Here is a 249116-nt window from a genome sequence, read left to right as displayed (position 1 = left end):
CAAAAACAAACTAGCAGTCTCTAAAGTCTTTGGAACAAAAGTGTCAGGCACGCAATGGTGCACCGGACCAGGAACCTGAAGTGAGTGCAAAAGCGGGTTGAGAGATAGCACCGATGGATCGAAGCTGGGAGGAGGATTTTCAGGCAAGAATTCTCCAGGCATGCGGAGGGGCTGACCAAACACTAGCTCAGCTGGAGAAGCGCCGAGATCCTCCTTAACCGCAGAGCGCAACCCAAGCAAAACCCACGGGAGGCGGTCAACCCAATTGCCATCCTTTAAGGAGGCGTGAAAAGCAGCCTTAAGTGACCGGTGGAACCGTTCACACATCCCATTAGCTTGCGGGTTGTATGCGGTTGTGCGGTGGACTTTAGCCCCCAGTCCATCAGCCATGGCCGACCAAAGCTCGGAAATGAACTGGGGGCCTCTGTCTGACGTAATGTCCGTGGGTGGGCCGAAACGCGAGACCCAGGTTGACAAAAACGCCTTGGCCACCACTGCTGCGGTAGTGGACGCCAGGGGGACCGCCTCCGGCCACCTGGTGGTCCGGTCAACAACAGTCAAAAGGTGCATAAAACCTTGTGACTGCGGCAGAGGACCCACCAGATCGACATGCACATGATCGAAACGTTTGCCGGGTATGAAGAATGGCTCCAGGGGCGCCTTGGTGTGTTTATGAACCTTTGCACGCTGGCAGGGAATGCACGGGTAGATTTAAGCGCGTGGATGTCCGGGTCACCGCTCTGATCGGCAGCCATGGCGGAGTAGTCTATGCCGAGAAAGATGGGAGAAACCAGCGCACGGGACAAACAGTCAGCCACATGATTGGATTTACCAGCCACGTGCCGAATGTCCGTGGTAAACTCAGAAATGGCTGCCAACTGGCGCTGCTGGCGTGCACTCCATGGATCAGAAACCTTGGACATGGCAAACGTCAAGGGTTTGTGGTCCACGTATGCGATAAAGTGACGACCCTCGAGAAAAAAAACGGAAATGACGAGTCGTCAGGTGGAGTGCCAGTAGCTCCCTGTCAAAAACGCTGTAATTGCGTTCGCTGTCACGCAGCGTACGGCTGAAAAAGGCGAGCGGTTGCCAGACACCCGAGATTCGCTGTTACAGCACCGCACCCACCGCTATGTCCGACGCATCGGTGGTCAATGCAATCGGCGCTGAGGGGGATGGGTGGGCCAGAAGGGCAGCATTAGCTAACGCTGACTTAGCATCAGAAAACGCTTGGATGCTTTCCGGAAACCAGTCAACGGAGTCATTAACGTTCTTACCTTTTAACTCCCCATAAAGGGGCTTCAGCAGATGTGCCGCTCTGGGGAGAAAACGGTTGTAAAAATTCACCATCCCCAAAAATTCCTGCAGTGCCTTAACATTCGTGGGACGCGGAAATTCCGAAACAGCTCAGACTTTGACAGGCAACGGAACCGCGCCCTCGGCGGAAATACGGTGCCCAAGAAAATCGAGAACAGGCAACCCAAACTGGCATTTAGACGGATTAATAATCAGTCCATGCTCCGCCAAATGCTGAAAAACCTGATGCAGATGGAACATGTGCTGCTCCTTCGAGCTGCTGGCCACCAGTATATCATCAAGATATACAAAAACAAAGGACAGCCCGCGCAAGACCGAGTCCATCAACTGCTGGAAGGTTTGGACGGCACCTTTCAGGCCAAACGGCATGCGCAGAAACGTGAAAAACGCCGAAAGGTGTAATTACGGCGGTTTTGGGGATATCCTCCGCGCACACGGGAACCTGGTGATATCCCCGTACCAAATCGATCTTCGAAAAAACCGAGGTCCCCGCAAGATGGGCAGAAAAATCTTAGATGTGGGGAATGGGATAACGATCGTTCTCTGTGACATTATTAAGACGGCGGAAATCCCCACAAGGTCGCCACCGACCATCAGATTTAGGCACCATGTGTGAAGCCCAGGCACTATTCGAACGCTGCACGATGCCCAGACACTCCATGGTGGCAAATCCTTCCCGAGCGACAGCCAGTTTGGCAGGGTCGAGGCGGCGCGCGCGCGCGCGAACACCGGGGGCCCTACTGTAGTTATGTAATGCTCTACCCCATGCTTCATCACCGTGCTCGAGAAAGTGGGGACAGTGAGTGAGGGAAACTCAGAAAGCAAACACTTAAAAACGTCACCCGAATCTACTGAGTTAGCATGCACCACGGGCTGAGCATCCCGAGTCAAACAGGGTAATGAGGAAAATGATACAGCATCAATTAAACGTCTGTTAGCCACATCAACCAGCAGTCCGTGAGCACAAAGAAAATCAGCGCCTATTATAGGCACAGAGCTAGCAGCAACAACAAAGTTCCACTGAAAGTCACGGTCATGAAAGCAAACAGTCACCAACCTTTCACCGAAGGTTTTGATGGGAGAGCCATTAGCCGCTGTTAGCAATGGCCCGCAGCCCTCAGCTAGCCTGTCCGAGCCAACCGGGAGAAGAAGGCTCTTCTGTGAGCCGGAGTCCACCAGTGTGGAGGTATGTAACAACGACAGGAGAGGTCTCTGTGTCTCACTCCAACTTTATTAACTGACTCTCAGAACTTCACATATAGTAAGCGCCAAAATCTCCACCCCAGCACTTCCCTTCAACTTGGGTGTGAGTGGAGCCACCTGGTGGTCCGCCACAGTATAGTGTTTTATTCTTGTTTTATTGCATGCTGCATGCTTTTATTGTATTTATTGTAGACTTGTCCAGGAGAGACTCCACCCCTCCCTGATTTCTAACTTGGCACACGTGGGAGGTCACAGAGGCCCAATATAAGGAGAAGGGGAGTAGCAGAGATGGCGGAGTAGATGGTGGCAGGCAGCGGCGTCGTTGTTGGTGCATGGTGAGGACATACAACGGCCAGTACGTGGAGAGGCAGTGAGAACTGTGCTGCTCTGGAATAGCTTGCAGCCAGAGGACGCTGCGGTGACCGTCGCTGCCCCTCTCTTTACAGCACCTCGGAGCGGAGAGATTGACAGGACGGCCGAGGACGCCGCCGGGTTTTCCTTGCCCCGCTCCGATTGACTGGATTTTAATTCCGTGGCTGACACCACTGGACTTTTAGTGTGTTTATGTTTTATTGGTTTTTATTGTGTGTTCTCCCTGGCCAGGGTTGTTTTAATTGCTTTTAATCTTTTAAACGGTTTTTGTGTAATAAATTATATTTTAGTGATACAGTTTTTATACTGTTCTATTCCCTTGGCTGCTCCACTGCTCCGTCCATTTTTTGGAGGGTTTCCCTCCTTAGAATAACATCTGTTAATCCACTATTACACTTGTACAATAAAGAGAAAAATACAGACTCAAACTGGTAGAAAGTAGCAGAGCAAGGAACAGAGACTGAAGGGTCAAGAGCAGGTGGTGTCATCTGAGCCCTGGCATCATTCACCTTTTCCACAAAGAAATTTTTCCCACATGCTTCAGAGGAACGTTCCATACTGTCAGACTGAGGAACATTTAGAACAACATCAACCGTATTAAATAAAACACAAGGTTTAACAGTTTAACAAAATGATATTTAACAGATACTTTATTTTGGCATCTTTCACGGTACCCACAGTCCCCACAGTCCTCTAGCATTTGAAATGTCATATGGATGTTATATGTATATATTCAGAAAAACAGTCGCTATTCTTCCGCCTCAGCCTAAAGTCCGGGAAGAATTAAAATAAGCACAGATAGGCGGTAAGAAAAGATGCTGGACTCCCTGACATTCACCCAGGTCTCTGTTATGTAGAGGAAATAGAGGGTATTGAAGGTGAAGGTAATTGATCTTTCTGAGTTAACTTCTTCCAAACCATCCACGTGCCTTTTAGATATTCCTACATGACTGCTCAATTAAGTCCTATCATAATCATGCCAATACCACTCTGCCTCTAATCATTAGTCGTTATTAATCTCGGTTTCTCTTTTACAGCATCTCTTTGTTCTGTCTTTCTCTCCTCACCCCAAACCAGTCGCACAGATGTGCGCCCCTCCCTGAGACTGGTTCTGTAGGATGCTTATTCCTGTTATAAGGGAGTTTTTCCTTCCCACTATTGCTCAGGGGGGTGATATGACTGTTTGGGTTTTCTCTGTTTTCTTTGTATTTTTGTAGTGTCTTTACCATACAATATAAAGTGCCATGAGGCAACTGTTATTTTAATTTGGCACTATATAAAATTGAATTGAATAAACTTAAGTGTCATTACTGTTTGTTACAGAAATGTTCCAAAAGGTGACGTAATGAAACATGGATATAAGAAGTTGGATATTGTATTCATCAATGTTAGAAGCAAGTGGAAAAAGTGTTGAAATGAACAAAAAGGAATAATGTCTGGTTAATGTGGGAATTGAGATATCAACATACATCAGTCTGTTAGAAAGTGAAAAGAGCAAAGTGTCTTGAGAAGAGCATAGTATTCAGCAAACACGGCTGAGTCCTGACAGTGGAAGGAAGTGAAAGCTGAAAATTTTTAATAGGGAAACAACAGAATTCATAGTGGGAATAGGTCAGAGAAGAAAGTGGCAGAGAGAGAGAGTAAAACAGAGAAAGGAAAAGCGAGAGAGCTAGTGTGCTATGCCCGAGGACTTGAGGCTCACACACAGAGCACAGTGCTGGCAGAGAGACAGCAGCAGAGGGGAAACTATAGAGAAAAAGGGCTTCACACTCTGTGAGCAGCCACAGCTTTTCACAATGATTGCTACTGTTAACACAGGGACAGATCTGCAGTACACAGATAACAAGAGCTGAAAAGGGATTAAGAAAACTCAAACTGATCCAAGATTGAAGAACAGCGGAGTGGAGCTGGACAAACAGAAGCCCACAGAGGTGGAGGATAACATGAACTAAAGAGACAACCTGACAAAACCAAAACATTTTCAATCCCTAAAAAAAAACCAAAAAAACGGACACACAGGAAGGAGACTGTGGCAGCTTTCTTCAGTTTTTTTTTCAAACAGCATAAATGACTTTTTGAAGACAAAACTTGAAGAAGCCAAAACTCTGGAAGAAGAAAAGGACGAACCCTGGAGTATAGAACTAATATTCTGCTCAGCAGCAAAGATGCCAAAGTCCTCCACCCATCTTGGTCAACCGGGATCAGCAGGTTCTAGAAGTCCCAGCTTAAGAAAAGAACAGCAGTTCAATCGCTCGTGCATGCTGCGGATTGGAGAGAGGCTGATGAGGGCAGGCAGTGAGAGCAACCTGGTCCAGAGACCCACTCCAGTGCAAAGTCAAAACCAGACTTCCTCATCTGGATTAGGGCAAAGGTCAAATGGCAGGACACAAACTTCAGCCCATGAGGACAAGCTCAGTAAGTGTACAAGAATAACCTCCAGCAAGGGTAGGAAGTCTTCCCTCTGTTAATCTAACTGAATGCTTTAATAACAAAATGTAACAAAAGTTATTCTCCAGATATATTTCAGAAGTAGAAAACAGAAAAACAATCTTCCAGCACAGCTGCTGTCACAAAACTGGTTTTAAATTGAAAAACGCAGTGACTTTATCCATAATGTATTTTACCAACCATCTACATGTCCTCTTTCGCTACATTCATGAATCTCCTCTGAGGTCTTCCTGGCACTCTATTTTCAACATCCAATATATCAACCATCCCTCTGTTGTATGGCCAAATCATTTCAACCTTGCCTCTCTAGCTTTTCTGATTTCACTTCTAATTTTATCAACTCCGGTGACTCTCAATAAAAATCTCAACGTCGTCAACTCCACCTACACCACCACCACCTCCAGTTCAGCCTCCTGTCTTTTTGTCAGTACCACCATCTCCATACATCATAGCAGGTCTCTTTACCATCTCGTGAACCTTCCCTTTCACTCTTGCTGCTCTCCATCTGTCACAAAATCCCCGCTGACACTGGTCTATCCTGTCTGCACTCTCTTCTTCAACTCTCTTGTGCAGTATCTGTTGCTTTGGATGGCTAATCGCACGTATCTGCCTTCAATATATCTACTCCTTGCATGTTCATCTCTCCCCATGCCTCCCTCATACACATGTATTTTCGTGTTTCTAATAATTTCACTCATGTGTAAATAGCTGTAACTGAAAAAACACTTTTTTTTCCTTGACCTCTGTAAACATGCTGCAGTGTTCATTGCCTTAATTACAGGTCATACTGAATGAAAAATCAAATATATTTTGTGAAATATTTCATATCACTCCAAGCCTCTTACTACACTCTTCATTTCTTTGCACTCCTTTCTGGCAATTGCATTGTAAAATGATGATATAACTATAGTTATCTATTTACTATTAGCTCATGCCTGGAACACCTCACTCAGGAGGTGCCCAGGAGGGATCTGTCTCAGATGCCCGAACCATTTCAACTCGTTCCTTTCGTCTGGAGGAGTATTGGCTGTAGTCTGAGGGACTCCTGGATGGCTGAACTCGTCTTGTGAACAAGACCCTGATATACTTAAGCTGCTCCACGTTAGACTTTACCTCAGTGCTATTCAAAAAAAATAATCCTATTTCCTTAAATCTAAACAGTGGTTGCAATCTACCACTACACTGATTTCTCAGACTTTTTATCTGATTTAGTGCTCAGCTCAGATAAAATAATTATTGTAGGTGATTTTAACATCCATGTAAATACTAAAAAAGACAGCCTCGAAACAGATTTAATCAGTATTAGACTCAATTGGTTTCTTTCAAAATGCAAAAAGAACCAACCCACTTCAGTAACACTCTGGATCTTGTGCTGACATGTGGCATAGAAACTGAGCAGTTTTCCTGAAAACCTCTTTTGTCCGATCATTTCCTGATAACATTTACATTTACAATAATTGATTACACAGTAGTAGAGAATAGATTTCATCACAGTAGATGTCTTTCTGAAAGTGCTAAGTAAGTAAGTAAGTTTAAGGATATACATGTAATTCATCCACTGTCATCTTCTTCAATGCCGTGTGCCAGCACAGTACAGAGCAGCTACCTGAACACTACTCGCACCAAGGTTGATTATCTTGTTATCTTGTTCTTGTTGTTTTTAATTCTTGTACTTGACTCCCTAACACAACTCTCAAACACGCACCTTAAAACAGATAACTCATAAGCTGGAGAGGAAATGGTGTCTCACTAATTTAGAAGATCATCATTTAGCCTAGAAAAATACTCTATAAAGAAGCTCTACATGAAGCTAGAGAATCTTACTTTACTATCTGAGAGTGAAAAAAACAGGTTAAAAAGTAGTTCGTCCAATTTTTTACTTCTAGGCGGGACTACTATAATTCATTACTATGAATTAAGGATTAAGGATTAAGGATATTAAGGGTGTCCTAAAAACTGCCTGAAAAGCCTTCAGTTGATCCAAAATGCTGCAGCAAGAGTCCTGACAGGGACTAGAGAGAAAGATCATATTTCTCCTGTATTGGCTTCCCTTCATAGGCTCTATGTTAATTCCATCCATCCATCTTCTTCCGCTTTATCCGGGGCCGGGTTGCCAGGGCAGCAGCCTAAGTAGAGAAGCCCAGACCTCCCTCTCCCCAGCCACCTCCTCTAGCTTATCCGGGGAAACACTAAGGCGTTCCCAGGCCAGCCGACAGATATAATCTCTCCAGCGTGTCCTAGGTCTGCCCCGGGGCCTCCTCCCAGTGGAACATGCCTGGAACACCTCACCCAGGAGGCGCCCAGGATGCCACCTCAACTGGCTCCTTTCGATGTGGAGGAGCAGCGGCTCTACTCTGAGCCACATCACTGCGGCCGCAGCACCAATCCGTCTGTCGATCTCCGGCTCCCTTCTCCCATCACTCGCGAACAAGACCCCGAGATACTTGAACTCCTCCACTTGGGGCAGGAACTCATCCCCGACCTGGAGTGGGAACTCCACCCTTTTCCGGCTGAGAACCATGGCCTTGGATTTGGAGGTGCTGATCCTCATTCCCGCTGCTTCACACTCGGCTGTGAACCGTTCCAGTGCGAGCTGGACGCCATTACCCGATGAAGCCAACAGAACCACATCATCCACGACAAACAGAGATGAGATTCTGCGGCCACCGAAGTGAAAGCCCTCCGCCACTTGGCTGCACCTAGAAATCCTGTCCATAAAAATTTATGTTAATTCATAATCAAAGATAAAATCCTATTCCTCACAAAGAAAGTCTTGAATAATCAGGTTCCATCTTATTTTAATGACCTTATATTACCGTATCACCCGGATAGAGCACGTTGCTCTCAGACTGTGGGTTTGTTTGTGGTTTCTAGAGTACCAGCTTCCAGACAGACACCCTCTCTACTTTTAAGATTAGGCTTGAAACATTCCTTTTTGACAAAGCATATAGTTAAGGCAATAGGTGTAGCTCGCTGGGGGATGATGCAATGAGTGTTTCCTCTTCCTCACCCTTTTTACTCACTATGTGTTTATACATCTCTCTGCATTTAATTATTGGTTATTATTAATCTCTGGCTGTCTTCCACAGCATGTCTTTGTCCTGTCTTCTTACACTCACTCCTAACCAGTCATGACAGATGGCCACCCCTCCCTGAGCCTGGTTCTGCTGGAGGTTTCTTCCTCGTAAATGGGAGTTTCTTCCTTCCCACTGCCACCAAAGCACTTCATGTTAGGGGGTTCTTAGGGAGAAAGTCTAATGGTGTGATAGCTAAGACACTGTAATGTCCTTACCATGCAGAAGTTTGCTGGTTCTAAATTAGTGATGTATAGGGATACAAAGTAAATAAACAACTTAAGCTCAAGTGCATAGAACAGAGTAGCTAGTAGTGGATGCCCATTCATTAATATCCACTTCTGAACAGACAATTGTTTTGTCTCTTGTAAGTTCATTTGGTCTGAGACATTAAAGTTCCCAAACTAGAGAATAGTTGGGTTTAGGATACTGTCCTTGAGGATCTGTCATGGGTGGAAGAAGTCTGCAGGAAAATGCCATAATTTGTTTGTGAGAATAAAGGACCCAAGGCACAAAGCACTGATGGTACATGGAAGCTTTATTTGCAATGTTTATGTTCGCACCTGTGCAGGTGCCTTGTTCCGTGCCACACCTTTCTTGTCAGGTCCCGACATCCTACTGAAGTAGGGAGGCATGACAGGGTGATGGAAAACAGCTGTGTGGGCCAGGCTTCCCTGACACCACACCCTTGAACCCGTTGCTCCATTCTCGGGCTGCCACAAATGATTATTTTGATAGTCGACTAGTCACCGATTATTTTTGCGATTAGTCGACTAATCAGATCATCATCCATTGGACGTAAAACTACAGCTTATTGCACCAGCAGCATCTGCTCTTATATAACTATCATTAGCTTACAGCTTGAAGTGTTTAAGGTCTGTGCTAACTAACAATAAAGACAAGATGATAGTTTATTTTTATGAAATTTGCAGATTGTTTCGGTGAAGTTTAATAAACTCCTTGCTATCTAAAATATAACAGGACACCGGAGTATATTCTCGAGCATCTCACACTTCTGATAATCAGCTGTCTGCTTGACGTTTATTCAGCTGTGTAAAAACTATAACTTTAATCTCAGCCAAACCGATTTACTCAGGAACAAATAAAATACTGAAAAAAGCCAAACAATAAAATTTTTAAGTTATCTAAGTGACTCATATATCATGTTTAACCTGAGTAGCGAAAGAGGGCGGTGGGTTTGAAAACAATTTGCTGGGAGTCCGGTGTTCTCACGGCTCTAGTGAGCCTAGCCCCCGGCTCGCTATCGAGCTAGCGGGTAACAGATGTCTCCGAAAACGTCGGAGCACTTTTGAAAATTTGTGTCTTGATAAACCAAACAGATATTTGAGGTTTACACAGCTACATTCTCGCCTGAAAATATGTTAAAAGTTTATTTTGTGACCCAGAAAGAATAATAAGAGTAATATTAAAACTAACTAGCTGCCGCCATTGTTGGAAACTGAGCTGGGCCGCACGGTTCCTGAATTTGGACACAGCTACCATACCGGACACAGCTTCTTCTTCTTCGTTGTTTAACGCCAGCTGGCATCCTTGTACATGCAGTGCTGCCATCTCCTGTTTCAGTCCGTTATTACACTCTTAAATCCTGCTACTTATTCCTGCGTCTTTTGGGATCTTACAAAGCTTCAAACGATGCGTCGACTATTAAATCAGTCGTCAACGATTTTAATAGTCGACGTAATCGTGACTAGTCGACTAATCGTGGCAGCCCTACTCCACTCCTCCCCTGCAGCTGAGCTACAAACCACACCCCGCCACATAGTTATCATGTCTTTTTTGTGAGTCTTTGTGTTTGTCCCAATTCCGAGGCTGCATTTGAAGGCTGATTACATCACAGCCAGGCAGCGAAGGCTGTCCCAATTCAAATGCATCCTTCATCACCCCGGATTTCAAGGATGGGTCGGTGTATCTTTCGTGGCCCAACCTATTAAAGAATTCATAGTGCGGCCCAAGAATAACTCCAAAACATTGCTTTGGCATTGCTTGAAATAGAATCAAATGTGAAAAAAACAAAAAACAAATGAAAGCCGTTGGATAAATTTTGTTATTTATTGTATTTATGTATTTATTTTTGGCACAATAGTATAGTAACACAATAAAGATGTTCTTCTTCTGATAATGTTATCACTCTATAAATGTTATTAGAAAAACATGACACTGACACTAATAGAAAATAATTACCTAGACCAGAGACTCTGCTTTGCCAAAAGGCTAGAGGGCTTTCGCTTCATATTGTGCTACTGCTTTGAAACAGTCACTGACCCTGTCCTGGCTCATTTTTGTCTTTGCTGTAAGGGAAAATTGTGTTGGCTCAACACTATGCTACAGATGCAACCTATCAAATAAAATTGGAAAAAAAAAAAATGCACAGAAAGAAAAGATATAATCTACTTTATTATTCAGTAAGTACAAGCATTTTTTTAAAGACCCACAATTACATTGATGGGCAGCAAGGTAGCTTTGTGGTTAGCAGTGTTGCCTCATAGCAAACGTCCTGATTTCACTATGTGACCGGGGCCTTTCTGTGTGGCGTTAGCATGTTTCTCCCTATGCTTGTGTGAGTTCTCTCTAGGTACTCCGGCTTCCTCCAACAGTGCATTACCGTACTTACCACTGAAACACACTCACCCTAACCCCCTCAGGCCTATGTTAGAAGGATTTAAGGGTATCAGAACATTTCTGGCTCTGATTTCATTAGTCTTTAGTGATAGCAAAACAGAGGTCATTGTATTTGGGGCCTGGACTTGGAGCCTCTCACATCCTGTGTCAAAGCAGATGGAACAACTTTGGGGTGAAAATTGAACCAGTGCCTAAAAAGGACAAAGCAAATAAGTATGGCGAAGGGAAATATCTTTTGTTCAGCTTAGGCAGCTATCTAAAGTCAAACCTTCGATCTCTTTTCACAACAGAGAGAGATTTACATATATTTGTGATCACTCGTCTTAAATATTGTAATGCAGTTTATGTTACATTTACTGTTATGTTTCAAATGATCCAGCATGCTGCTGCTTATCTACTGGCATAAACAGTCACATGGCAGGGCACATGGGAGAGGCACAGAAATGAATTGGCAGGAATACCACAGGGGCAAAACACCTACTGGAAGAACTAGAGCTATAGAACTGTATACAATCAACAAGGCCCTGAGAACCTTCATCAGGAATTCAACGGCGATGTCACAGTCATGCCAAAACCCAGTTGTGGGACAATGGACCCATGATCGACACAGTCAGTACTGGAACTGGCAAAATTGTTTATGTATTGGGAGCAGGCGTCAGTGGAGCAGCAACAACTCAACCGCCCATCATCGCCGATGATCCCCCTAGCCCCAGAGGTCGTCTTTGAGTGCATTGGAATGGAGCTCATTGTGCCATTTCACAGGAGCGCATTTCTTTGTATTAGTTCTGGTGGAGCATGCAACACGATATCCCAAAGTAGTGTTGGTGTGCACCATTTCTGCGAAAAGTGTGGTGCTGTTTCAGGTCATCTCATCTTTCAGTAAGCATCCCGTAAGTGTTACTGATTGACCAGAGCACATTGTTCATGTCTCCCACACTTAAACTGTAGAAATTACTGGGCATTAAATATGTTTGGAAGCTGAATAAGACCATGATTCGTATGTTCATTCATGAGAATGAACGCAATAGAGATTGCTGCTTTTGTTTTCAGTGCATGAGGGCACAGCCTTCATGTCTTGCACACTAAAGGACCTGTATGAATTACTGGGCATTAAATGTCTTTGGACCAGCATCTGCCAACCTCAGACTGACAGGCTGGTGAAGTGCCACAGGCCTCCACGGGGTCTTCTCCCTTTGAGTTATTGATCAGTAGCAAGCCGCAGAGCATACTGGACATTATTAAAGAAAACTGCTTATAACGCTCAAGCCCAGGGAAAAATAAAATGTATTATGTTCTGGACCTGAGAGCAAAGCTACAGAAATTGAGAAAGTTATTATGGGAGGATTTGCTCTAGGCCCAGGAACAGCAGCAGCTCCTGTCCAAAGAAGGGGGCTAGGCTCAAGCTGTCATGTTACGGCTATGTGCAGGGATTGGACCCAAACGCAAACTCACTGACACAAGGAATAAACTCAAAAAACCACAGCTGTATTGGCGGGCAGGGGAAAAGGATACTAAACTAAACTAAACTGGGAAACTGATAGAACTAATGCACACGAGAAGACACTGGGAAACACACAGCATGAGGGACGACGCAACATGGAACTGAGGGGAACTGACATAAATACACAGAAGGTAATGAGGGAAGTGAAAGCACACAGGGAACACAGCTGAGGACAATTACAGTTGACAGGACGGGGAGGACACAAAACTGAAAACGCTGACACCAAGACGTGAACCTTAAACGTAACACAGGAAGTACAAAGAGACAGCCTGGAGAGAGAGAGGGAGAGAAGTCCAAAAACAAAACGTCCACAAAAAACAGTGCCTGCAGGGAGCAGTTCATAAATAATTCAGGGGGCCGACCTGGAGGACGGAAACACAGGAGTCCGACCGTGCGGACGGCAACAGGGGCGACAGGGCAGTTCTGGAGGCCGACCGTCCGGGAAGCAACGGCGGCAACGTGGAAACCGTTCTGGAGGCCTTCCACGATGGCCAGGGCATCCAGCCAGCGGCCTGGAAAGTGGCCAGTGATGCTGAGGAGATGACTGTGGAAAAGCCAGCCATGCTAGACGTGGACGAGGAAGTGACGTGGCAACCGCAGGACCAGACGGCAGCGTGGCAGCTGCAGATAGTGATATTGCAGGCCGGATGAATCCCTCAGACCCTCCAGCGAAGACAGGCGGCGGCTGAAGCGGCCCATCAGACCCTCCAGCAGGGTAGAAGACTAAACACAGAACAGAGGGCACAGAGAAACATGAGGGGCAAGGGATCAAAACCTAGGAACCATAGAATAAATCATAAATGAACTTTACATAATACAAAAATCACAAAGAACTGAAAACACTGGATCAGGAGACCCAGGACCCTGACACAAGCTATTTTCAGAGATAAGAAATATGCGGTTTGATGGAGGGAGGCGCAATATTTGTGGTACCACAAAGAGGTGTCACGGGGTGGAAAGGGACAAGTTATCTAAGTTTTTTTTACTGTGCATGTTTTTGTTGTGTTTTATCTTTTTAATGTTTTAATATTGTACATTGGGTTATTTTTATGAGTTTTACTGCATGTTTTAATGGTATTTATTTGGTGACTTGTCCTGGAAAGACTCCACCCCTACCTGATAATAAACTGATCACACCTGCGAGAGATCCCAGAGAGGCCAATAAGAGGGCCTGCCAGACCACAGGAAGGAGTCGACCGAGAGGCAAGAGAGGACCGAAGCATGAAGGCACCCATGAGTGTCACAGGAACCCACGAGAGCCTGGAGTGACACGGAGGCTTAAGAGATGAGGCCTGAGAGGCCTGACGTGAGGCTTCAGGGTGAAGTCACAGAGGCGTGACACATGGCGTGACACATGAGGCCTGACATGAGGTTTGAGAGCGGCACGAAAAGAGTGACACATAAGACGGTTGGAGCTTGGCGTTCCAGGAAAGGACGATACAGCACCAGCGACTAGGGACGCGGAGCGAACAGTCGGACGGCAGTAGCAACAAGAGCCCAGCCTGTGCACTGCGGGAGAGCTGGTGCTGATTTGCAGTTTTAAAGAAGCGGCGGGCGGAGTTGAGAGCTCTGCCCACCCGGGGTAAGTCTTCGACTTATCCCCTTTTTACGAATGAAAACTGCCTGAAAAGAATAGTGACTGCCGCTCCCTCCCTTTCTCCAGCGTACCGGGACGCGGAATGCGGGGAGGAAGGCGAGGACTCCGCTGGGTTTCCTTTTTACATCACTTCGCTGGATTTCTTTAGTTCTTTGTGACTTTTATACCGTGCCGGATGCCACTGGACTTTTAATGTTGTGTTTTATTGATTTGTATTGTGTTACCCCTTGGCCAGGGTTGTTTTAATTCATTTTACATTTTTTAACTATTTAAATATAATAAATTATATTTTAATTATACAGTTTTTTAATCGTGTGCTTTCCCTTGGCGGCTCCACTGCTCTGTCCGTTTGGAGGAAGGTTTCCTTCCTTTAGAAAAAACACTGTGGAAATATAAACACCTTCATTACAGAGGCAGGAAGGTGCATCCACAAATGGATAAAAAGGCAGCCATCACATCCTATGAGCCTATGAGCCAGTTACTGAAACTCCAAAAGTTGATTCTGTTCATCTGGACGTAGCGTTTTTCAAAACGTTACGATTTACTTACCTGGTTGATTGAGAATGCATCAAGTTCCTGAAACTGTTCAAACCCTTATTTTCAACCCATAAGAGAGGGAAGAGCACTTCAGATCTGGCCCCCTCCCAAACCTCCTCGTGTATGTCCAGTGGACCTCTGACATTGTCTTTTCCTGAGCTTTTTTTTACAAACTTCATCAACATTGATTTCAGGGTTTTGTTAAACCTCTCATGAAGTGCATCAGTTAGCGTATGGTAGAGACTTGTTTTGGCTCCAGTAAGTTCCCAAGATTTATAGATTTCCTTCAACAGGTTGGAAGTGAAGTTTGATCCTTGGTCTGTCGGGATTTCTTTTGGAATACCCACCCTTGTAAACATCTGTATCAGATAATTATCAATTTAGCAGGCTTTAACAGCTCTGCCTGCCCACAAGAATGACATACTAAAGGGCATTTAAATGGTCTCAGTTTAAATGGTCTAACATTGTTACTGCTAGTGATTGGAAAACTTTGCTTAGGGCCTTTAGTTCTATTTCCATTCCCACCCCCTGACTTACCCACCATCACAGAGACTGAACTGGGTTTTCCTGTCATGTACCCTTTTTTTTGGGCATCAGGCTGCAGCTGTGCACTACTTTGAACAGTTTGTTTGTGGTGCTCACGAGCATTCCAGCATCACCTGCTGCACCTCCCAACAGTGGCTGATGCTCCCAGCGTTCCGACTGGACTTCCTGCTGAAATTGACTGAACTGGTGGTGCATTTTCGGCCACTGTTTATCTGGCATTGAATGTCAGACGAACGGTGCTCTAGGCCCAGGAACATCACTGGCCTGATGCAGCATGCTACATTGTTTGTCCCAGGTGGTTGTGGTGATATACTGCAAGATGCTGTAGATGCAGCAGCAGCAACAGTTGCAGGACACACTGGCTGGCACCTTCATTAATATCACACTCAACTAGCTGTTTTATCTTCCCATTGCACTGATGGGTGGACAGTTCTCAGGTGCCTGTTTTCTTGCAGACTCTACACTCTGCCTATGTATTGTCAGTAAAATTGAAATGGTTCCAGATTTAGCTTCTTTTCTTGATGTCACTGATTTTCTTTACTATACCTTTCTAATGTGTTGTCTCTTGTTGTTGCCCCTGGCTCTCATTCTCTCTCTTACTCCTGCTCTGTTTGTGTACTACTGCAAGTGTAACTACCACCCTTCCCCCCTCTGCTCAGCACAAGCACCAAGACTCACGTGTTGTGTGAGAGAGGGGCTGAGAGAGAAAAAACACAGCCGGCTCCTGTCGTTCGCTTTTGTTCGTGACCGACACATCACTAGTTAGTATCTTCCATCCATCCATCCATCCATTCGCTTCCGCTTATCCTTTTCAGGGTCGCGGGGGGCGCTGGAGCCTATCCCAGCTGTCATAGGGCGAGAGGCGGGGTACACCCTGGACAGGTCGCCAGTCTGTCGCAGGGCCAACACACAGGGACAGACAACCATTCGTGCTCACATTCACTCCTAATGGCAATTTGGATTTTCCAATTAACCTATCCCCACAAGCTGCATGTCTTTGGACAGTGGGCAGCACGGTGGCACGGTGGTTAGCACTGTTGCTGCACAGCAAGAAGGTCCTGAGTTCAATTCCACCATCAGGCCGGGGTCTTTCTGTGTGGAGTTTGCATGTTCTCCCCGTGTTTGCGTGGGTTCACTCCGGGTACTCCGGCTTCCTCCCACCGTCCAAAGACATGCAGCTTGTGGGGATAGTTAGTATCTTGGCCAAGGATATTTGGCATGTAAACTGGAGCAGTCAGGCATCCAACCTTCTAATTAGCAAATGACCTGCTCTACCTCCTGAGCTACACCCATCCCAGTGGGATGGCTTTGTCTAAAGACAGAACAATTCAATTCAAATAAGTTTTAGTTACATAGAACCAATTCACAACAGCCTCGAGGTGCTTTATGTTGTAAGGTAAAGACTAATGAGCAAACACCTGAAGACGGTTGCTGTTAAAAACCTAAAAAGGAAAAGTTGAAATCTAAGGGTTCCAGAGATTTGGATCTGAAAAATAATTTGTTTATTTTAGTGCTGTCAATAGATTAAAAAATTGACTAATGAATCTCACAATTTTCTGTAATTAATCGCGATTAATTGCAATTACTTGATCAATAGCCTGGTTGCAATTACATTTTTCAATGTTATATTTAACCTTGTAACAGACATTTATGCAATATAATGAAATAAATGCAGAATAAACACAAAGAATGTATGCTTAAATTCAAAGAGACTTTGAATAGTTTTCAATCTTTTAGCACAGGTTCTCTCCTGTGAAATACAACTTTAAAAAAAAAAACCCTGTATACTAGAACAGTATACATACATACATTCTATACTATATAATATATATTAGTGCTGTCAAATAATTAAAATATTTAATCGGTTACAGTGGATTAATTTTGATTAATCATGATTAAATATCATTAATTTTTTATTCTATATTAATTGCATTTCATTTTGCATGACCAAACATACTTGAGAAAAAAGGGAAAATATACGCACTTAACATGTTTATTGAACATCTTGCGCGTCCATGTTAACAAAAAACTCTGGATACATTTATCCACTCTCTCTGCCACTCTTGGGGAGGCACTTTAAACGAGGAACCAAAGCTATGTAGGCGCAACGATATTAATAGGTCTGCAGTTTGTTGTAATGCACTTCTCAATTGTGTCTGTCAATATTTCCGACGTAGCCTTACTGAGTCCCAGATGCTCCGTGAGTGGTTTGTCACAAGCTGGGTGACGCATTGGCCAAAGTGCTAGCAGCATACGTCAATGTGATATTTTAAGCTGGAAGTGCTTCAGTGAAAAGAAAATTCCTTCTTGCACAATGTGCATAATACTTTATGTCGGTCAACTGTTCCATCTTGTTATTTTTTCAATACTCAAATTTCCCATCAAGGGCCAATGTGCGTTTATCATCTTCCATATTGAAATGATTGGTGCAGCTGCCCATCACTACCAGATCAATTGCCCATTTGCACATGTGCAATGGTAACTCTACTTGAACAAACTGCCCGAAATGCGTTGACAGAAAAAATTCAGGGATTTTGAGTTATTCTGCACTTCAGATGCATTAATTGCATTAAAATTTTTAATCGCATTGACTGTGATGGCAGATTCATTTGCATTAACACGGTAATTTTTACCAGTTTATTTCTGAGTTCTGATTTGTTCAATTATATTTGAAGCTCTGAATATAAGGCTTGTATACAAAATGCTTTTAATTCACTGAGAGTCAGATGGCATTGATCAAATGCAAGGAAAATCAGAGCTGGGGTGGGAATGAGGTGGGGTTTTCTACATAAAAGATCACTGCTTCCCAACAGCACAAGCTGTTTGTCCTGTATAAAGTACAACGTAAATGTCTCTTCATGCTGATGGTGTAATCTGAGTCTATGGTTCTTAAAGATCATGGGTTGTCACAGTTTTCTCCAGTCATTGAGCTAAGTAACTGCATGTCCAACCAAACACATGCACGCACTTTCCCAGTAGAGCAGCTTGTATCATAAGTTGTTATTATTGATAAGATATTATTGAATGTTGGCCTTGTTTTGAAAGGATATATAAGCCGTCATTTTAAAATCCTTCATCCTGATGGTCTAAAAGTCAGACTTGTTTGAGTAAAATTGAAAAAACTCCCTTTCCACTTCACTGTGTTTTTCTCATTGTGTTAGATGAAAGTACTCGAAGAGTGGACCAACATCAGTGTATATAACATTTTTCATTCAAACATTTAAAAAAATGCAAAACTGTCACGATTTACGGGGCAAGCCGTGTGGGATTTAAGTCCGAAACAGAAAAATTGTCCTTTTTACTCACCACAGCCAGCCGATCTGAAATCCCGGGGTCTGACTGTGGCGAGGGGCATCGACAGCGAGGGGCACTGACAGCGAGGGGCATCGACGGCGTGAGTGCCACTTCCTTTTCGAAGGCTGGACCAACGGGCCGGACAGAACATCCTCCGGCAGGCCGGGCAGCGAAGCAGTAGTGGCTGGATGAAGGTTTGGTGTGTTAAAGATGAAGTCCTGTGCGATCGGAGGAAGCAATCCCAGTAGCCATGGAAGGCTGGAAAAGAGCCGCTGTAGCCGGCTTTCAACTGCGCAGCGAAGCTCCTTCAGAGGGTGATCCAGCCACAGGTTGAGGAGAATCTCCACCGTGTAAATAATGTCATCTTGGAGCCACTCAAGTAGTTTGGGGGTCACTGCATGGTCAGTGTTCTGATTATGGGAGACCACTGTTGCCTTCATCCTCCACATCTTCTCGAGTTTCTCTTTCAGTCATTGGTATTTCTTGAGCTTCTTGTGTTCCTTCTTCCTGATGATATTCCTGTAAGCATTTCATGCATGCCCTGCCTATTAGCATCTTGCACACTCCTGTTATGTGCTGGATTGACCCAGGGTCATCTTTGCACAGCCTGCACATGGGGTCGTGCCTGGTGTGGTAGACCCTAGCTTCTATCGATCTTGGGCTTAGAGCTTCTTCTGCCATGATTAGTGCCTCTGTGCTTTCTGGCTATATTCCTGATGTACTCATGGATCTTTATCATTTCACCCTGGATTGTGGATCTGATACTTACCAGTCCTCAGCCTCCTTCTACAATTAGTGTAGAATTTCAGCGTGCTGGACTTTGTTTGAAACCCTCCCTGCATGTTAAGGAGTTTTCTGGTTTTGATCTCAGTGGCTTCTATTTCCTCCTTTATCTGATATCAGGAAGGATGTAGCATTCAGATCTTGTTCTTCCCATTCAGCTGACCCCTCAGGACTAGGACTGTCTGTAGGTAATTGGTGCAGCTTTCCTAGCGGCCTCTTCATAGCTATCCACATTGTATGCAATTGTTGCCTTCTGGTATGTAATTCCCTCTGTTCTGACTACCATCCTTCTCTTTGTTACCATCCGACTACACTTTTCCACTCTGACTGGCATTCCAAAGTCTTTGCTGTAGATCCTGGTGTGGTTCAGTGAATCGAAGTCTCGTTCCCTCCTGGCATACAGCATTCCAGATGCCTCTCATCTATCAGCAGTATACATTAACATTATTATTATGTACCCCAGAGGTTATGCCACCAAGGAATTGTTTAACTGCCTCCAGAGATTGGCCAGTCATCCCCCTTGACCCTAGACTCTGATCCCTCCTTGGAAGACATTTTGGTGGGATTAAGGACGTCCTTGTAGTATTCCTTCCACCACCTGACAATTTTCTCAGTTGAAGTCAGCGTTCCACCTGCACTATACACAGTCCTGAGTTGCCTGATGATTTGCTAGAATCTCTTCGAGGCAGTCTGAAAGTCTTTTTCCATGGCGTCTCTGAACTCCTCCCACACTCCAGTTTTTGACTCAGCATCTGCCCAAGCTGTGTTCCGCTTGTCCTGTCAATACCTATTAGCTCCCTCCAAAGTCTCACAGGCTAATCAAGCCCGATAGGATTCCTTCTTCAGCCTGGTGGCTCCCTTCACCTCTGGTGTCCACCGTTTGGTTCAGGGGTTACCACCATGACAGACACCAACCACCTTGCAGCCGCTCAGGGCAACGGAGGTGCTGAACATGGTTTGGACCAGTCCCCAGTCTCCCTCAGAATGCTGTTGTGGCCTCTGCCAGGCATTCCCAGTGCACCCTCACTATACGGTTAGGTACACCAGGTCTGTCCAGCATCCTCCCCTGCCACCTGATCCAACTCACCACCAGGTGGTGATCAGTTAACAGCTCAGTCTCTCTCTTTTCCTGAGTGACCAGAACATATGTCAGTGACCAGAACAGATCCGGGAGGCCGTTCCTCCCAATCATGCCCCTCAAGGTCTCACTGTCGTTGCCCACATGAGCACTGAAGTCTCCCAGTAGGACAACAGTGTCCCCAGGCAGAGCACCCTCAAGCACCCCACCCAGGTACTCCAAGAAGGCTGGTTCCCTGACCCGAAGGCACAGGGAATAAACGCTCTCGTCCACTATGAGAAACCCCAATGTATGTACATATTTGCATATTTTGGCATATTTTATATGTTTTGGATCATCACACTAATTTAATATTGGACAAAGACAACATTAGTTACCACAAAATGTAGTTTTTAAATGATGACTTAATTTATTATGGGATATAAGCTATCCAAACCTGCTTAACCCTGTGTGAGAAAATAAACCTAAACCTAAGACCTAGTTGTGCCACCTTTGGCAGCAAGGGTGGCAACAAACCATTTGTGATAACTGGTAAATCTTTCACATCACTGCGGAGGAATTTTTTGCCCAGTATTCATGGCTGAATTGTTTTAATTGAGCCATTTTGGTAGGGTTTCAAGCATGAATGAGCTATTTAAGGTCATGCCTGTGCATTTTTGAACCATTTAGTCTATTTGCTGGTTTTAGATCATTGTGCTGCTGAATAACCTACGCATGCTTGGGTGTCAGGACGTAATGTGCAGACATTCTTCTACAGGATCTTCTGGTAGAGAGCTGAATTCCCAGTTCTGTTATTTATGGCAATTCATTAAGGTCCTGAAGCAGCAAAACAGCATCAGACTGTCATACAACCACCACCATGTTTGATTGTTAGTATTATAACCTTTATATGAAATGCTGTGTTGTTTTACACCAGATGTAATGCAAACCTTCCAAAAGGTTGTCTCCTCGGTACACAAAATATTTTCTTGGAGATCACCAAGATGATGTTGGCAAATATAGGAAAAGCCCTTATGTTCTTTTTGGTCAGGAGTGGTTTTTTGCCTTCGTGGTTTCCCATGGATGCCATTGTTGCCCATTCTTTTTCATGCTGTTGAATCATGAACTCTGAACCTAACTGAGGCAAGTGAAACCTGCAATTCTTCTTGGTTATTGCTTCTTTGGAGATCTTCTGGATGAGACATTGGTGTTGTCTTGGAGCAATTTTGGTAGGCTGGACACTCCTAGGTTCATCACTATTTAAAATTTTCTTCTATTTGTGGGATAATGGCTGTCACTATGGTTTGCTGTAGTCCCAAAGCATTAGATTCATTAGAACATTCCAGACTTATAGATATGTCAGCGGTAGGTGCCAGGTACTTTGAGATAGCTTAATTAATGAAATAACCATTTCAATCAAATCTGCATTTTGTATTTACTCTGATTATTTTTGTCTAATAATAAAATTTGTTTGGTATACTGAAACATTCAAGCATGATAAACATGTGAAAAAACACGGAATCAGGACAGAGACGAATGCTTTTTCATAGCACTGTAGATCAATACTGCTGATTAACAGAATTTTTACTTTTGTTTAAACTGCATGTGTGAAGCTGATATACGATGTTGTGCGTGTGTTTTTATTTTGTAGTGCTATTATATTAAGAAAACTGAGCAAGGTGACAAATCCAAACTTGATCACATATGAATGTGTTAGTTTCATTTTTAGTTTTTACACAAAGAAAGTTCAGGTATCATAGTGTTTACATTTAAAGAAAATGTTTTTGTCCACTCACAATAAAAAAAACAAATCCTTCCAGCTATGTTAGAAAATGATTTTCCATCTAACCAGAAAAAATGTCCTTATTTCAGACAATGCTCCAGGACAGGTTTAAATGTCAAGAAGATGACGTAAATATACTCTGTATCTGTACACTACAAGAAATGGGTGAATTTAAAACTTATGCTCGTTAAGTACTGGTGTCCATTATTATTCAACGATTTTTGGCCATACAAGCAACAAAAAATAGAATCTTGCCCAAGGATATTTGACATGCAAACTAGAGCAGCCAGGGATCAAAGTTATTAAACAAGATATTTAGTTGTATATTTCTACATGGAAGCTATTGCAGTCCTTGAAATCCTTGAAAGGACTGCAATAACTGTGATAAACTGTGATTTTTACTATTTAACTGGAGATTTACGAGTTGGTTTACTGTGGTAACTCATGACAAGGTAAAAGACAAAATAAACATTGAAATATTTTAAACATAAGTTTCCATTTCTACCACTTCTAAAAACTTATAAAACATACTTGATGACACAATACACACACTAATACGTGTTTTAATGTAACCTACGATGTGTAGATGTGATGCGTTAATGTGCGCTGGTTAATTTGCATATTTCTCCTAATACAGGACAGACTATAGAGCTGTTTGAAATATGACAATTTCATATTTGAACTATGAAGCAGCAATGTACACTGCTCAAAAATACTAAAGGAGCACTTTGAAAACACATTTTTGGTCAGACATTCACACCAGTGGCATGCAGAAGGTCATTTTGTAGGGATCTGTCAGTGCTCATCCTGTTCCTCCTTCACAAAGGAGCCGAGACCAGTCCTGCAGATAGGTTAAGGACCTTCTATGATCCTGTCCAGCTCTTCTTGAGGAACCTCCTATCTCCTATCTCTCCTCTATGGTGTTGAGACTGTTCTGGAAGACACAGCAAACCTTCTGGCAATGGCACATGTTGATGTGCCACCTTGGAGGAGTTGGACCACTGTGCAACTTCTGGAGTGTCCAGGCCAAGCTACCAATAGTGACACTGAGCCAAATGCAAAAGTACAGTCAGAAAAGACCAGAAGGGAAAAATATCAGTGTCCTCCATATGTAAAGCCTTTCCTGTTTGGGGGAGTGGAGGGGGCTGTCTTATTTCCCCCCTCTAGTGCACCTGTTGTTAATTTCATTAACACCAAAGCAGCTGATTAGTGATTAACAATCCCCCCAGCTACTTAACTGACCACATTAACATCCCACAAGTGTAAATGACTTGATGATATACTCTAATAAAAACTGTTCCTATAATTTTTGAGGAGTGTATAAACACTCCTGAATAAACATATATCCTCATGCTAGTGCACTGAACTGTTATGGTTGTCAGCTGACATTGTTTTAACCTGCCAGTCTCCTTCTGTGCTACCTGAAAGTCTGATCAAGATTACTTACAGTTGTCATGGGATAACTGAAATCATAATGAAGAAAATTGGTAAACAGAAAACAGTTCATTTTGAAATTATATATTATATAAATTATAATTATATAATTGTAATATTTTCCATCGAAATATGAAGATAAATAGGTATACCTGTACGAAGTATTTATAAGTAACAGTGAGTACAGTCAGAATCAGAGTGTTTCTTATGTTTCACCTGTGTTGTAAATCAGCTGTGCTGTCGTTGTTGGTTTTGTTTTGTTTTACAATCCTTTACCGTGCTCCGACCCGTGGCTCCTCTCTCGTACTTCTCCCGTGAATCTGCTCTCGTGAAAGACACTCTTTGCTCCCAATTCCTGACAACAAAAACACACACACGTTGACAGATAAACAATAAGCGAGGTTCAGACATGATTAATCACAGCCGTACTGATGAGGATTAACTCAATGATCCAGCGTTAACTGGAGCCTGGCTGCACTGCTAAATAGGTTGCTCTTCTGACTCAGTCAGCACAGCTGATGAGGGGTGACGAGCGGCAGGTCCGGCTACCTCCAGCACTGGACACTTCCAGATTGAGAAGTTGCATCGGCGACCAAAACATCCAGGAGCGAGAGAAAAACAAAAACACAAGGAGACACTAACAAAAAACAGCACACACGAGCACAACGGGCAGGTCGGCCACAATGGACTACCGATCCGACACAATATGTGTGTATGTCGGAGCCTGTAGATGTGAGGAGTGGATGGAAATGCCACACATCTATACTGATGGCATCATTCTCAGCAGCTATGGGAGTAGGTTGGAGTTAGGGCTGAATCAGTGACATTTAAACTCCACTAACAATCCTTGGCCTGTGTAATGCCAAAGCTTATTAAAGTCATGCAATCAAGTTACAGTGAAGATACTGGGGGGAAGTTACATGTACAAGTAAAAGATATTGTTTCATCTCAGCAAACTGTGAAAACTACAAAGAGGAGCAGAGGAGCAGCGGTTAATAGCTGCAGGCTTTGTGAAGTCTTTAAAATATACATGGAGTATTTTTAGCATCTGTCAAAAGGCGCCTGTATGTGATGGTGGACTCAAAGGCAGAGCCCGATGCAGACACAGCAGACACACAAGCTTTATTTACAGAACGTGAATGCAAGAGTAAATTCAACAAGGGACTCGTGGCTTGGTGACTAGACATGGCAAGGGTGTAATGGTCTAATGCAGTGAACTGTGAACAGAGGACAGGTGGGTAGCGGGGAACTGTTAACTACTTATCCAGGAGTGAAGTGTGAATGGCTTAGTTTGAAGGAAGAGTCTGTGATGCTTTGGGGGGGTGGGGGGGTGACGGTCCGCGATGAGGGCTGACCTGAGTTCCAAGGGATCCTGTGAGGAGTAGTAACAAGAGGGCAGGTAGGTGCAATATTGAAACCCCATTCCGGGAGACGGCGCGTGAAGCTGGGTGGCAAATGCTGGAAGTATGATCTGATGTCTAAGCTTAACTGAGGAGTGGAGCAGTTTCATGACCAGAGAGCTGTAGCACAAAGAAAAGAAAGTAATGGGCTGAGTACTGGCATAACCTGTGATACACGGGATGAATCTTTAGAGATGTAGGGAGTTTGAGTTTGACAGCGGATGGTGAGATTTTTACGGTCGAGGCGTGGGGCAGACCGAGTGAAGTGAGTGAGTGGACCCAGGAGCAGACAGAGGCGAGGAGACTGAACTTCAGTTACAAACCAAAAACGAGCCTTTATTGTGGCTGACATGAATACTACTCAAATGGAAGCAAACATGGGTAAGAGCTAACTGAAAACCTACACTGGGAAAAACTAAGATAATTGAGCAAACACAGAAATACACATGAGGTGATCAGGAGAAGTGGCGACACATGAGGACACAGCTGACTCGAATAAAACATAATGACAACACATCGGAGAGTAACACCGGACACACTAATATGAGACACAGACCTTCAAAGTAAAACAGGAAACATGACAGGCACTGAACTAAACCTAAGAACAAACTCAGAATAACACTGAAACGTAGGACTATCATATTCAAAACAGGACAACTAAAGAATCTCAAAATAAACCATAATACAGAAAAATACCAAAATACAAGAAACTGAAAATGCTAGGTCAAAGTGACCCAGAACTGTGGCAGAGATGATGGTGTCGATATCATAGGGCCCAATGAACCATCTTGCACCATGGTTCAGTTTACGGGAGTTTGACTTGAGAGGAATAGCCATACCTTCTTTCCAGGGGTGTACTGGGGTGCTGGTGTCCAAAGCTGATCCGAGTAGTGGTGCTGGTGGTTGACAGCTTTATGCAAGGCTTCCAGAGTTCTGACCGAAACGTTGCGCCAGTCCCGGAGGTGGTGCTGGAGTGAAGGATTTGTGATGTCAGCCTCCTCCTTTGGAAGCAAGCTGAGTGACGCTTCAAATAGAGACCGGCGGATGATGAGGTGTGTGCATTGTGCGCCTACTCTACCGACGGGAGATTTGAGGTACAGGTGGACAGGTTGTGAGTGATGAAACAGTGGAGAGTGGATTCCAACTCCTGATTCAGCCGTTCTGTCTGGCTGTTGGTCTTTGGGTGGTAACTGGAGCTGAGGTTGACTTGGGCCCCTAGAACAGAAAGATTTCTAAACCTATGAGGTGAACTGGGGGCCTCTGTCCGAGGTGATCTCCGAGGTGATTCCATGAGGTTTGAAGATGTGATATACCACAAGCTTCACTGTTTCTGTGGCTGTGGGGCGTTTGTCCAGGCCAATGAAGTGTGCTGCCTTAGAGAATCTGTCAAGTACAGAAGGGATTACTGATTTTCCTGTGGAGACAGGTAAGTCAGTGACAAAAACGAGAGAAATATGGGAACAGGGGTGTGATAAACCACGGCATGTTTATGCTTTTAAGCATCTCTGTATTAACACGGTAGCTTGTTCACATGACTAGGCTGCAGCATTCCAACTGCCAGCCACACACCAACAACAACAACAACATGACAGGACCCTACACCACTCTTAAGCTGGTGAGGCATGATTGCGATGCCGCGCAGGTGCGTCCGCCTTCCCAGCCGCGGCACCACCGCCTACGTCCTGCCACAATAGCCAAGAAGGTATGGATAGAGGCTGAAGCAGGCCCAATGGCTTCTGAGTTTTGGTCTTGCTGCCAGCACAGACCAGCACTAGTCCTGCACATCCTTCTCTGTCATTCCCCACCAGAAGTGACGCTTCAGCAGAGGGATGGTCCAACCTACCTCATGATGACATGAAAACCTGTAGGCCCAGCTTAGTACCAAAGCTAATGCTTCTGAGGGGACATGTCGCCAGCCCAGGGGCCCAGTTCCTGGATCTGGCAGAGCCTGCCGAATCATTTCCTCAATCCCCCAAGAGATGAGGCCCATGCGGCAGAAGGCAGGTAGCACAGTTGACAGCTCTGAGGGATCTGCGTCAGGGGCGTACTAGTGGAACAAGGCATCTGCCTTGGTGTTCTTGGACTCTGGATGGAAGGACATAGCAAACTTGAAACAGTCAAAGAATAAGGACCACAAGGCCTGGTGGGCATCCAGGCGTTTAACTGTCTTGAGGTAAGTGAGGTTCTTATTGTCAGTGAATGGAAGTTCAGCCCGCTCTAGCAGATGATGCCACTCTTCTAAGGCCAGTTTTATAGTTAACAGTTCTGTCTCCTACATTACAATTTTGCTCCGCGGGGGAGAGACAGCATGAAAACAATGCACAGGGTTGTAGCTCGGGGTCCAGAGTGATGCAAAAGCATCGCTCCGACTCCAACATCAGACACATCAACAACAAATGATTTAGTGGTGACAGGATGAATCTGAACAGGAGCTGAGGGGAACAGATGTTTGAGCTTTTTGAAAGCTGATTCAGCTTCAGGTCTCCAGTGGAAGAGTTTTTTGGTGGAGGTGAAAGTGGTGAGTGGTGCAGCTACCTGGCTGTAGTTTCGTATGAAACAGCGATAAAAATTAGCAAAGCTGAGGAAGCGTTGAAGCTGTTTTCAGGAGGTGGGAAATGGTCATTCCTTGACCGCTTGGATCTTCTGTGGAGACACGAGAGCGTTGAGTGGACGCTGGCGCATTTTGGCTGCTGCTGCTCTCTCTCTATACTTATTGCTTAATATAGTTAGAGAAGTTTTTTTATTCTCTGAACCTATACCTGTATTTAAATTGTCTGCTAGGTAAGGCGTTTGCATTAGTCATTTACCAACCTTAAATGCCTCAGCTTCCACAGATGACTAAACCTCTTGCATTCCTCCATTCTGAAGTTATTTCTAGCGAGGTGTCTATGAACCTGCACAGCTACTATATTTTTCAAGTCGAAGAACTTCCTTTTCCCGTTCTGCCTCCTAATATTCATCTGAACTTCACCAACTCAAAGCTGTTGGCCGCCACCTGGAATGTGTCTTCAGCAAAAATGGACGTACTATTCTTAAGACTTAAGGATATCTATCTCAGTCATATACAACATTATGAAGAAGCTATTTATCATGCTAAATCATCTTACAACACTTCTATTATTAAGTGCACTGATGAAAATACTCGTACTTTGTTTTCTATATTACATAATATTGTTAAACCTCCAGATACCTTTGCCATACATACCCACTCTGCTGCAGTCTGTAACAAATTTATGGACTTTTTTAAATACCAAAATTGTTAATCTTCACAGTTGCCCTCTTCTTGTGGTCAATTGTTCTATTTGCATGTTTTCTCCTACTCAACTGTTATCTTCTCTATCCAGTTTTGAACTTCCTATAATAATTCAAATATCTTCTATTATTAGTAAGTAAAAGTTATCATAGCGTAAACTCAATCCACTGCCCATTTGAATAATTGTAGAGCAATTTTAAATTTGCCTTTCCTCAAATTTGCCAAAATTCACAAAAATATAGTAGCTGCACAGGTTCATAGACACCTCACTAGAAATAAATTGTATGAACAGTTTCTATTTGGTGATCATTCATTTCATAGTACAGAAATAGCTCTAGTAAAAACCACAAATGATTGTTTTGCTTGCAGCTGACTCTGGACTCATCACTATCCTCTTTCTCCTTGACCTTACAGCAGCTTTTGATACTGTCTGTCACTGCATCCTTCCTCATAGATTAACATCTTTTGGCATCAGTAACATACCACTCACCTGGTTAACCTCTTATCTCTCTGGTTTGCTTAACTACTTACTCACACATCACCATCTGCTCCAGTTCACCTCCATATCAATTTCAAGATCCTGCTTCTTACTTTCAAAACACTTCATAACCTTGCTCCTCCATATTTATCTGATCTTCTCCATGCGTGCTCACCCCCTCATACACGCCACTCGTTTTCAGCTTCCCTTCTGTCTGTTCCACCTGCTCGCCTGAAGTCCTCCCAGACCTCAACAGTGAGGAGGCCAAACAGAGAGAATGAGGAGGAGCTTCTTCCCTCAGGCTATTCGGTCCCTGAATCAGGTGTAGGACTGGACTCTCTCTCTCATTACTATACATCAGCAACAGTTTATTCCACCTCAAACTGTTACACTGCACACTGTTTATTTGCACACTCTCAACTTGCACACTTTTATATTTTCTTAAATTTACTTTTTTTGCACGTTCTATTTTTTTAAATATTGTTTTTTACCTTCAATTTTACTGTAATTTTTTACTGTTAATTTTGGAATTTTAAATTTGTATATTATGCAAATTTCTAGTTAGTTTAGTTTCATTTCTAGTTTCGTTTTGTTTACTTTTATGTCTATGTGTAGTTTTTTTAAGGTCAGGCTTTGCACAGCAACAAGCATTTCACTTTATATTGTATTATGTATGATTGTGTATATGACAAATAAAATTTGAACTTGAATTAAGGTCTCTGCTGAATCTACTCTAGTCTTGACCTCTTGTCATATTGGTAAACAAATTTCATAGAGGCATCATAGGTCATCAGTGAAGCTAATCACAATTTAAGACTAAAAAACCTGACTGAAGTCAACAATTTATGCGCTCATATGGCGCCTTTAGCTCCATCGTATATTAGTTCAGTGAGACTGTTTGCTTATTTCTGGAAAGATTTTGAAAGGATGGAACATAAGGAAGCAGCAGGGTATAATGGATAACTATAATTTAAATATTACATTCTATTAGGACTATTAGTTGAATGAACAAAATGTGAGAAATAATAGTGTTTCAAACATTTAAAAAATTACAAGGCGCAGCTCTGTGTTTAATTTAGGGCACTGAACCTGAAAAATGGTCCAAAATACTTCGCTTTCAGACTGGAATAGCCAGGGATTTGATTAATAGATGCCCTGTTCAACTGCCTGAGCTACAGCCATTCCCACAACAGAGATTTGAGGAAAGACATAAAAAGACCACAGAGACACCACCACGCAAGAATCTACAGAAGAGCGTTAGATTGAGAATGGTAGCGATCAACTCTGATACACTGAAAATTCAAAGTTGAGAACTGAAAAAAGTCATCCTGTCATATAAGTTTTTTTCTCCTGTAAATCTTCGTTCTCTCTGCACTTCCTTCTACCATCACTCCTTTTTCCTCTCATCCTTCCAACTTAGATCCAAGTATCTCCCCTTCGAGAGCCTCTTCTGCCTCTGCTGTGGGGGACAACAGCATAGACTGTCTGCTACAGAAGAAAGAACACACCTCCAGAAGCCTGTTGTCTAACCCTGACTTCTCCTACAGTCCATATCGATGCTCTCCCAATACCTTACCTCGAAGCTACCCCACCAATAACAGCAGCAGCAGACACAGCCAGATGGACAGCCTCATAATGCAGCACACACATGTGGAGAGGAAGAAAGAGGTCCTGGACCATGTGAGGCAAAAATATCCTCAACATAAAACCATTATCATAGGACATCAGGACTGCACAAACGAGCAGGTAAGATTTGTTCATCATTAGCAGTGTTTGAAAAATGAAATGTGGAGTGAATTTATGACTTTTTTTTATTCATTTTAAGGCCAGCAACAACCTGTTTTCATTTTAATGATCTTCTAAGCTTTATCAACATGTTTTTCACATTGTGATTTCAATGAGTTGCTGACAGACATTTATCAGTTACTGTTTTGCATTTTCTTTTCTAAAACGATGTATGTGTGTTGTTATAGTGGTAATGCTGAAGGGGCATGAGGTGTCTTGTGGCTTGTCATAAATTTCACGAGTAGTACTACTGATCTCCCAGTTAGACCGGTACAGCCAGCATTATTTGCTAAGGTGGAGTTGTGTTGAAACAGCAACGGGTGGAAAGGGGTGGAGTTTGTCAGTGCACCTGATCCAAGCAGAGAAACATGCGGCATGTAGAAACTACGACGTCTCAAAAGTCCGAGAAAAGAACCTTAAACCTGCCGTGAAACCGCAGGACTTGATTTTGACCCTTAGAGCTAAGTTACCTGGGAAGTGCTAAAACTCTAAAACCGCACTGCTGACACCAAGCATCTCCTCCAGGTAAGTTCCTCTAATTTATCTGTAAAGACCAACAGCTCCTCTGAGCCGCTCTTTTTCTACTACTTAAAAGACAACTTAGTGTAAAAGTAGCCAAAGCGATTAGCAGGATATGAACTTTACATTAGCCTTCAACTTGCGATACACAAGCTCCTGAGTGTTTGGAGCCGGCTCAACAAGCTGCTCCATCAGCGCGTCATTATGCGGGCTATTCAGCGTCTGCGCCAGATGTCTGTCACTGTTTGTTACGTCAGCATGTGACGAGAGCCAACACAAACAGAAAGGTACCATCATTTAAGGGATTCAATGGGTGGAATCCGTTCTGACCCAGCACTGCTGTTGTAGACGAAGAGTCCACCAGGTGAAAGAACTAAAAGAACTGAAGACGCTGTTTCCTAATATCTATTTTCCACACGCAGGCATTAAGAAAAATGACACATTTGCGCAGGAATGGTGAGCATTCCTCACAAGTTTGATCTGTAATGACAACAGGGATGTCTGTTTGCGCTCAGATGAGTCATAATAGCCATAACAGCCTGCTGAAGCAGTGAGCCGGGATTATGATTATTGCAGTGTGCTGTTAGCTGTATGGGGAGATTTTTATTTTCTGTTCCAGTAAGTGGGGGGCACAGGGGCAGTAAGACATTACTGTCCTCTCAACCTACTTTATTTTCAGACTTTTTGAAGCTGCGGTGTGTTTTAAATGTGTCTCTCTTCAAATTTACACCTATGGGCATTAGAGACTCTGCACAAACTAACATACCATTCACAAACAAACAATTGTGTAATTATTCGCTATCGAAATATCACACCTTTGGAATATTAACAGTCTCATAGCAATTATATCCGCCATTTTTTACTTCAAATTTTAAAACACAAAGCCACAAGCTCTTATTGGTCATATTGAATTATTATCTTTGTGTGTTTTTGTGTGATTTATGTCTTTGGCTGTGTGCCCTGCTGATGATGCAGCTGGAATGCAGGTTGTTTCCTGTAATGTCAGAGAGACAGACTGATGGTTAAACCTTCATTATGTCCTTCCTTCTAGACTACTCTTTTGTTTGCATTGAATTTTATTATAAGTTTTATTCTATTGAATTTTAATAATTATAAACACTTTTCTGTGGAAAGGTTCAGTCCCAAATTATTTAAACATGCTAAAATAGCATTAAATCACATTACAAAAGGGAATCTTGCCTTACAAGACTTTTTAATGATGTTTTATGTATTTCTTATTCTGTCTCCTCTGATGTCCTGGTGTGCTTTTCTCTCTCGTGGACCCTAAAAATTTAATCTCCTATCTTGAGCAGTCATCCGATTATTAAAATAGAATAGTCATTCATAACACAGTCATACAAAAATAACATTGCCCCCCCCCCTCATCATATTTTTAAGAGATGCATTCAGGGTTTGAGTCTGACCTGCAGCCTCTTCTCACTCTCTGAGAATTTCACGTAGATGAAAGAAGTTCGACGATTGTGGGTTAACATAAGATAACAACTGTATGCAGCCAACAATGTAGTTTTATGTGGTCTGCCTTTGTCAATTTTGATATTTTTTTCTCTTTTGTGTTATGACTTTGTTTGTGCTGCTTTGGAGGGGAACCGGGACCTGTGTCCAGGTGAAACTGAGAAGGTACCAGAGACTAGCTTCTAGGCTGTAGGGAGACTCCCAGTACCTGCAGCATGATAGTGTTGGCTTCCAATGTTTTCAACTGAAAATACATTGCATACTGCCACATAATCGCTATTGTCTCCTAAGATAAGTCAGTAGAGTAAACTATGGCTTCCCAGATTGCTTTGACACAGTGCACCAAAAACCCTGCCCAGAAACAGCTAGGGGCACACAAAGAAGAGGCATTGAGCTGACCCAGCCTCTAAACTCCCAGATTCCAATGTCATCTGGCAATTACTGGATAAACTAACACACAATCCATAGAGGCCCCCAGCTTGCAGCCCACAGGAGACAATGGTTCTGGTGCCCTGTGTGACAAAGTGGATGAGCAGTCGTAAAACTTTCAACTTGTCCCAGAAGTATTGACTTTTTGCACATTAAGCACATTATTCTCTCCATATATTTATTTACTATGATTTGCTATTGTCAGAATAACATTGCTGCACTGACTATCCCAGGTTTCTTTGTGTAAACACTATGTTGCCAGCAAAATCAAACATTCAGCAAATTAAAGCAAATATTCAGTCACATGTTACTTTATGTTTTATTATGTTGTTAATTCATTAAGTTATGAATTAACTTAATTGTGCATACATACATTGTTTCTTTGTTTTCGGTCTTCATGTAGGTCCGGTGTGGGGAAGGCCCGCCCAGACAACATCACACCATTATTGTGAATGTAGCAGCTAATGGACTGTAGCTAGATAAAAGATGAATCAGTACTGCAAGCTGAGCAGATCTCAGGTGGAATATTGAGCCATGACAGAGCAGATTACATGGAGAAATGCATGGGTTGCTGTCCATACAGAGCAACAGGGGAACCATAGCTGAACTGAGCAAAGAGTCCAGAGTGTGGAGAAGTAATCGAGTAAATTAAAAAGTGAACTCTGGAGTAGGGCTGTTCGATATAACGATATATATCGGATGACGATATAAAAACGTCTATCGTTTCATTTTACGCTGTCGTTTGTTTCGTGGTGTCGCAAAATAAACTCTTTACGGCAATATTTTTTCATGGTTTTGATGTCACTGTAGTGGCTATATTCATTTCTTAAACTTCTCTCTTTCTCTTATATTTAATATAACCACACTACGGACGGACAAGCGCCTGTTTTTATGCGTTGTGGTTCGCAACAACGACGGTAAAGAATAAAGTTACATTGAAACCAAGCACACCATTGTTTTTCTTGTGAACCAATAAGTTTGATGTGTCACATGGCCCTCTTCCTATTGAAAAAACAAAAGTTGTATCCAAGATGGCCGACTTCTAAATGGCCACCATGGTCACCACCCATCTTGAGGAGTTTGCCCCTCACATATACTAATGTGCCACAAACAGGACTTTAATATCACCAACCATTCCCATGTTGTTACGGTGTATCTATATAAAGGTCCACCCTGTAGATCGTTATATCGAACAGCCCTACAGAACATGTTTATTGAACATCTTAACATTCATGTTTACAAAAAACTTTCTGCAAACATTTATCCACATTAATGTGGCCCTGTTACTGAGACAAACTAACTTGTTTACATTGTCCGAGAGGAGAGCTGACCGCTTCTGATTTACAGTGTTGCCTGCAACTGAGAACAGTCTCTCACACAGAACAGTGGTTGCAGGAGTGGCCAGATATTTGCAAGCCAGCAGTGCCAGCTTGTCACCAGCTCCTGAATGAGCTACAGAATCAAGTGCATGATTCTGTCAGGCAGAAACTCCTCATCTGATTCATCTGTAATAGACTCATTTTCTTGGGTGGCTTATCTTCACAAGTCTGAGGTGGGGATTGATCATGCAGCAGTCTTCCAAGTGTGGGCCACACCCTCTCTCTGTCACTCTTGGGGAGGCACTTCCATCGAGCATCCAAAGCTGTGGCAATCTTGAGACAATCATTGTTGATAAAGTTTTCTTGGTGGGAGGTTAGGTGTTCTTGGAATGCTGTTTTAAACCTAGTTACATATGCAGAGTCATCATTAGAGGTTTCCATCACATGATGCAAGTGGGAGAGGGCAGGCAGTACCACTGAGCAGGAAATATAGGATTCCCCACCCAGAATCTCAGTTACATACCTGTAGTGAAAACACACAGACAGAGGAAGAGATGGAAGAAGAACAAAATGGTTATTAAAACAAGAAATGGATTTTCTTTAATCAATTAATTAAAAATTTTTTTTTATTTCTTTCTTGTGGCATCAGCATCACAAGTTTGTGGCTCTGCTGGATCAATGGCTCCTTCTGCTCCCCCAGGGTTGTTTGTCGTGTTTCCAGCTCTGGGACGTTGGTTGGAATATGTTTGAATTGACCAACAATTTTCTGAAACCTGGACAAATCCACTGTCACCAACACTCACAGTGATGCAACAAGGCATATGCTCAAATGGCAAAGGTTTAGCTGCAGTTGTTGAGTTTCGTGGACAATCAATCCCTACAGTTGTGAATTTCCCACCTGACACCTGACAGGGTGACATGTTTGGCTGCAGCTAAATTCTCTTGTTTTTTCCTTTCCAGTGTCTTAGAGCCCATTAATTTTTGACATTATTGTGCTTGTTGTTGGAGCCTTGTACAATGCATCTCGAAAGGCAACTTGCAAAACCTTTGTAAGGGCTGTGTCCTCGACGATATTAATAGTTTTGCAGTTTGGTGCAATCTACTTGCCAGTTGTGTCTGTCAATTTGTCTGAGGTAGACTTACTGAGGCCCCAATGCTCCGTGAGAGTGGTTTGCCACAAGCTGGGCGACACGTTAGCCAAAGTGCTAGCAGCATCCCCGAGTAGCATATGCTTTGTGTGATATTTTTACCCTGGAAGTGCTTCGGTAAAAAGAAAATAACTTCCTGCACAATGTGCATAGTACTTTATGTCGGTCAACTGTTCTGTCTTGTTGTTTTAATTAAAATTTTCTATCAAACGAGCCAATGTGCTGTTTATCATCTTCCATATTGAGTTGACTGGTTCTTCTGGCCGTTACTACCAGATCTGTCATGGTCCTGCGACCATGACTCAGTGACTTTATGTTTATGTACTTATTGTTATTACTTTCATTATTATTCATGGCTGTTTTGGGATGGTTTGTGTTTGGGATTTTGGACACTGGGTTCTGGGTTTGTGCTCCCTCTGTTGGTCCCTGGTGTTAGTGTTCCCCTGTCTCGTCAGGTTAATCAGGTCCAGCTGTTTCCCCCATCTGTGTGTGATTTCCCAGTGTCTCTTTGTGTATTTATAGCGTGTGATTTCCTCTGCTCCTCGTCGCGTCGTCTGTGTTCCTACCTGTGTTCATCCTCTGTGTTACCCTGCGTACTCTGCATCTACCCTGTGAAATCCTCTGCGTGCTCTCCCTGCTGTTCTCCCTTCGTGTTCAGGTTTGCCACTCCTTTGTGTAGTTTCACCCAGTTTAGTTCATCCGTAGTTCTGTTTTGCCATCTCCTGTTTATGTTTGTTATTATCAATAAATCACCCTCACACCTGAATGAGTGCTGCGCTTTGAGTCCTCCTTCCACTCTCCACACGGCCGCTGCCCCGGACCGTGACAAGATCAACTGCCCATTTGCGCATGTGCCAAGATAAAAAATGTAATCAGATTAGTCATGATGATGGATTAAGCTGCATTAACGTGTTAATTTTGACAGCCCTAATATATATGGATATATATGTCCCTTAACATGAGGCAGCACGGTGGCACGGTGGTTAGCACTGTTGCCGCACAGCAAGAAGGTCCTGAGTTCAATTCCACCATCAGGCCGGGGTCTTTCTGTGTGGAGTTTGCATGTTCTCCCCGTGTTTGCGTGGGTTCTCTCCGGGTACTCCGGCTTCCTCCCACCATCCACAGACATGCAACTTGTGGGGATAGGTTAATTGGATAATCCAAATTGCCACTAGGTGTGAATGTGCGAGTGAATGTGAGTGTGAATGGTTGTCTGTCCCTATGTGTCGCCCCAGACTGGCGACCTGTCCAGGGTGTACCCCGCCTCTCGCCCTATGACAGCTGGGATAGGCTCCAGCGCCCCCCGCGACCCTGAAAAGGATAAGCGGAAGTGAATGGATGGATGGATGTCCCTTAACATAAGATTTGATTAGTAGTGGAAGCACTTTTAATAATTTTTTTTTACCATTTTCTCCTCTCTCCCATAATCATAATCCTTTTGCTTTTTCTTTCAATCCAGGTAAGGAGTCCCTGGTTTGTTGACAGTCCCCAAGGTGCTGGTGTCCCACACTTGGTGAAAGAGCAGAACAGGCTGGTTTCAAGTAGCATGTCTGGTGGAGAGATGATACCCCTATCTGCTGCCTTTACAAGGGGCTCTAAGGCTAGAGCAAGTCTACCTGTAGGCCGCTCAAGTGGTCAGACAAGAGGTTGGCCGTTAGGTATGTAGACACATTTAAATAAATCTGTTCAATAACACTGTATGAAATAGTTTGCTTCTTAACTGATTTGGACAACACATATGAATATCCTGCAGAAGCTGTATGGAAAATATGGTCATGAAAATGCTGTCAGGATCCAATTTATGATAAAATACCATATTCCCAGATCACTTCCATCTCTCTTTAAAACATTTACTTTTAGAAGACATAATGATACAATAAACACACACACACACACACACACACACACACACACACACACACACACACACATTTAAAAAAACAGCATAGAAAATAAATGGATGGGTTTTTTGCGCTAGTAAAGTTGTGGAGTTGTATTTTGTATTTTGTCTCACATCAATTATATCATCAGTTATATCGTTATCGCATAAATATTTTTGGCCATATCGCCCTGCTCTACTGTGGAGTACCTCAGGGTTTTCTACTGGGGCCCATTCTTTTCTCTTTATATTTGCTTCCCCGTGGGGTCCATTTATAAAAAGCATAATGCCCTTTCATTGCTTTGCAGATGACCTCCAGATATACAGTTAGGACCAAATATATTTGAACAGAGACAATTTTTTTCTGATTTTATACAATACAGTACAACTTTATTTATATAGCACATTTAAAAAACCAGCGGTACACCAAAGTGCTTTACAATCGAAACAGGAAAATAAAGACATGGTTAAATAAAAGACGATTAACAAAGTACCACAAATGTCAGCAGGTTGAGTGCACTAATTATACAGGAATAAAGTTACCAAGAGCAGATATTGCTAAAAGATAAAGTACATAGATAAAAAAATTGAGCCAAATATAAAATAGGGACACCAACTAGATGGAAAAGCTAGGTTAAATAAGTGAGTTTTTAAACTGGATTTAAAAGATAAAATGGAGTCTGACGCACGGATAGCAATGGGAAGGTCGTTCCACAGGTTAGGTGCAACCAGGGCAAAAGCACGGTCTCCCCTAGATTTAAGTCTAGATCTAGGCTGAGCCAGGAGTAATTGGGCTGAAGACCTGAGGGCTCGCCCAGGGACATGTGGACTATGGAGATCGACCAGATAGCTAGGGGCTAAATTATTTATAATTTTAAAGGTGAGCAACAATATTTTAAATTCAATATGATATTTTATGGATAACCAATACAAATCAGCAAGAACAGGGGTGATAGAGGTATGCTTTCTAGTACCAGTCAGGAGGCGAGCTGCAGCATTCTGGACAAGCTGAAGTCTGTGAAGGAGAGCAGAGTGAAGACCAATGTAGAGAGAATTACAATAATCCAATCTAGATGTCACAAAAGCATGAATGAGTTTTTTAAGATCTTTATGAGGGACATAGTGCTTAGCCTTAGCAATAAGGCGCAGTTGGTAAAAGCTAGATTTGATTACTGAGGACACTTGTTTGTTAAATTTGAAAGAGCTATCCAGCAGGACACCTAGGTCACTAACCGAGTCAGAGAGAGAAGTGACAAAGGAACCAAAGGTATCAGCTAATATGTCCCATGGGGTATGGTTGCCAAACACTACAATTGCCGTTTTCTTTTCATTCAGGATAAGGGAATTGCCCAAAAGCAATTCTCTGACTTCTCTCATGCACTTGAGAAAGCAGTGCAACGATGGAGCAAATGTTATATTTTTCAAAGATTAAGTCTAGAGGGGCATGTATAATGAGAATAACATTGGGCCAAGCACAGAGCCTTGAGGAACACCACAGCATAAGGATGCAGTGGTGTGCATGGCTCTGTACATTACCACAATAAACTTTAAATGAAACAACTCAGACGGAGTTGATGTGCAGACTTTAGCTTTTATTCTGTGGGTTGAAAAAGATGTCATAAAAATGTGAGGAACTAAAGTATTTTTAACACAGTCCCTTCATTTCAAGGGCTCAAATGTAATTGGACAATTAAATAACCCAATCTGTTACATGGGTATGACAGCGCTATTGGTCCTTTAGTGTCTTACTGTCATCTGGTTGCAAGGCACCTTGGTGTGACTTTCAACAGTGCTTTAAAATTTGATAAACAGATCAGCTCAGCTGTTAAGACAAGTTTCTTTTAACTAAGGCTCCTCAGTAAGGTGAAGGCCTGCCTCGCTTTTATTACCTGTCATCTTAATTACTGTAACTCTTTATATGTTGGCTCTGATCAGTTCTTACTTCAGTGTTCAAAATGCAGATGTTTGCCTTTTGACAGGAAAGAAAAGGTGTGATCACATTACACCTATACTGGCATCCTAACACTGGCTTCAAGTCCGTTTCAGTATCCACTTTAAAATGTTATAACTTGTTTTTAAGAGTCTCAATTGTTTAGTGCCACGTCACTTAACAGAACTTTTGAAACTCTATGTAGGGTAATTTCCAATAAACAAAGTTTAAAAAAGGAGTCTTGTGTTCCTGGTTTCCAAAAGAAATGCTTCCAGTTGCATTATGATTTGAAGACTGTTTATGTATTACAAACTGAAGATGTAACAATGAACTCCTTCCTAAATAAGCATGGAAGTTCCAAAAAATAAGCAGTTATCCAGAACTACCTGTGCACACGGTCAGAAAACCGTGAGACTCCTAACCTCGCTGTCCATGCTCCGCCCCTTCCCTCTCACACAGGGTTTCATGCTGCTATTGCACTAGGGAGAAATGAATAAATCAGGAAGTGGAGAGGATTAGTAAGTGGGAAGTGAGGGCAGCTATGAAGAGGATGAAAAATGGAAAGGCAGATGTTTCAGATGATATACCTGTAGAAGTCAGGATATGTATTAATTCTTTAACCAGACTGTTTAACACAGTGTTGTAGAGTGGGGGAAAGAGTGTACTGCTTTTCAAGAACAAGTTTGATACTACAGTTCTGAACAAGGGTGAAGAACTTTACATCCGATTTTCTTCTTAACACAAATAAAGGCATTTGTGTCCCCCACTGGAATCAAACCAGCAACCTTTTGCTTGCTAATCAAGCGTGTCAAGCATTACACAGTTGGAGGCATTAGAGTTGTAGCTGCAGAAATCCCTTTAAAACAAGTTTCATTTTATCAAGTTACCAACTGAATTAACATTAATCCTGGCAGCTAATTTGACTGCTGAGGTTTCTCCTAGTAGCATTTCTGTTAGATAGACAGTGTTGCAGTGGTTAGCTCAGTCATCTCACAGCTAAAAGGCCTGTAGGTCCGTAACTAAGTATGTGTCACGGCTGGGGCAGCAGTCGTATGGTGTTACGAGAAAAGGACCCAAAATGCATGAACTGGCAGGGGTGCGAGTGAGTGTTTATTTACAGTGACGACGAAGTACAAAAAGAGGAAATAAGGAACAGGGAGCTACTAAAGCCTAGACTGGGAAAAACTAATAAACAACCCTGAAAACATAAGGACACAGGATGATACACGGAGATGACACGGAGGAAGCAGGGCAGAGAGACGCGGAGAAACACTGAATAACACAGACGAACCGACAAGGATCACAGGCAGGCACACACTGTAAAAACACACAAGGTAATTAGGGAATGACACACCAGAGGGGAACACAGCTGAACCTAATAGACACAACGAGACACAGACCTTCAAAGTAAAACAGGAAATTCACAAACTGTTCTACAACACTAACTCAGGGACACGAACAGAGCACAGGAGGGAGCACACTAAAACACTAAACACAAGAACCAAACCCTAAGAATTAATACAAAACATAAGATGATACCAAAATGAAACACAAAACGCTGGGTCATGTGGACCATGACAGTATGCATATGAGACAAATTGAGTGCATAGGATAGCTCGTGAATCACTGGGATTTAAATAATCTCTCAACATGAATCTATTCATACTTCACACTTCACCTGCAAGCTCTTGTGTTGGAGCTTGAAGGTTTAGTTTATAAGCTGTCTGCTTCATAAGCCATTGAGAAGCAAGCACCTGTACCCTATTTAATTTAAAGATTTTGTTGTGGATTAGCATTCTTATGTTGTATATGGCTAAATATATTAAAATAAACATCAAAAATATTTATTTTAGCTGCCACTCATCAGTTTGCGTATTAAGATTTGAAGATGTTTCTTTGTACGGTTCTGACACAGACTGATGGCCCCTCTTCCTGCCTGTTTGTGTTGTGTCAGGTGTGCTGTTCCTGCAGTATGGGGAGGAAACAAAGCAAGTCTGGGTGCCCACAGAAATCAGCAATCAGGATGCTCTTCGGGCTTTGTTTGTTACCGCTTTCCCTCAACAGCTCACCATGAAGATGCTGCAGTCTCCAAACATGGCCATCTACATCAAAGATACCACCCGCAATGTTTACTATGACCTGGAGGATATTAGGTGAGGGTGGTAAAGAGAATGATATACACAATTACATAGTTGTGCTCATAAGTTTACATACCCTGTCAGAATTTGTGACTTTTTTGGGCCATTTTTTTGTTTTAGAGAATATGAATGCTAATGGAAAAACTTTTTACTCGCTCGTGGTTAGGGGTTGGGTGAAACCATCTATATAAAAATTTATAATCACAACACAAACAATCAGGGGTGTTAAACTAATTTTACATCATGTACACATGCAGCCCACTTTGATCTTAAGCAGGCAGCACCAGTGACACTCCCCTTTCTGTCAGTGTAAAAAACATTACATATTTAACTGGGGGTTTTTTTATATGATAAAGTGAGAAATGTGTCTGTTAGACTCTTTGGAGTTAGGTTGTTTAAAAAACAAATCAATTCTATAGTAGATAGTGAAAAACAGAAATCTTTCCTATTTTTACAAAGTTAGAGTGGTTTTGTTAGAGACATAGGTAAGCGTTTTGCAATTTGGAATAGTTTGTGAGAGCTGAAATTTCTTTTGTACTGAATTACACGTTTTTCTCCTCTTTGCAATCTTCTCTGAAGAGTGGCAACATGGGAGCTTCAAAACAACTCTCAAATGACCTGAAAACAAAGATTGTTCAACATCATGGTTCAGGGGAAGGATACAAAAAGCTATCTCAGAGATTTCAGCTGTCAGTTTCCACTGTGAGGAACATAGTGAGGATGTTGAAGACCACAGGCACAGTTCAAGTTAAGACCCGAAGTTGCAAGTCAAGAAAAATCTTAGATAAGCAGAGGCGAGGGATGGTGAGAATGGTCATAGTCAAGCCACCAACCAGCTCCAAAGACCTACAACATCATCTTGCTGCAGATAGTGTCACTGTGCATCGTTCAACTATTCAGTGCACTTTGCACAAGGAAATGCTGTATGGGAAAGTGATGCAGAAGATCAGTGACAGAATCAAGAATTAGAAAAAGTTGCATTTCCTGCAAAAATGCAGTGTGAATGCCGTGTAGTGGAATCTGCTGAAAAAAGCTGAAGAAGCAGAATTATCTGCTGAACAGATGTGTAGAAGCTGAACTGCTTGCCGAAGATGGCTATATTTGAAAGGGTACACTGCAGAGTGTCAAGAAAGCAGTGTGCATGCAAGCAGGGAAGATGTGCGGCAACCACCACAGGTAGGATTCGAACCTTCATCACTGGGTCTCTCGGCAGCTGCTCATCCCACTGAGCCAAACCAGTTCCAGTCCCAAAACAAAGATATGATGAGAGAAAAAATGTGCACTGCGCAGAAGAAGCTGAATTGTGCTGAAAAAAGAGATGAAGAAACTGAAAATTGTGCTAAAAAGAGGCGAAGGAACTGAAAACAGCTGAAAAGGGGTGAAGAAGGTAGAATTTGTGTTGAAAAGAGTTAAAAAACTTGAACTGTTTAATGAAAAAAATGTTGCCATAAGCGGGATTCTAACCCTGGCCTCCCGCTCTGAAAACGGCTGCTTATCTCACTGAGCTAAAACATGGCTCAGCCCAGCAAGCTAAACTGGTGATCACACTGAAAATGTGGTCTCTTTCATCAAATGGGCCAAAAAGTGGCATAAAAAGCTTAATATCTCAAAAAGTAGAAAAGTTGTGAGCACCAAAGGACATAGCTGGCATTAGCAGAAATAGCAGAACAGTTTAAATATTTGAATGGTGGCAATCGGCTGAAAACTGAGGGAGTAGTTAAGCGGCAAAGAAACGGAGCAACTAGAATAAGGTAGAAGAATAAAGTTTAAAGAGAAACAGGAACACAATGCCTCACCACATTCACACAATCAGTGAAGTTGAAGTTGCGCCAGGCCCGGATTTTTCAACAAGATAATGAACCTCAACACTGCTCAAACTCTACTAAGGCATTCATGCAGAGGAACAAGTACAACATTCTGAAATGGCCATCTCAGTCCCAACACCTGAATATTATTGAAAATTTATGGTGTGACTTAAAGCGGCTGTCCATGCTTGGAAACCATCAAACCTGACTGAACTGGAGATGTTTTGTAAAGAAGAATGGTCCAAAATACCTTCAACCAGAATCCAGACTCTCATTGGAAGCCATAGGAAGCATTTAGAGGCTGTTATTTCTGTAAAAGGAGGATCTGGGTACACGGTCGGCCCCCTGATCCGACTCATCCTTGCTGCTGGTCTATGGGCCGGGACACAGATGGTCATGGCCAGTCCCCACTTACCGTCCGCAGAGGGATGGAATAGGCTAGGCCAGATGGCTCCCCGGGCTAGGTTGGGCGATGGGAGTATGTGGCGGGGTGTGGCTTGCAGGGAGGCTGAGACACACTGGAGCTCCATCAGCCAATAACGTCTCCCCTATTAAAGAATGTACTAGGACATGCGTTGTTGTTTTGTGTGTGGCTAGCAGCTGAAAAGCTGCGGCCGAGTGTTAGAGAAAAGAGCAACCAAATAATGAAGTGTCGAAACTGCAACTATGTGGTCCATCATTCATGTCACACAGTCCATTTTTCTTTAAGTGCTTCCTATTATGTATCTTGAAATCCACTTTTTTTCCCCGGAGAGTCCCGTATGTCAACTGAAGTTATTTGTGGGGGGTTTTCTTGCATCCCGAACAAGTTTTGTGGCAGTTTTGGCTGAAATGTTTGTTTCCATTACAAAAGAATTTTTCCACTTCTTTGTTTGAACACTGCTGATTGATGCTGTCAATTGCCTGGATATCATTTTTCCTGTTTCATAAAGTTCAACTATCGTCTCCCACAGATCCTTTGATCATTCTTTTGCTTTCCCTGTAGCTCAGAATCCAACATCAGTGCAGCACTGGGGGTTTGTCAGGAGCCCAGAAACTCACTGACGTTTTATACACACAAACTAATTACAAGGAAACAGATCACGGACTGGTCACCGTTATTATTAAAACTTTCATGGTATATAAACATTGATCATGGTCATTTTGGTAGTTTCTGTTGTCATTATGATTTAAAAAGGGTATGTTTGATAATAAATGGTTTCTCCCAACCACTAATCATGATTGAAATAAAAGTTTTGTATTATCAATCATATTCTCTGGAAAATGGCCCAAAAATTACAAATTCTGCCACGGTATGTAAACTTATCAGCACAACTGTTTATAAACAAATCACAATCCCCTCTGTCCTTTTTACTCATTAACAAATTCAGATTATCGGTCACTGTGTTTTGTTATATGAAAAGATTTTGGTGTCAATTGTAAATTGAGGAAACATCTTTTTCACTTTTGCCATCTTTAATTGATACATAGTTTTCCTTAATCTTGTTTTTAGCACTAAACCTTACATACTCAGTCTGGCAGCTACACTTTTTGCTTCTTGTCAAATTCAAAAGGATTAAGAACCCTGAGGTTAAAAGGCTTCATCATTCAAAAAAAGCATACACTTCATGTCGTGCTCTAAATGGTTTGTATCCTCCATCCCCTGCTGTACCTAGAGATAATGGCACTCTCAATATCATCTCCTTTCAGTTACAGAGCCTCCCACCTTCTACAAAACGACTTCTCAGCGTTTTAGGTTTAGGCAGCAAAAGGAAATCAATTTGCCTCATATATCAACAGTAACTGGATTGAAATAGACAGCAAAATGTTAACAATTGCATGCTGAACATCACAACGATAAACTAAATAAAACTGTTCTCACAAACAAAATTTAGACCACCCCTTTATTTTAAAATATACGCTGCACAGCCATGAGACCTGTTTTGACCAAACAACATGTCTGATCCATTTAATTACTACTCAGCGATTTCAGCATACCACAACTTAAGCTAAATATTTAATAATGCGTTTCACATGTGTCAAAACTGATTCAGTATACCTTTTGTAGAAGTTGTTGCACACATTGATTTGTCACATCATGCAAATCTGTTGCTTCTAGAAACATCACCCCCAACTCCTTCTTGAAGGCGTATCATAAAGACCCTGAACATGTGTTCAAACATCATGCCAAGTCTGCCACTGTAGGAGGAAAGGTGAGTCAGTCAGCTTTTTTTGTTTTGTTTGTTTTTTTCAATTTAATGCATTGTGGTTTATTTTCTCCACAGAAAATGGTACATGCAAAAAGTCGTTAATATTTACAGTATATACAAGATCTTTAATCAAAGGGATAGTTAAACACACTACAAACAACATTTTCCCATTACATTTCAGCAGTACTAGAATTTTGAGCAAAGCTATTAACATCCATCTCTTTGATTTCAGGACACAGCACTGAAAGTGAATATAAAATGCAAAAATATTAACAGTAGTTATATGAGAGCCTGGACACTGAACCAGTGTCTGGTGTGGATCAGGCCAACTAAACATAAAGATCAGAAACTTCTAGTTAGGTTGTTAATCTGTCCATCAGAATAAAGGATTAGCAAAATGTATCCAAGTACGGGGCCCATTTACAGAGCTCTAACTGTTTAAAACCTGTGAACTTTGTTACACCCCAGCCCAGGGGAAACCGGTGCACAACACAAGGAAAATAAAAAGAAAAGAGAGAATGTCCTCACACTCCTGCTCTCAAGGAAAACAAACCAAAAACTGCCACAGAGTTACATAACCAGTCAGTTTATTAAATTCCAAAAGGTAGCGGGCGTCAGGGTGAGCATGGCCAAAACAACAAACAAAACTCTCTATAAATGAAGTGAAACTGACTCACCTACACGGAGAAAACCCAAAAGAAAATGCAGGTCTCTTATCTGCCTCCCTAACCAAAAACAGGAGAAAATAGCTTCTCAGCCCTACAGCTACCGAGTAAAAATACTTACAACTATTTACAACAAAACTATTCACAACACAGCAAAAGCTTCTCATTCCAGAGAACAGAGTCTCACACACAGCCACAGCTCATTGGGAGCAGGAAGCAGCCAGGGGCAGAAGGGTCCTCATTTACAGCCGGCCTCTCCCAGTGCTCCACCAATGGTCAGCCTCCACCTGGAACTCACAAAACATCAATAACATAGAACACAAACTACGCCACCCTCTGGTGTGTGACAGACAACAACCACACAGTACAAAACATGACTCCATGACACTGACTCATAACAACTTATTTGTATTTATTTTTGCATTTATTCCAAGCTATCTCGTGGTAACTTAAACTTACAATGGCCTTTCTTACCCAGATATGAGCATATATTTCAAACAACTTACAGTGACAACTTGGTCCTACTAGAATGTGAGGAAAAAGTGATAATGAGAAAGTGATACTTGTCATTTGGTTGTTTTAACTCAACATTATTTTGGTGAAGCCTGAGGAGAAACCCAATGGGAGTTTCTTTTGCAGGTTAAATAATGATTTCCTTTGTACTTTTCTTAATGTTTGTCTTTGTAGCTGTAGATGCTGGGTTAGAAATAAACAGTAAGATTTTGCTGAGAAAGAAAAATAATGCTAGGTAGAAAACACGTGCATGTGTGAATGAGGCATGTTGAATAAAGGACTTTGAGTGCTCAACTAGAGTGGAAAATGAAACAGTACAATTCAGAATGTATTTGAAACAAACAAAACTATTTAATGTAATTTTCCAACTGATTGGATAATTGAATCTTGTACACTGATAAAACTCACAGATGAACTTGGTCATGAGTTCTGCTACTAGTGCTTTTCTACTCTTCTGGAGCACTTTATACCACATGGCTCATCACACAAGCACTTTTTCTATAAACATTTACACATGTTCATACTCCCACGGATGCATCAGTGAACAACTTGGGGTTAGTATCTTGGCCAAGGCAAGGATTGAATCCCCAAGTGGACGAGTACTCATATGATGCTTTTCTACTCTAACTGAGCATTTCCTACTACAAGCCGTATTCATCCAGGCACACACACATTCATACAAACACTTTTTTCCATTCCAAGATTTGTTTGTCTTACATTCACAAATGCTCAGGCTTGGTAACATGCCACTAACCTCCTGACTGGTAAACATCAACCTCTACCACACTGAGATGCCTGTTGACTCTGAAGGGTTCTTCTCTTTGTTTTCCTTTCCTGGGCCACTACTTTTGAGAGCTAATTTCATCATATAGTTTGAGACTGGATATTGAACCACATTTGCTTAATAGAATGGGGATTCTGCTACCCTGCCCTCTACATATATGTTACTAACCAGCTCATAATTTGAGAAAATTCAGTAACTTAACATTGATAGAAGAGAACTATTGCAACAGTATTTGTTTCTGTCTGTACTTGCATTACTCATGAGAGAGAAATGTGTTTGAGGTCCCTATGTTGTAGGGTGAGCTAACGTTAGGTTTGGGTTTGTGTTGGAGAAAGTGTAGAGGGAAATAATGGAAGTCAAGTAAGTAGTACTGGATGTCTGAATGGTGAAGTGAAAGACAGTCAGGGCAGAGTCATAGCTGGAAGAATATTTTGTTGTTGCTGGGAATTTGTGTCAACTCAGTTTGTACTCGAACAATCATCTGTTTGACAGGTTGCTCTCCTTGTGTAACTGGTCTGGACAAAAGGAAAGCAACCTGTTGGATTTTTAAACTTCTGGCAGTTCATCTCTTTCAGCATGCCAGCTCTTTGTAGGTTTACTCAGTCACATAGACTAATATGCATCTCTTATTTGCACAACAATAGGAATATTAACTGTAGTCATGCAGAGCTAAGTCAAAATATGCACACATTATTTATTGTTTCACTTGGTAGTGTGGAGAATTGAGACAATAATGGAGAATGGAGAAAACAAACCAGTCTTTACCATGAGAAGATTCATATTTGAGTATTTGTAAAGAAATTTAATATGTAGGATTAAAGAAAAATGGAGGTGGAGGAATCTGTACTCATTTGTCCCATTGCACAATTATTTGGCTTATAATTTGGTTTCAGAAATGACTTGTTCACTGACATATTCTCCATTCAGTAATTGACAATAGCAATGAAATTGACAGGATGACTAACACCATAATGTTTTTATATCTAGGAAAACCTTCATCTGATATGTAGCTGCTGGCAGAAACCAAACTTGTGACTAGAGCTTGCAGTGGAACGACATTAGTTGTAATGCTGATCATGTTGGCATTGTGACCCATGCATATTCAGCTAAATTTGCTAAAGACTTCCATGATAGACACACACAGATTCATCAGATAGGCTCATATCTGCTATGGCTTTGCAACTTGTACTTATGTTTCTGAGTGCCATTTATATTATATTTACACTTCTGACCTCTCTTGAGGACAAAGAGGCACAATTATACTTTCAACATTTTCAGTAAATGTTTGTATGTGACATTTTGGGGTGGTGGTTTGGTATTTGGTACATTTTTGTATCGTTTGTATTATTATTATTTTTAATTAGCTGAGATTACTTATTCTTTCTTATACATTATTTCTTTTTCTTAAGACCCAGAGTCAGGAATGTTTTTGTTTGTCTGAGTGAGTGATATATATTTTATGTAAGGGTGTATCCAGAATTCACAAAAACATAAAAATTCCATTTATCAAATGGAAGTACTTTTAAAATTCAGCTATACACTTCTTGGGGTTTGGTGAAATGATGAAATTTCCGCTTGATTTTCATTGGAAGGTTGACTGAGTTTCATTAATACATTACATGTGCTTTATGATCAAAGCCTGAAAGATGAAACTGACTTGTTGGGATCAGCTAAACACTTTTGAATTAAATGCATATTCAGACCTGTTAAACAACAACTGGCCAAAAAGGACTCCACAGCAGAAAAGGAAGGAATCCCCAACTCACTCAGAACGGGGCTGTTCATAAAAGGTGATTGAACAAAAACATGAAATTAAACTAAATGAGCAGAAAGAAGTATCATGTCGCAATTGTGAGGGTTACCCAGCAGTACTAGTGTGCACCAGTGTGAACAACAGTGCTTGGCATCCAGCACCTGAAACCAGTAAACTCTGCTGGGACTATGTCTCTGCCCTGAGATTGGAGAGCACTGAATGGAACATAAAGGTGCAAAAGGTCAGAGAGATATGAAGGCGCCAGACCATTTAAAGTCTTGTAGGTGAGCAACAGGATCTTAAAATCTGCTCGAACCCTACAAGGCAACTAGTGAAGAGATTTCAGTACTAGAGTAATATGTTCATATTTCCCTATTTTGGTTAAAATGCAGGCAGCCACATTTTGTACAGTCTGTAAACCTCTAAAACTTTTCTTCGTCAACCCAGAGAGGAGACCATTACAATAATCAATACGCGAAGACAAGTGAAAGTTTTGTGGTCCAATGACCATCAAAGCTGAAAATTATCAGATAACCAGCCCCTAATTGCAGATAGACAAGCTTCCAGTTTGGACAAGTCAGCACAGTTTCCAATGATTAAAGGATCATATAGTTGCAGGCATCAGCATAACAGTGAAAGGTTACATGAAAATAACATAGAAGAAGACCAAGAAGCAGCAGATAGAGAGGAAACAGTAATAGGCCAGGTACAGACCCTTGAGGGGACCCCATGCCTCACAGCACAGGTCTCAGAGAGATCATTTTTAAAACTAACATTCTGAGATTTCCCAGACAGGTAGGATCTCAGCCAGGATACATGCCGATAAAAATGCTGATAAAACGTTCAATCTTATCCAGTAAAATACAGTGATCCACAGTGTCAAACCAGCGCTTAGATCTAGCAGTAATAAAACTGAAGTGCGATCATTGTCTCATTTACCACTTTGATTAAAGCTGGTTGTGTGGAGCGGTTTGGTCTGAAAGCAGACTGAAATGGCTCAAACTGATTGTTGACAGATGGTCGGTGAGCTGCATAGAAACAACTTTTTCAAAGATCTTGGACAACAAAGATAGATGTGACATGCGTCTATAGTTTGCAACTGAGTCAACTGAGTCCAGGCTTTTTCACGATTGTACCACCACTGCTGATTTAAAACAGGCTGATGTGACTCCAGCCGTCAATGAAGTGTTATGGAAAGTGCTCTATCCCCCCGTCTGTGGTTCTAAGTTGTGGTGATGGTGCAGTTTCAGAGCACTTTTTTTCACTTTCTTCAGATCCCCAGAGAATTGTTGTATGGCAGTCACAGTCCAGTCCACACCTTGTCATCATCCAGTCGTGGCACCCTCCAAAGCCTGCAAGGTTCCATGTCTCCACCCATGGCCCGGTCTATGCCCTCCTCCCCTTCCAGGGTGGCATATGGTGGAGGGGGCAGTGGGGGAGTGCGGGACCCCAGCACTACATTAGCACAGACACTTCGCCTTTCGGGAGCAGGACGATCCAGTACCATATGCACCAGCAGTGCCATCCTGGAGAGGAGAGATGTCAAGCCTGGTGAGATTCCTCCAGCAGGAATGTGCTTTTTAGCTGATTCCTACTGAACAATGAGTCACTACTGCAAGTGTTTTTTTCCCCCTTTGCTGTGACATAAGGGAAGAAGTTATGGGCTGTGATTAGTTGTAATGATGTATGCCATCTCCCATTATCTGTGTGTATAGCAGCGGCAGACATTGACATACATACATGCCGTATGTCAATGTCTGCCGCTGCTATACACACAGATAACCAGAAACCTCGTTACTGCTGTGTAAACTAGCTTTAGTTTCACATTTAAGCAGAATGTCTGAATGTCTGGGGTTTGTGTGTGTGTGTGTGTGTGTGTGTGTGTGTGTGTGTGTGTGTGTGTGTGTGTGTGTGTGTGTGTGTGTGTGTGTGTGTGTGTGTGTGTATTTGAGCTTTTTGCATTTTTTTTGTTTTTTGTTCCACATGGCAACCCGGTGCACAATGCTGAACTGATTTTACTTGCACTACACTCTTGGAAACATAACCACTGGCTGTGTTTTTACTCTTTATGTGTGTTTGCTCCACATTCTAAAGTGACAGTGTGTTTATGTGTAAATGCATGTATGTGTCAGATGAGAACGTTGACAGCAGTAAGGTCATGGCCTTGGTGGTGCGTGGTGAAGGAGGACCACATCCAGACTCCTACTGCGCTTCTCTGCAGGATGGAATAGCTCGCCGCAGCATCTCCTCCCAGTGCAGTGCCCCTCCATCTCTCGCAACAGATGTGGTGAATGTTGGAGTCCTAGGACTCCCAGTAGGGCTGCAGCAGTACCGAGCCTCCATTAAACCCCTGATGGGCTATGGAGAGAGCCAATATAATCTAGAGGACGGGACCCATTCCCTCCACAGGTATACTTGCCTATTTACACACATATGCAATAGGAAATGTCTGAAGTTTAATGCTTCATTTCTGCACCATTTGGGTGTATGCAGCAGCCAGGAGGCAACAGTCTGTACCAGTTTAGGTACATGTGTTAGATGTAGTTCTTATAATGGGTTAAAAATGATCATTTTTAGTTGGGCAGCATCAATGACTGTAGAAAACATGGACGACGCGACAGCTCCACAAAAATGAAGCCAAAACGTCTCTATCGCCCCCTGGTGTCTGGCTGCAGTATAGGTCATAAACCTCCTCCATGTTAGCGGATGGGACTGGGGTCAGACTAAAATAAATTAATTCTCCTAGGATAAATTTTTTCCAAAGATTCTTTCTTTTGTTTTCAATAGTTCTCATCACGCTGATTGATGTCCAAGAGGTCTCCTTTCCCATAAGTTTGATTCTAATTCCTAATTCCTACCACAGTGATGTTAAATTGGGGTGAAACGTCATCATAACAGCTTTGACTGGCAGCTGCAGTCACGGAGAAACTTGCGTATCTCTGTTAGGGAATAGCAGATAGAGCGTAGGCTCTGAGAGGAGGGCCAGCGTTTACGCTACGAAAACACGACCGAGTGTTTTAACCTGACAGCCTGAGGTGTTCTTCAGTAAACTGGACTACCCGACAGTTTTCTACAGTCATTGGGCAGCATATAAAAGAAACATCTAAACACACAAAAAACAAACTTTTTTGTCAGTGTAATCTTTAGTTCGACATTTTTCGGTAATTCAAATGTAGGTAAATGAGCTGATTGTATTATAGTGATTTCTATCTAACATTCACACTCTTGATAGCTGCATGCGAAAGCAACTTGGGGTTAGTTGTCATGGTCCTGGGTCAAGCGACCCAGTGTTTGAGTTTATGTATCTTTTGTATTTATTTTGTGCCTTAGCTTAGTGCACCTAGTTAATTTCTAGATTACTGTGTAGTCCTGTTTCTTAGTTATGTCATCTCCCCTGTACTAAGTTTCCCTGGTTCATGTGTCATGTCTGTGTGGTTATGTTTGGTTCCTTGTCTAGTCTGTCATGCTTGTTAGGCCTGTTAAGTTGTGTTGTCGTGTCTAAGTCTGCATGTTTCCTGTTTTATTTTGAAAAGGGGTCTTGTGTTCTGTGCTCATGCGGTTAGTTTTACTCTTGCCTGTGCATCATTATGTTTATCCTAGTCAGCTGTTTCCTCATGTGTCTCCACTTCCCCATATCACCTCATGTGTGTATTTAAGTCCTCTGTTCTCTGAATGTCATTGTCGGGTCGTCTGTTATCCCCACCATAGTCATAGAACTTCGTAGTATTTGTTTCTTAGTGTTTTTTAGTTTGCTTAGGGTTCCTTGGTTAACCCCTGTAATCATCCAAATAAAGGATCGCTTTCTGTTTAAACTTGCAATACCTCGTCCACATCTGCTTTTGGGTCCTGTTTCAAAAAACACACCGGCGCACCCCGCCGTGACATTAGTATCTTGCAGGGATATTTGACATGTAGACTGGAGCAGCCAGGAATCAAACCACCAACCTTCCCATTAGCAGATGACCTGCACTACCACCTGAGCTACAGCCACACCGTTTCTTTGGTTAGCTAAACCAAAGAAATAGAAAAGTCACTTTGGGTATGTGGCCTGACAGTTACAGCATGTCATTTTGCAATCCAATAGTAGAACGTTTAAAGTGCCTTGAGGCAATTGTTGTGATTTGGCACAAAACTGAATTGAATTCAAGTAGGAGCTGACTGGGCAAGGTCTATGTGAGTGTGATGTTAAGTGTTGGGGAGTAACGGAATACATGTACCACCGTTACGTATGTAAAAGACAAAATATGAGTAACTGTATTCCGTTACAGTTACCATTTAAAAAGGTGGTATTCAGAATAGTTACTTTGTTGAAATAAATGGATTACACGGCGGTATTTTCCTGTTTCATAAGGCTATGCCCTCTCTATTTCTGGTAATTCCACGCTGATGGAAACCTAAACAAAACGCACATTAAGAGGCTCTAACGCGTGTGACTTAACCTCGCGGCACATGTCACCCCTTATTGTGGCCCGCATAATGACGTGAAGAAATATTTTTAAATAGTATTATTCAACAAATTATTTAATATGAAGACGATAGGCAGTGTGATAAAGGCATAGCATGTATGAAGCATGTAAATATAATAATAACCACTGCAGCCAAAAAGAGAGCCTGACGAGCCCAGCTGTAAGTAAGCTGTTAAGACTCGACTGTACACTGTGTTCGTGTTTCCTCTGAAACAATAAGTCCCGTTGGAGCAGCCTTTCAACGCCTCTCTCTGTCTCTGCTAGCAAAGTTGACCCAGACAACAAAGTAAAGCTAGTTTTCAGCTACGAGCCCGACATGAACCGGACGTATTAGCCAGAGGTCCCTTTACTACGGTTCGGAGCCGCGGACCTGTTTTATATACGCGCTGAATAGTTTCTATACAAGATCACTGCAAAAAGTGCAGCCTTACCTAATGTGCACCTACTGTTACTCATTTATATTAAGATTTAAACATCTAGTTGGTGTTGGTGTGGAGAGTAGCCTTCAGTAATAGTAATAAATCACACAGCAATAGGACATTCATGTAGTTGTAAAAAGCATGATAATGTATTAAGTAATCCAAAGTATTCAGAATATGTTACTCTTATTGAGTAATGTAACGTAACGGAATATGTTAAAAAATACATTTTGGAAAAATTAACCTACCCAACACTGGTGATGTTATATCACTCAAGATCAGACAGCCATCCTGTAAGTCTTTTATATAGCAAATATTTTAAAGTGAATGTACAGCCTGTGTGTGCTGTTGAGGGCAGGCCTGGCCAAAAATCATATAATCAACAAGTCTTGGCACAGGAAAATAAATCTCTACATGGATTGTATTAATTTAGTAATTTACTCACGTGATTATTTTTGTGCATAAAGCAGGCCGGATACAACAGTGTTTCCTACTCATAAGCTTTATTGCTCAGATATATATCTAAATCCAGAACTGAATTTAAAATCCTTCTCATTGCATACAAGGTCTTGAATAATCATGCCCCATCTTATCTTAAAGGCCGCTTAATATCTTCTCACTCCAATGTAGCTGCCATCACCAGTGTGTGAATGTGTGTGTGAATGGGTGGATGACTGGGTATGTAAAGCGCTTTGGGGTCCTTAGGGACTAGTAAAAGCGCTATATAAATACAGGCCATTTACCATTTAGAGCATTTTGCTCTCAGGCTTCTGGTTTACTTCTGGTTCTTCGGGTATTCAAAAGTAGAATGGGAGGCAGAGCCATGTGCTCCAAGTTTGGATTTGGATTTACTTTTAAGATTCATCTTAAAACTTTCCTTTTTGATAAAAAAATATAGTTAGGGCTGGATCAGGTTACTGTGAATACTCCCTTAGTTACACTGCAGTAGGCTTTCCATTATCACCGAGCGTTTCTTCTTCACTCTTTTTTTCCTGCTTTTTTTCCTCTGCTTTTAATCTTAAGTTATTATTAATCCATGGGTCTCTTCCCTGGCATGTCTTTGTCCTGTCTTCCTTCCCTCATCCCCAGCCGGTCGTGACATATAGCCGCCCCTCCCTGAACGTAAGTAACCGGACGTTTCTTACTGTTAAAGGGAGCTTTTGTTCCTCTACACTGTCACCAAAGTGCTTGTTCATAGGGGACCATCTGATTGTTGGGATTTTATTTGTTTTCTCTGTATTGTTGTGGAGTCTTTATCAGTTTAAAGCACCTTGTTGCGATTTGGCACTATATAAATAAAATTGAACTGAACTGGATTATATTTCTTCCAGGAATCATTTGAATCAAAATCAAAATCAGAATACCTTAATAATCAAAGAGGAAACGATGTGGTGACAATTGCTCCAAAATGAAAAGAACAGTAATGAACTAAACTGAACTAAATAAAAGAATATATTACAAAGTTACAAAATTTAACAAAATATCTCTAATAAATGCAAATAGCTCTAATTATAAATATATTACAGAAAATTAAATATGCATTGAAGTTGTAAAAAAAATATTAGGGAGTAGAGTTTAAGTACCTGCTCGGCACTGTGTTGGCACATGGGGAAATTATATCCTTAAACTTAGTTACAGTCCTTTGAGAAAGAGATGAAATGTACTTTTCCACTGCTTTGTAACCCACTATTGGAGATTTAAGTATTATAAGGAAATGATCAGACAAAAGAGGATTTGGGTTGTTTTTTTGTTTTGTTTTTTTAAGTTTTCCAGTGAGGGTAGGGTAAGCATCAAGCTTTCAAATTAATTAAAACTCTGTGTGGGTCTTTGGATGATTTGTAAGATGGAGTGGAAGATTGCTGCCACACCCTCTGTAGCTTGTGGTTCAAGGATTCAAGGCTATTGATTCATTTAAACTAACATAATTATTCTGCTCTAACCAGGTTTCTTTAAAGCAAACTAAATCAATTTGTTCATCAATTACTAATGTATGTACTGACAGGGACTCAGAAAGGAGAGACATAATGTTTAATAATCCACAATTTGGTGCAGTTGTGTATACTATATTGTTGTTTGTAATTTTTTTTTTGTTTCTTTGTCTAAATCACTTTTGTCATGTAAAAAACATCAGTGGTCTGGAGCTCTATGTAAGCTCTTTCCTCCAGACCATCCTGTAGAAAGCCTGTGAAGGTAGCTGAAGCTTCAACTTGCTTGGCAGTAGTCAAGAAACCTAAAGGATTTAGAGTTAGTTAGAGACGTAGGCAACAATTCCTCCTGAGATGTGTGCAAACCTGGTGACCAACTACAAGATTGGGAACATTTATTTCAATCAATGACATGAAAATCAATCGATGACTTGTAATAACTAACTGATTGCTATTATATCCATCTCTATTATACTGAAAACTACGATAGAAATTAGAGACTTTGATAAACTGATTACTTGATGTTTCATCTATTTGTCAAAGGACCATATTGTATGTGGGTTTTACACTGCTGTACATACATTCACTTTCTATTCCATCTGCTTTTTCTTTCTCTAGGCGGAAGAATAGGAAGTATGCTGATGGTCAGCTTCCCCCAATGGGAACCAAAATCCCGCCTAGTTCCCCTCACAGACTCAGTGAAGTCAGGATGTTTGATGGTGGACAAATCATTGGAGGTGTGGGCCTAGTGTCTCCTGAGAAGAAGTCACTGATTCGCCAGTCCCTGGGGCAGGACAATAACAGTGCTACACTAGAGATTATAAGCAGAAGCAGAGGAAGTGGATCCTCATCCTCCACCTCATCTGTTTTTGCTGACAGTCCTCTGGGACAAACTGAGAGACTGTTTCAGGGCCATATGAATGCCAGCAATGCCCAAAGGTGAGCTGATAGCCAGAGTAATTGCCTTGTTGCATTGCAGCCTATGACGAAACCACAGGAAACATAAATCACAGATGTTCTTTTAAACGACAAAAAAGAACAACTTTTCTTGTGTCTTTCATAATGTATGAGAAAGATAACTAAGCAGTGGGTTCGGTTATTTTCCATGTTTAGCCAGTTGCATCACAAAAATAGTCCTTATATTACACTCAGTGAGTGCTTATAGTGATAGATTATACCAGTAGCTGATAATCAGCCCAGATATACTCTGCTCCAAGAACAAAACATGACATGTTGCCCTTTTTGAATTAAATACACAACTAACGACTTATCTCGCATTTGTCCTATGAGATATTTCTGTTACTAGGTCGAAATTGCGTGGTAGAAGTTTCAAAATCTGACACTCAGTAACTGCAAAATATCACACAGTGATGATATCTGCAAAGTAAAAAAACAGGCCTCTTGAGATTTGCTTTGAATGCTCAGAGTAGAAATGTGTTATAAAAGTAAAACTCCATTAACAAATGTTGTGCTTGGTTCAGCTGGACTCTTCCAAAACTGACCCCACTTAAGTCACAAAATGCATAAAATGATTAACCTTATTTTGTCCTTTAAGGCTTTTTCAAGTATGATCAGTACAGGGAGCTCAGATTCATAGCTAAACTAAGTGTCAATGGGGAAGTGACCAGTGAGGAAGTGGAGAGGGGAGTTGTTTTTAAGATTAAGCTTCAACTGTTCCTTTTGATAAAGTGTATGGTTAGGGCTGATCATGTGAACCTTTCTTCCTCCTGATGATGTAGACTCAGGGTGAACTACCAGGATGCTCTCAAAATTGCTTATCCACTAATATCGGAGTGTATTTCCTTTCCAATATAAAGAATCATGAGACCAATGGTTGGGAAATGGTGCTTAAACGAAATTATGACAGTTACATGGTGGCAAGCTGTTCTCATGGTTCATATAAGTGTTATGTGATGGATATAATGTATGTATTCCTATTTATCAGTGAGAGAATCAAAGCCATGGAGGAGCAGATAGCCAGTCTAGCAGGGCTAGTGCACCACGCTTTGTCCATAGGACCCGGAGACAAGGATGCTGTCAGGTCTGTAACATCTACTGATATTAACAATTACTATATTAATTATTCTTACATTTATTATGTTTGTTGTTGGTAGTATTTAAAATAACAATGTGTATAAAACAAGAATTCATTTAATCAAATATAATATTAGTTTGACTAACAGATCTTTGCCTCATAAAGTAAGATTATTTCTGCATACGATATAAACCTGGGTTAAACAGTCATTTTAGGTCTTTTGTCTGTCTGTGTTTTTCAGTGAGAGTCCAGAATGCAACCTTATAAACAACAGACTTGGTGAGAGGTTTCTTAAATGTACATATTGCCACTATGAGTGTGTCTCATGGTGTGAAAATTCTGAAAAGAAAACAATTTCTTTGCCCTTCAGGAGTATCATCTGAGCCCCAGAATCCTGCTGCTCTGACTGACAGCTTTACCTCCATCCATCCAGCTGCTCGGGCCCCTGCTTCTGACAGCAGAGTGCAACAGCGTTTAGTGTCAGCCAAGAGGAATGTGTGTGAGCTGCGACTCCAGTTGAACCAGCTCAGACAGTTACAGGTACTCAACTCTGCTCACTATTTACAGTTAATGCAGCACAAGTAATAAAGTTATTAATAATAGTAGTAAATACTGACGTGTACTTTTTAACTACTTATGTTGTCTCACTGACAACTCAAAGTGCTCCAAGCCAAATCAATTTGCTTCAATTTAGTTTTATTTATGTAGCGCCAAATCACAGCGATAGTTGCCTTAAGGTGCTTTACATACAGAGAAATCAGAGAAAACCTCAACAATCAGACCCCCCACCCCCCATGAGCATGTGCTTTGGTGACAATAGGAAAGATAAAAACCCCTTTTAACAGCAAGAAACCTTCAGCAGAACCACGCTCAGGGAGGGGAGGCCATCTGCTGCGACCCCCTGGGGGTTAGAGGAAGAAGATGGGACAAAGTCATGCTGTGGAATAGACCCAGAGATTAATAATAACTAATGATTAAATGCAAAGTGGAGTATAAACACATAGTGATGGAAAAAAAACACATCTGACTGAAGAGGATGCAAAGCATCATGGAAAGCCCCTAGCAGCCTAGAAATATCGGAGTGTCTCTAAGGGAGAATTCAGGGTCACCTGATCCAACCCCAGCGATATGCTTTCTCAAAATATTTTAAGCCTAACCTTAAAAGTAGAGAGGGTGTCTGTCAAACAGGAAGCCGATTTCACCGAAGAAGGACCTGGAAGCCATTCTGCTTTGGTCCTGTTCAAAGGCTGTTTTCTTGTACTGTCATTGTAATTATTGTTATTTAACGCTGTCATGCATGAATTATGACAATCTCAATCAGGATTTTTTTCATCTTTTCATGCCTAAAGATGATTGATTCTGGATTTAACTGTGAGCCAAAGAAGAGAGGCCAGTATGGAAGAGCTATGCTCTCTCTTTCTAGTCCCTGTCAGGACTCTTGCTGCAGCATTTTGGATTAGCTGAAGGCTTTTCAGGGAGTTTTTAGGAAATCCTGATAATAATGAATTACACTAGTCCAGCCTAGAAGTAATAAATGCATGAACTACGTTTTCAGCATGAGCCTGAGACAGGATGAGATACTGCACAAATGCAGTTCTACATATTTGTTTAATTTGACATCGAAGGACATGTCCCGGTCAAAAAGGAATCAAAGATTCCTCACAGTGTTACCGGAGGCCAAGGTAATGAGCATCTGGTTAGATACCATTGTGTAAGATTTTTGGGGCTGTGTATAATAAGCTCAGTTTTATCTGAATTTACAAGCAGGAAATTGGAGGACATCCAGGTCTTTATGTCTTTAAGACATTCCTGCAGTTTAACTCATTGATGTCTGTTATCTGGCTTCATGGACAGATAGAGTTCGGTTTCATCTGCATAGCAAATTAATGAAACTGTATGCTATGATTGATGATACTGCCTAAGGGAAGCATGTATAATGTAAACCGAATTGGTCCTAGCACGGAGCCCTGTGGAACATTAATACCTACAGAATCCTCTAATTGCTATAATAAAATATTATGGTCAACAGTATCAAACTGTTAAGTGGGTGGGATTACACCAGGGAGCTATGTGGACTATGATGTTTACAGACGACACTGTGATCTGTAGTGAGATCAGAGAGCAGTGGAAGAGAGCCTGGAGAGGTGGAGGTAGGCTCTGAAGAGAACAGGAATGTAAGAAGCAAGATAGAATATAATGTATGTGTGAATACGAGGAAGACAGGTGTAACAATGAAGATGCAAGGAGTAGAGGTAGTCAAGGTTTAAATATCTGGAGGCAATCATCCAAAGCAACAGACACAAGAGAGCTGAAGAAGAGTGCAGTGTCACTGACGCTCACAGTGGTGTGAGTGTCAGTGATGATTTGTGACAGAAGGAAAGCAGCAAGACTGAAAGGGAAGGTTTATAGGATGGTAGTGAGACCTGCTGCGACTTGTGTTTTTTATGGTGGCAATAATTTACTGCCGCCTTAGGTTGGAGTAAAAGTTAGAGATGCGCAAAGGAGGGGTAAACAACATATTGTGCAAAGAATTCTGAGTATGCAGCTGAACGGCAGGAGGACAAGGAGAAGACCTCATGGATATAGTGAAGAAGGACATGCAGAGGGTAGGTGTCACAGTGGAGGATGCTTGTGATGGCTGGATAGTGAGATCGAGGTAAATTATCACTTGTTGTGATCCCTACAGAGAGCAGTCAGAAGGAGAAGATGATCTTATGCTGGGCCTTGCTGCAACACCTCAGTTCATCATTTGCCTTAAACAAGCTATTATAGATTAAGTGTTGTGTTGAAATGGCCATATTACCAATATTTGCTCTGAAAACCCCAAAACGTTTTCCTGATTTCTGACTTGCTGGATGTTTTTCAGCTATCAAACCAAGAGACTGTGAGTTCTACACTGCAGATGGCAGGCCACGAGCTAGTGGTGTTGATGTGTGATCGGCTGGCTCGATTTGAGGAGGCAGCATTCAGACAGAGAGCTGAATTGGAAGAGGAGAGGAGCCTCTACCTCGCTGAAGAGGAGAAAATACTCACACAGCTTAGGTAAGAAAATGAATTTAAGAATCCAAGAATTTTTTAAAAATACTAATCTTTTGAAGGAGTAGCCATGAACCACACTGTGCTGGTCTGTTATGACAGACCTGCTGTCAGAGGCCACAAGAAGATCATTCGTAACCTTCACTAATGCTGTTTCTGTGCTGTGATGAGCTCTGAAACCTGAGTTAACTTTTCAAATAAATTGTTCCTCTGCAGATGATCACTTAGCTGTTTCACAACTTTCTCTTTCAAGAATTTCTGAGATAAAGAGAAGGCTTGAAACTGACTTAAAATTAACTAAGACAGCTGGGTTTAACTAAGGGCTTTTAAAATGATCTAGTTTTTCCTCGATCATTGGCAAATAGTAATGTTCTAGTTTTACGAAGGCCTTTTTAAAATAAAGAAACAAGCAGTTTTTGCAGCCTATATGAAGACCCGTTAACATAGTGAGACATCATTTCCTCTTCACCTTCTGAGTTAACTGCTGCAAGGCCTGCATCTGTGAGTTATGTGAGCTATTTGTGAGCCACAGTATCCAGTGGATAGGATCCACCCAGGGATGTAACGCTATTAATAACTAAGGACACCCCATGACTCAGTAGCTTGTAGAACCACATTTCACAGCATTAACTTGTAGAAATTTTCCCTTCTCTTTACAGCATTGTTTAAGTTTGGTCTGTGCTCAGCTGTTTGAATGGCCCGCCACAGCATTTCAGTCCGGTTGAGGTCTGCACTTTGGACCACTGCAGCACCTTGATTCTTTTCTTTTTCAGCCATTATTATAGATGATAAGCTCTTGTAGATTTCCATATTGTCTTGTTGATGACCAAGTTTGATCCAAGCTTTAGCTGTAAGATAGATGGCCTCACATTTGACTCTAGAATACTGAACAGGTGAACAGATGAGTTCATAGTGGACTTGGTAACGGCAAGATGCCCGAATTTTCATCCTTCCACCACCGTTCTGACGGTTGGTGTTAGGTGTTTGTGCTGCTATGCTGTATTAGGGTTTTTTTCCAAACGTTATGCTGTGCATTATGGATAAACATCACTTTGGTGTCATATCTCTAAAGCAAATTGCTCTGGCAGTCTTGTGGTTTGTTCAGATGCCATTTTCAATCCTAAGCATCAATATCTTGGTGGTTTTAATCCAAACAAGTGAGGAGTGGATCTAATGCAGAAACTGAGATACATGACTTGCTTTATCATCATGCTGGACTATAACTGGGATAATCATTTACAAAATTAACATTATGTTCAATTGAAATTTATCTAATGCAGTTTTACAATGAAACTTGAAACTAGCAACTGAAACCATAAACTTATCAGCAAAATATTTGTTGAGGTCATAACTGCTGCTGAAGGTTCGATTTCCCATAGATTTCTTTTTGCAACCAAAGGAATCATCCCCTGATGTGACTCAACGTCACCGTTGGCCGACAGAGCCACCCCACTCCCAGTGAAAGCTTTTACTGCAACTCCAAAAGTCCTACCTTTGCTTGAGCCCATGGTAGCCCTTGTCCAACCTTGTTTAGATCTGTTCCCTTCCAGCTGTTATATAAACGAGTAGTTATGTGTAGTGTCTTTACATCAGACTTGTTGCTGACCTAAATAGATGCTGATGTCAAGATTTCAGCTGTCCTCTTTCATTTAAAGTTAAAGCACTGACTGACCATGATTTAGTCCTTCCAACATTCACAGACGTGGTCTGACATCATGACCCTTTATAGTGTAAAATGCAGCTGAAGTCAAATCATTGGTGGCATGCATGGCGTGACATATCAACTTGTAGGCCTAATGTTAAAAAGCAATTGTTAAAAATAGAGGAGTGGGGTGGGAAGTGATTTGATTTGGTATGGCATGGTCGTCCAAACACATCATAATTCGTTCACATAATAACATGATACACATTAACTTCTTTTTTCAACGTACTCTGCTAACATGGTTTGGCATTTATGAAGGTTCATGAGTAGGAGTTTCAGAATAACTGGGACACAGTTATGTTTCTCTATGCGAATTCAAACACACGTTTAACCAGATACCAACATATCAAGCCAGCCTACTCTCTTAAGCCCCAAGGTTCTTTCTGAGGTTCGTGCTCTTGGTATCTATAATAAAGCTAACACTTGGGAGATTCATCAGAGGTGGAAATATTAGAGGAGATGTTACTATGTCAAAGTAGCTGAGGCTGGAACATAGAACAAAAGGAATACTTTTTTCCTTGCCTAATTTATTTTGGAATTTTATTGCATATAACCATATTGAAAATATGCTTCAGTGGACAATAAACTCAGTAAACAGTCCCGATCAAAAGTTTAAGACCACTTGAAAAATGGCCAAAAATCATATTTTGCATGGTTGGATCTTAACAAGTTTCCAAGTAGAGCTTCAACATGCAACAAGAAGAAATGGGAGCAAAACATTTTTGAACATGCAGTTTATTGAAAACAGCACTTAAACTGAAACAGGCTGTTTTACAGCTGATCAAAAGGTTAGGATCACACGCCTTTAAAAGGCCAAATCTGTGGCAAAGATGTGGATTCATTGTCATTTTCTGTCAGGTAGTCACGCTGTCATGACGTTCTGATGACAAAGGCAACGTGAACGTGGTCGCGTTGTTGAACTGCATAAGCAGGGTTTCTCACAGCGCGTCATCGCTGCTGATGTGGGACGCAGTGAGACAGTCATTCCACCTGTGAGGATCTGCGCAGCCTTTAACCACAGCCATAAAGCTTTGGGTTAAGATAAACACGTTTGGTTTCTGTCACTGTCACATCTACACAACACTTGATGTAGAAAGGGACAGACTGACTGAAGGTCTCCAGGTCCCGTTGTTCAAAGATGGACCAGGCTGTTATATCAAAACAGTCCTGTAGTTGGAGGAGAGCACCATCTAGCCATGTTTTAATGACCCAGGTGCCTGGATGGGTCTGTTTGCTGCAGGGGATGTAGGCAGGGATGAGGACCAGTGAGAGGTGGTCAGATTATGTCAGGTGGGGGTGTTGTGTCACTCTGTAGACCTGCTTGATGTTGCTCACTTAGCTCTGGTTATTATATTATGTATATTTATGTGCATAGTGTCTATGCATTTATTGCTCCTACCCTTGAGGTTAGAGGCTAACTGCATATGTACTTTTATATTACTTGTAAGCTGTGCAATGAAATTGAAGTTCAATCTAGTCTAACCTTGCAGCACCCAAGCTTTTATACATACATCACTTCTGATGATGGCTTATGTGTGTTTATGTTGTCAGGCTGGTCTATCTAGTAAAGTGCTGGCAAGCTACAAGATACCATGTCAGAACATTCCAGTCACTTGAACATTTCATGTAGCAGACTTTTAGGTGCAGCAGTTTTCAAGTTATTCACAAAAAGAATTAACGGAATAATCACTGATTATTACGGCCACACACAGGACCAGTGACTGTGACTCCTTAAACCTGCTCTCTGCTGCCATCTTGTTTCTACAGCAGGCCGTCACACAGTTGACTCTGCTGCCTGTGACTGTTAATGCCATGTTTCTGTCTTCTGTGTTCTTTACTTTGCAGTGAACTGGAGGACTATGTGGACCATTTGCAAAGAAGCTCCATTACCGGTTCAAGCCAGCTGAGTGTAACTCTGAGAGATGTAGAGGAAGGAGCGATGAGCCTACGGGGGGTCGGGGAAACTCTGGCCATTCTCAAAGGTTAGTGGGTTTAGGGCAGGGGTCAGCGACCTGCAGTGCATGCGGCTCTTTCATCTTTATACTGCGGCTCTGCGTGGCGTGGGAAAATAAGTTATAAGTATTTAATTGAGGTGTACTTCATTTTTGTTAGTTCTTTTTTAAATTGTAGTTCAAATTGGAAGATTATTGTGATCGTGAAATATTAAAATTAAATTATATTTTATTTTAAACAAGCGTCACGCTTGCGGAAGCTGGAGAGAAGTAAGAAAAGAAAAATATCTGAAGAAACAGAATAATTAATGCTACCTGGGCAGATTCATTCTGGCCTACCAGTATGCCTAATCTGTGGAGAGAGACTGGCTAACAATAAAAGCTTACATGTCGCAAGACATGTCCAAACTAAACACACGACCTTTGCTGATAAATATCCAGAGGGAGAAGAGAGGAAAAAAGCTGTTTCGGAACTGATGCGGAAGGATGAAATTGGCAAATTCAACTATACATGCAGATTTTGTGACCACTCAGGAAATAGTCAGGCATGGGAAGCCGCACCACCACAGGAAGAAATGATTGAGATGATACCACTAAAATGCCAGACACTGGAGAAGGACGTCTGTGAAGCTGTGCTTGATTGTTTAAGAGCTAAAGAAATGGAAACAACCCACCTAGTGTCAGTGGCTACTGATGGGGCGCCAAGTCTGATTGGTGTGCACGGGGGCTTCTTGGCATTGCTGCAGAAGTCACTGGATAGAAAGCTGCTGACATTTCACTGCATCCTGCACCAAGAGACATTGTGCACGCAAACCTTTCCTCCAGAATGCACAGAGGTCATGAATGTTGTCATTCAGATTAGCAATAAAATAATAGCAAAATGTTTAAATCACCGTCAGTTCCATTTGTTATTGGATGAGATGCAGAGCACGTACTCTGATCTCCTCATGTATAACAGAGTCCGGTGGCTGTCCAGAGGAGAGGTGCTGAAACGCTTTGGTGCACGTCTGGAAGAGGTGAAAACTTTCATGAGCAGCAAACTGCTCGCCTTTTCTGAACAGCCAGAGTGGCTGGAAAGGCTGCACTTGACGGTGGACATGATAGCAAACCTGAACAAGCTGAATACAACTCTTCAGGGCAGGCACATGCTGGAGGAGGTGTTAGGGCTTGAGCGCAAGCCGACAGTTTTAGTCAGAGATTTACAGAGAGGCACACTGTCTCACTTCCCCTCTTTAAGAGAGTTTAAACAAGGTCACAAGGTAATAAATGCAGAATATTTGCAGTCTGCAATCACCACGATGCAAGCATCGTTTTGGGAAACAATTCCAAGAGTTCGGAGAGGAAAAAACACATTATCACTCCCCTGACCATCGATCCCTCCCTCCCTGCATTTGCAGGTGTAAGTCAACCTGATCTGGAGCTGGCTGACATAGCTGACAAAGATATGTGGGTGTACGAATTCAAACGCTTGACAGAGGGTCGAGATGTTGCCCATCAGAAGGCCACTCTTGTTCAGGATCACAAATGGAGTGATGTTGACACCCTTTGAAGACCGGACAAACATGGAATGCCATCCCCGACACATAAACACGAAGAAATATGCATTTGGAGTCCGGTCGATCTTTGGATCCACGTATACATGTTCTCCACAAACACCGCTCACACCTCACAGACGACAGCTTACAGTCCTGCATAAAGATGAAAGTGACCTCGCACAGCCCTGCTTTGCAGACGCTGTGAGCAAATGTTCAGGAACATTAACCAGGTGAAATAAATATTTATGCTGATATTTTGCAGACATTAATTTTTAATTGTTTAGTGACATAGACCTTTTTTTCTATTATATTTTATAAATTCTGCTAATTTCTGGTCAAAGGCGATATAAAAATGACATTTTTGTGACATTTTTTGTGACATGAAATTTTTTGTTTGCTACATGGATGATTTAAGTTCAGCTTTTTAACTCATTTGAAAAACACCTTCAAGTCGACAAGTTTCGTTTTTGTTATTATTGATTTATCTTCAAAATGTGTTCATTACGTAAGTAAAATTTAACTTTCTCTGTAGCACCTCGTGGATTTCAAAAGCAACACACTTTTATACAAAGTGCAAAGATGAAAAAACAATATGCAGTGTTATCTTCATTTAAGATGTCAAAAAGTATTTGCGGCTCCCAGTATTTTCTTTTCCATGGAAACCGGACCCGGGTGTTTGGGTGTTAAAGGTTGCCGACACCTGGTTTAGGGTGACTCAGTGAAAGGTTGAACCAATCATTTTATTGGCCAACATGTAATAGGTGCATTAGATCTGTATTTTGATATATGAATGGTTTGGTCATGTAATGTTCTAATAAATATTATAGTGATTTTAATAATTAATTAATTAAAAGCTCAAAAAATTCAATCAGTCACCTCTGGGAGTTATTGAAATAATGAAATAAATAATTAACCTGATATGTCATGTAGGGCTGCCACGATTAGTCGACTAGTCACGATTACGTCGACTATCAAAATCGTCGACGACTGATTTAATAGTCGACGCGTCGTTTGAAGCTTTGTAAGATCCCAAAAGACGCAGGAATAATAGCAGGATTTAAGAGTGTAATAACGGATTGAAACAGAAGATGGCAGCACTGCATGTACAAGGATGCCAGCTGCCGTTAAACCCCGAAGAAGAAGAAGCTGTGTCACAGAATTCATAGCGCGGCCCAGCTCAGTTTTCAACAATGGCGGCAGCTAGTTAGTTTTAACTTTACTCTTATTATTCTTTCTGGGTCACAAAATAAACGTTTAACATATTTTCAGGCGGGAATGTAGCTGTGTAAACCTCAAATATCTGCTCAGTTTATCAAGACACCACATATTTTCAAAAGCGCTCCGACGTTTTCAGAGACGTCTGTTACCCACTAGCTCGTTAGCGAGCCGGGGGCAAGGCTCACTAGAGCCGTGAGAACACTGGACTCCCGGCAAATCGTTTTCAAACCCACCGCCGTCTTTCGCTACTCAGGTTAAACATATGAGTCACTTAGATAAATTAAAAATGTTATTGTTTGGCTTTTTTTTTTTTTTTTTTAGTATTTTATTTGTTCCTGAGTAAATCTGTTTGGCTGAGATTAAAGTTATAGTTTTTACACAGCTGAATAAACGTCAAGCAGACAGCTGATTATCAGAAGTGTGAGATGCTGGAGAATATACTCCGGTGTCCTGTTATATTTTAGATAGCAAGGAGTTTATTAAACTTCACTGAAACAAACTATCATCTTGTTTTTATTTTTAGTTAGCACATACCTTAACCTTTTAAGACCTACCATAGAACCAAGTCCGCCAGAGCTTATATTATATTTTTACATGCTGTGGAGCCATTTTTGGGAGCATTTCAAGTTGCTATACATCAATACAACCATTATAGCCCAGATTTTAATAATATGTATTCATTAAGTGCATAGTAATTACATAAATTGCAAAAAAGTGCAATAAACTACAAAAAAATTGAAAATCGTTTTTGCTTTTTTAACATATATTTCTAGTTAGAGAAATTTAAGAGGCTTATCCCTCAAAACTGTAAATACAAAAAAGTTGCACAAAATAGTTTCCCACCACAGGAAATTTATTTTGAGTGTCTTCATAGTTTTATTTTTGAAATACACCAATTTTTATTCACTGCAGGAAAAACGAAAATAAATATTATACTGCAAATTTGCAAAAAAGCAGCATATGCATCAAAATAAACTATTTCCAGCAGTGCAATATGAGTCGTAAGCATCCCAGAAACGACACAGAAAGTCATAAAGTCAAACATAACTTTTAAAAAGACCAGCATAGGCCCTGAGGCCCTGATGGTAAAAAAGACTACATTTCCGCGAAAATGACGTCACTTCCGGTTTCGGGCAGGTAATGGCGGAAATGCAAAAGTTCGCGCTGACGTCTATTCCAACGTAGGAAGTGTTATGAACAGCTGATCGGATCGGCAAAGCGTGTTTCTGGAATATTATGTTTTTGTTGCTGCAAGTGCTTTTTATGCAGTTTTTGCAAAGCTTTATGTGGAAGGAAACTGTGACCGAGGACAAGCTGATGGCATAAGATGTAAGTACAACTCCTCCGGTTTCATATGCAAAAAAAATTTTTGCGCTAGCTTACATGGTTGCAGTGCTACCAGGATTTAAAAATAGTTACGCAAAACAGAGCGTGCCCGCTCCGATCGGCTCTAAAGGGTTAAACACTTAAAGCTGTAAGCTAATGATAGTTATATAAGAGCAGATGCTGCTGGTGCAATAAGCTGTACGTTTTACGTCCAATGGATGATGATCTGATTAATCGACTAATCGCAAAAATAATCGGTGACTAGTCGACTATCAAAATAATCGTTTGTGGCAGCCCTAATGTCATGTAGATTTTGGTAGTGTACTCAGAGTAAAGTTCCCTTCCTTGTTTGGTATCTTCCAGGTGAGTTTCCAGAGCTGCAGATGAAGATGCGCTTGGTGTTGAGGCAGGAGGTAGAGGCAATGCGTTTCCTGAAGGAGGCGCCTCTTAAGATGGACTCCATGTTAAAGAGGGTCAAAGCCCTGACTGACACCCTCAGCTCTCTCCGCAGGTACTCAGTATTTTCACTCAGAGTTAAAACTGCTCAAGAAAACGCTCTTGAAAATGCTCCTGTTTTCACCAGGTGTGTGTCAGAGTTGGTCCCATCACCCAGATCAGCCCAGTTAGAGCCGGTAGAAGCTGTTGAACTGGGCAACGGACCAGCAAAGACCCAGAGTCTTCAGAACTCTCCAAAACCCCAACCTCGGTCCTCAGTCAGGCTGCCTCAGCTCACTCCTTCTCTCTCTGGGAGCCAGGCTGAGACCAGGTTGGTGGGCTTGCCGTCTCTAATTGTGGCCCACGGAACGAAGAGCACACCACCTTCTGTGGTCCAGACCTCCCAACATTCCCCCGGTCTCCCTCTGAAACCCATCCCTGGACGGCACTCACCCACTGTGGCTAAGGTACCATATGGATAATAGTTCTTGGGCTGCATAACTGATCACTTTCATCTCTTCTTAAAGTCATTAAAGAACTCTTTAAGAGTTCTTTTTACTGATGGCATGAAGGTGGCTTTCATATGAATTGTATAATCTTGGGATTGATATTGTTATAGCACCTTGATCACAAACTAGGCCACCGTTGAAAAAAAACCAACATAAAATTCAATGAGATAGTAAGACGAGTAAAACACAGACATAAAATGATCTATATAACATATACAACATACCTCGCAGGCTGACCCATGCTTAGAGGCAGAAATGAGCACTTTACAGATACTTTTAAGAACACTTTAACTTCCGCTGACTTAAGTTGCCCTCTCCTGCTTCAACTTACCATGTTCATACTTCAACATGGGCGTGCATGTCACTCAGGTGCTCCAGCGGAAACAACATGCAGTACAATAGTTCCTACATGAGAATTTCCAAAATAAATGACCTGATGACCAGTGTTGGTCAAGTTACTTGAAAAAAGTAATCAGTAACTAATTACTGATTACTTCCCCAAAAAAGTAATCCTGTTACTTTACTGATTACTTATTTTCAAAAGTAATTAATTACTTAGTTACTTAGTTACTTTTTAAAAACACGATTTACAACCTGAAGAGGTTGTAAATCGTGCCCAATTCTACAGCCCAATTCTACTTTTTCTGCATAATCCATCATACAAAATGTAATCAAATGGAAAAGTCTCTTTTTAAAACTTGTTTTATTAGTTTTAATCTTTTAACTTTATGCATCAAGCAAAAATTTAATTATATGCAACGTTCTCTGACTGGAAGAAATTTGTTTAACATTTAAACCTATTTTCTGCACATTCCAGCACAGAAAATAAAATATTTTTTGTGTTTTCACTCACTCTTTCAAATAGATGCAAGTAAAACACAGCAGAAAATAAATAAAGTCAAAGACTCAGCGGTCCTGTTGCTCTATTTTCACCTGTAAAGCAGGAGTGGGGTGGGCGGAGGGTTACCCTGGTGCAGGTGTGCCGCGGTCAGTGGAAGAATCCGCGAGTTTCTCTGTGAGTTTCCCATTACGTCGTAGCTACTCGGAGCTTGCTTGGAAGTTTAGGGGGTTTTTTTGCTGTAAAAAGAAGTTTTCTTCCCACGCACAACGGACACTAATGTTTTTGTCACTTTTTATGGAATCAAACTCAAAGGTCAGTACTTCCACGCTTTAAACGCTGCACGCTCATACTCTCTCTGCACTCGATATATGATCCATTGTTGATCTGCACACAGCTGTTGTCACGAACGTCGTACTCGCTTACGTCACTGTCATGAGACATTCTCGCAAAAAATCATGGTTTTAGTGACGCAGTAACGCAGCGTTCCTACGGGAAAGTAACGGTAATCTAATTACTGTTTTTGCAATAGTAACCCCTTACTTTACTCGTTACCTGAAAAAAGTAATCAGATTACAGTAACGCGTTACAAGTAATGCGTTACTGCCCATCTCTGCTGATGACATATAAAATATGCATAGTGCAAAACAAAATACATTAACTAGCGGTATGGCAGTAACAACTGTAAAGCAGCAAAATGTGAGCACCTTATTTTGTCTGTGGTGTGTAAGACATGTTGTCATGTTGTGAAGGTGCATCCTCGCAGCAGAGAGGGCAGTCCTGCCCTGCAGAGGAGAACAGGTCTTCAGGAGTCTGACGAACTGGACCAACTGGCACCAACACCAGCAGAACACACCCACAGTGAGCGGACCATGGTAAGACACAAAGACACACAGGTTAGAGGTCAACACTAAACTCTCATTCACTTATAGATAAACCTCTGGACAATAGGCTACAGAAATGTAAATGTCAACAATCTGTGTCACTTTGGCATCATTTATCATGTTATTGATTGAAAATGTTGCAGGAATCATTGTTGGCAGATCCCAAGGCTACTTGAGTTCTGTAAATTTAATAAAATCAAGAAATTAAAAATATATAAAGGTGGGTTTCATCAGTTTTCACTGTGACTTTCTGCCAAAGATCTGGCAAAGTTGAACCAAGCTGGACATAAAAATTTGAGATCCCAACTCAGCTGTGCCATATCCCAGCTCTACCTCTCCGGCGTAAGTGCCCCGTCACCGGGGGCGCTGTAATGGCTGCCTGGTGAAGCTGGAAGTTTCTTTAAGGTGCTCTTGTACGCCCTTATCCAAAAAACACGTAGCGGTGCCTCGCTTCTCTATCTCTCTGCATTCACTGGAACCTGTCGATGACTGGCTGGTACCTGTCGCCAGTCTGGATGGGACGTTCCAGCCCCGAAAACCCTGCTCTGCTTGTCCCAGCTGGCTTGGAGTGAATTTGCAGAACCTGTGGCCTCTGTGTCGGGCTTCTAGGATGGCTAACAACGCAGATCCACCGCTTACTGTCAAGACTGGTCTGGTAAATGCTAGGTCCCTAGCAAACAAAACTTTTATTCTGAAGGCTCTCTTCATATCCCGAGGACTGGATTTTCTGTGCGTGTGTGAGACGTGGCTGAGCACTGTTAAATGTAGCATCTTCTCTGAACAACCTGCGATTGCTGCTATTTTAATTCACCGCAGATGTTGGGCTGCAATGATTTTTAAAGGTCATTTTAAATGTAAGCAGTTATCCACACCATTCAGCAGCTTTGAACTGGCTGTTTGAGCAGGGCTGCTCTCACACAGTGTTGTGCGCGGTGGTTTATCATTGTAGTGGCGAATTTCTGTCCCAAGCGATGAAAAAATAATTCTTCTACTTCTGACTCGTACATACAAACAAACGATGTCACAGTCAAAAAGCTCTTTGCTGCTACAGCGCACATTTCCATTGCCGTACTGGCTCATTCTAACCTGCTACCACACATGCGCCATCATTTTTATCTTTCCAGACAAAAATTAAACACGCGGCATATATTCTCTGATAACGTCTTATATAAACCAAACATGTAACATAATAACTGAAATGGTACCAAAAATATTTTTCTATGCATTGGCTCTAACAATTGTCCTCCAGAATACAATAAAGACTTTGTGAATGACTTCTTAGCATGCCAAAATATGATTGTGTTCTTCTTGTTGGGGATTTTAATATTCACGTGTTGCCCTGATATGCCCATGGCAAAGGGCTTTTTAAACCTCAGCGATTTTGTTTTAATCTTGTGGAATGTGTGAACTGTCACACACATGAACGTGGAAACACACTTGATCTTGTTTTATCTCGTTTTTTCTGTTTTCAACGTAGAGATTTGTGATGCTGTGTTTTCTGACCATAGTATTGTTATTTTTGAAGTTCCTCTTGCCTGTAGCAGCGCTGCTGCTGTTGCGTTTTTAACTCCTCCACTGTTGAGCAGCTTTCAGCAGTTTTTAATCCAAACTGTAAAATCCTGGAGTTTTTATGCAGCCGGACTGAGGAACTGAGCTCATGGTTTTATTCCACCTGCCAGACTGCTTTGGACACTGTGGCTTCATTAAAAACCAGGCAGCCTAAAACTCAATCTGATCCCTGGCTGAATGACACAACCCAAGCTGTCCAACACGTGTTTTATCTATTATTCCTAACTACGTACTGTACAGCACTTTGGTCCTATGCTGGCTATTTCAAAGTGCTTTATAAATAATGTTGAATTTAATTTAATTGGATTTGCCTTCTTTTTTTTTCTTCCATGTCTTTATTGAGTTTTAAACTTTATCTTTTACAGTAACATCACCATTAAAAATAAAAACAACAAATAAAAACAACAGAACTGAACAAAACATAAGAAAACAGACAACCGAGCTCAAGAATACAATTAAACAGACAAAAGAGGACAGACTCTTTAATTATGAGATAAAGTTAGCAATACTCAATTCAATTCAATTTTATTTATACAGCACCAAATCAAAACAACAGTTACAGCCGTCAGCTGCGTAGAAAAAGATCCTGGTGTAGAAAGTAATATTAAATAAATTCTAACAACAGCTTATCAAGCTTAAACGTGCTGCTGTTGTTCAGCCGCTGGTTTCCTCTTTCTGGTGCAAAGTGAGACAAAAACAAAGAAGAGAGAAAAGCCGATCAGCTGATCATTTATCAGTTTCATGATTGAAGTAGCAGCAGGAGAGGGAGAGAGAGAGGCAGTCGCTCCATATATCGGTTGTTAAACGTAACGTGGGAATGCTTTACAAACATTCAGAGATGAACTTACACACTTGTTTTACTTCTCTCTGGGATCACTTTGTCGGAGATGAAATGGTAGTGAGGCTACAAATGCTCAACCAGACCGCCGACAGGTCTCGCACGCCACAGCCGTTCTATCACGTGACGCATACTGCTCCGACGTGCTACGGTTATGAGCCGAGTTAGGCCATGTCGCAAGTTTTCTGAGGTGCTTTTTTGATATTTAATGGATCGGATTACATTTTTTATTTCTCTCCGATATCCGATTCAGTAATTTACGTCAGTATCAGACCGATACCGATACTTAATATCGGATCGGTCCATCTCTATCACAAACGCTGTCCATCTAATCTGACTGAGCTGGAGCTGTTTCAAAGAAGAATGGGCAAAGATTTCAGTCTGTAGATGTGCAAAGCTGGTAGAGACAGACCCTAAAAGACTGGCAGCTGGAACTGCAGCAAAAGCTGGTTCTACATAGTATTGACTCAGGGGGCTGAATAATTACGCACACACCACTTTGCAGTTATTTATTTGGGAAAATGTTTGGAATCATGTATGATTTTCGTTCCACTTCTCACGTGTGCACCACTTTGTGTTGGTCTTTGTGGAATTCCAATAAAATAGATTCATGTTTGTGGCTGTAATGTGACAAAATGTGGGAAAGTTCAAGGGGGCCGAATATTTTTGCAAGCCACTGTATCATGTCATCTCAGATCACTCCCCTGTCACATTAACCTAAAACATCTAAAATGCAACTAGACCGCAGCAAATATGGAGGCTTAACCCTCTATTGTTACGCGAGAAGGATTTTCATGAATATTTAGAAACACAGATCTCTCCGTATTGATGGAAATGACAACTCAGAAACTAAGCCTGCTACACTTTGGGAGCCTATTTAAGCGATGCTATTATCTCTTTTGAATCAGCCAGAAGGAAGAGAAACCGGGCTAAGCTCCTGGACTTGGACAAACAAATTAAAGATTTGGATAAAGAGAAAGCCTAAACGCCATCCAACCTGTTACATAAGAGAATACTGTCTTTAAAATATGAATATAATAATCTACTCTCAGCAAAAATCAGTAAAATCTTTTTGTACACCAAGCAGATATACTTTGAGCTTTGAATTTAGTGAGATTTTGTGCCCATACCTGCATAAAACATTTGCTCAAACTCTAGTAGATAAAGTCTTCCCTCCCACCGTTACAGAGGCAATTATAACTGTTATTTGTAAAATAGGTAGGAATGCTGGTTCTTATCGTCCCATCTACTTGCTAAACCTGGATGGGAAAGTATTCTCTAAAGTACTTGCCAATAGATTAAGCCCCCTTTAGTACACCCAGATCAAACTGGATTTATACCCCAGAGAAATTCATCTTTTAATCTCAGGCTAATATTTAACATTACTTACTCCACTGCCAGACCTAAAGAAGAGTTGGCAGTTTTGGCAGTCGACGCTGAGAAGGCATTAGACCAGATCGAATGGCCCTATTTGTTCAAAATATTAGAAAGATTTAAATTGAGTAAGAAATGTATGTCGATGGTGGAGTTGCTTTATGTCAGTCCTCATGCTCGCGTTCTTACCAGCCAGATTCTATCACCATCCTTTGGCTTATGCAGAGGGACAAAGCAGGGATGCCCTCTCCCCACTGATATTTGCCTTTGCAATAGAGCCCTTTGCTGAAAGCATACGCAAAGATCCAACTATTTTTGGTTGTAATACTGATACAACTACTAATAAAATCTCACTCTATGCAGATGATGTGTTATTATATATTTTTATATATCACCCAACCAGGAAAGACTATTCCTGCCATATTAGACAAAATTAAGTTCTTTGGGTCTTTGGATACAGGATAAATCTGAATAAAAGTGAACTAATGCCGATACATGTGAGCAACCCCTCATGGCTGCAAAACCTCCCATTCAGTATAGCTTATGCAAAGCTCACTTATCTGGGTATTCAGGTTACAAAAAGCAATCCCTCTCTATTAAAATCTAACTTCTCTCCCTTAATATCTGAGCTTCAGTCAAGTATACAGTTCTGGAATACGCTTCCTATATCACTCATTGGCAGAGTTAATGCTATAAAGATGATAGTTTTGCCCAAGTGGTTGCACTTATTTCCCAATCTCCCTGTGTTCCTTCCTAAAACATTTTTTAAAAACCTAAATTCACTCATCTTACCTTTTTAATGGGGCAATAAAACACACAGAATTGCTGGGAAACATCTTTGCAAGTCTAAAAAGCAGGGAGGGTTAGCGCTTCCGAATCTCCTGTTTTATTACTGGGCTTCGCATATAAAATTCATGACGTACTGGTTAGTTGACAACGGCAACCCCCTCACATGGTTGCAACTGGAGCTGGAAGCTTGTCAGCCTTACTGTATAGAAGCTATACTGCTGTCTCCCCTGCCCATTGATAAGTCTATATATGACGTATTCTTAAGCAGATTAAACTACACTTTGATTTGAAGTCTCTATCACCTATTACACCTATTGTAGGGAATCCATCTTTTAAACCGTCTATTCTAGACAATACATTTAGACTTTGGAAACAGGCCTTTGCACAATCAGCAATCTGATTTTTGGCTTCTCATTATGACAAGCTAGCTGGACAGCTGGGACTGGGGTTGTGGGCGTGTGGGAGGGTATTGTACCATGTTATGTTACGTTTTGTTATATTTTGTTATGCTATGTGGTGTTAATGTACAAAAACAGAGCAACTATCTCATGCTGTAAATTCCATTGTCATACAGACAATTGCTCAATAAATATATCCTGGAAAAAATTGCATATATCTGTTGCCATCAGCATGTTCAAAGTTTTAGAGGTTTCTACACATGTCAGGGATAATGTAGAGTTCCAACCCACCTGACCCGCCTCGCCTCATCCCGGGCTGTGTTATCCCTACTGTCATGATATCACAAGCACTGGCTTTTTTTCTGGGGTTGGGGGATATTTAGGTCGTATTTAGAAATCGTTTCCAATCTGTTTTAGAGTAATTGTTGTCAGTCTGGTTCAGACCACGATTGTCTGTCTAAACTGCATTCTTGTGGTATTTTAAAAAAGCTCTCATTCAGTTTTGTGCCTAGTTTGAAACAAACTTTCACTATTCTCCACAGACAACAGAGAAACAAACTCAAGGGGGCGGCCTCAGTGGAAAAGCCAGGTGTATGGGTCAGTCCAGTCCCAGCCGAGTGAAACAACCGGCCACCTTCAATTCTAGCCACACTCAACCTCCCAGCACCACTATCGGCTTTAACCAGGTCCTACAAGAGGTCCAGGCCAGCGTAATGGAGTCTATCCCTAGTTTGGATGTGTCAGAATTCAGAGTGAACAATTCTGCCTCACAACATACAGCTCGACTTGCATCGAAATCAGAACAGAACACACCTCTGAACCTGACACTGCAAGGTAGAGTCCCTCAATGCTTCTCATGCAGTTTGTTCTTTGTTTTGTTTTTCTTTTTTTGGGGGGGGGGGGGGGGGGTTGCGGTCCTGTCCAGCACTCTAACAATCAGAATTATTGTCTATAGGCACAAAAAATGCCCAACAGATTTATTTTCCCAAGTGGATCAATACAGCTTTTCCTATACTGGTCCACTTGATTATCATAGTTTATTCACTCTATATTATTGATGTATTTATTTTTTTACTTTTAAGTTATTACAATCAGAATGGACATTACTGGGAGACGGGAAAGAGAAAGACAAAGAGAAGAAAAGTTGGAAAGAGACTCAACAGAAAGAGAGGGAAAGAAAAAGACAGGAGACGAGAGCCAGAGAGAAACGACACTAAAAATCTGTTTGATCGCCTGCTGAAAAACAAACAACAAGCAAAAAGAGAACAACACAGTAAATAATAAATATTGAATGTTACTGACCGGCACACAAGACTGACAACGCACAATATGTTTAGAGGCAGCAGCCAACCAAGATAGTGTGTGTCTGTGAGGGAGGGGCTAGAGCCAGCTCCCCCGCTGGCCTATTATTATAACCCTTCAAATTTGAAGAAAAATGTTTTGGGTTTTTTTGCCAATCAGCACTGTATAGTGTCATAATTATGTTAAGGCATGCATGAAACCCTTTGTTGTTGTGTTTAAATTCAACAGTTCTTAACTTTTCACTTCAAATATTTTTGTATTTGACCATGGGACTCGTGTCTGGCTGCCCAAAACAATATGAAACATTATGGCTTCAATAATCAGTCTCTAATGGTGAACTATAATAACTTTCACAGTATTACCACTAAAGTAATGGTAAAGTGGTAGTGTGGTTGTGACCAGCTAATACTGATACTTTGTGTTTGTGCTAAAATCTCAGGGGAGGATCAGGCACTCGTGTTTGCCACCCAGCAAGACACACCTTCCAAACAAAGTGATCAAGGGGACTCCACTGATTTAAAACCCCCAAACACAGGTATGACTCCAGTTTGAAGAAAGATATCACCTTAGATATCACCTCCTTGTAGTACGTTAATACAGCTCTTTTCATTCTTATCAAGGTCATTTACACTGCTCAAAAAGATACTGATATGGATATATAATGTGTTAGAAACAAAAGGATGCTGCAGTGTTTGATGGAAATTAAAATAATCAATATAAAGAGGACTGAATTCAAAGACACCTCGAAAATCACAGTCAAAAAATGATTTGGCACAGTAGTTACAGCAACTCAAGATGGTACTCAATAGTTATTATGGTCCCCACATGCTTATATACATGATTGACAACATTGGTGCTCCAAATGAGAAGACAGATGTTGTACAGGATTTAACACAGGCAGGCACAGAGGCAGGTCAATCAATTCCTTCAAACTCAGGAACTGCCACCATACTCTTACATGAAGCTGGGCATTGTTGGGCACCATGAGGAACCCAGAAACCCCAGCACCAGCACATGGTCTCCCCAGACTGCCACTGACCCACCAAAAAACTGGTCATGTTGAGCGATGTTACAGGCAGCATAACATTCTTCTTTGCTAAAGAACCTTGACCTTGACCTGTGACCCTTTTGCATCTGTCACATGTGCTCAGGGTGAACCTGCTCGTCTGTGAAAAGCAGCTGTGGTGCAGCTGCCAGTTATTATTCTTTTTAAAATGTCAGTCGGGCTCCACAGCGCTGGGCAATAAGCACAGTAGCGAATGTCGGGTCCTCAGGCCACCTTCATGAGGTCTGTTTCTGATTGTTTGATCAGAGACATTCACACCAGTGGCCTGATGGAGGTCATTTTGTAACTTTGTCAGCACTCACGCTATTCCTTGCTGACCTTGCTGATGGGTTAAGGATTTTCGACGGACCCCTCCTTCTCTCATAGGGTAACTGCCTGTCTCATGGAATCCCCTCCATGCTCTTGAGACTCTGCTGAAAGACACTCCTGGAGGAGTTGGACTACCTTTGTGACTTCTGTAGGGTCCAAGTATCACCTTGTGGCACCAGTAGGCACACTGACTCTAGCCAAATGCAAAACTACTGAAACAACAGTCAGAAAAGATGAGGAGAGGAAAAATGTCAGTGGCTTCCACCTATAATACTAAGTGCAATAATCCTTTCTGTCATCGTTGTATTTTTACTCAGTTGTATATAGTATTTGTATTTGTATTCTATTTTTATCTTATTGTATATTTATTTTATTTTATTCTACTGTATATAGTATTTTATTTTATTCTATTCTGTACAGCTGTGTACTGTATTTATTCTTATTGTATTCTAATTTTTGCCTCATAACTTTTGCACTGTCCACTTCCTGCTGTGACAAAACAAATTTCCCACGTGTGGGACTAATAAAGGTTATCTTATCTTATCTTATCTTATAAAACCTTTCCTGTTTCGGGAGTTGTCTCACAGTTGTCCCTCTAGTGCACATGTTGTTAATTTCATTCATTGTTCCTTTAAGTGAGCAGAGTAGCTTCTCAAAGCAGTTTCAAGATCATCTTGAATGGCATCATGATGAAACCAGGCTGATTAAACATTTCAAAATAGGCAGACATTAATCTACTTTCTTTGTCATTTATATGAAAGACAGTTTATTAAATGACAGCATTGTGATGTGTTTAGCTCCAGCAGCAGTGTCACAGCTTCCTGCAGCCGCTGTGGACCTTCAGTCATCGGTTGGTCTTTCAGCTACCTCATCAGCTTCTCCTGGTGCCAAGTGCAGCAGCCGGCCACAGGTGGAAAAACCACGCCGCTCCAGCTTAGACAAGGAGATGAAGCACAGTCCAGACAGGGCAGGCAAGAGCCCTCCTCCTCCTCCTCCACGGAGGTCAGTTGATCACTGAGCATCAGGAAGGACTTTCTACTGGTTAAAATCACAATTCACCTAATATTTGTATTTGTTTTATTGTCTTCTCAGAATCCATGCTGTCACTTCAGGTCTCACAACAGGAAGGTCAGGAGAGGTGGTCTTTGTAACTAGGAAAGAGCCTGTTGGAGCCCAGGTTTGTTGTGCCTTCAGCTAAGACAGGTGTACCATGGACACTTCCAGTCTGGCCCGTCACCCTCCTGACATGAATAACTTTACACGCTAACTATTGCCAAGTGGAAGTACATTATACATTTTCCCACAAAAATACTTTCTTAAAATACTATCTTTTGTTTTTGAAATGTTTTACATTATATAAAGAAGAGTCACAATAAAGAACAAGCTAGGAGAAAAGAATGAAAACAACCTGAACACTATTTTGTTGGAGGGATTCACTCATCCACATTAAATTCAGGTGTTCCAATCACTTCCGTGGCCACAGGTATTTAGAATCAAGCACCAAGCAGACTTGTGCAAAAGCACTACAAACATTTCTGAAGCTTTATATCACAAGTACAATGTAAAGTGTTGGATGCAGTACTCTTTTTTTTTTTTGACAACTTTATTTATGATCTTCCAATATGACAAAAGTACAGAAAAATACAACTCAAATTGTGATTACAAACACAGCCATTGTGAAACCGGTTGCGCCACACAGTGCAAACCAGTTGGATGCAGGAAAATGTATAATCTATGGGCACAAACAAATAAAAACTACCATGTGAACAAGGCAAAAAAAAACAACAACAACAACACCCCCCACAAAACCCACCAAAGAACAAAACAAACAAAAATAGAATAGAATAAATACATAAATAAAAGGGGGGCTGCATTGTGCGCAGTTCTTTTTGGCTTGCTACAGATAGTAGGTGGGTTTAAAGAAAGAAAGAGAAAAAAACCCAAACACACATAAAAGCAGTAATACATCATACTTCAGTAAATGACGACTTCTCCACATATTCAACAAAGGATGACCAGGTTTTGTAGTATTTACTTTGAGACCCTCTCAAACTGTATCTCAGATGCTCTATCTGCAAGCACCTCATCACCTCTCTCACCCACTGAACAAACACTGGCGGACCTGAATCCTTCAATTTAAGAAGAATTAGCCTGCGTGCCAGGACAGATGAGAAAGCCACTGCATTCATTTGATAAGAAGTTATCCCGTGGTGGTTTGGGAGTACACCAAAGACTGCTGTCATTGGATTGGGATCAATTGTTTTCCCACACACATATAAAATAACCTTACAAACGAATTCCCAGAACCGGTTCAAATCAGAGCAGGTCCAGAACATATGGCTCATAGTGGCGGGTGATTGCTTGCACCTCGGACATCTATCATCAGAGGTATTGTATATTTTGGCTAGTTTAGCTTTGGTTAGGTATGCCCGGTGAAGAATTTTAAACTGTATTATACAATGCCGTATACAGATTGAGGATTCATGCATCCTGCTCACACTAAGGTCCCATAGGTCGTCTGGGATCTGGAGGTTTAAGTCCAGCTCCCAGGTGTTTCTGGCTGTGGACACAGTCTGCCTTTATATGCTGCAGTGTGCTATATATTTTAGAGATGTGGCCTCTAGCAATAGATTGAAATTGCAGACAATCCTCAAGTGGACAGTCATTAGGTAGACTTGGATAAGAAGTGAAGTGTTTAACTACAAAGCTACGCGCTTGTAAGTATCTAAAGAAGTGAGTCTTTGGAATTAGTAAGTAAGTAAGTAAAGTTTATTTATATAGCACCTTTCACAGACATATGTCACAAAGTGCTTTACAAGGTAAAGCACTCCAAAATCTTTAGATAATGTTTCAAAGGATAAAAATGACCCTTTAACAAACAGATCAGAGAAGCAGATAATTCCTCTGCTGTACCAAACCTTGAACCCTGCATCGCTCTGAGCTGGTAAAAAAAGATGATTTGATGCAATAGGGGAGCAGACAAGTGACCGCCTCAGCCCGAAATGTCGTCGACCCTGAAACCAGACATTGAGAGAGTTCTTAACCACAGGATTTTTAAAATTAACATTGCGACTGACTGGTAGACCTGAACACAGTATTGCAACAGGGGATATGGTGAGATTACCGTCTAGCTCCATAGTGGACCAAGGCGGCCCTCTGCCCTCCCTAAAAGCCCGCATCCAGGTGGATAGTTTCACAATATTGGCAGCCCAACAATAATACATAAAGTTTGGTAGGGCCAGGCTGCCTTCCGACTTAGAACACTGTAACAGGGATTTTCTTGGAACTTTTTTGTCCCAAATAAAAGATGATATGAGTCCGTCTAACTGGGTGAAAAAGGTTTTAGGAAGAAAAAGGGGTATCATCTGGAAGAGGTACATGAATCGAGGCAAGACTACCATTTTAATTGTGTTGACCCGCCCAGCAAGAGAGATGGGTAATGCTGACCAGCGTGCCAAAACCAATTTTGTTTTCTCTAATAAAGGGGTAAAATTTTATTTAAAAAAATCCTGATAAGTGTCTGTGATTTGAATACCCAAATAGGTGAATGAGGAGTGTTCCAGTCTAAACTGAAAGGCTGAGTAGTCAGCCTCCTTTGCCAGACTGTTAATAGGGAACATTGTGCTTTTAGCCAGGTTCAAACTGTAACCAGACAGGCGGCCAAAGGATCCAATGAGGTCCAGAACTGAAGGAATTGATGCCTCCGGATCTGTAATATACAGAAGGAGATCGTCTGCATACAAGGAGCACTTATGAATAGTGATCCCCCTTATTCTGGGGTCCGTTCTCAATGCTGCTGCCAGCGGCTCTATTGCCAGATTGAATAGCAGGGGGCTTAAGGGGCATCCCTGTCGGGTACCTCTATGTACGGAAAAGTATTCTGAAATGGTCTTATTGGTGCAGACTGAAGACAGGGGCGCTGAGTACAGAGTCCTGATCCATGAAATAAAATTAGAACCAAAGCCAAATTTTTTTCAAAACGGAGAACGGATATTGCCAATCCACGCAGTCAAAAGCCTTCTCGGCATCCAGTGAGACTATTATCTCGGGGTGATCAACTGAATGGTCAGAATATAGGATATTTAACAGCCATCTGATATTGAAATATGACTGGTGGTTCACTATAAAGCCTGTTTGGTCCTCATGTATAATAGAAGGTACTACCTTCTCAATACGAAGTGCAAGAGCTTTTGTGAGGATCTTATAATCCACATTCAGTAGACTAATGGGGCGATAGGATCCACATTTTTGAGGGTCCTTGTCTTTTTTGAGTATTAAAGAGACAGTGGCTTGGGACAGAGTTTGAGGCAACGTGCTTGTTGCCTGAATTTCTGAAAAAACCTCAGACAGTAAAGAAACTAACTTGCCAGCAAAGCATTTATAGAAATCACACGAGAAGCCGTCTGGGCCCGGTGCCTTGCCATTTTACAAGGAATTAACTGCCTGCAATATTTCCGCAGAGGTAATAGGTCTTTCTAGTAGCTCACGTTGGTCTGGGTTAATAGTGGGAGTATCTATGTTCCTCAAAAAGGAATCCAAGTCAGCCTCTGAATAATCAGTGCGGGAAGTATAGAGATCCTGATAAAATAACTTGAAAGCAGCATTAATTCCGTCAGGGTGTGTTACCACCTGACCGGAGTCTAACTGTATGTCGGGTATAGACTGAGCTGCGGCGGATTGACGAAGCTGATGCGAAAGATATCTACCTGCTTTTTCACCATGCTCGTATTTATGATGTCTTGATCTAAGTAGGAGCTTCTCAGTTTCTTTAATTGAGAGGGTGTCAAATTCAGACTGCAGCAGTACCTTCTGCTTATATAAATCAGCGGTTGGACAGGTAGCATATTGTGTGTCAATGTTAGCTATGAGCTCTGTCAGCTCTCAGAGCCGTTTGTTTTGCTTTTTATTCTTATAAGACGAAAAAGAAATAATTTGGCCCCGCAGATATGCTTTTAGCGACTCCCAAATTATAGATTTTGAAACATCTGGAGTGTTATTTGTTTCTAGAAAAAGCTCGATGTGGTGTTCAATGAACTTACAAAACTCCTCATCTGACATTAATGCTGAGTCAAATTTCCAGAACCGCTGCCTTGCGCACACGTTTGGATATGCGATATCAACCTGCACTGGTGCATGATCAGAAATTACAATTACATGATATTTACACATAGTGACCCTTGGGGTAATAATAAAATATCCAGAAGGAAATAATCAATCCTGGAATACGAATGATGCACGGGGGAGAAGAAGGAATCGTATTTTGCTAAGGGCTCAGTGATACGCAGTGGATCTGAAATGCCATAGTTTTGAAGAAATGTGTTCAGAACGGACACTGATCTGGAGGTCCCAGTAGACTGACGCGGCTTAGACCTGTCAAGGTTGGGATCGAATACCAGATTCAGATCCCCGCCCATAATCAGGTGATGCGTATTGAAGTCTGGCAGCAGGCCAATTAGTCTTATAAAAAATTGTGGATTGTCCCAAGTTGGTGCATAAGTATTTACCAAGATAACTGGAGTGTTGTGGAGCTTACAAGTAACTATCAGAAAGCGACCATTCACATCACATTTTACATTTGAGGTGATGAAGGGAAAATTTTTCCTAACAAGAATGGCAACCCCCGCGATTTAAATCCAGAATGGTAGACCTGGGAAACCCAACTTTGTGTCAGCCTCTTGCTTTGCATGTCCGGTTTGAAAGTTGACACATGAGTGAATATCCTTTTGCATTTTCTAAAATTATTTAGGCCTTTCACATTCCATGTAATAAATTTAGTAGAATCAGGTGTAGTTGCAGCACTTTTGGTTACACAGTTGGCTATATTCACACTTTCAAGACAATCATGACAGGCAAGCTGAACAATAATTTGGGGTAAGTATACGCACAAAACTGCAGCCAACAAGAAAAAAAGAAATTAAAAAAATTAAAAAAAACAAAAGAGCAAAAGTAAAAACCCAGAGTAACTATAAACGCAACTCCCACAAATCGGGAGCAAACTACGCCCTGCCCCCCAAAAGAGCTTATATCCCCCGCTCTTTTTCTTTCCCTCCTTCTTTCTCCCTTTTCTTCTCCCCAGTCAAGTCTGTCCCGTGCTCAGCAAATGAAAATGAAATAAACAATAAAAGCAAAGGTGAATCAAATAGACCAATACGGAAGGCTGGGATGGTCCATTTGGTACAGTAAAGCAGTTGGGCATCTTTCTTTGCCTTTAGACAATAATTCTGATGGCAAAAGATCCAAACGGGACAGACAAAAACAAAAACAAAAAGAGCTTATATCCAACATGTCTCTTCACTCCCCAAATACAAAAGTTGCCCCTAGCAGGGAACACCAACTATGACCCAGTTGTTAGCCATCTGGCAGATTGGAAAGGCACACGTGACTTCTCTTGGTCGATTACTTCACTCAGTGATAAACAATTATTTGCAGACCTATTAAATTATGAAAGAAGCAAAAGTTCAAACCTCTCTAAAGTGCAGTCTGAGTCAGTGAACAATAGAGAGTCAAAAAGCAACTGAGGTCGCACAGTCCACTCAGCCCGTGTCTTGATTCCCACACACAGCCAAGATGCGATTCCTGACGTAGTCTTTAGCAGCCGTTGGATTGGTGAATATTTCCTCACCAAGAGGAGAAGAAATCCTCAGCTTCGCTGGGTATAGCATCTGGAATCTCACACCCCGACATCCGCGCAGTAGATCTTTAACTTCTTTAAAGGCCCCCCGTCTCTTCGCGACTGCAGATGGCAGGTCCGGGAAAATTAGGATTTTGACTCCATCATGCGTCAGGGGACTGTTTACCTCCTCCTTTTCTTGAACGTAATGAAATTTGACAATAAGTGGCCTGGGTCTCTGGTCTCTCGCAGGGATGGGCTGGAGGCTGCGATGTGCCCGATCCAGTGTCGGAGCGGTATCCAGGGCCAAAACCTCCTTTAGTAGCTGGGCCACAGAGTTGACAGGGTGCGTCCCAGTCTCAAAGTGCTCTCTCACGCCAAATATTCGAATGTTGCATCTGCGCTGTCTCCCCTCAAGGTCTTTGGTGTTGTCCGAAAGAGCTGACACAATTTCTTTCAGATCGTGAACTTGCTTCTCCAAGTCCACAGCCCGGTCCGAATACGTGTTTGCATCTTCTTCCAGGCTAGTTAGCCAGCTATGGTGGTCAGTGCAGGTAGTTGCTAGAGCATCAATCTTAGCACAAAGTTCAGTCCGCACTTCATCTATTTGGTCAGAAACATTGCTGCAAAGCGAATCGATCAGCTCATTGAGAGCTTGGCACTTGGTCTCGACTTTTGCTTCCAGCGTAGAAATTTTGGCGACTACATTCTTCTCCAAGTTAGCCATGGCAGCCATTAGCGCGGCCGTGTCCGGGGATGTAGCATTGCTATCAATTGCCTTGGCTCCATCAGTCTTTCTGGTGTTTTTGGACCCTGACATTGTTGTAAAGTTCCCTTGGGCGATGCGCACATTTGCAGTGGTAACTCAGCTGATGACCGATAACGCGTTAGTGCCCAATGTCACAGTATTTATATGAAAAAATAGCGTATCCCCACAGAGCAACTCAGCCACGCGTCTTTACATGTCGCTGCTCCTACGTCAACCCCCGCCACCACTGTACTCTTGAGCAGACGTGTTCTCTGGAGTGACAAATCATGCTTCTCCATCTGGCAATCTGATGGAGGAGCCTGGGTTTGGTGGTTTCCAGGAGAACAGTGTAAAGTTTAGTGAAGGGTTGTTTTTCAGGTGCTGGGCTAAATCCCTTAGTTCGCATGACAGGAAGTCTTAATGCTTCAGCATACCAAGACATTTTCATCCTCCAAACTTGTGGGAACATCTTCCCGTTCAAACATGACTGCACACCAGTGCACAAAGCAACATCCATTAAGCCATGGCTGCAGAAGTTTGATGTGTGGCCTCACAGAATCCTGACCTCAACCCGATAGAACACCTTTGGGATGAATTAGAGCGGAGACTTCTCATCCAACGTCAGTGTCTGACCTGCAATTCTGAAAGAATAGTCAAAATTCCCCATAAAAAAGAGTTCGATTCAATTCAGTTGCCTCAGGGTGGTTTATAATGTAAGGTAAAGACTAAGGTAACACAAAGAAAACGCATGTAACCCCAACAAGGAAGGAAAAACTCCAGTTTAACAGGAAGAAACCAGGCTCAGGGAAGGGCAACTAGCTGCCGCAACTGGTTGGGGTGAGAGAAAGGAGACAAGTCATAAAACGTGCCCTGGAAGAGAGCCAGAGATTAATAATAACTCATAATTAAATGCAGTGTGAGTGAGAGAAGGAGAAATGCTCAGTGCATCATGGAAAGCCCACAGCAGCCTAAGTCTATTGTAGCATAACTAAGGGAGGATTCAGGGTCACCTGATCCAGCCTGAACTATAAGCTTTGTGAAAAAGGAAAGCCTTAAGCCTAGTCTTAAAAGCAGAGAGGGTGTCTGTCTTGGGTCTGCGCTTCCACAGGCCCCGCTGGTTTAGAAACTTATTTCCGTTAACAAAGCAAGGAAGCAAGACGAACAGCTTTAACCGGTTTTACTTGCTAGCAAGGGAGGCTGGTCGGAACCAGGCTCTTGGAGCTGAACGCTCCTCACCCGCCTCCTAGCCAGCATCAAATAAAGCAGCCTTCCTTGCTGCCTTTAACTGAAAACAGTTACAGTACACACAAGCACCACCCATTGTAAACCCCCCCTATGGTTCTAAAGGATAAGATACTATGTGTGTATGTGTGTGCACGTGTAAGCACGTGTGTGTGTGTGTGTGTGTGTGTGTGTGTGTGTGTGTGTGTGTGCACGTGTAAGCACGTGTGTGTGTGTGTGTGTGTGTGCACGTGTAAGCACGTGTGTGTGTGTGTGTGTGTGTGTATGCGCGAGAATGTGTGTGTGTGTGTATGTGTAGGTGCACGTGAGTGTGTGTTTGTGTTTGGAGGTGCGTTTGTGTGACCTCCTGCCCACAAAAGGGTCATAAAAGCAGGAAGTTTACTAAACAAGAAAAAATCTTCACATAGGATGTCCTATAATAAAACACTGCAGCCTCCCCCACCAACAGACTGGCTGGGGAGGGAGTCAGAAACAAAGGAATGTCTTTGATCATACAGTTTGAACCAAGACTTACAAATTTAAGTAACACACTGACAACATTTAACAATTTGACTCCAACAGTCTGTCTCCCAAACAGACAATCTAAGCAACAAATAAGCACTTTCTTTTTAGTTCTTCACACTTAACATTGAAACACTGCACTATGTTCAAAAGAGTAACTGAGTAAATAAATCAAACCACAGATTAATTTTAGTACAACAAACCCTGAAGTTAGAGCGACAGTTGTATGTTTTTTATTAGTAGTAGTTTATTACTAGTGTCTGTGTTAGCCCTTTGGCGAACTGGTCAGGGTGACAAAATGTTAAACCTATGACTTCAAATTGTAGTTTAATTAATGTTACACATCCTTTCACAACAGCCAACAGCGCATTCTTGTTTAAAAAAGATGAAGTGACTCCAATGGTTTTAGACAATGAGCTTTCTCAGTGACAGAAGACACCTAAATTCATTCTGTTCTGTGTTTCACAAGCAGTCTGCACAGGATGAAGATGATAAAGGAAAAGAGCTACCTCTAGTTCCTCAGCTCAAACCTCCACGACAGCCACCAGAGGTCAAACACAAATCCCAGATGTGCACTGCTGCACATCTGGCTATATCCACCTCTGCCCCTGCTGCAGTGTCAGCACAAAGACAAGAGGGGGAGGAGGAAGAGGAAGAGGAGAAAGTCTTGAAAGAACTGCAGGTATACTAAATAAATAGTTATTTTTAAGATAAAATTTTTAATCTGAAGAAAACACCAGGTTGCTAATACTGAGATGAGCCTATGGAAAGCTAAATCTAACAGTTAAAAATCCAGGTTTGTGTTTTAGTTTAGCCTGCCCTAAGTGGACTAAACATGCTTCTGCTTTGACTAATAATTTCAGGATTTTCTCTGCTTTTAACTGACAAAAGCTGAACTTTAATTGTTTTCCTGTTAATGATGAATTTGTCATGACAAACAAACATTAAACCTGTTTCAGAAAAATAAATTTCCAGTGAGCATCACTGGACAGTGTTCTGCTGTATTTGCTGTAAGATACTGATTTTTGTAGTTAGAGATGGACACTGTGTAAACATATGGGGTGGCTGTAGCTCAGGAGGTAGAGCAGATCATTTACTATTCAGTGGTTCAGTCCCTGACTCCTCTGATGCATCCCTCCAAGTGTGAATGTTAGCTTGAAAGCACTTAAGCCTAAAAACGTGCTTGTATGAATGGGTCAATGAGGCATGTTGTGTTTTCAGTGCTCAGGTAGAGTAAAAGCTCTTTATAAGAACCAGTCCATTTACTTTACCATTTGTCATTATGTGCAGTGTGAAATATTGTTACAATATAGAGGTTGGCCTTTATGTGTTTTTTGTTAGCTCTGGTTTAACTCATCTGGAAGTTTGTTACATTCTCATGTAATTCTGTTTAAATCGTGGCTGAAATGAACTGTTTGCATTATATTCCTGTCACTTTGATTTTTTAATTTCCTATTACAAAAACAAGAAGAAAAAAAAGATTACAGTGAGGAATTAGGAGTAAAATGAAGTTTTAGTTTTTCTTAGCCCATATGAGAAGGTTCCTTTCTTCATAAACATGCTGCCCGTGCTGTTCGTGCTCTGTACCTACCTTTTTGGAAAAATAAACTGTAGCTGTTCGCGTTCTTTGACTCTTCAAATAATTAATTTCCTTTTAAACTGGGATCAAACTTTCTTTCACCCTTAAACCATTTATTGCTAAACACAGAGTTGTGGGTTTTTTCATATCAGTTTATGGGTTAAATATGGTGGTGGCAGCACCATGCATCGCAATAGAGGATTAGTGTGCCAAAGCCTTCTCTAAGGAAAAAAAGTCATTTATTCTGTCTCAAGAGCTATTCAAAAAATCATCATTGTCATATATCGGCTCTGATCATTGCTGTATTACATTTAAAGTAAAATAATGAATGATTGTACTGAGAAAACATGGATGTAAATTTAAAGTAATTATTGTGCAGAAAAGGCGAAATATGTACTGTTTCTGTTGTTGTTTCATTTTACCTTTTCTGTTCATAGGTGACAGAACTGACAAATAAGAATCACTCATCAGTTGGAAATAAACAAAATGCAAAAAAGGAGAGGACGTCTCTAAACTCACAAGTAGCTAATGAGTTAGCAACATGTGACCAACAGTCAGACCCTCAGCTGTGCTTTACAAATGACTACCCTCTCATAGCAGCAGCTGGACTAAAAGCAAACAGAGAAGGTGGGGAAAACAGTCTCACTGAGAACAAAGTGGAGACGGTAATTGAACAAGTGCCTTCTTGTCCAACAGTAAAGGATGTGGAGATATTTCCACTGGGAACTTTAAAAGATGTTAAACGTTTCCAGACTGATGAGGAGGAGCCAACATCAAGTCAGGACAAAGATATAAAACTAGATGAACTTAGAGTAGGAAGAGTTTCACAGAAAGAAAATGTCAGAACTCCTAATCAAGTGAAAGAGTTTGTTGGACAGGTATCGTCGCCAGCCACAAAAGAAAAGGTCAAGGTTACAACAGTTGTTACTCTACAGAAAGAAAACATTCAAGGATGTGCCAAAAGTCCCAAAGACATGAATGAAACCGCCAAAGAAGCGTCAGAGAAGAAGTCCAATGTGATGGTGGTTCTAACTTTAGAATCCAGTGAAAACGAGAGGACATCAGGTCCACCAGTCCAGCAGAATGCATCACTGAGGCCTGACCAGGAGTGTGTAACTTCAACCTCCGTTACAAAACCTTCCCCATTGTCACCCATCTTAGATTGTAGTAGCAAGCAGGGGAACCGGGAACAAACAGTAACAGGTAACCAGCTGCAATACACAGAAGACGGAGGTAGCCTGAGCTGTGATGAGGCTGGTGAGGGACCGCCCCCTCCACCGCCTCAGATTTGTAAATATAGCCGTATAATCTCCAAGACCAGAGTCAGACCACAGTCCAAAGAGGAAACCTCAGCCAAAATGAATGGCTCTCAAATACAAACAGTATCTGGGGACACCGCTGGTGAGCCCACCTATGTAGGACATGAGAACCATGGTTTTGAGGACGGTAATGATCAGTTTGACAGAAAACCTATTATTGTTTTCTTGAACCAGCCCGTGGACTTTCAGTCGGCCTACAAGCGGCTGTCTACAATCTTTGAAAGTGAGGAAGATACTGGTGGGATTTTTTCTCCAGAGAGCATTTCAGATGAGGAAAAGACAAACCAGGAGGAAGAGGAACAGGGTATTAGAAAAAGTAGTATCGCGAATATTAATATGGGATCGCTCACGACAGGAGATGGTCAGAATCCTCCACAAATACAGCATGAAGGACCTTCAACAGATAAAAGCTCCGCTCTTGAAAACCAGGGCCAGACTGAATCACCTTCACTTAAAAAAACTGAGACAAAAAGGAAATTCAAATTCAAGTTCCCTAAAAAAAGACTGACAGCATTTAGCCAGGCTATCAAAACAGGAAACAGGGGCAAACAAGAAGTTGTTGTTGATGAGGAGGAAGTAGCAGCATGTGGCACAACAGTCAAGGAGACCAAGAGCCAGACAAATAAATCGCAGATGTTTAAAATTAATAAAATGGAACAAATGAAGTTGGACGAAAGCAGCGCCTGCGACAGAGACAATATCTCCTCTTATATTAATACCAGACATTCAGAGTCACATAACCGGGTAGAGGAGCTCTGCAAAAATGCGTTCGACTCTATAGACAGTCTCGAGAAGTCGATTAAACAGTTGGAAATCAGTGTGGAGAGTATAACTGCCCCTGCTTCTTTATGTGACTCAGCTGACAAAGCTCAGCTTAAAAGAAAAGTCAAACAAGAACGAGAGAGAAGTCCGTCCAAAAGGTCAGCGACTCAGATCACTAAGGGTCCAAATCCACCTGAGAGTAAGAGAGCCAAACCCCAGACTGCACGCGCCAGCGAAAGAAACGGCATCAAGAAACAGGTCTGATATTCCTCTGCCCAGCTGTTTCACTGCAGTTTGCTGGGATGGTGGTGGGCAGCGTTACCATCTACCTCTGTGTTCTTTGAATTTGTCTTTCACCAGCTTTGAATTCCTCTCACAGACAAATCTTCAAACTACCCAAAATTAACAAGAAAACTGATGCATTTAATCACATCTCCGATGGAAAGTTGTTTTCCTACCATAACCTAGGTTTTCTGAACACAAGTGTGGGTTCTGCATTGCTGTTTGCCTTTTTCTTCTTCGTGTATGCCTTTCAGGGAAATTCTTTGCTGCTGTTGCTGATGTTTGAAAAGGAAAACAGTACTATGTGAGAGGGTGATCCTTAAAAATTCTACTGCTTTAGAAGAAGAAGAAGTCAAGATTTTTTCCACTTTAAATGACTCAGTCTTTTAAAACTACTTCAGTAGATACCAAAAATTATTTATAATTCTTTTTACTTTAAAGGCCAGTATGAATACACAGCTTAATTGCTTGTTTTTTTTATCGTAAAAACCAAAAAGAAAGAAAAAATGGCAGCTCCCCTGAGATGGGTCAGTGATTGGCAGCAGCATTGATTTTCATGCATTTTTATTTTTTCTACAGTGTCATTAAATGTCCGATGTCATCTGTAATCTTGATTTATGCTTTAATCTAAAGCTCTTGACTGCTTCTAATTGAATCTTGTAAAAACATTCTGTATCTCCTACATGTTTTTCAGCAACACACAGTATAGTTTTTAGCTTTGACTAGTAAAAGGGCTATATAAATGTAGTTTATCCACCATTGTCTCATACTAACCTTTTGTTTACTTTTGTAAATGGCAGACCTCCAGCAGCACCTCCAGCTCTTCTGCTCTGCGATCTCATGCCAAATCTCACCGTGCCTCTGGATCACCAGAAAAGACTCCTAAGGGCCAGCAGCAGTTCACCCAGAAACAGGCCAGCCAGGTAAATGAAGTTTGAGGACACCTGAGGTTAACAGCTCTGAGTCATCGTAGACTAAAGAGGAGTTCATCTAATGTTTCAAGGATTTGTATTCTTGTTTGGTGATTTTGTTGTTGGTTTTTTGTGTCAACCATCATTATATTCTTCTACAGTTGCACCTCACAGTGCAAAAACATAAATGATAGTTTTATAATAAATATACTGAAGCTTCAATTCAATTCAGTTGTCTCCAACTCAAGTCAATAAACCTATACTTGTAACTATATGGGACAAGAGTCAATATAACTGTGCTATTAGAAAAGCAGAAACCATGCTCTACATGATAGAAATGTAAGCACTGCATGACTCTGGTGCTGTTTCAACCACATCTACCTACCTACTGTGTGTGTAGAGAGAGAGTCCACAAAGTGGTCCAAATGGAGCAGGATAGCTGGGTGCTGTGTAATAATGGACAAGGAAATGACCTTAAATTGAGTTTGATGTTTTGATTGCACTTGTGTGTGTTCTGCAGTGGATTTTTGTCCTGTTCTTCTTTTTTCAGATGTGCGTCGTCCTAAAGTTTCTAGATGTACCCTGTACTGTCAAGATACACTCCCTGTATACATTAGAGATTTAGTGACATCTCCTATATCGAAATTAAACATGTAATGTCTTGAAACTAGACAAATTTGACACTGAAGTTTCTACATCAGTGAGTGAATCTTGACCTGCATGTAACCTGTACAACTATCCTTCATCTGGCAGTGAGTTTTTCTGAGTTCAGAACTCCATTTCTTTAGACGCAAACACATCAGGATTCATCATTTACAGAAATGAATAATTCTGTGGAAACATCTGCCACTGATTCACTTCATGTTTATGGCACGAAGAGGTTTCCCATCCTTTAAGCACTGCATGGATGTTTTACCGTTCTTGTTTAGTGATGCATTGAAAAAGGGCTGCAGCTATTTATTATTTTAGTAATCAAATAATCTATTGATCATTCCATTGATTAATCCGATAGGAAATACTTTTGTATGTACTTAATGAGAAATAATAAATATTCAAAAGAGAAAAAACACAGGTCTTTCAAATAAACTGCTCATTGGTTTCTATTCTAGAAATTAGTTTAACTGCATAAATCTACGGTGGCCCCTAGAGACAAAGAGACAAAGCACTTACAAACTCCAAAACAGAGTGATTTATAAACACATGGTGAGTGAAATGGGGTGAGAAAGGGAGAAACGCTCAGTGAATCATTAGAAGCCCCCAGCAACCGGTCTACTGCAGCATAACTGATCCAGCTTTGTCAAAAAGGAGCCTAGTCTTAAAAGTAGATATAGTGTCTGTCTCCTGAATCCAAACTGGAAGCTGGTTCCATAAAAGATGGACCTGAAAACTGAAGGCTCTGCCTCCCATTCTACTTTTAAATATATCAAGTGATGTTCTGTCGTGTGCATGTCACTGCCACTGATTTGTTGTAACCCGCGGTGTGTGTTTGCAGGCTGTCAGCAGAAGCAGTAAAGCATTGTGTTGTTGCTTTGCGTGCTTCTCTGATTAAAGCCTAGCTCGAGGAAACACCCATCTGTCCACTTCTCACTGCCCAGATGCCACTGATGACCTCCAAACCTGTCCTCTTCCTGCTCCTCCACTGCTTCTTCACCTTCAGCCTTCTCTGCCTCCTTCAGATGTGCCTACCTGTCGTTCCTGAACTCTTTGCTGAAAAACTCCTTCAGTTTGTCCATCAGGCTCTTCACCTTGATCCCCCTCTCCATCCTCTTCATTTCCTTCCATTTCCTTGTCCTCACAAAACTTTTATCCCATCTCTGAATCTGAGTCGTCTCCTCCCTTCTTCTAGACACGCCTTGTCAGCACACCACCTTAACATGAGTCCAGCCCACCGTGGGCTTCGCAGCAATGGCAAGTGTCGGCATCGCCTCGTCTTCACCTCCACCTCAGCTAATATTACTCCTCACCCTCCTCCTCTGTCTCGACTTCTTCCCCATTTTCTTCTCCCCCCATCACAGTGACTCAAGGGGCAAAGAGTGTACCAACCCCAGCTCTGCAGGATGTAGCAAGAAACGCACAGGGAGCCAAGCTGTACGTGTGCATGACGGGCACTGTCATGGCTTCAAAGCATACAGACATATCACTGTGTATAATGCATGTATGATGGCATTTAATGGCATCTGGAAACACAAAATCCCTGAACAATATTACTATGAGAGAAAATGCCACACAAGACCACACAGGCCAAAAAAGTAACCGAGAAAAAAAATGTGTCTAAAAAATCCCAAATGCAAAGATAAATAAAAAGTGTCATAAAGATGCCCAGTTGCTTTCTTTCCAAGTGCTACATGTATGATTTTATCCATGCACATAAACAAGCAAATTATTCTCAACGTGTGTTTGTCCCCTAATCACCGTTATCAAAATGTGAGATGACAAGAAATTAAGGTCCAGTGAAGACGGCATTTCTTTAGCTCTTCAGTCCTTCACAGAGAGGTCCAGATGTTAGAACAGTGTGTTAAATTTAACATTCTTTACCAGTCTTCAACCTGTATGTCAAAAATGTAACCAGTAATGTTGAATAAAATTGTCTCCGTATATTAACTTTAATCCATAGATATTTCTTTTACACGATCTCCATGCAGATGTTCTCATGAGCTCAACGACTGCAGATAATCAAGTGAAAATATTTCCCAGCAGATTGTAAATGACTTCAAATCAGCTCGGCTTCACTCGTCCACTGCACTAAATTGCTTAAGTAATTTCATGAACTGAATATAAATGCTAGGGCTAGTTTAGTTCATTAGCATAATATATAACAGGAACACAGGGAATATTTTTAACAGAGTAATTACCTTTATTAATGATGCTCACAACCTAGCAAGGTTTACTTCTAGTGGAGTGTTTGTATACTGCAGGGGCATTTATTAAACCAAATACTTCTTTCAGCCCTGGTGTTTGTCAGTGAATATTTTGATTGTTACTGTAGAAAACATTTTTAAGATATATTTCCTCTTTGCTGCAAATTTGAAATGCTTAGTTTAAAAAAAATCCTAGCACTTCTTCCTCCTGGAAGAACTGCAAAGATGTCCATAAAGAGTTCACGAGACTTTCAGTGAAAGACAGACGTTGCTATGGTTTAGTCTGCTCCATTGAGTTACCATTCGTTGATAAATCAGCTGAAATCCATTGGACTGGATTGCCCATTGGTTGGGCGCCGTGTTGTTTTTTTTTCTGCCTGTCATATTATCTTCGTCTATGAGTTAACTTCACAACATGCCCACAACATTTACACCCATTGGTCAGTTCTTCAGAAGAGAAATTGAATCGAATAACACACTGTAGTTGCTGTAGTCATCATAATGGAGCCATGGTTTAGTATTTTTCAAAACCATTTTTCCAGAAAGCTTTTCCTGGTGTTTGTTTATGTTACAGCAGAGAGCTTTCTGTTTTGGGGGTTCAATACTGCTGAATATTGAGGTTGTGACTATCAGAGTTTATCCAAAAGACAATCCCATACAGACTGTAAGCTGTTTAAGAATTTAACGTGTAAAACTGTCAGTATAGAGCTTTTATGTAGCTACTGTTAACATGAAGTGCTGTGCAAATGTTTCAGGTATTAAAACTAAACTGTTAAAAACTGATGCCCTGAGTAGGTTTTTTTGCTTGCACTGTACTGTAGCTGGTGCATACTGTGCTCATTTCCATTTGTTTGTAGTGACTCTTGTCAAAATGAATGCACTTAATGTTTTATGATGGCTTTTATTGCACTTTCAAGTATGATCATTAGACCATTATAGGAGTCCAGTGAGAAGAATCACTCGGCTCAAGCAGAAGTAAAGAATGACCACACGGACGCGCCACGTGGTTGAAGAACTAAAGCAAAAACATTTCAAATTTAAACAGTAAAAAGAATATACAGAGGTCAGTGTTGCTCTCTGATATTTACCACAGGATCGGTGTTTTAATCTCTTTTAATGTCATATTGACTTCAGCTGTTGCTTCCATTGGTACCTTCCTGTCATTTTTGATGTGCAGTTCTTTGCCCACTTACTGTGACTGTACCATTAAAAACAGTAATATGCTCCTTGTTAACTCCATTTAATGTTGTTAATGTTTTTGCTTTCACTGATAACTACCCAGTCAGTGTTGTCATGTTATAGTTTGTGTGTGATTCTTACTCTGAATCGGAATAAGTACGGGGGACAACTGTGTGCACTAAGACCAACTCTTTACTCACTTTATTTCCACCTGCATGCATTGCCAGTGTGCAACACGTAATTACACAATCGAACAATAAACACATACAGTCCATACAACAAGTGTTGCATCTTCAAAAACAAAAATAGATAACTGAGCCTTAGTATTGTTGCGACTTGTTTACTGAACCTTCTTTTCAGTGCATGTTCAGAACATCAGTGTCCATTTTACTGCGTCCTACAGGACCCTCTCTTCTTCCTCTTTCTTACAACATTAATGTAACACAGAACCAATACTGCTTCTCCTGGCATTACCATGGTAACAACACTCATTCTATCTGCTTCTTTCAGATGAATAACAGGAACTTGGGATGTAGGTATCTATGAATAATAACTATTATGCATACCCATATATTTATAAAAACAACTAATTTCTTGCGATGCCACAACCAGGGACAATTATGAATACACTACATCTCCCCTTTTAAACAAAAACATAATATTTCTTTTCTCCCTTTCCTTTGGAGCAAGCAGTGCGCCGTCCGGCAGTGTCGGCTCCAGCTGCGATGGAAGTATCGGCAATGTGGTTCGCAGACGTGGTGCAGTGGTGTAGCTTTATAGGCAAGAAGAGCTCGATATGGATCAGCTGCTTTTTTTCAGTCTGTACAGCACCTTCTGCTTCTCCATTACTTTGCGGAAACTTAGGACTGCTTGTGATGTGCTTAAAGCCGTACGCTGCTGTGAAGTCTGCAAAGGTTTGACCTGAATACTGTCGCCTATTACCAGACATGAGGACCTCTGGGATGCCATGACGGGCGAAGAAAGATTTCAGGTGAGTAATGACATCGTTTGATTTTGTTTAACAAAGCAATCTCAACAAATCTAGAGTGCTAGTCAACAGCCAGAAGGTACGTTTTCCCCCACTCTGCCATGGGCGGGCAGGGTATCCTGTTGGCATGAGTGGCTCACTGTGATTGTGTCTTTCTTGAATGCATGTTCTGCATCACCATCTCAGAGTTTTGTTGACTCAGCCCGGGCCACCACACTGTTTGGCGTACACGAGCTTTACATTTTACAACACCTTGATTTCCATCGTGTAGTTTTTCCAGCACTTCATTTCTCATTGCGGAAGGAATTACAAGCCGTGTATCTTGTGTGTGAATAAAGATCAGCAGGTGAATTTATTAAAGTGTGAGTTCAGGTGAAATCAGAGAGGTGTGTGTTAAAGAGTGTGTAAATGCCCACTGTGACGTCACATCCACAGTGTGTCATCAGTGTTTGTGGTCACAGTGTTTCTGTTTTCATGTTCAGGTTCTCGTTTAAAGTCTCTGTCGCTCACACTTTACTGTTAAATGTTTGAATGTTTAAATGTGAGTGTGTGCCTGTGTAACAGCGCCCTCTAGTGGCCTCCTGCACTATGAGCTCTGCAGACAGGAATGAGCTTTGAGCAGCTCTATGTAACCCTGGTAAACATAGCTGTCAATAAATAAAGCCTGCTAGTAAAAACAGTCATAAGAAATATATTACAGGTGATAAATAATCAATAAATAGATCATAATGGTTAAAAAACTAATTAAAAAACAACAACAATGATGCAATTCATGGTATAGTGTTTCATTTGTGTTTAAAAACATCCATCCAACCATCTTCATCCGCTTTATCCGAGGCCGGGTCGCGGGGGCAGCAGCCTAAGCAAAGAGGCCCAGACATGTTAAAGGTTAAAAAACTTGCTGCTTCACTGTATTTTCATGTTAATTCAGGTAAAATGGGTAAAATATGTGTTCAGACTCTTATGATAACTATAATAAGAACATAACTGAACGAGACTTGGTGAGTAGTGTTGGTGAGATGAAGCCTCGTGATGAACTGAAGCTTCTATCCAACTGGTCGATTTATGGTTTGAAGCATTGTGATGATTCATTTGCTCTACTGCGCCATCAAGTGGACGATTCTAGTGAAACAGGCTCTGTGATTATAATGATGTGATGTGTAAACCTCTAAACTGAATATATACATTCTTTTCATGGTTATTTATCCCGAATATTTTCTCAGTGTGTCTGATACAAAAGAGAAAGTGGAAACTATCAGGACAGAGTTTTGATATGATTGTGTAACTGTTAGGGCTCGGTATCGTCACTGATTTCTAGAATCGATTCCACGATTGGATTCTGATCATGCATCACTACATATCCATATTTTTATATCTATAAAAAGTAGGGGTGCAACGATACACAAAATTCACGGTTCGGTTCGGTACTTTGGTGTCACGGTTCGATATTTTTTCGATACAAAAAAAATGTTCATGCCTTTTTAATTTGTCGTTTATTAAAATTATAAATATATATTTCAACTCAAAAGTACAGTTTTTAAATTTAACCCTAACCCTTGTGCGTGTTTTTTATTTTGACAGCGAATGCGCACCTGCGGACCACTTATGTGCAGCCCTGGTTATTTAGCTCGTCATATTGCAGCCACAGAAATTCTTTTGTCCATGAAACCATAAAGCTGCACTTTCTTTTTGCCTTATAGTCTGATTTGTCATAACTTCTCCGTTTTGTGGTAAGCTTTTCTTTGGCTGTCACTTCTTCACCCTGACCTGTCTTATTTGGCTCAGCAGAACTAAAATATATATCCTGCTGCTTTTACACACACACACATAAGCTCAGCGATTCTCTGCGCGATCAACCTCTCACATGTTTAAGCTGCGGGAGATTTCACTTGTCATGTTTGCATAGTAAGCTAACGATTAATAATACGATGTCAGAGGAATTGGTGCACAAATTATCATCACTCACAGATCAGTGCTGTCGCTCTCTATACAGAGTTCGCACGATTGCAAAGTGAAAGCAAAAAAACAAGCGCAAATTCAAACGCGACTTCAATATGTCACATATTGACAGTGGCTCACCGATGCCAATGACATAATTACCCAGCTACATTTCTGAAAGAATGCAAAAGCATTGACATATATTTTTCCTACAATAGCCCGACGGGCAGGGAAGAGATAGATTTTGGTAGCCCGACTGAAAAAATCGCTAGCTCCGGGACGTCGGGCTAGCGATATTGCGAGCCCTGTATCTGATTGAGGAATCACTCATCTTTGGAAAAGAGAGTTTATTACAGAGAAATGTCTCTTTCCAAAATAAAAGCTATACTATCCGCTTCTTCTGGGCTATATTCTCAGCAGCATAAGGAGAATCATGTGCTAACAGCTGTCTAAATGACTCGGCTAAAGTTAGTAGCATGCTTGTTGTTTTTGTCTTTGCACTAGGATGATGTCGGCGTAAATGTGCAGTCATATTCGTTGTGTTCCCACTAGTGCTTTCAGGTTAATCTCGTTGAAATGACCTTAACGCCACAACACGGCAAATCTCCGTTAACGAGCTACCGCCGATCGCCCCGTGCATGGGGCTAGACGGCCAACACGTTAACGAGCTAACTGCGCTAACACACTAGTTCCCACCCATGTAATTAAGCATTGCGTGGCACATCCAACATACTGTTTTACTTTAGTCCATGACGCGCTTACCTTCAGGGTCATACGTCACATGAAAACCAAAATAATTCCAAACGCCAGATCTGAATGAGGGTGGGGGAGGTGCCCTGCGCTCTTCCTTCTGACTATGCTGTCTGTGTTGAGCGCTCAGTGGATCTGCGCTCGACAGTGCAGCCTAGGCGGAGTAGTCGAACGCAGATTCACTGAGCGCTCAACACAGACAGCATCGTCAGAAGGAAAGTTGATAAAATAAATTACAAATGTTGTATTGTTCGATACATATGCGTACCGAACCGAAAGCACTGTATCGAACGGTTCAATATCGATACGAATATCGTTGCACCCCTAATAAAAAGAAAGCTGACACTTGCCAGACTTTATCAAAGGTGTAAACATCACAGCAGAGGCCTTTGTGTCAAAGTAGCTGAGGATAAAACAGAAAAACATGAAGGTGATTTTCCTGGCCTGGATTTTATAAAAATATTCTGCAGTAAATCAAAAACGAAAGAAAACCATGAATCAACATCTGAACATTACCTGATGCTGCTGAAGTGAAGCAAGGTTACAGAGGTTGGATTAGAGACACAGCAAAAGTTTTTCATTTTTAAAAAGTTTAAATATGTTCAGTATTGAACAGCAGAAATTAGGCTTTCTTTTTGGAAGTAAGTGAAAGGAAATAAACAGCATCCGACAGGCTGTAAACATCGGTAGACTTGTGCGTAACAAGCAAGCGAATAATGCAGAAAACAGATTTTTAGACGGGAAACTGTTCTTGAAGTACAGAGAGAGAGAGTGTCATGATCCAAGCAGGCAGGAACACAGGCACAAATGTAATCTTCAAAAAAATGGGTTTTATTATACCCCCCAAAAAGGACAAGATGATTACAAAAATTCAAAATAACAAAAAATAAAGTTTTTAAGAAGCAAGTGGGCCCATGAAAGAGGTTAACTTAACAGACTGCTACTCAAAAGTCACTTAACAAAAACATAACTCAACAAACTGACCTGCCCAAATGAGAAACAGCTCCAGTTATATAGCAAATGAATAAACCATTATATACACCAAATGTGAAAACTAAAGAGATAACAGCTAACCATCATTCAAGAAGAACCCCATTCCCCCTGCATGATCACAATAGATGGTCCAGTCCACTTTATTGGCGTCTGCATTTGAACCAGCTCCACCCTCAGCCTCCTCTTTCAGCCAAACCAGGAAGGACTGGAGCGGAGGTCAGGTAACTCAGAAAGAGCAGAAATATAATCACCCACCTATATAAAATAACAAACAATGCAAAGCAAAGTCTATGCCACCATTTGGGCTATAGCTTAGTGCTGTCATGCATTACAGGTAAACTCAAAATATCAAATTAGTTAACTTATGATCACAGAAGCTTTAGAGCATAACGTAAACATAAGACAAAAGACCAAATGAATATTACCCAAGCATCTCAGTTGTGTGGTTGCATGCATCCATCACAGAGAGAGAGAGAGAGCGAGAGAGCTGTGCATGAAGTGTGATTTTTATCGCGCTCGAAGCGAAACAGCAAAAGTCAGAGTGAATTCATGACGATGTTTATGTGAAGCGTAGTTTGGATCTTCTTTGGCTGCTGCTTCATGTTGTGTTGGGCTCTTGAATAACACTCCTGCTCAAGTGATAACGTGGAGCAACAACAATCTTTAATGCAGTTTTTCTTGTGGCTGTTCACGTGCCAACCCATTTCCTGTTTGTGGGTAAGTACTGCCGCCTAGTGGCGCATGCATGTACATCCATATAGATTACACCACAGTTCAGTCAATATTGTTTGGACAGAGATAAAAGCTGCAGCTTCAGAATCAGCGCAAAAAGGGCGTAAACACAAAGCGCGGACCGGCCAACGGATCAGAATCAGCGAGCTGTCGGCTTTCAGCCACGGCCGTGTCCGTGCCGTCGGGTGAGAAAGCCACATCTCACTGATCCTGATCCGTGATCCATAAACGCTTTGTGTTTATGTCTTTGTGCACTGTAAAATGTAATTCTAGACGTTTGTTATTTCAACATATTATTCTATATCAGTTTGACGATAGATGACTGAAGTTGTTGTTATAACATAGAATTACAAGTTAAAAACGTCCCAATTACACCAAAAAAAAAGCTAACTTGAAAACTCATGTCCAGCTAAATCAGCAACTTATCTTAACTTGACAATGTGGGTAAGTTGAGCACAGCAGGATTCAAAACTGTCCCACGTGACTGCTATCGAGGTGCATCATGGGGAATTGGCGGTTAACGACATGCTCACTTTACTTGGACGTTTTCTAATCGTCTTCTTTGGAATCTGCTTTCACGGTGAGTAACATTGGTTATAACTATAAGGAAAGAGAGCTACGAAAGTTGGAACATGTTTTGAATTCATGGCATGACGTGGGTTTTCTCTTTTACCGAAATGTTTGCTTTAGCTAATGTAACTTTAGCCCACAAGGTCCAGCTTGTGTGTCATGACCAAACTTGACCTAATAAACTGACATATGGCCTTTTTTATGGGTTTAATGTGGCACTGACCAAATCACAAGTATTGTGCCGCTAGCTTTAAGGTTGTGCACTCAACCACTGCTGCGATATTAGCAAGCTAACTCAGCTAATTAAGCTTATTTCATATTGTCTCTGTACTTGTAACAACAGGCTGTTGTATTTTGGTGGAAGTTCATTTTGGCAATATTTCCAATAACTGGCTGGGTTCAAAAAGAACTTTTTGGCAGGACTCCGATGCTTGTTGTCATCTGTTTACACCTATGTAATCACTTAAGTTGTTATTAAGTGCTGCATGCTAAGCTGCAAGAGTGCACTGAGGATTGAGACAAAATATGGTCCACAAACCAGCATTATATTAGTTTTTATCAGATAGTCCTCCAGTGTGTTTATTTTTTGCTTTAATTACATTGTGCAGTTATTTGTTACCCTGAAATGCTCTATGCTTAACAACAGCTCACTAATTTAACTTATTTTTGGACTCTTGTGATCAGTATGACCAGATTGTGTGAGTTTCCATACTAAAAGAGCTGTAGAGATAAAATAATTGGCATAAGAGACACTGATTTTTGGCATGATATACTGCAGAAGTGTTTTTGGGGTTTTTTTTTGCATAATTTACCTTTTAATTAAACTGCATTCCCTGTATTGTAACAAAACTAACATTGTTTATATGTCAGAAAATTAGCAAACATGAATAAATGGCGAAAACAATATAATTATAACATATTTTTATTTTACTTATTTTAGGTCTGTGAAGCCAAACTTGATGCTGGGGATTTATTTTTGTCAGTGGAGTCAAATGGTAAGTTACAATTTGTGCATTTTGTCATATTGGAAACACCACAGATTATATTGTAACTTAATAGCTCTGTAGAACAAATGATATAAAGATTGTAGTGTCAGGGTCCTTAAGAAGTAATATTGCACTATTGATGATCGCATGCAGGTGGCATAAACTAAATATTCAGACGTGCTACCAACAAATGATTCATTAACAAAAGCAGTGGAGCAGACTGTTTAGGTTCTTGTGGTTGTAATAACATCCATAACTGAAGGTTTGTCATTAATTTATTTTCACAGGTCTAGATGATCACATCTGACTTTGTCATTTAAATGAGGTGGACTTGCAAACTTTGCACTCTTTTGGGTAAATTGCTGTCCACTACATATACACAGAATGTGCACAGTATTTCAGATATAAAAAGCGAGTATGTAATGGACTCGCTGGCTTTAATGTAAAAAGCCTGTTGTGTAACTTTAATGAGACAGTTGGACTAAAGCAATGTGTTGCTCATCAAGGTAAACATCTGAGGAATAAGGCAATTGTTACTTGTCCTTTCACTCAGTGTTCTTTTAATCACACATTTACTCCAGTTTTACATCACATAAGTCATTTTCACAATCATTCTACTTTAAAAGATTTCAAGACAGAGCTTATTGTTCTCTGAACTTCCTTGTTCGCTGAATGGCAGGTAAAGTGCATCTTTTTGTTTGTTTGTTTTTGTGTGTTTGTGTTTTCTCTAATGGGCCTCAGATTAAGCCTCAGTTTGCTTAAATTTGGGTCTCAAAGAATCTTTTTTTATTCTGCCTGTACTCCCCACCCCTCTTCTTCTGTTGCTCAGGTTGAAGCAGCATTTGCCTGTCTTACATCTGTTGACCTGAAAGGGTTCCTTTTTGCTGTGCTTGACCATTATGGAGAGGTTCGTGGAGCTGTACAAAATCAAGAGCGGCATGGGAGGGCTAACTAGGCTCATAAAATGCTTCGGTGATGATGTAAGTGTTCAACTGCGAAATCTAATCCTTTAAGTTTTAGGTTATCCAGTTCAACTGATGAACTCATTGAAAGAAGGCTGATGAGTAAAGTCTGTCATCATATTTCACAACTGGACATTTAGTGTGGTAACTTTTACTGTGTATATTGGTGGTAGGTTGGATATCATTGATTGATTGATTGGTAATTTATTTCAACATGTGAACAATATACAAGTACATTTAGAAAAGAAATAAGAGAGAGAAAAAGATACTATACAAATTACATACAAAAAACCATTCTGATTAATTTACATGTTGAAAGGGAGTGGGAAGAAGTATACACTTATTTATCATATTCTACTTGAATGTCCTGATAAGCCTGATTCAAAATCTCCAATGATAATCATATATTGATGGAATTATGTATCAAAAGCTGTGAATTTGGAGCTGTCTGCATGCTTCATAAACACTGTTTAAAAAGTGTTTTTGTTTTCTTTTTGACTTCTTTGACCAGAGCCCTACACAAAGGAAGAGGACAGAGGACCTCACACACTCTCAAGACTGTGAAGGTTAGCATTGTTTATTTTAGTAAATTTTATAATGACAGCACCACAGTGGATTTTAAACTAAACAATAGATGCCACATGATAACATGTGTACTTCTTCCTCACCAAATGTATTATTACAAGATCTTTGACACTGGATTTGGTCTGGGTTTCAGAGAAACTAACTGGCAAGCTAGCATTGATATTATTAGTGTCTTGTGTTTATTCGTGTCTTCACCAGGGTCTTTGACATTTCGCTGCTGTACTCTTCACTTCAGCTTTACGTTTGATTTCTCACATTGTATATTGTAATGGCAGAGACATTAGGATATTTAAGGGGCTGCAGTGGCTGCTACAGCTGTGGGGGGCAATACTTCGTGAAGTGTCCTGGACCCTGGAAAAGAGACTGTGTAGACTGTGTAGACTGGGTAAGCAATTCAAGGCAAGGCAAGGCAAGTTTATTTGTATAGCACAATTCAACAACAAGGTGATTCAAAGTGCTTTACAGAGACATTAGAAACAAGAACAAATAAAAAGCATGATTTAAAATTGAATAAAACAAGCAAATAAACTATAGCAAATAAAGGTTACTGGCCCAGAGTCATTGGGCAGCTGGGTAAAGGTGGATGTTGATATTCAGTGCCAATTATGCAACCTGTTCAGCCATGTCTATATGCTCTTTTTTTTTTTATGCTGTTAATATAGGGAGAAAAAATAAACTTGAATCAATAAACTGATTAAAGAAGCATGGTCTATGGAGCCACAATCTGATCCTGTAGTGTAGCTGCAGTTTGCACAGTTCATGTATTCTCAGACAGATTTGGTTTAGAGCACAGCCAATATTTAGCGTAAGTAGATTTAAATTTACACACACTGGTGATGGCAGCTACATTGTAGCCACAGCCACCCTGGGGCGCACTGACAGAGGCGAGGCTGCCGGACACTGGCACCACCGGGCCCTATGACCACCACCAGTAGGTAACAGGTGAAGTGTCTTGCCCAAGGACACAATGACTGAAACTGTCGGAGCCGGGGCTCGAACCGGCAACCTTCCGATGATAAGACGAACTGTCAACTCTTGAGCCACGATTCAGTCATCCACCCATGTGTGTGAATGACTGAATGTGTAAAGTGCTTTTGAGTCCTTAAGGTACTAATAAAGCGCTTTACAAATACAGGCCATTTACCATTTAAATGGAAAATTTTGTTTGAATTCTGCAATTGAAGACATGCTCAGTTATTTATGAACATGGTCTTTGTTTAAAGCAAGAAATGGATTTGTAACATGGGGGTGCATATCTCATTCTGAAAAAACTTTACTAATAAGTGTTACCCAAAGCCAATCAGCATCAGCCAAGGCATCAGTGTGGCTCTTCTTTGGAAAGACATGAATTCTTAAGCACGAGGGATATTGTGTAATTTTATTTTATTTTTTGTCTTTGAACCCTTTTATAGCCGACAGGTATTGAAGACACGTTTTCTAAGAGGATGAAAGTTGCCATTGTGATGGTGAAAGAAGAAGACATCATCGATGTGTTGGTTGTCGTTGAGGCGGCAGTAATCCTGTCTAATCTGAGGGATGTCTCAAGTGCCATTTCCATGCTGATGGGCCTTCTCTTTGCCCTCAACATAGACTATCCAACGGAACTTAAGGGCATCTTTGAAGTCATTCAGAACATCCTAATGAACATTGGTGGAAGGCAGTGCGTCTCACTAGTGCATGGTCTAAGAAACAGACTCTTGCAGAACGCCATGCAGAACTGTAATTGTATGCTCACAGCATACAATTGCCTTAGTGTTAAGGACAGTTTTTATTTTACTGTTTGTTTTTTTATTCTTGCAAGTTCTCATTCTCACTTTTGTATGTCACTAAATGACTACACTTTACATTCCAGATTAGACAATTACTCATTTGTTCATGGTTTAAGAAACTTACGTGAACAACAATATAATGGTGGACTCTGCAGATGCTTATCTCATCAAGTCAGTAGTTTTTCCTTTGTTTTGCAATTGAGCAGACTCAAACTAATGTTGCTGAAATATTCATATTATCAAATGTTTCAGAAGCATGCACTCATTTTCAGAGATATTGGTTCTGTGGAATTTGTTGCAATTGTTTTTGTTTTTTTGGGGGGTTTTTTTCTTCTTTTTTTTTGCCTGTCCCGTTTGGCTCTTATGCCATCAGAGTTGTTGTCTAAAGGCAAAGAAAGATGCCCAACGGATTTACTTTACCAAATTGACCATCCCAGCCTTGCCGTAATGGTCCATTTGATTCACCTTTTATTGTTCATTTTATTTTCACTTACTGAATACGGGACAGACTTGACTGGGGGAAAGAAGGGGAGAAAGAAAGAGGGAAAGAGAAACAGCTGAGAAGAGGGACGGGGGAGAAGGGCAAAAAACAAAAACCAACAGAATGAGCAGAAAAAAAAAGAAAAAGGAAAAAAAAATGCATATATCGATCACCTGGATCACCTGCTGAGAAAGAAAAAAGAAAACAAGCAGAAGAGAACAAGAGCAATAGAATAAACAACATCACAATGATATATGGGAATATGACAGTAAATACTAAATGTTAAACATTATTGTGCAGCACATAAGATCAACAGAACACAGTGTGCTTTGAGGTAGGAGCCAAAAAGGGTGTAGTTTGTGGGTGTGATCACCCGTGTGTACACCTGTGAGCATGGACGCGCTTGTTTTTAAAAGGTTCCTTCATGTAATGATCTGCTAGGGAGTGTGGGGGGGCCACAGCCCCGTCCTCCAGGGCATGAAGCAGGTATGGAGGAGATCAAAACTCCAGACATCCAGAGGCCCCCAGAACACAAGAGACCAAGGAAGACCAACAGAGGGGCAGCCGCGCCACTGTCCCAGAAAGAGCTGAGGAGAGTCCCAGATGAGGGCTCACTCAGCAGCCGCGGAGCAGAAGCCAGGGGGAGTTGCAGTGACGCGCCCGTGAGCTCCGCCGGCAGCCAGCCGTGCCTGAGTGACCGAGCCCCAGGCCCCAATTTGTTGCAATTGTAAACGAAGACAAATAGAAGAGTTTGATGTCTTAGTTGTTATAAACTGATCTTTACTGTCACTCATCAAAGGTTTTGTACTATTTTAATATTTCAAGTTTTGTGCTAACAGGTGTGACTGAGCACAATGAAGTTTAAAAATTTTGCAAATGTAAAGAATAACTTTTCTAAAATAGCAAGTGTCCCGTTGATACATTACAATAATGCAGACTTTATGTTGTTACTTCACAAGAATCACTACTGCTCCTAGAGTATTGGTCAGAATTTAATCTTCACCCAAACTGGGCTCAAGACCAAGTTCAAATTTATTGTTTCACAGGGAGCAACTTTTGAGTTTTGATGGATTGTGAGCCTGATGAGCTACGTCACTGATTTCTGTTTCTCAGATGACTAAGATGGCACAATAAATGTTGAATGTTGCATGCTCATGAGTAATTATCTTGTCATGTTCTTAAAACAAACTTTCTGCCTGAATTGATCAGATACACTTTAATGGAATCTGTGGGTTTTTATTTTTTTTTCTGTAAACAACAGAAAAATTTTTTAAAGGAATGTAGATATTTAAACCTGAACTCTAAGATAAGCCTAACAGGTAGTTTTGCTGAAATGGACGTTAGAAAGCTTAAAAAAGAAAAACTTAAGATGTTCAATGCACATTTTTCTTTACATCCAGTCAGTCAACTCTGATAATTAAAATGAAACTGATTTACGAGTTCACTCAGCTACTTTAAGGAGCTCAGTTAATTAATAAACTTAAATCAACTTAGCTAACAGATTATGTTAAGCTGAAATAGATTCCTAAGTTAAAAGAACTACTAAAGTATTTGAATTAACTGAAAAACCCAAGTCAACTGAACTAGGACAAGAGTTTAAACAATAGATTATTTTAATTTAGCTGAAAGGGTTTTCCCAAGTAAAAATGACAATTAAAGGAGTTGAACTGGCTAACAAATCTCAGTCAACTAAACTAAGACGAAAGTTTAGACGACATGTGATTTTTCATCAACACAACATTTGGTTGTGTTACAAGAACAAACTCTATTTCTTGACTTAACTTAAAATTTTAAGGCAGCCCTTTACCTGATATTTTTAAGTTGAAACAAGTTATATTTTACAGTGTGGTTTAAACTGTGAATATACTGCTGTGTATTGAAGTTCCTCTTGTTTTGCATAGAAATATACTATAATATATATAATATAATATAGTCGGCCTCTTGTGTAAAGGACACAGTGATGCTAAAGTCAGAAGCTGTGGTCAGTTCAGTCAGCCCAGGTTTCAGTATTCATGACATGCCTGAGGTAAAATTTGACCTCACTCCCCCTTAGTTAAAAGAAATAATGAAAGCGCATGAAAAAACTCCTGACTTAACTCTCTGTGCTTGCATTGGGATGGCTCTCAGGAAGGCATCAGTGCAGCACTGTACCAGTAACAGTGATGTAAGCTACTCATCATTGGTTTTGGGTCAAAAACTGCACCAAAGGCTAATTACCACCTCAATTCCTGAAAAGCAGGAAATATATGAATGATTTTGAGCATATATGTATTCTGCCCGTTCCATTATTTTATGATACAGGCAATAATTCATGAACCCTGTCTGTGTCTATCCTATGAATTCTAGCCAAAAGCACCTGAGAACATGCACATGATGCGGTGAGCAACAAGTGTGCAGAGCACAGCGATGAAGACAGAGTGGAGCAAGTTTCAAGCTTCTGATGCTCCAGGTAACTGCACACAGATAACCTGAGACGTGTGAAGCTTTCAGTGGGTCTGTGTGATGGTTTATTGGGTAGAAACAGGCTCGAAACCACAACGGTTTCATACAATTATATTTGGCCCCCGAGAAGTTTTACAGCTTTCCTAGTGATAAAAACCTCCTGTATTGTAATTCATGCTACTGCTGGGATTAAATTATTTGAAGTGCCTCAATTCTGCCATATAACCATATAGTGTAGTATTAACTGGACACGGCCCTAAAAAATAAAGGCATTAGACAAGTGTCCCTGGAAGTCAAACGCTGCAGACTCTCACTCACGCTTGCCTGGGAAAAAGTAGATAAGACGGGACCATCTCTGGTGGAAAGTTACTGACACACTGTTGTTTAGACTAGAGTGAGAGAGCTTCTGTAATAAAACTGTCAGGGGCTCACCAGCATTTTGAGATCAACATGTCGTGCAGGACGCATCTCCCTCCTAGATGTAATAAAGAGTTAAATGGTCTACTGAGCAGTGTTTTGTCTTCCATCGGATGCCTCGGAGGAATCAAAGGAACTCGGTGAAGTGTTGATATTTAACACTACACAAAATCATCAAGCAAATGACAATTAAAAGACAGAAAAGTTTTTACTACAGAAATTTCTGTTTTTCACGACTACAGTTTAAAAAACGAAAGGAAAAAACTGTGCAGTGTGGGCAATGAGCTGTCAGGGCTTTTACACGTTTATTTCTTACGATTTAAGTACAAAGAGCCGTGCCAACAGATTTCTGTCTTTGTCACAGCAGCTTTTTCTTTATCATGTAGAAAAACAGTTAAATATGTCACTTCTTTACACAGTAAGGGGAGTTTCACTGGTCTGGCATACAGTGGGCTGTATGTGGCCCGCTATGTAAAATGAGTCTCAATCTTCATGGTCTGAGAGATGCAGCCCACAAGAATGATTGAGGAATCAGGGCTGGACTGGGAGGAAATCGGCCCTGGCAGTTTTGGTCTAGGTGGCCGATCATGATCGCTCCAGAAAAAGACAGAAATATATAAAAAATAAAATAACATAACATACAGTGGTGTGAAAGTGTCACACTTAAATGTTTCAGATCATCACATTTAAATATTACACAACAACAACACAAGTCAACACAAAATGCACTTTCTAAATGAAAGTGTTTATTATTAAGATAAATCAACTGTGGCGTGTCACAGACCAGAAGATCCTCCAAAGCCAGACATCATGCCAGCATCCTAAGAGATTCAGAAACAAATGAATCGAGACCTGTCAGTGTGGACAGGGTTATAAAGCCATGTCTAAAGCTATGGGACTCCACCAAACCACAGAGAGAGCCATTATCCACAAATGGAAAACATGGAACAGAGGTGAACCTTCCTCGGAGCGGCCGGGCATCCAGCCACGACGCATCCAAGAGGTCACCAAACCAAACAGCCCAGAACAAAGAGCTGAGACTCACTCGCCTCAGTAAAGGTTCGTCACAAAGGGGAAGTAACAAAGTACAAATACTTTGTACTCTACTGTACTAAAGTAGAACTTTCAGATATCTGTGCTTTACTGGAGTATTTTTTACTTTTCCTCATTACATTGTAAACAAATAACTGTACTTTGGACTTCTTACATTTTGTTTTTACTTTTGGTTTAACAAATTTGAGGGGGTTATTGTTTCTGTCACTCTGAGCGTACAGTCCTCTTTGAAATAATCACCAGGGGACGTTACATACAAAGAGATGACGTGTGCCACAGTAACAGGTCCAAGTGGGCCATCTAATGAGCCCTACAGAAGACGATCAAGCATAAAGGGAGTAACATGTTGTGGCAGGTAATTTCAAACGCAACGTTTCTATCAGCCCAACAAACATCAGCAAACACACAAGCTGTTTTTGTGTAGTTTCTCTCACAGTGTGTTGTAGCTAAAGGTCCAGCTGCTGTATTTCACAGGGACAGAAACGAGTTTGAAATAACTTCACGCAGAGATGGAGAAAGAATACAGGACAGGAAGAGGAGAGCTTATATTTAAAGGTAAGGACTGCTCAGTGGCATTTGATATAAACTGAAAGCTTACATGGAAGTCTTCATGTTCTCATATTGTGAAACACGCTGTAAAGCAAACTAACTGTGTTACTTAAAGAGCACATGAAAGTCCTCTGTAGGTTAGTGCAGGATAATCAGGTTCGTTTACAGTAAAGAACTGTGTGCGACTGATGCACAATGGCTGTGGTGCTCGTGGTCTGTTACATCAAGTGTAACAGAGATGAATATGAATTTCAGCTGGTGATGCTTAAATGTAGAAAAAAGACGGTGTAACAGTGACCTGTCAGTGTAGAGGGTGGAAATCAGCCAGGACAGAAATACCTGCTTACATCTTGTTGATTTCAGTTTCTACAAAGAGCCACTGCAGCTGATTTTAGGTTCCCCCACCTGCTAAATCACACTGTAAGATGAAAACCCTGCTGAGCAAAAGGAACAAAGGCTGCTCTCAGTTCTGCCAGAAAGCATCGTGATGATCCCCAAAACCTTTGGGAAAATTGAACTGTCTCTGCTGCTCGTCTGCAGAAGTGACGAGTATCTCAGCCTTCCACACAGTGAGCCTTTTCTCTTCATTCAGATTGTATCATGGACTTAAGATCTGTTGTTTGATCTGTTCCTTCCATCTCTCCTGGTTTATTTCTCACTGGTCTCAGTTGCTACAGTGTCTACAATAAAAACATCCCGTTTGTGGAACAGCACGTGTGTCTGATCACTCTGCACTGCTCGCTCAATACAAATCTCACCGCCAGTACGGACCTCAGTCGCAAAGAGAAAACCTCAACACATAACATACACAATACATGAATCCCAGCTGTCATGATGTGCACCAAAAAGGGATTAATCCTGTTTTTTCTCAGTCCTTGCAGCGCTTTCTGTCACCTAGAGCCAGTTAATGTCTCCAGATCAGCCCTAAAGAAGTGCTGATCTTTGAAAATGAATCCACTGTGAGTGAGTGGACAAATGTCATTGTTTTTAAGCCCCACAGATACAATCATAGTTTAACTGTACAATGCAATGTAGTCCAAATAATCCAGCACATATACAGCAGTGAAGAGACAGAGGTGAGCAGGGTCTGTGTTTATGTATTTGAAGTGAAATTAAAGCTAATTAGAGCTTAATGGCATGAAAGTGAAAGTGGAAAGTGGTAAAAATGCAGAATTATCCTTTTAAGTGAATCTAAATATTTTCCTTCCTCTGTCTAAAAGAAGCTTCATCTCCTCTCTCTGTTTATACCAACTCTACTGTCTGACTGGCTTCTGGAGACTCAGATTTGAAGTTTGCCAAACAGAAAAATTGATATTGTTCACTGAATGTTTTCCAACAGTAAACATTTTTCTAACATTTGTTTCCAGTTTCTGTCTTTCCATGTGTTGTCCCGTAATCTGAACTGGAACCCAATGAAGCAGAGTGTAATCACCTCCTACGAGCCATCCTGTCACAGTGAGTGGAAGCTACAGTATCATATACTAGCTCTTTGTCATTTACAATGTGAGCTATTCATGGTGGCCTAAAACAAACTGTGTGCATGCTCTTGTTGTTAAAGGGAATCTTCCTGCAAAGCCACAAGTCAGCGTCACCTCTGTTTCCTGCTTGTCCAAAGTGAACCGTGATGAAAAGATCAATTCATACAGAAGTGAAGCAGCAGGATCATCATGGACGCACGAGTATGTTTGTTTTGTGGCACCACAAGGGAGCCTGGAGTGACTGGAGCTCCACTGGATCATCACCAGTAGGAAGAAAAAAAACCACCACGTGGAACATTTTTGTAGAATCGTTGCAAATTTTCCAGCACACACTGGATGTGATCTGGGAATGCAGTTTCTTGCAACGTGTACTCAGATATTTATGCAATACTTCTGTAAGAATGCTGTTTGTTGACTTCAGCTCAGCATTCAGTGCAGTCATTCCCTCCAAGCTGATCACCAAACTTGTGGATTTTGGACTCAGCAACTCCAGGCGACCGTGGTTCAGGGGATTGGGAAGCTCATCTATAACCGGAAGGTTGCCGGTTTGATCCCCCTGGTCGTTGTGTCCTTGGGCAAGACACTATATAAATGCAATCCATTATTATTATTATTATCTGTACCTGGATCGTGGACTTTCTGACCAACAGACCCTGGCATGTAAGGTCAGGCCATAACTGCTCTACCACCATCACACTCAACACTGGCACTCCACAGGGCTGTGTGCTGAGCCCGTTCCTCTATGACTGCAGACCTCGGTCCGGATCCAACTCCATCATCCAGTCTGCAGATGACACCGCGGTGACTGTCTCATCAGAGGCAATGATGAGTCTGCTACAGGGAAGAGTAAAGCACCTAGCTGTGTGGTGCTGACAATAACCTGCTCCTGAATACCAGCAAAACCAAAGAGCTAATTGTGGACTTCAGGAGGGAGAACAGAGACCCCCATGTCCCCATCTACATAAATGATGGGGACATGTTGAACGGGTTGAATGGGTCTCCAGCTTCAAGTTCTTGGGGACCCACATCTCTGAGAATCTCACCTGGTAAACTAACACCTCCAGCCTGGTCAAGAAGGCCCATCAGTGCCTCTTTTTCTTGAGGACACTGAATAACCACATGTCTGCTGACATACTGGTTAACTTCTACCACTATGTGATAGAGAGCATCCTGACCAACTGTGTCACAGTGTGGTATGGGAACTGCTCTGTTGCTGGCCACAAGGCACTGGTTGGGCAGTTTTCACCACAGGGACTCCACTTCCTGCCATTGAGGATGTCCACAAGAAGAGATGTCTATGCCGAGCACGCATCATTCTCAGGGACTCCTCTCGTCCTGCCAATAAACTCCTCCAGCTCCTCCCCCCCAGAAGGTGCTACAGGAGCCTTCAGACTAAAGCCAGCAGGTTTAGGAAGAGCTCCTCCCCCACAGCTGTCACCCTACTGAACTCAGTTCACTCACTGAACCCTTCTACACTCCTCCTCCCAGTGACCATGATCATTTCATTCTCAACATTCACCACATGCTCACATTGGTTACTGCTATAGTTTTAGGACACTGACAGAGTCTCTGTTATAGTGCCTACACTGTTCACTGTTACAGGCTGTTCAGAGAGCTACGCTTCCACTGCTGTAGATATATTCATAGCACTCTGTGGATCTGTTTACCTCACACCGATACATCTGCATATATGTAGCACATCTGTATATTTGTTCACAGTACACCTGTATATCTGCCCATCTGTACAGCAATACAGAACATCTGTATGCTACACCATCTGTATGTCTGTACATATGTATACAACAGTACATCTGTATATCTGCTCTCTACTGAACTTATACATAATCTGCTCTTATTGCACTTACTGATTAGATGCAAACTGTATTTTGTTACCCTGTATTTAGACATGTGTAATGACAAACGTTGAATGCTAAATGATATCCTAAACATTTAAACAGCTACAGGAGAAGTTTTTAGAAGACCAGTAAAGAGAGCATGGAGGCAGATGGAGGAAGCCAAGTCCACTGAATCTACACACTTCCTGTTTCCACCTCATCCTTCCAGTGCTTTATTACTATGGGCTCAATTGTGGTCATAAATATTTTATACTTGTAAATCAGGATTTGTGTGTGTAGAAAAGATTTGTGTGTGGACTTATCCAAAAAATACATGTGAAAGTCTGCACTAAACTTTCAAGTTACAAGTACGAATTTTGACCCTATTTTTCTTCCTCTCATCTGATTGGCCAAGGTCATGTCAATCACAAATTTAACTATCCAATCAGAGAACGCGATTGCGTGTCCCGCGAAAATTTGGAAGCAGATTTGTATCGCGAAAACGCGTGAAACGGGCATCAGTGTACCGCGTCTGGCACGCGAATAAAACCACGCGCGTCAGTTTTTGTGTTGCATTTTGTGCATACGCGCGTTTCGCATCTACCGCTCAAGTTGGAAAAATCTGAACTCCAGCATCAAATCGCACCGTGACAACCAATCAGGAGCCTGGTGACGTGGCTGTGACCTAGGTCAAAGGAGCAGGTCCAGCCAAAGCCCTTCATTCTTCATTCAGTATGGAGGAAAAGCTCATCACTGCCGTGGACCCTAGCAATCAGTCGTTTTCTGATGAGGCAGCAGCTCTCCAGGGCAGAAACAGTGCTGTTATTTTTCCCCTCCTTCTCCCTGAGGCTCTTCCACTCCAAGCTGGGTCCTTTTTATTCCTGTCTCTCTGTAAATAGTTACATTTTATATATTTATGTTTAATGTTTTTGTTACTGAATTTATATATATTTTTCCAATAAACATTTGTAATGACTAATGTCTCAGCTCTACTACACAGCAAATATTATACTAATGACAAAACATTCTAATACAGTGGGAGGCAAAAGTTTGGGCAACCTGTGAAAAGTCATTATTTTCCTGTACAAATCGTTGGTTGTCACAATAAAAATTGTCAGTTAAATACATCATATAGGAGACACACACAGTGATATTTGAGAAGTGAAATGAAGTTCACTGGATTTACAGAAAGTGTGCAATAATTGTTTAAACTAAATAAAGCAGGTGCATAAATTGGCAACACAAAAAAAGAGAAATGAAATGAATATTTAGTGTATATCAATGTGTGTGTCTCCTATATGATATATGCAAGTGACATTTTTTACTGTAACAGCGATTCATACAGGAAAATAATGACTATTAATAAGGTTGCCCAAACAGTTGCATCACACTGGTTATAGGAACATAGTGAAGACAAGTTATTTAGAGAGTAAAGAGAGGTTAGTTTATTTTGGAGTAGAGCTGCATTTATTAAGAAAATTTTAAAAAGACAGGAACACTCTTTAGAGGTTTGTGGGTGGCTCTTAAAAGAGCCGTTGTGGGGAAGTCACTCAGACTTCAAACAGGCTACTCCTTTGGTTGCCAAGACACGGCTCCCTGCGCCGAGAAGTGGGCCATGAACTTCTCCCTCACCAGGACAGCCTCTCTGGAGGAGTTGTTTGCTGCTACACGACCCAGGCCTTGCAACGGCTCCACCACAGCAGGTGCCACACCCCTCACAGCAGGTGCCACACCCCTCACAGCAGATGCCCCTGTCTCGTTCAAACAGCGCAGAAAATTGTGGAGAACACACGTTGCCTTCACGCACTTCTCCGCAATTTCAGGACGGAGCTCCATGGAGCGCAGATACAACCTCCACTGTGAGGGAGAGAGGGAAGTTCCAGCGCTCCTGGAATCCCTCTGCAATGCACCGCCAGTCTGCAGTTGAAGGCACAGCCATGAAGTCGTCCACTAGACAGTCCCAGATGGACGTCGCTACCTGGGGGGTGATCTGGCTCACCGTGGACACACCGACTCGAAAACTGAATGTGATGGTCCTGAAGGAGTCCCCGGTGGCAAGGAACCTGGACAAAATGCTGCAGTTACAAAATACATTATTCAAATTCCAAAATACTTTTGTGATGTCAGATTTAAATTACAAAACATAAATCTTACATAAAACCTTTTGTAATTACAAGGATAATTACATGATATATATTAGATATAATCTAAAACAGTCTGCTGGGATTATATACAAATATTCAACTATCCCAGAATTAAACCAGGTCTAAATAAAAAGGAGTGAGTATCACTACAAAGGTTAACCCACAGTGGTCCTCATACCACAGTCTGATATCAGCAAACAGCGAGAGCATACACTGATAGGACACCACAGCCATGCTATCATTCAAACACTGATAACAGCATAAATCGAATTAAATCGGGACTTGATGAGAGCTTCTGAGTATCACTAGAAATATTATAAAGAGTCGTCTCTGTACCACAGTTTGCTTTCAGTAAACACCGACAGCATTCATTGATAGCATAGCACATCGATGCTGGGACCAACGCGGGACAGCAGGTCCTCAAACTGGGTGAGTGAAAGACGGTGGTATTGCTGGAATCGGCCGTCATCCAGGCGCAGCTCCTGGAGCAAATGGTGAAACTCACCAAACTGCTCACGCGTCTGGAGGACCTGATGGACCCAGGTACGGCGAGGACGTCCTTAACGCCGCTGCTCTGCTCCTTTTTGGCTCCTACCTTAAAGCACACTGTGCGCTGTCGATCTTACGTGCTGCACAATAATGTTTAACATTTAGTATTTACTGTTATATTCCCATAGATCATCATGGTGTTGTTTATTTTATTGCTCTAGTCTTCTTCTGCTTGTTTTCTTTTTTCTTTCTCAACAGGTGATCCAGGAAAAAAAAAAAAGACCCCGACGTATTAGCCAGAGGTCCCTTTACTACGGTTCGGAGCCGCGGACCTGTTTTCTATACGAGATCGCTGCAAAAAGTGCAGCCTGACCTGATGTGCACCTACTGTTACTCATTTATATTAAGATTTAAACATCTAGTTGGTGTTGGTATGGAGAGTAACCTTCGGTAATAGTAATAAATCACACAGCAATAGGACATTCATGTAGTTGTAAAGTATTCAGAATACGTTACTTCTATTATCTTTGGTGGAATACATTTTAAAATTAACACTGTCAACAGGTTAGTACCTCATACCACAGTGCAGCAAAGCAGTCTCATGAGCGCTGGGAAGGACACGCCCCAAAACAGACAGTGCAGGAGATGACAAGGTTAGTAAATGTATGGTGAAAATTATACTTTTAGTTATCTTGTTAGTTATCTACAAAATCTGCTTCTCACATATAGGGCATTTCCAAGATTTTTTTTCAAAACTTCTTCAATTTCTTTCATTACAGCTGTCCTGTGCCAGATGTTCTGTTGACCCACAGTGAGAGGCATCATTTCAGAAACACCAGGAAGACTGAAACTCGTCGCCAGGATCAAGCAGGGCTCGTGATCTTCACCAGCAGCTCCCTCACAAGAAGGATGAACCCAGCATTTCATGAACACTGATGGAGACCTTTGCTTTGTGTAATGTTAGAAGTAGCAAAAAAAACGTTTTCTGGCACAACTTCACCTGCTTCCAAGGTGCATGGAGAGGATAAAAGAATTCACAAAGCAGGAACTCCAGCAACACTTGAGGGAAGATGAACAACTTTAATAATAGACCAACGCGTTTCGGCTGTGGCCCTGATGAAGGCCACAAGCCGAAATGCGTTGGTCTATTATTAAAGTTGTTCATCTTCCCTCAAGTGTTAGAAGTACTCAGATAATCCTCCGAGGGTCTGGACTTTTACATAATATCATAGCTTTAAGTCCTGTAGAAAGTTAAATATATGTTGTGCTCTCTGGTTACTCTGGTATGAATGACTCTGAATTACTTTATGATAAATAACACTATTGTCAAAAACAGTGAAAGAATTCCAGATCACAAGTTTTTAGTTCAAAAACAAGTAACAACCTTTGAGTTTAATCAGGTTTTATTTAATTGTGTCAGAGAAAACATCATGTGCTCTTCATGTAGCTGAGTACATTCAGTGTTTAAAACAGAAGCTGTGCAGGTCTGAGATCAGCAGCTTTCTGAAACACCAAACTGAGGTCCTGTTAATGCTGATGTATAGTGACACAGTTACAGGGGTGATTAATCCTTTTGACCTTTTGTCTTTAAATTTATCAATAAAACAGCTGCAGCTTTCACTGACAGCACATGTGGTACGTTAACCTTTGTACTGTTTTCTTCAGTTAATTTACTACAGTTACAGTTACTACAAAGAGTGAAGATATAGGATGATCTGTCTGCTGTCACTGGGTGGTGCTAAGGTCTGAATCTGAGGACGGCTCCTGAATCATCACAAACTGAAATATAAAGTTTATCTCAAATCTGAAATAGAGCTGATCCTTCTCCGGCCTCACACACTCGGGATCTGAAGTTGTTCAGTCCTACAGTTCTGCCGACAGCTGTTTATTTTTTATTTGTTTTAAAGGCCTTATATACTAACACATTTTCTAATATCATGTTTACCTTTGAGTTGTTGATGCTTTATAAATGGACATCTGCAAAGATGAGATGATGGAGCAGGTTTCAGTCGAGGTTCAGTCTGCTGCTGCATCCTGGTCACAACATACGGAGGTGTTATCAGCTCAGTATTGAACAAGAAATATTAATGCTTCAAATTATTTGTCCTAAAGGATGCAAGCTGTACAGAGTACTGCACATGTGACTTTGTGAACATACCTCATTAAATATAATTCGGACAGTTTTTTAACCTGAATATTTGCAACAAACAAAAAATATACAGAGTCAGTGCTAAAAAATAATCAGAGGAAAAAATTAACATTTTAACTTAAGCTGCCAAGCGGAAGTAGTTGGTTTCAGTACATAAGTATCGGGCTTTGCTATTTAATCCGTAGCTATTGACTAATGAGGGGTTACTGAAGTGCCAGGTTTTTAAAAGTTGGCGTTAATGTCGTTCCACATGTGGAAAACGACAGAAAACACGCTTCTGTTTGCACATATTTAATAATCAGCTCTGCACAGGAGCAGAAGCAGAGTCCAGCCTGTTGCTCTTACAGTATAATACTCATAATAAAAGTACAGTAACCGTGGTTAGTTACTGAGCAGCCTGGTGCGTTTCTCTTGATTTCTTTAGTCAGGGGAAATTCATTCACCTGCACAGGTTAGCTAAACGAACTTTACAAAACAAGTTTCCCTGACAGCCGAGTGCTCACCTAACACACAAATCCTGATTTACAAGTACAAAATATTTATGAGCACAATTTGAGCCCATATACTCTCTCTACCACAGCTGCCTTTGAACTTGCCTGGGCCAGGTCTGAGTCCAGCTTTGCTACTCCTGCCAGGTCACATGACACAGGGGTGTGCTGTGATGTCAGCAGGCAGGTCAGTGGAGCCCTCTGGTGGTGGATATATGGCAGTGAAGCAGGAGGAGGCCTGAGAACAGACAGCAGGCTTAACTAGCAGGACAAAGTAGCATGTAGTACTTGAAGGAGTCATCACAGCCAATCAGCTCTCAGGAAAATGGAACATCACATAAATATTTCTCTTCTTTGATTTTCATCAATTGTTTCCTTTGATAGATTTTCCGTCAACACTTCTGGTTGATTAGAAGCTCATAGGCAGTTCCTGTCACTCTACAATAAAACAATGTAAAGGCTGCGCTCTCTGCCCTCCCTAATTGACATATTTTGTTGTTTTGTGTGTGTGTTTGTCTGTGTGAAGTTTTGATGTGTATGTGAAAAACACAATTTTGAAAACACTGGAAAAAGACCTCAAGACATGTTTTCCTTTACTTTCTATGAAACAACAATTCCCACCAAGGCTTTTCAGGGTGAAATTTAGTGCATAGAAAAACCTGTGCCAGGTTGTCTCCATCTAGTGGTGAACATGGCCTCACCACTACATCAGGTGAGCTTTTCACTGTGCACAGTGACACAAAAGTCATTTAACAATTTAAAAAAAAGCAATGTTACAGATTCAGTAAGAACTGAAGTTTATCATAATCCTTCAAGTTTCACTCAGTAACAGCAGCTTTTTAATATTATTGGCTATATTTTAGAGTCACATTTATATGAAATGTCAAACAATCACAGAGTGACACTGAACTAAACAATCAATGCCATGTGAGTTGTTCTTGTTTGTTCTTTATCTCGGATTTATTGTAAGCAGCGGGAGTAGAAGCTAAAGAAAAATAGTAAAGATATGAATGAATCTCTGCTCTTACAGCTTTTATTGTGCCATAATGTCTGCTTTGAAACCGTCCTCTTGCTCGTCTCTTGGATGCTCACCTCTTCTTCACCTGTTCCTTTCACCAAACTGCTGCACTCTCGTTCTCTGCTCTCGCCTCCTCTTCTGGTTATAATTAGAATGCAGTCAGCATGTGCCAAACAAACTCCCCCCAAATCGATCATGTTTGATATGATGATGACGTTTTTAACATCTTATTTATGCACTTGTTGGGTGGGAAAGAGTAAACAAAGATGGGGCATAGAAGCAGAACTGATACGTGTGGAGGGACAGTAACTGTGTGTGTGTGTATGTGTAAGCATTTAAACACTGCAGAGAGTCAAATTAACAGTAACACTATTTTGTCTAAGTCCGCCATTGTAGAAATTCATTTCACCGAAACAATAACATGGCGCACAATGTGACAATAAACGTATAAAACACAAATTCTTACCTAGCAGGAGAATAAATAATCAGTATTTTAAGGCTACTGCATGTATAGATGTCACTGCTGGCTCACATAAGCTAGCTCTGAGACCCGCCAGAGTTTACGCCACAGTTGACTGTCGCGAAAGAGTCGTAAATCACCGGCATTGTAAAACTTAAAATGATTCCAGGGCATGTTATAAAACACCCAATAGATGTGCTGGATATTAAACGGTATCAAACGACTAAATGAACACAGGGTTACAATTACATGCTCACGTCGTCACATTGAGAGTTTATTCATTAATCATCAGAGTTCAACAATGTTACATCCAGTTGAAAACAGCTTCACTAACGCCAGCAAAACAGGCTAACAGTATATAAGAGCACAAAAACAGCCGTGCTTATCAACAGCTCGACATATCCTCAACAACTCACCTCAGTATGTGTAACCCGTTCATGTGTTACGCCTGTTGTTCTTGCGTTGTGTTCTGGCATGAAAGTAAGAGGCAGGAGACAGTACTGGGTCTTTGGCTCTTTACTGCACATCTGCAACACAGAAACATGTGTCTGATCTGTGTGTGTCACGCGACTGCCAGTACACCTCTCCTCCGGCCATGTTGAAAGCAGCTGTGTCTGCAGCTTCATTAACACTACAATAATATAATGAATCAAATACAACAAATTGTTTTAAAACATTAACTTAAGCTCTCAAAAACAAAAAGCACAAAATAAATAATATGTCACTGAAAAAACATCAAAAACAACTTATAAGAACAATAAACAAAATAATTCAAAAACAAATAAACAGTCAGATAAATACAATTCAATAACCAGGACCCAATATTCTGGTACTTATAGTTCAAACATTATACTTCAGTACAATTATATTAATAACCGCCATCTAACAGGCAGTACAACACTGTACTTATAAAAACAATGAATGAAAGACTGCATCTCCAAAACATAAGAACATCTCCATACCTGCAACACAGAAACATGTGTCTGATCTGTGTGTGTCACGCGACTGCCAGTACACCTCTCCTGACGAAGGAAAAAAAGAGTGCATGCTGTTAAAAAAAGACTGCCGCGAGTAGCCGCTAGCAATCAGGCTAACTTAGCATGCTAGCATTTTAGCTGCGTTCTCGGCTAAAACTCATAAGCGTATATTAGTGAACTCCGCCCTCCACAAAACTTATCCCGAATGAGTCTCTTAATGACAAACAAAAACGCGGCGGTTTGGCTGTATTCACATTGCAGCTTGGGATCTGAACAAACTTTAATTAGCTGCGAGCAAAGTGGCAGTGACTTACCTCCGGCCATGCTGAAAGGAGCTGTGACCGGGGCACACATGCACGCGCCTACGTCACCACGCAGCGCGCGCACACACACACACACACATGAACGCAATATACACATATGCAGCATATTTATTTTACTTGGTTTTAGAGTTGGAGTATTTACATATTGATCTGAAATATTTTGCTGCTGAGCAGCAGAGCTCCAAAGCGTCCCCCTGTAACCATGGTTATGCAGATGCGTTCCGACTGTCACGTCACCGAGGAGAACCTGTTTCAAATGTATACCTGGATCAACCTGGATTCAGTTTGAAAAGTTTTCTGCTGAGATCCGCAGCTCGACTTCCTGGCACCCCGGGATAAGATGAGTTGCTGTGTTTTTCACGGAGAAAAAATAATTAACATGGAATAACGTCAGTGTTAGATGAAAAAAAAAGATGCAAGCAGAAAAGGACAGCAGATTGAGAAGAGATTTCTTCAAACGGTAAGGAGCTTCTAACAAGTGATATCTGATAAGCTTAAAACTTAAATCTAATGTCCAGATTCATGCTAAACTTTTCTGATTACTCCGTGTATCTGCACCGTTAGACTTTTCATCGCCACTTTACGGTAACATACTGGTGTCACTGCTGCCAGCGTCATACCGTGACGCCGTGTTACGGTAGCTTACCTTTCTGCAGGATGATACCGTTTTTTGCTGGTGTGGTATAATACTCTTGGACAAATTATGGTAACGCACCGTAGCCTTTTTTACGGTATCTCACTGGCGACAGTTATGTCAGTGAGATACCGTTATGTCGTTATGTCGTAAATTACGTCAACAAAGTAACATCATACTGTGATTAAGAAATTGGTATACTACCGTTTATTCACGGTATGTCACTGTAAGCCCGCTGCAAGGTAATAAACTGCAATATATTAACCAGTAACTTACCGTTATCACGCATCATCAGTACCAAAAATATTCATCTCTGCTAGAGGACACCGTGTCCTAACAGGCGGTCATTTACTCTTTTAACAGGTCGTAATTTACCGTAATTTCAGTTAACAGTAACATACTGTAAGAGACTGGAGGGTTCCAAAAAAATTGGATGGATGGATGGACACACACACACACACACACACACACACACACACACACACAAAATATAATTCATGTGCTTTACACCACTTTATTTCAATTCTGATTCTTCCCTGCTGAAATACACATTTCCAAAATCAATAACTGAAAAGAACTGAAAACATATTTTCATTGAGCAAGCACTTGTTTTTACTAAACCATGTAATACATTATTTTCTCAGATGGTTGTACAAACAATAACGATATTATGTCATGTCCATATCATGGCAGACAACACATGCTCAAGTGTTGGGTTTCCTTAGTTATATTTTGTAGGGTCTCAAATCTACAATGTGAAGTGCCTTGGCATTCATTTTGTTGGCACCATACAAACAAACTGAATTGTAATGGATATAATATCAAGCCCCACACGTCTGCCTTTATATACACTTTGTCCAAAATACTAGCTCACACCACCAAATCAATGCACAAAGCAGGGTCCACGACATGGATGAGCGTGTGTGGTGTGAAGGAACTTGACTGACCTGCACTGAACCCTGATCTTGCTTTGTGGACTGAGTTCATTGATTTGTAGGGTGAGCCAATACATGTGACAATTAAAGTGTAAGTAGTTGAAATAATTTTTAACAAACAGGTAAAAGCAGGAAAAAAAATCAACACTTGCACTCAAAAAACCTATTGGACAGAAACAGCGTCTTGCAAGATGGCGAGAGAGCTTGTCTTCATTGTTGCTCGTCTTGTGTAAATATCCAGAAAGCATGGGCCATGGATCATCTGTGGAGACATGGGTAACAACACATTGGTCACTTAAATTATACAAGAAATTTACTAAAAATGGCAAAAACAGTTACCTAATTTGAAGTTCTCCACTCAAATTCAGTAAGCCACTGGAGGAAAGTTGTGACATGAGGGTTAATGTGAACAACCTTTCGCTTCACAGTGGTCCCAGTCCTTCTTGTCCCAACCTTGGAGGTACATTTTGTTCCCTCTTCTGGGTTTATCCTTACAAAAAACCTTGCACACGCTGACTCCTGGTATTCCAGGTTCAATACATAGAATGAACCAAAGAAGACTGACATTGCATCAGCAAAGATGTTCTCTTTGTCCAGCTCAACAATTACACGCCCCTCTGCACTCACCATCCAGCAGGTGGCGGTCATTGAACTTTGTCCTTAAATGTATAGGGGCAACATGTTGTCATTATGCAACATAAAATAATTTCAATACTTCACTTCTTCACACTGTCTAGATAGTCATAAAGCAAATAGCTACGTACAGTTAATTATTAATGGCCTTATGTACATAAGTCCATTTTAACATATTATAATTGTACATAATTGGGAATTATTCTGCCCATTAAACACACCTAACAAAGAGTCAGCCCAGTTAAAGTACCGGAGGTGAATCAACTGTATGGTTATTTTGGAGTTTATAGTTTGTGCTGCTGTTAAACTTTACAGTATTGACTTCAGTATTCCTGCTGTTGGTGTAGCTAGACTACTATGTTGATCAGTAATATGTAATGTGAAATTTGATATTGTTACTTTGCTGGATTCACTGAGACACATGTCCAACAACCTTGGTTTATAAAGGAAATTACAGAAATTTGAGCTAACAAAACAGAGACTGGATACCTGTGTCCACGAAAAGCTCCTGTGCCAAACAGAAATTTTAATATGGTCTAATCAGCTCTATTTCATAAATGACTTCTTACCAAGCATAATCAGCCTTGGGGTGCTTGGCAGGCTTTTAACATGCAAGCTGAACAATATAAATTTGTGTGCACTGAAGCCACAAAATTTAGAAATACACAGTTGCAAAAAGTTCAGTGACCAATTACCTTTGCTAAAGGACATATGCAATGCAAAAAGTAAGAGTATTGTCAATAGGGACCAATTCCCAGTTTTTACATGATCAAAATTATTCACAAAAGGCTTCAATAAACAGAAAATGTGTGCCAACAAGAGAACAGTGCACAAAAATGAAAAGATATTTGAGCTCGACGCTTTAATGGGTTTAACATGACTTAGTCAGCACTCCGCACCGTACAGGTAGTACAAGCACACCTGAAAACACTGACCAGCTAACAGCTTTAAGCATTTGGGCGCAACCTCGGTAGTTCACCGATTCACCTGTTGCAAACGTCCAAGTTTCTATCAAGTCTCATAAATCCATCGGCAACTATTACCTAACCAGTCTTTTGAGTCTCCACATTCATAGATATTGACATTTTGTCTTTGAATGAAAATATCCTGGTAGGGTAGCTTAAAAGTCAAAACAAACAGTACTAAGAACGCATTTCGGACTTCTCTCGAATAAGTGAAAAAAACACTTACCTTCAGACTGATTAGCTGGTTCCGATCCAACTTTAATGTGTCCCATGTCAGTCCATTTTAGGGAAATAGTGTTAAGTGGTTTCATTTAATTTTGGGATACTCCCGCATGGACGAGCCGCAATTTGGAGTCTAGCAGAGTTATCACGAATAGCATATGATCTTCAGATATAATCCAATCAACCTTGCATTTAATCCCATTGAACATCCAGTTACCTCTGACTACTTCTAAGTTGCACATGTTAACGGTCTCATCATCACTCTGTGCTGCAGCGAACTGAATCTGTGGCACAGAATAGTTGATGGCCATGTTGTTCTCCTGCTTTGCAGCTTTGTTTGAGTCTGAATTGCAGCTTAAACGTGCAAAACTAAGAGAAGCAGATCAATATTTTCTTCTTATTGTTATTTAATGGTGGTTGGCAACCAGCGAAAGGAGCATTAACCACCTCGAGCAATATTTTCTATTTTCTATCCCCATTTTTGTTTTGAAAGTGAATACCCGACGTGTGCGTCATACGTCACGTTGTACGTCAGGTGAAGGTGTGGTGTCGGCTATCGCACCTGTCGCATTACAAAGCTTTAAAACATAACAATCGCTTTAAAAACACAACCCAACGCGCTAAACTGTGATAATGTGTTACATTATCACGTATATCCAGGACATCTCTTCTGAACCAAGACGAAGTGGTGCTACAAAGGAATTATTTCTTTAGGAGAGCATTTAATAGCAGTCTGGCCTGCAGCAAAATGCACCGCTAAAAATACAGTTTCTGCTTGTCCCAGAATTTATTAATTTTGAGAGTGAAGTTGTAGGACTGATGCTGGTTAGTGGTGTAGGTTTCATGGATGTGACACCTTGTGTAAAATGACGACCAGAGCATATTATTAGGTCAGTTCACTGTAGTTAGGCAGAGGTGTCTTAAAAATTACCATCTTATACAAAACAAATGAAGGTTCAGTATAAGAAAGAATAAGAAGAGAAAAAAGCAACATCCTGCTAAATGAAGTCATTTTTAAACATTACTCTAAATGTAGCCATTAGTTTTTGTTGCTGCGCTCTCTGCCCTCCCTAATTGACATATTTTGTTGTTTTGTGTGTGTGTTTGTCTGTGTGAAGTTTTGATGTGTATGTGAAAAACACAATTTTGAAAACACTGGAAAAAGACCTCAAGACATGTTTTCCTTTACTTTCTATGAAACAACAATTCCCACCAAGGCTTTTCAGGGTGAAATTTAGTGCATAGAAAAACCTGTGCCAGGTTGTCTCCATCTAGTGGTGAACATGGCCTCACCACTACATCAGGTGAGCTTTTCACTGTGCACAGTGACACAAAAGTCATTTAACAATTTAAAAAAAAGCAATGTTACAGATTCAGTAAGAACTGAAGTTTATCATAATCCTTCAAGTTTCACTCAGTAACAGCAGCTTTTTAATATTATTGGCTATATTTTAGAGTCACATTTATATGAAATGTCAAACAATCACAGAGTGACACTGAACTAAACAATCAATGCCATGTGAGTTGTTCTTGTTTGTTCTTTATCTCGGATTTATTGTAAGCAGCGGGAGTAGAAGCTAAAGAAAAATAGTAAAGATATGAATGAATCTCTGCTCTTACAGCTTTTATTGTGCCATAATGTCTGCTTTGAAACCGTCCTCTTGCTCGTCTCTTGGATGCTCACCTCTTCTTCACCTGTTCCTTTCACCAAACTGCTGCACTCTCGTTCTCTGCTCTCGCCTCCTCTTCTGGTTATAATTAGAATGCAGTCAGCATGTGCCAAACAAACTCCCCCCAAATCGATCATGTTTGATATGATGATGACGTTTTTAACATCTTATTTATGCACTTGTTGGGTGGGAAAGAGTAAACAAAGATGGGGCATAGAAGCAGAACTGATACGTGTGGAGGGACAGTAACTGTGTGTGTGTGTATGTGTAAGCATTTAAACACTGCAGAGAGTCAAATTAACAGTAACACTATTTTGTCTAAGTCCGCCATTGTAGAAATTCATTTCACCGAAACAATAACATGGCGCACAATGTGACAATAAACGTATAAAACACAAATTCTTACCTAGCAGGAGAATAAATAATCAGTATTTTAAGGCTACTGCATGTATAGATGTCACTGCTGGCTCACATAAGCTAGCTCTGAGACCCGCCAGAGTTTACGCCACAGTTGACTGTCGCGAAAGAGTCGTAAATCACCGGCATTGTAAAACTTAAAATGATTCCAGGGCATGTTATAAAACACCCAATAGATGTGCTGGATATTAAACGGTATCAAACGACTAAATGAACACAGGGTTGGTTACAATTACATGCTCACGTCGTCACATTGAGAGTTTATTCATTAATCATCAGAGTTCAACAATGTTACATCCAGTTGAAAACAGCTTCACTAACGCCAGCAAAACAGGCTAACAGTATATAAGAGCACAAAAACAGCCGTGCTTATCAACAGCTCGACATATCCTCAACAACTCACCTCAGTATGTGTAACCCGTTCATGTGTTACGCCTGTTGTTCTTGCGTTGTGTTCTGGCGTGAAAGTAAGAGGCAGGAGACAGTACTGGGTCTTTGGCTCTTTACTGCACATCTGCAACACAGAAACATGTGTCTGATCTGTGTGTGTCACGCGACTGCCAGTACACCTCTCCTCCGGCCATGTTGAAAGCAGCTGTGTCTGCAGCTTCATTAACACTACAATAATATAATGAATCAAATACAACAAATTGTTTTAAAACATTAACTTAAGCTCTCAAAAACAAAAAGCACAAAATAAATAATATGTCACTGAAAAAACATCAAAAACAACTTATAAGAACAATAAACAAAATAATTCAAAAACAAATAAACAGTCAGATAAATACAATTCAATAACCAGGACCCAATATTCTGGTACTTATAGTTCAAACATTATACTTCAGTACAATTATATTAATAACCGCCATCTAACAGGCAGTACAACACTGTACTTATAAAAACAATGAATGAAAGACTGCATCTCCAAAACATAAGAACATCTCCATACCTGCAACACAGAAACATGTGTCTGATCTGTGTGTGTCACGCGACTGCCAGTACACCTCTCCTGACGAAGGAAAAAAAGAGTGCATGCTGTTAAAAAAAGACTGCCGCGAGTAGCCGCTAGCAATCAGGCTAACTTAGCATGCTAGCATTTTAGCTGCGTTCTCGGCTAAAACTCATAAGCGTATATTAGTGAACTCCGCCCTCCACAAAACTTATCCCGAATGAGTCTCTTAATGACAAACAAAAACGCGGCGGTTTGGCTGTATTCACATTGCAGCTTGGGATCTGAACAAACTTTAATTAGCTGCGAGCAAAGTGGCAGTGACTTACCTCCGGCCATGCTGAAAGGAGCTGTGACCGGGGCACACATGCACGCGCCTACGTCACCACGCAGCGCGCGCACACACACACACACACATGAACGCAATATACACATATGCAGCATATTTATTTTACTTGGTTTTAGAGTTGGAGTATTTACATATTGATCTGAAATATTTTGCTGCTGAGCAGCAGAGCTCCAAAGCGTCCCCCTGTAACCATGGTTATGCAGATGCGTTCCGACTGTCACGTCACCGAGGAGAACCTGTTTCAAATGTATACCTGGATCAACCTGCAATCAGTTTGAAAAGTTTTCTGCTGAGATCCGCAGCTCGACTTCCTGGCACCCCGGGATAAGATGAGTTGCTGTGTTTTTCACGGAGAAAAAATAATTAACATGGAATAACGTCAGTGTTAGATGAAAAAAAAAGATGCAAGCAGAAAAGGACAGCAGATTGAGAAGAGATTTCTTCAAACGGTAAGGAGCTTCTAACAAGTGATATCTGATAAGCTTAAAACTTAAATCTAATGTCCAGATTCATGCTAAACTTTTCTGATTACTCCGTGTATCTGCACCGTTAGACTTTTCATCGCCACTTTACGGTAACATACTGGTGTCACTGCTGCCAGCGTCATACCGTGACGCCGTGTTACGGTAGCTTACCTTTCTGCAGGATGATACCGTTTTTTGCTGGTGTGGTATAATACTCTTGGACAAATTATGGTAACGCACCGTAGCCTTTTTTACGGTATCTCACTGGCGACAGTTATGTCAGTGAGATACCGTTATGTCGTTATGTCGTAAATTACGTCAACAAAGTAACATCATACTGTGATTAAGAAATTGGTATACTACCGTTTATTCACGGTATGTCACTGTAAGCCCGCTGCAAGGTAATAAACTGCAATATATTAACCAGTAACTTACCGTTATCACGCATCATCAGTACCAAAAATATTCATCTCTGCTAGAGGACACCGTGTCCTAACAGGCGGTCATTTACTCTTTTAACAGGTCGTAATTTACCGTAATTTCAGTTAACAGTAACATACTGTAAGAGACTGGAGGGTTCCAAAAAAATTGGATGGATGGATGGACACACACACACACACACACACACACACACACACACACACACACACACACACAAAATATAATTCATGTGCTTTACACCACTTTATTTCAATTCTGATTCTTCCCTGCTGAAATACACATTTCCAAAATCAATAACTGAAAAGAACTGAAAACATATTTTCATTGAGCAAGCACTTGTTTTTACTAAACCATGTAATACATTATTTTCTCAGATGGTTGTACAAACAATAACGATATTATGTCATGTCCATATCATGGCAGACAACACATGCTCAAGTGTTGGGTTTCCTTAGTTATATTTTGTAGGGTCTCAAATCTACAATGTGAAGTGCCTTGGCATTCATTTTGTTGGCACCATACAAACAAACTGAATTGTAATGGATATAATATCAAGCCCCACACGTCTGCCTTTATATACACTTTGTCCAAAATACTAGCTCACACCACCAAATCAATGCACAAAGCAGGGTCCACGACATGGATGAGCGTGTGTGGTGTGAAGGAACTTGACTGACCTGCACTGAACCCTGATCTTGCTTTGTGGACTGAGTTCATTGATTTGTAGGGTGAGCCAATACATGTGACAATTAAAGTGTAAGTAGTTGAAATAATTTTTAACAAACAGGTAAAAGCAGGAAAAAAAATCAACACTTGCACTCAAAAAACCTATTGGACAGAAACAGCGTCTTGCAAGATGGCGAGAGAGCTTGTCTTCATTGTTGCTCGTCTTGTGTAAATATCCAGAAAGCATGGGCCATGGATCATCTGTGGAGACATGGGTAACAACACATTGGTCACTTAAATTATACAAGAAATTTACTAAAAATGGCAAAAACAGTTACCTAATTTGAAGTTCTCCACTCAAATTCAGTAAGCCACTGGAGGAAAGTTGTGACATGAGGGTTAATGTGAACAACCTTTCGCTTCACAGTGGTCCCAGTCCTTCTTGTCCCAACCTTGGAGGTACATTTTGTTCCCTCTTCTGGGTTTATCCTTACAAAAAACCTTGCACACGCTGACTCCTGGTATTCCAGGTTCAATACATAGAATGAACCAAAGAAGACTGACATTGCATCAGCAAAGATGTTCTCTTTGTCCAGCTCAACAATTACACGCCCCTCTGCACTCACCATCCAGCAGGTGGCGGTCATTGAACTTTGTCCTTAAATGTATAGGGGCAACATGTTGTCATTATGCAACATAAAATAATTTCAATACTTCACTTCTTCACACTGTCTAGATAGTCATAAAGCAAATAGCTACGTACAGTTAATTATTAATGGCCTTATGTACATAAGTCCATTTTAACATATTATAATTGTACATAATTGGGAATTATTCTGCCCATTAAACACACCTAACAAAGAGTCAGCCCAGTTAAAGTACCGGAGGTGAATCAACTGTATGGTTATTTTGGAGTTTATAGTTTGTGCTGCTGTTAAACTTTACAGTATTGACTTCAGTATTCCTGCTGTTGGTGTAGCTAGACTACTATGTTGATCAGTAATATGTAATGTGAAATTTGATATTGTTACTTTGCTGGATTCACTGAGACACATGTCCAACAACCTTGGTTTATAAAGGAAATTACAGAAATTTGAGCTAACAAAACAGAGACTGGATACCTGTGTCCACGAAAAGCTCCTGTGCCAAACAGAAATTTTAATATGGTCTAATCAGCTCTATTTCATAAATGACTTCTTACCAAGCATAATCAGCCTTGGGGTGCTTGGCAGGCTTTTAACATGCAAGCTGAACAATATAAATTTGTGTGCACTGAAGCCACAAAATTTAGAAATACACAGTTGCAAAAAGTTCAGTGACCAATTACCTTTGCTAAAGGACATATGCAATGCAAAAAGTAAGAGTATTGTCAATAGGGACCAATTCCCAGTTTTTACATGATCAAAATTATTCACAAAAGGCTTCAATAAACAGAAAATGTGTGCCAACAAGAGAACAGTGCACAAAAATGAAAAGATATTTGAGCTCGACGCTTTAATGGGTTTAACATGACTTAGTCAGCACTCCGCACCGTACAGGTAGTACAAGCACACCTGAAAACACTGACCAGCTAACAGCTTTAAGCATTTGGGCGCAACCTCGGTAGTTCACCGATTCACCTGTTGCAAACGTCCAAGTTTCTATCAAGTCTCATAAATCCATCGGCAACTATTACCTAACCAGTCTTTTGAGTCTCCACATTCATAGATATTGACATTTTGTCTTTGAATGAAAATATCCTGGTAGGGTAGCTTAAAAGTCAAAACAAACAGTACTAAGAACGCATTTCGGACTTCTCTCGAATAAGTGAAAAAAAACACTTACCTTCAGACTGATTAGCTGGTTCCGATCCAACTTTAATGTGTCCCATGTCAGTCCATTTTAGGGAAATAGTGTTAAGTGGTTTCATTTAATTTTGGGATACTCCCGCATGGACGAGCCGCAATTTGGAGTCTAGCAGAGTTATCACGAATAGCATATGATCTTCAGATATAATCCAATCAACCTTGCATTTAATCCCATTGAACATCCAGTTACCTCTGACTACTTCTAAGTTGCACATGTTAACGGTCTCATCATCACTCTGTGCTGCAGCGAACTGAATCTGTGGCACAGAATAGTTGATGGCCATGTTGTTCTCCTGCTTTGCAGCTTTGTTTGAGTCTGAATTGCAGCTTAAACGTGCAAAACTAAGAGAAGCAGATCAATATTTTCTTCTTATTGTTATTTAATGGTGGTTGGCAACCAGCGAAAGGAGCATTAACCACCTCGAGCAATATTTTCTATTTTCTATCCCCATTTTTGTTTTGAAAGTGAATACCCGACGTGTGCGTCATACGTCACGTTGTACGTCAGGTGAAGGTGTGGTGTCGGCTATCGCACCTGTCGCATTACAAAGCTTTAAAACATAACAATCGCTTTAAAAACACAACCCAACGCGCTAAACTGTGATAATGTGTTACATTATCACGTATATCCAGGACATCTCTTCTGAACCAAGACGAAGTGGTGCTACAAAGGAATTATTTCTTTAGGAGAGCATTTAATAGCAGTCTGGCCTGCAGCAAAATGCACCGCTAAAAATACAGTTTCTGCTTGTCCCAGAATTTATTAATTTTGAGAGTGAAGTTGTAGGACTGATGCTGGTTAGTGGTGTAGGTTTCATGGATGTGACACCTTGTGTAAAATGACGACCAGAGCATATTATTAGGTCAGTTCACTGTAGTTAGGCAGAGGTGTCTTAAAAATTACCATCTTATACAAAACAAATGAAGGTTCAGTATAAGAAAGAATAAGAAGAGAAAAAAGCAACATCCTGCTAAATGAAGTCATTTTTAAACATTACTCTAAATGTAGCCATTAGTTTTTGTTGCTGCGCTCTCTGCCCTCCCTAATTGACATATTTTGTTGTTTTGTGTGTGTGTTTGTCTGTGTGAAGTTTTGATGTGTATGTGAAAAACACAATTTTGAAAACACTGGAAAAAGACCTCAAGACATGTTTTCCTTTACTTTCTATGAAACAACAATTCCCACCAAGGCTTTTCAGGGTGAAATTTAGTGCATAGAAAAACCTGTGCCAGGTTGTCTCCATCTAGTGGTGAACATGGCCTCACCACTACATCAGGTGAGCTTTTCACTGTGCACAGTGACACAAAAGTCATTTAACAATTTAAAAAAAAGCAATGTTACAGATTCAGTAAGAACTGAAGTTTATCATAATCCTTCAAGTTTCACTCAGTAACAGCAGCTTTTTAATATTATTGGCTATATTTTAGAGTCACATTTATATGAAATGTCAAACAATCACAGAGTGACACTGAACTAAACAATCAATGCCATGTGAGTTGTTCTTGTTTGTTCTTTATCTCGGATTTATTGTAAGCAGCGGGAGTAGAAGCTAAAGAAAAATAGTAAAGATATGAATGAATCTCTGCTCTTACAGCTTTTATTGTGCCATAATGTCTGCTTTGAAACCGTCCTCTTGCTCGTCTCTTGGATGCTCACCTCTTCTTCACCTGTTCCTTTCACCAAACTGCTGCACTCTCGTTCTCTGCTCTCGCCTCCTCTTCTGGTTATAATTAGAATGCAGTCAGCATGTGCCAAACAAACTCCCCCCAAATCGATCATGTTTGATATGATGATGACGTTTTTAACATCTTATTTATGCACTTGTTGGGTGGGAAAGAGTAAACAAAGATGGGGCATAGAAGCAGAACTGATACGTGTGGAGGGACAGTAACTGTGTGTGTGTGTATGTGTAAGCATTTAAACACTGCAGAGAGTCAAATTAACAGTAACACTATTTTGTCTAAGTCCGCCATTGTAGAAATTCATTTCACCGAAACAATAACATGGCGCACAATGTGACAATAAACGTATAAAACACAAATTCTTACCTAGCAGGAGAATAAATAATCAGTATTTTAAGGCTACTGCATGTATAGATGTCACTGCTGGCTCACATAAGCTAGCTCTGAGACCCGCCAGAGTTTACGCCACAGTTGACTGTCGCGAAAGAGTCGTAAATCACCGGCATTGTAAAACTTAAAATGATTCCAGGGCATGTTATAAAACACCCAATAGATGTGCTGGATATTAAACGGTATCAAACGACTAAATGAACACAGGGTTGGTTACAATTACATGCTCACGTCGTCACATTGAGAGTTTATTCATTAATCATCAGAGTTCAACAATGTTACATCCAGTTGAAAACAGCTTCACTAACGCCAGCAAAACAGGCTAACAGTATATAAGAGCACAAAAACAGCCGTGCTTATCAACAGCTCGACATATCCTCAACAACTCACCTCAGTATGTGTAACCCGTTCATGTGTTACGCCTGTTGTTCTTGCGTTGTGTTCTGGCGTGAAAGTAAGAGGCAGGAGACAGTACTGGGTCTTTGGCTCTTTACTGCACATCTGCAACACAGAAACATGTGTCTGATCTGTGTGTGTCACGCGACTGCCAGTACACCTCTCCTCCGGCCATGTTGAAAGCAGCTGTGTCTGCAGCTTCATTAACACTACAATAATATAATGAATCAAATACAACAAATTGTTTTAAAACATTAACTTAAGCTCTCAAAAACAAAAAGCACAAAATAAATAATATGTCACTGAAAAAACATCAAAAACAACTTATAAGAACAATAAACAAAATAATTCAAAAACAAATAAACAGTCAGATAAATACAATTCAATAACCAGGACCCAATATTCTGGTACTTATAGTTCAAACATTATACTTCAGTACAATTATATTAATAACCGCCATCTAACAGGCAGTACAACACTGTACTTATAAAAACAATGAATGAAAGACTGCATCTGCAAAACATAAGAACATCTCCATACCTGCAACACAGAAACATGTGTCTGATCTGTGTGTGTCACGCGACTGCCAGTACACCTCTCCTGACGAAGGAAAAAAAGAGTGCATGCTGTTAAAAAAAGACTGCCGCGAGTAGCCGCTAGCAATCAGGCTAACTTAGCATGCTAGCATTTTAGCTGCGTTCTCGGCTAAAACTCATAAGCGTATATTAGTGAACTCCGCCCTCCACAAAACTTATCCCGAATGAGTCTCTTAATGACAAACAAAAACGCGGCGGTTTGGCTGTATTCACATTGCAGCTTGGGATCTGAACAAACTTTAATTAGCTGCGAGCAAAGTGGCAGTGACTTACCTCCGGCCATGCTGAAAGGAGCTGTGACCGGGGCACACATGCACGCGCCTACGTCACCACGCAGCGCGCGCACACACACACACACACATGAACGCAATATACACATATGCAGCATATTTATTTTACTTGGTTTTAGAGTTGGAGTATTTACATATTGATCTGAAATATTTTGCTGCTGAGCAGCAGAGCTCCAAAGCGTCCCCCTGTAACCATGGTTATGCAGATGCGTTCCGACTGTCACGTCACCGAGGAGAACCTGTTTCAAATGTATACCTGGATCAACCTGGATTCAGTTTGAAAAGTTTTCTGCTGAGATCCGCAGCTCGACTTCCTGGCACCCCGGGATAAGATGAGTTGCTGTGTTTTTCACGGAGAAAAAATAATTAACATGGAATAACGTCAGTGTTAGATGAAAAAAAAAGATGCAAGCAGAAAAGGACAGCAGATTGAGAAGAGATTTCTTCAAACGGTAAGGAGCTTCTAACAAGTGATATCTGATAAGCTTAAAACTTAAATCTAATGTCCAGATTCATGCTAAACTTTTCTGATTACTCCGTGTATCTGCACCGTTAGACTTTTCATCGCCACTTTACGGTAACATACTGGTGTCACTGCTGCCAGCGTCATACCGTGACGCCGTGTTACGGTAGCTTACCTTTCTGCAGGATGATACCGTTTTTTGCTGGTGTGGTATAATACTCTTGGACAAATTATGGTAACGCACCGTAGCCTTTTTTACGGTATCTCACTGGCGACAGTTATGTCAGTGAGATACCGTTATGTCGTTATGTCGTAAATTACGTCAACAAAGTAACATCATACTGTGATTAAGAAATTGGTATACTACCGTTTATTCACGGTATGTCACTGTAAGCCCGCTGCAAGGTAATAAACTGCAATATATTAACCAGTAACTTACCGTTATCACGCATCATCAGTACCAAAAATATTCATCTCTGCTAGAGGACACCGTGTCCTAACAGGCGGTCATTTACTCTTTTAACAGGTCGTAATTTACCGTAATTTCAGTTAACAGTAACATACTGTAAGAGACTGGAGGGTTCCAAAAAAATTGGATGGATGGATGGACACACACACACACACACACACACACACACAAAATATAATTCATGTGCTTTACACCACTTTATTTCAATTCTGATTCTTCCCTGCTGAAATACACATTTCCAAAATCAATAACTGAAAAGAACTGAAAACATATTTTCATTGAGCAAGCACTTGTTTTTACTAAACCATGTAATACATTATTTTCTCAGATGGTTGTACAAACAATAACGATATTATGTCATGTCCATATCATGGCAGACAACACATGCTCAAGTGTTGGGTTTCCTTAGTTATATTTTGTAGGGTCTCAAATCTACAATGTGAAGTGCCTTGGCATTCATTTTGTTGGCACCATACAAACAAACTGAATTGTAATGGATATAATATCAAGCCCCACACGTCTGCCTTTATATACACTTTGTCCAAAATACTAGCTCACACCACCAAATCAATGCACAAAGCAGGGTCCACGACATGGATGAGCGTGTGTGGTGTGAAGGAACTTGACTGACCTGCACTGAACCCTGATCTTGCTTTGTGGACTGAGTTCATTGATTTGTAGGGTGAGCCAATACATGTGACAATTAAAGTGTAAGTAGTTGAAATAATTTTTAACAAACAGGTAAAAGCAGGAAAAAAAATCAACACTTGCACTCAAAAAACCTATTGGACAGAAACAGCGTCTTGCAAGATGGCGAGAGAGCTTGTCTTCATTGTTGCTCGTCTTGTGTAAATATCCAGAAAGCATGGGCCATGGATCATCTGTGGAGACATGGGTAACAACACATTGGTCACTTAAATTATACAAGAAATTTACTAAAAATGGCAAAAACAGTTACCTAATTTGAAGTTCTCCACTCAAATTCAGTAAGCCACTGGAGGAAAGTTGTGACATGAGGGTTAATGTGAACAACCTTTCGCTTCACAGTGGTCCCAGTCCTTCTTGTCCCAACCTTGGAGGTACATTTTGTTCCCTCTTCTGGGTTTATCCTTACAAAAAACCTTGCACACGCTGACTCCTGGTATTCCAGGTTCAATACATAGAATGAACCAAAGAAGACTGACATTGCATCAGCAAAGATGTTCTCTTTGTCCAGCTCAACAATTACACGCCCCTCTGCACTCACCATCCAGCAGGTGGCGGTCATTGAACTTTGTCCTTAAATGTATAGGGGCAACATGTTGTCATTATGCAACATAAAATAATTTCAATACTTCACTTCTTCACACTGTCTAGATAGTCATAAAGCAAATAGCTACGTACAGTTAATTATTAATGGCCTTATGTACATAAGTCCATTTTAACATATTATAATTGTACATAATTGGGAATTATTCTGCCCATTAAACACACCTAACAAAGAGTCAGCCCAGTTAAAGTACCGGAGGTGAATCAACTGTATGGTTATTTTGGAGTTTATAGTTTGTGCTGCTGTTAAACTTTACAGTATTGACTTCAGTATTCCTGCTGTTGGTGTAGCTAGACTACTATGTTGATCAGTAATATGTAATGTGAAATTTGATATTGTTACTTTGCTGGATTCACTGAGACACATGTCCAACAACCTTGGTTTATAAAGGAAATTACAGAAATTTGAGCTAACAAAACAGAGACTGGATACCTGTGTCCACGAAAAGCTCCTGTGCCAAACAGAAATTTTAATATGGTCTAATCAGCTCTATTTCATAAATGACTTCTTACCAAGCATAATCAGCCTTGGGGTGCTTGGCAGGCTTTTAACATGCAAGCTGAACAATATAAATTTGTGTGCACTGAAGCCACAAAATTTAGAAATACACAGTTGCAAAAAGTTCAGTGACCAATTACCTTTGCTAAAGGACATATGCAATGCAAAAAGTAAGAGTATTGTCAATAGGGACCAATTCCCAGTTTTTACATGATCAAAATTATTCACAAAAGGCTTCAATAAACAGAAAATGTGTGCCAACAAGAGAACAGTGCACAAAAATGAAAAGATATTTGAGCTCGACGCTTTAATGGGTTTAACATGACTTAGTCAGCACTCCGCACCGTACAGGTAGTACAAGCACACCTGAAAACACTGACCAGCTAACAGCTTTAAGCATTTGGGCGCAACCTCGGTAGTTCACCGATTCACCTGTTGCAAACGTCCAAGTTTCTATCAAGTCTCATAAATCCATCGGCAACTATTACCTAACCAGTCTTTTGAGTCTCCACATTCATAGATATTGACATTTTGTCTTTGAATGAAAATATCCTGGTAGGGTAGCTTAAAAGTCAAAACAAACAGTACTAAGAACGCATTTCGGACTTCTCTCGAATAAGTGAAAAAAACACTTACCTTCAGACTGATTAGCTGGTTCCGATCCAACTTTAATGTGTCCCATGTCAGTCCATTTTAGGGAAATAGTGTTAAGTGGTTTCATTTAATTTTGGGATACTCCCGCATGGACGAGCCGCAATTTGGAGTCTAGCAGAGTTATCACGAATAGCATATGATCTTCAGATATAATCCAATCAACCTTGCATTTAATCCCATTGAACATCCAGTTACCTCTGACTACTTCTAAGTTGCACATGTTAACGGTCTCATCATCACTCTGTGCTGCAGCGAACTGAATCTGTGGCACAGAATAGTTGATGGCCATGTTGTTCTCCTGCTTTGCAGCTTTGTTTGAGTCTGAATTGCAGCTTAAACGTGCAAAACTAAGAGAAGCAGATCAATATTTTCTTCTTATTGTTATTTAATGGTGGTTGGCAACCAGCGAAAGGAGCATTAACCACCTCGAGCAATATTTTCTATTTTCTATCCCCATTTTTGTTTTGAAAGTGAATACCCGACGTGTGCGTCATACGTCACGTTGTACGTCAGGTGAAGGTGTGGTGTCGGCTATCGCACCTGTCGCATTACAAAGCTTTAAAACATAACAATCGCTTTAAAAACACAACCCAACGCGCTAAACTGTGATAATGTGTTACATTATCACGTATATCCAGGACATCTCTTCTGAACCAAGACGAAGTGGTGCTACAAAGGAATTATTTCTTTAGGAGAGCATTTAATAGCAGTCTGGCCTGCAGCAAAATGCACCGCTAAAAATACAGTTTCTGCTTGTCCCAGAATTTATTAATTTTGAGAGTGAAGTTGTAGGACTGATGCTGGTTAGTGGTGTAGGTTTCATGGATGTGACACCTTGTGTAAAATGACGACCAGAGCATATTATTAGGTCAGTTCACTGTAGTTAGGCAGAGGTGTCTTAAAAATTACCATCTTATACAAAACAAATGAAGGTTCAGTATAAGAAAGAATAAGAAGAGAAAAAAGCAACATCCTGCTAAATGAAGTCATTTTTAAACATTACTCTAAATGTAGCCATTAGTTTTTGTTGCTGCGCTCTCTGCCCTCCCTAATTGACATATTTTGTTGTTTTGTGTGTGTGTTTGTCTGTGTGAAGTTTTGATGTGTATGTGAAAAACACAATTTTGAAAACACTGGAAAAAGACCTCAAGACATGTTTTCCTTTACTTTCTATGAAACAACAATTCCCACCAAGGCTTTTCAGGGTGAAATTTAGTGCATAGAAAAACCTGTGCCAGGTTGTCTCCATCTAGTGGTGAACATGGCCTCACCACTACATCAGGTGAGCTTTTCACTGTGCACAGTGACACAAAAGTCATTTAACAATTTAAAAAAAAGCAATGTTACAGATTCAGTAAGAACTGAAGTTTATCATAATCCTTCAAGTTTCACTCAGTAACAGCAGCTTTTTAATATTATTGGCTATATTTTAGAGTCACATTTATATGAAATGTCAAACAATCACAGAGTGACACTGAACTAAACAATCAATGCCATGTGAGTTGTTCTTGTTTGTTCTTTATCTCGGATTTATTGTAAGCAGCGGGAGTAGAAGCTAAAGAAAAATAGTAAAGATATGAATGAATCTCTGCTCTTACAGCTTTTATTGTGCCATAATGTCTGCTTTGAAACCGTCCTCTTGCTCGTCTCTTGGATGCTCACCTCTTCTTCACCTGTTCCTTTCACCAAACTGCTGCACTCTCGTTCTCTGCTCTCGCCTCCTCTTCTGGTTATAATTAGAATGCAGTCAGCATGTGCCAAACAAACTCCCCCCAAATCGATCATGTTTGATATGATGATGACGTTTTTAACATCTTATTTATGCACTTGTTGGGTGGGAAAGAGTAAACAAAGATGGGGCATAGAAGCAGAACTGATACGTGTGGAGGGACAGTAACTGTGTGTGTGTGTATGTGTAAGCATTTAAACACTGCAGAGAGTCAAATTAACAGTAACACTATTTTGTCTAAGTCCGCCATTGTAGAAATTCATTTCACCGAAACAATAACATGGCGCACAATGTGACAATAAACGTATAAAACACAAATTCTTACCTAGCAGGAGAATAAATAATCAGTATTTTAAGGCTACTGCATGTATAGATGTCACTGCTGGCTCACATAAGCTAGCTCTGAGACCCGCCAGAGTTTACGCCACAGTTGACTGTCGCGAAAGAGTCGTAAATCACCGGCATTGTAAAACTTAAAATGATTCCAGGGCATGTTATAAAACACCCAATAGATGTGCTGGATATTAAACGGTATCAAACGACTAAATGAACACAGGGTTGGTTACAATTACATGCTCACGTCGTCACATTGAGAGTTTATTCATTAATCATCAGAGTTCAACAATGTTACATCCAGTTGAAAACAGCTTCACTAACGCCAGCAAAACAGGCTAACAGTATATAAGAGCACAAAAACAGCCGTGCTTATCAACAGCTCGACATATCCTCAACAACTCACCTCAGTATGTGTAACCCGTTCATGTGTTACGCCTGTTGTTCTTGCGTTGTGTTCTGGCGTGAAAGTAAGAGGCAGGAGACAGTACTGGGTCTTTGGCTCTTTACTGCACATCTGCAACACAGAAACATGTGTCTGATCTGTGTGTGTCACGCGACTGCCAGTACACCTCTCCTCCGGCCATGTTGAAAGCAGCTGTGTCTGCAGCTTCATTAACACTACAATAATATAATGAATCAAATACAACAAATTGTTTTAAAACATTAACTTAAGCTCTCAAAAACAAAAAGCACAAAATAAATAATATGTCACTGAAAAAACATCAAAAACAACTTATAAGAACAATAAACAAAATAATTCAAAAACAAATAAACAGTCAGATAAATACAATTCAATAACCAGGACCCAATATTCTGGTACTTATAGTTCAAACATTATACTTCAGTACAATTATATTAATAACCGCCATCTAACAGGCAGTACAACACTGTACTTATAAAAACAATGAATGAAAGACTGCATCTGCAAAACATAAGAACATCTCCATACCTGCAACACAGAAACATGTGTCTGATCTGTGTGTGTCACGCGACTGCCAGTACACCTCTCCTGACGAAGGAAAAAAAGAGTGCATGCTGTTAAAAAAAGACTGCCGCGAGTAGCCGCTAGCAATCAGGCTAACTTAGCATGCTAGCATTTTAGCTGCGTTCTCGGCTAAAACTCATAAGCGTATATTAGTGAACTCCGCCCTCCACAAAACTTATCCCGAATGAGTCTCTTAATGACAAACAAAAACGCGGCGGTTTGGCTGTATTCACATTGCAGCTTGGGATCTGAACAAACTTTAATTAGCTGCGAGCAAAGTGGCAGTGACTTACCTCCGGCCATGCTGAAAGGAGCTGTGACCGGGGCACACATGCACGCGCCTACGTCACCACGCAGCGCGCGCACACACACACACACACATGAACGCAATATACACATATGCAGCATATTTATTTTACTTGGTTTTAGAGTTGGAGTATTTACATATTGATCTGAAATATTTTGCTGCTGAGCAGCAGAGCTCCAAAGCGTCCCCCTGTAACCATGGTTATGCAGATGCGTTCCGACTGTCACGTCACCGAGGAGAACCTGTTTCAAATGTATACCTGGATCAACCTGGATTCAGTTTGAAAAGTTTTCTGCTGAGATCCGCAGCTCGACTTCCTGGCACCCCGGGATAAGATGAGTTGCTGTGTTTTTCACGGAGAAAAAATAATTAACATGGAATAACGTCAGTGTTAGATGAAAAAAAAAGATGCAAGCAGAAAAGGACAGCAGATTGAGAAGAGATTTCTTCAAACGGTAAGGAGCTTCTAACAAGTGATATCTGATAAGCTTAAAACTTAAATCTAATGTCCAGATTCATGCTAAACTTTTCTGATTACTCCGTGTATCTGCACCGTTAGACTTTTCATCGCCACTTTACGGTAACATACTGGTGTCACTGCTGCCAGCGTCATACCGTGACGCCGTGTTACGGTAGCTTACCTTTCTGCAGGATGATACCGTTTTTTGCTGGTGTGGTATAATACTCTTGGACAAATTATGGTAACGCACCGTAGCCTTTTTTACGGTATCTCACTGGCGACAGTTATGTCAGTGAGATACCGTTATGTCGTTATGTCGTAAATTACGTCAACAAAGTAACATCATACTGTGATTAAGAAATTGGTATACTACCGTTTATTCACGGTATGTCACTGTAAGCCCGCTGCAAGGTAATAAACTGCAATATATTAACCAGTAACTTACCGTTATCACGCATCATCAGTACCAAAAATATTCATCTCTGCTAGAGGACACCGTGTCCTAACAGGCGGTCATTTACTCTTTTAACAGGTCGTAATTTACCGTAATTTCAGTTAACAGTAACATACTGTAAGAGACTGGAGGGTTCCAAAAAAATTGGATGGATGGATGGACACACACACACACACACACACACACACACACACACACACACACAAAATATAATTCATGTGCTTTACACCACTTTATTTCAATTCTGATTCTTCCCTGCTGAAATACACATTTCCAAAATCAATAACTGAAAAGAACTGAAAACATATTTTCATTGAGCAAGCACTTGTTTTTACTAAACCATGTAATACATTATTTTCTCAGATGGTTGTACAAACAATAACGATATTATGTCATGTCCATATCATGGCAGACAACACATGCTCAAGTGTTGGGTTTCCTTAGTTATATTTTGTAGGGTCTCAAATCTACAATGTGAAGTGCCTTGGCATTCATTTTGTTGGCACCATACAAACAAACTGAATTGTAATGGATATAATATCAAGCCCCACACGTCTGCCTTTATATACACTTTGTCCAAAATACTAGCTCACACCACCAAATCAATGCACAAAGCAGGGTCCACGACATGGATGAGCGTGTGTGGTGTGAAGGAACTTGACTGACCTGCACTGAACCCTGATCTTGCTTTGTGGACTGAGTTCATTGATTTGTAGGGTGAGCCAATACATGTGACAATTAAAGTGTAAGTAGTTGAAATAATTTTTAACAAACAGGTAAAAGCAGGAAAAAAAATCAACACTTGCACTCAAAAAACCTATTGGACAGAAACAGCGTCTTGCAAGATGGCGAGAGAGCTTGTCTTCATTGTTGCTCGTCTTGTGTAAATATCCAGAAAGCATGGGCCATGGATCATCTGTGGAGACATGGGTAACAACACATTGGTCACTTAAATTATACAAGAAATTTACTAAAAATGGCAAAAACAGTTACCTAATTTGAAGTTCTCCACTCAAATTCAGTAAGCCACTGGAGGAAAGTTGTGACATGAGGGTTAATGTGAACAACCTTTCGCTTCACAGTGGTCCCAGTCCTTCTTGTCCCAACCTTGGAGGTACATTTTGTTCCCTCTTCTGGGTTTATCCTTACAAAAAACCTTGCACACGCTGACTCCTGGTATTCCAGGTTCAATACATAGAATGAACCAAAGAAGACTGACATTGCATCAGCAAAGATGTTCTCTTTGTCCAGCTCAACAATTACACGCCCCTCTGCACTCACCATCCAGCAGGTGGCGGTCATTGAACTTTGTCCTTAAATGTATAGGGGCAACATGTTGTCATTATGCAACATAAAATAATTTCAATACTTCACTTCTTCACACTGTCTAGATAGTCATAAAGCAAATAGCTACGTACAGTTAATTATTAATGGCCTTATGTACATAAGTCCATTTTAACATATTATAATTGTACATAATTGGGAATTATTCTGCCCATTAAACACACCTAACAAAGAGTCAGCCCAGTTAAAGTACCGGAGGTGAATCAACTGTATGGTTATTTTGGAGTTTATAGTTTGTGCTGCTGTTAAACTTTACAGTATTGACTTCAGTATTCCTGCTGTTGGTGTAGCTAGACTACTATGTTGATCAGTAATATGTAATGTGAAATTTGATATTGTTACTTTGCTGGATTCACTGAGACACATGTCCAACAACCTTGGTTTATAAAGGAAATTACAGAAATTTGAGCTAACAAAACAGAGACTGGATACCTGTGTCCACGAAAAGCTCCTGTGCCAAACAGAAATTTTAATATGGTCTAATCAGCTCTATTTCATAAATGACTTCTTACCAAGCATAATCAGCCTTGGGGTGCTTGGCAGGCTTTTAACATGCAAGCTGAACAATATAAATTTGTGTGCACTGAAGCCACAAAATTTAGAAATACACAGTTGCAAAAAGTTCAGTGACCAATTACCTTTGCTAAAGGACATATGCAATGCAAAAAGTAAGAGTATTGTCAATAGGGACCAATTCCCAGTTTTTACATGATCAAAATTATTCACAAAAGGCTTCAATAAACAGAAAATGTGTGCCAACAAGAGAACAGTGCACAAAAATGAAAAGATATTTGAGCTCGACGCTTTAATGGGTTTAACATGACTTAGTCAGCACTCCGCACCGTACAGGTAGTACAAGCACACCTGAAAACACTGACCAGCTAACAGCTTTAAGCATTTGGGCGCAACCTCGGTAGTTCACCGATTCACCTGTTGCAAACGTCCAAGTTTCTATCAAGTCTCATAAATCCATCGGCAACTATTACCTAACCAGTCTTTTGAGTCTCCACATTCATAGATATTGACATTTTGTCTTTGAATGAAAATATCCTGGTAGGGTAGCTTAAAAGTCAAAACAAACAGTACTAAGAACGCATTTCGGACTTCTCTCGAATAAGTGAAAAAAACACTTACCTTCAGACTGATTAGCTGGTTCCGATCCAACTTTAATGTGTCCCATGTCAGTCCATTTTAGGGAAATAGTGTTAAGTGGTTTCATTTAATTTTGGGATACTCCCGCATGGACGAGCCGCAATTTGGAGTCTAGCAGAGTTATCACGAATAGCATATGATCTTCAGATATAATCCAATCAACCTTGCATTTAATCCCATTGAACATCCAGTTACCTCTGACTACTTCTAAGTTGCACATGTTAACGGTCTCATCATCACTCTGTGCTGCAGCGAACTGAATCTGTGGCACAGAATAGTTGATGGCCATGTTGTTCTCCTGCTTTGCAGCTTTGTTTGAGTCTGAATTGCAGCTTAAACGTGCAAAACTAAGAGAAGCAGATCAATATTTTCTTCTTATTGTTATTTAATGGTGGTTGGCAACCAGCGAAAGGAGCATTAACCACCTCGAGCAATATTTTCTATTTTCTATCCCCATTTTTGTTTTGAAAGTGAATACCCGACGTGTGCGTCATACGTCACGTTGTACGTCAGGTGAAGGTGTGGTGTCGGCTATCGCACCTGTCGCATTACAAAGCTTTAAAACATAACAATCGCTTTAAAAACACAACCCAACGCGCTAAACTGTGATAATGTGTTACATTATCACGTATATCCAGGACATCTCTTCTGAACCAAGACGAAGTGGTGCTACAAAGGAATTATTTCTTTAGGAGAGCATTTAATAGCAGTCTGGCCTGCAGCAAAATGCACCGCTAAAAATACAGTTTCTGCTTGTCCCAGAATTTATTAATTTTGAGAGTGAAGTTGTAGGACTGATGCTGGTTAGTGGTGTAGGTTTCATGGATGTGACACCTTGTGTAAAATGACGACCAGAGCATATTATTAGGTCAGTTCACTGTAGTTAGGCAGAGGTGTCTTAAAAATTACCATCTTATACAAAACAAATGAAGGTTCAGTATAAGAAAGAATAAGAAGAGAAAAAAGCAACATCCTGCTAAATGAAGTCATTTTTAAACATTACTCTAAATGTAGCCATTAGTTTTTGTTGCTGCGCTCTCTGCCCTCCCTAATTGACATATTTTGTTGTTTTGTGTGTGTGTTTGTCTGTGTGAAGTTTTGATGTGTATGTGAAAAACACAATTTTGAAAACACTGGAAAAAGACCTCAAGACATGTTTTCCTTTACTTTCTATGAAACAACAATTCCCACCAAGGCTTTTCAGGGTGAAATTTAGTGCATAGAAAAACCTGTGCCAGGTTGTCTCCATCTAGTGGTGAACATGGCCTCACCACTACATCAGGTGAGCTTTTCACTGTGCACAGTGACACAAAAGTCATTTAACAATTTAAAAAAAAGCAATGTTACAGATTCAGTAAGAACTGAAGTTTATCATAATCCTTCAAGTTTCACTCAGTAACAGCAGCTTTTTAATATTATTGGCTATATTTTAGAGTCACATTTATATGAAATGTCAAACAATCACAGAGTGACACTGAACTAAACAATCAATGCCATGTGAGTTGTTCTTGTTTGTTCTTTATCTCGGATTTATTGTAAGCAGCGGGAGTAGAAGCTAAAGAAAAATAGTAAAGATATGAATGAATCTCTGCTCTTACAGCTTTTATTGTGCCATAATGTCTGCTTTGAAACCGTCCTCTTGCTCGTCTCTTGGATGCTCACCTCTTCTTCACCTGTTCCTTTCACCAAACTGCTGCACTCTCGTTCTCTGCTCTCGCCTCCTCTTCTGGTTATAATTAGAATGCAGTCAGCATGTGCCAAACAAACTCCCCCCAAATCGATCATGTTTGATATGATGATGACGTTTTTAACATCTTATTTATGCACTTGTTGGGTGGGAAAGAGTAAACAAAGATGGGGCATAGAAGCAGAACTGATACGTGTGGAGGGACAGTAACTGTGTGTGTGTGTATGTGTAAGCATTTAAACACTGCAGAGAGTCAAATTAACAGTAACACTATTTTGTCTAAGTCCGCCATTGTAGAAATTCATTTCACCGAAACAATAACATGGCGCACAATGTGACAATAAACGTATAAAACACAAATTCTTACCTAGCAGGAGAATAAATAATCAGTATTTTAAGGCTACTGCATGTATAGATGTCACTGCTGGCTCACATAAGCTAGCTCTGAGACCCGCCAGAGTTTACGCCACAGTTGACTGTCGCGAAAGAGTCGTAAATCACCGGCATTGTAAAACTTAAAATGATTCCAGGGCATGTTATAAAACACCCAATAGATGTGCTGGATATTAAACGGTATCAAACGACTAAATGAACACAGGGTTGGTTACAATTACATGCTCACGTCGTCACATTGAGAGTTTATTCATTAATCATCAGAGTTCAACAATGTTACATCCAGTTGAAAACAGCTTCACTAACGCCAGCAAAACAGGCTAACAGTATATAAGAGCACAAAAACAGCCGTGCTTATCAACAGCTCGACATATCCTCAACAACTCACCTCAGTATGTGTAACCCGTTCATGTGTTACGCCTGTTGTTCTTGCGTTGTGTTCTGGCGTGAAAGTAAGAGGCAGGAGACAGTACTGGGTCTTTGGCTCTTTACTGCACATCTGCAACACAGAAACATGTGTCTGATCTGTGTGTGTCACGCGACTGCCAGTACACCTCTCCTCCGGCCATGTTGAAAGCAGCTGTGTCTGCAGCTTCATTAACACTACAATAATATAATGAATCAAATACAACAAATTGTTTTAAAACATTAACTTAAGCTCTCAAAAACAAAAAGCACAAAATAAATAATATGTCACTGAAAAAACATCAAAAACAACTTATAAGAACAATAAACAAAATAATTCAAAAACAAATAAACAGTCAGATAAATACAATTCAATAACCAGGACCCAATATTCTGGTACTTATAGTTCAAACATTATACTTCAGTACAATTATATTAATAACCGCCATCTAACAGGCAGTACAACACTGTACTTATAAAAACAATGAATGAAAGACTGCATCTCCAAAACATAAGAACATCTCCATACCTGCAACACAGAAATATGTGTCTGATCTGTGTGTGTCACGCGACTGCCAGTACACCTCTCCTGACGAAGGAAAAAAAGAGTGCATGCTGTTAAAAAAAGACTGCCGCGAGTAGCCGCTAGCAATCAGGCTAACTTAGCATGCTAGCATTTTAGCTGCGTTCTCGGCTAAAACTCATAAGCGTATATTAGTGAACTCCGCCCTCCACAAAACTTATCCCGAATGAGTCTCTTAATGACAAACAAAAACGCGGCGGTTTGGCTGTATTCACATTGCAGCTTGGGATCTGAACAAACTTTAATTAGCTGCGAGCAAAGTGGCAGTGACTTACCTCCGGCCATGCTGAAAGGAGCTGTGACCGGGGCACACATGCACGCGCCTACGTCACCACGCAGCGCGCGCACACACACACACACACATGAACGCAATATACACATATGCAGCATATTTATTTTACTTGGTTTTAGAGTTGGAGTATTTACATATTGATCTGAAATATTTTGCTGCTGAGCAGCAGAGCTCCAAAGCGTCCCCCTGTAACCATGGTTATGCAGATGCGTTCCGACTGTCACGTCACCGAGGAGAACCTGTTTCAAATGTATACCTGGATCAACCTGGATTCAGTTTGAAAAGTTTTCTGCTGAGATCCGCAGCTCGACTTCCTGGCACCCCGGGATAAGATGAGTTGCTGTGTTTTTCACGGAGAAAAAATAATTAACATGGAATAACGTCAGTGTTAGATGAAAAAAAAAGATGCAAGCAGAAAAGGACAGCAGATTGAGAAGAGATTTCTTCAAACGGTAAGGAGCTTCTAACAAGTGATATCTGATAAGCTTAAAACTTAAATCTAATGTCCAGATTCATGCTAAACTTTTCTGATTACTCCGTGTATCTGCACCGTTAGACTTTTCATCGCCACTTTACGGTAACATACTGGTGTCACTGCTGCCAGCGTCATACCGTGACGCCGTGTTACGGTAGCTTACCTTTCTGCAGGATGATACCGTTTTTTGCTGGTGTGGTATAATACTCTTGGACAAATTATGGTAACGCACCGTAGCCTTTTTTACGGTATCTCACTGGCGACAGTTATGTCAGTGAGATACCGTTATGTCGTTATGTCGTAAATTACGTCAACAAAGTAACATCATACTGTGATTAAGAAATTGGTATACTACCGTTTATTCACGGTATGTCACTGTAAGCCCGCTGCAAGGTAATAAACTGCAATATATTAACCAGTAACTTACCGTTATCACGCATCATCAGTACCAAAAATATTCATCTCTGCTAGAGGACACCGTGTCCTAACAGGCGGTCATTTACTCTTTTAACAGGTCGTAATTTACCGTAATTTCAGTTAACAGTAACATACTGTAAGAGACTGGAGGGTTCCAAAAAAATTGGATGGATGGATGGACACACACACACACACACACACACACACACACACACACACACACACAAAATATAATTCATGTGCTTTACACCACTTTATTTCAATTCTGATTCTTCCCTGCTGAAATACACATTTCCAAAATCAATAACTGAAAAGAACTGAAAACATATTTTCATTGAGCAAGCACTTGTTTTTACTAAACCATGTAATACATTATTTTCTCAGATGGTTGTACAAACAATAACGATATTATGTCATGTCCATATCATGGCAGACAACACATGCTCAAGTGTTGGGTTTCCTTAGTTATATTTTGTAGGGTCTCAAATCTACAATGTGAAGTGCCTTGGCATTCATTTTGTTGGCACCATACAAACAAACTGAATTGTAATGGATATAATATCAAGCCCCACACGTCTGCCTTTATATACACTTTGTCCAAAATACTAGCTCACACCACCAAATCAATGCACAAAGCAGGGTCCACGACATGGATGAGCGTGTGTGGTGTGAAGGAACTTGACTGACCTGCACTGAACCCTGATCTTGCTTTGTGGACTGAGTTCATTGATTTGTAGGGTGAGCCAATACATGTGACAATTAAAGTGTAAGTAGTTGAAATAATTTTTAACAAACAGGTAAAAGCAGGAAAAAAAATCAACACTTGCACTCAAAAAACCTATTGGACAGAAACAGCGTCTTGCAAGATGGCGAGAGAGCTTGTCTTCATTGTTGCTCGTCTTGTGTAAATATCCAGAAAGCATGGGCCATGGATCATCTGTGGAGACATGGGTAACAACACATTGGTCACTTAAATTATACAAGAAATTTACTAAAAATGGCAAAAACAGTTACCTAATTTGAAGTTCTCCACTCAAATTCAGTAAGCCACTGGAGGAAAGTTGTGACATGAGGGTTAATGTGAACAACCTTTCGCTTCACAGTGGTCCCAGTCCTTCTTGTCCCAACCTTGGAGGTACATTTTGTTCCCTCTTCTGGGTTTATCCTTACAAAAAACCTTGCACACGCTGACTCCTGGTATTCCAGGTTCAATACATAGAATGAACCAAAGAAGACTGACATTGCATCAGCAAAGATGTTCTCTTTGTCCAGCTCAACAATTACACGCCCCTCTGCACTCACCATCCAGCAGGTGGCGGTCATTGAACTTTGTCCTTAAATGTATAGGGGCAACATGTTGTCATTATGCAACATAAAATAATTTCAATACTTCACTTCTTCACACTGTCTAGATAGTCATAAAGCAAATAGCTACGTACAGTTAATTATTAATGGCCTTATGTACATAAGTCCATTTTAACATATTATAATTGTACATAATTGGGAATTATTCTGCCCATTAAACACACCTAACAAAGAGTCAGCCCAGTTAAAGTACCGGAGGTGAATCAACTGTATGGTTATTTTGGAGTTTATAGTTTGTGCTGCTGTTAAACTTTACAGTATTGACTTCAGTATTCCTGCTGTTGGTGTAGCTAGACTACTATGTTGATCAGTAATATGTAATGTGAAATTTGATATTGTTACTTTGCTGGATTCACTGAGACACATGTCCAACAACCTTGGTTTATAAAGGAAATTACAGAAATTTGAGCTAACAAAACAGAGACTGGATACCTGTGTCCACGAAAAGCTCCTGTGCCAAACAGAAATTTTAATATGGTCTAATCAGCTCTATTTCATAAATGACTTCTTACCAAGCATAATCAGCCTTGGGGTGCTTGGCAGGCTTTTAACATGCAAGCTGAACAATATAAATTTGTGTGCACTGAAGCCACAAAATTTAGAAATACACAGTTGCAAAAAGTTCAGTGACCAATTACCTTTGCTAAAGGACATATGCAATGCAAAAAGTAAGAGTATTGTCAATAGGGACCAATTCCCAGTTTTTACATGATCAAAATTATTCACAAAAGGCTTCAATAAACAGAAAATGTGTGCCAACAAGAGAACAGTGCACAAAAATGAAAAGATATTTGAGCTCGACGCTTTAATGGGTTTAACATGACTTAGTCAGCACTCCGCACCGTACAGGTAGTACAAGCACACCTGAAAACACTGACCAGCTAACAGCTTTAAGCATTTGGGCGCAACCTCGGTAGTTCACCGATTCACCTGTTGCAAACGTCCAAGTTTCTATCAAGTCTCATAAATCCATCGGCAACTATTACCTAACCAGTCTTTTGAGTCTCCACATTCATAGATATTGACATTTTGTCTTTGAATGAAAATATCCTGGTAGGGTAGCTTAAAAGTCAAAACAAACAGTACTAAGAACGCATTTCGGACTTCTCTCGAATAAGTGAAAAAAACACTTACCTTCAGACTGATTAGCTGGTTCCGATCCAACTTTAATGTGTCCCATGTCAGTCCATTTTAGGGAAATAGTGTTAAGTGGTTTCATTTAATTTTGGGATACTCCCGCATGGACGAGCCGCAATTTGGAGTCTAGCAGAGTTATCACGAATAGCATATGATCTTCAGATATAATCCAATCAACCTTGCATTTAATCCCATTGAACATCCAGTTACCTCTGACTACTTCTAAGTTGCACATGTTAACGGTCTCATCATCACTCTGTGCTGCAGCGAACTGAATCTGTGGCACAGAATAGTTGATGGCCATGTTGTTCTCCTGCTTTGCAGCTTTGTTTGAGTCTGAATTGCAGCTTAAACGTGCAAAACTAAGAGAAGCAGATCAATATTTTCTTCTTATTGTTATTTAATGGTGGTTGGCAACCAGCGAAAGGAGCATTAACCACCTCGAGCAATATTTTCTATTTTCTATCCCCATTTTTGTTTTGAAAGTGAATACCCGACGTGTGCGTCATACGTCACGTTGTACGTCAGGTGAAGGTGTGGTGTCGGCTATCGCACCTGTCGCATTACAAAGCTTTAAAACATAACAATCGCTTTAAAAACACAACCCAACGCGCTAAACTGTGATAATGTGTTACATTATCACGTATATCCAGGACATCTCTTCTGAACCAAGACGAAGTGGTGCTACAAAGGAATTATTTCTTTAGGAGAGCATTTAATAGCAGTCTGGCCTGCAGCAAAATGCACCGCTAAAAATACAGTTTCTGCTTGTCCCAGAATTTATTAATTTTGAGAGTGAAGTTGTAGGACTGATGCTGGTTAGTGGTGTAGGTTTCATGGATGTGACACCTTGTGTAAAATGACGACCAGAGCATATTATTAGGTCAGTTCACTGTAGTTAGGCAGAGGTGTCTTAAAAATTACCATCTCATACAAAACAAATGAAGGTTCAGTATAAGAAAGAATAAGAAGAGAAAAAAGCAACATCCTGCTAAATGAAGTCATTTTTAAACATTACTCTAAATGTAGCCATTAGTTTTTGTTGCTGCGCTCTCTGCCCTCCCTAATTGACATATTTTGTTGTTTTGTGTGTGTGTTTGTCTGTGTGAAGTTTTGATGTGTATGTGAAAAACACAATTTTGAAAACACTGGAAAAAGACCTCAAGACATGTTTTCCTTTACTTTCTATGAAACAACAATTCCCACCAAGGCTTTTCAGGGTGAAATTTAGTGCATAGAAAAACCTGTGCCAGGTTGTCTCCATCTAGTGGTGAACATGGCCTCACCACTACATCAGGTGAGCTTTTCACTGTGCACAGTGACACAAAAGTCATTTAACAATTTAAAAAAAAGCAATGTTACAGATTCAGTAAGAACTGAAGTTTATCATAATCCTTCAAGTTTCACTCAGTAACAGCAGCTTTTTAATATTATTGGCTATATTTTAGAGTCACATTTATATGAAATGTCAAACAATCACAGAGTGACACTGAACTAAACAATCAATGCCATGTGAGTTGTTCTTGTTTGTTCTTTATCTCGGATTTATTGTAAGCAGCGGGAGTAGAAGCTAAAGAAAAATAGTAAAGATATGAATGAATCTCTGCTCTTACAGCTTTTATTGTGCCATAATGTCTGCTTTGAAACCGTCCTCTTGCTCGTCTCTTGGATGCTCACCTCTTCTTCACCTGTTCCTTTCACCAAACTGCTGCACTCTCGTTCTCTGCTCTCGCCTCCTCTTCTGGTTATAATTAGAATGCAGTCAGCATGTGCCAAACAAACTCCCCCCAAATCGATCATGTTTGATATGATGATGACGTTTTTAACATCTTATTTATGCACTTGTTGGGTGGGAAAGAGTAAACAAAGATGGGGCATAGAAGCAGAACTGATACGTGTGGAGGGACAGTAACTGTGTGTGTGTGTATGTGTAAGCATTTAAACACTGCAGAGAGTCAAATTAACAGTAACACTATTTTGTCTAAGTCCGCCATTGTAGAAATTCATTTCACCGAAACAATAACATGGCGCACAATGTGACAATAAACGTATAAAACACAAATTCTTACCTAGCAGGAGAATAAATAATCAGTATTTTAAGGCTACTGCATGTATAGATGTCACTGCTGGCTCACATAAGCTAGCTCTGAGACCCGCCAGAGTTTACGCCACAGTTGACTGTCGCGAAAGAGTCGTAAATCACCGGCATTGTAAAACTTACGGTGTGTTCACACCGAACGCGATGGACGCGAATAAAACGCCCCAAACGCCCCTAATTTGACGCGTGTACATTCGCGTCTCAACGCGTGTCCAAGAAAAATCCATCGCGCGTCAAAATATCATATTTTGACGCGCGTGAACCGGAAATGTGGGAGGAATGTGGGAGGGAGTTGTGCCAGACCGGTATCTTTGCAAGATGGCAGCTATCGAGCTAGCGCTTGAAGAGAGAGTCTCCCTTCTCTATGTACTGTGGAGAGCAGAGCAGCAGCGTAAAAGACGTCCTCGCCGTACCTGGGTCCATCAGGTCCTCCAGAGGCATGAGCAGTTTGGTGAGTTTCACCACTTGCTCCAGGAGCTGCGCCTGGATGACGGCCGATTCCAGCGCTATCACCGTCGGCCAGTTTGAGGACCTGCTTTCCCTCGTCGGTCCCAGCATCGCCCGCCTAGACACCAACTACAGACGCTCAATCCCACCTGCAGAGCGCCTGTCCGTCTGCCTGAGGTTAGTAAAACTATTTAATACGGTAGTCCTTTATTGATATCTGTGCTAATATGCTAATCCATCCAGTTATACACTGCTAACATGGATGTGCTATGCTAACAGTGAATGCTGTCGGTGTTTACTGAAAGCAAACTGTGGTACAGAGACGACTCTTTATAATATTTCTAGTGATACTCAGAAGCTCTCATCAAGTCCCGATTTAATTCGATTTATGCTGTTATCAGTGTTTGCATGATAGCATGGCTGTGGTGTCACATCAATGTATGCGCTCGGTGTTTGCTGATATCAAACTGTAGCATTAGGACCACTGAGTTAACCTTTGTAGTGATACTCACTCCTTTTTATTTAGACCTGGTTTAATTCTGGGATAGTTGAATATTTGTATATAATCCCTGCAGCTGTCAGACTCTATAGCAGGGGTCACAGCCTTTATTAAAACAGAGTTAGATAAAACTGTGAACAGTTTGGTTCATCTCTAGTTACATGGTTCTATCTTGATAAGCTGTCTTATCACAGATTAATTTTTCAAAAATATTAATAAGCAAGGAAAGGGCTACATGTCAACACACAACTCTTTATTTCTATTAATGTCTTACTTCATTCCTACCTGATTGACATGTTTAGGAATTATGAGTGATTGGCTCACTGTCGTTGTGAAAGTTGCTACCAATCAAATTATGATATGTTAAAGTTAAAACAAAACACAACTGTTTTAGATATTATCTAATATACATTTTGTAATTATCCTTATAATTACAAAATGTTTTATGTAAGATTTAAGTTTTGTGATTTAAATCTGACATCACAAAAGTATTTTGGAATTTGAATAATGTATTTTGTAACTGCAGTACACATAATACTGATTTTGAACAATTTTGTCCAGGTTCCTTGTCACCGGGGACTCCTTCAGGACCATCGCGTTCAGTTTCAGAGTCTGTGTGTCCACGGTGAGCCAGATCACCCCCCAGGCAGCGACGTCCATCTGGGACTGTCTAGTGGACGACTTCATGGCTGTGCCTTCACCTGGAGACTGGCGGTCCATCACAGAGGGATTCCAGGAGCGCTGGAACTTTCCTCTGTGCTGTGCAGCTCTGGATGGGAAGCACATCCAGACAAAGGCACCCCATATATCATATAGGAGACACACACATTGATATACACTAAATATTCATTTCATTTCTTTTTTGTGGTGCCCAAATTGATGCACCTGCTTGATTTTGTTTAAACAATTATTGCACACTTTCTGTAAATCCAGTAAACTTCTTTTCACTTCTCAAATATCACTGTGTGTGTCTCCTGTATGATATTTAACTGACATTTTTTATTGTAACAACCAACAATTTATACAGGAAAATAATGTCTATTAACAAGGTTGCCCAAACTTCTGCATCCCACTGTATCAGTATATTTTGTCATTAGTATAATATGAAATAAATTCTACATGTGTCAAGTCGTGTGCCAACATTTGCTGTGTAGTAGAACTGAGACATTAGTCATTATAAACATTTATTTGAAATAATATTAAAAGTCTCAAACAGAAAAACATTAAACATAAATATATAAAATATAAGAATTTACAGAGAGACAGGAATAAAAAGGACCAGCTGCTCTCCAGAGCAGGAACAAGGCTGAGGAGGAAATGCTCCATTGGAGACTGGTGTGGCCTCTTCAGGGACTCCAGGATGGCCAGCTCCACCGCCGATGGACCGTCCTGGGACCCGTCCCTCATCTGCCTCGGAGCCGTCCTCCTCTGTGGGCCTGTAAAACAGCACAAAACACAAAGAAATGAGAAGGCTGCTACTAGATTTTAATTTCAACATTGAAGAAAAAAAAAAAACAATAACAGGATATAATCAGATTGGTTGTAGATATTTAGTAAAAGGGAATCCCACCGACTAAAAAGGTATCAGTGCTTGCTGTACATATCTGTGGGTGCAGCAGCAGGAGCTCAGGGACTGGGGATGCTCTGCTGCAGAATCAGTTGGTTCTATCAATACAGTATTAAATGTTAACAGGTTGGATATAATAATCGTAGAGTAGACAGTGGTCCCTCATTTATTGCAGGGGTTCTCAGAATAACTAGCCCCTGGTCACAGTTCTCACAATTGATTCTCAAAGTGCAAACCTTTGTAGATTGCAAAACGTAAAAGTATTATTATGCCGTGTTTTGTCTTCATCTGCGCGCCACTTTCGTGCGCCTTTTTCCCTCACGGTGCAGGTGTCTATTTCCGAATGAGGCTCATAGTTATGGGTGTTTTTGTGCTGTTTTTTCTATTGGACGCGATGGTTATCAAAACCAAACGTGATAAATTTGGCAAGCGCAGGAGATTTGTCAATCAGGCTGCAGAATGCAATGCTGTACTGTGCAATAAAAAATCAGCGAAAAAGCAAAGCAGTGACGGATGAACAGCGGGACCACTGTGTGCTGTTTATTAATAAACAATAAAATATATTCCTAAATGATAACATGCATAAAAGCAGAACGGTATTTGTACGTCAGTGGGAAAATAGCGGTGGCTTGCTAGCTTTTGTGCGGCTTCCCCGGGTCAGTGAAAACTTTCAAAAGAGAAATGAATGAACTTACCAGGTTGCCCGATCTCTTCACATATCTTCCTCCAAGCTCGGTCCTTTTTATTCCTGTCTCGGTACTGAAAGCAGCTGGTGTTGTACAGCTCCGAGTTGTTTGCTACCGCATTGATTAGCCTTCCCCTCCATTGAAGTATGAAAGGCTTTGGCTGGATCTGCCCCTTTGACCTAGGTAACAGCCACGTCACCAGGCTCCTGATTGGTTGTCGCGGCGCGATTTGACGCTGGAGTTCAGATTTTTCCAACTCGAGCGGTAGACGCGAAACGCGCGTATGCACAAAATGCAACACAAAAACTCACGCGCGTGGTTTTATTCGCGAGTCAAACGCGCCAGACGCGCTACACTGACGCGCGTTTCACGCGTTTTGGCGTTTTCGCGACGCAAATCTGCTTCCGAATTTTCGCGGGACCCGCAATCGCGCGTCATCGCGCCTTTCCATTGACTTTACATGTAAACCTGACGCTCTATTCGCGTCCATCGCGTTCGGTGTGAACACACCGTTAAAATGATTCCAGGGCATGTTATAAAACACCCAATAGATGTGCTGGATATTAAACGGTATCAAACGACTAAATGAACACAGGGTTGGTTACAATTACATGCTCACGTCGTCACATTGAGAGTTTATTCATTAATCATCAGAGTTCAACAATGTTACATCCAGTTGAAAACAGCTTCACTAACGCCAGCAAAACAGGCTAACAGTATATAAGAGCACAAAAACAGCCGTGCTTATCAACAGCTCGACATATCCTCAACAACTCACCTCAGTATGTGTAACCCGTTCATGTGTTACGCCTGTTGTTCTTGCGTTGTGTTCTGGCGTGAAAGTAAGAGGCAGGAGACAGTACTGGGTCTTTGGCTCTTTACTGCACATCTGCAACACAGAAACATGTGTCTGATCTGTGTGTGTCACGCGACTGCCAGTACACCTCTCCTCCGGCCATGTTGAAAGCAGCTGTGTCTGCAGCTTCATTAACACTACAATAATATAATGAATCAAATACAACAAATTGTTTTAAAACATTAACTTAAGCTCTCAAAAACAAAAAGCACAAAATAAATAATATGTCACTGAAAAAACATCAAAAACAACTTATAAGAACAATAAACAAAATAATTCAAAAACAAATAAACAGTCAGATAAATACAATTCAATAACCAGGACCCAATATTCTGGTACTTATAGTTCAAACATTATACTTCAGTACAATTATATTAATAACCGCCATCTAACAGGCAGTACAACACTGTACTTATAAAAACAATGAATGAAAGACTGCATCTCCAAAACATAAGAACATCTCCATACCTGCAACACAGAAACATGTGTCTGATCTGTGTGTGTCACGCGACTGCCAGTACACCTCTCCTGACGAAGGAAAAAAAGAGTGCATGCTGTTAAAAAAAGACTGCCGCGAGTAGCCGCTAGCAATCAGGCTAACTTAGCATGCTAGCATTTTAGCTGCGTTCTCGGCTAAAACTCATAAGCGTATATTAGTGAACTCCGCCCTCCACAAAACTTATCCCGAATGAGTCTCTTAATGACAAACAAAAACGCGGCGGTTTGGCTGTATTCACATTGCAGCTTGGGATCTGAACAAACTTTAATTAGCTGAGAGCAAAGTGGCAGTGACTTACCTCCGGCCATGCTGAAAGGAGCTGTGACCGGGGCACACATGCACGCGCCTACGTCACCACGCAGCGCACACACACACACACACACACACACATGAACGCAATATACACATATGCAGCATATTTATTTTACTTGGTTTTAGAGTTGGAGTATTTACATATTGATCTGAAATATTTTGCTGCTGAGCAGCAGAGCTCCAAAGCGTCCCCCTGTAACCATGGTTATGCAGATGCGTTCCGACTGTCACGTCACCGAGGAGAACCTGTTTCAAATGTATACCTGGATCAACCTGCAATCAGTTTGAAAAGTTTTCTGCTGAGATCCGCAGCTCGACTTCCTGGCACCCCGGGATAAGATGAGTTGCTGTGTTTTTCACGGAGAAAAAATAATTAACATGGAATAACGTCAGTGTTAGATGAAAAAAAAAGATGCAAGCAGAAAAGGACAGCAGATTGAGAAGAGATTTCTTCAAACGGTAAGGAGCTTCTAACAAGTGATATCTGATAAGCTTAAAACTTAAATCTAATGTCCAGATTCATGCTAAACTTTTCTGATTACTCCGTGTATCTGCACCGTTAGACTTTTCATCGCCACTTTACGGTAACATACTGGTGTCACTGCTGCCAGCGTCATACCGTGACGCCGTGTTACGGTAGCTTACCTTTCTGCAGGATGATACCGTTTTTTGCTGGTGTGGTATAATACTCTTGGACAAATTATGGTAACGCACCGTAGCCTTTTTTACGGTATCTCACTGGCGACAGTTATGTCAGTGAGATACCGTTATGTCGTTATGTCGTAAATTACGTCAACAAAGTAACATCATACTGTGATTAAGAAATTGGTATACTACCGTTTATTCACGGTATGTCACTGTAAGCCCGCTGCAAGGTAATAAACTGCAATATATTAACCAGTAACTTACCGTTATCACGCATCATCAGTACCAAAAATATTCATCTCTGCTAGAGGACACCGTGTCCTAACAGGCGGTCATTTACTCTTTTAACAGGTCGTAATTTACCGTAATTTCAGTTAACAGTAACATACTGTAAGAGACTGGAGGGTTCCAAAAAAATTGGATGGATGGATGGACACACACACACACACACACACACACACACACACACACACACACACACACAAAATATAATTCATGTGCTTTACACCACTTTATTTCAATTCTGATTCTTCCCTGCTGAAATACACATTTCCAAAATCAATAACTGAAAAGAACTGAAAACATATTTTCATTGAGCAAGCACTTGTTTTTACTAAACCATGTAATACATTATTTTCTCAGATGGTTGTACAAACAATAACGATATTATGTCATGTCCATATCATGGCAGACAACACATGCTCAAGTGTTGGGTTTCCTTAGTTATATTTTGTAGGGTCTCAAATCTACAATGTGAAGTGCCTTGGCATTCATTTTGTTGGCACCATACAAACAAACTGAATTGTAATGGATATAATATCAAGCCCCACACGTCTGCCTTTATATACACTTTGTCCAAAATACTAGCTCACACCACCAAATCAATGCACAAAGCAGGGTCCACGACATGGATGAGCGTGTGTGGTGTGAAGGAACTTGACTGACCTGCACTGAACCCTGATCTTGCTTTGTGGACTGAGTTCATTGATTTGTAGGGTGAGCCAATACATGTGACAATTAAAGTGTAAGTAGTTGAAATAATTTTTAACAAACAGGTAAAAGCAGGAAAAAAAATCAACACTTGCACTCAAAAAACCTATTGGACAGAAACAGCGTCTTGCAAGATGGCGAGAGAGCTTGTCTTCATTGTTGCTCGTCTTGTGTAAATATCCAGAAAGCATGGGCCATGGATCATCTGTGGAGACATGGGTAACAACACATTGGTCACTTAAATTATACAAGAAATTTACTAAAAATGGCAAAAACAGTTACCTAATTTGAAGTTCTCCACTCAAATTCAGTAAGCCACTGGAGGAAAGTTGTGACATGAGGGTTAATGTGAACAACCTTTCGCTTCACAGTGGTCCCAGTCCTTCTTGTCCCAACCTTGGAGGTACATTTTGTTCCCTCTTCTGGGTTTATCCTTACAAAAAACCTTGCACACGCTGACTCCTGGTATTCCAGGTTCAATACATAGAATGAACCAAAGAAGACTGACATTGCATCAGCAAAGATGTTCTCTTTGTCCAGCTCAACAATTACACGCCCCTCTGCACTCACCATCCAGCAGGTGGCGGTCATTGAACTTTGTCCTTAAATGTATAGGGGCAACATGTTGTCATTATGCAACATAAAATAATTTCAATACTTCACTTCTTCACACTGTCTAGATAGTCATAAAGCAAATAGCTACGTACAGTTAATTATTAATGGCCTTATGTACATAAGTCCATTTTAACATATTATAATTGTACATAATTGGGAATTATTCTGCCCATTAAACACACCTAACAAAGAGTCAGCCCAGTTAAAGTACCGGAGGTGAATCAACTGTATGGTTATTTTGGAGTTTATAGTTTGTGCTGCTGTTAAACTTTACAGTATTGACTTCAGTATTCCTGCTGTTGGTGTAGCTAGACTACTATGTTGATCAGTAATATGTAATGTGAAATTTGATATTGTTACTTTGCTGGATTCACTGAGACACATGTCCAACAACCTTGGTTTATAAAGGAAATTACAGAAATTTGAGCTAACAAAACAGAGACTGGATACCTGTGTCCACGAAAAGCTCCTGTGCCAAACAGAAATTTTAATATGGTCTAATCAGCTCTATTTCATAAATGACTTCTTACCAAGCATAATCAGCCTTGGGGTGCTTGGCAGGCTTTTAACATGCAAGCTGAACAATATAAATTTGTGTGCACTGAAGCCACAAAATTTAGAAATACACAGTTGCAAAAAGTTCAGTGACCAATTACCTTTGCTAAAGGACATATGCAATGCAAAAAGTAAGAGTATTGTCAATAGGGACCAATTCCCAGTTTTTACATGATCAAAATTATTCACAAAAGGCTTCAATAAACAGAAAATGTGTGCCAACAAGAGAACAGTGCACAAAAATGAAAAGATATTTGAGCTCGACGCTTTAATGGGTTTAACATGACTTAGTCAGCACTCCGCACCGTACAGGTAGTACAAGCACACCTGAAAACACTGACCAGCTAACAGCTTTAAGCATTTGGGCGCAACCTCGGTAGTTCACCGATTCACCTGTTGCAAACGTCCAAGTTTCTATCAAGTCTCATAAATCCATCGGCAACTATTACCTAACCAGTCTTTTGAGTCTCCACATTCATAGATATTGACATTTTGTCTTTGAATGAAAATATCCTGGTAGGGTAGCTTAAAAGTCAAAACAAACAGTACTAAGAACGCATTTCGGACTTCTCTCGAATAAGTGAAAAAAACACTTACCTTCAGACTGATTAGCTGGTTCCGATCCAACTTTAATGTGTCCCATGTCAGTCCATTTTAGGGAAATAGTGTTAAGTGGTTTCATTTAATTTTGGGATACTCCCGCATGGACGAGCCGCAATTTGGAGTCTAGCAGAGTTATCACGAATAGCATATGATCTTCAGATATAATCCAATCAACCTTGCATTTAATCCCATTGAACATCCAGTTACCTCTGACTACTTCTAAGTTGCACATGTTAACGGTCTCATCATCACTCTGTGCTGCAGCGAACTGAATCTGTGGCACAGAATAGTTGATGGCCATGTTGTTCTCCTGCTTTGCAGCTTTGTTTGAGTCTGAATTGCAGCTTAAACGTGCAAAACTAAGAGAAGCAGATCAATATTTTCTTCTTATTGTTATTTAATGGTGGTTGGCAACCAGCGAAAGGAGCATTAACCACCTCGAGCAATATTTTCTATTTTCTATCCCCATTTTTGTTTTGAAAGTGAATACCCGACGTGTGCGTCATACGTCACGTTGTACGTCAGGTGAAGGTGTGGTGTCGGCTATCGCACCTGTCGCATTACAAAGCTTTAAAACATAACAATCGCTTTAAAAACACAACCCAACGCGCTAAACTGTGATAATGTGTTACATTATCACGTATATCCAGGACATCTCTTCTGAACCAAGACGAAGTGGTGCTACAAAGGAATTATTTCTTTAGGAGAGCATTTAATAGCAGTCTGGCCTGCAGCAAAATGCACCGCTAAAAATACAGTTTCTGCTTGTCCCAGAATTTATTAATTTTGAGAGTGAAGTTGTAGGACTGATGCTGGTTAGTGGTGTAGGTTTCATGGATGTGACACCTTGTGTAAAATGACGACCAGAGCATATTATTAGGTCAGTTCACTGTAGTTAGGCAGAGGTGTCTTAAAAATTACCATCTTATACAAAACAAATGAAGGTTCAGTATAAGAAAGAATAAGAAGAGAAAAAAGCAACATCCTGCTAAATGAAGTCATTTTTAAACATTACTCTAAATGTAGCCATTAGTTTTTGTTGCTGCGCTCTCTGCCCTCCCTAATTGACATATTTTGTTGTTTTGTGTGTGTGTTTGTCTGTGTGAAGTTTTGATGTGTATGTGAAAAACACAATTTTGAAAACACTGGAAAAAGACCTCAAGACATGTTTTCCTTTACTTTCTATGAAACAACAATTCCCACCAAGGCTTTTCAGGGTGAAATTTAGTGCATAGAAAAACCTGTGCCAGGTTGTCTCCATCTAGTGGTGAACATGGCCTCACCACTACATCAGGTGAGCTTTTCACTGTGCACAGTGACACAAAAGTCATTTAACAATTTAAAAAAAAGCAATGTTACAGATTCAGTAAGAACTGAAGTTTATCATAATCCTTCAAGTTTCACTCAGTAACAGCAGCTTTTTAATATTATTGGCTATATTTTAGAGTCACATTTATATGAAATGTCAAACAATCACAGAGTGACACTGAACTAAACAATCAATGCCATGTGAGTTGTTCTTGTTTGTTCTTTATCTCGGATTTATTGTAAGCAGCGGGAGTAGAAGCTAAAGAAAAATAGTAAAGATATGAATGAATCTCTGCTCTTACAGCTTTTATTGTGCCATAATGTCTGCTTTGAAACCGTCCTCTTGCTCGTCTCTTGGATGCTCACCTCTTCTTCACCTGTTCCTTTCACCAAACTGCTGCACTCTCGTTCTCTGCTCTCGCCTCCTCTTCTGGTTATAATTAGAATGCAGTCAGCATGTGCCAAACAAACTCCCCCCAAATCGATCATGTTTGATATGATGATGACGTTTTTAACATCTTATTTATGCACTTGTTGGGTGGGAAAGAGTAAACAAAGATGGGGCATAGAAGCAGAACTGATACGTGTGGAGGGACAGTAACTGTGTGTGTGTGTATGTGTAAGCATTTAAACACTGCAGAGAGTCAAATTAACAGTAACACTATTTTGTCTAAGTCCGCCATTGTAGAAATTCATTTCACCGAAACAATAACATGGCGCACAATGTGACAATAAACGTATAAAACACAAATTCTTACCTAGCAGGAGAATAAATAATCAGTATTTTAAGGCTACTGCATGTATAGATGTCACTGCTGGCTCACATAAGCTAGCTCTGAGACCCGCCAGAGTTTACGCCACAGTTGACTGTCGCGAAAGAGTCGTAAATCACCGGCATTGTAAAACTTAAAATGATTCCAGGGCATGTTATAAAACACCCAATAGATGTGCTGGATATTAAACGGTATCAAACGACTAAATGAACACAGGGTTGGTTACAATTACATGCTCACGTCGTCACATTGAGAGTTTATTCATTAATCATCAGAGTTCAACAATGTTACATCCAGTTGAAAACAGCTTCACTAACGCCAGCAAAACAGGCTAACAGTATATAAGAGCACAAAAACAGCCGTGCTTATCAACAGCTCGACATATCCTCAACAACTCACCTCAGTATGTGTAACCCGTTCATGTGTTACGCCTGTTGTTCTTGCGTTGTGTTCTGGCGTGAAAGTAAGAGGCAGGAGACAGTACTGGGTCTTTGGCTCTTTACTGCACATCTGCAACACAGAAACATGTGTCTGATCTGTGTGTGTCACGCGACTGCCAGTACACCTCTCCTCCGGCCATGTTGAAAGCAGCTGTGTCTGCAGCTTCATTAACACTACAATAATATAATGAATCAAATACAACAAATTGTTTTAAAACATTAACTTAAGCTCTCAAAAACAAAAAGCACAAAATAAATAATATGTCACTGAAAAAACATCAAAAACAACTTATAAGAACAATAAACAAAATAATTCAAAAACAAATAAACAGTCAGATAAATACAATTCAATAACCAGGACCCAATATTCTGGTACTTATAGTTCAAACATTATACTTCAGTACAATTATATTAATAACCGCCATCTAACAGGCAGTACAACACTGTACTTATAAAAACAATGAATGAAAGACTGCATCTCCAAAACATAAGAACATCTCCATACCTGCAACACAGAAACATGTGTCTGATCTGTGTGTGTCACGCGACTGCCAGTACACCTCTCCTGACGAAGGAAAAAAAGAGTGCATGCTGTTAAAAAAAGACTGCCGCGAGTAGCCGCTAGCAATCAGGCTAACTTAGCATGCTAGCATTTTAGCTGCGTTCTCGGCTAAAACTCATAAGCGTATATTAGTGAACTCCGCCCTCCACAAAACTTATCCCGAATGAGTCTCTTAATGACAAACAAAAACGCGGCGGTTTGGCTGTATTCACATTGCAGCTTGGGATCTGAACAAACTTTAATTAGCTGCGAGCAAAGTGGCAGTGACTTACCTCCGGCCATGCTGAAAGGAGCTGTGACCGGGGCACACATGCACGCGCCTACGTCACCACGCAGCGCGCGCACACACACACACACACATGAACGCAATATACACATATGCAGCATATTTATTTTACTTGGTTTTAGAGTTGGAGTATTTACATATTGATCTGAAATATTTTGCTGCTGAGCAGCAGAGCTCCAAAGCGTCCCCCTGTAACCATGGTTATGCAGATGCGTTCCGACTGTCACGTCACCGAGGAGAACCTGTTTCAAATGTATACCTGGATCAACCTGGATTCAGTTTGAAAAGTTTTCTGCTGAGATCCGCAGCTCGACTTCCTGGCACCCCGGGATAAGATGAGTTGCTGTGTTTTTCACGGAGAAAAAATAATTAACATGGAATAACGTCAGTGTTAGATGAAAAAAAAAGATGCAAGCAGAAAAGGACAGCAGATTGAGAAGAGATTTCTTCAAACGGTAAGGAGCTTCTAACAAGTGATATCTGATAAGCTTAAAACTTAAATCTAATGTCCAGATTCATGCTAAACTTTTCTGATTACTCCGTGTATCTGCACCGTTAGACTTTTCATCGCCACTTTACGGTAACATACTGGTGTCACTGCTGCCAGCGTCATACCGTGACGCCGTGTTACGGTAGCTTACCTTTCTGCAGGATGATACCGTTTTTTGCTGGTGTGGTATAATACTCTTGGACAAATTATGGTAACGCACCGTAGCCTTTTTTACGGTATCTCACTGGCGACAGTTATGTCAGTGAGATACCGTTATGTCGTTATGTCGTAAATTACGTCAACAAAGTAACATCATACTGTGATTAAGAAATTGGTATACTACCGTTTATTCACGGTATGTCACTGTAAGCCCGCTGCAAGGTAATAAACTGCAATATATTAACCAGTAACTTACCGTTATCACGCATCATCAGTACCAAAAATATTCATCTCTGCTAGAGGACACCGTGTCCTAACAGGCGGTCATTTACTCTTTTAACAGGTCGTAATTTACCGTAATTTCAGTTAACAGTAACATACTGTAAGAGACTGGAGGGTTCCAAAAAAATTGGATGGATGGATGGACACACACACACACACACACACACACACACACAAAATATAATTCATGTGCTTTACACCACTTTATTTCAATTCTGATTCTTCCCTGCTGAAATACACATTTCCAAAATCAATAACTGAAAAGAACTGAAAACATATTTTCATTGAGCAAGCACTTGTTTTTACTAAACCATGTAATACATTATTTTCTCAGATGGTTGTACAAACAATAACGATATTATGTCATGTCCATATCATGGCAGACAACACATGCTCAAGTGTTGGGTTTCCTTAGTTATATTTTGTAGGGTCTCAAATCTACAATGTGAAGTGCCTTGGCATTCATTTTGTTGGCACCATACAAACAAACTGAATTGTAATGGATATAATATCAAGCCCCACACGTCTGCCTTTATATACACTTTGTCCAAAATACTAGCTCACACCACCAAATCAATGCACAAAGCAGGGTCCACGACATGGATGAGCGTGTGTGGTGTGAAGGAACTTGACTGACCTGCACTGAACCCTGATCTTGCTTTGTGGACTGAGTTCATTGATTTGTAGGGTGAGCCAATACATGTGACAATTAAAGTGTAAGTAGTTGAAATAATTTTTAACAAACAGGTAAAAGCAGGAAAAAAAATCAACACTTGCACTCAAAAAACCTATTGGACAGAAACAGCGTCTTGCAAGATGGCGAGAGAGCTTGTCTTCATTGTTGCTCGTCTTGTGTAAATATCCAGAAAGCATGGGCCATGGATCATCTGTGGAGACATGGGTAACAACACATTGGTCACTTAAATTATACAAGAAATTTACTAAAAATGGCAAAAACAGTTACCTAATTTGAAGTTCTCCACTCAAATTCAGTAAGCCACTGGAGGAAAGTTGTGACATGAGGGTTAATGTGAACAACCTTTCGCTTCACAGTGGTCCCAGTCCTTCTTGTCCCAACCTTGGAGGTACATTTTGTTCCCTCTTCTGGGTTTATCCTTACAAAAAACCTTGCACACGCTGACTCCTGGTATTCCAGGTTCAATACATAGAATGAACCAAAGAAGACTGACATTGCATCAGCAAAGATGTTCTCTTTGTCCAGCTCAACAATTACACGCCCCTCTGCACTCACCATCCAGCAGGTGGCGGTCATTGAACTTTGTCCTTAAATGTATAGGGGCAACATGTTGTCATTATGCAACATAAAATAATTTCAATACTTCACTTCTTCACACTGTCTAGATAGTCATAAAGCAAATAGCTACGTACAGTTAATTATTAATGGCCTTATGTACATAAGTCCATTTTAACATATTATAATTGTACATAATTGGGAATTATTCTGCCCATTAAACACACCTAACAAAGAGTCAGCCCAGTTAAAGTACCGGAGGTGAATCAACTGTATGGTTATTTTGGAGTTTATAGTTTGTGCTGCTGTTAAACTTTACAGTATTGACTTCAGTATTCCTGCTGTTGGTGTAGCTAGACTACTATGTTGATCAGTAATATGTAATGTGAAATTTGATATTGTTACTTTGCTGGATTCACTGAGACACATGTCCAACAACCTTGGTTTATAAAGGAAATTACAGAAATTTGAGCTAACAAAACAGAGACTGGATACCTGTGTCCACGAAAAGCTCCTGTGCCAAACAGAAATTTTAATATGGTCTAATCAGCTCTATTTCATAAATGACTTCTTACCAAGCATAATCAGCCTTGGGGTGCTTGGCAGGCTTTTAACATGCAAGCTGAACAATATAAATTTGTGTGCACTGAAGCCACAAAATTTAGAAATACACAGTTGCAAAAAGTTCAGTGACCAATTACCTTTGCTAAAGGACATATGCAATGCAAAAAGTAAGAGTATTGTCAATAGGGACCAATTCCCAGTTTTTACATGATCAAAATTATTCACAAAAGGCTTCAATAAACAGAAAATGTGTGCCAACAAGAGAACAGTGCACAAAAATGAAAAGATATTTGAGCTCGACGCTTTAATGGGTTTAACATGACTTAGTCAGCACTCCGCACCGTACAGGTAGTACAAGCACACCTGAAAACACTGACCAGCTAACAGCTTTAAGCATTTGGGCGCAACCTCGGTAGTTCACCGATTCACCTGTTGCAAACGTCCAAGTTTCTATCAAGTCTCATAAATCCATCGGCAACTATTACCTAACCAGTCTTTTGAGTCTCCACATTCATAGATATTGACATTTTGTCTTTGAATGAAAATATCCTGGTAGGGTAGCTTAAAAGTCAAAACAAACAGTACTAAGAACGCATTTCGGACTTCTCTCGAATAAGTGAAAAAAACACTTACCTTCAGACTGATTAGCTGGTTCCGATCCAACTTTAATGTGTCCCATGTCAGTCCATTTTAGGGAAATAGTGTTAAGTGGTTTCATTTAATTTTGGGATACTCCCGCATGGACGAGCCGCAATTTGGAGTCTAGCAGAGTTATCACGAATAGCATATGATCTTCAGATATAATCCAATCAACCTTGCATTTAATCCCATTGAACATCCAGTTACCTCTGACTACTTCTAAGTTGCACATGTTAACGGTCTCATCATCACTCTGTGCTGCAGCGAACTGAATCTGTGGCACAGAATAGTTGATGGCCATGTTGTTCTCCTGCTTTGCAGCTTTGTTTGAGTCTGAATTGCAGCTTAAACGTGCAAAACTAAGAGAAGCAGATCAATATTTTCTTCTTATTGTTATTTAATGGTGGTTGGCAACCAGCGAAAGGAGCATTAACCACCTCGAGCAATATTTTCTATTTTCTATCCCCATTTTTGTTTTGAAAGTGAATACCCGACGTGTGCGTCATACGTCACGTTGTACGTCAGGTGAAGGTGTGGTGTCGGCTATCGCACCTGTCGCATTACAAAGCTTTAAAACATAACAATCGCTTTAAAAACACAACCCAACGCGCTAAACTGTGATAATGTGTTACATTATCACGTATATCCAGGACATCTCTTCTGAACCAAGACGAAGTGGTGCTACAAAGGAATTATTTCTTTAGGAGAGCATTTAATAGCAGTCTGGCCTGCAGCAAAATGCACCGCTAAAAATACAGTTTCTGCTTGTCCCAGAATTTATTAATTTTGAGAGTGAAGTTGTAGGACTGATGCTGGTTAGTGGTGTAGGTTTCATGGATGTGACACCTTGTGTAAAATGACGACCAGAGCATATTATTAGGTCAGTTCACTGTAGTTAGGCAGAGGTGTCTTAAAAATTACCATCTTATACAAAACAAATGAAGGTTCAGTATAAGAAAGAATAAGAAGAGAAAAAAGCAACATCCTGCTAAATGAAGTCATTTTTAAACATTACTCTAAATGTAGCCATTAGTTTTTGTTGCTGCGCTCTCTGCCCTCCCTAATTGACATATTTTGTTGTTTTGTGTGTGTGTTTGTCTGTGTGAAGTTTTGATGTGTATGTGAAAAACACAATTTTGAAAACACTGGAAAAAGACCTCAAGACATGTTTTCCTTTACTTTCTATGAAACAACAATTCCCACCAAGGCTTTTCAGGGTGAAATTTAGTGCATAGAAAAACCTGTGCCAGGTTGTCTCCATCTAGTGGTGAACATGGCCTCACCACTACATCAGGTGAGCTTTTCACTGTGCACAGTGACACAAAAGTCATTTAACAATTTAAAAAAAAGCAATGTTACAGATTCAGTAAGAACTGAAGTTTATCATAATCCTTCAAGTTTCACTCAGTAACAGCAGCTTTTTAATATTATTGGCTATATTTTAGAGTCACATTTATATGAAATGTCAAACAATCACAGAGTGACACTGAACTAAACAATCAATGCCATGTGAGTTGTTCTTGTTTGTTCTTTATCTCGGATTTATTGTAAGCAGCGGGAGTAGAAGCTAAAGAAAAATAGTAAAGATATGAATGAATCTCTGCTCTTACAGCTTTTATTGTGCCATAATGTCTGCTTTGAAACCGTCCTCTTGCTCGTCTCTTGGATGCTCACCTCTTCTTCACCTGTTCCTTTCACCAAACTGCTGCACTCTCGTTCTCTGCTCTCGCCTCCTCTTCTGGTTATAATTAGAATGCAGTCAGCATGTGCCAAACAAACTCCCCCCAAATCGATCATGTTTGATATGATGATGACGTTTTTAACATCTTATTTATGCACTTGTTGGGTGGGAAAGAGTAAACAAAGATGGGGCATAGAAGCAGAACTGATACGTGTGGAGGGACAGTAACTGTGTGTGTGTGTATGTGTAAGCATTTAAACACTGCAGAGAGTCAAATTAACAGTAACACTATTTTGTCTAAGTCCGCCATTGTAGAAATTCATTTCACCGAAACAATAACATGGCGCACAATGTGACAATAAACGTATAAAACACAAATTCTTACCTAGCAGGAGAATAAATAATCAGTATTTTAAGGCTACTGCATGTATAGATGTCACTGCTGGCTCACATAAGCTAGCTCTGAGACCCGCCAGAGTTTACGCCACAGTTGACTGTCGCGAAAGAGTCGTAAATCACCGGCATTGTAAAACTTAAAATGATTCCAGGGCATGTTATAAAACACCCAATAGATGTGCTGGATATTAAACGGTATCAAACGACTAAATGAACACAGGGTTACAATTACATGCTCACGTCGTCACATTGAGAGTTTATTCATTAATCATCAGAGTTCAACAATGTTACATCCAGTTGAAAACAGCTTCACTAACGCCAGCAAAACAGGCTAACAGTATATAAGAGCACAAAAACAGCCGTGCTTATCAACAGCTCGACATATCCTCAACAACTCACCTCAGTATGTGTAACCCGTTCATGTGTTACGCCTGTTGTTCTTGCGTTGTGTTCTGGCATGAAAGTAAGAGGCAGGAGACAGTACTGGGTCTTTGGCTCTTTACTGCACATCTGCAACACAGAAACATGTGTCTGATCTGTGTGTGTCACGCGACTGCCAGTACACCTCTCCTCCGGCCATGTTGAAAGCAGCTGTGTCTGCAGCTTCATTAACACTACAATAATATAATGAATCAAATACAACAAATTGTTTTAAAACATTAACTTAAGCTCTCAAAAACAAAAAGCACAAAATAAATAATATGTCACTGAAAAAACATCAAAAACAACTTATAAGAACAATAAACAAAATAATTCAAAAACAAATAAACAGTCAGATAAATACAATTCAATAACCAGGACCCAATATTCTGGTACTTATAGTTCAAACATTATACTTCAGTACAATTATATTAATAACCGCCATCTAACAGGCAGTACAACACTGTACTTATAAAAACAATGAATGAAAGACTGCATCTCCAAAACATAAGAACATCTCCATACCTGCAACACAGAAACATGTGTCTGATCTGTGTGTGTCACGCGACTGCCAGTACACCTCTCCTGACGAAGGAAAAAAAGAGTGCATGCTGTTAAAAAAAGACTGCCGCGAGTAGCCGCTAGCAATCAGGCTAACTTAGCATGCTAGCATTTTAGCTGCGTTCTCGGCTAAAACTCATAAGCGTATATTAGTGAACTCCGCCCTCCACAAAACTTATCCCGAATGAGTCTCTTAATGACAAACAAAAACGCGGCGGTTTGGCTGTATTCACATTGCAGCTTGGGATCTGAACAAACTTTAATTAGCTGCGAGCAAAGTGGCAGTGACTTACCTCCGGCCATGCTGAAAGGAGCTGTGACCGGGGCACACATGCACGCGCCTACGTCACCACGCAGCGCGCGCACACACACACACACACATGAACGCAATATACACATATGCAGCATATTTATTTTACTTGGTTTTAGAGTTGGAGTATTTACATATTGATCTGAAATATTTTGCTGCTGAGCAGCAGAGCTCCAAAGCGTCCCCCTGTAACCATGGTTATGCAGATGCGTTCCGACTGTCACGTCACCGAGGAGAACCTGTTTCAAATGTATACCTGGATCAACCTGGATTCAGTTTGAAAAGTTTTCTGCTGAGATCCGCAGCTCGACTTCCTGGCACCCCGGGATAAGATGAGTTGCTGTGTTTTTCACGGAGAAAAAATAATTAACATGGAATAACGTCAGTGTTAGATGAAAAAAAAAGATGCAAGCAGAAAAGGACAGCAGATTGAGAAGAGATTTCTTCAAACGGTAAGGAGCTTCTAACAAGTGATATCTGATAAGCTTAAAACTTAAATCTAATGTCCAGATTCATGCTAAACTTTTCTGATTACTCCGTGTATCTGCACCGTTAGACTTTTCATCGCCACTTTACGGTAACATACTGGTGTCACTGCTGCCAGCGTCATACCGTGACGCCGTGTTACGGTAGCTTACCTTTCTGCAGGATGATACCGTTTTTTGCTGGTGTGGTATAATACTCTTGGACAAATTATGGTAACGCACCGTAGCCTTTTTTACGGTATCTCACTGGCGACAGTTATGTCAGTGAGATACCGTTATGTCGTTATGTCGTAAATTACGTCAACAAAGTAACATCATACTGTGATTAAGAAATTGGTATACTACCGTTTATTCACGGTATGTCACTGTAAGCCCGCTGCAAGGTAATAAACTGCAATATATTAACCAGTAACTTACCGTTATCACGCATCATCAGTACCAAAAATATTCATCTCTGCTAGAGGACACCGTGTCCTAACAGGCGGTCATTTACTCTTTTAACAGGTCGTAATTTACCGTAATTTCAGTTAACAGTAACATACTGTAAGAGACTGGAGGGTTCCAAAAAAATTGGATGGATGGATGGACACACACACACACACACACACACACACACACAAAATATAATTCATGTGCTTTACACCACTTTATTTCAATTCTGATTCTTCCCTGCTGAAATACACATTTCCAAAATCAATAACTGAAAAGAACTGAAAACATATTTTCATTGAGCAAGCACTTGTTTTTACTAAACCATGTAATACATTATTTTCTCAGATGGTTGTACAAACAATAACGATATTATGTCATGTCCATATCATGGCAGACAACACATGCTCAAGTGTTGGGTTTCCTTAGTTATATTTTGTAGGGTCTCAAATCTACAATGTGAAGTGCCTTGGCATTCATTTTGTTGGCACCATACAAACAAACTGAATTGTAATGGATATAATATCAAGCCCCACACGTCTGCCTTTATATACACTTTGTCCAAAATACTAGCTCACACCACCAAATCAATGCACAAAGCAGGGTCCACGACATGGATGAGCGTGTGTGGTGTGAAGGAACTTGACTGACCTGCACTGAACCCTGATCTTGCTTTGTGGACTGAGTTCATTGATTTGTAGGGTGAGCCAATACATGTGACAATTAAAGTGTAAGTAGTTGAAATAATTTTTAACAAACAGGTAAAAGCAGGAAAAAAAATCAACACTTGCACTCAAAAAACCTATTGGACAGAAACAGCGTCTTGCAAGATGGCGAGAGAGCTTGTCTTCATTGTTGCTCGTCTTGTGTAAATATCCAGAAAGCATGGGCCATGGATCATCTGTGGAGACATGGGTAACAACACATTGGTCACTTAAATTATACAAGAAATTTACTAAAAATGGCAAAAACAGTTACCTAATTTGAAGTTCTCCACTCAAATTCAGTAAGCCACTGGAGGAAAGTTGTGACATGAGGGTTAATGTGAACAACCTTTCGCTTCACAGTGGTCCCAGTCCTTCTTGTCCCAACCTTGGAGGTACATTTTGTTCCCTCTTCTGGGTTTATCCTTACAAAAAACCTTGCACACGCTGACTCCTGGTATTCCAGGTTCAATACATAGAATGAACCAAAGAAGACTGACATTGCATCAGCAAAGATGTTCTCTTTGTCCAGCTCAACAATTACACGCCCCTCTGCACTCACCATCCAGCAGGTGGCGGTCATTGAACTTTGTCCTTAAATGTATAGGGGCAACATGTTGTCATTATGCAACATAAAATAATTTCAATACTTCACTTCTTCACACTGTCTAGATAGTCATAAAGCAAATAGCTACGTACAGTTAATTATTAATGGCCTTATGTACATAAGTCCATTTTAACATATTATAATTGTACATAATTGGGAATTATTCTGCCCATTAAACACACCTAACAAAGAGTCAGCCCAGTTAAAGTACCGGAGGTGAATCAACTGTATGGTTATTTTGGAGTTTATAGTTTGTGCTGCTGTTAAACTTTACAGTATTGACTTCAGTATTCCTGCTGTTGGTGTAGCTAGACTACTATGTTGATCAGTAATATGTAATGTGAAATTTGATATTGTTACTTTGCTGGATTCACTGAGACACATGTCCAACAACCTTGGTTTATAAAGGAAATTACAGAAATTTGAGCTAACAAAACAGAGACTGGATACCTGTGTCCACGAAAAGCTCCTGTGCCAAACAGAAATTTTAATATGGTCTAATCAGCTCTATTTCATAAATGACTTCTTACCAAGCATAATCAGCCTTGGGGTGCTTGGCAGGCTTTTAACATGCAAGCTGAACAATATAAATTTGTGTGCACTGAAGCCACAAAATTTAGAAATACACAGTTGCAAAAAGTTCAGTGACCAATTACCTTTGCTAAAGGACATATGCAATGCAAAAAGTAAGAGTATTGTCAATAGGGACCAATTCCCAGTTTTTACATGATCAAAATTATTCACAAAAGGCTTCAATAAACAGAAAATGTGTGCCAACAAGAGAACAGTGCACAAAAATGAAAAGATATTTGAGCTCGACGCTTTAATGGGTTTAACATGACTTAGTCAGCACTCCGCACCGTACAGGTAGTACAAGCACACCTGAAAACACTGACCAGCTAACAGCTTTAAGCATTTGGGCGCAACCTCGGTAGTTCACCGATTCACCTGTTGCAAACGTCCAAGTTTCTATCAAGTCTCATAAATCCATCGGCAACTATTACCTAACCAGTCTTTTGAGTCTCCACATTCATAGATATTGACATTTTGTCTTTGAATGAAAATATCCTGGTAGGGTAGCTTAAAAGTCAAAACAAACAGTACTAAGAACGCATTTCGGACTTCTCTCGAATAAGTGAAAAAAACACTTACCTTCAGACTGATTAGCTGGTTCCGATCCAACTTTAATGTGTCCCATGTCAGTCCATTTTAGGGAAATAGTGTTAAGTGGTTTCATTTAATTTTGGGATACTCCCGCATGGACGAGCCGCAATTTGGAGTCTAGCAGAGTTATCACGAATAGCATATGATCTTCAGATATAATCCAATCAACCTTGCATTTAATCCCATTGAACATCCAGTTACCTCTGACTACTTCTAAGTTGCACATGTTAACGGTCTCATCATCACTCTGTGCTGCAGCGAACTGAATCTGTGGCACAGAATAGTTGATGGCCATGTTGTTCTCCTGCTTTGCAGCTTTGTTTGAGTCTGAATTGCAGCTTAAACGTGCAAAACTAAGAGAAGCAGATCAATATTTTCTTCTTATTGTTATTTAATGGTGGTTGGCAACCAGCGAAAGGAGCATTAACCACCTCGAGCAATATTTTCTATTTTCTATCCCCATTTTTGTTTTGAAAGTGAATACCCGACGTGTGCGTCATACGTCACGTTGTACGTCAGGTGAAGGTGTGGTGTCGGCTATCGCACCTGTCGCATTACAAAGCTTTAAAACATAACAATCGCTTTAAAAACACAACCCAACGCGCTAAACTGTGATAATGTGTTACATTATCACGTATATCCAGGACATCTCTTCTGAACCAAGACGAAGTGGTGCTACAAAGGAATTATTTCTTTAGGAGAGCATTTAATAGCAGTCTGGCCTGCAGCAAAATGCACCGCTAAAAATACAGTTTCTGCTTGTCCCAGAATTTATTAATTTTGAGAGTGAAGTTGTAGGACTGATGCTGGTTAGTGGTGTAGGTTTCATGGATGTGACACCTTGTGTAAAATGACGACCAGAGCATATTATTAGGTCAGTTCACTGTAGTTAGGCAGAGGTGTCTTAAAAATTACCATCTTATACAAAACAAATGAAGGTTCAGTATAAGAAAGAATAAGAAGAGAAAAAAGCAACATCCTGCTAAATGAAGTCATTTTTAAACATTACTCTAAATGTAGCCATTAGTTTTTGTTGCTGCGCTCTCTGCCCTCCCTAATTGACATATTTTGTTGTTTTGTGTGTGTGTTTGTCTGTGTGAAGTTTTGATGTGTATGTGAAAAACACAATTTTGAAAACACTGGAAAAAGACCTCAAGACATGTTTTCCTTTACTTTCTATGAAACAACAATTCCCACCAAGGCTTTTCAGGGTGAAATTTAGTGCATAGAAAAACCTGTGCCAGGTTGTCTCCATCTAGTGGTGAACATGGCCTCACCACTACATCAGGTGAGCTTTTCACTGTGCACAGTGACACAAAAGTCATTTAACAATTTAAAAAAAAGCAATGTTACAGATTCAGTAAGAACTGAAGTTTATCATAATCCTTCAAGTTTCACTCAGTAACAGCAGCTTTTTAATATTATTGGCTATATTTTAGAGTCACATTTATATGAAATGTCAAACAATCACAGAGTGACACTGAACTAAACAATCAATGCCATGTGAGTTGTTCTTGTTTGTTCTTTATCTCGGATTTATTGTAAGCAGCGGGAGTAGAAGCTAAAGAAAAATAGTAAAGATATGAATGAATCTCTGCTCTTACAGCTTTTATTGTGCCATAATGTCTGCTTTGAAACCGTCCTCTTGCTCGTCTCTTGGATGCTCACCTCTTCTTCACCTGTTCCTTTCACCAAACTGCTGCACTCTCGTTCTCTGCTCTCGCCTCCTCTTCTGGTTATAATTAGAATGCAGTCAGCATGTGCCAAACAAACTCCCCCCAAATCGATCATGTTTGATATGATGATGACGTTTTTAACATCTTATTTATGCACTTGTTGGGTGGGAAAGAGTAAACAAAGATGGGGCATAGAAGCAGAACTGATACGTGTGGAGGGACAGTAACTGTGTGTGTGTGTATGTGTAAGCATTTAAACACTGCAGAGAGTCAAATTAACAGTAACACTATTTTGTCTAAGTCCGCCATTGTAGAAATTCATTTCACCGAAACAATAACATGGCGCACAATGTGACAATAAACGTATAAAACACAAATTCTTACCTAGCAGGAGAATAAATAATCAGTATTTTAAGGCTACTGCATGTATAGATGTCACTGCTGGCTCACATAAGCTAGCTCTGAGACCCGCCAGAGTTTACGCCACAGTTGACTGTCGCGAAAGAGTCGTAAATCACCGGCATTGTAAAACTTAAAATGATTCCAGGGCATGTTATAAAACACCCAATAGATGTGCTGGATATTAAACGGTATCAAACGACTAAATGAACACAGGGTTGGTTACAATTACATGCTCACGTCGTCACATTGAGAGTTTATTCATTAATCATCAGAGTTCAACAATGTTACATCCAGTTGAAAACAGCTTCACTAACGCCAGCAAAACAGGCTAACAGTATATAAGAGCACAAAAACAGCCGTGCTTATCAACAGCTCGACATATCCTCAACAACTCACCTCAGTATGTGTAACCCGTTCATGTGTTACGCCTGTTGTTCTTGCGTTGTGTTCTGGCGTGAAAGTAAGAGGCAGGAGACAGTACTGGGTCTTTGGCTCTTTACTGCACATCTGCAACACAGAAACATGTGTCTGATCTGTGTGTGTCACGCGACTGCCAGTACACCTCTCCTCCGGCCATGTTGAAAGCAGCTGTGTCTGCAGCTTCATTAACACTACAATAATATAATGAATCAAATACAACAAATTGTTTTAAAACATTAACTTAAGCTCTCAAAAACAAAAAGCACAAAATAAATAATATGTCACTGAAAAAACATCAAAAACAACTTATAAGAACAATAAACAAAATAATTCAAAAACAAATAAACAGTCAGATAAATACAATTCAATAACCAGGACCCAATATTCTGGTACTTATAGTTCAAACATTATACTTCAGTACAATTATATTAATAACCGCCATCTAACAGGCAGTACAACACTGTACTTATAAAAACAATGAATGAAAGACTGCATCTCCAAAACATAAGAACATCTCCATACCTGCAACACAGAAACATGTGTCTGATCTGTGTGTGTCACGCGACTGCCAGTACACCTCTCCTGACGAAGGAAAAAAAGAGTGCATGCTGTTAAAAAAAGACTGCCGCGAGTAGCCGCTAGCAATCAGGCTAACTTAGCATGCTAGCATTTTAGCTGCGTTCTCGGCTAAAACTCATAAGCGTATATTAGTGAACTCCGCCCTCCACAAAACTTATCCCGAATGAGTCTCTTAATGACAAACAAAAACGCGGCGGTTTGGCTGTATTCACATTGCAGCTTGGGATCTGAACAAACTTTAATTAGCTGCGAGCAAAGTGGCAGTGACTTACCTCCGGCCATGCTGAAAGGAGCTGTGACCGGGGCACACATGCACGCGCCTACGTCACCACGCAGCGCGCGCACACACACACACACACATGAACGCAATATACACATATGCAGCATATTTATTTTACTTGGTTTTAGAGTTGGAGTATTTACATATTGATCTGAAATATTTTGCTGCTGAGCAGCAGAGCTCCAAAGCGTCCCCCTGTAACCATGGTTATGCAGATGCGTTCCGACTGTCACGTCACCGAGGAGAACCTGTTTCAAATGTATACCTGGATCAACCTGGATTCAGTTTGAAAAGTTTTCTGCTGAGATCCGCAGCTCGACTTCCTGGCACCCCGGGATAAGATGAGTTGCTGTGTTTTTCACGGAGAAAAAATAATTAACATGGAATAACGTCAGTGTTAGATGAAAAAAAAAGATGCAAGCAGAAAAGGACAGCAGATTGAGAAGAGATTTCTTCAAACGGTAAGGAGCTTCTAACAAGTGATATCTGATAAGCTTAAAACTTAAATCTAATGTCCAGATTCATGCTAAACTTTTCTGATTACTCCGTGTATCTGCACCGTTAGACTTTTCATCGCCACTTTACGGTAACATACTGGTGTCACTGCTGCCAGCGTCATACCGTGACGCCGTGTTACGGTAGCTTACCTTTCTGCAGGATGATACCGTTTTTTGCTGGTGTGGTATAATACTCTTGGACAAATTATGGTAACGCACCGTAGCCTTTTTTACGGTATCTCACTGGCGACAGTTATGTCAGTGAGATACCGTTATGTCGTTATGTCGTAAATTACGTCAACAAAGTAACATCATACTGTGATTAAGAAATTGGTATACTACCGTTTATTCACGGTATGTCACTGTAAGCCCGCTGCAAGGTAATAAACTGCAATATATTAACCAGTAACTTACCGTTATCACGCATCATCAGTACCAAAAATATTCATCTCTGCTAGAGGACACCGTGTCCTAACAGGCGGTCATTTACTCTTTTAACAGGTCGTAATTTACCGTAATTTCAGTTAACAGTAACATACTGTAAGAGACTGGAGGGTTCCAAAAAAATTGGATGGATGGATGGACACACACACACACACACACACACACACACACACACACACACACACACACACACACACACAAAATATAATTCATGTGCTTTACACCACTTTATTTCAATTCTGATTCTTCCCTGCTGAAATACACATTTCCAAAATCAATAACTGAAAAGAACTGAAAACATATTTTCATTGAGCAAGCACTTGTTTTTACTAAACCATGTAATACATTATTTTCTCAGATGGTTGTACAAACAATAACGATATTATGTCATGTCCATATCATGGCAGACAACACATGCTCAAGTGTTGGGTTTCCTTAGTTATATTTTGTAGGGTCTCAAATCTACAATGTGAAGTGCCTTGGCATTCATTTTGTTGGCACCATACAAACAAACTGAATTGTAATGGATATAATATCAAGCCCCACACGTCTGCCTTTATATACACTTTGTCCAAAATACTAGCTCACACCACCAAATCAATGCACAAAGCAGGGTCCACGACATGGATGAGCGTGTGTGGTGTGAAGGAACTTGACTGACCTGCACTGAACCCTGATCTTGCTTTGTGGACTGAGTTCATTGATTTGTAGGGTGAGCCAATACATGTGACAATTAAAGTGTAAGTAGTTGAAATAATTTTTAACAAACAGGTAAAAGCAGGAAAAAAAATCAACACTTGCACTCAAAAAACCTATTGGACAGAAACAGCGTCTTGCAAGATGGCGAGAGAGCTTGTCTTCATTGTTGCTCGTCTTGTGTAAATATCCAGAAAGCATGGGCCATGGATCATCTGTGGAGACATGGGTAACAACACATTGGTCACTTAAATTATACAAGAAATTTACTAAAAATGGCAAAAACAGTTACCTAATTTGAAGTTCTCCACTCAAATTCAGTAAGCCACTGGAGGAAAGTTGTGACATGAGGGTTAATGTGAACAACCTTTCGCTTCACAGTGGTCCCAGTCCTTCTTGTCCCAACCTTGGAGGTACATTTTGTTCCCTCTTCTGGGTTTATCCTTACAAAAAACCTTGCACACGCTGACTCCTGGTATTCCAGGTTCAATACATAGAATGAACCAAAGAAGACTGACATTGCATCAGCAAAGATGTTCTCTTTGTCCAGCTCAACAATTACACGCCCCTCTGCACTCACCATCCAGCAGGTGGCGGTCATTGAACTTTGTCCTTAAATGTATAGGGGCAACATGTTGTCATTATGCAACATAAAATAATTTCAATACTTCACTTCTTCACACTGTCTAGATAGTCATAAAGCAAATAGCTACGTACAGTTAATTATTAATGGCCTTATGTACATAAGTCCATTTTAACATATTATAATTGTACATAATTGGGAATTATTCTGCCCATTAAACACACCTAACAAAGAGTCAGCCCAGTTAAAGTACCGGAGGTGAATCAACTGTATGGTTATTTTGGAGTTTATAGTTTGTGCTGCTGTTAAACTTTACAGTATTGACTTCAGTATTCCTGCTGTTGGTGTAGCTAGACTACTATGTTGATCAGTAATATGTAATGTGAAATTTGATATTGTTACTTTGCTGGATTCACTGAGACACATGTCCAACAACCTTGGTTTATAAAGGAAATTACAGAAATTTGAGCTAACAAAACAGAGACTGGATACCTGTGTCCACGAAAAGCTCCTGTGCCAAACAGAAATTTTAATATGGTCTAATCAGCTCTATTTCATAAATGACTTCTTACCAAGCATAATCAGCCTTGGGGTGCTTGGCAGGCTTTTAACATGCAAGCTGAACAATATAAATTTGTGTGCACTGAAGCCACAAAATTTAGAAATACACAGTTGCAAAAAGTTCAGTGACCAATTACCTTTGCTAAAGGACATATGCAATGCAAAAAGTAAGAGTATTGTCAATAGGGACCAATTCCCAGTTTTTACATGATCAAAATTATTCACAAAAGGCTTCAATAAACAGAAAATGTGTGCCAACAAGAGAACAGTGCACAAAAATGAAAAGATATTTGAGCTCGACGCTTTAATGGGTTTAACATGACTTAGTCAGCACTCCGCACCGTACAGGTAGTACAAGCACACCTGAAAACACTGACCAGCTAACAGCTTTAAGCATTTGGGCGCAACCTCGGTAGTTCACCAATTCACCTGTTGCAAACGTCCAAGTTTCTATCAAGTCTCATAAATCCATCGGCAACTATTACCTAACCAGTCTTTTGAGTCTCCACATTCATAGATATTGACATTTTGTCTTTGAATGAAAATATCCTGGTAGGGTAGCTTAAAAGTCAAAACAAACAGTACTAAGAACGCATTTCGGACTTCTCTCGAATAAGTGAAAAAAACACTTACCTTCAGACTGATTAGCTGGTTCCGATCCAACTTTAATGTGTCCCATGTCAGTCCATTTTAGGGAAATAGTGTTAAGTGGTTTCATTTAATTTTGGGATACTCCCGCATGGACGAGCCGCAATTTGGAGTCTAGCAGAGTTATCACGAATAGCATATGATCTTCAGATATAATCCAATCAACCTTGCATTTAATCCCATTGAACATCCAGTTACCTCTGACTACTTCTAAGTTGCACATGTTAACGGTCTCATCATCACTCTGTGCTGCAGCGAACTGAATCTGTGGCACAGAATAGTTGATGGCCATGTTGTTCTCCTGCTTTGCAGCTTTGTTTGAGTCTGAATTGCAGCTTAAACGTGCAAAACTAAGAGAAGCAGATCAATATTTTCTTCTTATTGTTATTTAATGGTGGTTGGCAACCAGCGAAAGGAGCATTAACCACCTCGAGCAATATTTTCTATTTTCTATCCCCATTTTTGTTTTGAAAGTGAATACCCGACGTGTGCGTCATACGTCACGTTGTACGTCAGGTGAAGGTGTGGTGTCGGCTATCGCACCTGTCGCATTACAAAGCTTTAAAACATAACAATCGCTTTAAAAACACAACCCAACGCGCTAAACTGTGATAATGTGTTACATTATCACGTATATCCAGGACATCTCTTCTGAACCAAGACGAAGTGGTGCTACAAAGGAATTATTTCTTTAGGAGAGCATTTAATAGCAGTCTGGCCTGCAGCAAAATGCACCGCTAAAAATACAGTTTCTGCTTGTCCCAGAATTTATTAATTTTGAGAGTGAAGTTGTAGGACTGATGCTGGTTAGTGGTGTAGGTTTCATGGATGTGACACCTTGTGTAAAATGACGACCAGAGCATATTATTAGGTCAGTTCACTGTAGTTAGGCAGAGGTGTCTTAAAAATTACCATCTTATACAAAACAAATGAAGGTTCAGTATAAGAAAGAATAAGAAGAGAAAAAAGCAACATCCTGCTAAATGAAGTCATTTTTAAACATTACTCTAAATGTAGCCATTAGTTTTTGTTGCTGCGCTCTCTGCCCTCCCTAATTGACATATTTTGTTGTTTTGTGTGTGTGTTTGTCTGTGTGAAGTTTTGATGTGTATGTGAAAAACACAATTTTGAAAACACTGGAAAAAGACCTCAAGACATGTTTTCCTTTACTTTCTATGAAACAACAATTCCCACCAAGGCTTTTCAGGGTGAAATTTAGTGCATAGAAAAACCTGTGCCAGGTTGTCTCCATCTAGTGGTGAACATGGCCTCACCACTACATCAGGTGAGCTTTTCACTGTGCACAGTGACACAAAAGTCATTTAACAATTTAAAAAAAAGCAATGTTACAGATTCAGTAAGAACTGAAGTTTATCATAATCCTTCAAGTTTCACTCAGTAACAGCAGCTTTTTAATATTATTGGCTATATTTTAGAGTCACATTTATATGAAATGTCAAACAATCACAGAGTGACACTGAACTAAACAATCAATGCCATGTGAGTTGTTCTTGTTTGTTCTTTATCTCGGATTTATTGTAAGCAGCGGGAGTAGAAGCTAAAGAAAAATAGTAAAGATATGAATGAATCTCTGCTCTTACAGCTTTTATTGTGCCATAATGTCTGCTTTGAAACCGTCCTCTTGCTCGTCTCTTGGATGCTCACCTCTTCTTCACCTGTTCCTTTCACCAAACTGCTGCACTCTCGTTCTCTGCTCTCGCCTCCTCTTCTGGTTATAATTAGAATGCAGTCAGCATGTGCCAAACAAACTCCCCCCAAATCGATCATGTTTGATATGATGATGACATTTTTAACATCTTATTTATGCACTTGTTGGGTGGGAAAGAGTAAACAAAGATGGGGCATAGAAGCAGAACTGATACGTGTGGAGGGACAGTAACTGTGTGTGTGTGTATGTGTAAGCATTTAAACACTGCAGAGAGTCAAATTAACAGTAACACTATTTTGTCTAAGTCCGCCATTGTAGAAATTCATTTCACCGAAACAATAACATGGCGCACAATGTGACAATAAACGTATAAAACACAAATCCTTACCTAGCAGGAGAATAAATAATCAGTATTTTAAGGCTACTGCATGTATAGATGTCACTGCTGGCTCACATAAGCTAGCTCTGAGACCCGCCAGAGTTTACGCCACAGTTGACTGTCGCGAAAGAGTCGTAAATCACCGGCATTGTAAAACTTAAAATGATTCCAGGGCATGTTATAAAACACCCAATAGATGTGCTGGATATTAAACGGTATCAAACGACTAAATGAACACAGGGTTACAATTACATGCTCACGTCGTCACATCGAGAGTTTATTCATTAATCATCAGAGTTCAACAATGTTACATCCAGTTGAAAACAGCTTCACTAACGCCAGCAAAACAGGCTAACAGTATATAAGAGCACAAAAACAGCCGTGCTTATCAACAGCTCGACATATCCTCAACAACTCACCTCAGTATGTGTAACCCGTTCATGTGTTACGCCTGTTGTTCTTGCGTTGTGTTCTGGCGTGAAAGGAAGAGGCAGGAGACAGTACTGGGTCTTTGGCTCTTTACTGCACATCTGCAACACAGAAACATGTGTCTGATCTGTGTGTGTCACGCGACTGCCAGTACACCTCTCCTCCGGCCATGTTGAAAGCAGCTGTGTCTGCAGCTTCATTAACACTACAATAATATAATGAATCAAATACAACAAATTGTTTTAAAACATTAACTTAAGCTCTCAAAAACAAAAAGCACAAAATAAATAATATGTCACTGAAAAAACATCAAAAACAACTTATAAGAACAATAAACAAAATAATTCAAAAACAAATAAACAGTCAGATAAATACAATTCAATAACCAGGACCCAATATTCTGGTACTTATAGTTCAAACATTATACTTCAGTACAATTATATTAATAACCGCCATCTAACAGGCAATACAACACTGTACTTATAAAAACAATGAATGAAAGACTGCATCTCCAAAACATAAGAACATCTCCATACCTGCAACACAGAAATATGTGTCTGATCTGTGTGTGTCACGCGACTGCCAGTACACCTCTCCTGACGAAGGAAAAAAGAGTGCATGCTGTTAAAAAAAGACTGCCGCGAGTAGCCGCTAGCAATCAGGCTAACTTAGCATGCTAGCATTTTAGCTGCGTTCTCGGCTAAAACTCATAAGCGTATATTAGTGAACTCCGCCCTCCACAAAACTTATCCCGAATGAGTCTCTTAATGACAAACAAAAACGCGGCGGTTTGCCTGTGCCAAACAGAAATTTTAATATGGTCTAATCAGCTCTATTTCATAAATGACTTCTTACCAAGCATAATCAGCCTTGGGGTGCTTGGCAGGCTTTTAACATGCAAGCTGAACAATATAAATTTGTGTGCACTGAAGCCACAAAATTTAGAAATACACAGTTGCAAAAAGTTCAGTGACCAATTACCTTTGCTAAAGGACATATGCAATGCAAAAAGTAAGAGTATTGTCAATAGGGACCAATTCCCAGTTTTTACATGATCAAAATTATTCACAAAAGGCTTCAATAAACAGAAAATGTGTGCCAACAAGAGAACAGTGCACAAAAATGAAAAGATATTTGAGCTCGACGCTTTAATGGGTTTAACATGACTTAGTCAGCACTCCGCACCGTACAGGTAGTACAAGCACACCTGAAAACACTGACCAGCTAACAGCTTTAAGCATTTGGGCGCAACCTCGGTAGTTCACCGATTCACCTGTTGCAAACGTCCAAGTTTCTATCAAGTCTCATAAATCCATCGGCAACTATTACCTAACCAGTCTTTTGAGTCTCCACATTCATAGATATTGACATTTTGTCTTTGAATGAAAATATCCTGGTAGGGTAGCTTAAAAGTCAAAACAAACAGTACTAAGAACGCATTTCGGACTTCTCTCGAATAAGTGAAAAAAACACTTACCTTCAGACTGATTAGCTGGTTCCGATCCAACTTTAATGTGTCCCATGTCAGTCCATTTTAGGGAAATAGTGTTAAGTGGTTTCATTTAATTTTGGGATACTCCCGCATGGACGAGCCGCAATTTGGAGTCTAGCAGAGTTATCACGAATAGCATATGATCTTCAGATATAATCCAATCAACCTTGCATTTAATCCCATTGAACATCCAGTTACCTCTGACTACTTCTAAGTTGCACATGTTAACGGTCTCATCATCACTCTGTGCTGCAGCGAACTGAATCTGTGGCACAGAATAGTTGATGGCCATGTTGTTCTCCTGCTTTGCAGCTTTGTTTGAGTCTGAATTGCAGCTTAAACGTGCAAAACTAAGAGAAGCAGATCAATATTTTCTTCTTATTGTTATTTAATGGTGGTTGGCAACCAGCGAAAGGAGCATTAACCACCTCGAGCAATATTTTCTATTTTCTATCCCCATTTTTGTTTTGAAAGTGAATACCCGACGTGTGCGTCATACGTCACGTTGTACGTCAGGTGAAGGTGTGGTGTCGGCTATCGCACCTGTCGCATTACAAAGCTTTAAAACATAACAATCGCTTTAAAAACACAACCCAACGCGCTAAACTGTGATAATGTGTTACATTATCACGTATATCCAGGACATCTCTTCTGAACCAAGACGAAGTGGTGCTACAAAGGAATTATTTCTTTAGGAGAGCATTTAATAGCAGTCTGGCCTGCAGCAAAATGCACCGCTAAAAATACAGTTTCTGCTTGTCCCAGAATTTATTAATTTTGAGAGTGAAGTTGTAGGACTGATGCTGGTTAGTGGTGTAGGTTTCATGGATGTGACACCTTGTGTAAAATGACGACCAGAGCATATTATTAGGTCAGTTCACTGTAGTTAGGCAGAGGTGTCTTAAAAATTACCATCTTATACAAAACAAATGAAGGTTCAGTATAAGAAAGAATAAGAAGAGAAAAAAGCAACATCCTGCTAAATGAAGTCATTTTTAAACATTACTCTAAATGTAGCCATTAGTTTTTGTTGCTGTCCATACAAAAAATAAGTATACTTCAATTATACTTCCCAAGTATACCTTACCTAGTACGTATACTAATAATGCTTCTTGGTACTATATTGGCCCCCGTTTTATTACATAACAGTATTCTTGAAATTAACTTTTAGATGTACTTTTTGTTCACCATAATTGTACTAGCATAATGTCATAATGTCTACAAGGGTATAATTAAAATATACTCGACTCTATCACAATACTAACCTTACAAGTATACTATTAATTAATAGTATTAATAATGTTTCACATTGTTTGACTAAACAAATACATTTATTAATATATGAGGTTCCATTCAGTTCAAGGAATTAAATTTTAGTGTGGCTGCAACTTACTCCTTAAGTTAAAAATGATGCTGTATATTGTAGTTTATATGTTATACTACTTTCACAGTGAATCGCATTTTATAGTAATACACTCTGAATGAGGATTTAAGTAATTACTCTTAGATCTACAGTAGAAAACAACATAAATCCGGATGGTGTAATAGTATAATCTCAGTAACATCACCAATTGTTACATTTGCTGTATTTTACAGCTGTTTCCATGAGTACGGTGAGTTACCGTAAAAATAATGTAATCTCATGGAATTTTCCCACAATTACATGCAAATTACAGTACTAAACTGCTAACATCCTTTAGACTGAAGGTTCTCAGTCATCCAGGTCTTTTCTTTGCAAACTCCTTCGACAACATCCTTTAGAGTTTTTTACTGTTGATTTTGCAGTACTAAGATATGGAAATTACTGAAAAGGCTAACAGTGTGTTCATGTTTTGAATCGGGTAATTTCATGGTGAGAAATGTCTTTGACAAAAAAATGCAGGATTAATTAATAGCTGTATATGACTGCTAGGTTAGGACGTGGTTAGGCGCAAATACTTAAGAGAGAGAGATTTTGCTCTATTAATATTTATTGGAAATCTTTTCCTCCATAAGATTGTGGGCAAAGTCAATAAATTGTCTCCTGGCTTTCAGGTCCCCCTGAGCCAAATTTACAGTTTTTGCAATTAAGAAAAGAAAAAAAGATTTAAGGTGAAACAAATTTTTTCAATTCATGGAATGATGACATTATCACTCATTCCATATTGTTCCTAAAGTTTGCAGTCTTTTTTTTTAGTTAAAAGTTAAAGCAGAGCTTGTTTTTTTAGCTTCTTTGATAATGTAACTCTGCATATGTGTACATGCATGTGCACTGATGTGTGCATGGGGGGTGATTTGACATTACAGTCCCTTGAAAAAGCATTCATAGTCCTTGAACTTGTGCACATTTTGTCACCTTACAACCACAAACAAAAGATGTTTTTATTGACAGTTTCAATGGTAGATTAACACAAAGTAGCACATAATTGTGAAGTGGTATGAAAATAATACATGGTTGTCAAAATTCTAAGCAAATGAAATTTGGAAAAGTGTGTCATTCTTTTCTATTCACCCCCTGCTCTTTATAGAGCCACATTTTGCTCCAGTTACACCTGCAGGTCTTTTGGAGTATGTCTCTAGCAGCTTTGCACATCTAGAGACTGAAATATTTGCCCATTCTTCACTGTAAAACAGCTCAAACTCAGACAGATTGGATGGAAAGCGTCTCTGAGTCTGTATGACTATGTTTACTGTTTTGTCTATTTCAAACAGATGCCTGTCCTCACCAGATGCCTGTCCTCACCTCTGCAGTGCTGCCGTCTCCTCTAACCCGGCATGTTTCTAAGGTATGTTTTCTTTCTTTTGGATGTTGTTCTTGTGGTTTTTCTCCAGAGATGAGGTTTGCAGTGTCTGTGTCTGTGTGGTGCAGCCGGTCTAGTCTAGGGGTAATAACAGAGATTGAAACTTTACTGATAAATTGTCCAACTAAAAAAATAGCGGGGTCCACAAATGTCATGTGACAACTAGGGATGGGTACCGTGGATACCGGGATAAGATGAGTTGGTACCGGGATAAGATGAGTTGCTGTGTTTTTCACGGAGAAAAAATAATTAACATGGAATAACGTCAGTGTTAGATGAAAAAAAAAAGATGCAAGCAGAAAAGGACAGCAGATTGAGAAGAGATTTCTTCAAACGGTATCCTTAGAAAGAAATCTCTTCTAACAAGTGATATCTGATAAGCTTAAAACTTAAATCTTGAATCTAATATCCAGATTCATGCTAAACTTTTCTGATTACTCCGTGAATCTGCACCGTTAGACTTTTCATCGCTACGTAACATACTGGCGTCACTGTTGCCAGTGTCAGGGGAGTTTCTTTAGGGGAGTTTATTTGTGGATGTGTGCAAATGTATGTGCATTCATGTGTTCCTGCGTGGAGATCTGAGGTTGGCTGGTAGGGTGTGTTTTGGTAGTTCTCGGGTTTATAATAGCAACACCATTAACGAGACTGGGACAGCTCTGTCTTAACATGGCGACTCCGTTTATTGCCAAGCTGCAACAACAAATACACACGGCACAACCACCAGAGGGTGCTGCATGAACCATTGAATTAGTCCTTACCATAACATCCCCCCTTCTGAGTACATTATAAACTATAATGTTTTCTGTATTAATCACTTTTATGTCAATACTGAAATCACTGCAACTTAACTTGTAGCTGGATACTCCAAGGCTGTTACATTAACTCAAATCTGTAACAAACATTTATTGCCTTTATTAATAACTATTATTTTATTTAACTGTGTGAACTTATTCAAACTATGAAGGTGGGGTAGACAACCCAGTCCTTCAACTGAGTGAGGGGATTATTCTGCCCCGGGCTGGTCACTCAGGTGCTCGAGAGTACCATCTACCTAAATCAAAGTCCTTAAGGTACCTCGGTGGGTTTCTGTCTCTTGTAGGATATCTTCTTTCAGTAGACAGGTTACTTGGTGGTATAAGACACTGCTGAACCTGGTTTGAAACAGGGCTGCTGCTGTTTTCTGGCAGGGCAGGGATTTGTTGTTCAGTTGGTTCAGTTTTGGTCCCTTTTAGTGTGATGAGATGGCTCCTGTTTCGACGTAGAAGCCCCCTCGGGGTCTCAACAAGGTAAGACCGTGGTGTATCTGCTCTGCCTGATATAGTCCCATTTGTTTTCATGTCTGTGATCCAAACTTGATCTCCTGGGTGTAGTCCAGTGAGGTCTTGTGCTCTGTGTCTGTTGTTGAACCATTTCCACTGTTTTTCTCTCTCCTTCCCTTCTCTCTCTCTCAGTTTAGTGATGTTTGTCCAGCCTGGGTTGAGGCAGGATGGAAGTATGGGAACTGTGGTACGAAGTTTCCTCCCCATCAGAAGCTCTGCAGGGCTATGTCCATTGGCAAGTGGTGTGGCGCGATATGCCATGAGAGCAAGATATGGGTCTCCTTCTTTCTCTAGAAGGCTCTTTACTGTTCTCACTGCTCTTTCAGCCTCACCATTGCTCTGAGGGAATCTCGGGCTGGAAGTGGTGTGGGCAAAGCCCCACTCTGAAGCAAACTTTTGGAAGTGTTCTGAGGAGAATTGTGGACCATTATCCGACCTTAACTCTGTTGGAATGCCGTGGCGTGCGAATATGGACTTTAAGTGGTCGATCACTGCTGCTGATGTGGTAGAGGACAGCTTAGCTATTTCTATGTATCGTGAGAAATAGTCCACTGCAACCAAATACTGGCTGTTACTCCACTCAAAAAGATCAGCACCAACTAACTCCCACGGCCGTGTAGGAAACTCAGTTGGCATGAGTGTTTCTCTGGGTTGCTGTCTCACCTTTGCACACGTCTCACAGTCTGCTACCAGCTGTTGTAGTTGAGAGCTCAGTCCTGGCCACCATACCGACTGCTTGGCTCGTTCCCTGGACTTTACAATGCCCTGGTGACCTGTGTGCAGTCGTGTCAAAACATCTTTTTGTAATATCTTTGGAATAACTATATGCATACCTTTTAGGAGAAGGTCATTTTCAACAGTCAGGTCCCCTGCATGCTGGTGGTATGGGAAACATGGACCTGGTATTTTGAGTTTGTCCGGCCAGCCATTCTTGCAGTAGAGTTTGATTTGTTTTAGTGTTTCGTCTTTGTCTTGCTGCTCTCTTATTTGTTGTAGTCTCTCCTCTGTTGCAGGAAGACCTGAAATCACCTGATGTGCATACAGGTTCATTTCGTCTCTTAATGTCTCGTCACAAACAGTTTTTTCTGGTGCTCTGGACAGCACGTCTGCAGTTGCGATGTGTTTGCCTGGGACATGTGAGATGGTGAAAGAGTACCGCATTAATCTCATTCTCAGTCTTTGTACTCGTGGTGGCAGTTCGTCTAAGTTCTTGGAGCCCAAAAGTGGTACTAAAGGCTTGTGATCTGTCTCAACATGGAACTCAATGCCTATAAGAAAATCAGAGAATCGCTCACATGCCCAGGTTATGGCTAACACTTCCTTCTCTATTTGAGCATACCTTTGTTCTATGTTTTTGGTACTGAGTAGTTCTCTCAACGGCTGTGTTTTCTCTGCTAAGTGGGGAAGGTACTTGCCTAGATGATTAACCATTCCTAGGAATCGTCTCACTCCACCCACATCGGTGGGTGCCTCCATGTTGCTGACCGCTTTCACTTTTTCTGGGTCTGCTTTGACTCCTGTAGTGTCAATGATCTGTCCGAGGAACTTGATTGAGGTCTTTGCAAACTCACACTTCTCACTTTTCAATGTCACCCCAGCTTTTGTGAGCCGTTCGAGGACTGCAACCAGCCTCTTGTCGTGCTGGGTCTGTGTGTCAGCATAAACCAGAATGTCATCCATCTGGCAGACAACTCCATCCAGCCCCTCCAAAAGCTGAGACATTCGTTTTTGAAAATGCTCAGGGGCTGAGGATATGCCAAAACAGAGTCTATTGAAACAGTACCTTCCGAATGGTGTGATGAAGGTTGTGAGAAGAGCTGACTGCTTGGACAAAGGTATTTGCCAAAACCCTGAGTTAGCATCGAGTTTTGAGAACAACTTTGCGCCCTCTAGCTGTCCTAGGGTGTGCTCAACTGATGGCAACATGTGTCTTTCCCTTTTCACAGAAGTATTTAGTTTGGTCAAGTCCACGCACACACGCACTTCATCTCTGTTTGGTTTAGGTACTGGAACCATTCCTGCACACCAGTCAGTAGGCTGCTCTACTCTGGAGATTACACCTAACTCTTCCATACGAGCGAGCTCTCTTTTGACTTTGGGCAACAGGGGGAGCGGGACCCTTCTTGGGGTTGACAGGGCGAATGGTTTAGCGTCTGCTTTAAGCTCGATTTTGTATTCCCCCTCCATTCGGCCTAACCCACTGAATAGTTTTGGAAACTGCTGCTTTATTGCCTCTACCGAAGTGAGTGACACTGCTTCTACTCTGGCCACTAGCCCAAGTGCTACACTTGCTAAGCGGCTAAGTAACCCTTGCGTCAGGTCTGCTACTACATACACAGGCTGTACTGTAGTTTTGCTCAGAGTGCTCAGGTTAGCAGTAAATGTCCCTCTAACTGCTAGTGGAGACATTCCCGCCCCATACAGTTTCAGATCTGTGGGTTGCAGCTGTGGTTTTTGTGCTAGAGCATTGTACTCTTTTTCAGGCAAGACGGTTACGTCCGCTCCTGTGTCAATTTTGAGCCAGCAGTCTACATTGTTAACTTTTATTTTAGTCAACCACGCATCCTCAGTTCTCTGTGAAGGTAGTGTTCCAAAAAAAAGGTTCCTCCCTTTCTTCACTGTCACCACCTGCTGCACATATTTCTCCCACTGCCCCAGACCTGCACACTCTTGCATAGTGACCTTTCTTTTTACACTGATTGCAGAGTACCTCTTTGGCTGGGCACAGGTTCTTGCAGTGAAAGGGTGTCTTTCCACATCGGTTGCATTGGCTTTTCACATTCCTCTCTGTGGTTTGTGGCACAGTCTTTCTTGGTTTAAAGTGTTTTATTTTTCCTTTAATGATGTCCACGTTACAAAGATTTTCCTGCTTGAAGTTTTTTTTAAGAAGATCCTGCTGCTTCTTAACAAGCTCACTTTGGCGAATCCGTATCACTGCTTTTTCTAACGTGAGCTCCGCGTCCATTTGCAGTTGCTCCGAGAGCTGGTGAGTTTATCTCTGGATGTGTGCAAATGTATGTGCATTCATGTGTGCCTGCGTGGAGATCTGAGGTTGGCTGGTAGGGTGGACCTCTGCACATAATCACATGTGTGTGCAATCAGAGCCACGTCTGGATTTCTTGGAATGTGGATTGTTTGGGGTTAGTTTATCTCTGGATGTGTGCAAATGTATGTGCATTCATGTGTGCCTGCGTGGAGATCTGGGGTTGGGTGGTAGGGTGGACCTCTGCGCATAATCACATGTGTGTGCAATCAGAGCCACGTCTGGATTTCTTGGAATGTGGATTGTTTGGGGTTAGTTTATCTCTGGATGTGTGCAAATGTATGTGCATTCATGTGTGCCTGCGTGGAGATCTGAGGTTGGCTGGTAGGGTGGACCTCTGCGCATAATCACATGTGTGTGCAATCAGAGCCACGTCTGGATTTCTTGGAATGTGGATTGTTTGGGGTTAGTTTATCTCTGGATGTGTGCAAATGTATGTGCATTCATGTGTGCCTGCGTGGAGATCTGAGGTTGGCTGGTAGGGTGGACCTCTGCGCATAATCACATGTGTGTGCAATCAGAGCCACGTCTGGATTTCTTGGAATGTGGATTGTTTGGGGTGAGTTTATCTCTGGATGTGTGCAAATGTATGTGCATTCATGTGTGCCTGCGTGGAGATCTGAGGTTGGCTGGTAGGGTGGACCTCTGCGCATAATCACATGTGTGTGCAATCAGAGCCACGTCTGGATTTCTTGGAATGTGGATTGTTTGGGGTGAGTTTATCTCTGGATGTGTGCAAATGTATGTGCATTCATGTGTGCCTGTGTGGAGATCTGAGGTTGGCTGGTAGGGTGGACCTCTGCACATAATCACATGTGTGTGCAATCAGAGCCACGTCTGGATTTCTTGGAATGTGGATTGTTTGGGGTTAGTTTATCTCTGGATGTGTGCAAATGTATGTGCATTCATGTGTGCCTGCGTGGAGATCTGAGGTTGGCTGGTAGGGTGGACCTCTGCGCATAATGGATTGGCTGGAGGACTGTTTACTTAGCCTGATAGGCCGAAGGACACTGTCTCAGCTAAACTATGGACACGCACACACACACACTTACACTGATAAGCACTCACTCATCCCCCTCCCTTTCCAACGCCTTCGATGCTTGTGCCCTACCGGGGATGATAGCAGTCAACTGGACCAGCACAGATGCTGCAAGACCGGATGCGCTGTCTACGCCGGCTCTCTCTTACCCTTTACCCGCCCCTGTTGCTTGTCTCGTGTTTCTATGGTGTATTGATAGTCATGTGCTTTTGTGCTGAGGTGTTTTTTCTTTTATCAAACTGTTCTCCCACTAGGAGCTCAGTCTGAGTGGAGTTTTTTTCTCCTCCTCTTACCTCATGTAGTGTATTTTCGTTGTTTTTTTCCTATCAGCCTACCTTCTGACATGTCTGCCCAATGTGATGTTTGTGTAAAGTTGGTCAGAAGGTTCCTTTGTGAGTGCGCATGCGCCATTAGCGTGCTGCCTGCTGTAACCCCTAATTTCCCTCGGGATGAATAAAGTATTCTGATTCTGATTCTGATAATCACATGTGTGTGCAATCAGAGCCACGTCTGGATTTCTTGGAATGTGGATTGTTTGGGGTTAGTTTATCTCTGGATGTGTGCAAATGTATGTGCATTCATGTGTGCCTGCATGGAGATCTGGGGTTGGGTGGTAGGGTGGACCTCTGCGCATAATCACATGTGTGTGCAATCAGAGCCACGTCTGGATTTCTTGGAATGTGGATTGTTTGGGGTGAGTTTATCTCTGGATGTGTGCAAATGTATGTGCATTCATGTGTGCCTGCGTGGAGATCTGAGGTTGGCTGGTAGGGTGGACCTCTGCGCATAATCACATGTGTGTGCAATCAGAGCCACGTCTGGATTTCTTGGAATGTGGATTGTTTGGGGTTAGTTTATCTCTGGATGTGTGCAAATGTATGTGCATTCATATGTACCTGCGTGGAGATCTGAGGTTGGCTGGTAGGGTGGACCTCTGCGCATAATCACATGTGTGTGCAATCAGAGCCACGTCTGGATTTCTTGGAATGTGGATTGTTTGGGGTTAGTTTATCTCTGGATGTGTGCAAATGTATGTGCATTCATGTGTGCCTGCGTGGAGATCTGAGGTTGGCTGGTAGGGTGGACCTCTGCGCATAATCATATGTGTGTGCAATCAGAGCCACGTCTGGATTTCTTGGAATGTGGATTGTTTGGGGTTAGTTTATCTCTGGATGTGTGCAAATGTATGTGCATTCATGTGTGCCTGCGTGGAGATCTGAGGTTGGCTGGTAGGGTGGACCTCTGCGCATAATCATATGTGTGTGCAATCAGAGCCACGTCTGGATTTCTTGGAATGTGGATTGTTTCTGGTGAGTTTATCTCTGGATGTGTGCAAATGTATGTGCATTCATGTGTGCCTGCGTGGAGATCTGAGGTTGGCTGGTAGGGTGGACCTCTGCGCATAATCACATGTGTGTGCAATCAGAGCCATGTCTGGATTTCTTGGAATGTGGATTGTTTGGGGTGAGTTTATCTGTGGATGTGTGCAAATGTATGTGCATTCATGTGTGCCTGCGTGGAGATCTGAGGTTGGCTGGTAGGGTGGACCTCTGCGCATAATCACATGTGTGTGCAATCAGAGCCACGTCTGGATTTCTTGGAATGTGGATTGTTTGGGGTTAGTTTATCTCTGGATGTGTGCAAATGTATGTGCATTCATGTGTGCCTGCGTGGAGATCTGAGGTTGGCTGGTAGGGTGGACCTCTGCGCATAATCACATGTGTGTGCAATCAGAGCCACGTCTGGATTTCTTGGAATGTGGATTGTTTGGGGTTAGTTTATCTCTGGATGTGTGCAAATGTATGTGCATTCATGTGTGCCTGTGTGGAGATCTGAGGTTGGCTGGTAGGGTGGACCTCTGCACATAATCACATGTGTGTGCAATCAGAGCCACGTCTGGATTTCTTGGAATGTGGATTGCTTGGGGTTAGTTTATCTCTGGATGTGTGCAAATGTATGTGCATTCATGTGTGCCTGCGTGGAGATCTGAGGTTGGCTGGTAGGGTGGACCTCTGCGCATAATGGATTGGCTGGAGGACTGTTTACTTAGCCTGATAGGCCGAAGGACACTGTCTCAGCTAAACTATGGACACGCACACACACACACTTACACTGATAAGCACTCACTCATCCCCCTCCCTTTCCAACGCCTTCGATGCTTGTGCCCTACCGGGGATGATAGCAGTCAACTGGACCAGCACAGATGCTGCAAGACCGGATGCGCTGTCTACGCCGGCTCTCTCTTACCCTTTACCCGCCCCTGTTGCTTGTCTCGTGTTTCTATGGTGTATTGATAGTCATGTGCTTTTGTGCTGAGGTGTTTTTTCTTTTATCAAACTGTTCTCCCACTAGGAGCTCAGTCTGAGTGGAGTTTTTTTCTCCTCCTCTTACCTCATGTAGTGTATTTTCGTTGTTTTTTTCCTATCAGCCTACCTTCTGACATGTCTGCCCAATGTGATGTTTGTGTAAAGTTGGTCAGAAGGTTCCTTTGTGAGTGCGCATGCGCCATTAGCGTGCTGCCTGCTGTAACCCCTAATTTCCCTCGGGATGAATAAAGTATTCTGATTCTGATTCTGATAATCACATGTGTGTGCAATCAGAGCCACGTCTGGATTTCTTGGAATGTGGATTGTTTGGGGTTAGTTTATCTCTGGATGTGTGCAAATGTATGTGCATTCATGTGTGCCTGCGTGGAGATCTGAGGTTGGCTGGTAGGGTGGACCTCTGCGCATAATCACATGTGTGTGCAATCAGAGCCACGTCTGGATTTCATGGAATGTGGATTGTTTGGGGTTAGTTTATCCCTGGATGTGTGCAAATGTATGTGCATTCATGTGTGCCTGCGTGGAGATCTGAGGTTGGCTGGTAGGGTGGACCTCTGCGCATAATCACATGTGTGTGCAATCAGAGCCACGTCTGGATTTCTTGGAATGTGGATTGTTTGGGGTTAGTTTATCTCTGGATGTGTGCAAATGTATGTGCATTCATGTGTGCCTGCGTGGAGATCTGAGGTTGGCTGGTAGGGTGGACCTCTGCGCATAATCACATGTGTGTGCAATCAGAGCCACGTCTGGATTTCTTGGAATGTGGATTGTTTGGGGTGAGTTTATCTCTGGATGTGTGCAAATGTATGTGCATTCATGTGTGCCTGCGTGGAGATCTGAGGTTGGCTGGTAGGGTGGACCTCTGCGCATAATCACATGTATGTGCATTCATGTGTGCCTGCGTGGAGATCTGAGGTTGGCTGGTAGGGTGGACCTCTGCGCATAATCACATGTGTGTGCAATCAGAGCCACGTCTGGATTTCTTGGAATGTGGATTGTTTGGGGTGAGTTTATCTCTGGATGTGTGCAAATGTATGTGCATTCATGTGTGCCTGCGTGGAGATCTGAGGTTGGCTGGTAGGGTGGACCTCTGCGCATAATCACATGTGTGTGCAATCAGAGCCACGTCTGGATTTCTTGGAATGTGGATTGTTTGGGGTGAGTTTATCTCTGGATGTGTGCAAATGTATGTGCATTCATGTGTGCCTGTGTGGAGATCTGAGGTTGGCTGGTAGGGTGGACCTCTGCACATAATCACATGTGTGTGCAATCAGAGCCACGTCTGGATTTCTTGGAATGTGGATTGTTTGGGGTTAGTTTATCTCTGGATGTGTGCAAATGTATGTGCATTCATGTGTGCCTGCGTGGAGATCTGAGGTTGGCTGGTAGGGTGGACCTCTGCGCATAATGGATTGGCTGGAGGACTGTTTACTTAGCCTGATAGGCCGAAGGACACTGTCTCAGCTAAACTATGGACACGCACACACACACACTTACACTGATAAGCACTCACTCATCCCCCTCCCTTTCCAACGCCTTCGATGCTTGTGCCCTACCGGGGATGATAGCAGTCAACTGGACCAGCACAGATGCTGCAAGACCGGATGCGCTGTCTACGCCGGCTCTCTCTTACCCTTTACCCGCCCCTGTTGCTTGTCTCGTGTTTCTATGGTGTATTGATAGTCATGTGCTTTTGTGCTGAGGTGTTTTTTCTTTTATCAAACTGTTCTCCCACTAGGAGCTCAGTCTGAGTGGAGTTTTTTTCTCCTCCTCTTACCTCATGTAGTGTATTTTCGTTGTTTTTTTCCTATCAGCCTACCTTCTGACATGTCTGCCCAATGTGATGTTTGTGTAAAGTTGGTCAGAAGGTTCCTTTGTGAGTGCGCATGCGCCATTAGCGTGCTGCCTGCTGTAACCCCTAATTTCCCTCGGGATGAATAAAGTATTCTGATTCTGATTCTGATAATCACATGTGTGTGCAATCAGAGCCACGTCTGGATTTCTTGGAATGTGGATTGTTTGGGGTTAGTTTATCTCTGGATGTGTGCAAATGTATGTGCATTCATGTGTGCCTGCGTGGAGATCTGAGGTTGGCTGGTAGGGTGGACCTCTGCGCATAATCACATGTGTGTGCAATCAGAGCCACGTCTGGATTTCTTGGAATGTGGATTGTTTGGGGTTAGTTTATCCCTGGATGTGTGCAAATGTATGTGCATTCATGTGTGCCTGCGTGGAGATCTGAGGTTGGCTGGTAGGGTGGACCTCTGCGCATAATCACATGTGTGTGCAATCAGAGCCACGTCTGGATTTCTTGGAATGTGGATTGTTTGGGGTTAGTTTATCTCTGGATGTGTGCAAATGTATGTGCATTCATGTGTGCCTGCGTGGAGATCTGAGGTTAGCTGGTAGGGTGGACCTCTGCGCATAATCACATGTGTGTGCAATCAGAGCCACGTCTGGATTTCTTGGAATGTGGATTGTTTGGGGTTAGTTTATCTCTGGATGTGTGCAAATGTATGTGCATTCATGTGTGCCTGCGTGGAGATCTGAGGTTGGCTGGTAGGGTGGACCTCTGCGCATAATCACATGTATGTGCATTCATGTGTGCCTGCGTGGAGATCTGGGGTTGGCTGGTAGGGTGGACCTCTGCGCATAATCACATGTGTGTGCAATCAGAGCCACGTCTGGATTTCTTGGAATGTGGATTGTTTGGGGTGAGTTTATCTCTGGATGTGTGCAAATGTATGTGCATTCATGTGTGCCTGCGTGGAGATCTGAGGTTGGCTGGTAGGGTGGACCTCTGCGCATAATCACATGTGTGTGCAATCAGAGCCACGTCTGGATTTCTTGGAATGTGGATTGTTTGGGGTGAGTTTATCTCTGGATGTGTGCAAATGTATGTGCATTCATGTGTGCCTGCGTGGAGATCTGAGGTTGGCTGGTAGGTGGACCTCTGCGCATAATCACATGTGTGTGCAATCAGAGCCACGTCTGGATTTCTTGGAATGTGGATTGTTTGGGGTGAGTTTATCTCTGGATGTGTGCAAATGTATGTGCATTCATGTGTGCCTGTGTGGAGATCTGAGGTTGGCTGGTAGGGTGGACCTCTGCACATAATCACATGTGTGTGCAATCAGAGCCACGTCTGGATTTCTTGGAATGTGGATTGTTTGGGGTTAGTTTATCTCTGGATGTGTGCAAATGTATGTGCATTCATGTGTGCCTGCGTGGAGATCTGAGGTTGGCTGGTAGGGTGGACCTCTGCGCATAATGGATAGGCCGAAGGACACTGTCTCAGCTAAACTATGGACACGCACACACACACACTTACACTGATAAGCACTCACTCATCCCCCTCCCTTTCCAACGCCTTCGATGCTTGTGCCCTACCGGGGATGATAGCAGTCGACTGGACCAGCACAGATGCTGCAAGACCGGATGCGCTGTCTACGCCGGCTCTCTCTTACCCTTTACCCGCCCCTGTTGCTTGTCTCGTGTTTCTATGGTGTATTGATAGTCATGTGCTTTTGTGCTGAGGTGTTTTTTCTTTTATCAAACTGTTCTCCCACTAGGAGCTCAGTCTGAGTGGAGTTTTTTTCTCCTCCTCTTACCTCATGTAGTGTATTTTCGTTGTTTTTTCCCTATCAGCCTACCTTCTGACATGTCTGCCCAATGTGATGTTTGTGTAAAGTTGGTCAGAAGGTTCCTTTGTGAGTGCGCATGCGCCATTAGCGTGCTGCCTGCTGTAACCCCTAATTTCCCTCGGGATGAATAAAGTATTCTGATTCTGATTCTGATAATCACATGTGTGTGCAATCAGAGCCACGTCTGGATTTCTTGGAATGTGGATTGTTTGGGGTTAGTTTATCTCTGGATGTGTGCAAATGTATGTGCATTCATGTGTGCCTGCGTGGAGATCTGAGGTTGGCTGGTAGGGTGGACCTCTGCGCATAATCACATGTGTGTGCAATCAGAGCCACGTCTGGATTTCTTGGAATGTGGATTGTTTGGGGTTAGTTTATCCCTGGATGTGTGCAAATGTATGTGCATTCATGTGTGCCTGCGTGGAGATCTGAGGTTGGCTGGTAGGGTGGACCTCTGCGCATAATCACATGTGTGTGCAATCAGAGCCACGTCTGGATTTCTTGGAATGTGGATTGTTTGGGGTTAGTTTATCTCTGGATGTGTGCAAATGTATGTGCATTCATGTGTGCCTGCGTGGAGATCTGAGGTTGGCTGGTAGGGTGGACCTCTGCGCATAATCACATGTGTGTGCAATCAGAGCCACGTCTGGATTTCTTGGAATGTGGATTGTTTGGGGTTAGTTTATCTCTGGATGTGTGCAAATGTATGTGCATTCATGTGTGCCTGCGTGGAGATCTGAGGTTGGCTGGTAGGGTGGACCTCTGCGCATAATCACATGTATGTGCATTCATGTGTGCCTGCGTGGAGATCTGGGGTTGGCTGGTAGGGTGGACCTCTGCGCATAATCACATGTGTGTGCAATCAGAGCCACGTCTGGATTTCTTGGAATGTGGATTGTTTGGGGTTAGTTTATCTCTGGATGTGTGCAAATGTATGTGCATTCATGTGTGCCTGCGTGGAGATCTGAGGTTGGCTGGTAGGGTGGACCTCTGCGCATAATCACATGTGTGTGCAATCAGAGCCACGTCTGGATTTCTTGGAATGTGGATTGTTTGGGGTGAGTTTATCTCTGGATGTGTGCAAATGTATGTGCATTCATGTGTGCCTGCGTGGAGATCTGAGGTTGGCTGGTAGGGTGGACCTCTGCGCATAATCACATGTGTGTGCAATCAGAGCCACGTCTGGATTTCTTGGAATGTGGATTGTTTGGGGTGAGTTTATCTCTGGATGTGTGCAAATGTATGTGCATTCATGTGTGCCTGTGTGGAGATCTGAGGTTGGCTGGTAGGGTGGACCTCTGCACATAATGGATTGGCTGGAGGACTGTCTACTTAGCCTGATAGGCCGAAGGACACTGTCTCAGCTAAACTATGGACACGCACACACACACACTTACACTGATAAGCACTCACTCATCCCCCTCCCTTTCCAACGCCTTCGATGCTTGTGCCCTACCGGGGATGATAGCAGTCAACTGGACCAGCACAGATGCTGCAAGACCGGATGCGCTGTCTACGCCGGCTCTCTCTTACCCTTTACCCGCCCCTGTTGCTTGTCTCGTGTTTCTATGGTGTATTGATAGTCATGTGCTTTTGTGCTGAGGTGTTTTTTCTTTTATCAAACTGTTCTCCCACTAGGAGCTCAGTCTGAGTGGAGTTTTTTTCTCCTCCTCTTACGTCATGTAGTGTATTTTCGTTGTTTTTTTCCTATCAGCCTACCTTCTGACATGTCTGCCCAATGTGATGTTTGTGTAAAGTTGGTCAGAAGGTTCCTTTGTGAGTGCGCATGCGCCATTAGCGTGCTGCCTGCTGTAACCCCTAATTTCCCTCGGGATGAATAAAGTATTCTGATTCTGATTCTGATAATCACATGTGTGTGCAATCAGAGCCACGTCTGGATTTCTTGGAATGTGGATTGTTTGGGGTTAGTTTATCTCTGGATGTGTGCAAATGTATGTGCATTCATGTGTGCCTGCGTGGAGATCTGAGGTTGGCTGGTAGGGTGGACCTCTGCACATAATCACATGTGTGTGCAATCAGAGCCACGTCTGGATTTCTTGGAATGTGGATTGTTTGGGGTTAGTTTATCTCTGGATGTGTGCAAATGTATGTGCATTCATGTGTGCCTGCGTGGAGATCTGAGGTTGGCTGGTAGGGTGGACCTCTGCGCATAATGGATTGGCTGGAGGACTGTTTACTTAGCCTGATAGGCCGAAGGACACTGTCTCAGCTAAACTATGGACACGCACACACACACACTTACACTGATAAGCACTCACTCATCCCCCTCCCTTTCCAACGCCTTCGATGCTTGTGCCCTACCGGGGATGATAGCAGTCAACTGGACCAGCACAGATGCTGCAAGACCGGATGCGCTGTCTACGCCGGCTCTCTCTTACCCTTTACCCGCCCCTGTTGCTTGTCTCGTGTTTCTATGGTGTATTGATAGTCATGTGCTTTTGTGCTGAGGTGTTTTTTCTTTTATCAAACTGTTCTCCCACTAGGAGCTCAGTCTGAGTGGAGTTTTTTTCTCCTCCTCTTACCTCATGTAGTGTATTTTCGTTGTTTTTTTCCTATCAGCCTACCTTCTGACATGTCTGCCCAATGTGATGTTTGTGTAAAGTTGGTCAGAAGGTTCCTTTGTGAGTGCGCATGCGCCATTAGCGTGCTGCCTGCTGTAACCCCTAATTTCCCTCGGGATGAATAAAGTATTCTGATTCTGATTCTGATAATCACATGTGTGTGCAATCAGAGCCACGTCTGGATTTCTTGGAATGTGGATTGTTTGGGGTTAGTTTATCTCTGGATGTGTGCAAATGTATGTGCATTCATGTGTGCCTGCGTGGAGATCTGAGGTTGGCTGGTAGGGTGGACCTCTGCGCATAATCACATGTGTGTGCAATCAGAGCCACGTCTGGATTTCTTGGAATGTGGATTGTTTGGGGTTAGTTTATCCCTGGATGTGTGCAAATGTATGTGCATTCATGTGTGCCTGCGTGGAGATCTGAGGTTGGCTGGTAGGGTGGACCTCTGCGCATAATCACATGTGTGTGCAATCAGAGCCACGTCTGGATTTCTTGGAATGTGGATTGTTTGGGGTTAGTTTATCTCTGGATGTGTGCAAATGTATGTGCATTCATGTGTGCCTGCGTGGAGATCTGAGGTTAGCTGGTAGGGTGGACCTCTGCGCATAATCACATGTGTGTGCAATCAGAGCCACGTCTGGATTTCTTGGAATGTGGATTGTTTGGGGTTAGTTTATCTCTGGATGTGTGCAAATGTATGTGCATTCATGTGTGCCTGCGTGGAGATCTGAGGTTGGCTGGTAGGGTGGACCTCTGCGCATAATCACATGTATGTGCATTCATGTGTGCCTGCGTGGAGATCTGGGGTTGGCTGGTAGGGTGGACCTCTGCGCATAATCACATGTGTGTGCAATCAGAGCCACGTCTGGATTTCTTGGAATGTGGATTGTTTGGGGTTAGTTTATCTCTGAATGTGTGCAAATGTATGTGCATTCATGTGTGCCTGTGTGGAGATCTGAGGTTGGCTGGTAGGGTGGACCTCTGCGCATAATCACATGTGTGTGCAATCAGAGCCACGTCTGGATTTCTTGGAATGTGGATTGTTTGGGGTGAGTTTATCTCTGGATGTGTGCAAATGTATGTGCATTCATGTGTGCCTGCGTGGAGATCTGAGGTTGGCTGGTAGGGTGGACCTCTGCGCATAATCACATGTGTGTGCAATCAGAGCCACGTCTGGATTTCTTGGAATGTGGATTGTTTGGGGTGAGTTTATCTCTGGATGTGTGCAAATGTATGTGCATTCATGTGTGCCTGTGTGGAGATCTGAGGTTGGCTGGTAGGGTGGACCTCTGCACATAATCACATGTGTGTGCAATCAGAGCCACGTCTGGATTTCTTGGAATGTGGATTGTTTGGGGTTAGTTTATCTCTGGATGTGTGCAAATGTATGTGCATTCATGTGTGCCTGCGTGGAGATCTGAGGTTGGCTGGTAGGGTGGACCTCTGCGCATAATCACATGTATGTGCATTCATGTGTGCCTGCGCGGAGATCTGGGGTTGGCTGGTAGGGTGGACCTCTGCGCATAATCACATGTGTGTGCAATCAGAGCCACGTCTGGATTTCTTGGAATGTGGATTGTTTGGGGTTAGTTTATCTCTGGATGTGTGCAAATGTATGTGCATTCATGTGTGCCTGCGTGGAGATCTGAGGTTGGCTGGTAGGGTGGACCTCTGCGCATAATCACATGTGTGTGCAATCAGAGCCACGTCTGGATTTCTTGGAATGTGGATTGTTTGGGGTGAGTTTATCTCTGGATGTGTGCAAATGTATGTGCATTCATGTGTGCCTGCGTGGAGATCTGAGGTTGGCTGGTAGGGTGGACCTCTGCGCATAATCACATGTGTGTGCAATCAGAGCCACGTCTGGATTTCTTGGAATGTGGATTGTTTGGGGTGAGTTTATCTCTGGATGTGTGCAAATGTATGTGCATTCATGTGTGCCTGTGTGGAGATCTGAGGTTGGCTGGTAGGGTGGACCTCTGCACATAATCACATGTGTGTGCAATCAGAGCCACGTCTGGATTTCTTGGAATGTGGATTGTTTGGGGTTAGTTTATCTCTGGATGTGTGCAAATGTATGTGCATTCATGTGTGCCTGCGTGGAGATCTGAGGTTGGCTGGTAGGGTGGACCTCTGCGCATAATGGATTGGCTGGAGGACTGTCTACTTAGCCTGATAGGCCGAAGGACACTGTCTCAGCTAAACTATGGACACGCACACACACACACTTACACTGATAAGCACTCACTCATCCCCCTCCCTTTCCAACGCCTTCGATGCTTGTGCCCTACCGGGGATGATAGCAGTCAACTGGACCAGCACAGATGCTGCAAGACCGGATGCGCTGTCTACGCCGGCTCTCTCTTACCCTTTACCCGCCCCTGTTGCTTGTCTCGTGTTTCTATGGTGTATTGATAGTCATGTGCTTTTGTGCTGAGGTGTTTTTTCTTTTATCAAACTGTTCTCCCACTAGGAGCTCAGTCTGAGTGGAGTTTTTTTCTCCTCCTCTTACGTCATGTAGTGTATTTTCGTTGTTTTTTTCCTATCAGCCTACCTTCTGACATGTCTGCCCAATGTGATGTTTGTGTAAAGTTGGTCAGAAGGTTCCTTTGTGAGTGCGCATGCGCCATTAGCGTGCTGCCTGCTGTAACCCCTAATTTCCCTCGGGATGAATAAAGTATTCTGATTCTGATTCTGATAATCACATGTGTGTGCAATCAGAGCCACGTCTGGATTTCTTGGAATGTGGATTGTTTGGGGTTAGTTTATCTCTGGATGTGTGCAAATGTATGTGCATTCATGTGTGCCTGCGTGGAGATCTGAGGTTGGCTGGTAGGGTGGACCTCTGCGCATAATCACATGTGTGTGCAATCAGAGCCACGTCTGGATTTCTTGGAATGTGGATTGTTTGGGGTTAGTTTATCCCTGGATGTGTGCAAATGTATGTGCATTCATGTGTGCCTGCGTGGAGATCTGAGGTTGGCTGGTAGGGTGGACCTCTGCGCATAATCACATGTGTGTGCAATCAGAGCCACGTCTGGATTTCTTGGAATGTGGATTGTTTGGGGTTAGTTTATCTCTGGATGTGTGCAAATGTATGTGCATTCATGTGTGCCTGCGTGGAGATCTGAGGTTGGCTGGTAGGGTGGACCTCTGCACATAATCACATGTGTGTGCAATCAGAGCCACGTCTGGATTTCTTGGAATGTGGATTGTTTGGGGTTAGTTTATCTCTGGATGTGTGCAAATGTATGTGCATTCATGTGTGCCTGCGTGGAGATCTGAGGTTGGCTGGTAGGGTGGACCTCTGCGCATAATGGATTGGCTGGAGGACTGTTTACTTAGCCTGATAGGCCGAAGGACACTGTCTCAGCTAAACTATGGACACGCACACACACACACTTACACTGATAAGCACTCACTCATCCCCCTCCCTTTCCAACGCCTTCGATGCTTGTGCCCTACCGGGGATGATAGCAGTCAACTGGACCAGCACAGATGCTGCAAGACCGGATGCGCTGTCTACGCCGGCTCTCTCTTACCCTTTACCCGCCCCTGTTGCTTGTCTCGTGTTTCTATGGTGTATTGATAGTCATGTGCTTTTGTGCTGAGGTGTTTTTTCTTTTATCAAACTGTTCTCCCACTAGGAGCTCAGTCTGAGTGGAGTTTTTTTCTCCTCCTCTTACCTCATGTAGTGTATTTTCGTTGTTTTTTTCCTATCAGCCTACCTTCTGACATGTCTGCCCAATGTGATGTTTGTGTAAAGTTGGTCAGAAGGTTCCTTTGTGAGTGCGCATGCGCCATTAGCGTGCTGCCTGCTGTAACCCCTAATTTCCCTCGGGATGAATAAAGTATTCTGATTCTGATTCTGATAATCACATGTGTGTGCAATCAGAGCCACGTCTGGATTTCTTGGAATGTGGATTGTTTGGGGTTAGTTTATCTCTGGATGTGTGCAAATGTATGTGCATTCATGTGTGCCTGCGTGGAGATCTGAGGTTGGCTGGTAGGGTGGACCTCTGCGCATAATCACATGTGTGTGCAATCAGAGCCACGTCTGGATTTCTTGGAATGTGGATTGTTTGGGGTTAGTTTATCCCTGGATGTGTGCAAATGTATGTGCATTCATGTGTGCCTGCGTGGAGATCTGAGGTTGGCTGGTAGGGTGGACCTCTGCGCATAATCACATGTGTGTGCAATCAGAGCCACGTCTGGATTTCTTGGAATGTGGATTGTTTGGGGTTAGTTTATCTCTGGATGTGTGCAAATGTATGTGCATTCATGTGTGCCTGCGTGGAGATCTGAGGTTAGCTGGTAGGGTGGACCTCTGCGCATAATCACATGTGTGTGCAATCAGAGCCACGTCTGGATTTCTTGGAATGTGGATTGTTTGGGGTTAGTTTATCTCTGGATGTGTGCAAATGTATGTGCATTCATGTGTGCCTGCGTGGAGATCTGAGGTTGGCTGGTAGGGTGGACCTCTGCGCATAATCACATGTATGTGCATTCATGTGTGCCTGCGTGGAGATCTGGGGTTGGCTGGTAGGGTGGACCTCTGCGCATAATCACATGTGTGTGCAATCAGAGCCACGTCTGGATTTCTTGGAATGTGGATTGTTTGGGGTTAGTTTATCTCTGAATGTGTGCAAATGTATGTGCATTCATGTGTGCCTGTGTGGAGATCTGAGGTTGGCTGGTAGGGTGGACCTCTGCGCATAATCACATGTGTGTGCAATCAGAGCCACGTCTGGATTTCTTGGAATGTGGATTGTTTGGGGTGAGTTTATCTCTGGATGTGTGCAAATGTATGTGCATTCATGTGTGCCTGCGTGGAGATCTGAGGTTGGCTGGTAGGGTGGACCTCTGCGCATAATCACATGTGTGTGCAATCAGAGCCACGTCTGGATTTCTTGGAATGTGGATTGTTTGGGGTGAGTTTATCTCTGGATGTGTGCAAATGTATGTGCATTCATGTGTGCCTGTGTGGAGATCTGAGGTTGGCTGGTAGGGTGGACCTCTGCACATAATCACATGTGTGTGCAATCAGAGCCACGTCTGGATTTCTTGGAATGTGGATTGTTTGGGGTTAGTTTATCTCTGGATGTGTGCAAATGTATGTGCATTCATGTGTGCCTGCGTGGAGATCTGAGGTTGGCTGGTAGGGTGGACCTCTGCGCATAATGGATTGGCTGGAGGACTGTCTACTTAGCCTGATAGGCCGAAGGACACTGTCTCAGCTAAACTATGGACACGCACACACACACACTTACACTGATAAGCACTCACTCATCCCCCTCCCTTTCCAACGCCTTCGATGCTTGTGCCCTACCGGGGATGATAGCAGTCAACTGGACCAGCACAGATGCTGCAAGACCGGATGCGCTGTCTACGCCGGCTCTCTCTTACCCTTTACCCGCCCCTGTTGCTTGTCTCGTGTTTCTATGGTGTATTGATAGTCATGTGCTTTTGTGCTGAGGTGTTTTTTCTTTTATCAAACTGTTCTCCCACTAGGAGCTCAGTCTGAGTGGAGTTTTTTTCTCCTCCTCTTACGTCATGTAGTGTATTTTCGTTGTTTTTTTCCTATCAGCCTACCTTCTGACATGTCTGCCCAATGTGATGTTTGTGTAAAGTTGGTCAGAAGGTTCCTTTGTGAGTGCGCATGCGCCATTAGCGTGCTGCCTGCTGTAACCCCTAATTTCCCTCGGGATGAATAAAGTATTCTGATTCTGATTCTGATAATCACATGTGTGTGCAATCAGAGCCACGTCTGGATTTCTTGGAATGTGGATTGTTTGGGGTTAGTTTATCTCTGGATGTGTGCAAATGTATGTGCATTCATGTGTGCCTGCGTGGAGATCTGAGGTTGGCTGGTAGGGTGGACCTCTGCGCATAATCACATGTGTGTGCAATCAGAGCCACGTCTGGATTTCTTGGAATGTGGATTGTTTGGGGTGAGTTTATCTCTGGATGTGTGCAAATGTATGTGCATTCATGTGTGCCTGCGTGGAGATCTGAGGTTGGCTGGTAGGGTGGACCTCTGCGCATAATCACATGTGTGTGCAATCAGAGCCACGTCTGGATTTCTTGGAATGTGGATTGTTTGGGGTGAGTTTATCTCTGGATGTGTGCAAATGTATGTGCATTCATGTGTGCCTGTGTGGAGATCTGAGGTTGGCTGGTAGGGTGGACCTCTGCACATAATCACATGTGTGTGCAATCAGAGCCACGTCTGGATTTCTTGGAATGTGGATTGTTTGGGGTTAGTTTATCTCTGGATGTGTGCAAATGTATGTGCATTCATGTGTGCCTGCGTGGAGATCTGAGGTTGGCTGGTAGGGTGGACCTCTGCGCATAATGGATTGGCTGGAGGACTGTCTACTTAGCCTGATAGGCCGAAGGACACTGTCTCAGCTAAACTATGGACACGCACACACACACACTTACACTGATAAGCACTCACTCATCCCCCTCCCTTTCCAACGCCTTCGATGCTTGTGCCCTACCGGGGATGATAGCAGTCAACTGGACCAGCACAGATGCTGCAAGACCGGATGCGCTGTCTACGCCGGCTCTCTCTTACCCTTTACCCGCCCCTGTTGCTTGTCTCGTGTTTCTATGGTGTATTGATAGTCATGTGCTTTTGTGCTGAGGTGTTTTTTCTTTTATCAAACTGTTCTCCCACTAGGAGCTCAGTCTGAGTGGAGTTTTTTTCTCCTCCTCTTACGTCATGTAGTGTATTTTCGTTGTTTTTTTCCTATCAGCCTACCTTCTGACATGTCTGCCCAATGTGATGTTTGTGTAAAGTTGGTCAGAAGGTTCCTTTGTGAGTGCGCATGCGCCATTAGCGTGCTGCCTGCTGTAACCCCTAATTTCCCTCGGGATGAATAAAGTATTCTGATTCTGATTCTGATAATCACATGTGTGTGCAATCAGAGCCACGTCTGGATTTCTTGGAATGTGGATTGTTTGGGGTTAGTTTATCTCTGGATGTGTGCAAATGTATGTGCATTCATGTGTGCCTGCGTGGAGATCTGAGGTTGGCTGGTAGGGTGGACCTCTGCGCATAATCACATGTGTGTGCAATCAGAGCCACGTCTGGATTTCTTGGAATGTGGATTGTTTGGGGTTAGTTTATCCCTGGATGTGTGCAAATGTATGTGCATTCATGTGTGCCTGCGTGGAGATCTGAGGTTGGCTGGTAGGGTGGACCTCTGCGCATAATCACATGTGTGTGCAATCAGAGCCACGTCTGGATTTCTTGGAATGTGGATTGTTTGGGGTTAGTTTATCTCTGGATGTGTGCAAATGTATGTGCATTCATGTGTGCCTGCGTGGAGATCTGAGGTTGGCTGGTAGGGTGGACCTCTGCACATAATCACATGTGTGTGCAATCAGAGCCACGTCTGGATTTCTTGGAATGTGGATTGTTTGGGGTTAGTTTATCTCTGGATGTGTGCAAATGTATGTGCATTCATGTGTGCCTGCGTGGAGATCTGAGGTTGGCTGGTAGGGTGGACCTCTGCGCATAATGGATTGGCTGGAGGACTGTTTACTTAGCCTGATAGGCCGAAGGACACTGTCTCAGCTAAACTATGGACACGCACACACACACACTTACACTGATAAGCACTCACTCATCCCCCTCCCTTTCCAACGCCTTCGATGCTTGTGCCCTACCGGGGATGATAGCAGTCAACTGGACCAGCACAGATGCTGCAAGACCGGATGCGCTGTCTACGCCGGCTCTCTCTTACCCTTTACCCGCCCCTGTTGCTTGTCTCGTGTTTCTATGGTGTATTGATAGTCATGTGCTTTTGTGCTGAGGTGTTTTTTCTTTTATCAAACTGTTCTCCCACTAGGAGCTCAGTCTGAGTGGAGTTTTTTTCTCCTCCTCTTACCTCATGTAGTGTATTTTCGTTGTTTTTTTCCTATCAGCCTACCTTCTGACATGTCTGCCCAATGTGATGTTTGTGTAAAGTTGGTCAGAAGGTTCCTTTGTGAGTGCGCATGCGCCATTAGCGTGCTGCCTGCTGTAACCCCTAATTTCCCTCGGGATGAATAAAGTATTCTGATTCTGATTCTGATAATCACATGTGTGTGCAATCAGAGCCACGTCTGGATTTCTTGGAATGTGGATTGTTTGGGGTTAGTTTATCTCTGGATGTGTGCAAATGTATGTGCATTCATGTGTGCCTGCGTGGAGATCTGAGGTTGGCTGGTAGGGTGGACCTCTGCGCATAATCACATGTGTGTGCAATCAGAGCCACGTCTGGATTTCTTGGAATGTGGATTGTTTGGGGTTAGTTTATCCCTGGATGTGTGCAAATGTATGTGCATTCATGTGTGCCTGCGTGGAGATCTGAGGTTGGCTGGTAGGGTGGACCTCTGCGCATAATCACATGTGTGTGCAATCAGAGCCACGTCTGGATTTCTTGGAATGTGGATTGTTTGGGGTTAGTTTATCTCTGGATGTGTGCAAATGTATGTGCATTCATGTGTGCCTGCGTGGAGATCTGAGGTTAGCTGGTAGGGTGGACCTCTGCGCATAATCACATGTGTGTGCAATCAGAGCCACGTCTGGATTTCTTGGAATGTGGATTGTTTGGGGTTAGTTTATCTCTGGATGTGTGCAAATGTATGTGCATTCATGTGTGCCTGCGTGGAGATCTGAGGTTGGCTGGTAGGGTGGACCTCTGCGCATAATCACATGTATGTGCATTCATGTGTGCCTGCGTGGAGATCTGGGGTTGGCTGGTAGGGTGGACCTCTGCGCATAATCACATGTGTGTGCAATCAGAGCCACGTCTGGATTTCTTGGAATGTGGATTGTTTGGGGTTAGTTTATCTCTGAATGTGTGCAAATGTATGTGCATTCATGTGTGCCTGTGTGGAGATCTGAGGTTGGCTGGTAGGGTGGACCTCTGCGCATAATCACATGTGTGTGCAATCAGAGCCACGTCTGGATTTCTTGGAATGTGGATTGTTTGGGGTGAGTTTATCTCTGGATGTGTGCAAATGTATGTGCATTCATGTGTGCCTGCGTGGAGATCTGAGGTTGGCTGGTAGGGTGGACCTCTGCGCATAATCACATGTGTGTGCAATCAGAGCCACGTCTGGATTTCTTGGAATGTGGATTGTTTGGGGTGAGTTTATCTCTGGATGTGTGCAAATGTATGTGCATTCATGTGTGCCTGTGTGGAGATCTGAGGTTGGCTGGTAGGGTGGACCTCTGCACATAATCACATGTGTGTGCAATCAGAGCCACGTCTGGATTTCTTGGAATGTGGATTGTTTGGGGTTAGTTTATCTCTGGATGTGTGCAAATGTATGTGCATTCATGTGTGCCTGCGTGGAGATCTGAGGTTGGCTGGTAGGGTGGACCTCTGCGCATAATGGATTGGCTGGAGGACTGTCTACTTAGCCTGATAGGCCGAAGGACACTGTCTCAGCTAAACTATGGACACGCACACACACACACTTACACTGATAAGCACTCACTCATCCCCCTCCCTTTCCAACGCCTTCGATGCTTGTGCCCTACCGGGGATGATAGCAGTCAACTGGACCAGCACAGATGCTGCAAGACCGGATGCGCTGTCTACGCCGGCTCTCTCTTACCCTTTACCCGCCCCTGTTGCTTGTCTCGTGTTTCTATGGTGTATTGATAGTCATGTGCTTTTGTGCTGAGGTGTTTTTTCTTTTATCAAACTGTTCTCCCACTAGGAGCTCAGTCTGAGTGGAGTTTTTTTCTCCTCCTCTTACGTCATGTAGTGTATTTTCGTTGTTTTTTTCCTATCAGCCTACCTTCTGACATGTCTGCCCAATGTGATGTTTGTGTAAAGTTGGTCAGAAGGTTCCTTTGTGAGTGCGCATGCGCCATTAGCGTGCTGCCTGCTGTAACCCCTAATTTCCCTCGGGATGAATAAAGTATTCTGATTCTGATTCTGATAATCACATGTGTGTGCAATCAGAGCCACGTCTGGATTTCTTGGAATGTGGATTGTTTGGGGTTAGTTTATCTCTGGATGTGTGCAAATGTATGTGCATTCATGTGTGCCTGCGTGGAGATCTGAGGTTGGCTGGTAGGGTGGACCTCTGCGCATAATCACATGTGTGTGCAATCAGAGCCACGTCTGGATTTCTTGGAATGTGGATTGTTTGGGGTTAGTTTATCCCTGGATGTGTGCAAATGTATGTGCATTCATGTGTGCCTGCGTGGAGATCTGAGGTTGGCTGGTAGGGTGGACCTCTGCGCATAATCACATGTGTGTGCAATCAGAGCCACGTCTGGATTTCTTGGAATGTGGATTGTTTGGGGTTAGTTTATCTCTGGATGTGTGCAAATGTATGTGCATTCATGTGTGCCTGCGTGGAGATCTGAGGTTGGCTGGTAGGGTGGACCTCTGCACATAATCATATGTGTGTGCAATCAGAGCCACGTCTGGATTTCTTGGAATGTGGATTGTTTGGGGTTAGTTTATCTCTGGATGTGTGCAAATGTATGTGCATTCATGTGTGCCTGCGTGGAGATCTGAGGTTGGCTGGTAGGGTGGACCTCTGCGCATAATCACATGTGTGTGCAATCAGAGCCATGTCTGGATTTCTTGGAATGTGGATTGTTTGAGGTGAGTTTATCTGTGGATGTGTGCAAATGTATGTGCATTCATGTGTGCCTGCGTGGAGATCTGAGGTTGGCTGGTAGGGTGGACCTCTGCGCATAATCGCATGTGTGTGCAATCAGAGCCACGTCTGGATTTCTTGGAATGTGGATTGTTTGGGGTGAGTTTATCCCTGGATGTGTGCAAATGTATGTGCATTCATGTGTGCCTGTGTGGAGATCTGAGGTTGGCTGGTAGGGTGGACCTCTGCGCATAATCACATGTGTGTGCAATCAGAGCCACGTCTGGATTTCTTGGAATGTGGATTGTTTGGGGTTAGTTTATCTCTGGATGTGTGCAAATGTATGTGCATTCATGTGTGCCTGCGTGGAGATCTGAGGTTGGCTGGTAGGGTGGACCTCTGCGCATAATCACATGTGTGTGCAATCAGAGCCACGTCTGGATTTCTTGGAATGTGGATTGTTTGGGGTGAGTTTATCTCTGGATGTGTGCAAATGTATGTGCATTCATGTGTGCCTGTGTGGAGATCTGAGGTTGGCTGGTAGGGTGGACCTCTGCGCATAATCACATGTGTGTGCAATCAGAGCCACGTCTGGATTTCTTGGAATGTGGATTGTTTGGGGTTAGTTTATCTCTGGATGTGTGCAAATGTATGTGCATTCATGTGTGCCTGCGTGGAGATCTGAGGTTGGCTGGTAGGGTGGACCTCTGCGCATAATCACATGTGTGTGCAATCAGAGCCACGTCTGGATTTCTTGGAATGTGGATTGTTTGGGGTGAGTTTATCTCTGGATGTGTGCAAATGTATGTGCATTCATGTGTGCCTGTGTGGAGATCTGAGGTTGGCTGGTAGGGTGGACCTCTGCACATAATCACATGTGTGTGCAATCAGAGCCACGTCTGGATTTCTTGGAATGTGGATTGTTTGGGGTTAGTTTATCTCTGGATGTGTGCAAATGTATGTGCATTCATGTGTGCCTGCGTGGAGATCTGAGGTTGGCTGGTAGGGTGGACCTCTGCGCATAATGGATTGGCTGGAGGACTGTTTACTTAGCCTGATAGGCCGAAGGACACTGTCTCAGCTAAACTATGGACACGCACACACACACACTTACACTGATAAGCACTCACTCATCCCCCTCCCTTTCCAACGCCTTCGATGCTTGTGCCCTACCGGGGATGATAGCAGTCGACTGGACCAGCACAGATGCTGCAAGACCGGATGCGCTGTCTACGCCGGCTCTCTCTTACCCTTTACCCGCCCCTGTTGCTTGTCTCGTGTTTCTATGGTGTATTGATAGTCATGTGCTTTTGTGCTGAGGTGTTTTTTCTTTTATCAAACTGTTCTCCCACTAGGAGCTCAGTCTGAGTGGAGTTTTTTTCTCCTCCTCTTACGTCATGTAGTGTATTTTCGTTGTTTTTTTCCTATCAGCCTACCTTCTGACATGTCTGCCCAATGTGATGTTTGTGTAAAGTTGGTCAGAAGGTTCCTTTGTGAGTGCGCATGCGCCATTAGCGTGCTGCCTGCTGTAACCCCTAATTTCCCTCGGGATGAATAAAGTATTCTGATTCTGATTCTGATAATCACATGTGTGTGCAATCAGAGCCACGTCTGGATTTCTTGGAATGTGGATTGTTTGGGGTTAGTTTATCTCTGGATGTGTGCAAATGTATGTGCATTCATGTGTGCCTGCGTGGAGATCTGAGGTTGGCTGGTAGGGTGGACCTCTGCGCATAATCACATGTGTGTGCAATCAGAGCCACGTCTGGATTTCTTGGAATGTGGATTGTTTGGGGTTAGTTTATCCCTGGATGTGTGCAAATGTATGTGCATTCATGTGTGCCTGCGTGGAGATCTGAGGTTGGCTGGTAGGGTGGACCTCTGCGCATAATCACATGTGTGTGCAATCAGAGCCACGTCTGGATTTCTTGGAATGTGGATTGTTTGGGGTTAGTTTATCTCTGGATGTGTGCAAATGTATGTGCATTCATGTGTGCCTGCGTGGAGATCTGAGGTTGGCTGGTAGGGTGGACCTCTGCACATAATCATATGTGTGTGCAATCAGAGCCACGTCTGGATTTCTTGGAATGTGGATTGTTTGGGGTTAGTTTATCTCTGGATGTGTGCAAATGTATGTGCATTCATGTGTGCCTGCGTGGAGATCTGAGGTTGGCTGGTAGGGTGGACCTCTGCGCATAATCACATGTGTGTGCAATCAGAGCCATGTCTGGATTTCTTGGAATGTGGATTGTTTGAGGTGAGTTTATCTGTGGATGTGTGCAAATGTATGTGCATTCATGTGTGCCTGCGTGGAGATCTGAGGTTGGCTGGTAGGGTGGACCTCTGCGCATAATCGCATGTGTGTGCAATCAGAGCCACGTCTGGATTTCTTGGAATGTGGATTGTTTGGGGTGAGTTTATCCCTGGATGTGTGCAAATGTATGTGCATTCATGTGTGCCTGTGTGGAGATCTGAGGTTGGCTGGTAGGGTGGACCTCTGCGCATAATCACATGTGTGTGCAATCAGAGCCACGTCTGGATTTCTTGGAATGTGGATTGTTTGGGGTTAGTTTATCTCTGGATGTGTGCAAATGTATGTGCATTCATGTGTGCCTGCGTGGAGATCTGAGGTTGGCTGGTAGGGTGGACCTCTGCGCATAATCACATGTGTGTGCAATCAGAGCCACGTCTGGATTTCTTGGAATGTGGATTGTTTGGGGTTAGTTTATCTCTGGATGTGTGCAAATGTATGTGCATTCATGCGTGCCTGTGTGGAGATCTGAGGTTGGCTGGTAGGGTGGACCTCTGCGCATAATCACATGTGTGTGCAATCAGAGCCACGTCTGGATTTCTTGGAATGTGGATTGTTTGGGGTTAGTTTATCTCTGGATGTGTGCAAATGTATGTGCATTCATGTGTGCCTGCGTGGAGATCTGAGGTTGGCTGGTAGGGTGGACCTCTGCGCATAATCACATGTGTGTGCAATCAGAGCCACGTCTGGATTTCTTGGAATGTGGATTGTTTGGGGTGAGTTTATCTCTGGATGTGTGCAAATGTATGTGCATTCATGTGTGCCTGTGTGGAGATCTGAGGTTGGCTGGTAGGGTGGACCTCTGCGCATAATCACATGTGTGTGCAATCAGAGCCACGTCTGGATTTCTTGGAATGTGGATTGTTTGGGGTTAGTTTATCTCTGGATGTGTGCAAATGTATGTGCATTCATGTGTGCCTGCGTGGAGATCTGAGGTTGGCTGGTAGGGTGGACCTCTGCGCATAATCACATGTGTGTGCAATCAGAGCCACGTCTGGATTTCTTGGAATGTGGATTGTTTGGGGTGAGTTTATCTCTGGATGTGTGCAAATGTATGTGCATTCATGTGTGCCTGTGTGGAGATCTGAGGTTGGCTGGTAGGGTGGACCTCTGCACATAATCACATGTGTGTGCAATCAGAGCCACGTCTGGATTTCTTGGAATGTGGATTGTTTGGGGTTAGTTTATCTCTGGATGTGTGCAAATGTATGTGCATTCATGTGTGCCTGCGTGGAGATCTGAGGTTGGCTGGTAGGGTGGACCTCTGCGCATAATGGATTGGCTGGAGGACTGTTTACTTAGCCTGATAGGCCGAAGGACACTGTCTCAGCTAAACTATGGACACGCACACACACACACTTACACTGATAAGCACTCACTCATCCCCCTCCCTTTCCAACGCCTTCGATGCTTGTGCCCTACCGGGGATGATAGCAGTCAACTGGACCAGCACAGATGCTGCAAGACCGGATGCGCTGTCTACGCCGGCTCTCTCTTACCCTTTACCCGCCCCTGTTGCTTGTCTCGTGTTTCTATGGTGTATTGATAGTCATGTGCTTTTGTGCTGAGGTGTTTTTTCTTTTATCAAACTGTTCTCCCACTAGGAGCTCAGTCTGAGTGGAGTTTTTTTCTCCTCCTCTTACGTCATGTAGTGTATTTTCGTTGTTTTTTTCCTATCAGCCTACCTTCTGACATGTCTGCCCAATGTGATGTTTGTGTAAAGTTGGTCAGAAGGTTCCTTTGTGAGTGCGCATGCGCCATTAGCGTGCTGCCTGCTGTAACCCCTAATTTCCCTCGGGATGAATAAAGTATTCTGATTCTGATTCTGATAATCACATGTGTGTGCAATCAGAGCCACGTCTGGATTTCTTGGAATGTGGATTGTTTGGGGTTAGTTTATCTCTGGATGTGTGCAAATGTATGTGCATTCATGTGTGCCTGCGTGGAGATCTGAGGTTGGCTGGTAGGGTGGACCTCTGCGCATAATCACATGTGTGTGCAATCAGAGCCACGTCTGGATTTCTTGGAATGTGGATTGTTTGGGGTGAGTTTATCTCTGGATGTGTGCAAATGTATGTGCATTCATGTGTGCCTGCGTGGAGATCTGAGGTTGGCTGGTAGGGTGGACCTCTGCGCATAATCACATGTGTGTGCAATCAGAGCCATGTCTGGATTTCTTGGAATGTGGATTGTTTGGGGTGAGTTTATCTCTGGATGTGTGCAAATGTATGTGCATTCATGTGTGCCTGCGTGGAGATCTGAGGTTGGCTGGTAGGGTGGACCTCTGCGCATAATCACATGTGTGTGCAATCAGAGCCATGTCTGGATTTCTTGGAATGTGGATTGTTTGGGGTGAGTTTATCTCTGGATGTGTGCAAATGTATGTGCATTCATGTGTGCCTGCGTGGAGATCTGAGGTTGGCTGGTAGGGTGGACCTCTGCGCATAATCGCATGTGTGTGCAATCAGAGCCACGTCTGGATTTCTTGGAATGTGGATTGTTTGGGGTGAGTTTATCTCTGGATGTGTGCAAATGTATGTGCATTCATGTGTGCCTGCGTGGAGATCTGAGGTTGGCTGGTAGGGTGGACCTCTGCGCATAATCACATGTGTGTGCAATCAGAGCCACGTCTGGATATCTTGGAATGTGGATTGTTTGGGGTGAGTTTATCTCTGGATGTGTGCAAATGTATGTGCATTCATGTGTGCCTGCGTGGAGATCTGAGGTTGGCTGGTAGGGTGGACCTCTGCGCATAATCACATGTGTGTGCAATCAGAGCCATGTCTGGATTTCTTGGAATGTGGATTGTTTGGTGTGAGTTTATCTCTGGATGTGTGCAAATGTATGTGCATTCATGTGTGCCTGCGTGGAGATCTGAGGTTGGCTGGTAGGGTGGACCTCTGCGCATAATCACATGTGTGTGCAATCAGAGCCACGTCTGGATTTCTTGGAATGTGGATTGTTTGGGGTTAGTTTATCTCTGGATGTGTGCAAATGTATGTGCATTCATGTGTGCCTGCGTGGAGATCTGAGGTTGGCTGGTAGGGTGGACCTCTGCGCATAATCACATGTGTGTGCAATCAGAGCCACGTCTGGATTTCTTGGAATGTGGATTGTTTGGGGTTAGTTTATCTCTGGATGTGTGCAAATGTATGTGCATTCATGTGTGCCTGCGTGGAGATCTGAGGTTGGCTGGTAGGGTGGACCTCTGCGCATAATCACATGTGTGTGCAATCAGAGCCATGTCTGGATTTCTTGGAATGTGGATTGTTTGGGGTGAGTTTATCTCTGGATGTGTGCAAATGTATGTGCATTCATGTGTGCCTGCGTGGAGATCTGAGGTTGGCTGGTAGGGTGGACCTCTGCGCATAATCACATGTGTGTGCAATCAGAGCCACGTCTGGATTCCTTGGAATGTGGATTGTTTGGTGTTAGTTTATCTCTGGATGTGTGCAAATGTATGTGCATTCATGTGTGCCTGCGTGGAGATTTGGGATTGGGTGGTAGGGTGGACCTCTGCGCATAATCACATGTGTGTGCAATCAGAGCCACGTCTGGATTTCTTGGAATGTGGATTGTTTGGGGTGAGTTTATCTCTGGATGTGTGCAAATGTATGTGCATTCATGTGTGCCTGCGTGGAGATCTGAGGTTGGCTGGTAGGGTGGACCTCTGCGCATAATCGCATGTGTGTGCAATCAGAGCCATGTCTGGATTTCTTGGAATGTGGATTGTTTGGGGTGAGTTTATCTCTGGATGTGTGCAAATGTATGTGCATTCATGTGTGCCTGCGTGGAGATCTGAGGTTGGCTGGTAGGGTGGACCTCTGCGCATAATCACATGTGTGTGCAATCAGAGCCACGTCTGGATTCCTTGGAATGTGGATTGTTTGGTGTTAGTTTATCTCTGGATGTGTGCAAATGTATGTGCATTCATGTGTGCCTGCGTGGAGATCTGGGGTTGGGTGGTAGGGTGGACCTCTGCGCATAATCACATGTGTGTGCAATCAGAGCCACGTCTGGATTTCTTGGAATGTGGATTGTTTGGGGTGAGTTTATCTCTGGATGTGTGCAAATGTATGTGCATTCATGTGTGCCTGCGTGGAGATCTGAGGTTGGCTGGTAGGGTGGACCTCTGCGCATAATCACATGTGTGTGCAATCAGAGCCATGTCTGGATTTCTTGGAATGTGGATTGTTTGGGGTGAGTTTATCTCTGGATGTGTGGAAATGTATGTGCATTCATGTGTGCCTGTGTGGAGATCTGAGGTTGGCTGGTAGGGTGGACCTCTGCGCATAATCACATGTGTGTGCAATCAGAGCCACGTCTGGATTTCTTGGAATGTGGATTGTTTGGGGTGAGTTTATCTCTGGATGTGTGCAAATGTATGTGCATTCATGTGTGCCTGCGTGGAGATCTGAGGTTGGCTGGTAGGGTGGACCTCTGCGCATAATCACATGTGTGTGCAATCAGAGCCACGTCTGGATTTCTTGGAATGTGGATTGTTTGGTGTGAGTTTATCTCTGGATGTGTGCAAATGTATGTGCATTCATGTGTGCCTGCGTGGAGATCTGAGGTTGGCTGGTAGGGTGGACCTCTGCGCATAATCGCATGTGTGTGCAATCAGAGCCACGTCTGGATTTCTTGGAATGTGGATTGTTTGGGGTGAGTTTATCTCTGGATGTGTGCAAATGTATGTGCATTCATGTGTGCCTGCGTGGAGATCTGAGGTTGGCTGGTAGGGTGGACCTCTGCGCATAATCACATGTGTGTGCAATCAGAGCCACGTCTGGATTTCTTGGAATGTGGATTGTTTGGGGTGAGTTTATCTCTGGATGTGTGCAAATGTATGTGCATTCATGTGTGCCTGCGTGGAGATCTGAGGTTGGCTGGTAGGGTGGACCTCTGCGCATAATCACATGTGTGTGCAATCAGAGCCATGTCTGGATTTCTTGGAATGTGGATTGTTTGGGGTGAGTTTATCTCTGGATGTGTGCAAATGTATATGCATTCATGTGTGCCTGTGTGGAGATCTGAGGTTGGCTGGTAGGGTGGACCTCTGCGCATAATCACATGTGTGTGCAATCAGAGCCACGTCTGGATTTCTTGGAATGTGGATTGTTTGGGGTGAGTTTATCTCTGGATGTGTGCAAATGTATGTGCATTCATGTGTGCCTGCGTGGATTTCTGAGGTTGGCTGGTAGGGTGGACCTCTGCGCATAATCACATGTGTGTGCAATCAGAGCCACGTCTGGATATCTTGGAATGTGGATTGTTTGGGGTGAGTTTATCTCTGGATGTGTGCAAATGTATGTGCATTCATGTGTGCCTGCGTGGAGATCTGAGGTTGGCTGGTAGGGTGGACCTCTGCGCATAATCACATGTGTGTGCAATCAGAGCCATGTCTGGATTTCTTGGAATGTGGATTGTTTGGGGTGAGTTTATCTCTGGATGTGTGCAAATGTATGTGCATTCATGTGTGCCTGCGTGGAGATCTGAGGTTGGCTGGTAGGGTGGACCTCTGCGCATAATCACATGTGTGTGCAATCAGAGCCACGTCTGGATTTCTTGGAATGTGGATTGTTTGGGGTTAGTTTATCTCTGGATGTGTGCAAATGTATGTGCATTCATATGTACCTGCGTGGAGATCTGAGGTTGGCTGGTAGGGTGGACCTCTGCGCATAATCACATGTGTGTGCAATCAGAGCCACGTCTGGATTCCTTGGAATGTGGATTGTTTGGTGTTAGTTTATCTCTGGATGTGTGCAAATGTATGTGCATTCATGTGTGCCTGCGTGGAGATTTGGGGTTGGGTGGTAGGGTGGACCTCTGCGCATAATCACATGTGTGTGCAATCAGAGCCACGTCTGGATTTCTTGGAATGTGGATTGTTTGGGGTGAGTTTATCTCTGGATGTGTGCAAATGTATGTGCATTCATGTGTGCCTGCGTGGAGATCTGAGGTTGGCTGGTAGGGTGGACCTCTGCGCATAATCGCATGTGTGTGCAATCAGAGCCATGTCTGGATTTCTTGGAATGTGGATTGTTTGGGGTGAGTTTATCTCTGGATGTGTGCAAATGTATGTGCATTCATGTGTGCCTGCGTGGAGATCTGAGGTTGGCTGGTAGGGTGGACCTCTGCGCATAATCACATGTGTGTGCAATCAGAGCCACGTCTGGATTCCTTGGAATGTGGATTGTTTGGTGTTAGTTTATCTCTGGATGTGTGCAAATGTATGTGCATTCATGTGTGCCTGCGTGGAGATCTGGGGTTGGGTGGTAGGGTGGACCTCTGCGCATAATCACATGTGTGTGCAATCAGAGCCACGTCTGGATTTCTTGGAATGTGGATTGTTTGGGGTGAGTTTATCTCTGGATGTGTGCAAATGTATGTGCATTCATGTGTGCCTGCGTGGAGATCTGAGGTTGGCTGGTAGGGTGGACCTCTGCGCATAATCACATGTGTGTGCAATCAGAGCCATGTCTGGATTTCTTGGAATGTGGATTGTTTGGGGTGAGTTTATCTCTGGATGTGTGGAAATGTATGTGCATTCATGTGTGCCTGTGTGGAGATCTGAGGTTGGCTGGTAGGGTGGACCTCTGCGCATAATCACATGTGTGTGCAATCAGAGCCACGTCTGGATTTCTTGGAATGTGGATTGTTTGGGGTGAGTTTATCTCTGGATGTGTGCAAATGTATGTGCATTCATGTGTGCCTGCGTGGAGATCTGAGGTTGGCTGGTAGGGTGGACCTCTGCGCATAATCACATGTGTGTGCAATCAGAGCCACGTCTGGATTTCTTGGAATGTGGATTGTTTGGGGTGAGTTTATCTCTGGATGTGTGCAAATGTATGTGCATTCATGTGTGCCTGCGTGGAGATCTGAGGTTGGCTGGTAGGGTGGACCTCTGCGCATAATCACATGTGTGTGCAATCAGAGCCATGTCTGGATTTCTTGGAATGTGGATTGTTTGGGGTGAGTTTATCTCTGGATGTGTGCAAATGTATGTGCATTCATGTGTGCCTGTGTGGAGATCTGAGGTTGGCTGGTAGGGTGGACCTCTGCGCATAATCACATGTGTGTGCAATCAGAGCCACGTCTGGATTTCTTGGAATGTGGATTGTTTGGGGTGAGTTTATCTCTGGATGTGTGCAAATGTATGTGCATTCATGTGTGCCTGCGTGGAGATCTGAGGTTGGCTGGTAGGGTGGACCTCTGCGCATAATCACATGTGTGTGCAATCAGAGCCATGTCTGGATTTCTTGGAATGTGGATTGTTTGGGGTGAGTTTATCTCTGGATGTGTGCAAATGTATGTGCATTCATGTGTGCCTGCGTGGAGATCTGAGGTTGGCTGGTAGGGTGGACCTCTGCGCATAATCACATGTGTGTGCAATCAGAGCCACGTCTGGATTCCTTGGAATGTGGATTGTTTGGTGTTAGTTTATCGCTGGATGTGTGCAAATGTATGTGCATTCATGTGTGCCTGCGTGGAGATCTGGGGTTGGGTGGTAGGGTGGACCTCTGCGCATAATCACATGTGTGTGCAATCAGAGCCACGTCTGGATTTCTTGGAATGTGGATTGTTTGGGGTGAGTTTATCTCTGGATGTGTGCAAATGTATGTGCATTCATGTGTGCCTGCGTGGAGATCTGAGGTTGGCTGGTAGGGTGGACCTCTGCGCATAATCGCATGTGTGTGCAATCAGAGCCATGTCTGGATTTCTTGGAATGTGGATTGTTTGGGGTGAGTTTATCTCTGGATGTGTGCAAATGTATGTGCATTCATGTGTGCCTGCGTGGAGATCTGAGGTTGGCTGGTAGGGTGGACCTCTGCGCATAATCACATGTGTGTGCAATCAGAGCCACGTCTGGATTCCTTGGAATGTGGATTGTTTGGTGTTAGTTTATCTCTGGATGTGTGCAAATGTATGTGCATTCATGTGTGCCTGCGTGGAGATCTGGGGTTGGGTGGTAGGGTGGACCTCTGCGCATAATCACATGTGTGTGCAATCAGAGCCACGTCTGGATTTCTTGGAATGTGGATTGTTTGGGGTGAGTTTATCTCTGGATGTGTGCAAATGTATGTGCATTCATGTGTGCCTGCGTGGAGATCTGAGGTTGGCTGGTAGGGTGGACCTCTGCGCATAATCACATGTGTGTGCAATCAGAGCCATGTCTGGATTTCTTGGAATGTGGATTGTTTGGGGTGAGTTTATCTCTGGATGTGTGGAAATGTATGTGCATTCATGTGTGCCTGTGTGGAGATCTGAGGTTGGCTGGTAGGGTGGACCTCTGCGCATAATCACATGTGTGTGCAATCAGAGCCACGTCTGGATTTCTTGGAATGTGGATTGTTTGGGGTGAGTTTATCTCTGGATGTGTGCAAATGTATGTGCATTCATGTGTGCCTGCGTGGAGATCTGAGGTTGGCTGGTAGGGTGGACCTCTGCGCATAATCACATGTGTGTGCAATCAGAGCCACGTCTGGATTTCTTGGAATGTGGATTGTTTGGGGTGAGTTTATCTCTGGATGTGTGCAAATGTATGTGCATTCATGTGTGCCTGCGTGGAGATCTGAGGTTGGCTGGTAGGGTGGACCTCTGCGCATAATCACATGTGTGTGCAATCAGAGCCATGTCTGGATTTCTTGGAATGTGGATTGTTTGGGGTGAGTTTATCTCTGGATGTGTGCAAATGTATGTGCATTCATGTGTGCCTGTGTGGAGATCTGAGGTTGGCTGGTAGGGTGGACCTCTGCGCATAATCACATGTGTGTGCAATCAGAGCCACGTCTGGATTTCTTGGAATGTGGATTGTTTGGGGTGAGTTTATCTCTGGATGTGTGCAAATGTATGTGCATTCATGTGTGCCTGCGTGGAGATCTGAGGTTGGCTGGTAGGGTGGACCTCTGCGCATAATCACATGTGTGTGCAATCAGAGCCATGTCTGGATTTCTTGGAATGTGGATTGTTTGGGGTGAGTTTATCTCTGGATGTGTGCAAATGTATGTGCATTCATGTGTGCCTGCGTGGAGATCTGAGGTTGGCTGGTAGGGTGGACCTCTGCGCATAATCACATGTGTGTGCAATCAGAGCCACGTCTGGATTCCTTGGAATGTGGATTGTTTGGTGTTAGTTTATCTCTGGATGTGTGCAAATGTATGTGCATTCATGTGTGCCTGCGTGGAGATCTGGGGTTGGGTGGTAGGGTGGACCTCTGCGCATAATCACATGTGTGTGCAATCAGAGCCACGTCTGGATTTCTTGGAATGTGGATTGTTTGGGGTGAGTTTATCTCTGGATGTGTGCAAATGTATGTGCATTCATGTGTGCCTGCGTGGAGATCTGAGGTTGGCTGGTAGGGTGGACCTCTGCGCATAATCGCATGTGTGTGCAATCAGAGCCATGTCTGGATTTCTTGGAATGTGGATTGTTTGGGGTGAGTTTATCTCTGGATGTGTGCAAATGTATGTGCATTCATGTGTGCCTGCGTGGAGATCTGAGGTTGGCTGGTAGGGTGGACCTCTGCGCATAATCACATGTGTGTGCAATCAGAGCCACGTCTGGATTCCTTGGAATGTGGATTGTTTGGTGTTAGTTTATCTCTGGATGTGTGCAAATGTATGTGCATTCATGTGTGCCTGCGTGGAGATCTGGGGTTGGGTGGTAGGGTGGACCTCTGCGCATAATCACATGTGTGTGCAATCAGAGCCACGTCTGGATTTCTTGGAATGTGGATTGTTTGGGGTGAGTTTATCTCTGGATGTGTGCAAATGTATGTGCATTCATGTGTGCCTGCGTGGAGATCTGAGGTTGGCTGGTAGGGTGGACCTCTGCGCATAATCACATGTGTGTGCAATCAGAGCCATGTCTGGATTTCTTGGAATGTGGATTGTTTGGGGTGAGTTTATCTCTGGATGTGTGGAAATGTATGTGCATTCATGTGTGCCTGTGTGGAGATCTGAGGTTGGCTGGTAGGGTGGACCTCTGCGCATAATCACATGTGTGTGCAATCAGAGCCACGTCTGGATTTCTTGGAATGTGGATTGTTTGGGGTGAGTTTATCTCTGGATGTGTGCAAATGTATGTGCATTCATGTGTGCCTGCGTGGAGATCTGAGGTTGGCTGGTAGGGTGGACCTCTGCGCATAATCACATGTGTGTGCAATCAGAGCCACGTCTGGATTTCTTGGAATGTGGATTGTTTGGGGTGAGTTTATCTCTGGATGTGTGCAAATATATGTGCATTCATGTGTGCCTGCGTGGAGATCTGAGGTTGGCTGGTAGGGTGGACCTCTGCGCATAATCACATGTGTGTGCAATCAGATCCATGTCTGGATTTCTTGGAATGTGGATTGTTTGGGGTGAGTTTATCTCTGGATGTGTGCAAATGTATGTGCATTCATGTGTGCCTGTGTGGAGATCTGAGGTTGGCTGGTAGGGTGGACCTCTGCGCATAATCACATGTGTGTGCAATCAGAGCCACGTCTGGATTTCTTGGAATGTGGATTGTTTGGGGTGAGTTTATCTCTGGATGTGTGCAAATGTATGTGCATTCATGTGTGCCTGCGTGGAGATCTGAGGTTGGCTGGTAGGGTGGACCTCTGCGCATAATCACATGTGTGTGCAATCAGAGCCATGTCTGGATTTCTTGGAATGTGGATTGTTTGGGGTGAGTTTATCTCTGGATGTGTGCAAATGTATGTGCATTCATGTGTGCCTGCGTGGAGATCTGAGGTTGGCTGGTAGGGTGGACCTCTGCGCATAATCACATGTGTGTGCAATCAGAGCCACGTCTGGATTTCTTGGAATGTGGATTGTTTGGGGTGAGTTTATCTCTGGATGTGTGCAAATGTATGTGCATTCATGTGTGCCTGCGTGGAGATCTGAGGTTGGCTGGTAGGGTGGACCTCTGCGCATAATCACATGTGTGTGCAATCAGAGCCACGTCTGGATTCCTTGGAATGTGGATTGTTTGGTGTTAGTTTATCTCTGGATGTGTGCAAATGTATGTGCATTCATGTGTGCCTGCGTGGAGATCTGGGGTTGGGTGGTAGGGTGGACCTCTGCGCATAATCACATGTGTGTGCAATCAGAGCCACGTCTGGATTTCTTGGAATGTGGATTGTTTGGGGTGAGTTTATCTCTGGATGTGTGCAAATGTATGTGCATTCATGTGTGCCTGCGTGGAGATCTGAGGTTGGCTGGTAGGGTGGACCTCTGCGCATAATCGCATGTGTGTGCAATCAGAGCCATGTCTGGATTTCTTGGAATGTGGATTGTTTGGGGTGAGTTTATCTCTGGATGTGTGCAAATGTATGTGCATTCATGTGTGCCTGCGTGGAGATCTGAGGTTGGCTGGTAGGGTGGACCTCTGCGCATAATCACATGTGTGTGCAATCAGAGCCACGTCTGGATTCCTTGGAATGTGGATTGTTTGGTGTTAGTTTATCTCTGGATGTGTGCAAATGTATGTGCATTCATGTGTGCCTGCGTGGAGATCTGGGGTTGGGTGGTAGGGTGGACCTCTGCGCATAATCACATGTGTGTGCAATCAGAGCCACGTCTGGATTTCTTGGAATGTGGATTGTTTGGGGTGAGTTTATCTCTGGATGTGTGCAAATGTATGTGCATTCATGTGTGCCTGCGTGGAGATCTGAGGTTGGCTGGTAGGGTGGACCTCTGCGCATAATCACATGTGTGTGCAATCAGAGCCATGTCTGGATTTCTTGGAATGTGGATTGTTTGGGGTGAGTTTATCTCTGGATGTGTGGAAATGTATGTGCATTCATGTGTGCCTGTGTGGAGATCTGAGGTTGGCTGGTAGGGTGGACCTCTGCGCATAATCACATGTGTGTGCAATCAGAGCCACGTCTGGATTTCTTGGAATGTGGATTGTTTGGGGTGAGTTTATCTCTGGATGTGTGCAAATGTATGTGCATTCATGTGTGCCTGCGTGGAGATCTGAGGTTGGCTGGTAGGGTGGACCTCTGCGCATAATCACATGTGTGTGCAATCAGAGCCACGTCTGGATTTCTTGGAATGTGGATTGTTTGGGGTGAGTTTATCTCTGGATGTGTGCAAATATATGTGCATTCATGTGTGCCTGCGTGGAGATCTGAGGTTGGCTGGTAGGGTGGACCTCTGCGCATAATCACATGTGTGTGCAATCAGATCCATGTCTGGATTTCTTGGAATGTGGATTGTTTGGGGTGAGTTTATCTCTGGATGTGTGCAAATGTATGTGCATTCATGTGTGCCTGTGTGGAGATCTGAGGTTGGCTGGTAGGGTGGACCTCTGCGCATAATCACATGTGTGTGCAATCAGAGCCACGTCTGGATTTCTTGGAATGTGGATTGTTTGGGGTGAGTTTATCTCTGGATGTGTGCAAATGTATGTGCATTCATGTGTGCCTGCGTGGAGATCTGAGGTTGGCTGGTAGGGTGGACCTCTGCGCATAATCACATGTGTGTGCAATCAGAGCCATGTCTGGATTTCTTGGAATGTGGATTGTTTGGGGTGAGTTTATCTCTGGATGTGTGCAAATGTATGTGCATTCATGTGTGCCTGCGTGGAGATCTGAGGTTGGCTGGTAGGGTGGACCTCTGCGCATAATCACATGTGTGTGCAATCAGAGCCACGTCTGGATTTCTTGGAATGTGGATTGTTTGGGGTGAGTTTATCTCTGGATGTGTGCAAATGTATGTGCATTCATGTGTGCCTGCGTGGAGATCTGAGGTTGGCTGGTAGGGTGGACCTCTGCGCATAATCACATGTGTGTGCAATCAGAGCCACGTCTGGATTCCTTGGAATGTGGATTGTTTGGTGTTAGTTTATCTCTGGATGTGTGCAAATGTATGTGCATTCATGTGTGCCTGCGTGGAGATCTGGGGTTGGGTGGTAGGGTGGACCTCTGCGCATAATCACATGTGTGTGCAATCAGAGCCACGTCTGGATTTCTTGGAATGTGGATTGTTTGGGGTGAGTTTATCTCTGGATGTGTGCAAATGTATGTGCATTCATGTGTGCCTGCGTGGAGATCTGAGGTTGGCTGGTAGGGTGGACCTCTGCGCATAATCGCATGTGTGTGCAATCAGAGCCACGTCTGGATTTCTTGGAATGTGGATTGTTTGGGGTGAGTTTATCTCTGGATGTGTGCAAATGTATGTGCATTCATGTGTGCCTGCGTGGAGATCTGAGGTTGGCTGGTAGGGTGGACCTCTGCGCATAATCACATGTGTGTGCAATCAGAGCCATGTCTGGATTTCTTGGAATGTGGATTGTTTGGGGTGAGTTTATCTCTGGATGTGTGCAAATGTATGTGCATTCATGTGTGCCTGCGTGGAGATCTGAGGTTGGCTGGTAGGGTGGACCTCTGCGCATAATCACATGTGTGTGCAATCAGATCCACGTCTGGATTCCTTGGAATGTGGATTGTTTGGTGTTAGTTTATCTCTGGATGTGTGCAAATGTATGTGCATTCATGTGTGCCTGCGTGGAGATCTGGGGTTGGGTGGTAGGGTGGACCTCTGCGCATAATCACATGTGTGTGCAATCAGAGCCACGTCTGGATTTCTTGGAATGTGGATTGTTTGGGGTGAGTTTATCTCTGGATGTGTGCAAATGTATGTGCATTCATGTGTGCCTGCGTGGAGATCTGAGGTTGGCTGGTAGGGTGGACCTCTGCGCATAATCACATGTGTGTGCAATCAGAGCCATGTCTGGATTTCTTGGAATGTGGATTGTTTGGGGTGAGTTTATCTCTGGATGTGTGGAAATGTATGTGCATTCATGTGTGCCTGTGTGGAGATCTGAGGTTGGCTGGTAGGGTGGACCTCTGCGCATAATCACATGTGTGTGCAATCAGAGCCACGTCTGGATTTCTTGGAATGTGGATTATTTGGTGTGAGTTTATCTCTGGATGTGTGCAAATGTATGTGCATTCATGTGTGCCTGCGTGGAGATCTGAGGTTGGCTGGTAGGGTGGACCTCTGCGCATAATCGCATGTGTGTGCAATCAGAGCCACGTCTGGATTTCTTGGAATGTGGATTGTTTGGGGTGAGTTTATCTCTGGATGTGTGCAAATGTATGTGCATTCATGTGTGCCTGCGTGGAGATCTGAGGTTGGCTGGTAGGGTGGACCTCTGCGCATAATCACATGTGTGTGCAATCAGAGCCATGTCTGGATTTCTTGGAATGTGGATTGTTTGGGGTGAGTTTATCTCTGGATGTGTGCAAATGTATGTGCATTCATGTGTGCCTGTGTGGAGATCTGAGGTTGGCTGGTAGGGTGGACCTCTGCGCATAATCACATGTGTGTGCAATCAGAGCCACGTCTGGATTTCTTGGAATGTGGATTGTTTGGGGTGAGTTTATCTCTGGATGTGTGCAAATGTATGTGCATTCATGTGTGCCTGCGTGGAGATCTGAGGTTGGCTGGTAGGGTGGACCTCTGCGCATAATCACATGTGTGTGCAATCAGAGCCACGTCTGGATTTCTTGGAATGTGGATTGTTTGGGGTTAGTTTATCTCTGGATGTGTGCAAATGTATGTGCATTCATGTGTGCCTGCGTGGAGATCTGGGGTTGGGTGGTAGGGTGGACCTCTGCGCATAATCACATGTGTGCGCAATCAGAGCCACGTCTGGATTTCTTGGAATGTGGATTGTTTGGGGTGAGTTTATCTCTGGATGTGTGCAAATGTATGTGCATTCATGTGTGCCTGCGTGGAGATCTGAGGTTGGCTGGTAGGGTGGACCTCTGCGCATAATCACATGTGTGTGCAATCAGAGCCACGTCTGGATTTCTTGGAATGTGGATTGTTTGGGGTTAGTTTATCTCTGGATGTGTGCAAATGTATGTGCATTCATGTGTGCCTGCGTGGAGATCTGGGGTTGGGTGGTAGGGTAGACCTCTGCGCATAATCACATGTGTGTGCAATCAGAGCCACGTCTGGATTTCTTGGAATGTGGATTGTTTGGTGTGAGTTTATCTCTGGATGTGTGCAAATGTATGTGCATTCATGTGTGCCTGCGTGGAGATCTGAGGTTGGCTGGTAGGGTGGACCTCTGCGCATAATCGCATGTGTGTGCAATCAGAGCCACGTCTGGATTTCTTGGAATGTGGATTGTTTGGTGTGAGTTTATCTCTGGATGTGTGCAAATGTATGTGCATTCATGTGTGCCTGCGTGGAGATCTGAGGTTGGCTGGTAGGGTGGACCTCTGCGCATAATCACATGTGTGTGCAATCAGAGCCATGTCTGGATTTCTTGGAATGTGGATTGTTTGGGGTGAGTTTATCTCTGGATGTGTGCAAATGTATGTGCATTCATGTGTGCCTGTGTGGAGATCTGAGGTTGGCTGGTAGGGTGGACCTCTGCGCATAATCACATGTGTCTGCAATCAGAGCCACGTCTGGATTTCTTGGAATGTGGATTGTTTGGGGTGAGTTTTTCTCTGGATGTGTGCAAATGTATGTGCATTCATGTGTGCCTGCGTGGAGATCTGGGGTTGGGTGGTAGGGTGGACCTCTGCGCATAATCACATGTGTGTGCAATCAGAGCCACGTCTGGATTTCTTGGAATGTGGATTGTTTGGGGTGAGTTTATCTCTGGATGTGTGCAAATGTATGTGCATTCATGTGTGCCTGTGTGGAGATCTGAGGTTGGCTGGTAGGGTGGACCTCTGCGCATAATCACATGTGTGTGCAATCAGAGCCACGTCTGGATTTCTTGGAATGTGGATTGTTTGGGGTGAGTTTATCTCTGGATGTGTGCAAATGTATGTGCATTCATGTGTGCCTGCGTGGAGATCTGAGGTTGGCTGGTAGGGTGGACCTCTGCGCATAATCACATGTGTGTGCAATCAGAGCCACGTCTGGATTTCTTGGAATGTGGATTGTTTGGGGTGAGTTTATCTCTGGATGTGTGGAAATGTATGTGCATTCATGTGTGCCTGCGTGGAGATCTGAGGTTGGCTGGTAGGGTGGACCTCTGCGCATAATCACATGTGTGTGCAATCAGAGCCACGTCTGGATTTCTTGGAATGTGGATTGTTTGGGGTGAGTTTATCTCTGGATGTGTGCAAATGTATGTGCATTCATGTGTGCCTGCGTGGAGATCTGAGGTTGGCTGGTAGGGTGGACCTCTGCGCATAATCGCATGTGTGTGCAATCAGAGCCACGTCTGGATTTCTTGGAATGTGGATTGTTTGGGGTGAGTTTATCTCTGGATGTGTGCAAATGTATGTGCATTCATGTGTGCCTGCGTGGAGATCTGAGGTTGGCTGGTAGGGTGGACCTCTGCGCATAATCACATGTGTGTGCAATCAGAGCCACGTCTGGATTTCTTGGAATGTGGATTGTTTGGGGTGAGTTTATCTCTGGATGTGTGCAAATGTATGTGCATTCATGTGTGCCTGCGTGGAGATCTGAGGTTGGCTGGTAGGGTGGACCTCTGCGCATAATCAGATGTGTGTGCAATCAGAGCCATGTCTGGATTTCTTGGAATGTGGATTGTTTGGGGTGAGTTTATCTGTGGATGTGTGCAAATGTATGTGCATTCATGTGTGCCTGCGTGGAGATCTGGGGTTGGGTGGTAGGGTAGACCTCTGCGCATAATCACATGTGTGTGCAATCAGAGCCACGTCTGGATTTCTTGGAATGTGGATTGTTTGGTGTGAGTTTATCTCTGGATGTGTGCAAATGTATGTGCATTCATGTGTGCCTGCGTGGAGATCTGAGGTTGGCTGGTAGGGTGGACCTCTGCGCATAATCGCATGTGTGTGCAATCAGAGCCACGTCTGGATTTCTTGGAATGTGGATTGTTTGGTGTGAGTTTATCTCTGGATGTGTGCAAATGTATGTGCATTCATGTGTGCCTGCGTGGAGATCTGAGGTTGGCTGGTAGGGTGGACCTCTGCGCATAATCACATGTGTGTGCAATCAGAGCCACGTCTGGATTTCTTGGAATGTGGATTGTTTGGGGTGAGTTTATCTCTGGATGTGTGCAAATATATGTGCATTCATGTGTGCCTGCGTGGAGATCTGAGGTTGGCTGGTAGGGTGGACCTCTGCGCATAATCACATGTGTGTGCAATCAGATCCATGTCTGGATTTCTTGGAATGTGGATTGTTTGGGGTGAGTTTATCTCTGGATGTGTGCAAATGTATGTGCATTCATGTGTGCCTGTGTGGAGATCTGAGGTTGGCTGGTAGGGTGGACCTCTGCGCATAATCACATGTGTGTGCAATCAGAGCCACGTCTGGATTTCTTGGAATGTGGATTGTTTGGGGTGAGTTTATCTCTGGATGTGTGCAAATGTATGTGCATTCATGTGTGCCTGCGTGGAGATCTGAGGTTGGCTGGTAGGGTGGACCTCTGCGCATAATCACATGTGTGTGCAATCAGAGCCATGTCTGGATTTCTTGGAATGTGGATTGTTTGGGGTGAGTTTATCTCTGGATGTGTGCAAATGTATGTGCATTCATGTGTGCCTGCGTGGAGATCTGAGGTTGGCTGGTAGGGTGGACCTCTGCGCATAATCACATGTGTGTGCAATCAGAGCCACGTCTGGATTTCTTGGAATGTGGATTGTTTGGGGTGAGTTTATCTCTGGATGTGTGCAAATGTATGTGCATTCATGTGTGCCTGCGTGGAGATCTGAGGTTGGCTGGTAGGGTGGACCTCTGCGCATAATCACATGTGTGTGCAATCAGAGCCACGTCTGGATTCCTTGGAATGTGGATTGTTTGGTGTTAGTTTATCTCTGGATGTGTGCAAATGTATGTGCATTCATGTGTGCCTGCGTGGAGATCTGGGGTTGGGTGGTAGGGTGGACCTCTGCGCATAATCACATGTGTGTGCAATCAGAGCCACGTCTGGATTTCTTGGAATGTGGATTGTTTGGGGTGAGTTTATCTCTGGATGTGTGCAAATGTATGTGCATTCATGTGTGCCTGCGTGGAGATCTGAGGTTGGCTGGTAGGGTGGACCTCTGCGCATAATCGCATGTGTGTGCAATCAGAGCCACGTCTGGATTTCTTGGAATGTGGATTGTTTGGGGTGAGTTTATCTCTGGATGTGTGCAAATGTATGTGCATTCATGTGTGCCTGCGTGGAGATCTGAGGTTGGCTGGTAGGGTGGACCTCTGCGCATAATCACATGTGTGTGCAATCAGAGCCATGTCTGGATTTCTTGGAATGTGGATTGTTTGGGGTGAGTTTATCTCTGGATGTGTGCAAATGTATGTGCATTCATGTGTGCCTGCGTGGAGATCTGAGGTTGGCTGGTAGGGTGGACCTCTGCGCATAATCACATGTGTGTGCAATCAGATCCACGTCTGGATTCCTTGGAATGTGGATTGTTTGGTGTTAGTTTATCTCTGGATGTGTGCAAATGTATGTGCATTCATGTGTGCCTGCGTGGAGATCTGGGGTTGGGTGGTAGGGTGGACCTCTGCGCATAATCACATGTGTGTGCAATCAGAGCCACGTCTGGATTTCTTGGAATGTGGATTGTTTGGGGTGAGTTTATCTCTGGATGTGTGCAAATGTATGTGCATTCATGTGTGCCTGCGTGGAGATCTGAGGTTGGCTGGTAGGGTGGACCTCTGCGCATAATCACATGTGTGTGCAATCAGAGCCATGTCTGGATTTCTTGGAATGTGGATTGTTTGGGGTGAGTTTATCTCTGGATGTGTGGAAATGTATGTGCATTCATGTGTGCCTGTGTGGAGATCTGAGGTTGGCTGGTAGGGTGGACCTCTGCGCATAATCACATGTGTGTGCAATCAGAGCCACGTCTGGATTTCTTGGAATGTGGATTATTTGGTGTGAGTTTATCTCTGGATGTGTGCAAATGTATGTGCATTCATGTGTGCCTGCGTGGAGATCTGAGGTTGGCTGGTAGGGTGGACCTCTGCGCATAATCGCATGTGTGTGCAATCAGAGCCACGTCTGGATTTCTTGGAATGTGGATTGTTTGGGGTGAGTTTATCTCTGGATGTGTGCAAATGTATGTGCATTCATGTGTGCCTGCGTGGAGATCTGAGGTTGGCTGGTAGGGTGGACCTCTGCGCATAATCACATGTGTGTGCAATCAGAGCCATGTCTGGATTTCTTGGAATGTGGATTGTTTGGGGTGAGTTTATCTCTGGATGTGTGCAAATGTATGTGCATTCATGTGTGCCTGTGTGGAGATCTGAGGTTGGCTGGTAGGGTGGACCTCTGCGCATAATCACATGTGTGTGCAATCAGAGCCACGTCTGGATTTCTTGGAATGTGGATTGTTTGGGGTGAGTTTATCTCTGGATGTGTGCAAATGTATGTGCATTCATGTGTGCCTGCGTGGAGATCTGAGGTTGGCTGGTAGGGTGGACCTCTGCGCATAATCACATGTGTGTGCAATCAGAGCCACGTCTGGATTTCTTGGAATGTGGATTGTTTGGGGTTAGTTTATCTCTGGATGTGTGCAAATGTATGTGCATTCATGTGTGCCTGCGTGGAGATCTGGGGTTGGGTGGTAGGGTGGACCTCTGCGCATAATCACATGTGTGCGCAATCAGAGCCACGTCTGGATTTCTTGGAATGTGGATTGTTTGGGGTGAGTTTATCTCTGGATGTGTGCAAATGTATGTGCATTCATGTGTGCCTGCGTGGAGATCTGAGGTTGGCTGGTAGGGTGGACCTCTGCGCATAATCACATGTGTGTGCAATCAGAGCCACGTCTGGATTTCTTGGAATGTGGATTGTTTGGGGTTAGTTTATCTCTGGATGTGTGCAAATGTATGTGCATTCATGTGTGCCTGCGTGGAGATCTGGGGTTGGGTGGTAGGGTAGACCTCTGCGCATAATCACATGTGTGTGCAATCAGAGCCACGTCTGGATTTCTTGGAATGTGGATTGTTTGGTGTGAGTTTATCTCTGGATGTGTGCAAATGTATGTGCATTCATGTGTGCCTGCGTGGAGATCTGAGGTTGGCTGGTAGGGTGGACCTCTGCGCATAATCGCATGTGTGTGCAATCAGAGCCACGTCTGGATTTCTTGGAATGTGGATTGTTTGGTGTGAGTTTATCTCTGGATGTGTGCAAATGTATGTGCATTCATGTGTGCCTGCGTGGAGATCTGAGGTTGGCTGGTAGGGTGGACCTCTGCGCATAATCACATGTGTGTGCAATCAGAGCCATGTCTGGATTTCTTGGAATGTGGATTGTTTGGGGTGAGTTTATCTCTGGATGTGTGCAAATGTATGTGCATTCATGTGTGCCTGTGTGGAGATCTGAGGTTGGCTGGTAGGGTGGACCTCTGCGCATAATCACATGTGTCTGCAATCAGAGCCACGTCTGGATTTCTTGGAATGTGGATTGTTTGGGGTGAGTTTTTCTCTGGATGTGTGCAAATGTATGTGCATTCATGTGTGCCTGCGTGGAGATCTGGGGTTGGGTGGTAGGGTGGACCTCTGCGCATAATCACATGTGTGTGCAATCAGAGCCACGTCTGGATTTCTTGGAATGTGGATTGTTTGGGGTGAGTTTATCTCTGGATGTGTGCAAATGTATGTGCATTCATGTGTGCCTGTGTGGAGATCTGAGGTTGGCTGGTAGGGTGGACCTCTGCGCATAATCACATGTGTGTGCAATCAGAGCCACGTCTGGATTTCTTGGAATGTGGATTGTTTGGGGTGAGTTTATCTCTGGATGTGTGCAAATGTATGTGCATTCATGTGTGCCTGCGTGGAGATCTGAGGTTGGCTGGTAGGGTGGACCTCTGCGCATAATCACATGTGTGTGCAATCAGAGCCACGTCTGGATTTCTTGGAATGTGGATTGTTTGGGGTGAGTTTATCTCTGGATGTGTGGAAATGTATGTGCATTCATGTGTGCCTGCGTGGAGATCTGAGGTTGGCTGGTAGGGTGGACCTCTGCGCATAATCACATGTGTGTGCAATCAGAGCCACGTCTGGATTTCTTGGAATGTGGATTGTTTGGGGTGAGTTTATCTCTGGATGTGTGCAAATGTATGTGCATTCATGTGTGCCTGCGTGGAGATCTGAGGTTGGCTGGTAGGGTGGACCTCTGCGCATAATCGCATGTGTGTGCAATCAGAGCCACGTCTGGATTTCTTGGAATGTGGATTGTTTGGGGTGAGTTTATCTCTGGATGTGTGCAAATGTATGTGCATTCATGTGTGCCTGCGTGGAGATCTGAGGTTGGCTGGTAGGGTGGACCTCTGCGCATAATCACATGTGTGTGCAATCAGAGCCACGTCTGGATTTCTTGGAATGTGGATTGTTTGGGGTGAGTTTATCTCTGGATGTGTGCAAATGTATGTGCATTCATGTGTGCCTGCGTGGAGATCTGAGGTTGGCTGGTAGGGTGGACCTCTGCGCATAATCAGATGTGTGTGCAATCAGAGCCATGTCTGGATTTCTTGGAATGTGGATTGTTTGGGGTGAGTTTATCTGTGGATGTGTGCAAATGTATGTGCATTCATGTGTGCCTGCGTGGAGATCTGGGGTTGGGTGGTAGGGTAGACCTCTGCGCATAATCACATGTGTGTGCAATCAGAGCCACGTCTGGATTTCTTGGAATGTGGATTGTTTGGTGTGAGTTTATCTCTGGATGTGTGCAAATGTATGTGCATTCATGTGTGCCTGCGTGGAGATCTGAGGTTGGCTGGTAGGGTGGACCTCTGCGCATAATCGCATGTGTGTGCAATCAGAGCCACGTCTGGATTTCTTGGAATGTGGATTGTTTGGTGTGAGTTTATCTCTGGATGTGTGCAAATGTATGTGCATTCATGTGTGCCTGCGTGGAGATCTGAGGTTGGCTGGTAGGGTGGACCTCTGCGCATAATCACATGTGTGTGCAATCAGAGCCATGTCTGGATTTCTTGGAATGTGGATTGTTTGGGGTGAGTTTATCTCTGGATGTGTGCAAATGTATGTGCATTCATGTGTGCCTGTGTGGAGATCTGAGGTTGGCTGGTAGGGTGGACCTCTGCGCATAATCACATGTGTCTGCAATCAGAGCCACGTCTGGATTTCTTGGAATGTGGATTGTTTGGGGTGAGTTTTTCTCTGGATGTGTGCAAATGTATGTGCATTCATGTGTGCCTGCGTGGAGATCTGGGGTTGGGTGGTAGGGTGGACCTCTGCGCATAATCACATGTGTGTGCAATCAGAGCCACGTCTGGATTTCTTGGAATGTGGATTGTTTGGGGTGAGTTTATCTCTGGATGTGTGCAAATGTATGTGCATTCATGTGTGCCTGTGTGGAGATCTGAGGTTGGCTGGTAGGGTGGACCTCTGCGCATAATCACATGTGTGTGCAATCAGAGCCACGTCTGGATTTCTTGGAATGTGGATTGTTTGGGGTGAGTTTATCTCTGGATGTGTGCAAATGTATGTGCATTCATGTGTGCCTGCGTGGAGATCTGAGGTTGGCTGGTAGGGTGGACCTCTGCGCATAATCACATGTGTGTGCAATCAGAGCCACGTCTGGATTTCTTGGAATGTGGATTGTTTGGGGTGAGTTTATCTCTGGATGTGTGGAAATGTATGTGCATTCATGTGTGCCTGCGTGGAGATCTGAGGTTGGCTGGTAGGGTGGACCTCTGCGCATAATCACATGTGTGTGCAATCAGAGCCACGTCTGGATTTCTTGGAATGTGGATTGTTTGGGGTGAGTTTATCTCTGGATGTGTGCAAATGTATGTGCATTCATGTGTGCCTGCGTGGAGATCTGAGGTTGGCTGGTAGGGTGGACCTCTGCGCATAATCGCATGTGTGTGCAATCAGAGCCACGTCTGGATTTCTTGGAATGTGGATTGTTTGGGGTGAGTTTATCTCTGGATGTGTGCAAATGTATGTGCATTCATGTGTGCCTGCGTGGAGATCTGAGGTTGGCTGGTAGGGTGGACCTCTGCGCATAATCACATGTGTGTGCAATCAGAGCCACGTCTGGATTTCTTGGAATGTGGATTGTTTGGGGTGAGTTTATCTCTGGATGTGTGCAAATGTATGTGCATTCATGTGTGCCTGCGTGGAGATCTGAGGTTGGCTGGTAGGGTGGACCTCTGCGCATAATCAGATGTGTGTGCAATCAGAGCCATGTCTGGATTTCTTGGAATGTGGATTGTTTGGGGTGAGTTTATCTCTGGATGTGTGCAAATGTATGTGCATTCATGTGTGCCTGCGTGGAGATCTGAGGTTGGCTGGTAGGGTGGACCTCTGCGCATAATCACATGTGTGTGCAATCAGAGCCACGTCTGGATTTCTTGGAATGTGGATTGTTTGGGGTGAGTTTATCTCTGGATGTGTGCAAATGTATGTGCATTCATGTGTGCCTGCGTGGAGATCTGAGGTTGGCTGGTAGGGTGGACCTCTGCGCATAATCACATGTGTGTGCAATCAGAGCCATGTCTGGATTTCTTGGAATGTGGATTGTTTGGGGTGAGTTTATCTCTGGATGTGTGCAAATGTATGTGCATTCATGTGTGCCTGCGTGGAGATCTGAGGTTGGCTGGTAGGGTGGACCTCTGCGCATAATCACATGTGTGTGCAATCAGAGCCATGTCTGGATTTCTTGGAATGTGGATTGTTTGGGGTGAGTTTATCTCTGGATGTGTGGAAATGTATGTGCATTCATGTGTGCCTGTGTGGAGATCTGAGGTTGGCTGGTAGGGTGGACCTCTGCGCATAATCAGATGTGTGTGCAATCAGAGCCATGTCTGGATTTCTTGGAATGTGGATTGTTTGGGGTGAGTTTATCTGTGGATGTGTGCAAATGTATGTGCATTCATGTGTGCCTGCGTGGAGATCTGAGGTTGGCTGGTAGGGTGGACCTCTGCGCATAATCGCATGTGTGTGCAATCAGAGCCACGTCTGGATTTCTTGGAATGTGGATTGTTTGGGGTGAGTTTATCTCTGGATGTGTGCAAATGTATGTGCATTCATGTGTGCCTGCGTGGAGATCTGAGGTTGGCTGGTAGGGTGGACCTCTGCGCATAATCACATGTGTGTGCAATCAGAGCCACGTCTGGATTTCTTGGAATGTGGATTGTTTGGGGTGAGTTTATCTCTGGATGTGTGCAAATGTATGTGCATTCATGTGTGCCTGTGTGGAGATCTGAGGTTGGCTGGTAGGGTGGACCTCTGCGCATAATCACATGTGTGTGCAATCAGAGCCATGTCTGGATTTCTTGGAATGTGGATTGTTTGGGGTGAGTTTATCTCTGGATGTGTGCAAATGTATGTGCATTCATGTGTGCCTGCGTGGAGATCTGAGGTTGGCTGGTAGGGTGGACCTCTGCGCATAATCACATGTGTGTGCAATCAGAGCCATGTCTGGATTTCTTGGAATGTGGATTGTTTGGGGTGAGTTTATCTCTGGATGTGTGCAAATGTATGTGCATTCATGTGTGCCTGCGTGGAGATCTGAGGTTGGCTGGTAGGGTGGACCTCTGCGCATAATCACATGTGTGTGCAATCAGAGCCATGTCTGGATTTCTTGGAATGTGGATTGTTTGGGGTGAGTTTATCTCTGGATGTGTGGAAATGTATGTGCATTCATGTGTGCCTGTGTGGAGATCTGAGGTTGGCTGGTAGGGTGGACCTCTGCGCATAATCACATGTGTGTGCAATCAGAGCCACGTCTGGATTTCTTGGAATGTGGATTGTTTGGGGTGAGTTTATCTCTGGATGTGTGCAAATGTATGTGCATTCATGTGTGCCTGCGTGGAGATCTGAGGTTGGCTGGTAGGGTGGACCTCTGCGCATAATCGCATGTGTGTGCAATCAGAGCCACGTCTGGATTTCTTGGAATGTGGATTGTTTGGGGTGAGTTTATCTCTGGATGTGTGCAAATGTATGTGCATTCATGTGTGCCTGCGTGGAGATCTGAGGTTGGCTGGTAGGGTGGACCTCTGCGCATAATCAGATGTGTGTGCAATCAGAGCCATGTCTGGATTTCTTGGAATGTGGATTGTTTGGGGTGAGTTTATCTGTGGATGTGTGCAAATGTATGTGCATTCATGTGTGCCTGCGTGGAGATCTGAGGTTGGCTGGTAGGGTGGACCTCTGCGCATAATCGCATGTGTGTGCAATCAGAGCCACGTCTGGATTTCTTGGAATGTGGATTGTTTGGGGTGAGTTTATCTCTGGATGTGTGCAAATGTATGTGCATTCATGTGTGCCTGCGTGGAGATCTGAGGTTGGCTGGTAGGGTGGACCTCTGCGCATAATCACATGTGTGTGCAATCAGAGCCACGTCTGGATTTCTTGGAATGTGGATTGTTTGGGGTGAGTTTATCTCTGGATGTGTGCAAATGTATGTGCATTCATGTGTGCCTGCGTGGAGATCTGAGGTTGGCTGGTAGGGTGGACCTCTGCGCATAATCACATGTGTGTGCAATCAGAGCCACGTCTGGATTTCTTGGAATGTGGATTGTTTGGGGTGAGTTTATCTCTGGATGTGTGCAAATGTATGTGCATTCATGTGTGCCTGCGTGGAGATCTGAGGTTGGCTGGTAGGGTGGACCTCTGCGCATAATCACATGTGTGTGCAATCAGAGCCATGTCTGGATTTCTTGGAATGTGGATTGTTTGGGGTGAGTTTATCTCTGGATGTGTGCAAATGTATGTGCATTCATGTGTGCCTGCGTGGAGATCTGAGGTTGGCTGGTAGGGTGGACCTCTGCGCATAATCGCATGTGTGTGCAATCAGAGCCACGTCTGGATTTCTTGGAATGTGGATTGTTTGGGGTTAGTTTATCTCTGGATGTGTGCAAATGTATGTGCATTCATGTGTGCCTGCGTGGAGATCTGAGGTTGGCTGGTAGGGTGGACCTCTGCGCATAATCACATGTGTGTGCAATCAGAGCCATGTCTGGATTTCTTGGAATGTGGATTGTTTGGGGTTAGTTTATCTCTGGATGTGTGCAAATGTATGTGCATTCATGTGTGCCTGTGTGGAGATCTGAGGTTGGCTGGTAGGGTGGACCTCTGCGCATAATCACATGTGTGTGCAATCAGAGCCACGTCTGGATTTCTTGGAATGTGGATTGTTTGGGGTGAGTTTATCTCTGGATGTGTGCAAATGTATGTGCATTCATGTGTGCCTGCGTGGAGATCTGAGGTTGGCTGGTAGGGTGGACCTCTGCGCATAATCGCATGTGTGTGCAATCAGAGCCACGTCTGGATTTCTTGGAATGTGGATTGTTTGGGGTGAGTTTATCTCTGGATGTGTGCAAATGTATGTGCATTCATGTGTGCCTGCGTGGAGATCTGAGGTTGGCTGGTAGGGTGGACCTCTGCGCATAATCACATGTGTGTGCAATCAGAGCCATGTCTGGATTTCTTGGAATGTGGATTGTTTGGGGTGAGTTTATCTCTGGATGTGTGGAAATGTATGTGCATTCATGTGTGCCTGTGTGGAGATCTGAGGTTGGCTGGTAGGGTGGACCTCTGCGCATAATCAGATGTGTGTGCAATCAGAGCCATGTCTGGATTTCTTGGAATGTGGATTGTTTGGGGTGAGTTTATCTGTGGATGTGTGCAAATGTATGTGCATTCATGTGTGCCTGCGTGGAGATCTGAGGTTGGCTGGTAGGGTGGACCTCTGCGCATAATCGCATGTGTGTGCAATCAGAGCCACGTCTGGATTTCTTGGAATGTGGATTGTTTGGGGTGAGTTTATCTCTGGATGTGTGCAAATGTATGTGCATTCATGTGTGCCTGCGTGGAGATCTGAGGTTGGCTGGTAGGGTGGACCTCTGCGCATAATCACATGTGTGTGCAATCAGAGCCACGTCTGGATTTCTTGGAATGTGGATTGTTTGGGGTGAGTTTATCTCTGGATGTGTGCAAATGTATGTGCATTCATGTGTGCCTGTGTGGAGATCTGAGGTTGGCTGGTAGGGTGGACCTCTGCGCATAATCACATGTGTGTGCAATCAGAGCCACGTCTGGATTTCTTGGAATGTGGATTGTTTGGGGTGAGTTTATCTCTGGATGTGTGCAAATGTATGTGCATTCATGTGTGCCTGCGTGGAGATCTGAGGTTGGCTGGTAGGGTGGACCTCTGCGCATAATCACATGTGTGTGCAATCAGAGCCATGTCTGGATTTCTTGGAATGTGGATTGTTTGGGGTGAGTTTATCTCTGGATGTGTGCAAATGTATGTGCATTCATGTGTGCCTGCGTGGAGATCTGAGGTTGGCTGGTAGGGTGGACCTCTGCGCATAATCACATGTGTGTGCAATCAGAGCCATGTCTGGATTTCTTGGAATGTGGATTGTTTGGGGTGAGTTTATCTCTGGATGTGTGGAAATGTATGTGCATTCATGTGTGCCTGTGTGGAGATCTGAGGTTGGCTGGTAGGGTGGACCTCTGCGCATAATCACATGTGTGTGCAATCAGAGCCACGTCTGGATTTCTTGGAATGTGGATTGTTTGGGGTGAGTTTATCTCTGGATGTGTGCAAATGTATGTGCATTCATGTGTGCCTGCGTGGAGATCTGAGGTTGGCTGGTAGGGTGGACCTCTGCGCATAATCGCATGTGTGTGCAATCAGAGCCACGTCTGGATTTCTTGGAATGTGGATTGTTTGGGGTGAGTTTATCTCTGGATGTGTGCAAATGTATGTGCATTCATGTGTGCCTGCGTGGAGATCTGAGGTTGGCTGGTAGGGTGGACCTCTGCGCATAATCAGATGTGTGTGCAATCAGAGCCATGTCTGGATTTCTTGGAATGTGGATTGTTTGGGGTGAGTTTATCTGTGGATGTGTGCAAATGTATGTGCATTCATGTGTGCCTGCGTGGAGATCTGAGGTTGGCTGGTAGGGTGGACCTCTGCGCATAATCGCATGTGTGTGCAATCAGAGCCACGTCTGGATTTCTTGGAATGTGGATTGTTTGGGGTGAGTTTATCTCTGGATGTGTGCAAATGTATGTGCATTCATGTGTGCCTGCGTGGAGATCTGAGGTTGGCTGGTAGGGTGGACCTCTGCGCATAATCACATGTGTGTGCAATCAGAGCCACGTCTGGATTTCTTGGAATGTGGATTGTTTGGGGTGAGTTTATCTCTGGATGTGTGCAAATGTATGTGCATTCATGTGTGCCTGCGTGGAGATCTGAGGTTGGCTGGTAGGGTGGACCTCTGCGCATAATCACATGTGTGTGCAATCAGAGCCACGTCTGGATTTCTTGGAATGTGGATTGTTTGGGGTGAGTTTATCTCTGGATGTGTGCAAATGTATGTGCATTCATGTGTGCCTGCGTGGAGATCTGAGGTTGGCTGGTAGGGTGGACCTCTGCGCATAATCACATGTGTGTGCAATCAGAGCCATGTCTGGATTTCTTGGAATGTGGATTGTTTGGGGTGAGTTTATCTCTGGATGTGTGCAAATGTATGTGCATTCATGTGTGCCTGCGTGGAGATCTGAGGTTGGCTGGTAGGGTGGACCTCTGCGCATAATCGCATGTGTGTGCAATCAGAGCCACGTCTGGATTTCTTGGAATGTGGATTGTTTGGGGTTAGTTTATCTCTGGATGTGTGCAAATGTATGTGCATTCATGTGTGCCTGCGTGGAGATCTGAGGTTGGCTGGTAGGGTGGACCTCTGCGCATAATCACATGTGTGTGCAATCAGAGCCATGTCTGGATTTCTTGGAATGTGGATTGTTTGGGGTTAGTTTATCTCTGGATGTGTGCAAATGTATGTGCATTCATGTGTGCCTGTGTGGAGATCTGAGGTTGGCTGGTAGGGTGGACCTCTGCGCATAATCACATGTGTGTGCAATCAGAGCCACGTCTGGATTTCTTGGAATGTGGATTGTTTGGGGTGAGTTTATCTCTGGATGTGTGCAAATGTATGTGCATTCATGTGTGCCTGCGTGGAGATCTGAGGTTGGCTGGTAGGGTGGACCTCTGCGCATAATCGCATGTGTGTGCAATCAGAGCCACGTCTGGATTTCTTGGAATGTGGATTGTTTGGGGTGAGTTTATCTCTGGATGTGTGCAAATGTATGTGCATTCATGTGTGCCTGCGTGGAGATCTGAGGTTGGCTGGTAGGGTGGACCTCTGCGCATAATCACATGTGTGTGCAATCAGAGCCATGTCTGGATTTCTTGGAATGTGGATTGTTTGGGGTGAGTTTATCTCTGGATGTGTGCAAATGTATGTGCATTCATGTGTGCCTGCGTGGAGATCTGAGGTTGGCTGGTAGGGTGGACCTCTGCGCATAATCGCATGTGTGTGCAATCAGAGCCACGTCTGGATTTCTTGGAATGTGGATTGTTTGGGGTGAGTTTATCTCTGGATGTGTGCAAATGTATGTGCATTCATGTGTGCCTGCGTGGAGATCTGAGGTTGGCTGGTAGGGTGGACCTCTGCGCATAATCACATGTGTGTGCAATCAGAGCCATGTCTGGATTTCTTGGAATGTGGATTGTTTGGGGTGAGTTTATCTCTGGATGTGTGCAAATGTATGTGCATTCATGTGTGCCTGCGTGGAGATCTGAGGTTGGCTGGTAGGGTGGACCTCTGCGCATAATCACATGTGTGTGCAATCAGAGCCACGTCTGGATTCCTTGGAATGTGGATTGGTTGGTGTTAGTTTATCTCTGGATGTGTGCAAATGTATGTGCATTCATGTGTGCCTGCGTGGAGATCTGGGGTTGGGTGGTAGGGTGGACCTCTGCGCATAATCACATGTGTGTGCAATCAGAGCCACGTCTGGATTTCTTGGAATGTGGATTGTTTGGGGTGAGTTTATCTCTGGATGTGTGCAAATGTATGTGCATTCATGTGTGGCTGCGTGGAGATCTGAGGTTGGCTGGTAGGGTGGACCTCTGCGCATAATCAGATGTGTGTGCAATCAGAGCCATGTCTGGATTTCTTGGAATGTGGATTGTTTGGGGTGAGTTTATCTCTGGATGTGTGCAAATGTATGTGCATTCATGTGTGCCTGCGTGGAGATCTGAGGTTGGCTGGTAGGGTGGACCTCTGCGCATAATCACATGTGTGTGCAATCAGAGCCACGTCTGGATTTCTTGGAATGTGGATTGTTTGGGGTGAGTTTATCTCTGGATGTGTGCAAATGTATGTGCATTCATGTGTGCCTGCGTGGAGATCTGAGGTTGGCTGGTAGGGTGGACCTCTGCGCATAATCACATGTGTGTGCAATCAGAGCCATGTCTGGATTTCTTGGAATGTGGATTGTTTGGGGTGAGTTTATCTCTGGATGTGTGCAAATGTATGTGCATTCATGTGTGCCTGCGTGGAGATCTGAGGTTGGCTGGTAGGGTGGACCTCTGCGCATAATCACATGTGTGTGCAATCAGAGCCATGTCTGGATTTCTTGGAATGTGGATTGTTTGGGGTGAGTTTATCTCTGGATGTGTGGAAATGTATGTGCATTCATGTGTGCCTGTGTGGAGATCTGAGGTTGGCTGGTAGGGTGGACCTCTGCGCATAATCAGATGTGTGTGCAATCAGAGCCATGTCTGGATTTCTTGGAATGTGGATTGTTTGGGGTGAGTTTATCTGTGGATGTGTGCAAATGTATGTGCATTCATGTGTGCCTGCGTGGAGATCTGAGGTTGGCTGGTAGGGTGGACCTCTGCGCATAATCGCATGTGTGTGCAATCAGAGCCACGTCTGGATTTCTTGGAATGTGGATTGTTTGGGGTGAGTTTATCTCTGGATGTGTGCAAATGTATGTGCATTCATGTGTGCCTGCGTGGAGATCTGAGGTTGGCTGGTAGGGTGGACCTCTGCGCATAATCACATGTGTGTGCAATCAGAGCCAC

The 249116-nt window shown here is 42.3% G+C and overlaps 3 protein-coding genes and 11 long non-coding RNA genes across 23 annotated transcripts; 3 read left to right on the top strand and 11 right to left on the bottom strand.

Annotated features, from left to right (window-relative positions):
• The first annotated feature begins 30867 nt into the window (after positions 1-30867).
• Positions 30868-97022, top strand: LOC146688421 (uncharacterized). Its single transcript, XM_085438039.1, has 23 exons — positions 30868-31027; positions 36850-37048; positions 41154-41352; positions 45241-45334; positions 50321-50597; positions 51179-51455; positions 56475-56795; positions 57802-57897; positions 58133-58170; positions 58262-58431; positions 60758-60933; positions 64475-64611; positions 69024-69171; positions 69244-69562; positions 71195-71317; positions 76837-77128; positions 78036-78131; positions 79769-79973; positions 80064-80148; positions 88542-88754; positions 90089-91990; positions 92815-92937; positions 94772-97022. The coding sequence occupies exons 2-23, from the start codon at positions 36937-36939 to the stop codon at positions 94796-94798; spliced, it is 5430 nt and encodes a 1809-aa protein (XP_085294165.1). The 5' UTR covers positions 30868-31027; positions 36850-36936; the 3' UTR covers positions 94799-97022.
• On the bottom strand, positions 37610-46189 carry LOC146688422 (uncharacterized). Its single transcript, XR_014916279.1, has 4 exons — positions 46009-46189; positions 45181-45320; positions 39586-39678; positions 37610-38284 (listed from the first exon to the last, which is right to left on the bottom strand). It is a non-coding gene; the product is annotated as an uncharacterized LOC146688422 (long non-coding RNA).
• Positions 97023-104646: 7624 nt separating the features above from the next.
• LOC146688420 (uncharacterized) lies at positions 104647-110645 on the top strand. Of its 2 annotated transcripts, none has more exons than XR_014916464.1 (3): positions 104647-104899; positions 105393-105447; positions 110063-110645. It is a non-coding gene; the product is annotated as an uncharacterized LOC146688420 (long non-coding RNA). The 2 variants fall into 2 exon arrangements; XR_014916463.1 differs by lacking the exon at positions 110063-110645 and adding an exon at positions 106879-107580.
• A 6280-nt stretch (positions 110646-116925) lies between these two features.
• Positions 116926-123261, bottom strand: LOC146688419 (uncharacterized). Of its 8 annotated transcripts, none has more exons than XM_085439338.1 (5): positions 122655-123260; positions 120869-120998; positions 120282-120313; positions 120069-120157; positions 116926-117565 (listed from the first exon to the last, which is right to left on the bottom strand). In XM_085439338.1, exons 1-5 carry the CDS (start codon positions 122675-122677, stop codon positions 117486-117488), a joined length of 354 nt encoding a protein of 117 aa, XP_085295464.1. In that variant the 5' UTR covers positions 122678-123260; the 3' UTR covers positions 116926-117485. The 8 variants fall into 8 exon arrangements, 3 of the variants coding, with proteins under 3 accessions (XP_085295464.1, XP_085295465.1, XP_085295466.1); XM_085439339.1 differs by having other exon boundaries at positions 116926-117553; XM_085439340.1 differs by lacking the exon at positions 116926-117565 and adding an exon at positions 119283-119887.
• A 1400-nt stretch (positions 123262-124661) lies between these two features.
• Positions 124662-129981, bottom strand: LOC146688418 (uncharacterized). The gene is made up of 2 exons (XR_014916445.1): positions 125447-129981; positions 124662-125369 (listed from the first exon to the last, which is right to left on the bottom strand). It is a non-coding gene; the product is annotated as an uncharacterized LOC146688418 (long non-coding RNA).
• Positions 129982-131436: 1455 nt separating this feature from the next.
• Positions 131437-136704, bottom strand: LOC146688417 (uncharacterized). Its single transcript, XR_014916447.1, has 2 exons — positions 132222-136704; positions 131437-132144 (listed from the first exon to the last, which is right to left on the bottom strand). It is a non-coding gene; the product is annotated as an uncharacterized LOC146688417 (long non-coding RNA).
• A 1486-nt stretch (positions 136705-138190) lies between these two features.
• Positions 138191-143457, bottom strand: LOC146688416 (uncharacterized). The gene is made up of 2 exons (XR_014916446.1): positions 138976-143457; positions 138191-138898 (listed from the first exon to the last, which is right to left on the bottom strand). It is a non-coding gene; the product is annotated as an uncharacterized LOC146688416 (long non-coding RNA).
• A 1500-nt stretch (positions 143458-144957) lies between these two features.
• LOC146688415 (uncharacterized) lies at positions 144958-150329 on the bottom strand. Its single transcript, XR_014916433.1, has 2 exons — positions 145743-150329; positions 144958-145665 (listed from the first exon to the last, which is right to left on the bottom strand). It is a non-coding gene; the product is annotated as an uncharacterized LOC146688415 (long non-coding RNA).
• A 1397-nt stretch (positions 150330-151726) lies between these two features.
• On the bottom strand, positions 151727-154914 carry LOC146688414 (uncharacterized). Its single transcript, XR_014916370.1, has 2 exons — positions 152512-154914; positions 151727-152434 (listed from the first exon to the last, which is right to left on the bottom strand). It is a non-coding gene; the product is annotated as an uncharacterized LOC146688414 (long non-coding RNA).
• A 1311-nt stretch (positions 154915-156225) lies between these two features.
• LOC146688413 (uncharacterized) lies at positions 156226-158607 on the top strand. Its single transcript, XM_085438978.1, has 2 exons — positions 156226-156721; positions 157605-158607. The coding sequence occupies exons 1-2, from the start codon at positions 156462-156464 to the stop codon at positions 157873-157875; spliced, it is 531 nt and encodes a 176-aa protein (XP_085295104.1). The 5' UTR covers positions 156226-156461; the 3' UTR covers positions 157876-158607.
• A 3488-nt stretch (positions 158608-162095) lies between these two features.
• Positions 162096-167415, bottom strand: LOC146688412 (uncharacterized). Its single transcript, XR_014916443.1, has 2 exons — positions 162881-167415; positions 162096-162803 (listed from the first exon to the last, which is right to left on the bottom strand). It is a non-coding gene; the product is annotated as an uncharacterized LOC146688412 (long non-coding RNA).
• Positions 167416-168850: 1435 nt separating this feature from the next.
• On the bottom strand, positions 168851-173651 carry LOC146688411 (uncharacterized). The gene is made up of 2 exons (XR_014916448.1): positions 169636-173651; positions 168851-169558 (listed from the first exon to the last, which is right to left on the bottom strand). It is a non-coding gene; the product is annotated as an uncharacterized LOC146688411 (long non-coding RNA).
• Positions 173652-175601: 1950 nt separating this feature from the next.
• LOC146688410 (uncharacterized) lies at positions 175602-180921 on the bottom strand. The gene is made up of 2 exons (XR_014916442.1): positions 176387-180921; positions 175602-176309 (listed from the first exon to the last, which is right to left on the bottom strand). It is a non-coding gene; the product is annotated as an uncharacterized LOC146688410 (long non-coding RNA).
• Positions 180922-182384: 1463 nt separating this feature from the next.
• LOC146688409 (uncharacterized) lies at positions 182385-187914 on the bottom strand. 2 transcript variants are annotated; one of them, XR_014916411.1, is made up of 2 exons: positions 187137-187914; positions 182385-183092 (listed from the first exon to the last, which is right to left on the bottom strand). It is a non-coding gene; the product is annotated as an uncharacterized LOC146688409 (long non-coding RNA). The 2 variants fall into 2 exon arrangements; XR_014916410.1 differs by lacking the exon at positions 187137-187914 and adding an exon at positions 183170-184430.
• Positions 187915-249116: the final 61202 nt, after the last annotated feature.

Source organism: Copadichromis virginalis, linkage group LG18 (genome assembly GCF_057382275.1).
Source record: "Copadichromis virginalis isolate Kocher_CV1m ecotype Utaka linkage group LG18, C_Virginalis_male_GT1.1, whole genome shotgun sequence".
In the NCBI taxonomy this organism is placed as follows: domain Eukaryota; kingdom Metazoa; phylum Chordata; class Actinopteri; order Cichliformes; family Cichlidae; genus Copadichromis; species Copadichromis virginalis.
This window is presented reverse-complemented; position numbering and strand designations above follow the sequence as displayed.

Excerpts from the sequence above, each read along its gene's own strand:
- LOC146688421 (XM_085438039.1), top strand. The coding sequence starts at position 36,937 with ATGTCTGGTGGAGAGATGATACCCCTATCTGCTGCCTTTACAAGGGGC. Across the intron at positions 51,456-56,474 it reads GGGACCCATTCCCTCCACAG|GCGGAAGAATAGGAAGTATG; the intron begins GTATACTTGCCT and ends TTCTTTCTCTAG. Across the intron at positions 60,934-64,474 it reads AAAATACTCACACAGCTTAG|TGAACTGGAGGACTATGTGG; the intron begins GTAAGAAAATGA and ends TTTACTTTGCAG.
- LOC146688419 (XM_085439338.1), bottom strand. The coding sequence starts at position 122,677 with ATGAACGGGTTACACATACTGAG. Across the intron at positions 120,314-120,868 it reads TGGACTCAGACCTGGCCCAG|GTTAAAAAACTGTCCGAATT; the intron begins GCAAGTTCAAAG and ends GCAAATATTCAG. Across the intron at positions 120,158-120,281 it reads TCCGAATTATATTTAATGAG|GATGCAGCAGCAGACTGAAC; the intron begins GTATGTTCACAA and ends TGTTGTGACCAG.
- LOC146688413 (XM_085438978.1), top strand. The coding sequence starts at position 156,462 with ATGTACTGTGGAGAGCAGAGCAGCAGCGTAAAAGACGTCCTCGCCGTA. Across the intron at positions 156,722-157,604 it reads CGCCTGTCCGTCTGCCTGAG|GTTCCTTGTCACCGGGGACT; the intron begins GTTAGTAAAACT and ends AATTTTGTCCAG.